This window comes from Scleropages formosus, chromosome 1 (assembly GCF_900964775.1).
Source record: "Scleropages formosus chromosome 1, fSclFor1.1, whole genome shotgun sequence".
Lineage (NCBI taxonomy): Eukaryota > Metazoa > Chordata > Actinopteri > Osteoglossiformes > Osteoglossidae > Scleropages > Scleropages formosus.
In genome coordinates, this window is record NC_041806.1 from 35,551,394 (window position 1) to 35,839,751 (window position 288,358).

The 288,358-nt window shown below is 40.1% G+C and overlaps 7 protein-coding genes across 9 annotated transcripts in view; 2 read left to right on the forward strand and 5 right to left on the reverse strand.

The window, feature by feature from the left end:
• Nucleotides 1-4,024: 4,024 nt before the first annotated feature.
• Nucleotides 4,025-153,173, reverse strand: klhl29 (kelch like family member 29). 2 transcript variants are annotated; one of them, XR_003798182.1, is made up of 15 exons: nucleotides 152,645-153,173; nucleotides 138,954-139,028; nucleotides 103,300-103,623; nucleotides 78,771-78,918; nucleotides 75,077-75,619; nucleotides 50,021-50,159; nucleotides 43,122-43,318; nucleotides 39,049-39,308; nucleotides 32,244-32,442; nucleotides 25,520-25,702; nucleotides 23,584-23,764; nucleotides 9,805-9,998; nucleotides 7,440-7,584; nucleotides 4,824-5,067; nucleotides 4,025-4,569 (listed from the first exon to the last, which is right to left on the reverse strand). XR_003798182.1 is itself a non-coding variant. In XM_029258266.1 (14 exons), exons 3-14 carry the CDS (start codon nucleotides 103,579-103,581, stop codon nucleotides 4,884-4,886), a joined length of 2,655 nt encoding a protein of 884 aa, XP_029114099.1. In that variant the 5' UTR covers nucleotides 103,582-103,623; nucleotides 138,954-139,028; nucleotides 152,645-153,173; the 3' UTR covers nucleotides 4,025-4,883. The 2 variants fall into 2 exon arrangements, 1 of the variants encoding a protein (XP_029114099.1); XM_029258266.1 differs by having other exon boundaries at nucleotides 4,025-5,067.
• A 12,432-nt stretch (nucleotides 153,174-165,605) lies between these two features.
• trib2 (tribbles pseudokinase 2) lies at nucleotides 165,606-173,056 on the reverse strand. The gene is made up of 3 exons (XM_018743450.2): nucleotides 171,429-173,056; nucleotides 168,156-168,448; nucleotides 165,606-167,226 (listed from the first exon to the last, which is right to left on the reverse strand). The coding sequence occupies exons 1-3, from the start codon at nucleotides 171,696-171,698 to the stop codon at nucleotides 166,752-166,754; spliced, it is 1,038 nt and encodes a 345-aa protein (XP_018598966.1). The 5' UTR covers nucleotides 171,699-173,056; the 3' UTR covers nucleotides 165,606-166,751.
• Nucleotides 173,057-222,318: 49,262 nt separating this feature from the next.
• gzf1 (GDNF-inducible zinc finger protein 1) lies at nucleotides 222,319-226,909 on the forward strand. The gene is made up of 6 exons (XM_018743507.2): nucleotides 222,319-222,433; nucleotides 223,271-224,653; nucleotides 224,901-224,995; nucleotides 225,175-225,342; nucleotides 225,466-225,623; nucleotides 225,986-226,909. Exons 2-6 carry the CDS (start codon nucleotides 223,278-223,280, stop codon nucleotides 226,706-226,708), a joined length of 2,520 nt encoding a protein of 839 aa, XP_018599023.2. The 5' UTR covers nucleotides 222,319-222,433; nucleotides 223,271-223,277; the 3' UTR covers nucleotides 226,709-226,909.
• A 1,009-nt stretch (nucleotides 226,910-227,918) lies between these two features.
• On the reverse strand, nucleotides 227,919-236,637 carry napbb (N-ethylmaleimide-sensitive factor attachment protein, beta b). 2 transcript variants are annotated; one of them, XM_018743945.2, is made up of 11 exons: nucleotides 236,540-236,637; nucleotides 233,290-233,369; nucleotides 233,004-233,120; nucleotides 231,486-231,532; nucleotides 231,184-231,261; nucleotides 230,917-230,972; nucleotides 230,642-230,726; nucleotides 230,447-230,551; nucleotides 229,929-229,997; nucleotides 229,400-229,450; nucleotides 227,919-229,308 (listed from the first exon to the last, which is right to left on the reverse strand). In XM_018743945.2, exons 1-11 carry the CDS (start codon nucleotides 236,635-236,637, stop codon nucleotides 229,207-229,209), a joined length of 888 nt encoding a protein of 295 aa, XP_018599461.1. In that variant the 3' UTR covers nucleotides 227,919-229,206. The 2 variants fall into 2 exon arrangements, with proteins under 2 accessions (XP_018599461.1, XP_018599462.1); XM_018743946.2 differs by lacking the exons at nucleotides 231,486-231,532; nucleotides 233,290-233,369; nucleotides 236,540-236,637 and having other exon boundaries at nucleotides 233,004-233,063.
• Nucleotides 236,638-240,773: 4,136 nt separating this feature from the next.
• On the reverse strand, nucleotides 240,774-254,165 carry gpcpd1 (glycerophosphocholine phosphodiesterase 1). The gene is made up of 20 exons (XM_018743897.2): nucleotides 253,544-254,165; nucleotides 253,163-253,217; nucleotides 252,786-252,873; nucleotides 252,591-252,675; nucleotides 251,129-251,204; nucleotides 249,648-249,689; nucleotides 249,061-249,184; nucleotides 248,720-248,954; nucleotides 248,098-248,260; nucleotides 247,440-247,569; nucleotides 247,054-247,108; nucleotides 246,253-246,345; nucleotides 246,030-246,107; nucleotides 245,884-245,923; nucleotides 245,552-245,610; nucleotides 245,361-245,426; nucleotides 245,116-245,252; nucleotides 244,591-244,726; nucleotides 244,125-244,285; nucleotides 240,774-241,435 (listed from the first exon to the last, which is right to left on the reverse strand). The coding sequence occupies exons 2-20, from the start codon at nucleotides 253,209-253,211 to the stop codon at nucleotides 241,246-241,248; spliced, it is 2,007 nt and encodes a 668-aa protein (XP_018599413.1). The 5' UTR covers nucleotides 253,212-253,217; nucleotides 253,544-254,165; the 3' UTR covers nucleotides 240,774-241,245.
• Nucleotides 254,166-273,710: 19,545 nt separating this feature from the next.
• Nucleotides 273,711-283,113, forward strand: chgb (chromogranin B). The gene is made up of 5 exons (XM_018743631.2): nucleotides 273,711-273,887; nucleotides 274,441-274,487; nucleotides 274,920-275,016; nucleotides 276,210-278,389; nucleotides 282,523-283,113. The coding sequence occupies exons 1-5, from the start codon at nucleotides 273,842-273,844 to the stop codon at nucleotides 282,604-282,606; spliced, it is 2,454 nt and encodes an 817-aa protein (XP_018599147.2). The 5' UTR covers nucleotides 273,711-273,841; the 3' UTR covers nucleotides 282,607-283,113.
• A 541-nt stretch (nucleotides 283,114-283,654) lies between these two features.
• Nucleotides 283,655-288,358, reverse strand: part of trmt6 (tRNA methyltransferase 6 non-catalytic subunit) — a 7,540-nt gene continuing 2,836 nt past the window's right edge. The window contains exons 4-11 of the mRNA XM_018743601.2: nucleotides 288,308-288,358; nucleotides 288,133-288,216; nucleotides 287,539-287,663; nucleotides 286,043-286,389; nucleotides 285,481-285,566; nucleotides 284,397-284,499; nucleotides 284,225-284,311; nucleotides 283,655-283,845 (exon numbers count right to left, since the gene is read on the reverse strand). The exon at nucleotides 288,308-288,358 is cut by the window's right edge and continues 41 nt beyond it. Of these exons, the coding sequence (XP_018599117.1) occupies nucleotides 283,687-283,845; nucleotides 284,225-284,311; nucleotides 284,397-284,499; nucleotides 285,481-285,566; nucleotides 286,043-286,389; nucleotides 287,539-287,663; nucleotides 288,133-288,216; nucleotides 288,308-288,358 (1,042 nt within the window). The 3' untranslated portion in view covers nucleotides 283,655-283,686. The remainder of the gene's footprint in view (nucleotides 283,846-284,224; nucleotides 284,312-284,396; nucleotides 284,500-285,480; nucleotides 285,567-286,042; nucleotides 286,390-287,538; nucleotides 287,664-288,132; nucleotides 288,217-288,307) is intronic.

The following is a 288,358-nucleotide window of genomic DNA, read 5'->3' on the forward strand; positions in this document are numbered from 1 at the left end:
TTTGTCATCCTGTTACTGATCACCAACACTCCCAAATGGCAAAGCTGAGCTGAAAACACTGGATGCCAGTTGAATTAATCCGGTTCCACATTCCTGCCGTTTTGGGGCTCTTCAGTGTCGACTAACATCTACATCTCTGGCAACGCAGGTGATGTCACGTCGCAAGAAACAAATTTTGAAGAGAGTTGAGAAGAAAATAAAGTCAAAATGAACTGATATACATTAGTATCTTTGGAAACGTATGACTCAAATGCTGGTAACACGTGGACCCAGCGCACGCTATATTTCCCAAGGATGGGAAACTTAGAACCTGAGGCTCCCAGCTCCAACATACAGCATCAGAGGGCACCGGACCATGGATCAGCAGCCAGTCAAGGTTTGTGTATAATAGCGCGAGTTCCTCGATACACGCAGTGTACAGACATCCAGATGAGCTCAAAAAGACCACTGCTGAATGTAGATCAAGCAGCCAGTGACAGGAACACATCTTCTCTACACATGAGGGATGTGTGTATTGGAGGAATGTGCCGCATGTGACCCACCGCATCTGAGATCACCTGCTCCTACATTTATGATGCATAATGTCTGCTTTATTCACGCCGCATGATGCGCTTCTTGACTTTGACACTCTTTTTTTAATCAGTCATTTAGGAATTCCCACACTGCAGAGTTCTACCGTAGCCCTTTATCGTGGATTATCGATCCATAAGCATGATCCTGACTCGCTGTTGCATCTGACTGTCCACTGTACTTTGCAAATCGGTCACGTTCGTAATGACCAGTCAACCCTGAGTAACCTGTGTCATTCAAATCGGAGCGCCGAGGAAGCTTTAGAGCTCACTGTTCAGCATCTCTGCACCTGCACATCACTGCTGGCATATTGAGAAGATTCTTTCACAAAGTCTGATCATTAAAAAAAAGATCATAGATTATCTTTTGGAATGAAAAGCACACGGTGCCTTCGCTAGTTTACGGTTCTGTTGCTGTCTGCTACAGACTTCCAGTATACAAGGGGGAAACATCTATCGGCCTAACGCGAAGACTAAAATCAAAATAGCATTTCTTTTTTGGCCTCGTCCATTCATGGTCTGTAAGGGACTGTCCTGAGACTGAAACATCTGATTTGTGCTGCCATATGTTATTGCATTTTTTGATTCAGTTGAACTTCTTGCAGCCAGGCATGGTTTACTGGGGGGAAAAAAAAAAATCTGACAACAAGCAGTTTTTTTTTCTCAACAGGTGGCAGCACTCTCTCGGGTTTGGAAACAAGGTCTTCGGAAACCTTTTAGAAAGCCACTTGAAAAATATATAGCACTTGTAGCAGCGAGGCGCAGTAAACACTTTTACACCAAATGCAATTCTTTACTCCCCTCCCACTGGAAATGTTAAATCAGAGAGAACCCTGGTAGTGTGAATGAGACCAATACAGCAGCTGTAATCAGTCATAAAATAACTGATATTTGCTGGTTAAATAGCTCCCCCCCCACTCCCCCACGGGGCAAAAAGACCATGGCCTAAGTGGTAAGAACTGACAGTAAAATACAGGGTAATGCAATATAGTAAAACTACTGTAGCATTACCAATAACTGCTTGTCCTGCTGCAGGGTTGCAGTGGTCTGGAGCCTATTCCAGAAACACAGAGTGCAAGGCAGGGTACACCCTGGATAGGCCCCAGTCCAATGCAGGGTGGCCACACAAAGCCATTTATGCATCACAGGCAATTTAGACTTACCACTTCACCTGAAGCACATCTTTGGACTGTAAGAGGAAACCAGAGCACCCAGAGGAAACCTGCGTGAACATGGGGAGGACATTCGGTCTCCACAGAAGCCGAACTGTATTCAACCGTACGGCTCAACACGCGGCCCGGGAGCTTCCGAGCACCGGCGCTACCCACTGCGCCACCGTGCCGCACCGCCTGCTACTGAATGCTGCTGGTTCTGCGTAATGCCGCTGCTATTAGTAATTCAGCACATATGTAATCGGTACCTGCTTTCATCTGCATACAGCCGGCAGCGACAAGGCCCAGATGTCAATGGAAAACTGATGCCAACTGTTTCTTTTACTGTACTGTGCTGCTGGGAATAGGAATGAAATGTTATTTGAACACTAAATTAACGCCGAAACCTTTTTTCTATAAGGTTAAACACTCTGACAAGTATTTACTCTGTGGACCTACAACATATAGTCAACGTAATTGCCAGAAATGCAAAATTCTGACACACGATGTGATTTATAGGCTAGTAGTGTCTATAACTCAGATACTTTGATTCAAGTCAGATAAATTGTTCTGTTTCTTTTTTTTACCCTTATTACTTTAAGGCAACTTTGAAAAGATGAATGGTTGTCTATGGTAATTGGATCTTGATTTATAAACTGAATGCTGACAGGATTTATTTTTTTTTTTTATCCCAAGTTTTGTTCTTTAAGTAGTTTTAATAGATGCAGTCTGGACTCACTTAATCCACTCTAGCAGTCCCTAATGATCAACATTACTGCAAAACTGCACATGAATACACCACAGTAGTGCCAAGAGGATAAAAGCCAAGTGGAATTCGCACACTGCCTCCTCGTGACGATTTATGACCTTTGTTCGTAACTTTAAAGTCAACTTTATTCCTCAATAACAATCAATAAAAAAATGATACAGAAGTTTCATCCCTCCTACACCAATAGTGCCTGTGCGATGCAGGGTCAAAGTGGTCTGGGCTCTATCCTGGATGCACAGAGAGGATGTCCCTCAATCTGTTCCCTTGTTACATTCCGTGAAACCCACGGCCACAGCGACAATAAATAAAAAGCACTCTGAAACGAATTTAAAAATTAGCGCAAGCAAAACTGGAGCCGCATGATGGGGCACCGCGGGCCTTCTGGATCTGACGAATACGTACGTGCGAAAAACTGACACAAGACACAACTGCTATAGATAAGAGGTTTCAGCAAAGGAAAGAATGAACTTCGTTCACTTGGATTCTTGGATTCTGTGCTTTAATGCAACGACGTCTACAAAAATATGTTTTGTTGCCGCTAATCTGACACTTTTCAGTGATAAAACGTATTGTTCTCTTCACTAAATCTTTTTGCAGCTCTCCCTCCAAGTAAAAATGAAGTTATAGATGTTTCAGATAAAATGATCGGAATATGTTGTTTTTGCATATTCTAAGACCATCGGGGACAATCTTTTTAAAGCATACTGTTCTTCTGTAACACAAAGTTTGTGTTTAATAATAATAGCTTGATGATAATAATAATAATAGTAATGATAAAGCACTGTATAGCTTTAATAAGGTATTCAGTGTCTCCAGGGGAGGTGCGGTGGTGCGGTGGGTCTGGCCAGGTCTGGGGTTCGAGTCCCGCTTGCGGTGTCTTGCGACAGACTGGCATCCTGTCCTGGGTGCGTCCTCTCCCCCTCCAGCCTTGCACCCTGGATGTCAGCGTTAGGGTCCAGTTTGCCGCGACTCCGCTCGGGACAAGCGGTTTCAGTCAATGCGTGCGCCTCCAGCATGCCTGCTTTTTACGCATCTCGTCCTCCCATAATTTTCCCGAGATGTGAATGTTGTAGGTATGTATTTGTGTCCATTTACACACATTATGATACATCGAAGTAGTTTTTCTAGCTGTAGCCCATCACCCCCGCTGTGCACACAGCGCATATGTAGCTTTTGACTCTTTCCAGCCCATAAGAGAACTGGGAAGTGATGGACATTGTAAGTACAATAACCACCTATTTATCTGTCAACCACAATGTGGCCAACCAGTGACTTGTGTATTATAGTTTATGTTTATTGTCTTTCTTCTTATTTCGTACAGATTTACAGACATTGTCCACCTATCCAATTTTCTAAAAACATTTATACATAATCACTTCTTGAGTTTTTAAAATAAACATTTTATTCTTCCCAAATTTACAGCACTGCCTGACCCCCCCCAAACACCCCCCCTCCTGTTTTTTACATTTTCCCCATCAAACCTCATGATTTCGAAGAAATGAAATTTAAAAAAAAAAAAAAAAATCAAACACCAGAAATACAATATTATTGAATGCAGTAAAACCCAGAGGCTCGAATCATTTGTGCTTTGACTGGGTGTCAGAGAAACGGCTCCATAATCATCAAATGGTCTGTTTCCAGCCCTTTAGATCCCATCTCAAAGCCAGCTGAGATGCTCCTTGTCTGATCTTGTCACACCTCAGCACCAGCCACGGGCGTTCCCCACGAGGCCACTGTCCTGCACTGCACGGTCTCTGAGCCAGAAAAGGAGCGTTCTCTCCCCGCCGTCCTCCCGACACGGGCAACGAAGTCCTTCCCAGACAGCAGTGTCTCTCCCTGCTCCACGCCACGCTTACTTTAGGTGGTAAAAGCTCGTGCGCAGCTTTGCGTACGTACTCCTGTTTACACCGGAGCACCGAGTCATCGGGACAGTGTCTGTCTGGGAAAACGGCGAACTGTTGACGAACCGGAGTGACAGCACGGATAGGGGAGCGTGCTGTTGTCACATTTAACCCTGTCTGTTAACTTCTATGTCATACACAAATAAACCGCTGGAGGTATGAGGAGAGATCAAATGTCCCTATGAGAATATGAGAGAAACAGAAAGCGACACTGGAACTTGTATTACAGAGGGAAAATAAAACGACCACGTTTGAATTAAACCAACAAGCTAGCATCGCGACTAGTGCCACTACAAACATCTAGTGACACCACCGTATGGTGGTATAAGTTACACTATGTTACATAGCTGAGGCGCTGGGCCTTTCACTTCACCGAGCAGTGAAGAAAGTGTAAAAGTCTACATTCCGCACACATCGATGGTGGGGGGTTTACCGTTGGGTTCGCTGTAGGCATCGACGTCAGCATCGTTAACCCTGAGGCGTCCCGGCCACGTCAGCCGCTCTGGATGTACTTCTTGATGACCACGCAGCCGTGTCGAAAGAGCGGACAGGGCATGTTCTGCAGCAGCGTCCACGTGTTGGTGCAGGGGTCGAAGGTCTCCATGTTCCCCAGGGCCGGCCCCTCGCTGCTCACAATGCCACCGGTGGCGTAGATTTTTCCATCCAGGATCACGGCGCTGGAGGGGGAAACGGGTTACGGCTTGTATTCTTACTCCAGCTGTTCACTTCTGCTCGGCGACCTCCAGCCTTTCTCTCCACACACATCTCTCGCTCTACACCACATCTGCTACTTTAATTACTTCTCCTTCCTCCAAGACATCGGAAGTGCTTTTTCTTCAATATGCCCTTTCACGTAGTAGTAGCGATAACCAGCCTGCTAGTAAACTCAACTTGCCTTTGTTCTTCAAGCATAAATCTCAAACAGGATGAACTGCCAATCAGAGTTAACTGCGGTGTATTTAACCACTTTGGGGCAATACACCAATTAACCTCCACCGGAAAACGTCTTTAAAACCATATTTATCTTTCTGCATTTTTCTCTGTTCTGATTACATTTAATACATTCGACCTCAGTTGTATAACTGGACTAACTGGAATAACTGTAATAACTCAGGTGATTTATAAATAACATTTGTTATTTAGTTTGTTTCCAGGAACTACTTTTCTTCGGACTGCCGGATTGTTTTGATAATTATTAAATAATCCTTGCAACTTCTTCCTATAATTTTAATCACAGCTCAATGCTGCATTTTTGTTTTGACAAGATTATGGGCATTGCAAATTGTTCTACATGAAGGCATTGGCTAATTGACTTAGGCAGAAGCTGTGGAGTATGAAAAGTTTTAAGTGTACTTTTCTCTCTCAAACGCATATTTACTTCAGCTGAGGCAGACACCAAAACTCTGAATGCATTTAACTAATCTGCAACACTGCTAGATTTTATATTAATAATGAAACGTCTTACCAAGAGATAATGCACGCTGAAGAGTTTCATTTGCACTTGTAATGAATTTTCTGGCGAGATTTACATGTGTAATTTGCTTATTGATATGAATGCCCAAATAATTATTAGTGAACGGCCACTGCTGTGCATTCGCACTTTTTATTGATAACAAAAAAATCCAGTAAAAAGAAAAAAAATAGTAGCAAATTTTATCCTTACAAATAGACTACTTCTAGACAAACAAAACAACAGTTTTACAAGGAAAGGATTAAAACTTTAGTTTTAAGAAGATTAGTGTTTCGTAACCCCTTTGGGATTTCCGTGAATTCCATTTACATAAGGTACTCTGATACCGTGGTTGCAATGAAACGTAGCAAAAATGTAGCCAACATGATTATTATGTAAAGATAAATCCGCAACACACGGAAAGATGACAGCAGATATTAACGTGTAATGCTTCCAGATAAATTCCAAATCTAGATTCAAGAAGAGCAAGAACGAGAACACGATGTTTTAGTACCATGCGCCGACCACTAAAATGGTCTTCATTTACATGCGTCTGGAAGGCTGTAGGCTGTTTTCGAAGCTAAAAAGGAGCTACATTTCAGATAGCAAAGCACAAAGTTGTTTTAATAGGTGTTGGAAATGCTGTCTGGATATAATAGGGATGTGACTAATTCCTGAGAGCTGCGCTCCAACTACTCGTTTCTCACTGGTTTCTCCATCACTTTAGTGAAGATGTCAAATCCCGCTCCGCTATCCCCTGTTCTGTGACTCTCCTTCACAAAACACGTTGCCGTCTGTCACATACCTTCCTTAGCACACCTGATCAGAACATCACAGCTGGCAGCTCGGTACAAGTTTGAGGTCCAGCACTTCCTCGAGTGCCAAAAGGCAGCTCCATGAGCACGAATCCCCAGAGTAATTTCAATTAGCAAGTCAGAAATGGACTGCAAAGGGAGTCCAGTCTGCCTGCAGGTGATCAGCAGCCTTACCTTTACCAGCAGCCTGGTTCCTAGCTGTTCCCATCTTCCCAGTGGCATCAACTGACCCACTGACTACTCGATTTCTTGTTTAAGAAATATAAATATTCGTATAACATAGTATCTTTATATTAAATCTATGGCTATATACAGTATATATATATATATATATATACACACACAGTACATATACACATTATGATGGTGCTGCTCCAGTAAAAAATACCGAGCTACTTAATGTGTAAATCACTGCAAGTAGATCAGTATGCAGTACAAACCTGACACTGTAAATCACTTTGGAAAAAAGCATCAACTACACGAATACATAATATTTGCATTATCTAAAATAATCAGTAAACATCAAATATTTCCCGATCATAGTATACTCACAGCTGCAACTGTTAAAGTCTTTCTAAAGAGGGCAGTCACCGAATGAAAGAGACCTGTTTCTGCCGCATCCATTGTGCTGGAATTGCTCTGTGTTGCAGTAGGACTAGGCCATCTGCACACTGTCCATGTGCAGAGCATGTCACACTCATTCAAATGTTCGGATGAGCATTTCTTCGAGGGTAATGGTCCGTGGTAGACCTCGGGGACTCCTGGGGGCCAACGGTTCGCTCACCTGCAAAACTGCCTGGAATGGTTCATGTTGGGTCCTGCTTTGATGTTGCCCTTGTCTGGGTCGTAGATCGTGGTGGCTCTGGCATAGGCTCCTCCCAGGATGAATATGAATCCATTGAGGCTGACAGCTGGAGCATACTTGTTATCTGTTCAAAGTAGAAAAGAGAAGAGGAAAGCAGTTTGATGCAATGTGTTCAGAAGTACAATTTAACATCACAGATACAGTTGTAAACTGTTGTTTCTTACTGGAAGGAATGATATGCCTGTTTAAGTAATGAAATCATTCATGATTATTAATTGAATCAAGCAGTATTCAACAACAGATCCTGGAAAACTACTCAGCTGAATATTAAGAATCTCAGCTCAGCAACACGATTCTCTATGCATAGCTATCACACACATGCGAATGCTTCTCGCATTTTTTGCTAACAATGTGAAACGGGTAATCAAACTTTAGAACAAGGTATAGATGACAGATAAATGTGCAAGAAAATAAGTTATTGGAGGTGTGTATTTCACATTTTTTTAACCCGATACTCTGGTATGAACTGGATCTACCAGTTAATTTTATCTTTTGTAAATTAAAGGAGCACATTCCTTCTTTATCACATACAATAATAACTGAGCCTTTCGTTTCCTTCCTGTCAGCCCCTAGTGGCTAATAAGGGTTCCCACAGAGATGAAAGTATTTCTGCTGAAGAAGAATCACACACGTTACCCCCACATCTCACCACACTATCACTACGCCTCGCTGCGCATGCAAATGATATTCTGCTTCTGTAATCCAAAAGACTCATTCAGAAGAGTCCTCATGATGTTTAAAAAAAAAACAACTCGTATCAACTCTGTTGTTTTCCCCCAAGGTCACAAGAAGATCTCCAGAGCTTGGACTGCTCATAACTCCTTATAACTACATATAAGACTTTCTACACTCAAAAAAAAATGACCATCTCTCAAGTTGAAGGTCATTTTACAGTTCTTCATGCATTTATGCACAGTACATATCCAAAGGTATAAATGACTGGACCTCAATGAGCACAGGGCACGGTGGCAGCGGATCCCTGATCTCATGACCCAAACACAGCAGCCCTACATAAACTGTACCACTAACAATCCAAGGCCTCTCAATGTGGTTTCTAGGATCAATACTCTTCCAAGTCCTCACACTGATCTGACATCTGGACCCCCATGTCTGTCAGGGGAAATATTCTGTGGACTCACTTTCCACCTGTAGTTTTGGCAACTGTACTTCGTTTTGCACTTCTGACACCAATGTAGCAACTCTGCTGGGAACAGAGCATGGTGAGAATCAAACCCTGGCTTCCAACTTACCTGTATCTCCAATATTTCCAAGTTCAGGCAGTAGCTATGATTGCGGCGATAGTACAGTCAGGCAGAGGAATCTCCAACGGCAAATGCAATGGCTGACAACATTTCTCTTTAAGGGTAGCAAGACTCACATCAGCCATTTATTTTTTAAGTCGTAAAGCTAGTGAAAATACTAAGTAAATTAACGTATAGCTCAACGACAGTACCGAGTCAGCGTTCGATGTATATGAAAGCTGTATAATTCCGTAAAGCACAGAAATTCAGTTGATGACAGTTGAAGCCTGAAAGCGGGCTGCAATATGACCTTGGACAGACAAATTGACTCTTCAAGAAGGGGCTAGCATCATTAGCAACGAGCTGAATGAGTCAATGCACAATGCACATTAAACAGATTGCTGAATGCAGGCTTCAGAGTGGCTGTCAACTACAAGACAATTTACTTGGGGTTGATGAAAGTACCATGAAATCAGTTTTATGCTTGACTCCATACACACTATCACACTACTACATAAACTGCATGTGTAATTGTTTTCAATCAATTCTCTAATGACACAATCAACCGCCAATGCTCATGTTTGTGTTCCCTGGGTGTACAAAGACAGCTTGCCTGTCAATAGGAAGTGCTGATAGGAGATTAATGTTGAGAAAACAATTCACGGCTCACGCAGGGACGTTCGATTCTGCACAGAAGAAACTCTGGCGCTGAGAGATGTCGCTCGTCAAACAAACGGATACAGAACTAAAACTGAGGCTTACCAAAAACATCCCAAATGTTAGCTTTGCTAAGTATCAACAAACATGATGCCTTGGACTGCAGTTGGTGGCATTTATATCAATTAGTTGCTAAAACAGACAAACAGAATATCACAGGGTTTTTTTCTAGCAACTGCAAAAAAATGATCAAAAGTCTGAAATGCCCTAAAAAACAAAACTATTACAATGTCCAGCATGGGTAATTTTAATGACAGTACACACAGATTTCAACAAGCGGAGCGCTGTTTAAGTGGCACTGGTTGAGCAGCACCGCAGCATCTTACCAATCATCGGGGACTCGATGAAGCTCCAGGAGTTGGTCTGGGGCACATAGGACTGCAGCACACCCGCAGAGCGGCCCGCTTCATTGACTCCGCCAAACACGTAGATCTTCCCCCCGCACACAGTCGCAGCAGCGGAATGAATCGGTTTAGGCAACGGGGACACACTCTCCCACTGGTTCGTGATGGTGTCATACCTGGAATGAAGATGACACTAACTTACCACAAGCATCCAGACGTGGAGAGATATAGTGACAAGTATGCAGACAGCTACTTGATGGGAAATAAATAATTAAGAGGCTTACTTATTTCAGTGTACGTTAATTTAATTCAAACGTTGGTTAGTGACATGAACATCTAGCACTTTAAAGTTCACTTGTGCAGAGAAGGAGAAGCAAAAACATAAAAGCTATGGAGAAGTGTTGTGGTTCAGATATGCAGATTCTCTGATGCTATCTGAACACATTCTTCATTGCCAATTAATAAAGTGAGAAGATCCTTTGTGAACTTCAGTCTTTGTGACCTGAAATAAAAAATTAGCAGCTCACAGTCATTCAAGGGATGAAAAAAGGAACCGAAATGTGTTAGGAACAAGTGATCAAATGCTGCTGCTAACCTCCAAAATCACCAGCTGCTTGTCTTTTGAAGTACTTGTTGTAAACTTTTCTATCTTCAGAGAGATAAGCAACTTATTTCATCTCTTATCACACCATTTCTCCTTACCCACATTTAAATGCCCATACGCTCACAGTGTATGTATCTAGGGCCGTACGTACGTTTATCCCGAGCTCTCTTTCATTCCCACGCTAATGACATCGTGCCGTGTGTCAGAAACTGCAGCCAAAGAGACCGTCTCTCACCAAGAGAGAGTAAAACACTCGTCCGAAAACTTTTTTCACATTCAAACAGCACAATGGTACACCAAGTAGTGCTGGTGCCTCAGAGTCACCGCAGCTGTACATTTGAACGCGGGTTTGGATCCAGCTGTTGCAGTGGAGTCTACATGTTTGCATGGGTTTCCTGCCACAGTCCAAAGAGACATGTTTTAGGTCTACTGATGACTCTAAAATGTCCATATTATGCGTATGTGTACGTTACACTGATCTGTTATATCTGCGGGTGGGTGACTGTAAGGTGCCCTTTAATACTACACAGTAACCACTGCAAGACGCTTTGGAGGAAAACCTTTGCTAAATGAATAAAGAGAAATGAATCCATCAATAAACACAAACTATACAGTATATTGCTTCTTGGCTTCATTAAGCGTATTTCAATTACTTTGTCAAAATACCTTGGCAACATATCACTGACTTTCTGCATAGCTCTAAATGAACCACATTACTGTTATTAACAAGATTTTTAAATAAGATTCCTAAATCTGTTTAATATTCCTTAAGATCCCTTGTGGTTATTTTGTTCAAAAGGGGCAAGAATATCTGATAGACTCTCAGATGTATTTAACTCTTTTCGAGTGCCTTCCAGCAAAGGTTCAGGTAATATTTTTTCTGCACGATATGCAATTTTTTTCTGCACCGCAGTCCATTCTATAAAACATTCGCAACAGGAGTTGTGAAAACTTCATTTTATAAGCACAATAGAGCAAGTACACAAGATCAGAAACAAGGGGCGCTGTGACAGGTTTTCATTACATTTGGGAATAATTTCCCATATAACAACTGTCCCGAGGATAGCCAAACATTTCATTATATTTCATAGAGGCTTTCTGTCCTTTCATATCAAAACTGAAAAACAAGTAAAAACAACCGAGTTTAAAATGATTAACATGCACTTTCAAACACTTCCCCAGATGACGGAACAGAACTAGGAAATTAGCGGATCAAATACATTTAATCTGACTGGAAATGCTCACATTCCAACTATTATAATATAAGCTATGTAAAAGGATTCAGACAACACATTAAACAAACACAGGTAAATTATATTCAATAAAAAAAGTTAGAAAAATTTAATGCAGCAAAATGCATATCACTACCTTTTGTTATAAAAACAACAGGCCAAAAAATAAAGATTGTTTACAGCAGAATACTGCATTTACCATTTATGCTGAATTTATATTTTCTGACATTTTCACCTCCTGGAACTGGAAGAATATGAAGCATTTTCTCTTTGGACACTCATCAACAAATGCATAAACAGCGCAAGAGATTTCAGAGAAACGGTAAAGTGTTTAAAAAACAAGCAGTATATTAGTACTATATGTGGGCTAAAATGGAGTCATCAAAAAGTCAAAGTAAGCACACGGTACAAAATACGTATTGTATGTATTCATGTTTTTATGATAAATTTTTTTAAATTATTTTTTAGCAGTTTTTAATGTGGAATACATGACATTAAGTTCTATTTGTACAAGCAAATGTATCCAAGGTACAAGACCAGACAATTAATATATAAAATGCTGGGATTACCACATACACAGTGCAATTTATTTTAAAACAATGCAAAAGAAGATCAATTAATGAGAAAATACTGTTGATGACTTTTAGAAACAATGACATAAGTATTTAGGGAATATCAATCTGGGCATATTTCAATTATTGTGTTAAATTTTTTTCTGAATTTACCGTTTACTTATTTGTTGGCAAAAGGCCTACAGTGACCTTGTCTATTTTTCAAATAAAGACTTTGCAGGTCTCACTGAAGCCACATGATGTGTTTGTCATGTGAAATTCCATCTTTGAATATGTGTCTGCCTGTGAGCAGGAGGCACTGAGATGTCACTGCGCCCTCGTACACCTGGTGGGAAGCGTGAACATCTGGACTGACTGGGGGTAATCACAACTGGCCCAGATGTACACACGTCTCAAGGAAGGCTTAGAAAGTGCAGAATCAAGAAAATAACTCAGAAAATGTCTGTTATTTTTTCCTTAATACATCAGTTTGGCTATAAATCCATCCGAATTTGGAAAGGATTTAGTACATTTTCGTTCAGTTGTTAACCTGACCAACCACCTGCCATCGCACAGATGCTCTGATAATCATCTACTGCCTTGAGTGTTTAGCACGCCTTAAAAGCTATTATAATATGCTATTCAAAACCAAGAGAAACAGACCACTAGTTAATAAATATCAAGTGCAAATGTGATCGAATCAGCGGAGATATTTGTTCGTTTATACGTTTTATTCAGATTTTATCATAGCGTTCAGAACATGGTATGTTTGTGCAGTGATGTGCTGTAAAAGTAAAAAGAAATATTGTCTGCTTTTGGCCACTTCAAACCATAACATTCGAGCCAAATTATGTGCAACATGAGTGAAACTGAAGCTGCAATCCCGGCTGAGCGCTAAGAAGAGCACCAAAACAATGTTTATATGATTCACACAGCGGTATCAGAGATGTCTCGTAGACTGTCTCCCTGTGTCCTACAGGAGATATTTGCAGGTCAGAGCTGCAATGATTGTATAACCCGGTGTCAGACAGGCGTGTGATTAAGGGCTGCGTGACCTAGATTCCCGATCTACGTTCGGAGAGAATTTAATCATGGTAAGGGGCCTACAGGGAGCACCAGATTGGCCAGTCCGATTACCTGTTAGTCGAGGGAAGACTGAGGTGGGGAAAGGAGAACAGAGCAAACTCTCTATACCAGGAGTACGTCTGATGATTTGCTTCAACAGCTCAACTCAGGTGCTATTTGAAAATTACTTACTTCACAATATACTGATGAGTCGCGGTCCTGTCTTCATAAATATAGACTTAAAGTCCCCACCCCGAAATACTACACCTGCACTTTCACACTGACCTTGAAAAATGCTGTTCGGTGATTAAAATTAGATGTTGCTTATTAAGAATATGCAAGAGTATTTGGTGACGTACATTCACATTCATTTAGTTTATATATTAAGAGGCTGCAGATATTTTGCATTTTCTTTTGACTTGAGTGTTTTTTATTTTCCAGTTTTTTTTTTTTTTTTTTTTTTTAACATAAGTACTTTGTCCATTTTGCACAAATTTTCGATGTAGCTGGGTAGTTTGTGCTAATGAAGGTATTTTATTTTCGTGTTGGAATGCTATAGCCGGTAATTTGGAGAAAATAATCAGTATGTGTAGCAAAGTGATGAGGTGGCTGGAGTGCCCTGCTCATTTTCTTTGTGTAATTTCATCATTAACAGAGCTTTAACAGAGAAAACAAAGAACAAGCTGGTCACATCCTCTCTCCACAGAACTTTTCTACACCACACACATACACTCTGTCCACAATGCAAAGCTGGAATAAAAGGTGTTACATTATTATTATTTCTTCTTCTTATATAATAATAATAATAATAATAACTCCATTTATTATGGACTAAAGATTGCAAAACACTAGAAGTCAGTATGCATGCACAACCCTTGCATTTAAATTTCAGTAACGTAAAACAAAGGACTTAAAAATATCTGTGGAAATCATGTACATCATGATGGGATTTTTGCTAAGAACATAACTACATACCCATGACAGTGCTCATGCAGAAAGTTTTTCTTCCTGCAAAGTGCTTCATTTGTTTTAGTCAGAGCTAGAGAAAAAAACTGCAGAAATAAATGCCCTTAAGGAATGAAACATGTCTTTAAAGTCTGACAGGGCCCAGTGGAGAGGGTCTTGTTGCTCTCACACTGCGCCGGCTGGTTTGTAGAGAGCGAAAGGGTGGAGTTGGGCTGTGTAGGTCGGAGGAGCACGCCTCCACTGCCTTCCATCCCCTGACACACAGGAGGCTGCTGCACACAAGGAACTGCAAGGAACACCAAACTGGACAAGTTAACTACTGGAAAACTGGGGCAGGAGCAAAAAAAAAAAAAAAGGTCCAACCCCTGACTATAACAGCGATACTATAAATCCTTTTCTGTTTCTGTCTAGGAGGGTTAGATGCAGTTTTACTGGTATAACTTGCAGTTGTATACCGTTCAAAAACGAGGTGCATCTCTCCTCTCTCTGTGAGCGCTCCTGTTCTGAGACGATAAAAGTATTTGCTTGTGTGGACGCCAAGCATACATCCCCGCAGAGCCCTTTTATGCAACGGATTTCTGGCACAGCTGAACCCCTTTCCCGATCAGTCCATCTGTGTCCTGAGATGCCAGTTAGCTGCAGACTTGAGTGGTAAAACAGAATGTTGGCGCTTGCGTTTCACGGCAGCTCTCACCAATGGGAATCTATTATTTCCTGCAACCAGAATCTCTGGAGACGGTCCAAAGTTATCGCAGGAGAGTGCACAGTATGTCCTAATCTGCAGCACGACAAAAATTTCAGAAGATGAGGGAAATTTTGCACTGTCGTTGCTATTAGTCTAGAAACCATTGCTGGTTACACATAATTAGTTTACATTAAAACAGCAGTAGGTTGTTTTCTAAAAAGAAAAGATGATCAACGGTAGGTATGGCCACAGACACGTAGTGCAGCTGAAAGGAGGAGAGCAAAGCTCACTTTGGATCTCTGTCCATCCTATTAACAGTGTGTTATTTTCATCCATCTGCGGGGTGGTGGGGAGGAGGTGGAGAAAACGCCCAGCACCTGGTCGCAGCACGCAGGATTAATCTGACAACGTGGCACTCATCCACACATGGCATGCTGCCGCCCCTGTAAAAACATGCTGCAGCTGGGAGCTGTGACAGACACGCAAAATTAATGCGCCAACACACAGGCCCATTTAAGGACCCACGCAGCATACAGACCTCAGCTGTGGAACTGCCCAGAAGAACTGAGCTCCAGCGGAACATTTAATGACCTGACCCCAAAAACTGTGAGGTGTTTGTCTGCCAAAGGTCGAGGCCCTTCTGGAAACGTACGCTGCCCAACATTCTCAGCAGAGCACATATCTCAGACAGCTCAAGACAACCAAGGGCTTGTTTTCAGTTCCATCTGTCATCTCACAACTCCGCAAATAAGGCCAGACAAACACAGACCTTAGCAGTACTACACACAGTATGCTATTATTGTAAACTTACTCTTATATAAAGGCTGTGTGCAATCTCAACTTTTCACTTAATGACAGAAGCCATACAGGTAAGGAAGAGACCACAACACAGTGCAATGGGGAAATACACTGATGTGCTATGGCTCTGTATCACTTAGGAGTGTGTTACATTCCAGCCATACTGTCTGGATGTTTTCTTTTTTAACCCCTTACACCGTGGCTCGTTTAACCCGTTTATACCATGCTTATAACACATTAAAAACAAAGCTACACAAAAAACAGCAAAACCACTGCTTTTTATTACTGCTGAAACAATGATTCTGTACATCAAGCTGCCCTAGGTACCAATGATTTATAGACAAAGTCAGAATAGTCAATGTAAAAAAAAAAAAAAACTTAGGAAAATCAAACTGCATTGTGTGCACTGAAAAAAAAAAACAGTGAGTTGAAAGATGGTGAGGATTATTTAAGTCATAAAATTTCTTGTGATTGGGACAGTTTTAGAAATAAGCTATATACTAGAAAGAGTATATAGCAATTATGAGTGCACAAACCAGATCAAAGATGTTTTGCCCATGATGGAAGGTAATATTTGCCAAAAACTGTAATTTTGAGAATTGCTTTTAGAAATTTTTGAGCAATGAAGTTTGCTTGATTCTCAGTTGGAGTAAAACACTGTTTGTGGATTCACTTAGCGTGCTGAAGAGACAATATTGCTTTTCTGCCATGCGGTCACAAGGAATTAATGTAAATCATTTCAGTCAAAGAGGACTGAGCATGTAGCTGAGCCCCAGTATAATGCTGCTTTGACATACCTTAATGGTACAGATTATTTCCATATGCTATTTAAATTTACTGAGTTGCACAAAAATTGTGAAAAGTTTAAATTACATCGACTCTTAGTGTATGATATATAATGCCTGGGCTAATAGCGCTATCATTCTCCACTGGGTACTAAAACTTAAATCCTCAAAGTCCTTGAACGCCCTTGGAATCCAGTGGCTTAAGAACAACACATTTTTAAGCCTGAGCCAAAATAACATGAAAAATGTTCAAAAAGAGACTTCGTAGCCACAAACACACTGTCTGAACCGCTTGTCCAATATGGGGTTGCAGGGAGCCGGAGCTGAACCCGGCAACACAGGAGGGAAAGGGGACACACCCAGGACGGGATGCCAGGCCATCACAAGGCACCCCAAGCGGGACTTGAACCCCAGACCCACCAGAGAGCAGGACCAGCACTGCGCCACTGCACCACCACACCCCCCCTTTGGCCACAAACAGACTATGGATAAGTAGTTCAGCAAAAAAGTGTATATGATTCAGTTTATCACTGAATCATATTTATTTTACCACAATGGCAAAATACATTTCTTGATACACTGCCTCCTAAAGAAGGAGGCAGTTGTTCAAGCAAAAAAACTGTTTTACAGGATGCACAAATTGAAATTCTTCCTCAGTCATATGGTAATTACGAAGATTAATACACCTCTAATGTTCAACTACATGTTCCATGCCACAGGAACAAGTAATCAAAATTTAAAGATATCAAATAAGAAAGAATTGGTATCAAATAGAAAAGTCAAACATTCACAACTGTGTCTCCACAGGGACAAAACAGAACCCTTTCTAATGATATTTTCTGCATCAGCTGCATTGATCATTAACACTTATGATATGATATGATAGCTTGAACAACATTGCTCTGTAGGGTAACATGATATGTGCTTTATTTCCAGATACATTCAAATTGTATTCCTAAAGACAAGACAACTTTTTATCTTTACATGTATCTTCTTTTTTTGAACCATTAAAGCTAGACTGAAGGTAATTTATATGCTAATCGCTAGACCGACACCTCCCAAACGGTAAAGTGATGTAGGAGACTATAGGCTTACTGCTACATTCACTCTTCATCTTTTAAAATCTGGCTTGGTCACTGTTATGAGACTTGTTGGTTAGAGTTCTCCAGAGCTTTGTTTTCATATAGTTTAGATGTAGGGGCAGCTGCCTCGCATAGTGTTGTTAGTGTTGCTAGTGTTGCTGTCCTTGGACTCGAAAGGTTGTAGGTTTGAATCCCACCTCCAGCTGTACTGCCCTTGAGCAAGGTACTTACCCTAAACTGCTCCAGTAAAGTTGTCCAGCAGTATAAATGTGTAAATAACTGTAGGTACCTAAACATTGTAAGTTGCTTTGGAGAAAATTATCAGCTAAATGAATAAATGTAAATGTCTCACAGAATCACAACAAAACAGAACTTCGACAATGTGCTTAATGCATAATATTAACCCTGTCCACAATCAGTGTCCCGAGGGTTGGGGGAATGAAGAAAAACACATTTTCAACTAGTAAAAGTTTTAGATGGTTTATCTGCCATGATAACTCTCAGAGATATCCTCGAAAACTGCCAACACAATAATAATATATAAAGTATTGACAATGAATGACGAAGAAGTAAGGTGCTTCACGAAGGAACAGGCAGTAGCAAAGTTTTAAATGATCCTAATCCCATAGTGTGCTGGATTAGCACAGTAGGGTGTGTGAGCTCAGCATGTGGCGAGGGGCTCGACACAGGCACTGCTGTAGACCTGCTCAGCCTGGGATGAAGCTGTATGATCTGTATACGCACGCTTAATTAGGAGGAAAAAATGTTGAGCGACTTTACTTTTGGGCGTTGAGCTTTTTCCCACCGTCCCCTGCAGCCATCCACAAGAGAGTCAGCGAAGTCCAAAGGTCCAGCAGAAAGGCCATTGTGGAGATGGATTTCATAGGTGTATTGAGGACCCTGACAGCTTCTTCCACAATTAGACAATGACAAAGATTACTGTCAGAAGACGCCTTTATACGGAAAGGTTGTAGAATGTCACCGCCGAGCAAAGACACGGACGACGGCCATTAGTTACAGCGCTGCTCATCTACTGAATAAGCCATAGGGGGCCTCTTATCTAGAACAATGTTGTTTTAGCACGTCAGAACAATTTTTTTCAGAGGGGATACTTAAATTAATCTGTGCACAATGCAACGGCAAGTAGTCTGTAGAATCCATGAGTACCAGTTTTATTTTATCAATTAATTAGGTATCACTGTGGCTCAGCTATCAATGGGCTCATTCAATAGTTTTTTTTTTTCTTTCAAATGTAATTGCCTAACTTATAGGCCAGTGGGTACATTTCTGAAACAAAAGACAGGAAGCATATTCCTGGAAGCTCTTTTTGAACTGGAATTCCTCCATTTTAATGAGACAATTTTACAAACTAAATGATTAATGTGAATGCTACCACCGTAAGAACACTATTCAACAAAAAAATGCAGAAAGTCCATTTTTAATACAAGACTGTTGTTTTCTGGAAGTACTAATATTCCCCTGCATGCTTCCATAAATATGATAGTGGACAACGAATTATGTCCATAAACTTTTTATACTGTAGCTTGTTTTCACTCAGTGTCAGTTTCATCATCATATTCTATCATCATTTCAAAAAAATGATAAAAAAGCATAAGGCATACACACAAATATTTTGAACTTCATCCAATACGGAGCCTGGCAGACTGTCTTGAACTCAAGCGCAGATGTGCTGTGAGCTTCGATCCCCCCACAAACAGGTCCCAAGTCTAATTTTCCGATTGCCCTACATACAGCCCTATCTAGCATCTGTATCACGCGCTGTTGACTGGAGCTTTCTGGGTATCTTCCTTGAAAATCTATGTAAATGAGCACCCGTCATGAAATGCATTTAAACTGGCTCATCATATTAGACCTCTAACAATCAGAGACAACTATGCTACTCTTCACGTTCAGATTCTCAAATTGATTTTTCCCCTCCATAATTAGCTCCCCATATCATTAATCTCTAATTATGACTACATTATTGTTACTTATGACCAGGCCTCTGTAATGAAACTTATTTTTCAGATCATGTGCTTTTTCTGTATGAAAGCCAATTTTGGGTTGTTAATAATTTCTTGATTTCCTGTAATACCAAATCTCTTCATAAAAATTAATTATATGATTGATATAACTATGCATATCCAGTGGGAAGCATTTAAGTTTATTTTTTGTGGCACCGTTATATCCCACAGTATGGTGACAAATATCAGTAATTTCCAGTCATGGTTCTTCAAACAACACCAAATATTGATCGCAGCTGTGTTCCTACATCATGTGAGTGGTTTCACGGGGGACAGACTCGCACCAAAGCTTGAATTTTCTACGTGATCTTTCATAACAAACATTAAAAAAGCTTCTATCAAAAAGGTTAGGAACATATGAAAATGGTATACAAAGTATACATATAGCCTGGGAGATTTTAATAATTTCCCGTGTGGGATCAATAAAGTATATCTATCTATCTATCTATTACACACACACGCTATCTGAAACCCCTTGTCCCAAGCGGGGTCGCGGCAAACCGAAGCCTAACTTGGCAACACAGGACGCAAGGCTGGAGGGGGAGGGGACACACCCAGGACAGGACACCAGTCCGCCACAAGGCACTCCAAGTGGGACTGAAACCCCAGACCCACCACAGAGCAGGACCCAGCCAAACCCGTGGCGCCACTACGCCCCCGACGGATAGATCATTCAGATTTTTTAAAAATGATGGACAACTTATAAGCTTACAGGTTTATAATGGCAAAATGCCAAAAATGTGCAAAACAAACATAATTAAAATAATTTAGTGATGTACTGAGTTAATAATCCAAATAAAAGCTGTAGACAGAGATGTCGGTTCTTATTTTCCAGTTCCAGTTATAGCACACCTCCCTTATACATAGATGACTATAGATGACTTTCACTCTGCAAGTCATCGATAGCTGAGTATTAACTGTTGCTGTTACAGTCTCAGATTTAAAGAATAAACATATTTTACTCGTGACCTGCTGCGTGACAATCCAGGCAACTCACCTCCATCAGCACTTCTGTTGCAGTATATTCACAGAAAATACTATTAAATGTAATTATGACATTTTCATAAATTATCACAGGAGATCAGCTGTTTATTGAACTGCAGAGACTAACTACTTGCACTGGCATCCTGTCCAGGGTGTACCCTACTTAGTCCAGCGCCCTGTGTAAAAGCCACCACGGCCTCGATATGGACGCAAGCGGCTAACGAAAGTGAGGAACTGAATAAGACTAACCACTGTTAATCTGGAAAAACTACTTCTAGCTAAAAAGGCAACTTCCTTCTGAGCCCTTTTGGCCTCTAATCAGTGACACCAACCCCAAAAAAAACAACCAGCATTCTCCCAGATCTCTGACTGTGTCTTCTCCTTTTATTATGTTCATACCATTGCAGCCATTATTATGTTTATCACTCTTTCCTTTCTGTTCCTATATTTCAGTGCTCCATGCAGGGCTATAAATACATATCCACCTTAATGAATAAATGTAAGAAATTGCAGATTACAAGTCAGACAGACTTGCAATGATGACCAGTCAAAACACATGGAAGCCAGATAAGGATAAGCAACTGGGGAGAGAAAAAATAAATTTAAAGCTTCTAACTTTCAGGTCAGATTGGTTTTTATAATACAAAAGTTTTAAATATTATTTTTTTAGCTAGATATATTAGCACAAATCTCCTTAGCTGATGGGGACAAACAGCAGATTTGAACAATGCCACCACAGTTCGTAACCATATCAAGAGAAAAGACACTCCTGCCAACCACATGCTATTGTATACTAGGACACTGCACTTTGCAACCTTCAAGACAACCTTGAGAATAAAGGCTTTTTTAAACCTTATACTAAAGAATACTTACAGAAAACTAAACACAAAAATACTTAAATTACACAGAGTGAAAAGTTGCACAGTAGTCATCTAGCTAAAAATTCCTTTTTATTAATTTAACTTGCTGAGAGCAAAAACTATAAAAGCACAGCAAATAAATTAGAAAACAAAATTGGAACACATCAAACATAACAATCTTGCCCCAGAAAAGGTCCAAAATCTCCAAAATAATGAACTAAGGATCGCATCTCGTTGACTGCGAGAAACCGTTCTTGATTTGTTGACTCAAATTACCATCAAGCCAAAATGGGCTCTATGGCGGCCTTGAGAAAGAAACTGATTGAGGACATAATTCTGAATGTAGAGGATTTCATGGTTGGGAGCATGAAACTGAGAGAAAGATGGATGGTGTGCAACAAATTAGGAGTCTGAGAGGGAGGCTTGGACTGCAGGCCCTCAGAGTAACCTTGACTGGGAGACAGACCACAGCTCTGTAAACAATGAATTTTAGTGGGCAATGTCAATCACTGTCCGGCTCGGGCAAATCAGAATGCTCAAGCTTAGAAAAAAAAATAGACAAAAACAGATCACTGGGTTATTTTAAGCATGCATTCTGGGCAACACAATGCAAACACAAGGCAAGTGTTTTATTAATTACTGCGATAAGGCACCTACAAAAAAGAGCTTTTATTCTTATATTCACTAGGACTTCTTTTAACAAAAGATACATGCAGTAAATGGATTTATGATGCTGAATGTTAAAACATCCGAGGCATGAAAAACTGCCACTTAAACCTTTCTGGAAAGCAGTGACATGCCAGCGTTCTGTTCATCTGGCTGATCCATGTGTATTAACTTTCAGTCTAGGCTTGGCAGAATGAAGTGTGATCGTATCACTAGAAAGCCTTGAAAGTGCATACAGTCGGGGATGCAAATATTGCAACATTCATCTCCTTTTCCCACCATTCACATTTGGGTCCTGCGATCGTTTCAGTGTAATGGTCCTGGGCTTTGAGGAATGGCCATAATGAGTGTAAAATGATTATAGATACCGTGTGGCACAGGCTGACTCAGTCAACCAAACAGATACCGTTTAAGCTTATTTATATAGTGCCAATGCCAAGCTGTGATTAATTTCCAAGAGCTACAATAATGAACATCACTATAAGCATAGCTAGAGCACCTGCATTCTCAAACAATGTCAGTTACACGCATATTGCACGCTGAGACGTCTTTTTGCGAAAACACATCTTCGCTTTCCAAAGCACATTTACATGAGTGATATCACACACACTCCCTGGTGGGCCATGTTTTTGCTCTACCTTACCTCAATTACTTAAGTAGCATCATCATTTTTACATTTTAGACATTTCAAGACTGCAGCTATTTCACCGTGTATTCAGAAAATTCCCGTTCCAATGCTGTATTTTGGAGGGAAGTATATAAATTAAAAAAAAATGTGCAGATAATTAACTACTAATTGGGCCAATTAAGTCAGGGGAATGGGCTGGAATGAAAACTTGCACACACAAGGCACGCCAGGGATTGAAATCTGCAGCCCTTGATTTACATAGCACATATTGCTATACACACTTCAGTGTTTTAATATCTTCAACTGTCATTAAACAGTGCTGCCTTAATAGCAAGTGAGACTTCTATTGGAAACACAACTGATTAGCATTCATAATGAATCATTCTTTAGCATGTACAATACGTGTTACGAACGGTGAAACTCCAGTAGTGTTCATCCATTTTGCTATTCCATGCTTGCTACAGAAAGTTATACCTCGGAATTCCACTGTGGCCAGAGAACATTGCCCTGTCTTAATTTTCAAATTATTCATTAGAATTTTCAACTTTTCATAATTACTTTTATGTTGTGGGAGAAATGTACTTTGAGAGAGTTCCAAGGGACATTCAGTCGCGCAATCAACTTCAGCAGTGCCCTTTAATATACCCCATAATGTCTTTTTCATTGCCCGGGCTCTTGCCTTCATCATTTACAAATGAAAGACCAGCACACTTTGCCCTGCCCACAGTGCTTTCAATATTCTTGTAGCTAGACACTAAAAAACCCATATATAAAACACGTCTTAGAAATTCTCCCATACACACTGGACCCAGGAAAGAAGCAAGGCCTTACCTTTCCACGTTGTCTAGGTTTCCTGCTACTCCAAGTCCTCCGATGGTGTACAGCTTCCCGTCGTACACAAGGCTGTTGTGGCGACATCGGGGGACCGTCATGCGTGACACCAGGTTCCAATTATCCAGCAGGGACATGTAGCACCACACATCGGAGACGGTGACTCCTGCCTCCATGCCACCTGGGAGGAGATAGCAAGCGCAAAACACAGATAATGCTGCCCAGCTCTACATTAACACCACTGTCACCAATTTACAGTGTTGTGATGACTCCTAATTACATGGCCGTGTTATGACATGAAAGGTAGTGCAACAAAGCAAATTCTTTTCATACCACAAGATCTAAAATTATGTTGTTTATACTCCTTTAGACAGGAGAAAACAGAGGCTATTACCAGCATGTGACTATTTATTGAATCTATTTGGTGAAAAATACTACCTTGAAAATAAAAAAAATCATACATTGGTGTTAAAGTACCTTGAACCCTCTACTTTCAGAAACACCCAGACCGATGTGTTAAACTGCATAAAACTTGTATATACCAAAATTTCAAGCTCAATATAAGAGAGCGACACCATGACTTTCACAAATCACACCCTCGCTGAATTTCAGAACCTAAAAACGATGCCTACAATGTCAACATAGATAATCTAATAATGAGTATCTTAACAAGCTTGAAATAAGAACTACTAATTCATTGTGATCATAAAATTATTGAAGGGCATTCACAGCAATTGAACCGTAACTGATAACATGAAGGACTGAAATTAGTTTAAAGGGCAGCTCATGATTATTGTCAGCTGAAATTTCAGCAACGGTGGAAAACCTGAATGCGTCTCGATCAGCTCTTCATAATGGTGAGTTGTGAGTATTTATGCTGTTTATTAACGATAGCGGCTTCATAGGTACAGCAGTGTCACTGAATGGAGGGGAAACTAAGTTCGAATCCCTGCCATGGCACTTCAGCCATCTGGCCCAAGTTCTTTGAGAGCAAAGTGGCTGGGAATTGTTTTCATATTGACATTGCTCATTGTGACGCCTGCGGTCAGCTGGGTGCCTACGGGGCTGCAAGTGGAACTCGGTGCATAGAGCTTGCCTCCAAATGTGTTAACATCACCAGTTAAGTGAAAAGAAGTAGGTGGCTGACAGCAAGTAGTTTGAAGGAGGTGTTTGTCTGCGTTCGCCCCTCCCTGCTCAGTGTGGGGGCAGTACCTTGAGGAACCTAATAACTGAGCAATTGGCCGTGTTAAAACTGTAGGGTTAAAACTGAGGTTATTTACAATGGAGATAAATACACGTACACTTTGACATTAAAGACAATGCAATGAAATGTAACCAACTAAACAGCCTCATTGCTCTAGTATCTATGTATAGTCATGGTTCTCCCATTGGTGGACTGTTCAATTAAGGTTTAAGAAAAGCATAATTTCAAATAATACAGAAACTCCGTGTTATTACTTACATTCATCTTTCTTTTAGTAAAACGCTATACGAGTACAGTAATTATTAGAATTTTAATTGATAAGATGCATATTCCAAATATTCAACACAGTACCTAAAATGAGCTGCAGGTAAATACCATGCAAAACAAACTGCTCGAAAAACTAAATGTTTGGTATTGATATTATTTCTGGAATTTAACATTTTAATATTAATACTGTATTATGTAACAGGTAACAAATTCAAACTTCTTAAAGCTTCATAAGAGATGTAGAAACAGAAGAGGTGCTTGTATTCAGGCATTATACTATCCGAAAAAGTGAAATAAGAAAATGGGAATTAAGCGTAAGCATGAAGCAGATGGAAATGATTATTAAAAAATGTTTACATTTATATCCTTATATTTTACACTACATGAAAGTGATGTAAAAAAAGCCACAGAGCAAGGTCGTAGGAGTTAGAGGAACTGAAAGTGACACAATGAAGGCTTGTATACCTGACAGATAGATATTATCCCCAGCTGAAATGACACTGAAGAACTCGCGGTCATAGAAAGGCAGACTGGCAAGGGGGTACCACTTGTTGTTCTGAGGATTGAAACATGTGACAGCTGTCAAGGAGCGCTGGTTCATGCCGATGGCCTGTCGACCCCCCACCAACACAATCACCTCGGCCACCCCTGGGAGAAAATGACATGGACAGCATGGCTTTAGTACAAGTTCTCAGATGCAACACAGGTAATGCAGACATTGGAGGCAAAGGGTTAAAATTAAGCCAGGAAAAATGGAGGCATGTAAGAACGCATGTAATTTGCGAATTTGCTTAAAATTTAACTGCATGGACTGAGAAAGCAGTAGCTCTGCTCATGAAAAATTATATTTAGTCTGTGAAGAGTATGCGGTTTGACTTAATCATCTGCATTTAGATAGCAATTAATTCATTACCATCTGTTCTGCCGTTGTCCCCACTCTCATGTGGTTGACATTCACTTATCAAATGTTAGATGTACGCATTCATGACCATTTATTTTGGCAGTTTCAGAATATAAATGACAGGTCAACCCGTATCAGCGTAAAGTGCCAGCATTTAAATATTTGCATTTCCAGTTAGCTTAATTGGAAAGTTGCATATCTTGGTTAAGAGAAAAATACATTGAAATCTCACTGCAAATGAAAAGCAAATACACTTACAGCTTAGCCATATACATCCATATAAGAGAGAGACAGCATATAACTGTGCATATAACTTGGAATATCTGAGACAGCAGTTTGGAGCAAGCAGACTTCAAGTGACAGTCAGAGAGCACTCTGCCAAACTCTACAGCTTCTGCTAACTGCTAGCTCATCATTCATAATCAATAGTTCTCTACTGCTCTCCTGACAGCTGCTTAGATCCTAGTCCACAGCAGACTGCCCTGAAAAACAGTGCTGTCTTTTCATTGCTACATCTGTGACTCAGGCAATAGGGGATATACTCTATAGATAGAATGAAGCAAAGGTGAAAAGCTAATTAAAACTAATTAAATAATGTAATTAAGTGATTAACTAAATAAGAGAACTGACTTCCTGTACTGCTTGCAACTTAATTCACCTTTTTAAGATAGGGGAACATAAGGACTACAGTGAAGCCATGGCAAAATTAAGCTGACCACAGCAGATGCTAATGGCAGCATACGTTGTTAACTAAATTAATTTCTTTTGATGAGCCACCTCCCGTGCACACAAAGGAACAATAATACTGGACGGTTTTACATGTACTCATTTAGCTGATGTTTTTCTCCAAAGCAACTTACAATGTTAAGCTTACGATTACTGACCCATTTATACAGCTGGGTGATTTTACTGGCCCCATTCTAGGGTAAGTACCTCACTCAGTGGTACTACAGCTGGAGATCAAACCTATAACCTTTGCATCCAAAGGCAATAACTCTAACCACTACACTACCAGCTCCTTTCAGGGAGAGCATGACACATATTTTATTAAAATCACATATATTACTAAAAGCAAGTAACAATGCTTCAAGATTTGCTTAGTGTTTGCTTTACTGCAGACTCACTTCAGACTCATGCCAATGGAGACTACTTATAGAAAAACAAGAGGCCTAATTATTGTAAGGCACACTGGTCAAGGGCATCAAAACTAGTGGCTATAACTACATCTTGTGACTCTCTTCTTCATCACACTTTCAGCCTCTGCAAACAGTGAAGATGCAGACTGAGGAAGGTTTTAACTGCGGTGGACATTTCTTAACACATTAGGGTCCTTTATGTATTTCCTTTCCAAAGGTAAATGTGCTAGTGTTGCAACTTAATGATGAGCCAGTGCTGCCCTGGTAATTTTCAGAGGAGAAGCACTCGAGGCAGTCTCCGCTCCGCCTCGCAGTCACGCGGCGGTGCATCAGAAGCCCTGGCTCCAGCCCTGAGCCCCAGCCAAGGGACCTTTGAACGAGTCTTTTCCACTGCAGGTGTAGTGAGACAGAAAAACTGGAGATGCAGTCAATGGAGACCCCTTGAGGTATCCAGCCTCTGATTGGAGAGCTCCATGCAGGGCGTGCTGTCAATCAGCAGGTCAGATGACAGTGTGGGAAAACATGTAACTGGCAGCTTGCTGTTCTCTAAGCAAATAAGGCGTTCAGGCACAGTGAGCAGCTGAAGGCTGTACCTTTGACTGCTGGCAGCATGGGCATTCTGGGGAGGTAGCAGTGGGACACGTTACTACACCTCCTATGGCATCTCTGCCCAAACAGAATTTCATGTGCTTGTCATCTGCCACTCAGACCTTCTCACTCATAATTACAGTGCCATTAATTCCCTGTGGTTACAGAAAAGCACAGAAACATACTAGACACAGACACACACAGGCACACACAGGCACACACAGGCACACACACACCTCTCTGATCGTGGTCATATAACAATCCGGGCCTGGCGGAACCCTCCCCCACCCCCTGGAGCTACTTGCGCTCAGCTGGAAACCGTGGAAATGTGACATGACGAGGATCAGGGAATGGGATCCTTGCTCCGAACAGAAGTTGTGATACCCTGCTGGGAGGGAGATGCAGCATTGGGCCGTTTCAGGATGACAAACACAATGAGACAAGGAATTATTGCACTCAGGCTGCCTGCCAGCATGCCTGGGTCACCATGCATCCCTGCAGCCTGCGGACTGTCTGCACCCAGCCGACGTGATGCCTTCCAGATACCCCACAAACCAGTGACACTGGGAGTACAAGAGCCCCATTCAGGCTCATTCAGGCATAATGGTTAACATATCCCTGTTTTGGAGCAACTACTGCCCAATCGCTGTGTACATGTATTGTGGTACAGTGCACCGTGATACTCGTACATACTTCTGTTCAAATACTGTTTTGGATTGTTTGGGTCATTCAGTTGAAGCTACAGGAACATGAAGTCGGACTGCTAAATATAACTGGGATTTTTAAGACTGTTTTAAAATAAGATATATAGCTTAATACTATTTTAGTGTTAGTTCTTTAAAATTTTTAAGATAAGATCTTTCTTCAAGTTTTTAAACTATATATTTCTTCTGTCTATATTGTCAATATTTCCTAAAGAGTTTAATCAGTATTGCTCCAGGCAGTGACAAAAATCTGTGCACATTACTTATTTAAATTACCTTTAAAATTATTTAAATGTGTCGATCCTACAGAAAAAAGCTGCTTGGCAAAGTGCCTAAACAATTTCCAGCCTTTCCCTCTGTGACCTCAATGCAGGCTATAAACAGTAAGTATTGATATTAGTTATTGATTTCTCCTCTTGTTACTGTAATGATGTACTGTGCTACTGCAGTGTTTAGAAAGGCCTGAACATGGCTTGAACTTCATTGAGTCATTACAGATAATTTGTCAGAGCAGTATTACACTTGGCTGAGCAAACCTAACAGTTTGCCCTCACTTCTGAATTGTGCAGCTACAAGCAAAATGCATGTGAAGGGCTTAAGGGCTGAAGCAGTTTATTCTGAGGATATTCCAGAGACTGAACAAGAGCTTTGGCTCAACACTCTGCTTACATATACGGAAATTTTATGTAATCTATTAATAATATAATATAATATATGTAGGATTACGATAAATTCATTAGTTTTATATTCAGTACGAACAAAAATTGGTTTCCCACATAACTCGCCTGAATGAGTGAGTGTATGCGTTTGCCCTGCGATGGACTGGTGCCCAGTCCAGAGTGTATCCTACCTTGCACCCAGTTGTGCCCTATGTTTCGAGAATGCGCTTTGGACCACCGGGACCTGATATTTCACAAGCGGTTATTGATAATGACTGGATTACTTTTATTTAAATAAAGTGAGCAGTAGCGACAAGCTTTGCAGAGCTAATGCACATAGATACCAGCACTAAGATAAAAGAGCCTGGAGAAAAAGGAGCTGGTATAAAAACGACTAGTGACACTGACCCATGCCTTTCCAGACAGCATTACTGGAATTCTCTCTGACATACAATACGTTTGACAGCGCAGGACCTGGCTGCACCTGTCTTTGAATGCCCCCATGTATCATTAAGATGGAGGTAAAGTCCTCCATGGCCACGATGCACTGTTTCATAGCACCGCCAGGGACAGGTGGCAGAGCGATACCTCAGGACCGGCGTTTTTTTCCTGGGAACCCACCATGGGTCCTTTTTCCCCCACAAAGCAAGCGCTGAACACTGAGGGCGAGAGAGACTTTAACGGCTGACGCTACTCCTCTTCTGTTTTTCCACTCCAGAGACTTATCTTCCCAGCTCAGGTGGGCTCTCTGTGTGCAGACCTCCCAGCTTCACTCATCCATCTGCCAAATCCACTTTCACTACTTGTGTGTGTGAGTGTTTTCTATGTTAGTAAAATACCAGTTTTGTTGCGAGGTGAGTACGATACTGTAGGATGGAGGACTTCATGTGCTCAAAGTTATAAATAAAAATTCAGACCATTAACGGCTGCCATTTAAATGTGTAAACAAATGACCTTTGGTTTATGAAGTAGCACAAAAACTCATAGCTGACATTTTCTGTGCAGCACACCTTCAAAATCCACCTTAAAGTAGTTCAGGACACCTTGTGCATGCAAAATGGGAACAAGGATGACAAGTCGCCAGATGGTCAAATGACTAAAGTTAGTGCATTCAAAGCAATGCTGCATCAAAGTATGGGAAGGCGATTAATGCTCAATAAATTACCATTTCTAAGAATGGGGGTTTCAATCAAGTTACAAAAAGGTGTTAGAAACCAAGGACTTTAAAGTCTTAGTTATAGAAAAAAATTTTGCTATACTGTAAAGCAAAAAGAAGAAGCTTTTGTCTTCAAAGTACATTAAACTAACAGTATGTACATAGTAATTTTATATTTGTATAATTAATTGTACATATAATTTGTGTAATTAGGCAGGTTGCATAAAAAGTTTGTCTAATTAATATTCCATAAAGAAAGAGAACAATTTTGTTAAATGGACAAAATACTCTGACAAATGATACCAAGTCGGTGTCATCATATCATAATATACTTTTCAGGCAACAATTAAACATTTTACTTGAGCGACTTTGCCAAAAAGACAAAGAGCTTATCAAAGACCTTAGTTTAAAATGTGCTTGTTTTATCAAGTAAATCTCTGAAAATACTGGGAAAATGACTGGCAACTGCAAAATGCTATGGGAAAACCACACACACACACCCACACCCACACCCACACCCACACACACACACACACACACAGAGGTTGAAATCGCTTGTCTCAAGCAGGATCGCAGCAAACCAGAACCTAACCCAGCAACGCAGGTCGCAAGGCTAGAGGGGGAGGGGACACACCCAAGACGGGACGCAAGATCGTCGCAAGGCAGCCCAAGCAGGACTGAAACCCCAGACCCACCAGAGAGCAGGACCCAGCCAAGCCCGCTGCACCACCGCGCCCCTATGGGAAAACTATTCAGTTTTACATATTTCAAGACCAATATTAATTGTTGCCTGACATACATGAAAGATTTTCTGCCAGACTGGAGAAATGTATTTAAGTATTAGGGTATTTCTTGCTGGCCTACTACAACACATGCGACTTCAGGAACACTGAAGTTATCAAAAATAATGTATTTTGAGTGGGAAAGATTCCTTCTCCTAAAACTTGAACACTGTCACACTTAAAAAATGAATCAGACAGAATTATGAATAAAAATGAGCATCGTATAGTATGTCAAAATTGAATAACATCATTAAAAGTGTGATATTAAGAGCACATACAGAATATACACCCTTCCTAAAAACAAGTCAATCAAAGGTAGGCCAGGAAATAGTCAATTGCCACATTAAATGTAAAATACACTCTATTTCATATGAAGCTGTACTGTATTTCAATAAAAAGTAAAGAGGTGACATTCCAAGATGATCTGATAAAATAAGAAGCTGTAAATAATATGTTGCTGACACTCAACCATGTCATCCCTGAGACGACAGATAATGTATTTAGTGAGATACAGGACAAATAGATTGCTGAATAAATTGTAACATCTCAGACAAAGATAACCAGTCTCTCGTATGCAGTATAGATTTGAGAGGCATAATAAATCTTTGAGTTTGCGTAAATAACACTTATCTCCATTATCAAACGTAATGATTACCGAGAAAATAAAGGAGTTCAAAAACACAACTGAAAGACAGAGGTGAAGAAACTTGCTAGGTTCCAAACAGCTTCTTGGATAAACTGGGGGCAGCACGGTGGCACAGTGAGTAGCGCTGCTTTCTTACAGCGCCTGGGTGGTGCGAGAGGACATGAGTTTGATCCCTGCTCAGTCTGTGTAGAGTTTCCATGTTCTCCGTGTGTCTGAATGGGTTTCCTCCCACAGTCCAAAGACATGCTGTTCATGTTCCCCCATAGTGTGTGACTGACACAGAGAGAGTGTGTTCCACTGATGTATGGATGAGTGACCCATTGTAAGTAGTGTATCTAGCAGTGTAAGTCACCACGGTGAATAAGGTGTGTGGGCTGATAACACTACATAGAGTACATTGGAAGCTGCTTTGTAGAAAAGCATCTGCTAAATAAATAAATGTAAACTGAGATCCAAAACCTACTTTAAGACCAAATTCTGTCAAGTTAATGTAAGTTATGCAGAATGACCATGTGTGGTCATACACTACACATATAAATGCTTTTCTGTTTACAGAAGGCCCGACTGCCATGCCTTCGATGAGCAAGCGAAAGGCTACGCGTGCGAACGAAGCATACCTGCGGACAGCCGTGGCCGAGTCCGGGGCGTCTGCATCTCCTGCCGAGCGTGGGGCAGCATGTGATAGCGCTTCGCTTCGTTGACCAAGTCCCTGCAGGCCTCTGAAGACTTTATCAGCTCCTCATTGTCAACGACATTCAGGAGGTAACTGGGGTGGATGAAGGGCAACCGAACCACAGCCAGCAGCTCAGACACATGCTGCGAACAAGCGAACAAGAGAAAGGGCAGGAGCTGGTGAGCAAGTCAGCTTAGCTAGCGCTGTGTCCAGGACATTTACTGTGGCGAGGAGAGGCACAGTTGCTGAATACATGCACTAATACACTCATAGCACCAACAGCATACAGTGTCTTGTACATGATACAAGTACATACACCCACATACAGTGAAACAAATGATATAACACACAAATTCATGAACGCCTTTATGTTTTTATTATAGACGGTCAAGCACACTAGTGACCTTCATAACTAAACCAACTAAAGGGCCAACTCCAGATTTAGCTCAACTTTAGGCTGAAAATGAGGCAGACACAACAACTGTGGCTTTAAAAACATTACAGTGGTTCTGCTTTTGCTGTGAAACTCAAAAATAAACTCCAGGATCAATTAGACAGTAATTACAACTGTCAGCAGTGACAGCCGGACTCTCATTGCTTCAGTGTAATGGCAGTAACTAGGAAACAGCTTGCTTAACAGGTAAGCAATTCCGAGTGTGTCTTCTTTGCGCTGAAGGGAAAAGGTTGCCATGGTGAGCAATTCTGTCGCTGACTCACTGCTTGTTCAACTACATCCTCCATGGGGCCTTTGCTTATGTCAGAAGGAACTTGTAAACACGAGACGACATGGCCAACAGCTGACGTGACCGTAACCTTTTTATCTTCACTTTTCTGTTAAAATCACATTTATGAGACTCTGGCTCTCGGGGGCTGCTTCCGCTACGCTATACTTGACGTGGATACCCACTCCGCCTAATTTAACATTTGGTACACAGAGACTACACTTGAATCGTGTCCACAGCTAGGCCCTACTTTGGCTCTTGTTGACGTTTCTCGAACAGTGCCCAGAGAGACATATTCAGAATCAAGCACCTAGACTTTGAGCACATTCATCATACAGAGCCCCAAGCACAAGAAGCTTATAGTGCATAAGACAATATTCCATGTTGTTGTCACTGTTTGTATGCCAATTTTCAAAATAATTTCTGAGAGGAGAATAATAAAATGCTGACATACCATTACTGTTATATCTTAATTAATGTATCATTTTGCCCCTTTGTTATATAGTAGTAATCAAAGTACTGACACCTATTCATTGCATTATCCTCTGCATGTGCAGCCTCATTCTTTAATAATATTGTACAATTATTCAACAAATGCCATATCACCTTGAATCAAGTCTAAAAACATGCAATTGGATTTAAAATTGACTTTATCTGAATAAATTTCTTTGCTAACCTCTATCAAGTGCAATAAAAATAGAGGGAACATATATAAATACATACTGCAGGAAGGCATAAGAGAACATCACCTAGAATTGGAACATGCTGTTCCAGACCTGTGCACAGAATATAATCTATCTATCTATCTATCTATCTATCTATCTATCTATCTATCTATCTATCTATCTATCTATCTATCGATCGCATTATGTGCAAAGAAAGCAGGGTGTATATATCGAAATTCATTCGCAGCTTTAATCATATCTAAATATATCTTTACTGGCTGTGATGTAGTATGTATCACAGTTAATCATAATGGAAGTTCTGGACCCTCTAAGCAGTCTTTCAACATGTGCGTGGCAATTCTTGTCACAAGACAGTTCAAATAATCAGTACTGTTAACAAAAAGCCAAACCCAAGGCTAGACCATACTGGTCTGGATTCAAAAATGGGTGAAGGATTATTCCCTTTTCCTTAAGTTTTAAGTCACAGAGGAAGGACAACACTTCACGAATGCTCTTCATCAATCACCACCCCAATGAGCACTGTTATGGTCAATATTTCATGTTGAGGAAAACCACAGGAGCAGTGGAGAAGAGCACATGCACGCAGGCACATCTCATATCCCAGATAAATCTACACACATCACAACTCATAAGGCATGAACAACCTTTCTCTCCCTCTCTCTGTGTACCTAATATTTATCTTCCTTCCTCACATATACACAGAAAAAAAAAAAAACAGCTGGGCAAGAATCAGCACAACCACACATTAAATTCAGACTATTTAAATGCATCCCCTCGACAAAACCCCACAGTGTCTTAATGTGTGCAAGTCAGATTTGACTGATTGGCCGTGTGAATGTGTTGAAAGGTCGAAGGAGATTATCTATATCCATTAAGCTGTTCCTTTTCCATAGTGTCAGTGGGGATCAGCGTCTCCCAGCACATGACATGGCCCTCCACAGCACGCGGTTCCTCTCTGTTGCACAAAGCAATACTATTTTAATAATGCTGTTGTGTCTATGTGTTGGGATTTATTTTCTTTAAATATAAACTTTGGCTTCACAATGAAAAATTGCCTGCAAGAGCATGCACACACACCACTTCAATCATTCATAAATGCTTTTTCTAAAGAAGAACCACCACTTGGAACTCAAGTGGAGATAGGTTTCAACATGGGCAAAATGAAACAGAAGGGGTATAAAAGGTGGAGGAAGAAATGTAAATCTACAGTTTTCTTCTTAATTATCGATGGTACCGTATTCATCAAGGACATAAATACTGGATCTAAAATGTTTTACTACAAAACATAAACAAGGAAACAATCATATGTACAGATCTTATGCATGTATAAAACATTAACTTACAGAAATACAAGTACATAAAATAATGCTGTTGAGCAAAATTTTTGAAAACAGGAATGTAAATAAGATTAGAAACTTGTTGTACAGTGACTGTTCATTAATTCAAAAGTTCTTGTGTTTATTTGAGTTTTCAGTTATAGACTATCAGTGACAGGATTGTACATTATGTCTGTACAAAACTGTTTACACTGAAACAGTAAGAAATTCACTGTAGAATGTATACAAGCAATTTACAAAGTGGCCGTTTATTAAAATGATACTTTGTCTTCTTTTTTTGGTTTATAGACAAATCATTCAGTCAACAGAACAAATTCAGTTATGGGGAACTTATCTAGTTAAATATGTACTATTAATTATTCACAATCACAGGGAATATAATAGCTGTTACTAAGATCATTATCCTGTAGCTCTGTAAAAGATACTTCATTTTTGGAGGGAAAAAATATGAACCTCTCAAGTGTCTGAACGCCTGTCAAACAAAGTCCAACAGAAGACAGTGATCGATTGACATTTGAGCATCTGTGTGAGTAGATTTATATACACTGCTTAAGATGTTATTAAAAAAACAAGGATAGACACATGCATAAAAGGAAGACAGAAAAATGGCTGGGCTCCGCAGTTCTGCATCAGCACCACTCCGGATTTCATTGGCTCAGACACAAGGGACACAACAAGCACGGGCGCAGAGCTCATTTCAGCCCAATTCAGATTGATTTTCTCTCAAGCTGCTTTCTCAATGAAGTCTGTACTCGACCAAATAAACATAAGGTCACTACATCAATCTCCATCGCTCCCTTTCCGGTTCGTCGGTGCTAATCTCGCGAGGTGGTTTCCCATGCCTGTAATGGAGCACTTGGTCGGCATAGACCACTTCAGAAGTGCCTTCATATGAGTTCAACGTAAGAAAAGACAGAAAATAAATATGAACCAGCACTTTAGGTTTCTTAAGGATCAAGTGACATTTTACAATAAACATCCCCTCCATCAATCCAATTTCAATAAGCGCTTGTTCTGAGCAGGGTCGCGGTGATCCAGAGACCGCACCGGAAGCACTGGGTGCAAGGCGGGCGGTGGGGGGGGTTCACCCTGGATGGTATGCCACTCCAAATAAACATTCCATCTAGTATTACCACAAAGAATGCAAAGGTTCAAGAGGGTTGAAAAACACATGTAGATTTATGTTTGTTTTTGTGTTTAAGAGGTTAAAATAAAGAGGTTAAGAGTAGTTAGCTGATTTAGATTACAGGCAGAAATGCTACATCATTGTCAGAAAACATAATATAAACTGAGACTGAATATGTATGACAGCTACTATTATGAATTTATATAATTACAAGTGATGTATCCTCTAAAGACAAATTATAATCAGTATTTAATGAAATTACAAGCATAATGATTGTCTGCAACATTTGTCTTGTCTGAATTTGATTTCTGGAGCTTTCTTTGCAGATTAAATTTCCATATACCTAATATATAAAAGAACAAATGGGTATAATAAAAACTTTTATACGTAACACGGATTATAACAAAAACGTTAAATAATAATAATAATAATAATAATATTTATTATTATTAATTTGTTTAACTGATCCTTTTCTGGCGCAGTGGGTTGGACCAGGTCCTGCTCTCCAGTGGGTCTGGGGTTCGAGTCCCGCTTGGGGTGCCTTGCGATGGACTGGCGTCCCATCCTGGGTGTATCCCCTCCCCCTCTGGCCTTACGCCCTGTGTTGCCGGGTAGGCTCCGATTCCCCGCGACCCCGTATGGGACAAGCGGTTCTGAAAATGTGTGTGTGTGTGTGTGTGTGTGTGTGATCCTTTTCTCCAATGTGCCTTAAAATGTTGAGTATACCATGCTGTTTATACAGCTATGTAACTTTTACTGAATCAATTACAGGATAAGGGCCCTGCTCAAGGATATCAAAGTAGGAGCATTTACATTTATTTATTTAGCAGACACTTTTCTCATAGAAAATAAAATGTGTGCATTGCATCAGCAGAAAGAGAGACTTAGATGCAAACGCGTGACTTTGAAGTAGTCTGTTTCTTTCCACGATATGAATCGATGGACATCACACAAGTAGTTGTATAAAACTTTATCCAAATATCAACGATTCCTTCTTAGTAATTTTTTTTTACAAATATATTCATATATATATATCTACACATACATAAAAGAGCAGTGACTTGAACAGTGGTCCTTTGGATTGTGAGGCTAAAGCTCTAATCACTATACTACCTCTTGCTCCACAGATGGATGGACGGATGGAAGAATCGAATCAAGTTTGACTCATAGGGATCACTCGCATGGTTTCCAAGGCAAAGAAGAAATGCAAGTACTTCTACTGTCCATGTCTGAGGGGTGCAAACATAGGGAAAAACATGGCAAGTCCACTCACCCTAAGCTGAATTCAGAACCCATGCCCATAGTGCAGCTCAGGAGCTGTGAGAATCTGGCTTTACCTGTTGTGCCATCATGTCCCAACATTACCCCATAAATCCCCAGGAAATGACAGTAATTTTTTACAACAGGATTAATGTTTCATTGGTGAATGCCGGACACCACCGAAAATATCTAATTACCTTTAACATATGAAATGCTAAATGAATTCTCCAGATCATACAATTTGAATATATATATATATATATATGAAATGACATTCAAAGGAGTAGCACTCCTTTATAGTAATGACCATAACTGAAAAACAAAACCTCAAGAGAGTAAAGCTGAATAATAAAACCTTCATCACACAGAAAGTGATAGACACTGGTTATAGTTTTTGTGTGTTTTCCTGGCTGTAAAGTAAATCTTCAGAGCAAACTTCTCCATCTTCATCTTCTGCAGACAGACCATCCAGTAAACACATGCCAGTAAAGCGATTCCACGTCCCTGCTCGGCTGTGCCTACGTTCACCCGTTGGTGCATTTTACAGGTCCTTCTGCTCAGACTTACAAACCCGATTGAGTGCACCTGGCCACCACCTTTGATCATCAGCCTGGGTGTGTGTGCCTCCCCACCTGGGCTCCCCTCATTGCACCTCAGGCAGGCCCGGCACGTGCTGACACACGGCTTCTACTGCCTACTGTTTAATGCTATGACTGTGATCATTCTGAAAAGACAAAAAACTTCTTTCCAAAACAAGCACCGGCATCCATGGGCTACCCATAGCAGTGTGTACTGATGTCTTGACAAAAAAAAAAAAGAAACTTGAAGTGCAACATCAACGTGTCAGAACAATATGTGCCAATTCAGCTGCCTGTCAAACTTGAGCAGCTATGGTTAAGCTGTACAGCTCAGCAAAAGTTAAGGTTAAGCATGATTTGGCATCCTACCCTACTGAAAAGCAACAAACTTGCATGCAAGGGCTGTACAGGCTGAAACGTGTCCCTTTACAGAAGAATCGCAGCCTTCAGAACAGAAGAATCAAAAATCTTCCAGAATGAGTTAATTTCAATGCCTTACAAAGTAAGGCATTATGCTTCTAATGTGTTAGTTTTGACCATAATGTCTTAAATTTCACTCCTCATTACACCGTCATTTTAAAGCATACCACACCATTTAGACTGAGGACAAACACGACACAAACAATTCCAAGTAACTAGGATACAGCTACCACATGCGACTGAAACCAAGAGGCAGAAATTCTGCTTATTTCACGGTTCTTTGGTCAATAATGCAATAACTTTTAACTAGTTCACAGCTCTCAGATATAGATAAGCTTGATAGTACTAAATAAACCACCGTACCACAAAAACAAAACAGGAAAAAAGTCAAACTACTAACTATGAAATGTGATAATTTAGCACAAAAGAACCTTCACAAAATAAATGATTAAAACATTAATAAATTAAAAATAAATGACAAACATTTTCTCTCACATACTCCTGGGATATCAAAAAGCCAATGCCAAGTCTGCATTGCAATCTTAAAATTAAAGTGACACATTATTTTATACAGTCGCTACCATAATCACCATTGTTGAGTCTTTCAAGGCTGTGCTCACCTGCACTCTAGAGGCCGGATCCTTTTTAATCCACTTGATGACAGTCTCATAAACCACCTCCTCGGCCTTGGTGTTGAGGCTGTCATTGGAAAGGTAGCTGATGAAGTCTTCCTTGGAGATGTTGAGGATCTCTTCCTGGGCTGCAACTTCGGGGAAGTTCTGCAAGGCGAAGGCCTTGGCCATGTTGTGGAGCTCCGTACACTTCATGGCTTCAGCCATGGCCAGCACACCCAAGCAGTTCCCAGCCGTCAGCTGCTTCTCTAGGGAGCGGAGAAGGAGGAAAAGCTGTTCAGGTACACTGAGACACATCATAGCAGGATCACAGGGCGGAGGGGTGGGGATAAAAACAGGCAGGATGGGCAGAACTGCTCTAGGTGTGTGTCTCTGGAGCAAAGGAGCACAATAACTCATACTCGGTCAGGGACAAACAAGGAGGAGAACAGATTAACCCAGGGGAAGAAGGCAGGGAGGCTGTGGGTGGACTAACAGCCCACTAGTGAAGACCTCTTGTGCCACTGAAAGGTAAACAAACTAAAACCTGAAACAAAGTGTTTCTCTTCAAGTTTGGAACTGAGCATTAGAGAGGAAAAGAGAAATCTTTGCATTTTGCCTGTCTCCTGTTTTTAAACAAAATAATAGCAATTCAAATTTTGCCCATAGTGCTGATTTCCAACATTACATTACATTACATTTATTTAGCAGACGCTTTTCTCCAAAGCGACTTCCAATGAACGCTATGTACTGTTATCAGCCCACACACCTTATTCGCTAAAACGTCTATACATGCTGTGACTTGAGTACCTTTCTGATACTTGATATCTGAGTTGTGATCACACACTTCTGTAATTGGACTCAGGGGTTCATGAACACCCCTAAATATTTAAGCAGGATCTTGTCAGCAGTGCATACACCAATTCTACTGTCATCTTCCACATTACTGGCCAATAAAGATACTTGTCTACTTCAAAAATGACAGTTAAGGGTACTACACTAATAAAACATATAGTAGGCTAATAAAAAAATCTAAAGAAGGCAACAACTCAAACATGCTTTTTATTATATTACAATTTTAATTTTAAATAATTTAATTTATAATATAATTTTTATTCGAATTTATACCAACTTTTTCCATTATCTTTAAAATAGTAAAGAATGATTCTTAAACTAAACCACTTAATGGGGTTTCATTTTTTTAAATAATTGACAACTGTATAATTATTATTACAGTTCATCCTTGCTGTTTTGGACCTCTATTTCAGATACTGGGCCATTCAGTCCAATCAAATGATGTTTAGATTTTTTACCACAAAACAGAAAAAGGGTCAGGAATTTAATTTTAACAACATTATAAAAATTTCGTATGTATCAGAAGTTGAGAAAAAGAAAACCTATAGTCAATAGATAAGCTATTAAAGGCACTGCAGTGGCCAAAGCGTATGCTGAAAATAATGTTAAAAAAAGTCATGCATAGCACTAGTTACCTGTACAAATTTTTCATTTTGATCATTTTTTTCCTGTAAATGTCTGAATGACTGCGATATAATTGTTTTCCCTTTATAATTTATTATGCTATTGCTGTTTAGATCTACCTAGGTGTGTGTGTGTGTTTGTGTGTGTGTTACATATACATGATGAAGAAACAATTTGTTAATTTTGATATTTGATATAACTGATTCCCTTTTCTCAACAGTCCAGAGTATTGAGAATAGACTGTGTTTAATAAAACTGCAGGTGTTATAATTTCAGTCCTTTTCAGTCATGGTAGCATAATACTTGTGACAGAATACAAAGTTTAAACCTATACATTTGTATAATTCTTCAGATCCAGCAATGAACTTACAACAAGAAATATGTTGTTGCAACGCCTCAACTTCTGTGTTGTTAGTCAGGAAATGTCCACACTGCAGTATGTCTGGGGCACATATAGAGCCAGAGCTGAATACTGCCAGGACGCTTAACGCTTAAATGCTTGAAATTGTATAATAATGTAGCCAGATGAATAAAACTTGTTTTTCCTTTCTGACTTACTGGAAGTTTCAACCATACATTATAAATCATACTCAGCCAAGAGAACACAAAATGACCACAGCTTGATGAATCGGCTTTGAAGGCTGTATCCTCTAGATATGTTGTCCAGGGGTCTCTTTGTGGTTGTTTTTTTCTCTAACTGGATTAAATACAATTTTATGTGCAGAAGCAATTTCTTGTAACCCAATTCCGTTTTAGATTTGTGCACCGCCTGCAATAATTTGGAAATTAAATCTCAGTGTATTTCCAGGGGAAAATACTTTGGATCAGAGTTACACATATGAACTGCAGGCATCAATTTCACAATGATTCATAGCTATATACTGTGGTTTGGGCAAGTACAAAATAGGCCTGGAGGTAGAGTTTTATATTAAGGGTGGTACTATGATAAATGATAATATGAAAGAGATGGGTAAAACGGGAAAACAAAAAAAAAAAATATATATATATCAGTCAGGTTTACGTTGCTTTTTATGGTCTACTGCTCAATATTATATTATTACTTTATCTCATGTTGTTTTGTTTGTTGTTAAGTTTTTTTCACCAAAGCAATTTGTTGACCGCTACTTACAATATTTTACCTATTACTACAACTACTTAAATTCTTCTGGAGCCATTCAAAGTAAGTACCTTGCCCTAGGGTAACCAAGGCAGGAGTAGGATATAAACATAGGTCCTTCAGTCCAACACCGAGCCTCTAACCACTACAGTACCTCCGGATATTTTGCAAGTGCTATTTAGCCAATCATATTGTATAAATTCAAAACAAAAGTGAGAGACTTTTTATATCATGCATCTTGCAATGCACCTAGACACATCATCACTGATTTTACCAGGGATTATGGTGTATTTCAAGTTTTTCAATGGCAGATCTTTCAACATTGAACACCCTTACACTGGAGATCTGGTCCAGGCAGATCAGGCCTCGGCCTCCATCCAGGTCCAGGTAGATCACCATGCTACCTGAAGATAATCTATATATTCTTTCATTCTTGAACTCTAGTATTACTCATATCATATGCATACATATCAAATTGTGTCATAAACAGCAACGAATATAGACATACATGAAACAAACAGCTGGACAGCAATCTATTGAAATAATACTGTATAGAAGATAGCACCAAATTTTGGTTAAAATTACTTTTACTGAGTCTGTGTTTTAACCTTGAGGTAATCCGGATGAATGACAACATAACAGAGATAATAATAGTGACTCTGACACACACCTTTGAACCCAGTGGCATTAAAAGCGACAAAATGGAATAATTCATTTATGTAAAAATGTGAGAGCTATGGCAATAATTTGTATGACGAAAACCACACATACTACATGCTTTGTAATGTTTTCTTTGTGTGAAAACTAGTCATTAGTTTTCATACAAATTTTGTACTTTTCAGCTTTTACATACAGCATACCCATTTTTACTTCTATAATTATATAGTAAAGGTTTTATTTCGCTGTAAAGCTATATAGATGTTGATGCAATGCATGCATTGTACTTTTCTATGGGATGTATTTGGCTTTGGGGAAAAGCATCTGCTAAATAAATAAATAGAAATGTAAACAAAGTATTTGAATATTCACCAAAAAAAAATGAAGGTGGGATGGTTAGCTGTACTGAAATTTAGCATCTGCTGAAATAATGTTTTGCTAAATGCCATCTCACTCTTTTATGTATAAAAAAGTGTTTGGTGTGATATGATGAGAAATTATTTTTACATTTCTTCAGGTGGGAAGAGTCAGAGAGTGATGACACACACACTGTATTGGCATTCTAATAGCCATGATGTCTGAGAATTTAGCCTTCATGTTTGCCCTTTCAAATGCATCATGGTTTCTGGTTTTCACTCTGATTTCCAAGTCCAATGTTTACAGGCTTAGTAAATGAGGAAAGAGGAAACTAATCAATAAGAAGCGGCGGTTTTGCACACTGTCTCTCTCCCTGACCTTTAGAAACACAGAAACCGAGTCTCAATATAAAAGAGACGGGTTAAAAAAAAAATAAAAAAGTTAAGGTGTCATTGTGGTGTTGAGCACCTACCTAAGAAGGATACACAAACTTTGCAGAAGGTATTGAACTGGAATTTGTTGGCTGCCTCCAGTAGCGTTTTGGCGTTGGCGGCATCGATGATGAGTGAGCCTGTGTAGACGAACTCCAGCAGCAGCTCCAAGACATCTGCTCCAATGTTGGTCATTGACACCTCCAGCTTCTCCCCGGTCCTCTTCTCCCCTGATGACCTGTTGACAGCAGAAACACATTTAAGATACCTGCATCAAATTCCTAAACTGGTTCTTTAATAACTGGTTTAACAGAAAGGCAAAGCGGGCAAATAAGTAAACCATCAAAAAAGAAAAGGAGAAGCAGACTAAATTTGTGTACCTAGACTGCATCTGTAAGAAAACATTCTCTAGAACAAAGTTTGGGAAGATCAACTTAATGACTGGCTATTACTGCAGCACAGACACAAAAAATAAGAATGTATGTATGCATGTACGTATATATGTTCCACTGTACACACATAAAAGTATACACAGGTGTGTAAATACAGAAAGATGTCGACAAACATAACGGCAGTGGAAAGAACAGTACCATGAGCACAGTTATGCTGGGCAAAGCCTGCTGAGCTATGGGAATGAGCACAGACTTTTCACATCGTCTTTCTGCCACCCCAGCATATAATTATGCTGTCGAATTATGTAGAAGTACAGAAGAGCTACTGGCATTCCAGTGCACATGCCCTCGGTAACGATTTAACCATGCTTGTCAAGAAATGTGAAATTCATACATTCTGGAAACCCTACATTTGGGGCAGCACAATGCAGCTGGGCTATGATGTCATCAAGACTAAACTGAACTGATTAGCTCAAGTCCAATAGCTTCTCCAGGCTTTCAGCCATAAACAATGTATGCCACAAGGGGTTTATTAGAATGCCAAAATAAGACAGCATGCCTCTCAGGGTTAAGTGCATGATTGAACTTATTTTGGAAGCCTGAATGATACTGTGTAAGAAGGAGATAGGACGGATGGAGAAACAGACAGACAGACAGACATATCGACGGTGTGGTTAGAGTAGAGACGGAGGGGAGAAGAGAATCAGTTCTGCCACAGGGAGCCAGCAGCCATCCTTCTCGGGGGAGGGGGTTCCATAAATGGGACCTGGGCCTGGTCTTTTAAACAGGAGATTTACTAAAGAAAGCATCTGGCCCCGCCGCCAGAACCACCATTGCCTGCGTACGAACTGAAATATTAGTCGTCATACAGGACTGGCCGGGAAAAGGCAAAGTTCAGTTCGGTATTGAGGCGGATGTCTCTGGAATTGGCTGGAAAAACCAAGAACGTTACTCCTGAAAAGCAAAGCCAGAGTATGTTATTACAGTAAACTGTATTTGCTAGCTGATAGAACTACAAGAAGAGGCAATCTGGTGTTAAGCAATGTGAGAGATGAGAAAGGGGAAATAAAATCTTTACAAAAAAGAAATGCATGCTCTAAACCCAAGTCAATTAGTGCAATTTGAATTGGCTCAAGTAGCAATTTGTCTTGTGTAATAGTTTTTGTTATGGAAATTGCTTTCTGACTTTTCAGATAGGTGCACATTTGTTTTGCATTTGAGTTCAGACTTTCTCTTGGAATGTAAACGTAAAAAGAAATAAATGTGTCTCTTTGTCCATGCAAATCAGTATTTCCAAATAAGACTGTCCAGAAGTAGAAAACAGCCGTATGGATCCTACAATACAAAGATTTCACAAAGAACCATAGAATGCCTTATTTAAAGTTTTGTTGATATATAAAACGCAGAAATCGTTGCGTCTTTACTTCCAGGGAAAGACAAAAGATTAGTCATAAATGTAAATAATAGCACTGCAAACTTCTGTCGGACTGGGTGAGCGAACAGGTGATCACCTTGGCCACACATCACAAATGACAAAGTGCAATAAAGCACACGCAAAATTGCCGCCATCTGTGGGTTCATTACAGCGAGGGCCACAGTGTGTTGGAGAAACAGAGACCACACGCAAGCACTGTGAATAACAAGCGGAAAGGGAACAGAAGTATCTGGTAGATTCTATCACCTAGCCAAAGCTACTAATGGACTTGGGCCTTAACATGCTAGTAATTCAATGGAAGTTAACACATTTTTTGGTTACTTATGCCTGACTGCCCCTCAGCAAAGCGTTGGCGATTTGCTTTTTGCACATTTTATACTGGGAAGTTGTAGCAAAACAGAGTAACACTACTGTCAAAGGCACCCACTGAACCCATAAAGTCTAACAGACCGCTTTCTTCAACTGTAACAATAGCCTCTTGTGACAGAAGGGCCAGGAGCTTACAGAGTTGTACACCACACTCTGACTGTCAGGCACAGACATGCTGCATCCATAAATTAAAGTGGTGGCAGAGCTGGGTTATTGAAAATCCGAAGGGGAAAATGAAATTACTCAGGGCAATCTGTCTTTCCAGTCTGTGCATCAAATGCTAAAAGAGAAGGTAATAGCTTTTTCAGGTGAGTGTGTACATGTTCAGTTTATGGGAATACCCTTAAAAGGCTATAATAACACCATGAAATGTGCTTCATTTTACAATTCTGAAAAACCATATTCAGGCTCTCTGTAATATTCACCATTTTCCTGGTTTGGCTGCCATTTGGTAAATGGCCTATATTGCTAGTTAACCTATACTCCAATGGCTCTGCTGGCTAACATGTATGAAAGAGTACAGTCTTCTTCACTAGAAGATACAGTACACAACTGAATTAAACATACAAATATTTTGTTTGTGTTAATGCATTTTTGGTCATTATTGTTTTCATAGTATCAGTAAAAATGTCTACATTTAATGCAGTGCAGATTGTTCAGTACTCTGTATTACCATACTTTTGTTTTCAGGTTGTCTACATGTTGATATATATATGTACACAAACACACATGCACACACTCTAGTTCTACAATACTATAATACTCTAGTAGATAGTATAATTCTAGATTTTGTAGGTTTTCAGTTTATTAAATGCTATTTATTAAGTTCAGTTATTTTATACTAGCTGATTATTTTTGTCAATTTTTTGTCTTTCCGTAACAAAAAGATTTTTGAAAAAAATCTGTTTTTGTGCACTGTCTGTAATTCAATCGAATATAACACTAAATTGATAGACAATTTAAGATAAATAATTTAAATATGTTTTGCATAAAAGGCAGACCTGACTTACAGGGCTGAAGCATTGCAGTCTCCTCACTATAAAATGTAATTATGCTGTTGGTATTTCAGCATCAGAAAAATAGAGTGAAAAAATATCATTTCATAACGCACAGAACTAAAGCATATGTACTATCATAGTACATCAATTACTGAAATTTGTGTATACTCTAGAAAGGGGATTTTGAACACATCTGTTTGCAGCATTTCAGATATTACATGCCCAATTTATTTCTTGCTAGATAGTGTATGCAAACTGAACATTCAAACAAATTACTTAAGGACAATGGACAATGACATGGACGGTTCCTTGCCAAAATGCCCTAGTAACCCTATTAACTTATTCAAACTCTATAACTGCAGTGCATGAAGCCGAACTGTGCCGTGTGTTGTTCTTGGGTGAGTGATAATTCAGCTGAGGATTGAGTGGAGGACTTGACCTGAACGTCTCTAAGTTTTATAGCTCTGCAGTGACAGATGTGCGCTTCCTGATATTGCTCCTAATCGCAGGCACTTTGAGGTGCCACTGATTAAATTACAGACAATCAGTATAGAATACATAACACAATCCTGAAAGGCAGATGTGGCTAGGCTGCAAAACTTCCTTTAGAATACATTACATATATACGGTATATGTGTATGTATATGTGTGTGTGTGTGTGTGTGTGTGTGTGTGTGTGTATATATATATATATATATATATATATATATATATATATATATATATATGTTTCAACAAGATTTTTCAGTTGCATAAAATCATTTTATATTGTACTCTATTTACAATACATTTCATGTCCAGCTTCTTTGCTTATAAATCTATATTATAAACAATGAATCTTTTAGTTTTTTAAATTTTATTACTTATTCTAATTTGTTCATTTAGACCATACCTACTTTCCCAGTTTAACTGCTCATCTTTGCAAAGCATATTACATAGCTTACACATCGGAAAGGTGCTATAGAAAGGCCCAGGTTATTCTGCATTCATATGGTAGGCCTAACACTGTTTGCAGATTCTGTCCGAATGTACTTGCTCTGCAGGAGGTTACATATGTGAATGCTTAATGAATATGTAGTTTTTATGGGAATGTTCTATCTTGACTATCTGTTCCTCAATCAGAAGTATATGCAATATAATCATATTGTAAAGAAGCCAACAGTGATTACATGTTGCAAACTAGCACATAATCACCAACAGTAATTGACAGTGTACAGAAATATACAGCTTGGCTGCAAACCAATCAAATATTATCACTGTCAGCAGTTTTTCAATAGATATGGTTACTTCTCCTCTACAAATGGAGAAAAAACAGGAAATTTTGCATGATTACACATATGATTTTCACATATGACAGAACACAAACAGTAGTAGATATAGCGTACTTGAGCCCTTCAAATATATTTCATTAAACTGCATTTTTCTCGTAACACTTGTTCTCTACAATGACAATTTACAGCTTAATGTACCCTACTGACTTGTAATAAATGAAACAAATAAATGTCATTTAAATGTCATGTTATATTTTGTACTTTTTCAGTGGTGATATAAAACTAAATTTTGCATTTAGTGATACGCATTGTCTCCATTCAGCTGTATTATCTTGGGTTCTACTACAAGAAAACAGTTAATTAGAAATTAACGGCATGGAGAAAAACGATAACTCCTGTTAAAAGCCAATTTGATTTCACAGTAAGAAGAGCAGGAAGATGCTATTTTACAGAAATTAAACATAGACTACCTGTAAGTAATATGGACTAACTATTCCTACACCTGAATACTTTACACAAGAAATATTGTGCTTAAAAAATACTATAAATAAATCTATATGCACTTGTGATTTCCCATTTCAAGAAATTAACTCAAAACGAATGCTTTTTTTTAAACAGGTAATTAAACAGTTCTTTTTGCTTAAAATTTTGTAATATGTCAACAATCTCTGTCAAATTAGTCATGATAATATCAGAACAAAAGACTTGCTGCAACAGGATAATTTTACATCAACTACAGACTGTCATTCTTCAGATGCCAAAACTGTAGGCCTATCAAAATGTTTATTAAAAATGTAAACAATAAATTATAGCATATAAAACCATGGCATTTCTATTTTCTGTAAAACAAAGGTACTATGCTACAACAAAAGTAAGCAATAAATAAACAAGATTCAGAGTCTGAGAAGTTAGCATGAATGAATTAAATGATATCTCAAAGAGTTTTGCCCAAACAAAATGCACAGGGGTGGGTTTTCTCTGTGCCATTGCTGTTGGGTATCTAATATGCAGAGAGTGGCTGAGTTATCTGAAATGTCTCTGTATGCTAATATTGTGCTAAATAAAACTAAATGTCAAGAAAACAAGCTTTGTCAGTGAAGCAAAGCTGAAACACTGGAAAGTACGCATGTGCATTTCTTTCAGGAAATCCAATGTGGCCATAACAATGCCAGACTGTTTAGAATGAGATAGTCCTAGTCAGTGAAACTATAGCAATTGTTTCTGACTAGTTTCATCATGGTTTTAAAACTATTCTTATTATGCAAGTCAACCTTTGATTAAAAAAAATTTAATGTGGAAAGTAATATTCATATATTTTATGTTAGCAACGGGGGTGCGGTGGCGCAGTGGCGCAGTGGGTTGGACCGGTCCTGCTCTCCGGTGGGTCCGGGGTTCAAGTCCCGCTTGGGGTGCCCTGCGACGGACTGGCGTCCCATCCTGGGTGTATCCCCTCCCCCTCTAGCCTTTCGCCCTGTCTTGCCAGGTTAGGCTCCAGCTCCCCGCGACCCCATATGGGACAAGCGGTTCAGACAATGTAAATTTACGTTACATTTATTTATTTAGCAAACTCTTTTCTCCAAAGTGACTTCCAATGAACTCTATGTAGTGTTTTATCAGTCAACACACTTTATTCACCAAGATGACTTACACTGCTAGCTACACTACTTACAATGGGTCACTTATCCATACATCAGTGGAACACACACTCTCTGTCACTCACAAACTAAAAGTGAATCTGCCTTTGGACTGTGGGAGGAAACCCACGCGGGCATGGGGAGAACAAGCAAACTGCACACAGACTGAGAGAGATTGAACTCAAGTCTTCTTGCACCACCCAGGTGCTTTGAGACAGCAGCGCTACTCGCCACCCAAAATAAGAGCCAAGTGTTTTCTTCTAGTGTTTTTGTAGAAAAAATATTTTCAGAAACATTGCTAATCACATACTGATGTCCAGTACAAATTCATATATATCATTTAGCAATCAATAAATTCAAAACAGAATCATGCTATTCCAACAGCAGTGGCACTGGAGTAATAATATGAAGTATTTCACAATAATAAATATATACTTAAATGTTCAAGTCCTATTCATAACAAATGTTTCAGATCATTCACACAGCAAAGCTCTTGAAATGTCCAGTATCGGGAAAAATCGAATAAGCCTAATGCATAATTTTATGGTCAAACTTTCTGTAAAGTTCTTTCATCTTGGAAAGCATCTCCAGTCATGGAACCTTTTCCCAACCCATTAAAATGTAAATTTGCTCATTTACTCTATTGGGACGAGAAGGTAAGACAAAAGGTTGACCTTTCCGCACTGAAATACATTCATTTGGAGGATATAAGGAATGGCTACTGGCCCTGTGACAGGAACTTCTGTCTTCACACACCTGCAAGAGAGGGGCAGGGAAAAAAGCAAACACAAATGCACCCTACAAAAAAACAAAGCAGATCAACAGCTGGAAGGAAGCAAACCTTTTAACCAGGTCCTTGAAATACAAGCTGCAGGAAGCTAGAACATTTTGGTGGACTTCAAACTCTTTGCCTTCAACAATAATTTTCAGGTCTGTAAACTCTTTCGCTCTGCGCTGCTGGTTCAACTCCTTCAACATCTCTGTAGAACAAAGAAACAAACACACAAACAAAAAACAGACATTGCCATGTTCTACTTTAGAATTAGCCATTTGGAAAATTCATAACAAAGATACAAAGAGAAAACAGCTGCATGACCAACTACCATTGTGTCGAGTAATGTGTACACGAGGAAAAGAAGAAGAAAATAAATGCATTTACATCAACACACATATGTAACATATATGCAGCAATGTTTATATGCAGGCTTTCAGGCATGCAACAAGGTTCAGAGAATAAAGAAGCCTCAAAGCAAATCACAAACAGCACATGATATGGATAGTATCAGCAATAATGAAGGTTAAGTATATTTTTGTTAGATACATTGATAAGTTCATTAAGGTTAATTAACTTTAAAGAGCTTATGAGTGAGAGGTTGTGTTTTATTTTTTTGGTTCTCTTCAACATAACTGAGTGATACACTGTGATAATATGAATAAAAGTGTCTTTTACTCTTAACTATGGTTAAAATTCCACAATAACAGTAAGCCAACTCAAATATGTGACATACACCATTTTTTTAAAAATTATTTACTTTTATTTAGTGGTAAATGTTAGGAGGTGACCATTTTGAATTTGGCAGTTTATATTAGATTTAAAAAATCTGTGCACAGCTCAGTAACACAATAAGGTAATAGATGACACTTCTGAAGAAGGGAAAAAGATGAAACACTAAAAAACCATCCATATACAAAATACTCATATACATAAAAATGAAAACAAATACTGACGAGCTGAGTAATATGGTACACACATGCATCAGGAATTTGTACAATGAAGTCCTTTCTGATGCTGCAGTACAGAGAAATATTGCAGCAGCACAAGCTCGCAGCGAACACACCCACTGCACAGCCAGTTTCTAAAGAGGTTGAAATAAACTTTGACCGACTAGTCGTCCAATTTGAACCACAGTCAGCTGTGTTCCTGTTAAAAAATAATAATAGAAAATGTTTTTAAAAAGTGCCATTCTTCATGGTAGGCGCTGGAAATCGAGGGGAGATTACAGAAACCTGTACGCTGTAGGCCTGTGAGCAAAAGCAAACATATGGAAAGGCCAAGGAGAGCAGATTATTTTATGGCCATTCATGTGATTTTCATTTTGTTTGTCATTTACATTTTGTCATATGTGTCGATTATTTTGGTGTCATGGACTTATGACAGAGAACTAAAAAATGACAGTCTCTATAGCTCAAAGTATATCCAAAAATCAACAGTCTTAAGGCCACAGCAAATATGAGGCTCATGCCAAATTTAACTGAACATCACCATATAAATGCTTTTCCCCAGAAGTATTGGTACTGTGCTTTAAAAAATGTGATTTTCATCTGAGATGAAACAGGGTGATGTTTGAGTAAAAAAAAGAAACGTCAACAACACAAAAGACTGTCATCTATATCTATTTGTCTGTCATTATAGGAATATGGAGAAAAGCACATTTTTCAGAGAAAGCTTCATGTGAATTGTTCCCACAAGTGAAACAACATACTTGACACTGTTAACCACAATCTGTTCCTAGACGCTGGGAAAATGAACAATCACCTAGCTTTGTTGGGACCCAGCATGCACTTTTTACACTAGGGTTATGATTGTCACAAGCCTGTTTAATTACAGACATTAAGCCCACATTTTATTGCACTATGGACTGGCTTCTAATTTGCACATTTCTTTCAAAATGATAATTCCAATAGATTTGCACTCTTATTATGTCATGATAGTGGATAGAATCTTGTTACTTTTACTGTTTTGGTGGATTACTAGCCATGCTGTATTTTTTTCACACTATTCATTGGCTTGGCAGCATATTGACTTGTAGCATGATTAAAATATGAACTAAACTCATTCTGATAAATCAATAACTTAATAATTCTACATTTATCATTGTTTTAAGGGTTATTTTTCTTTAGCTGATTCTGACATTTTTTTGGGGGGGTACCTTCTAAACCAACTAAAACTTGGCAGAAAAAACCTAAGTAAGAATGAGAGTCTAACTAGTTCAGGGCATTTAAACACTACCAAAGTGATGTTTGTTGAGCCTGAATATATAGTAATTCATAAAGGACTATTCCTCGTTTATGCATCAGTGATGGTTTTGCAATACGACTACCATAAGTAAAGTAGAATTTTGGTATAGGTTAATTTATACTATGCAAACTTATTAAAGAATGCAAGAAATATTTTGACCCCCCTCCCTAAAAAAAAAAAAAAAAAAAACAAAAACTTTAGGAATATTTCCTAAAGCTTGCATAGGTTTAACAGGGTGGCACAATTGCTTTGTTCTTTTAGTTAACTTTTAATTGCCATTTGCAGGTATATTTCAAGTTACATTTATATAAATCTATGTATTCCCCATGCTAACAGGGTTAAACTGTATTTCATAACCAATTATATTGAAAAGAAAATGGAATATGTTTACTAAAACACATTTAACATGTAGGCAGTTTCAAAAACATTTTATGGACATTATTACCCAATAATCTTCTTTAGAAAAATATCATGTTTCACCAATGACATTAGCCTGCGTGCAAAATTAAAATCTTTTTTTAACATACTTTGACATTAATATGAACTTGAATGACAAAATATCATTGATAAGCAGAATGAGTAAGCAACTCTGCAAAATATTCATGCATGGATTGGTATCTTCCTATAATTAGAGAGCAGTTTGACGATAACCGCTGTATACGAGAGCCCAGTAAAGGCGATAAACAGAAAGGGACGCAGACTTACATGCGTAACTAATTCCAGCACTACCATAAGTGGATAGTCACCCCCCCACCACACACAATCTCCACAAGGCAGATTTATTATACTGCTCTACTCCCATTTGGCAGCTGGATTTCTGATTATCTGCACAGTAGCAGCCAGTGTAATTGAATGCATTACAAAAGGGAGCGTGCATTGTATTTCTTTGGCAAACGACATGGCTTTCACCTTCAATCTAACACCACGCATGGCAACGCATGTGGGGTATTCAGGAGAGTGGCCAGAAACGCATCACCGTATGCAAACAATGGCACCCTTGCACATGTGACAGACATACCTGAATAGACTGGGAAAGATAATTATTCTGTATTAAAAGTGGGCCAGGGCTCTCCTGAGAACAACCCATCATTTGACCTGGCCGTGAAATAGCACGTGGCACCCTTTTCTCTAGGCTACATAAAGGGAAGGAATGTGTACTGGGGGGGTCTCACATGGACCCCACAACTATTTCAAAAATACACATTTTACATTTACAGGAGCCTAATGCACTCTGCCATGGCTAGCAATACACATACCTACTGTACCAACATAAGAAGCAGTACATCTCAAACACGTTTATACTCAGTGCTATGCACCTACATGTGCTTACTTCTGTATTTACTGCTGTAATAATCCTTTCACAATTTAACAATCAGAAAATGCACTGAATATTTTCAGGAATCAGGATCTGTATTTTGCACAGATAATTAAGAAGAACGGTGATGTCAAATGTTATCCTGCCATTAAGTGGAAACGAAAACCTTCATTAAGTGCAATGATGTGTTTGTTTTGAATAAAAAGATAAACATTTTTTATGCCCAGATACTTTTTCATTCATGAGCCTTCACAGGAGATAGTTCTGTGTTGAACATTTTGTGCAATACATAATTCCACAATAAAAAAATGATACATTCATGATTCAAAAGCAAGGGCTGAAAAGATGCATTTTTAAAATAGCATACCTTAAATGAAACTTTAATACAAATAATAAATAAAACCTTTTCATTGTCATCAAAATTAAAAAATATTTCTATTTATCAGAATAGAATTATACTTGAACAAAAAGATTTTATACAGGAATGGTTTCCTTTTTCCAGTTTCTCTGTAAACATGTCAAGGCCCCCATAACTCACAAAACAAAACTCTATAATAAACAAAAATCCATGTTATCCTGACAAATGGAAAAAGTCACTTTAATATTCAGATACCCAAGGCAAAATCACAAGTTTTACAACAAGCACAGTTTCTAAGGTGAACACATAAAAGTCCGACATGTACCTTCATTATTAGAAACAATGGGCCTATTAACTGAGGCAACATAACGTTGAAATCTTTTATCGCAACAAATCATCGTTACAGTAAACACTTCAGTAAACTTTTTGATCCCTGATGATGAATAAAAGCAGACATGGAACTACATGTAAAGGATTCTATAATAATATTACTATGCAGGACAGCTACAGTATGTCTAAAAAATTTGTTAAATGTCAACAGTGTTTCTGACCCACTGCATAAAGCAACGAAAGACAAGGAACACAAGAAAAAAACTGCACTAAATAACACTAACTAAAAACTGAACAATAAATACATACAAAAAATGTTTACTATGTGGAATTGGTGCACAGCATCAAACCTTGGCAAATCTTTTTCGCCTTAAGTAAACATAGTGAACGTTGTAACAGTTACCTAACCAGGCAAACAGAAGGAGAAAAGAAGATAAAGGCAGGAAACCTGAACTACAGCTTTAAAAATGATAGACATCTTGTGTATTCAACCCTAAACCACCTGACCCAATCTGCTGCACTGCTTTCCAAATTTGTTTATTTATTTCAGTTGACTCGAAAATGTCACCGTTCTGCTCGTTCCTAAATAAGCACTTTGTTTTTGGCTTGAGAAGATAGTACTACAATGTCAAGCTTAGAAGAAAAAATATGGAAAATGATTACATTAAACGTACATTTCTCTTAATTCAGATTTATTCGTGTAAAAATGATCATGCTACCTGGTCCCACAAGGTAAAATATTAATTTATGCATTGCAATTTGTGATTTGTTTAAAATTGGTTATCCATCATAATGTTATTTATATTGTAGGCTACATGCTTATAATGGTTCAAAAAAACACTGAATGTTTGCAATATATTTACGATAGTGATAGAAATAAGTGTTTCAATGTTGAACTATGAGATAATTTACATTTGTTAAAATCTGTAAATGTAAAATGAATGTAATATTTTTAAAACTATACATAAAGATGCTATTTTTAAAAAACAGGTCATAGCAGTTAACAACATTTGACACTCTCTCAAAGAGGAAAAAACTACTATGCTATAAAAATGTACTCATTTCTAATTTTATAAAGATCAGTCCAAGAATTCAATTCGGTTTTATTATTAACTGAAAATATTTGATGATGGAAATGATTTTAATACAATTTTGTACTAAATAAAGCATTTGAAAGATTAAATAGCTTGTATTTTGACATTTAAAATAGCAACATAAAGCAGTCAAAAATAATTCTTTCAGGATCAGTACATTTCATAATAGCATTTTAAAATAGCAACTATTGTATAATTATTACTATACTCATTAAAACATTTGTATTGACAACATAAACACTTTAAAAATAATAATTTTAATGTGAACTTAAAATGTAATTTCATTCCATTTATTTTAATTGCTTTTATTACGACAATGATATAGAGGTTCTGAAAAATATAAAATACAAAAATATAAAACATAAAACTTACTTCTGTTCATTTTTGGTCTGTTCTAACATGAACTGCCATAAGTTACAAGAAAGACTTGGTCCATTATTCTGTTACTAAAATATTTTACTCAAAGATAATTTAAGTTTCTTGAGAGAATGAAAACAAGCATATTCATATACTAAACTTATAAAGACCAAATCTCCTTCCATTCAAGGACACTGAATAAGGTGCAGCTGGGAGCAAAAAAACACAATAACAGAAGACTAAATTTGACATATTCTTTAAATTAGAAATAAATATTTAAAACAATAAATACTAAAAAGCCATAAACATTACCAGTACAAAAGAAGCCAAAAAAGTAGGGCAAGAAATGCTAGAAAGCCCCAAGTCTCATACTAAATGTTGCTCTGAAATTTCTCCCTCAGAAACTAGTTCTTACCTTCATGATTTCTTTTGAAACATTTCTTAAAAACAGTATGTCAATATATTCAATGGCAGACTTCCAATCACTTTCAAAGACATCTGTCACTGTTGTGAAATTAAACACACCGCTTCCAGGCAGTAAATTTGTTCAGCATGAAAAAGAAATGGAAGTAAATCAGGAAACAACCACTGAATGGATAAAACCTGCTTCTATGAAAGCCTATAAATACAATGTTAATAAATGTCGAGATGTGTTTATACATCGGAAATAAGAAAACATAAAATGAAAACAATAAGGTAAAGAAAAAGTGTGAATGATCTCATGCAAACACAATCATTATCTACTACATGATGAACAAAGCGAGATGAACCATATATTCCAATGGCCATAGTACGAAGAAGCCACAGGGACAAAAACCTATTGTGAAGCTAAAGAATGTGGCTTAATGCTAAAAAATTAATAATAAGATGAATGATGAATAAATAATTTTTACATATATACACATCCACACATACACTTTCACATCAACTTCCAAGATGTCTTAAACTAAACAAAAGGCTGTTATCTCTCAAACAAGATTTCTCTCAATGTTCTCCCAACAACCAGCCTTTACTGAAGCTCTACCTAAGTCTTCAACATCTGAAAGAAAAATCACAATGCCTCACTTAAGTAACAGCTACATTTCACCGTTTTTAATGTATATATAGCTATTACTTGTTAATGAAAACGCTGCTTGCCAATTTACTGTCTTGCATTGTCTGGAGTTGCTGTAAATGTACAAGAAGCCAACATCCTTTCGAGTCAAGAAGACTCAAGATGCAGTGTTGGATGCTCTTTTCTCAGTGTCGCGAAAAAATCCTATTAGTCTACACTCATTCATTTCCATTGTCAGTGCATCTAATAGAGGAAGGAAATGGCTCTACAGTGTTGAAGTTTTAACTGTGTCCCAAAACATAAAAAATAAGTCAGAAGGGTAGAATAAGAGTACAAAATCCAGGCACCTCGTATCAGTTCCCTTGACTCTTCTAATATTCAAAATCAGTTAAAAGATGTCCTTCACACCACTTTGTCAAATTCATTGTAATGGAGGAATTGATGCCAATATAAGCCTTGCAAATGTACATTGAAAATACCTTCATCATTATGCTCCCTACTATTTGTTTTCCACAAGATCCACTTAAAAAAAAAAAAAATTAAAATCTTTCCCTTTTTAAGACAGAACAATAATTTTTATTCTTTGTGAAAATATACTGCTTAAGGTATAATCTGGCAAACAACAAAATTATTAAAAACTTTAAAGCTTTTGTTACTTTTAGTATGTATTGAGTACAAAGTATTACAGATCTTTCTTATTAATAGTTGGATAACAGACTGAATATAGATAAATTGTTCACATTGCTGTATATGTTGCAGTTAAAGGCAACTGTTAGCCAGAATTACTATGTCAATATAAAAATGTTTTTAATAGGGTCTGCACACAAAGGTTTCCTGTGCAAGTTCCTTACTTGCTAATGCTGTTGTACCCTTGATCATGCTGTTCACATTGAAATGCTCCAATAAAAATATCCAGGTATTTACATGTAATTTACATTTGTCAACTGGTATCAGTTAGCAATAAAACAATAACATTAGTAACAATAACAATGTCTATACATTAGATTACATTTATATTACATTTACAATGAAAAGTTAAGATTCATATAAATCAAGATACACTACAGTCCATAACCATTTCCCCTTAAAAAAAGAGAAGTAATACGTTTACAATTGTTATAATTAACAATGATATGTAGATTACTGTTACGGAAAATACAGGTTTCCTACTGCAGGTGTATCAATTGTACAGATATCCAAAATAATGACCCTCAGTGCCTCCTTATCATCACTGTTAGAGCAAATAGTGTCTGTGTTTTCCACATGGTAAAATTTCAAAGGCTTTTATTCTATACATCATCTTTAAATTTCCCACAGAAAATCATGACAGATTTGTCTTTAGCAAAAGGGTCATGACTGTATGACTTTTTTTTACTTTTACAGATTCATTTAGCTTCACATTTCTGATTCTTTTTTCCAGAGGGACTTACAATATTAAGCGACCTATTTTTATTATTGCCATTATTATTATTATTACTATTATTATTATTATTACTAAGCAGATGCATTTCTCCAGGCAACTGAATACCTTGCACTATTCAGCTCCTAGGAAGGGTACCTCGCATGTTTAAGGGTTATTGGTATCAGAACACTCAATGAATCATTCTGTTAATGGCACTGAGTCAGGGTCGATCTTTCAGAATGCCTTTACTCTTCTTTAACACATGTGCCTTGGAGAAAAGGGTAAGGCACTGCATATAATGATATGCTAATGATTTCCATGGAGCATACCCTGCCAAAGCATTTTTCACCTCTGTGAATGCTGACTTACTTGGCACTGTGGGCCCAAATGGTGTGTGTTAGGTACGGTGTCAGGTGAAGTATGTGGGGTCCGGTGAAGGCTTGATTGCATGCCGTCAGCTACAGAACTGAGTTTAACACCAAGTTAAATCTAAAATTTGACCCTAAGGATGTTTCCGATAAAAATGTTTGTGAACTCTTTGTAACGGTAAAAATTAACCCTTTTTAACATGCCAGGATTATTAAGACTTTGTTGGGAAGGAAATATTTTATATTTTTACACACGATTGCACGCACACACGCACGTAAAAAAATGAATCACCTGTTCTTTATAACACTTCACATATCTCACAGACATAATTTATCATAACTACAAATCGAATTATCAATACTTAAAGATACTTCTACTGAATTTAATATGTAGGTTACATTAAAACACTACAACGTTATTGGCTCTAAGTATGAAAATATGCTACACTGCAGAAAATGAAGTAGGGAACATTTTCTTTGTCACAAAAGCACAGTGAATCAGTAACAATAGATGGGCAGATCTGAAATGAATTCTCAACAGCGCTCTCACTGGAAGGGTACACAGAGGAATAAGGTCAGAATAAATTCATACAAAGGCCATTCAGGAGCAAAAGCTCCTGTAACAGAGAATAACCTTAAAAGGATTTTTTCTGCATTAAAAATAGGGTACTCACCGTAATAAATGTAACTGAATCAAGCTGAAATTAATAAACAAAGAGTGAAATGAGCCAAATGTAGGACAGCCTGAAAACAAAGAACAGCTATCAGTCTAGTTTCTAGTATGCATTCAGCATCCATTTGCTTGTTCAGGAGGACATTGATTGGGCAAATTTTTTTTAAAAAACATTTTCTGAGATATAACAGTGAATGAATGCTTTCTATTCATTGGGCCAGCTAAAAGTACCAGATAAATGAATGAAGTGCCCCAGCTGAGAAAGGGGAGAGTATAGGGACTCCCGACCCTAAATATTGACACCATTAAAGCTCTCTCTCCATCCAGTGATGACTGGAAGGCTAGTTATTAGGCGGATTCGCAGAGTAGAGTACCAACCTAGTGAAGCTGGAAACGTTAATACAATTTCTCCATGTCACATATGAGCATGAAAGGACAGCATGGAATGGAAGAGTAGGCATTTTACAAACTACAAAAATGAAAGTTATGGATTTCGCGCACCTAATATCAGATAGATATTAAACCACATCATAAATGAAAACACAAATCTGGTAAATATACTGTACATTACCACAGTAGTATGCCCACACAAAAATATTTATTGATTCCTAACACAACTAATCTCCAACAGCCCTACAGATAACCATATCAATCAGTATTCTGCTTTGTATAAAGTCAATAATTCTTAACTGTTTGATTTCACACGTCTGACAAACTGGCAGCAATGTTTCCTTTTTGCATTGTGTTTGATGGTAATTCCCAAGAAATAACAACAATGGGAAGAGTGACAGTCCTGAACTGTCTCACTTTTCAAGCATCTGATAGGGCTCAAAATTTACCTTTGAGACCAATCCATAATTAAAAGAAACATATTTTTTCCTGCAAATCCAACCACAGAGGTTATGTACTCGTATTAGATCTAAAGCTCTGAATTTAACTAAAAAAGGGTTTCTTTGGAAAGCTCTGCCATGGTGAAAATTATTGGCCTTTGTTGTTTTGAACTGAAAGACAGGTTGGCAAGGGTTGGCTGGATGGAGCGGTGTGGAAAGGGGAGAGACGACTGAACATTCATGACGTACTTTCCCTACATCTGAGACTGCAGGTGCCTGGAAAGATGTAATGGCACCAGTGACATGTTGGTTGTCTGGGAGCCATGAAAAGGGAGCCTTTACTGCCGTGGCTGACCCGGGAACAGTAATTTGCAGTCTCTGACCACAGCCAGCGAGCCACCCTGTCATGACCCACGTACCTCATAACTCGGCTGCACTCAGGAGCAGTCCATTAGCATCAGACGGACTCCACGCTCACTTCCCAAAAACTGCCCTTTTTTGGAGTGTCGATTTTGTAGAATTAAACGGTGACAGAAACATGCAAGTTCCCTTGACTTCAATCCAAAAAAGCTACGCAAAATTTTAAAAAATAAGCATGAGTTTGTTATTGATGTTATTGATTTTATTTTTAAAATGTGGAACTACCGAAACCATAATAGATGGATATACAAAAGCTAGTAACATAGGATATGTATGGGACATATAGGATAAATAAAAACTGAGATTTGTACAGTAAATAGTTGTACAAAGGGGTGAAAAATGTGGTACTTCAGGTAAAATCGCACAGCCTAGGTGCTGTGAGGCACCAGTGCCAAGAAACAAAATACCACCAAGAAACTGCTGTAGCTAAAATATGTAAACTACAGCACATTTAAAGAAAATTATGGGAAATTTAATTAAACTCATTCGGTTTTTAAAAAACTGTACAACAAACTATACTGGGTTTTAAGTACAAGTAAATGAAATGCAAGAAATGTGAAACCCTACAGAATCGATAGCCTGCACGCTCTCTCAATATTCTTGATACACTGGTGCACTCCAAGAAGGGATGTCAATAGTTAGCCATTTACCTGCTTTACCAAGTTAGCCATTACATATAAATGAACTAACTATGCTTCATGGTTTTAAAAAATGAAATAAAGCACAAGAACACACCTCATACAGGTAAATGCATTTTACTCATATTTTCACCAGAAAAGAGGGAGTTACAGAAACCTGTCCATGAAATGGATTTGGCTACCCACCTTGCCAATAATTAAAATGATCAGTGTTTATATTATCAGTCATTTATTAGTAGCCTTTTACCCAATTATTCTGCAAAGGAAAATGGTGTTAGGGAACATAATTCAGAATCACTGCATAATATCTAAAAATTTTGCATCTGAATCTCTTTGAAGTCATTAAGACTTTAAGAAACAAAGGTTTTGGTACTCTGGAGGTATAAAAATTGAAGATAAATTCCATCATTTTGAAATTAAATTAGTAATAACTGGGGTTCGAGTCTCGCTTGGGGTGCCTTGCGACGGACTGGCGTCCCGTCCTGGGTGTGTCCCCTCCCCCTCTGGCCTTACGCCCTGTGTTGCCGGGTAGGCTCCGGTTCCCCGTGACCCCGTAAGGGACGAGCGGTTCTGAAAATGTGTGTGTGTGTGTGATGTTACAAGCAGAAGGCAAAACCAGAAAAAGAACAACTGGGACATTCTCACACACACACATTTTCAGAACCGCTTGTCCCATACGGGGTCACGGGGAACCAGAGCCAACCCGGTAACACAGAGCGTAAGGCCGGAGGGGGAGGGGACACACCCAGGACGGGACGCCAGTCCATTGCAAGGCACCCCAAGCGGGACATGAACCCCAGACCCACCGAAGAGCAGGACTGTGGGCCAACCCACTGCGCCACCGCACCCCCTGGGATAGTCATTCATTTACAATACATGATACAATACACAGGACAAGATGTTATACCCCATGCGTATTTTTCAACGGCTACACAAAGACCCAGTCCAACCAACAACATGAAGCCACAGAGACCAACATCCAGCAGCACAGCCAACATACATCTCATGACCCAAGACCAAGAAGCTTAACTACCTTCTCCAACCCACCCACCAAACCAACCAACAAACCAAACCCACCAAACCTAACCCACCACAACCAACAAACCAAACCAGCAGGGTACCAACATTCTAATAGACTGGCAAAGGATAATACTTCTACAAAAACAAGTTGCAGAATTCTGAGCAGCATTTGTTAAAATATCCAGACAGAATGACAACGCTGTAATAAAATCTATTCTGGGACCAAAATAGTGAATACACACACACATTTTCCAAACCGCTTGTCCCATACAGGGTCGCGGGGAACCGGAGCCTACCCAGCAACATAGAGTGTAAGGCCAGAGGGGGAGGGGACACACCCAGGACGGGACACCAGTCCTCCGCAAGGCACCCCAAGCGGGACTCGAACCCCAGACCCACTAGAGAGCAGGACCTGGTCCAACCCACTGTGCCACTGCACCCCCTGTCAAAATAGTGAACACACGTCCCAGACGGGGTCACGGGGAACCGGAGCCTACCCGGTAACACAGGGCGTAAGGCCGGAGGGGGAAGGGGACACACCCAGGACGGGACACCAGTCCGCCGCAAGGCACCCCAAGCGGGACTCGAACCCCAGACCCACTAGAGAGCAGGACCTGGTCCAACCCACTGCGCCACTGCGCCCCCTGTCAAAATAGTGAATAGCACCTTCAAAATCTGTATATACATACTGCAATTTTTACTGTCATTAGACTACACAACATTTGACATCCTAACTTTCAGTTTTAACCAAAAATTAAGTTTTCAAGCACTTTCAATGAGTAATAATTTGTTAGGTTTAGTTAGGCACCAAAATACAGGGACTCATCCTGTCAATGTTCTTTGGCTTTGATTTGGTGAAAGCACAAAATGACACTGTAACATCTGTGTACACTTTTCTGAACCACGTGTCCCATTTGGGGTCGTGGGGAACCAGAGCCTAACCCGGCAACTCAGGCTGTAGGGGGAGGGGACACACCCAGGACGGGACGCCAGTCCATCGCAAGGCACCTCAAGCAGGGCTCGAACCCCAGACCCACTGGAGAGCAGGACCTGGTCCGCGCCACCGCCGCGCCACCACCGCGCCACCGCCCCCCCCCACATCTGTGTAGCCAGTGTCAAATTTAAAACTGCTAGTTAAAAATGTCATTTGTGTTTCATTTTATTTGGAACTGGCAGAGAATTGTAACATGTAATGTTCTGTGAGTCAGAGATGGTTATGATGCTATATTATCAAAATGGCTCACTGATTAAACATATTAATGTAAATGGCTAACTGACTTATAAAAACAGCCACAAACCATTCAATTTTTTTCACATAGAGGAACAAAAACACCTATGGATGAACTGGCAAGAAAAGACCAGTGAAATCACAAATTATAACATTGCTGTTGTATTATAATTTAAATACCTTGCTTCAATTTGATGAAAAATTAAAAGAAGAAAAGAACTGGAAAAAGGGTAACCAGAAAAGCAAAATCATTTTTGAGATAATCACATATATTGGGCTTTTATGAAAAGGCTATCTACATTTGACTTCCTTTGAATTGTTTTTAGGGTGAAACAGCCAATTTTTGTTCCACCAGGAACAGTCTTTATACTGCTAAAGTGTAGCAACAGCAGACACAGACCTAGGAAATATATCTGTACGGGAAGTATATCTGTGGAGGCCCTGACATACACTGCTTTGAATAAAGCTTCAGTTTAAAAAAGCTTTGATGCTACACTGTGTGCAGTAAAAATTGTATTTAAACAGATGTTTACGAGATATTTAAACAAAACTACTGTTTCACCTTCTGTATGAGCAGTCCATATCTCTTGGAAGATTATGTTAAAATCAGGACCATTCCCTCAAAGTGTCGGTGGAGAGAGACAGCAGTAAAACCACCATTCAAAAGAGACCACCAGACACAAAGACCCCGGCGAACAGTCTGGGGGAGTCCTGCGCATGGAGAATAGTGTTTCGTCTGTAGTTTACACGCCATAATTCACCTGGCTTCATATTTATCAACGGGGTGCCAAGCACCTTTTCGAAATTTGAAGAACTGTTGTGCCTTATTCTATGTATATTGCGAGGTAAGGTAAATTTATTTGGAGACCAAAGCTCTTAAGAGTGTCATTTTTATGCTGTTTATTGAGAATGGGCCTAAATTAGGACCAATTACACACAAGTTAGGAAAATATACATTCCCTTGATACAACATTAAAACCACAACATTTGTTGCAGTGTGAATATTGAGTGACAGACGGTCACTCCATAATGCAGCTAATTTTACTGGATGACCTTACGAATTTCTGCATTGTATGATTTAAGATATGTACAGTATAATAGTACAGAAACTCTTAAATCATAAATTAAAGGAGTGAGTATCAGGGAGTCGGAAGAAAGAGTTATTGACAGAGAAGCTAATCTGTTATAACTGTAGAAAGCAGATGTGTAGATCATTCAACTTAAAGGCTCAAGCAGAAGTTTAATTTACAGAACTGGACAATGCTGGGACATTTTTCTTAATTTCTTAATTTTCTGAAGCACAAGTCACGTTTCAGCCATTTCAGGAAAAAGAAAAAATAATTTCAAATTTTGTCGCTTCAGTAATGTCCATAAGACCTAAATCTACAGCAGATTTAATGAAATTACAGTCACTAGGACAGGTTATATGTGACAAAAAGACAAGACAAAAATGTGGACAAAGCACTGAAGCAACTGGTAGCTTTATCCAGAGCTACAACTATAGCATGACCAGAAATGAGGGCTGAATGCAACAAAACGGCTACCATACGGATAAAGATCTGCTGATTAATTTACGGTATAGAAATATCAACCGGATGCCATTATTAAAAGGAAAAAATGTAATGCATTTTATAAATCATAAAAAGGTAATAGAAGGTAATATTATAGGTATATTAATATTATATAAAAACATCTGCAATAGAATCCATACCAAAAATATTTGGATAAGAACTATTTCATGATTTATTTACTGTTAAGATTTTAATAAATCCACCATCAACAAGCATACTTTTTCTGCACATATGTTTGACCTTATCTTTATAAAACCTCTTTGACAACTGGAATCATTACATTACGATATTTTATTTACAGTTACCACAAAAAGCAAAATGCAAAAAAATCAAGTGCAATAGTGGAGTGATGGCGGAGCTTTCACAAAAGCAGAGTGTAAACACTCCCTCTGCAGAACACCATTAGACCAGACTAGATTCACACACACACACACACATTTTCAGAACCGCTTGTCCCATACGGGGTCACGGGGAACCGGAGCCTACCCGGGAACACAGGGGCGTAAGGCCAGAGGGGGAGGGAACACACCCAGGACGGGACGCCAGTCCGTCGCAAGGCACCCCAAGCGGGACTCGAACCCCAGACCCACTGGACAGCAGGACTGTGGTCCAACCCACTGCGCCACCGCACCCCCTCAGACTAGATTCAGTTAGCTAAAATATAAATAGATAGATAGATAGATAGATAGATAGATAGATAGATAGATAGATAGATAGATAGATAGATAGATACAAATTTAGTTGTGAGATATCACGTAAAAGAAACCTTTACTTGTGAAACTGTGGGGAGTGGAGAGAAACCTTTTAAATAAGTCTCAGTGATGCCGAACAAACAGAACCCTCTCTAGTTGCAACGATGAGGATGTCTTGGCAGCAGCACTGAAGGACAGCAAAGCTGTCGGGGCCTCGCCACATGCTGCAAGATCAGTCAGCTAAATCAGAAGGATTTCACAAAGCACCTGGTATACACACTGGCAAGCCACCACTGGGGTGCACACCGTACCATAAAACTTCTTTAAAATTAGAAATGCAAAATGGCTACAAGTCTTTTAAAAATAATAATAGAAAAAAAACACAAAAAATTGTCAAAGAATAGTTTCGCCTTCTTTTTTTTTTTTACAATTTTTATGGAATATTTACAAAGTATGTCTTTGACAAAATATAACATGAATCATGTATCACTTTGTTGTGAACAAAATCTGAGGTGTCTACGTTTATATTGTTAAATAACAATGTAGAATAGCTGTGATCTAAAATCCCAAAAAAAATGGTTGGAAAAAGAAAATAAAAAAAAAAACTAAATGTAGAAAATCAACCGTGTAATTCGTGGTTAGATCAGCCTCAGCTCTCTGCTGCACTTGGCCATGATGGTTACTGGAAGGTCTTCTAAAACAAAAAAACTTGCCAAGGCAATGCTGTTTTTTCATGGTATTCCCAGAATAAATATGACTGGTATACTCATTTCAATTTGTTCCTTAAACCATGTTCCAAAGTGCTCCATGAAAAAGGGTGAATTCAATCGAGAAGAGACTGGCGAGGGTCACAATGTCTGATTTTGCTGACAAAGAAATGAAATTCAAAAGTGGTATTCTTTCTGAAAGCTCTACCAGGGCCATCTTTGAAGGTACCTCACTTTTGTTTCCTCAGCGAACTTCACTTCCACTGGTTCAATTCAATGTAGGTTTCTTAGGCGCCAAAAAGAGTTTATCTGTGTTCAGCCTGCACTCCTAATACATCTGCTGCTATTTCTGAAACAGAGTTCTTTCAGTTTTAATTACTCAGAATCTCATTAGTTGGAAAACATCAGCTATTGACATCCTGCTTGGCAGCATCTGGTATTTTTACAGTTGGCTTCATAGATTATGCATTACTGTCTATTTCATGCCCGATGAGCAATATAACACATCGACATTTGACTCCTGGCAATTAATTCCATCACATAAAAATCACCTCTGATAGAATTCTTTTGAAATTCTGACTGATTCAAGTTTAACCTGTGTCTGCTGAAATGTATAAGAATAAATTAGTCAATTAATTTATACACTTATGCACATACTGCAAATGTGGGTGTAACGGTATTTCACAACCCATACAATACCAACTTCAAGACAACTTTAGGATAAATTCCACTGAATGGTATTTTGCAAGCTAACACATACATCCATAAATTAATACTCAAATGCCCAAGTCTGGTTAATAGCGGGTAAGATACAAAGCCTTCTATGTAATAGTACCGTAAATTTTTCTTTGAAAATACTATTTATTTAAAGAACACAGCAACAAAAAAACATAAAGATATTACTGGATATCACGGAATGTAAAGCAAATTTGTTATGAGGACCATCAAAAATGTTTCCCTTAAAGGAAGGCTATCATTTAATGTCTCTTGTATTTTTTTTTTCTTTTGCATTTATCTGCCTATTAACTTTCTGCAATAGTCAATTAAGAAAATTAATTTTTTAACTGCAGCATTTCATTACATTCACCCTTGTTAAAAGTCTTGATTACAACAGCAATTAAGCTTCCGCAATTAGCCCTAAAATATCAGTCTACCACTTGAAGCTTAGCCTGGTTGACTGACTTCATTCTAAGAATGATTGTGTGCCTGTGGTACAATATACTCCGCAAGCTGTAGAACATGACAGAGTGCAGCATTTTATCACAGTATGGTGAGCCTGCAATGTGAATGATTGAATGAATGAATGAATGAATGATCAAAATTCTTTACAATAGTTCTACCATGACAAATTTAAAGAGCCAGATTATTTTTACAGCTCTGTTAACAGCTTATTGCCGTTCCTATTTTGACAACAGATTTCTGAACTCAACAGAAGACAGATGTTTTACACACAGAAGTAATAACATATACTGTTTAATTAAACCTAAATGTAGGTGAACCTAAATTTTGCTTTTATCATTTTGGCTAATTTATAAAGGAAAAGATGAGGGGGTGCGGTGGCGCAGTGGGTTGGACTGGGTCCTGCTCTCCTGTGGGTCTGGGGTTCGAGTCCCGCTTGGGGTGCCTTGCGGCGGACTGGCGTCCCGTCCTGGGTGTGTCCCCTCCCCCTCCGGCCTTACGCCCTGTGTTGCCGGGTAGGCTCCGGTTCCCTGCGACCCCGTATAGGACAAGCGGTTCTGAAAATGTGTGTGTGTGTGTGTGTATAAAGGAAAAGTATATATGAGGGAACAAGCAAGAAGTATTATTTTTTGTAATATTTTTTGCTTTAGTGAAATTCCTGTTTGAACCAAGCCCCTTCATTTTAACCAAAATATGTTACACCTTTAACATCTATAAGGGACCATGGTAAAAGCACAACATTATATTGGCCAAATGGGGGGCACGGTGGTGCAGCGGGCTTGGCCTGTGCCTGCCCTCTGGTGGGTCTGGGGTTCGAGTCCCGCTTGTGGTGCCTTGCGATGAACTGGCCTCCCATCCTGGGTGTGTCCCCTCCCCCTCCAGCCTTGCGCCCTGTGTTGCCGGGTGAGGCTACGGCTCGCTGCGACCCCGCTCGGGACAAGCAGCTTCAGCCTGTGTGTGTGTGTGTGTGTGTGTGTGTGTGTGTGTGTGTGTGTGTGTGTTGGCCAAATGATCAAAAATCGTATACTGTAAACTGGCATCATTAGTGTATAGGCAAACAGCATGGTTTCCAAACCCAATTAATTACCAAACTGCAGGCTTAGGTTGCTGCTATTTACATTACCCACCACGTTTCCATTTTATATAGCATTTAAATTGAAATCTAAGAAAACCCCAACTAAAACAGTTCTCAGACTATCTCTGCTTTTCTGTATATTTCTACAATTTATTTTTAAATGATGTATTCTTCTACAGTAAACCGCCTGCCTTACTGCCATATGTTTAAAAGCAGTAACCTACTACAGTAGAAGTTATGAAACAGACCCATTATACCAAACATATCCATCTACTCTAATATGGTCTGACGCATTCACGCTGCCCTTCTTAGAAACTGAGTGACAACTCAGTGAGCACAACTTATATATTTAATCTTTTACAAAACAATAATAGCTAAGACGTATATAGCTGAAACTAAGGTTGTCACAAAGTCAGGTATTAAAATAAGTTGGCTTTTAATGACTACTGAAAAGCTAATACTGGTCTTTCAACAGTTCTGCAAATTGTTCAATAAACAGAGCTATCAGAAGGACTAATGGCTTGAAAACAGCCATCGCAAACATGAACTGACAAACATTTACCAATAAAATGCAACGCACACCTTCCCTTAATGGAGTCGTGCTCTGTTAGGTACTAGGAATACTGAAGTATTTTATCTTTGGCAAACTGTTAAGGACACTGGCCATTTTGAACATGAGTGAAGTGTCAAAGTATGCTCCGGACATCATCGTGCCGAGGAACAGGTGGACTTGGCTTTCAAGGGAACATGGCCTTAAAGCACAGATGTATGTCTCAATTAAATATTAATAGCAGGAAGAGGAGCAGTACACTGGAAAAGCCTTTTAAGGCTGTGAACAAATCAATAAGGATATTACGCTTTTAGGGAAATACGGGAAAGAGCATCCTATTGGTATGTTTTGACAGAATAAGTGTCTTTGCATTTGCTCCAGCTGCCACGTAGAAATGAGCAATTTTGGCTTCCGTCTTTCGAGCTGCTAATCCGCTCTTCAAATTTTCCCTGTCAGGCTCCTAATCATTATGTTCCAAGTTGAAAATAGGTCATTAAAGGGCTGACTTACAACACTGCCAGCAGATGAAGAAAAAAATCAAATGGGGCTTGGCCACTCTGGTGGGCAGAGACCAATGGCGGTGAGAGCAGGTATTTTGCATGGGTTTCTTGCGATTATGTGGTTTGGAATGAGAAAGTAAGGGATGATGCTCTGCCAGAGGCAGCGCCATGTGTTATCTTGAAAGGGAGGTGATTAATGGAGGCAGGGCCATTTCTGCATGGAGAGGGTGGATCACAAATGATCAATCTTAATGAGGTGTCCAGTTTCTCCATATTAACCATGGAAAAATAACGTGGGGGATAAAAGGGATTTTTGTTTCCTTAAAATATGATGACAAGTAAAGCTGTCACCTTACAGTGAACCAGTGCTCCCTACATAATACTGCTGGGCTTCTTACTCGAGCCAAAGATAAATGCCATTGGAAAAGTGAAGGAAGTAATATTGAAGAGTTCATGTTTTTCATTTCAGTAATTCTATAAAAAAATTCTTTTTGATACATAACATCAACAGAATGTAACTGGTATGTGATGAACATAGATATCTTTACATCTTGTTCCACAATTGTTTTCTACGAAACATTTTTGCTTTGTTTTATTTAAATGTAATCTAATTGATTTTATAAAAAGGTCATGTTTTGTTATGCTGTTAAGAAATGGATAAAGAACACTGACAAATTATTTTATTTACTCTTCAGTGACCATGGTTTTAGATGCTGTGTGAACAGAGGGGTAGCATGGTGGACAACCGCAGAAGGGGGGGGTTATATTTCCCGGCTGGTTCCCACTCACCAGCAGCGAAAGCTGGTTTGGCGCTGGCTGTGCTGCACGGCACTGTGCGGCACAGCTCTCGGCTTTGAAAAGAAAGCATCCCTCTCGGCAGGGAATGCATCGTGCCCTGCTGCTGAGGGTTCCTCTGCAGGCGTGGTTGCCATTGAAGGCAGCCTAGTCTGACAAAGAACTGGAAAGGCTGATAAAATCCCCCTTAAAAATAACATTGTTTTTCCTGAACACAGAAGTGGGTGGAGTGAGGCACTACAGTCTTTTGTTAACTACATGAAATTGTTCTTTCACTCAACATCCAACTTGAGTGATTTGGTACACACAAACTGACCTTTTCCTCCTGACAGAAAAGTTGACCTTTTTCTAGTCTTGAGTAACCAAACTGTCTCTTTTGATCCCTGGTAACCAAGTAAGCACACACACACACTTTCTGAACCGCTTGTCCCATACGGGGTCGCGGGGAACCGGAGCCTATCCTGGCAACACACAGGGCGCAAGGCTGGAGGGGGGAGGGGTCACACCCAGGACAGGACACCAGTCCATCGCAAGGCACCCCAAGCAGAATTCGAACCCCAGACCCACCGGAAGGCAGGACCCGGTCCAACCCACTGCACCCCCACACCCCCACACCAAGTAAGCAATTTTTACCTAATTTCACAATTACATTTATATTTACTCATTCAGCAGACGCTTTTTTCCAAAGCGACGTACCTCTCATAGAAAATTTAATGTGTGCATTACATTAGCAGAAAGTGAGACTTACTGTAGATACAGGTGCGTGATTCTAAAGTATAGTTAGCTTTTACTTTCCACCACAGGAACCGATGTACATCAGCGAGTAGATGCATAAAACTTGATCTGAATATCGACGATTCCTAATCACCATATATATATATATGGGGATGCGATGGCACAGTGAGTTTGGCCAGGGCCTGCTCTGTGGCTGGTCTAGAGTCCTGTCCTGGGTGTGCCCCTCCCCTCCCCTCCCCTCCCAGCCTTGCGCCCTGTGCTGCCGTGTTAAGCTCCGGTTCACCGCGATGAGTGGTTTCAGACACTGTGTGTGTGTACACACACACACACACACACACACACACACACACACACACACACACACTCTGTATATATATATATGTGAACATACATTACATTACAGTGTCACGGTAAGGGATGGCAGACAGGAGGTAGGTGTTTTGGAGCCAAGTGCGGGTGTGTTTATTCTGGATGCGAAAACACAGAGGCAGACAAAATCAATAGTCAGGGACAGACGTCGGTTGTCCGGGGTGCAAACGTCGTTTCTGGGGCTAGACAATACTCAGTACACGAGAAAGCGACCGGAAGTCGAAAGCCAGGTGAACACAAGAGCTAGGAACGGGACATAAGGGACGAAGCGCTGAATCGGCAAGCCGAGGCATTGCAAGATTCCGCAACCTTGTGCCGGGACGGTGCTGCCTTTATCCCTGGCCTTGATTACTGTCAGGTGCGGCTGCTTGGCTTGTGGGCGTGCCATACAGGAGTAGCTGCGTGAAGGTTTATTAGTTTTTTTAACAGGTATGATCTTAAAGCTATAGTGCATGAACATCTATACATTACATGGACTTAAGAGATCATAGGTGAAGTGAGTCCGGAGTACAGTTTATTGTAATCTACTGTCCACATAATCACATAAATTTGCTCCATGTTTAAAAGACCCTTAATTACAGAGAAGTACTTAAAGCACTGAAAACTGCTCAAGTCTATAAAAAGATGGAGTTTATGCTGCTAGTGGGTTGATAACTTCCAACAACCGTACTAATTTCCATCCCATGATACTCTTCTATTGGTGACAATAAAGAAAAGGTACTTGGGTTTTGACAGATTACTACTGAAATGTAATAAAACACAAAAACCCAAAGGCACTGAAAAACCAGTGTGTGAGTGCTCTTAAAACTTTCAGAACATGGAATATTTTAATCGGGTACTTAACCACTAACAGTTAAATCTGGTACCCTGGCATCCACATTTACACTCTCAATTTTCCTTCACAACTACAAGCAACTTTTCATCCTTTGTTGATTAAAAAACTGACACTAACGCCACCGCTTCTCTGGAACCGTGAAATTCTGTTATTAGAAATCAGTTAAACCGTATGAACGACTATGAATTACTAACTGGTTTTAGACTATAACTGTTGTTCAAATATATCATCTCCTTAAGTAGCATAACAAGCAGTTCAACCAAATCATTTTTATTACCAAATTATCTTTTAATGATAAGCAAGTGTTTAACCCAATCACTTAATTGCCACATTACATTCTAATGACAAGTTATTTCAATGCTTAACATTATATTCATCCATCTCTATAAATGGACAGGTTATTTACACACTCAGCAAAGAAAGTATGGTATCACATGTGACAGTATTATTAGACAAACTGAAGTCTTACTAAATTGACTCACTACTAAGACTTCATTAAAGGAAATATTGCAATTTCATTGGAATGTATTGCAGTATTTCAATATTGGAATAAATGATAAATATGTCTGAACAAATTTTCCGTGACATAAAAGCATAAGGTGTATTTTAAACAGTTTTTCAAAATACTTCCATTATGCAAATAAACTCATAAGAGCTAATGCAGTGCCACAGTACCCATATTCACTGCTGGTCTAAAAGGGTTCATGATACACATTCCTCCATGTGTATTTTGGTGAACACTACTTTAACTTTTAATATCATTCCGTTCACGATAATTGAGAAATACCGTAATAGAATAATGTGAACAAAAAAACACTACAGTAAAAATATAAAAGGGAGCTGTGGTTCTCTTGGTCTGCTAATGATCATAAAGCACTAGTCCAAAAGAAAGACACAATACACAGAATTACTTGGTATGCCACACAGCATCAGTCTCATAACGGATAAACTAGCTTTATTACCCTGTGGTTCATGTCTGGCCTGGTATTTGGTATTAAAAAGCTGCTTACAGACAGGATGTAAATTTACATCTGTTCGGCCTTTTAGGATTTAAATTGACCAAATGTATTGTTGGTTTTGCTGGGAAAATGTACCAGTCCCTGACCTTCTGCAATTTGATCTTTCATCTCTGCCTTGTTTTGTTTTGATAGTGGTGTGAATCACAGGCTTCAGAAGCCTAAATTGTGTCCTTTTTATGTCAGCTCTGTGTGGGCGCTGGTTCTTTTCTCCTTTATCTGCCTGTTCACTGAAACTTGAGAAAAGGTAGCCCAGAATACGGTATGCTTGATATGAAGAGGAACAATATCCTTTAACCGAGAACATGAAAGTCATATTACTCACAAACCTGGGATGTAAAAATGACATTCAGAGGATGGAAAGGGCATACCTCAAAAGCACATGTTGTCATATTTAAATGGATAATTATGGTATGCTCAGTACATACTGCATGTTAAATACTGTATTGCTAATTGTAACTTGCCATATACAGTAAATAGACAAGAAAAGCAAATGTCTTTTGAAATTCATCGATCCATCCTACCATTTTCAGTTCTCACTTATCCAGTTTAGGATCACGGCTGTCTGGAGCCTATGCTGGACACTTGGGGTGCAAGGCAGGATGCAGAGATACCATGGATAAAGAGGATAAACCCATTGCAGAACAATTCTCTCTCTCTTGCACACAAAGACACACACGCAAAGGGCAATTTTGAGTCATTAATTCACCTGAAGTATGCCTTTTACTTGTGGGAGGTAACCAGATCACCCAGAGGAAACCTACATGAACATCAGGAGTACACTGAAACTGTGCACAGACTAAGCCTGATTCGAACCCACGTCCAAACCCACAGCCAAGAAACGGTGAGATCATAATGTTAACTGCTGCATCACTGGGCTGCCCCAAGTCAAATCCGTCTGTTCAGATTAGCAAGGTGGAATGCTGTTATGCTATGACCTCTGCAAATGGTTACAAAATAAAATTTTATAGCATCTATGGCCTTCAGTCTTTTTAGAAACACATAAAATAGCTACTTACAGATTACAGTTTGTAAAAATCAGATATTTTTCATTGAATACCACATTAAAATTCCATGTCCTCCAAGCCAAATTCTTTTAATAGGAGGTTCCTTCAATGCAACTGATTGCAAATGATTAAATAAGGCTTCAACTACCAACTAACTATGTTTAAAAATAAAGTGAAATTAAAAAGTTGAACATGTTAAAATGTATTACTCAATTAAAATACCTTATTCACTAAAGCATACAGGATAATCTTAGTCATAACAGATGAAGTCCTTATTGCGGCAGATTACATCATTTGACCGTCAACTAACTAACTTTATAGTCATGAGTATGAAAATGTGATTATGAATAAAGTAACACGAAATTCAGTTTTTTTTATTCATAATTTATAGAAACAACAAGCACACTATTTAATTTAGAATATAACTGAACAGCCCATTTTCATACTGAATCTCATGTTTGTGTGCATGGCCAATAATACAAAACAAAAGCTATATGTAGCAATATAAATATATCACAACAAAACACAAATTGTTTCTGTGTTGGACAAAGCAAACGGTAGTGTTCTATAGATCAGAGCAGATGCTGTGCTGTTTTTTTTTTTTTTTTTTTTTTAATTAATGCATTTGTTTCATTTAATTAGGAAAAAATCTAGTTTAACCTAGTGTACCATGTCAGGTTATACTTTTGAAATGTAAGAAGTGAAAATATGGTCTGATTTTAAGTTTGAAAAAGTTTCAGTAATTATCCCATATGCTTACCTTTTGGGTGCCAGGGGTCAGTGAACTCGTATTTTCCCATCCCAACGGTCCTCAGCATCTGAAGCCCATTGGGACTTTCCTGATTGGACGGAGCAAGGGCAGGAGCTTGAGAAACTGCTTGCCCATTGGCCATCGGAGGAGCGCTGACAGGTAGAGCAGCTGAAGATAGCAGGGTTGGTGGCTGCAGCAGGGGGTGGGACATGTGGCCATTGCCTACCACGCTGTGCACAGGGTGGGTCACCTGACACACTGCAGGCATGGGCGATATGGTGACGGGTGGTTGGCTTGTGGTGTACAGGGGCTGGTTCTGCATGTTGATCACTATGTTGGTGAGGGGCTGCGAGGACTGCTGTGGAAGCTGAAAGTGAGTTGGCATGTGTGGATGGTGTGGTGGTACAGGGGCTTGGATGGCAGGCGTCACTCCAATGACAGGCGATTGCACAGTCACAGCTTGGCTGTACACTGGGGCTTGGGGCATCCCGTACGTATGAGCTAGGAGGCTGGCCTGGCTCACTGTTGGCACAGGAGGGATCCACGGTGGAGCTGGAACAAGACGTGACAGAGCACATTAAAATCCTGTTTCATTTTCATTCAAGGTGTTTAAAATTCCGCAAAGCTGAAGTCTTTAAATGGACTGTGTGAGAATTTCTCAAGTCAAGGATATTTTTCAACTGTACAGCTTGGTTAACTTGACAGCATAGAAAAACTGTTGCCTCCAACCCTTTCACTGTTCCATTAAGGTTGACTTGGCTTATTTTTATGGTGCAGGTCTATGCTATATCACCAGCATTTTCTGGGCAACTAACCATACATATTAACAACCAACTTCTTCTTATAAGATCATAATGACATTATGAAACAGCACACTGATAGAAGTGATGTTTAATCACATTAATCAGCCACTCAAAGACAGACAAAAAGGGTCCCACTCAAATTAGAAAAACAAATAAAAAAGAAAACAGGTCAAGCCAATGTAGAATGAACTAGGGTAAATTCTATATGAATCTCTACTGACAACCTAATCAAAACTATATATTATATCCTCAGTCTACAAGAGAAACCTCATGAACCAATACTGAAGGCCTATGACCAGTCTCCAAGCATCCAACCTTTATTACACACTACTTGAACTCGTCTGTCCAGTACTTCTAATAATGTAATTAATCATCATAGTAAGCCAAGGTGGCAATGGAACACATGCGGTAATACTGATGCTCATATAACAGTAGGATGAAGTAGTGACATCCAGCTAGCAGTGATATGGAATAGCCATCAATTTAAACAAGTGCTTCTCATTTTAAAGACAATCTATGTTGATAAAGGAGAATGTGAACAAGGAGAGTGTGAGTCAGATTTAATTTAACTTTTAATTTGTTGGTGAAATGTAAATCTGAGGATCTATTGAAAAGCCTCTTCCAACCCACCAGAGGTCTCCTGGTGCTAGTCTGGGAATGCATGGCCGGTGGGAATTTATATCCATAACTGAGCTTAGCTGAACTGCGCTTATTAACCTCATGAATATGCAGCCATACTGGATCTTTGTCCTCCTTCTCCAGTTAAACAGAAAATGGCTTATGAGTAAGTATAGCATAATGGGTCAACTCAACCGTGTAGAGGAAAAAAATACGTCATGTTTGCTTTCAACACACCAGCTACAAAAAAAGGGGAAAAAAGACTTTTGAGAACAGTAATGAAACATCAGCATTAGCAAGTGAAGAAACCCAATATTCAGGTGCATGTTTCAAAGTACATATTTGACTATTCATCCTAACTCATTAGGCTGACTTTCCAAGCTTCCAAATAGGCTAATAGAAATAGAAATTAATTGAAAAGTGACTATGCAATAGCAGCTGGGATTGTGGTCTTTGTTCTTTGGCTCAGCTCATATTCTGCATTTCTTTTAAAACTGATGAAGATAAGCAACATTAATTTTTATGAAAATACATTTTAATTCCTTCTATCATTACATTTAACAGTTTAAGAGCAATGGTTTTAAAAAGACAAAGACACACACTCCTGTTCCTTGAAGAATTATACAAGGTTTGAAGAATAGTATTAATTCCTTTCAGAGGGATAAAAATTAAAGTATTGTAAATTACATTAATTTAAAAAATTGTTCTCAGCATTTATAATTTAAAAATTATCATTAATGCTGCTTTTAAAAGTTATGGTACCCACTCTGAATTAATTTTTTAATGATTTTAATTTAAAATTCAAACAGACTAGCTACAAGCATAAAGACAAAAATAATTTAAAAAACTGATCTTGCAGTAGTGCACTAATTATTTCATGTATTACTGTTACAAAAAATTTAACAATTCAATTCAACATTGCTGACTCTGGGGAATCAGCAATCATTTTTTTGTAAATTAATTAAGCATGTAGGTATTTCAGTATACTAAACATTCTGAAAGTCAATTTATGTGGAAAACGTCAAGGGTTTGACAGCTAGCTTGAAAGACTCCCCATGAAAGGCTGATCAATTTCATGACAGTATCCAAAAATGCTAAGTACACTGAAAAAAAAATTAAAACTATTTCTTTACAGGGGACACACCACTTGCAGAGTAAATGGCTGTTGACCGCCTCCTATAAATTGTTTAAATTTTTTGACCAAAAAATTCACTATATTAGTACATTACCTCTTATTTGAGCCACAAAATTTATTGGCAATACCTTAATTTTAGAGTAATTGGTATAATGCAGTAGCAAACCATGTTTTAAAAAGGCAGCTCACATAAAGAAAACCTGCTCCAGACTCGCAGCTGTAATGCGAAGATAATATATAGAAAGGGTAACATAATGAGCCATTGATGAGAGCCCCATTACAGTGGTCTGGGGACTGTTTTGAGGTCACTAAATACTGCTCTTCATTTCAGAGTCCTGGGATGTGACCTTGACCTCACAGACACACTCCACCAGACATTCTTCTATAAAACTATCAAACAATTATTTTAGAGGAGTAAGTCTCACTAATGTTACCCAAAGAGAATTTTATCGTTTTAAATGTTTTTTTTTTTTTTTTTTAACAGTTACCAGTAGCGCAAGATTATTTTTACTTCCAGAGAAGTACATCTATTTGCACCAGGCTGAGTGATGAAATGCAATAATGATAAGAGAAGGTAATTGCTCAAGGATACTAATTTGGAGGGTGTACGTTACCGAAAAGGGAATACTTTAGAAATTATTACAGCTCTTGACCCTTGAGTAAAAATCTGTGTCACAGTGCAGGTTTTTCTTTCATGTTGTTACAGCACAGAGCAGCTATTGCACAGACAGTATGCTAGAGCAACTCCTTTTCTGTTACTGGTGATGCTATGACAAACTGGAAGGTAAGAAATTCTACATAAGGAGCGATCTGGAATACGCTAATAAAATCTTTTCTCAAAGACAAGTGGTAAGGCTCCACCAACTTATGAAGTAAAGAGTAGATACAAAGTGGAGCAATAGCTTCTTGATCAAATGACCATGAAATAAATATTTATACTTCCACCAAATCAATCTATAATTCAATTCAGATTCATACACACAAATTAACTGCATTAATTATATGCTTATAGCCTGTAATTATCTACGATAATTACAATTTAAAAGCATTGGAATGATCTGTTAAATGGTGAAGTATATGAGGCAGTGGAATGAAGGCGCTTCATTATCATGTGTTACGGCAGCAGTCGCAAACAGGGGAGCGCTACCAGTGCTGTCGTTCTCCCGCATTTGTTTGGTCGGTGGCTCATCCGTCTCCCAAGGTGTAGCCTGATTGATGGGGGTCTGACCCCACCGGACCCCTGGTGCCAGAATCTGCCCCTGGGTGTGGTTCTCACTCGGTGAAGGTCCAGAGGCCTATACAAAAGGAAAAACACAAATGCACACACACACCCACTTTTAATTACAGCTTTCATAAATAATTGCTCTACTTGCCAGATGTCATACGTCGTTTTCTTTGTTAATATTCTGTTCTACTTTGCCTTTAATTACTTGTCTACTATAGATTAAAGTAATCAAAAGCTATGAGGAACACAAGGTCAACCAGCACAAATCTAGCTGGGAAAAAAGTGATATTAAAAAAATTATTTAACTAATTAAGCCTAATTTGCCAACAGAGTTTATAAAAAAAAAAATGCAACGGGATTCAAAAGGGGAGGCAAAGATCTGAAAAGGGAAACTGGCTCAACTACTCAAAAGACATTGTAGAAACTAGTAGAAATAGGAGATATTCCATGTTAATAAGGACTGGGTGAGATAGTCTACCTGAATAATGATAGGGAACAAGCTCATATATGAATAAGAAGCAGGCACCTGATTGCATCTCCTTATGGGAAAAAAAGAGTCAGAAAGTGAGCGGACGATGGCCAGATAACCTGAGCGCCTCATCACACCCCAGGCGTTCTTTCACAGAAACGGGGATGACCCCAATGGCCAAACGTCTGCCTTCCCGTGTTTTCCTCAGCTCTCCTGTCACACTGAACATTTTCCCTGCTCTTTTTCATAAATTTACCTCTCCTACTGCTTCAATGTTTTTCAGCCAGAATCAACATCCAAACACTTAAATGTGTAAATTATGGAAAAGCGATAGAAAAAAAACAGAGAAAGTATATTTTATAGATGGTACTACAGTACCCTGCAGAGCTGGCATCTATGCATTCGGTTGTTAAGGGTTTAAGAGGAATACTGCAAGAATAGAACAAAAGATGCTCCTGTGAGCTCATCCAAGCAGTAGGAATACAGTGGTCCCTCAGGAGGGGCTTCCCATTCACTCATGACTTAATAAACTTACTAATGAACTGCAGTTTCTCATGTTCTTTGCTTCCTAAAGACTCACAAACTGTATAAAAACCCCATTTCTACATACTGTCCTGCTCAAGATTTTTTTTCTCCGCTACATCACCTTTACATATGCTTCTGTATCACTCATTATTTTCTTCCTTTCAAGAATTACTTCTCTTTATTTTTATTATGGACTGCATTAACACACTTCAGAAACAAAATGTGAAATGGAACTAAAGTGTCCATGTCTCCACTAGCATATTAAATTCTTTTTCCTGTTGCTGGTTAAGGTAAGGCAAATCACTTGGTAAACACAATTTAACAAAATCTACAAAAATTATAAATAACAACCTTTATTCAAGATGTCACAATATGAAAGTGTTATGTGCAACAGAGCATTCTATATTTTTTCCCCACCGTTGAACATTTACCTCCAGTTTGTGAATCTACTTTTCCCAGGTGACCCATTATCATTTTGTGGCAGATGGCTTTCCTATGACTCAATAAACAGTAGGCTCGAATCAAGAGGGAGCCGGCAGTGAAAAGTAAATCTTCTTCAAGCATTTCACACAGCGGAATCTGATGTTTGGTTTAAATAATGGCTCAAAGAATTTCCATATTAACAGGGAGGGCCAGTACCTCAACTCATCTGTGCCTTTCAGTCTCCCGTGAGAGCGGTGTAAAGTTGCTGACAGCTCTCGCTGCAGGGAGACCGAGGAAAGTACCAAGCTGACCCAACTGAGAATCACTTCTGTTGGCGTGGCTCCAAGTAGGATCCGCTGTGCCAAGAAGTCATTCAGTCTTAAATCAGTCAGTCCATGAATTGCTGCAACCAGATTTTTATTTTTCCTCAAGCTTTGTGGTGAAGATGTGGTGACTGGTATTATAGGGAAATCACATTTCTCAGAAATAAAGCATAAATGCGATACGGAGATGGGATTAGCATTCTCTGCAAGAAAACAGAAATACTGCTCTTCCATTTTTAATCAGAACATGTATCTTCGCTCAGAGCTGAAAACATTGAAAAGCGTTTTCAAAACCTAGATGTTTCTGCAGTCTTTGTTTAAAGCCACTACACCTCCAGGTCATCAATAGCTTGAGCAACACAAGAAAAAAATAAAATTCACTTTTTGAGAAAAAAGAGCAACGCCTATGGTAATAACTAAAAAGTAAAAATAACCAAACAGTAAAACATGTTTAAAAGAAAAAGTTCAGCTGAATGCAATTATTATACTAAATGAATGGCAAAATGAAGAAAAATTATTTCAACAAAATCACATGTGAAATCATTTTATAGAAAGAATTCTACAGATATAAAGGAAAAGGAAGGAAAAGCTCAAACAGAGAGGCAACTTTTTCACTTGTGAAAAAGCATGATAAAACCTCAGCGTCATAGGTAAATATACTATATGCTCTTAGTCTAGACACAGTTATTATGCCCAGTCTGTGGGTGCGCTGAGCTGAAATGTCACAGTCTTCGCATTCCTCACATAGTGAATTGCTGTCGAAAAACCATCTCAGTCTAAAGTAACATACAAACAACAGACCCCGATCTACACAGCAACATAACCCCTGAGTAAGAAAACACTCGAGACCTTCTTACCACATTGAATACTGAGGTATAAGACAAAAGGTATGCTAATTATTACCAATATTTCAAAATGGGGGGTGCGGTGGCGCAGTGGGTTGGACCACAGTCCTGCTCTCCAGTGGGTCTGGGGTTCGAGTCCCGCTTGGGGTGCCTTGCGACGGACTGGCGTCCCGTCCTGGGTGTGTCCCCTCCCCCTCCGGCCTTGCGCCCTGTGTTACCGGGTAGGCTCCGGTCCCCCGTGACCCCGTATGGGACAAGCGGTTCTGAAAATGTGTGTGTGTGTGTGTATTTCAAAATGCGAATGGGTTGCTTAATGCAGTTCATGAGCTATATTACCCTACTTCTGATCATTAATACCATAGATGTTGTGCAAAGGGGCCAATCTTGCTGTTTCTAATCATCTTTTCAGATTTCTTCACACTGAAATCGTATTCAAAACATTTTAACAGTCAGTCCTCACAGGCCACCCCTGCCCGTGTTCCCTGCTCCCTACATTTGTTTCCAGTAGGGTAGTAGGTTTGTAAAAAAACAAACAAACAAAAAAAAAAAACCATATAGTGTTACCGGGGAGGTGAGTAAATCATGAATATTTTCAGAGGCTGTACCAGGATCGCATGCACTCCTCAACTTCCAAGCAAAATCAGGGGTACAAAGAAACATAACGGTCACCAGTTAAAGGTTTGACTGTACGGGGGAAAAAAACATTTGTCATGGCATACAAAGTGGTATAATGGTACTTTTTTCTCTCTTTACATTTTCATTGCTCAGGGTGTAGTTTTAAACCCTAAAAGAGGCTGTAACAGTACAACCAAGGAGAAGCTTCTCTGTCAAGAACGTCCTTTTAACTCATTTAAGCTTTGCTGTACAGGGAGGGCAGGAACAGGGCTGATGGGCAGCCGTCCAGCAATCCAGCAGTCCAGCAGGGCTCAGTCAGCCACCTACCATACTTACCACAAACATACCTGCTGCAGTAACTTAAAATGGTCACTTTGCTGAGACAGGGAAGATTTTAAATAGAGTAAAATGTTTTCCACTTACTTAATGGGTTTTAATTGCAGCTCATAAGGGTGTAAATCCTCCCTTTTTGATCACTTTGACCTTTTCCTCATTAACCAGCTTTCTACAGGTTGAACTGCATCAGCCCCCTCCTTCCAACATATTCTCAGTAACATTCCTTGTATTCATATGGAATATAGAGTTTTGATGAAAAATCCCACGATTTTAAAAGAAATTATTGCTACAGGTACTGCTACTGCCTCCACTACTACTGTACTAGGAATGGCTGGAAAAAGAAAGAAAAAATATGTCTAATCTAAACCTTGCAATGTTTTTTTTTTATATTTCACTATTAATAATCCTTTTTGGTATTATTACAGTAATATGCAATAAAACAGTTTGCAGCTCCGGAAGCCTCAACAGAGAGATTATTTTTTAAAGGTTAAGGCTGCAGCCACATTAAGGACAAATGCCCTTCTGCAACTAAATTCAGGAGATTGCCCTACATCCAAACTGCACCTGCAACTAAATATTGCTGACCGGAGACCTTTGAACTTTGTAACAATGGTACTTTTACTCATATAGTATACAGGAAATTTTGCAGAGCCGACATTATTATTACCAAGTAAAGTTGGCACATTATTTAGCGGTGCTGCCTTCCAGTTGAATGTATGAATGTTATCATAAATACTCCTGCTGTCACTTTTCAATTTGTAAATATCGTTTTAGACGTTCTAATCATGGAGCTGAAAGACCAGTCTTTTTAATGTGATGGGATCCTAAGAGTTAAGGTAAAGTTGAGAGAATTTTCCACCTCTACACATCTTTTATGTAAATAGGAATGTGCGCTGGGGGAGAGCCTTGAAAGGGTCGTTTTTTAAACGCACTGCTGGATCTCTTAATAGCTGTTCAGCGGAGGCATGTGGTGGAAGGGTGTCTTGGTGAGTGACACCAAGTGTCCACCGAGAAGGAATAAAATAGCTGGGAAGATGACAGATGCATGCAAATTGCACCGCTACCAAAAGTTGATAGTAAATTGCATTTTGTAACAGTATCATTGTTAGCCTTTACTGTCAACTAAACAAGTGCCGAAATCTATTTGCTTTCTCGCAAAATAGCTTACACAGTCAATTTATGTAATTGTTTGAAACCAACCCTGGCAAGTGTTTGGGAAGAAAATGAAAGCCACGGCGACCACGTGAAAATCCTGCTGCCGTGCAGAAGAAATGCTGAGTGAGACGTGGAGAGCTCAAACTGTCGGTTACCGGTCAAGAGAGACAAGTCATTCTGTCCTGTTTACGCTTTACATGTGAATGCAGAGGTGAAAGAGATACATTTATGAACTGTGAGCAACCCTGAAATTACGAACATCAGAAAGGACGAGCGCCCGGTAGCGCTACATGCAGCTCAGCACTTCGCAACTTCCCGGCTTATTAAACCAGTATTTTTATTACACTCCGCAGCCACATTTGCCTTCATTTTTCAAAGCCATTTCATTATTCTTGCCCTTGAACTATGCATTCTGTTGAATTCTATTTATTTATTTCGAAACACCATGCTGCCAAAAAGCAAGCACTTGAAGCTTTTCACTTCTATAAAATTGATTACAACAAAATTAAACTTGTATCCTGCCACTTAATATCTTATTATAATAAACATAAAAATATTACAAGAAAAATGATATTTTTCCTCACTTCAAACTTATCAATCTGATGAAATATGCCTGATACTATTTTCCTAAAACAGGAGACCTAAAGAAGCTTTTATTTCCTCTTTTTCATTTAGCCATCAGAGGGCATTTTACTATGATTAATATCGTTTTGATACAACTATGATGATGAACTGACCAAACAGGCCTCAAGTCTGATTTGTTACTGAGGTTTTGTGGTCATAATCCAGCACAGAATGCAAGGTGCTCGTATGCCAGCACAGGCATTGCTGTCAAAATCCTGTGTGCTAGAAAAAGTCCCAAAGACGTAAAGCCTTAATCTGAACATCACAGTGAATACGGTGCTCGTCACCCATTTTGTAACAATCGCTGATAACTCACATTCGCTCGGAGCTTAATTAACATACTCATACAGTGGATATGCTACAGTACAGTGTGGCTATAAAATGAAGTGTGGCATCTGTCTAAATACAACTGTGTGCACATTAAATAAGCCACTTTGCATTATTTACTTTTATAAGTTCAGTGGGCTTGACTATCCTGCCATAGTTTCCAAGGTAAAAATATGCTACACATGTTAACTGCAAACACTTAAAGGATAATAAAATTGCACAATTATTCCTTTTTCAAGATACCCCATAGCAATAGTTAAGTGCAAGATATTCCAGCATCCAGCTCACAAAATAGAGTCATCAAAGATTGTGGGAGGTGTCAAGGTGAAATATGCTACTTTCACTAGATGACAGGGGTGACACTTTTGGTGGTAAGTGCCAAAAAGACAGAACGATAGCAAAATAATTAGGTTTGGATGTGGTCAGTGCGCATGTTATTCCAGGACAGTATGAATGGCCTAATTTTGCCCTTAAAGTCCCAGCCGCAGTTACCATGGCAATTTGCCAAAGTGTTACGTGACAACATGAATGTATTTACATCTGTTCACCAATCCTACTTCACAAAGCAGGAATTGCACGTGTTGATACTGCAAGCCAGGTACCAAAGTATTACCTAAATACAGTAGGGCTGCCATTTAGGAGTTTCACTAGGGTAATAATTGGTTCGATACTCAAAAAGTTGAGTGTCATAAGGAGCAGAGCGGAGGATTCTCATACCTTCTATAATTCTCTTCTATTCTAATTCTATATACAGCTACTTGTGTAACGTGCGCTGGCAAAAACGTTGGTTTTGGATCAAGTGACTGACCTCTGAGAATCACGAGTCTGTATTCGCATCTCTCCGTTGGTGTAATGCACTTTTGTTTAGTCGGAGTTGTATATCACATGGTAGAATAGCATGTTAGACAAATAAATGTAAATGTAAATGTAATTCTCATCAACATGAGCTACATGTTTCATTTGGTAAAATGTATTTCTCAAAAACGTTTGTTACTCAAAAGTTCATAAATAGGGGACCTTTTCATTTTTGTTTTAAATTTAGTTCATTTAAATGTGCACCTGACCATTTCAGTTCAAGAGACTATGGTGCTACGTGATTTATAAACAATAGTTTTTACTAATTATGTTTAACATGGTGAATACACACACACACTTTCCGAACCGCTTGTCCCATACGGGGTCGCGGGGAACCGGAGCCAACCCGGCAACACAGGGCGTAAGGCCGGAGGGAGAGGGGACACACCCAGGATGGGACGCCAGTCCGTCGCAAGGCACCCCAAGCGGGACTCGAACCCCAGACCCACTGGAGAGCAGAACCCGGTCCAACCCACTGCACCACTGCACCCCACCTCATGGTGAATAAATAACTTTAAAAATTAAACAAAAAAATCTAAATGCATTCTCACTTTTCTGAAAATAAAATCTATCTAATTCATTTATTGTGCTTCATATTCTAAACATGGATGTCAGTTCTGCTCTGTGCTCTAATAGCATGGCAAATTAGATTTATAAAAAAAAAAAAAAACATTGTTTTACCTTTTGGTTAGATTGAACTTCCATTTTCAGCAATGTAAGTATAATGATTTATCATTAAACTTATCACGCCCACTTAAAGACTGTCCCCACAGCTACAAAAGCATGAAACTTGACCACCAAAGAGCTTGTGGGATGTTGCACTGGTGAGGAACAGAAATTTGAAAAATCGCACACCATCCATAATATATCCACCAACTGGACACTGGTTCACGCTGCCAAACCAGGACCAACTGTATCTTGAAATTTCACACCTATTTCATAAAATGTCTGCCCTAAGAAGACCCATCCAACAGCCCATGATCTTCTAGTGATAAAACTGAGACAAACGGCCCTTCTACCCATGCAACCGACGTAGAGCAGCCTTGAGCATCTCCTTGTTGCGACCCCTGTTGTCAGTGAGGATATCGTATCTATTTTTCACAGTGCAGAGGAGGTCTGCTATGAATCAGCACAGAGATCCTACTCTGTGACACCAGATAGCCATCTGAATGAGGAATGGGGAGGCTCTTCCCACCAAAATTGCACACTTTCTTATAAGGCTTACAGGTGGGCTGCATCACAGTGGGTGTCATTCGTTATTCACAACCAAAACTTGTGGACTAATCAAACAGACAAGCTTCCATGAACCACAACTACGGGTGGTGACCATACAGTCATGAAGTGTTAAGCACATACTTCACTGACAATTAAGGTTGTTAACAACAAGGCAACTAAAGGGCAAGTTAATAATTAGCAGCTTACATTAAATTAAACCACTCTGTTTCAGCGAAACTTCAGTTTAGTAAAAATAGTAAGAGTATGAATTTAATAAAAATCAATAAGGGACAGGCAAGCCATGCAATCCTGTAAATGGAGTTACAGCTAAATGACTATACCTAACACCTTTGTTGCTGATAGGTGCCATCGAGTCAATGTCGACTCATGACGACTCTATGGATAGTTGTGCCTTGAAAGTGGGGCATCCATGGCTGTGGTGATTATGTCCAAACACCTTTAGAGATTACAATATTCACTTTGACGCTTTAGCATGGTGCGTCATAATCTTACTGCTCTAATACATAAAAACATACATGATCAATGACAACGCACATACTTTTCTGTCACTAAGTAACTCTCTTATATTCAGACTATTTTTTCCATGATGATGTCACAAGCACTGAAATGTTTTCAGTGTTTCCAATATTTCTTCTAATTATCAGTAATACAGGTCATTCCAGCTCAAATCAAAAGCAAACAGAAAGGAACCTGCAGGAGTCCAACATACTCAATATATAACATCATATAAACGTATTGCATCCCACTTAAATGGTGATCAATCTTCTCTGGTAAATCCATGGCTATACAACAGTTTTACAAACTAGTATTGCACTTTAAAAAATACGGTAATTTGAAAAGGTCTCCATCAATCACTGCATAAAAATTAATTTATACAGGACATTCTATTAAAATGCAAAGTTAGTCTTTTTCTTTTTGTTATTTTTTCACAAGGAATGGAGAGATAGAAAAATGGTTAATTGGGGAGCTTTCTTAGCAAACTATATCTGGGAAAGTTTGAATAGGAAACATCCATCATCCAGTTATAACATTTTACCATTTACTCTGATGTGCTATTTGCAGCCTCTCAAGACAGCTTTTTCTCAGATTCTGGTTAGCAGGAAGGGCAACTATAGCTATTTAACCCAAATCACGAACCAGGACATTTCCATTTTTACATCCCTAACCTTTCAAGCTGTCTCCCAATAAAAACAGCGTGCAGCTAGAATACGGTGTGAATTTGTTTTGCATTTAGATTATTATCATGGTGAATGGTGAGACTGGAACATTATCATGCTGTATCAAATGTATTTCCTGTAGTCAGAAAAAAAATCTGAAAACACAATTTCTCAGCTATCTTTTTTAAGCCATGACCTCTGAGGAGACAGCAGAAGCAGACTGTAACACCCATGCGACTCTGCACCTATAAACATGTCTGTATAATATTAGATATTTTAATATCACTCTGTATTTTACCATGAACTGAATAAGCAGGAATTGCAGTAAAACAAGTCCAAAGAGAAAGAATACATTGCAAACTCAAAACACATGTGTTTGGTGCACTGTAAGTAATCTTAACCGTCACCTTTCAACTTATAATTATATTTGACAGAGGAGTAAAGCTTCCATCTCATCTTCGAAACAGGTGAGCAGCTGACGAATGTTTAAGCTATTGAACTGAACACATAATAAACCCTTGCAACTAGAAAATTCTGACTCAGCATTTGCCCTTTTGCACCAACATTTAGGCCTGGCGGTGAATATGCAGAACACACTGCGAACTGTGGAATATGTGGGACATGCTGGATTTGTAGCCTAAGGCAAATTACTTGAGGGCCAAAATTACACCTTATTTCAGTAAGAAAAATTAACACAGTAAAATGCTTCTAAAAGTCACCTGTTTAAAACAAGTCATAACCACATTTAATAATGATGCAATGTGCTTAAACTCCTTTATAACCAGAATAACCTTGAAACACTCTATTTATACTGTAGCGCATTAAGGACTTTTTAAAAAAAATAAGACGTAATTTTTTTCAGTTCCAGAAACTTTGGAGAACAGTTCACACACCACCATCATGCTCGTGGGAATACAGAGGCCAAACAACATCTGGTTCAAACAGGACAACACGGACAGTGCCAGCATGCTGATTATTCAACAGGGTCTTGTGTATGAATTGCAGCAGTATGCATGTGGACAGTGCAATAAAGTCTTAGAATCCCGCACATGTTGTATGTGCACCTTGGAACAAAACTCATTGGGTACAGTGAGCCAAGGGTTAGCTAGCTGTGTTTGCTCCTCAAATGGAGTTTTCACTAAAACATCAACTTTGTACCAAGTCATAGGCAGCAGTGGTTGAGTTGATGCAAAGTTCATCATTTAACTTTATTATTATACTCCTCTACATAAAAGGTCTCCAAGGAAAATAAGTTCGTTATGGCATAATTCAATTTCCAACCCCAAAGTCCAGTTTCCCACCTTTAGTGCTAAATGGCAAAATGATTTCCTGATCTAGTCTCTATTAACCTAGATTATGAGATTACATATATAATCATAATATGTTACTGAGATTATTATTACAACGTGCATGTTTTTTACAAGCAATAACAATAAAGGAAGAGCTTCCAAAATGAAAAAAGATGTGCATCTAAATAAAAGGTATTCTACAACAGTGGAAACCATTTTGAACATTTTTTCCAGCACAAAGAATCCAGTGCACATGAAACCAGACCAAAAACAGAGAAGATGCTTTTAGCTATCATCTGAAAGTAGTATAAACACCAACAGAGTAAGTTAAAATGAGGTGTGAGCAGCCTTCATATTTTTAATGAAACCTTTAATTGTTTGAAATTATCCTAAAAAGATAGGAAACAAAATCATCAAAGGTATCGGCTTGCAATTATATCAGCTGCAAAGGGCACATCTATCCATGTGCAATGCAACGGTCACTGGAGAAATTTCCCAAAGAATTCAAACCAAGTAGTGCAACTAAATTTTAAAACGTAACAAAGCACTTGTTTAATACAGAACAACAACACTAAATGTTGAGTTTTATACTGGGGCATCGAGATATTCATGTCTGGTCTTGTTTAGTCTGGTTCTAAACTGTTCTAAGACAATTGAGTATCTGCTTAGGAACACATTTTTGGAAAATCTAAGCCAGCTCCATATATCATTATACTGATGTATCGTAAGGTAAATTGTGATTAAGCATTATGTAGTGTATAAAAAGTTATCTTAATTCTAAACACAGCCCACCACTGTCTCCAATAAATTACTTAGTCATTAAACATTTAGGTTTTCCAGATATTTTAAAACAATTTGAGCATATTTCCAGTATCTTTCCAGTTATTTGACTACAAATATCTGATAACAAATGGATTTTACAATTACAAACAGACATAAAATTTCAGGGGGACATCTAAAGAAAAGCATTTTGTTCGGAGAGCACGTCAATAGTCTGATTCACCTGCAATCTGTACAGTCAATTACAGCACTAGCTCTGTACAGCTCCATAAACAATATGCAATATTATCAACTGCCAGACCTGTACCAAAAGCTTATTGAGCTGTCGGATTTGAGTCTTGAACATTGTCAATTGATTTTCTGTCACAGGAAAGAAGAAAATCACATTTAGCTGGCACCAAGCTTTGCTCCCTGTACCCTTCTTGCTTAAACAAGATAAGTAATCAATGCTAAAATTCTGTTTATGCAGCGGCAAAGGTAAAATATACCACTTGTATTAAGGAAACGTCATAAGCAATAAACATGTTTTTAAAAAGACCCGACTACAAGAGACACGTGGGTCTACCATCAAGTAAAGTTAGATTAAGTTGTGCGTCAGAGAAATAGATGAACAGGGTCACACAACACACAGAATTTCTGTGTCACTGAATGTGCCCTGTGGTGCAGCAAGTTACACTGGTGCTTCCAAGCTCCTGGGCTGTGGGTTCTAATCAACCTCTGAATAAAGTATGGATGCACTGCAAAAATCATGAAGTTACAAATGTAGTCATTTTTCTTAAGTCACTACTCCAGTTTTTGAACCATGCCTTTATAATCCTACCAAAAATGACTAAAAAGACTGAAGAATGGCATGATTTTTGAAACGTCATCATCTGATTTTATACAAAAAAATTCATCCAAAATGAAACAGTGTAACAGATTCAATGACTCTAAATCACTGAAAATATTCAGAATATTTATCAATGAAAATTATATCTTTTGGTGCAAAATACTAAATAAGGTATTAACATGAAAAAAAGAATGTAATTAGTAAGACATTAATGAGGAGGCAAAAACAACAGATTTTAAAGGGCATATCAAAAGAGATGTATTATTCCAGTTACCCATGGTCCATTGTTAAAAATGACCTGAGAAAGTGTGATTCAGCTCTTTTAACAATGGCTTACATCAACTGCGACCAAAATTCTCCCAGCAGGAAGAACCTAGAATGAAAAGTACCAGCATTCAATGCTTCATCCAATTCAACTACCTTGAAAGGCACATTTCTTTCAACTCTGAAGCATGTAACCTAATTTTGCAGAAAAAGACCAATCATATAAAACCAAAAGTAACAGATGACTAAAAATAAAACAACCTGCCTGACATTAGGATGAAACTTTAATAACTCATAAAAAAAAATGTCAAATGCAATCTGGCAAGAATTGAAAAAAATAAGTGGTGACAGTAACAGCAACAATAATGTTTGTATAAAAGTATATTTCAAAGAAGAAAGAGAGTGGGAAAAAAGGGCCACGGGCATTTTGAATTGCCAAACAACTGGAATTATCAGAAATAAGGAAAAGCAATTTTAAAAACAAATAACTGATCATTAACTTGTAAATTTATATTATGCATTTAAAGGTTTACATTGTTAAGTTTGATTTCTTCTAAAGTTCAGCACAAACGTAATTCTTGTTAAAAAAAAAAACTATTTCCCCTGCAGTGACATTTGGATATGATGTATGTCTTTCACATTCACCCTGACATTATAGTCTTGCAAAGCATCGATAAAAATATCATAAAATTTGAAGCTTCCTTGTTGTATATGTCAGCGACTAGGGTCACAGAATTTGTCGAAGTCTACTTAAAGAAACTAGCATCTTTATTTTATACAAAGCACTGCAGGACAACGGTTAAAACAAAAGCAATTATAATTCACCACTGACAAAATTGTTGTTTGCTAGAGCAGAAAACATTTAAACTTATCCATTTAGCAGATGCGCTTCTCTAAAGAGATGCAACTCCAAGTTAAAAAAAAAAAAAAAAGAGTCAATTTTAAAACAAACAAAGGGCTTTGAATACAGACGCCTGATTATAGTGAATCATACTTTGTCACCACTGCTTTTGCCAGCGAATGTTTTACCCTGAGATGGACAAAGGTTATGGCCTTACCATAAACATGACATGACAGACTGAAAACGAAATGAATGGGGATGTGCTGCTAGGCGTTCTGATGCCATGGCAAGCACTGGCTCCGTGAACACGAGCAGCCTGAGCTCAACAGCAGTCTCCAGTTAGGAGTATCCCTTTGAGACCAACCTGTCTGTAGCTCTAATGCCCTTCTTCTGATAATCACTTTTCTTGGCACGACAACTGAGAAATCCTTTTACGGTTAGTGTTGTTGTGATACAGGTGCCAGGTCCCGGCCCTCTTTCACTGTGTGATCCAATTTCCCCGCGCATGAGCGTACACTGGGAAACAGTTGGGGGAGAAAAAAAATATCACAGGTCAGGAAATACATTTTTGAAAGCTTAATCTGCCATAAAAGCCTCAATTAAAAACAAAAAAACAATCATGTTTGATTCACACCTTATACCATTATCAATGACATGCCCAAACTCAGCACACCAGCTCCATTGGGCCCCAAATAAAAACATGTTCCAATGCCACAGCGGTGAGTGAGTCTAATCTGCAGGCTGTATTCAGTAAATGCCAAGACGGAAGCAAATGGATGACAAGTGGTCCACCTCACAGCAGCAACAGCACTGGAGAGCTGGGTGCTCGTAGCACTTAGCGAGCAGCAAACCGGAGCCTACCCGGTAATCACATGGTGCAAGCCAAAGACTGCTGTCGCCAGAGACCCCTCCCCCACAAAGCTGGCCAGACACTGGGCCGTCGCGGTGAAACCTGCACATCTATGAGCACACACCCACTGGACCGGCAATTAGGACCCGCAATCAATGGAAAGAGTGTGTGTTTGGGACACGGCAGAAGGCTGGACCTCCCGATACACTCGCAGAGAAACGCAGGAAAAACCTAACAACCCAGAGACAGGGAGGGGAAGCCTTGCTATCGGCAACAGCCTTTCGATAGTTACCTTACACCACACAGATACATACGCGCCGCTGTCCATATCGCTACGTAACTTAACAAAAGACTAACCATTTTATGTCTCTTAATTGGATTTTCGGTAGGCATTTCATTTATTTTACATTCAAGCCAAAATCACACATGGAGTTGAGGTTAGGAAGGTGCGGGCGCTGAAGCTCTTGAAGCCAGGATGAACAGAAGGTTTTTCTGAAGGCAAACTGAATTGCCAAAAGTCGTAGTATAAAGATCAACACTTTTTGACGTACCAGCCTTGACGAAAGCTTTCACTGAATGACACTACACTCATGTGTGGACGTCCTGTATATGGGGCTGCAGGTGGAGTAGTGGTTTGAGCTGCCAAACTGCTGTTGTACCATCGAGAAAGGTACCTACCCTGAAGTGATTCAGTAAAAAACTGCACACCTCTATAAACAGATAAGTAACTGTAAGTAGTAACACTAAACTGTTTTAGAGCAAAGCATCAGCTGGATGATTAAACTGTGTACTTAAATTCTTTAAAAGAAAACAAACTATTATAATGGTTCAAGCTACATTTTCTGAAGAGCTGATGCACAATAACAGTAAATAAAGCAAAACAGCATAATACTTTACCAAATAATCTAAATTTTCCACCGGCTGAAGGATTCCACAAAGATAGCAACCGACCATATTGCAAAAGAAAATGTGTTTAATTTGACCAATTTGTAAAATGGAAAATCGAGGAACCCTGGGTGCCAGGAGACACAAAGAAAACCAAGGGAAGTAAAAGGAAAAAGGGAAAATCCTAGAGAAAACTTTACATGTGATGTTACAAAAGGCATTTCCCTAGATCCCTCATATCAGCTGCCCAACTAGAACCATAAGTCAAGATAATGAGAACAAATTAAACTGTATATTAGTTTTTACTGTATTGTTTTTTGTAAAGCAAACAGCAGAGTAAGATACAGTGCTAAGAATATTGTATATGCCTGCTCAAGTGTGAATAAAACATACTTCCGTGATGTTCTAATAAATAATTAATTATATAAGCCCCCCAAAAATTATGAGAAACACTTGTGAGGACACTGGGCTGTTCATTTTCCCTTGATCTCAACTGAGATATGACTCATAAACTTGGCTGATATTTATGGGTGACGGAAATACTACCAGTAATCGAATACCATGAGCAGTTGTCCTGGGGAAATCAGAAGTGCAGATCTTACACAATTAATTCTCGAGACAGATGAATCTTATCTAATCTAAGCTGCTGAAACCTGAAAATAAGTAGAACCCCTTATTTGGACTCAAATGTCTTCAAACAAACACACGATACTGCAAACCTTTCATATTTTCACAAACTCCCTCAGTTGTGTTAGGAGGTTCTTTCTGCCTAATGAGTGGGGGAAATTGCTTATAAGTCACAGTAATTTCTCTAAGTTACAACGATAAACATACAGCAAGTTTATTTTTTGTGAGACAAACAGTTCAAACTTTTAATTTTAAAAAAGCAATTACTTTCCTCATTTGGTACAGCGCTTTACAATCGGAAGGAACAACAAATGCTTCTCAGACAACCCTGGCATTGTCATTTGTTTTTGGATTTAATAGTAGATGTTCCCGTAACCTTCGGTAGCAATTATTTTGTCTAAATTCATAACATTTTTTAAAAATGATTTTTCCTGCAAAAAACATGTTTCTCAAACACACATCTACTCTAAAACGTCCATTGAAAATGTCATTTCATTATTGTATTAGCACAAAGTCACTGTCAGAAGTGATATTTATACTCCTGTGTATAGTATGAAAACGACAAGAAGGCATTATGAAGGTAACATTTGTCCAAGACACTAATAAAGAAAAAATATAGCTGGAAAAAAAAGAGCATTTATTTTCATTTATTGGAGCTACAAACAAATATATGTGCATCCATCTGAAACCTTTGACAGTGTGCTACAAATTCAGGTTTAAAAGGTCAGATTAATGGGTCAAACAAACTTGCTAATTCTTTAGGCAAATCAGTAAATGGGATATAATTTTCAGAAAGTGTAATGGTTTTTAGGTTACCATAGTGATAAAATGCAAATTGGCTTATTACTTTATTTTGTTAAAAACATGTCTTCAGAATTCAAGATTAATTAAGTTAGACTAACCCTATATGGCAATCTGTTTACCTACATTAAATTAATATATTGTGAAACACTGCACTGTAATGTAACTGTAATGTAATTGCTATTCGGTAATGCATTTATTTATACTGTTTAAACCCCCTTTTCTCCCCTAGATTTCACAAAAATCCAATACTGTATCAGACGTCTCCAGCTCTGCATTAGACTGTCCGTAACACCGCACCTTAAATTCCAGGAAGCAGAGGCCAGTTGGCATGTGCTCTTCCAATTCACACTCCTGCCAACTTGTATTTCTTTCCCGCACCGGGAGCCCGGCGCCTCTCAGTGCTGGAAACCAGCAACCCACAGGCACCTGAGGTCTGTAGGTACCACTTAAAAAGTAACCAGTCACCATGGCTGACATTAAGCTATACGTCCCATAAGAGAAGGCTGCAAATTATGTGCCAGAGCTACAAAACTCAATGGCAATCCTGATGACCAGGCTGTGTGCATTTTTTTTTTTCCGCTGATACAAAACACAACACTGGTTAAGTCATAAGTCAGCCTCAATCCACCAAAGAGGCTCTTCAGTAACTACACCGAGGAAGAGATCTGTTCTACCTTACCTAGAGTAAACACTGTAAAATAAAGTGCAAATTAAATGCTCTACAACAAACAACAACGTAGCACTTAAATGTGAAAAACACATCCAATCATGGATAATCAATAGGCAATTGTGACACGCAGGGTCTCGGTGGTCCAGAGCCTATCCAAGCAACAAACTGTGTGAGGCAGTGACTTGGACAAGATTTCAGGGCAATCACACACACTCATTCACTCAGCCACACAATAAGAATACATACATATATATATATCTCATGACCACTCAGAACCTATGTGTTAAGTGACTCCGTCTGAAATAACACCTTCTGGGATAAGGCATTCAGAACAAGTAGAAGCCTTGTTCCTCTAAGCCTGCCGCAAACAGTAAGCTCCAGGCAAGCAAGCTCAGGGGAGGTTTCTGAACCATCCTGGATCATACAAAAACCAGGCTAGGACCCCGAATCTCTTTTTTGGGCAGGTACATTGCCCTGCCAAGAGCTTTAGCTGTTGGCTAAAACATCAGTAAGTTAGGCTAGCTGAGATGGCCCAATGCTGGAGAAACCAATCTCAGGGAATGTGCCCCACAGCCAGGGCAAATGACCTGGCAATAGTTCAAGGAACACGCTTTTCCAGAGATCCAGCTGAAAGAAGCTGTAGCTCAAGACTCTCCATCCCAAACTCTTTAATGTAGAGATGGAGATCTCTTCAGGTCAGAGTGTTCTGGGCTGGGCCAGTTCCTCTGCTCAAAGAGCTTTGGCAATGGCTCGGGTGGTGGCTGCAATGCCTCTTCTGTCGAGGGAGGCAGGTGTGATGCTTCTGGAAGGAGACCTGGCAGCAGCAAACAATCTGGGTTGGGGAGGGCCAGAATTTGCAGTGCCTCTTCCAGGGATGTGTGCAATCCTTCTACTCAAAGGGTGCTGGGCACCCATGGAACTTGGTGATTTTCAGCCCCAGCCCCAGTGAAATGAGAGCAATCAGCCCACCAGCTGGTCCTTTCACTTCTACAATTCAATGTCATAGTAGCCATTTCTCCCTTACAATTTCCGTGGGTTAAAAAAAGAAGTATAAGTACTGCAAAGTCTTGACAGGATCTGAAGTTACTGCGGCTAAAATCTCTGGTAAACAGAAATATGCTTTCTGTTGTAACTGAATGTATCCCAGTCTGCATATCATTTTTGCTTTTTTTTAGTTTTACTAAAATATATTCTAAAGACATACAGTAGGTCAATCTTTTCAGTGCTATATACTGAAATGTTGACCACACAACTAAAAATAAATAAATAAAAACATTGTGGGAATTATATCACATTTTGCACTGGGGATGTGATGTATACTTATAAATTATATAAAGAAATTAAACTTCTGAAAGCGTATTTTTGTTTACCTGAGATTTGGCAAAGATAACCTATAGATAGACAATGGCCAGACTATCTATAGTCTATCTATAGGTAATATTTGGAATCATTCTTGCTTGCCATTTTTATAAGCACCAAAAAAAAAAAAGACTCCATAAAATGTTTAATATTCTTTTTTGCAATCTCAAATCTTAACAATCAACTCATAAAAATGTAACAATAGCCTGGAAAACTCTAACCTAAAATAGGAAGCAGCAAAAAATACAAAATATAATATTGCTTCAAGTACAATCCTTAGAAAGGTCTTCAGTATCAGCAGCATCATTTACAGAGAACAAATAAATTCCTTTTAGTTAATTGTACTTCCAAATCTTTGCATTTTTTTTACATTCATAAAACATTCACTATAACACTCGCAGAAACAAGACCTGCTTTAGGAAAAAATCAGAGCCTAACCCGGCAACACAGGGCGCAAGGCTGGAGGGGGAGGGGACACACCCAGGAAGGGACGCTAGTCCGTCGCAAGGCACCCCAAGCAGGACTCAAATCCCAGACCCACCACACAGCGGGACCCAGCCAAGACTGCTGTGCCACCACGCCCACTTTCCCCAAACGGCTTATATTAAAAGTAAAGAACAAAGGGGAGAACAAAATCTGACTGTTCTAGTTCTCAATAATCAACATATAAAGAGTAATTTCAGCATTAAGGACACAATGCTAGAAATAGGAACAGAATTTCACAAGGTGTTAATATTTTACTTGTGTCATAGAAGTTGTAGCATTGCACTTGAATTTATGCATTTCATTTCAAAATGCACTAAGATGTAGTATAATCCTGTCACAAGTGGGAAATCAAAACAAAATCTATATTCCTGAACTTTGGTGTAAAAGTAATGGATCTCATGCTATAACATGCATTGTTTGAAAAATATTTACCAAAAGTAGACCGTATCAACTACACTGCCAAATTTATCAGCACAGTCAGTATCGCTACGTGCATTCCCATCAAAAATATTGCACAAATCATAACATTTGTTAAAATCTAGAATTTATCTTGAGCTTTTCTTTCTTCCTGATTTTAACTTTCAATATGGTCTAAAACCATCAATTTGCATTCACGAACAAGGGTTGAAAACCAGCAACCTTCCAGCAACAGAAATAATGTTGATCTCTGACACCTCAAAATGCAAGAGGATATAAAAAGCATAATTTCACCACAGAGTACGCCACATAATAAAAAAGCACAGACAGACTTTGTATCACAATTAAGCATTATTAGCTATGAAAAAAAACCATAACACAGCAGCTGATTCATAGACAAATGTCTTCAAGAAATACTAGTACTACAAACAGAAGCTGATAAAATCTGTCTGTCTCACTGTTATGTATATGTGTGGAAAACAGATATTACAGTAATATTGCCTCTGGTACCTTCCTAACCACATGCCATTCTAGAAACACTAAAGTACTTAAAATCCCTCATTGCTTAATCATAACTGTCTACAACACACACACAGTCTACAACCGCTTGTCCCAACTTGGGTTGTGGCAAGACGGAGCCTAGCCCGGCAACACCAGACGCAAGGGGACACACCCAGGACGGGACACCAGTCCATCGTAAGGCACCCCAAGCAGGACTTGAACCCCAGACTCACCAGAGAGTAGGCACAGGCTGAGCCCGCTGTGCCACCACACCCCCCCTTAAGCATCACAAGATTTCTCAATTAAAAGTTCACAGTATGCATTATAGTGTGCTGCACTAAGCACTTTGGCGAAGTGACCAGTCCCAAAAACAATGTTTCATCATATTCAGCACAAATGGAGAATAAAAAATTAACTCCCTTTGTTTTCTAAAATTATCTGTAACTTTCAATATTGTAAAACAGATTTTGTGTGTAATTATGTTGATTGGTACATTTTGGTGCTGGGTTTTTGGTGCTCTGGTTTGAAACCCAGCATCTGCTGTAGCAACCCTGAGCAAGATATTTACTATGATGTTTCCATTATAAAAAATGACCTTGTTGTAACCTTGGTTAAACAATTTCAAATAGTTCAGCATAAAAACATAAAATTGCATAAAACATAAAATTGCAAGGCACCCTGGAGAAAAGCAAGTTAAATAAATACATACTTCACAAAGACAATAAAAAAATGTGTTATGATGTTATATTTAAGGAATTAAAAATAGATTTATCTTAACTAAACACGGTTTGGACTTAATATGTACAGCTGCATCCACTGTTGAATGGCAAATTTGTAATTTCTCAACATGATTTCTCTGTCTATATTTGTTTATTCTCTGGATGTCTATACATTTCTACTTGTTGAGAGTAAAGGTTCAACCAACGGCCCTAACCTTACAATTTACAAAAATGAATTGCCAGGAAGTACTGTGTACTTATCCCTTATTTATATCCTGAAGTGATAAGAGTGAAAACTGTTAATTCGCTTAAAATGTTGATAGAATGAAGTGCCCACCTTTTTAAAATATCATTTGTGGTCATGCACCCATAATTATTAATGTTTCAACAACCATATCAGTTTACAGAAATAGTACACAGGCTGATCATAACTAACTCTTTTGCACTGGTTTTAAAAAGAAGATCACAGTATTAGGATACTGAAAACATTTAAATAGAAATGTCAAACTATAAAATTATTTGTACCTCGCGGATAAGGAAATGACTACTAATGTAATTAGGTCCTCACAACAGTGATTTGATGGTACATATATTCTTTTCTAAAGTGTTGAGATTTTCTGAAAAAATAATTCCATAAAATAAAACATAAGAAACTTCTTCCACTATACTTTCTATTATAGCCATTACAAAATGTTTCAAGACAAAAATTGCACCCATTCCTCACATAACAGGGTTAATCCATTCAGTAAAATCACCATTTTCTGTGAATTCCCTTTGTGATGGATTGGAATAATGACTGTTTCTTATAGATGAAAAAATGAATACATTTGTTCATTTAGCAGATGCTTTTATCCAATGCAACTTCCAACGAACTCTCTGTAGTGTTATCAGCCCACACACCTTATTCACCAAGGTGACTTACACTGCTAGTTACACTACTTACAATGGGTCACTCATCCATACATCAGTGGAACACACTCTCTCTGTGTCACTCACACACTATGGGGGAACCTGAACAGCATGTCTTTGGACTGTGGGAGGAAACCCACACAGACATGGGAAGAACATGCAAACCCCACAGAGACTGAGCAGGGATTTAATGCTTGTCCTCTCACACCACACACGCACTGTGAGACAGCAGCGCTACTTGCTGTGCCACCGTGCCGCCCAAATAACTAACAGGTTCCCAGAGAAAAATGTCACCTAAAATTAGAAAAACTGTATTAATATCTAAACAAAAGTGTTTTTTTTTTGCCTTACAGTATATTCTATATTTGTAACAAAACTGATCATTCCTACTTTATACTTATTTTATATTTTCATTGATTCAATCAATCATTCATTCATGCTCAGCAACCACATGTCCAGCGTAGGACACCATGCAGCATAGAACGTGAGATGAGGTACATTCTGAATGAGAACATTTCGGCAATTTGCTTCACAATGTTTATGATATAAAGAACTAAAATGTACAGGATCACTGCCCATGTCTTTCATTCTGTAGAGCATGCGAACACTCTGCTGCGAGAGGCACTGTGTAGAGGTGGCAGGAACTCTCAGCGGATGCAGGCTCAAATCCCCATTCCTTCTGTAGCACTCTTCAGCAAGTTACTTACCACTGAGTACTTCAACAAAAATTAACCACATGTAGAAATGTGTAAAACTAAACATTTTAATGCTGCTTTGGAGAAAAGCATCATGTAAATCAGTTAAATCTGCTATTTCTGTTGTAATTTTAGACTGACATTTTTGGTGGTTGTGACTGGTTGAAATTCCCAGTGTGACAGGAGGTAGTTCTCCCATGCTATAAGTGTTTATTCCAGGTTTATTTTGTTTTTTGTATAGAATGACTGAATGACAATGACCAAGACCAGGACCAGGACCAGGACCGGGCCTGTGTTTTCGGAAATCACCCATGTGGGCTTGACTGGACGCATATGGTTGTACTATCTGTTGCATTTATGCTATGCCTGCAGAAAAAGAGTATAATGACAGACCACAATGCCATTGTACTGAATGATAAGCCCATTGGAAGACGTAAAGGTGTATATTTCTCCGAATTGCTGTGCTTCTTGTTGTACGGGAACCCACTGTCGGAGGGCTGCGCATGCAGTATATAAACAGGAATAACTGTAACTCCATATGGAAACCTTATTTATACAAATTAGCAGTTTTCTTTTAGGTTCCCTCTTGACTATTGGATTTTTATTGAATAATTTTGGTCAAAAACTAATAATCTTGTCAAAGGGATAGTTAAACCTAAGACGTGTTTTTGTATTTTAGTCCGGTAACAAAGAGTGGGTTTTAGTTAGCCGCAAACTGAAAAAGTTGTCTTTCTTATTGACATTTGTTTCATAGGACCACGCTATTCAAATGACTTTTCCCAGTCTACAGCGGGACACATTTAGAAAAAAAGGACAGTATACCTGGATTAATATATTTCGTGCATTGATGAACCCAAATTAAGAGGAAACTCATCCTGGAACTTGATGATCAGACAATGAACTGGGGTAGGTTTTACTGAAAGGCAATACATGATGCTTGCTATTACTTTGTGCCCGACTGTTATTTTGACATTCCTAAACTTGAAATTACAACATATGTGAAACAAGGTTCTGTGATAAAGAAATTCTTCAGCACTTGTTAAAAAGTGAGGCCACAATGCTCCATTAAACTGGCTAAGGCAGGGGAATTTCTCAGGAAGTAAAGATTTAATATTGCAAAATAAATACTTTGTTTCCTCTGTATGGGATATGAGAGAAATTCCGACATGATAATATTAACACTATAGATTAAGGAACACTTAATGCTTCCCCTAAAAACCTATGCACACTTTAACTACAGTAAAAATAAAGGGAAAAATGTGTGCAACCATTGCACTGTTATTACAGTGCTGTAAAAAATACAATGCCCCATTACATGAAATTACTCGATAAACATATGTAAATGAACCAGTTGGCGACACTGTGGATAACCTAAATAATTCTGATTGCTGTTCTGTCGCATGCATTTCAGTCAGAGAGAAAAAAACAAAAAAGGGGGGTTAAAAAAAAAAAATAAAATTAACACCCAAGTGCTTTTAATGCTATTAATCAGTGGACCATAAATAGCCTCTTCAAAACCAAGGGCAGAAATGTATCTTTCACAAAGCCATAAAACTAGAAAAGTGTACACAAATAGACACGAGAACATTTTTGTAACCAAGTGCAGACTAATACATAGCCCACCACCAATCCAAAATTAATGCAATTTGTCATTTTATGGTCATTTCAGGCCTTATTTTTTGGCAGATGGTATACCTAATGTTTTTACTTTGCTGTGAAATTGAGCATGCGCAAGGCTGCTCTGTGTATATTTCCATACGTAAAGCTACATGAATGCATGAAAGAATGTGTTTACTTAGTCAGGTACAAACGCACTGAGTTCAAGCAGCATCCATCTTTTCTTCTCAAATCTTGTGATATTAGCAGAGGTGGAGCGACTTCTCCACAAGCGGGATCAATAATCAGCCTGTCAGTTTTTTGCTGGAGATGGCTCGTGAAGATAGGCTGCAGAAAATAACATCCATCTACAGAGGGGACAGTGACTTGGGGGTTTTTCTTGACAGATGACAGAGGAACACAGCGCAGGATATTGAATGCTCACGATTAATGTGGATGTTTTGCTTGTAGCGGGGAAAAAGCTCAAAGCAAAATCCGTTTTTTTCTGCGCAATTATCAAATTAGAAATCAGCGTCCTCAGCAATACATACTTTATGGGCCTATTTAAAATACTGCTTTTAGGAAACTTCCATTGACTCTCAGAGCATAAAATGTGTAAAATTAATCTGGAAACAATTAAATGCATTAAAGCAGCTATGCACCCTGAAAATGTTTATGTGACACTGAACACACAGTAAGAGTGTGCATCCAACAGGGCATCAAAATGATTTAATCCATATTTCAGTCTCTTAACATCCCTTCTGGAAAAAAAAAACCAGAATCACATTGCACTCTTTGAAAATTAATTAAATATTGTAGCTGTTGTTTTCAGATATTTTCAAAGTATTACATTCAGTGGATGAGTTAGTGAGAGCAGCAGCAGATGGCAAAAAGAGTTTAGGCGACGAGAAGTGTCTGTCTCACTGACTTATGAGGTTACGTTTTAGATGGCTTTGTGCGTTTCGAGCAGCACCTCTCTGCACAGTGACAGGCGAAGGGAGGACATGAATACAGTATGAGAGCAGGGCCTCGGAGTTTACCTTGGCAGTGGGTGTGCTGGATCCAGATCCCAGGCGTTTGCAGGCCAGCTCATTGCTGGTGGTGGTCACGGCGACTGTAGCCGGGGTGGGGAGCAGCGAAGGGATGACGGGAAGAGGGAGGAGCCCGGGTCGGTTGTTACTGCTGGGAGGCCCACCAGTCCCACCGCAGCTGTTTGTTGTGTTGCAGTTGTTGCCGAGGCCGTTGTTGAGACCCACACAGCGATCCCTTCTGTCCCACGCACCTCGGTAGTCTCTCTCGAACCGGTTGTGATGTCGAGACATATCCGAAGAACTGTCTCTTTCTCAAAGCGAACTCGGGTCAGCCTGAGAAAAGGGTCGAGGAGAAAAGGTGAAAATCAGCATGCGTACACTCGTAGTACGTTAACTGGGGCTGTCAACATGCACATAATTCACAGCCATTCTGGCCAACGCAAATTAAGCGCAATAATGTTAAAAACTATAATGATTCTTACCCATTTTGTGGCATTCCCGTTTTACAGCTTCTGAATGTGATGGGCATTGAGCAAGCAACAGTGTTAAATGTGTTCCAATTTTTCTTTGGAATGTTACATAGAAATTTAATTTGTGTACTCTTTTTATTGCCTTTTTAAAACAAGGAAGACCATTAGAGACAGAGAGGACTGTACAAACGGAGGGAGAACTCTTCCTAAGTGAGAGTGCCATTTCTAATATGCATTTAATATGTTTTTCTGTGCTATGGACTATTTACAGAAGACCAGTGAGACATCCTAAATGAAAGATTGCTACATGAACACAAATGTGCATTTATTATTATAAATTAAATCTGAGTTAGGAGTCTTGATATGAACCTCTGCTGCATTTAATGATAAGTGACAGCGTTTATAAGATTCCCTTCTTCACATTCAAATGCAGTGCAGCATTCTGGACCAGCGTAACAAAGGGATGCCCTCAAAGGGGACAGCACAAAAGAGCAGTGTTGACACTGTGATCTCAAAAGCAAATGCCTTCGCAGAAGGAGAAGAACTTTGCTGTTGTCAGGGAGTTTAGGGCGCTGTGAAGTGGCCCAAATGAACGCAGCTCTCCACAGTCGATGCTTCTAAAAATATCTGTATGAAAATCTACGGCGAATGAACAAACGAACCATTTTGCAAACTCTAAGCAAGACAAGTACTTACAAATAGTATTCTTGAATAATTCATGCACCGCATTATGGGGGTAAAAAAAAAAAAAAAAACATGTACCTAAAGTTTTAAGATTCTGCAAATGGTTGTCCCCTGCACCCAACACGGAAAGTGCATTACAGGAAATTCTACAAGAAATAAACACTCCAATACTGATTATCCACAAAATGTTTTCCCCAGGGATACTACACATTTTTATTCACAGTGAAGAAGCTGAAGACGATGAATGCCACTACAACTGCAGATGCACTCCAACATCTTTAAATGTGAGGGACTGCAGGAAAAACTACAACCTGATGGTTGAAGAGGCCTCCTGACACAGACGCAAACTCATAATTGGTGCTCCCGTGTGTGTGTGTGTGCGCAATCTACATCGATTTGGAGTGGAACACTGGAGGGAACCAGTCTCCAGGTGAAGTGCCAGCAACGTGATTAAAGTAACAGAAGAAGCCCCTCTCCGACATGGCCGGGGTATCGGCCAGTCAGCGCTCACACCTCACAGCAGCAGCTGCCACCCTCGGAGGAGGCGTGTTAGCAAATACGTTGGGGGATTACACAGACAGATGCACAGAAAGACAAAGACAAACAGATGGACAAGGAGGGAGAGACCGCTTCGCACAACAAATCTATAGCTGGTGCCTTTTCTGAGGGTGAGAGACAGAGAAGGGTGGTAATATGTGTCCCTTCCCCCCCCAACTGCTGTATTTCACCAAGTTGTCACATTCAAGCTTTGTCAACACTTTCTGCCAACATGCATTGCAATATATTTTCACTGGCGGAGCTGAACAAAAAAAAAAAAAGGCACTGAAAAGAAAACTAAAAAGTCACTGCAAACGTAACAAAATCAACTGGAAGTTTCTTGAACTCGACTTCATAAGGCTACGTGTTGGAATTTCTGCAACCAAAGCTGCAAAAAGCTCAGCCAGCAGGCCTGGATCACCTGAAGACGGGTGGTGTGGCACACAGCGACATTACACTACACGGCAGCCAACGAGACTGCGGTGTGTTGAAAGATCGCCCATTATTCACATTGCTGCAGCTCATGCGCAGTACAGTAAAGGACATGCCAAATCTTCCGAATTCCTCTGAAATGCCTCTACAAAATTTGCCTCTGCTTCCTACTTGATATTGCAAAGTAAAGAGCTGCTAATCAAAGGGGCCGGGGATGTCAATATGGACATCACCATAATAGATGCCGAAGCAAAAACAACAATAAGTTTCATTACTTTAAACTCACTCATACGCTTCAGTTCAACTACAGTTACACTGCAAATTTAAAAGAACGCACCTGCTGTGGTCTTTATACAAATGGCACGGTAATATAAAGAACAAAGGACACAAAGAGGTAAAACTAGAAAGTAATATTAGCTACCTAAATATTTAAACAGTGCAATTAACTGGGCACACTAGTTTAATAATCTGAAGTTGCATTCCATGAACACAATACTGTTTTCTGCCAATTGTTTTTTTGTCTCCTGAAGAAATATGCTATATCTTTATAGTGCTTCTTATACAACAGATTCATGCTTCCACCATTAAAAAACATCTTACAAATTATGAACCACATTTACCTGCCACTTTTCTCCAAAGCAACTCATAGTTTTATGGTTACAAATGACTTACCCTTTTATACAGCTGGATAATCTTGAATGGAGCAACTTAGGGTAAGTACCTTGCTCAAGGATACTGCAGATAGAGGTTGGGCTTGAACCTACTACCTTTGGATCCAAAGGAAGCAACTCTAACCACTATGCTACCAGCTGTCTCTAAAAAACAGGTAGTCCCCGACTTATGATGGGGTTACGTTCCATGAAACCCATCTTAAGATGAAAAAATCGTAAGTCAAAAATGCATTTAATACACCTAATACACATCTCTGTGAGACAGACTGGGACGTGCAGACTGCTGCCGCTGTACAGCATCGCAAGAGAGTATCGCACCACATATCGCTTGCCCAGAAAAAGTCAACATTCAAAATTTGAAGTTCGATTTCTACTGAATATCTATTGTCAGCTCACCATTGTAAAGTTGAACCATCTTAAGTCAAGGAGCATCTGTATAACTAATATATAATGCATACTGAAATCCAACAGAAAATCTCTTAAAAATGTTGTTTCTCTATGCATGTCTGTGATTACAACTACTATTAACAGATGCCACTGATATTTCACTGGAACTCTACAGTATCAGTGTCTTCGAGGAATTACTCAAATGCCTTAATTTGGGAGATCTGGGAATTATCATCAGACAGTAACCACATGGGTACAAATATACTTGTTTGTTACTTATATATATGAAAACAAAGGAACAAATTTGTATGAAAATCTTGTAGGGCCCACAGGCATTTACACAAATTAAATAATGTAAATAAATTGTAGATAAAAAGAAATACATTAATGCACTGGGGAGGACAGCGATGTTGATCAACTCTGTAGCTCTGAAATCCTCCATCAGTCATACAGTATGTCTGAAAGTGCGAGACAGGGGGTGTGAAATTTATTTTTAAACTCCATTCTAAAGGCCAGCAAAGGAAGAAATAATTGATGCATCAAAAGGCATGTGATGCACTAGAGTTAACAAGTACATTTATTTAGGACAAAATTGGAAATGCAGGTCTCTTCTGGCTCTGAGTTATTACAGAATAGGAAGCGCATCAAAAAAGAAATGGTTAAAGCAAAAAAAAAAAAACCAAAATAAACAGAATGGCAAAGTCGGGAACTGTGTGGATGCTAAAGAAGGTGATTTTGTTTTTCTGGATTGAATTTGTGTCTCAGTCATATACACAATCTGATTTAATCTGAGCACTTTGTGGGAATTAACTTTTATTCCAGTTCAAAGTAGCTATAAAGCTTTTGTGGGTATTAATGCGACATGAAATGCTTAAAACATATCCAGAAGAGATAGTTCCTGTTCTTCCATTTGCCAAAACTCCAGTTAGCAAGAACCTGCTGTTTATTTCGCTGACACTTTTTCCCCAAAACAACTTACAATGTGAATCTCTTTACAATTATTTATCAATTTACACAGCTAGGTAATTCTACTACAGTAATTTAGGGTAAGTACCTTGCGCAAGGGTACTACAACTGGAGGTGAAAGTCAAACCTCCAACCTCTGGGTCTAAAGGTAGCCGCGCTAACCATTATGCTACCAGCTGTCCCGTTTATACATTATATTATAATATTTAATTATTTAGCCAATGCTTTCCTCTAAGTGACTTACAGCATTAAGCTACTTAAAATTATTTATCCATTTATATGGAAGGGCAATTTCAACTGTGGCAATCTGGGGTAAGTAACTTGCTCAAGGTTACTAAAGTAAGGAGAAATAATTTGTACACGAGTCTTTTGAGTGCATAATGGCAACTCTAACCACTATGCAACCACTGCCCCCCCCCCAAAAAAAATAAAGAAAAATAAATTAAACAAAATGCTGGAAGAAAATTGAAAATAATAAACCAATCTTAGATACAACCAAAATCAAACCAAAAACAAATGTGGGTTTTTTTTAATCTGAAAAGATATCAACATAGTATAGAAGACCAGAAAAATGACATTTCATCTCATTTAATTTGATTAAGCAGTAGCCAATACATGAAGGTTCAACACATGCAGAGGACCTACCAATGCAAGATATAACAGGTGTATATTGAAGGAACACTGATGAATGGTAATGTATTTAAACATTCCATCAAAATGAACATCTAAACAAAGCAAAAGTGAATGATTAAGTTTAGGTATGCAAAATTGATTCCATCAACCTAAAGCCTGATCCATCAAAACTAAATCATCAGAATGTCACTGATCACAAAAGACTTCATCACTTCAGTACAACTCACAGCTGAATGCAAGCCATTGGGGTTGGGAGTCTATTTGCAAACAGACTCATGGTTCCGTTTTAAAGATTTTCCCTCCTGTATTTTAATGGAATTTCATATTCACATTTAAATTACAGTGCACAGAACGCTTGGCTGATCGTGTTTCCGAGATATGGGTTACAGAAAAAAAACCTGGCTGGGTTGAGAGAAGCTCTGTCCCACTTGGCCCTTGTTCAACAGTCTCTTCATAAAAGCCACCCATCACATTTATATACAAAAGCAAGTTTTGAAAGCAATAAACTTCCATATACCACAGCCGTTTTCCTTTCACTAGTCTCTTCAGACAAAACAGCAGCTCTGTTCATATACTTTGCAGGTCATTTACTGTCCTGGACTGAAAGTATTCACAAAATCTTCCAGAGTAAGCTTACACTTTCCTTCGCGATCCAGGCATTGACAAAGGTAGCCAGCCATAACAATTTTATTGTTTGAAATTAATATCAAGGAAAAACATCTCTCTCCCCCTTCCTCTACTGTGAGCCAAAATGCTGAGCATTTGGTTCTACGGCCTCTGGTAAAGTCTGTCAGAATCACCTCTACCGAAGGCTATACTTTTCCAACAGTTAATATGAAAAATAAACACACAACGGTGTGTAAACCAGAACCATCTTGAAATACTCTAGCAGAACAAATCTCTTGCAGAGATATATTTCCTTAGCCACAACAAAGGCACAAGATCCTCCAGTTAAGGACACGATCAATATATTACATTAAGGCACATATTCCGGAAAAATCTCAACCAGCATTTGAGGTGGAGGTTGTGGTAGAGTTAATGCAGCCTAACACATTTCTATTTTTAAAGTGGTATAGATTGGAGCACATAATTGGATGCTGAGGTGTAAACACGGGCCTGTCACAATAAATAGTTCATCACTAGAAGTTGTTCACAGTTTAGGTTACTTCCATGTTCCATTAATCATCTTACAGTATTAGTTTGAACACTTACTTGGCAGCAATTCACAGGATAACGCTTCTCATAAAAGCCCACCTGGCATGACTGGAATCATACAAAGTCAGCAAGCCCACCATGCCATTCAACCCCCTACCACCTCCTACAAAGGAGTCAGGGCAGCGCAAAACCCCGCTGCTCATAACGGTGACACACTCACATTCATGGTTAAATATCTATCGCTATAATACGACTGCTTTCATTTAAATATAGCAGAGAATAGAAGGTGCAGCTTGCCAAAAAGATTTTGCCAAATGGGGGAGTGTAGAAAAGAATATCCATTGAAATGTAAAGAGAGGAAGAGGTGGAGGGAATGGTAGAACTGAAAGGAGGAGTCCTAGCTAGCGTCACAAAGCGAGAAAAAAGTGTGCGTGGGGAGGGGGATTGTGGGTAAAGACAGGCCCTGTCGAAACGGGGGACTCTACTTTGAATACCCTGGACAGAACACGCCGGCTCTCGCACATTACAATCAAGTGGTTCCAGGGACATTGTTGGATTTTTAGCCGGTAATGGAAATTTAACCCATTGGCCATGAAATCCATGAATGTTTCATAAAAACGAATGCAAATCGCACAGTGCAGTGGCATAAACCAGTGTGATGAAGTTCTGGGTCAACTGGTAACGCAGTCCGTTAGCTGGACAGTAGAAATAAAGAAACAGTAGTAAGCAGAATTTACTGTGAATTTTTAGAGTATGTTTATTTAACTGCGGAAAATCACATGCAAAATTATTGTCAAACAGAGTCATTTCTATTATTAATAAGGCCCTCAGCAGAGTGGAATGGGATATTGTGAGAACGTGGGAGGGAATGCAGAAAATGACTCTGATCATTTCATACAAGCTGCTGTAGTATGAATTGTGTAATAGGTCTGATGCCTTCGGTGCGGTGCATCCATCTGTGAGCGGCATGAGAGGCAGCGATGTGGCTCTTAGGCAGCACTGGCAGAGGCAGGAGGAGGACCATCCTGATGAAACTGGCAGGCGTTACAGCCCATGCCCGTCCAGAGAAGCTCAAACTGTCCGGTCTTATGTGCACCCAATGTATCAGAGTGGCAGTGACCTGTCCTTGTCAGAGAAGAACTGTATTATTAGACTGGTGAGAAAATCCCATTACTGAGGTAAAAACTGTTTTTCTGTCTTTGCCCTACATCGATTTGCTGGAGATTGAGGTGGGGGAGGGGGTTAGGGTGAGGAAGACATTTTCACACACGACACATTTTCTAAGGCATCAAAAGCCTGCATGCAGCATAAAGAACATGAGAGTGGTTCTTTTAGCTAGTTTTCGTTTATACTCCAAGAAGCGGTGATGGTGTCCTTATTGCTCCTCAGAGAACTCACGATGTCCCATGTTTTCAATTTGTTATCAGGACCATTTTCTAGGGTTCTCCTGAAACGACTCCATCTGTGCGCTTTACATTCTTCGGTGCATGTCATACATAAGGCTCCACAATAAAAAGGGTTCAGATAGACTGACAACCTTTCATTTGCTATTTACAGGTGAAATATTCCTCCCAGTGAAGGTAAAAAAGGTTAATATTTCATATAATTATATGAAACTACATATATATATATATTATATATATATAATATTGATTTTATTATTATATTAATAATATTAAAGCTATATATACACAGCAGACATGTACGAATGTGCTTCTTTCTCCACAGCAGAGTTAAAGGAAGAACTTTTGCTTTAAGTTCATTTAAAGGAAAAACTGAGATTACTTATCCCACAGAGTAACTGACTTCTGGCGTTTACAATGAAACCAAATCTTTGCATCAACATACTATGCAGTCACCAAATTATTGTGGAAAAACTAAATATGTATTACTTATTTATTATTACTCTTCATTTATAACAGTATATCGCACATGAACTACAGAAAATGGAACACAAAGGTAAAAATAATGAAAATCCTAGTTATTTCCCACTTAATTACAAAAAGTTATATTTTTATAAGCTCGTAAATTTTAGTCCATTAAAACTTCTGAGGTAGTACAGTACAGCCAATAAAAAGCAAAAGCATGAGTAGGTAAGTTCAATTCATCATAAATTGCGAAACTGTTAAAAAGCTAGCTACCTTTAGACCAAGCAGCTAGATTTACACTAAATGTCAGTACTGTTGGAGAAAAATGGATGGTCATTTCAACTGACCTGATCCACAATAGCAGCTTCTTTTGGAAAAGTAAAAATCAAGTCCAGAGATCCCAATTAAGAAGGAGGGGTTTACTTGCCAAATCAGGACAAAGATTTTATAATTAGTGTACTTATTAAATGTGAATTGGTGACTCTCACTTCCAAAAAAAAAATGTTATTTGTGTTAAAGCTGCAAAATATTTTTAAAAATCAAAAATGCTAAAAAAAAAAAAAAAAAAAAAAACAAAGGTATTATTATTGAGGCAAACAGTTGCACCTACTTCAAATATTTCTGATCTTGGTTATCTTACCAAAGCCAGCAGAGAGCATAAAGGTTCACAGTTGTCACTATGCAATCTGAAGATTGCTGGTTTAAATTCCACTCTTGGATGATCAAGGTACTCACACTATACATTATATCTTATAAACAAATTATTTTTAATTTATCCATGTATTTGGGAAGTTTTCTGCTGCTTGAATGTGGCAGACCAAAAATGGACTAGGTTCACAAAGATGAGCAATGTGTCAAAGTGCTATTTTTCCACCAGCAAAACCACCACAGAATTCTTGAGGAAGATGTTCCTACTTTTCACCAGTTCAACAGCTTCCAGTAAACATCACTGGTTATTGAAAATATATGAAAATAAGAAAATGAAAAAAGAGAATAAGCCAAGTGAGGTCGGGTTTTCAATGTGTTTTCCCTTATATCTTAAAACAATGCAATTAGCATTCCAGTACCGTACGTACCATGGTGGAGTATTGTCCTTTGCCTTCATGAAAACAGAGAGAATGTGATCAGCAGAAACAACAATGGAACGAGATTTTAACAAGTCGGCAGAGCAGAGAGAAGGATAAACTTTACTGACATGCTCAGCACAGTGCAGCAGCAATGGTAAAAACTGGGCATCTTTATGAACACTAGTGTATAAATAACGCCAACAGCTGAATTACATACAATTCAACTGATATATTCAGAAGAGTGATTTGAAGAAAAGCAGCAAGTCTGTTAAGGATTGTATCCCTATACACAGTTAACTAATGTCACACCCTCCACCTCAGCGCAATGAGGCGCACGTGCAGCACACCTGGGGACGAACATATAAAAGGAAAGGGCGGAACGCGCACGTTTGCGAAACCTTGTTCAGCCTTGCTACTCACTCGCGCTTCTTGTTATCGATCTCCTGACCTCCCTCATTCCCAGTTCCCGCTCCTCATCCTGCTCCTTGCCCCGCTCCGCGTCCACGACTTCCTGGTTTACCACGACTCCTCGCCCGTCTACTGGATTACGACTCTTGGATTCTCACGTCGGATTTCGCTCGCACCGGTGACCTTTTGCCTGTTTCACGACCATGTCTTTTGGATTGCCCCATCAGAAAGCTTCCTGTGCTCCGCACTTGGGTCCGACGCATCCGCTCCGGGGGAACACCGTGACAACTAAATACAGTGGATTTCCTTTCTGTATTTTTTCTTTGACATAAAAGATTACAGGTCCTATTACTATGAACTTTAAGCACCAGTTATGTCCCTGAAAATCCTTTGATAATATTGTAAAACAAATCAAGCAAGTTTACTGAAATTGTATAGAGACCTTTGCAATACAACAAATCATGTCAGAGTGCAAGTCACGCAATAATGTCAAAAATGATTTGCATTATTAGTTCACATGTAAGGTATTTCATTATTTTACTAATAAAGCCATCAAAATCTATATTACCATTTGACATACAATTTAAAGTTAACCATAAATTTAAGGCTTAAACAATGATAAATTCAGACAAGAAACATTTTTTTCTACAAGACATGGTACAAATAAGTAAAGTCAGAAAGAAAAAGATAAGACAGACATGGAAAGAGATCCAACAGCAAGTCTCTGAGCTAGTTTATCACGACATTTAAATCCAATTTCATTATAAAATACTGAAAAGAGCTTCTTTATGGTCCGTTTGGCTACAAACTAGATGCATCAAGTGTGAGGTAATGCTTTCTTTTCTCAACAGCAGTGTGTGAGCTTATTTCTCGTGTTGCCAGTTCGACTGAGTGCGGTTCAGAACTCTCCACTAGTGACTACTGTCAACATCCAAGCCCAGACCTCCCCAAATCCAGACCCTCCCCACACAGACTGCCATTTCAGCACTGGTCTCCTCCATCATAAACAATCTAGAACTTCATAAGTTATTGCTGTCATTATTATTATTATTATTACTACTACCAATACTACTATTTGAAGTATGTAGGGTGATATGCATAACTTGCATATAAATGAACAGACAATGTATAAACTAGGGTGGGGGTATGGTGGTGCAGTTGGTTTGGCCTGTTCCTGTTCTCTGGTGGGTCTGGGGTTCGAGTTCCGCTTGGGGTGCCTTGCAGCGGACTGGCTTTCCATCCTGGATGCGTCCCCTCCCGGCCCTGCGCTGTGTTTCCAGGTTAGGCTCCGGTTTGCAGCAGCCCCACTTGGGACAAGCGGTTTCAGTCAATGTGTGTGTGTAAACTAGAGTGCTTAAATTATAGAGTTGCTTATCAGTGTTGAAAGGCATGACCAACTTTTCATCTGGGCACAATAGAGATCAGGCTGTATTATAGCAGAATGCACTTTTTTCTTTCCCCTTTTCAGTTTCTTCCAAAGTGTACTTTATAACTATTCGTGCTGAAAAGCAGAAAAGCCTGCTCTTACATACAATTAATACTTAGTGCTTGTCTGCCAGTATAAAGGTGGTTATAAATCACAGCTGAATGTAAGGAGGAGGTAACAGTGTGCTGAGAGTTCAACGAAAGGGACAAATCCGGGCACAAAGAACATGCTCCATCAGAGCATTGTGCAGAAGGGCAGTAAATGTAGGTGTATATCAATACCAGTACTTGGCCAACTACTGCTTTTTCTGCTTGAGCACACAGCAGAAGAACATGTTTAAAGAGAGGTTTATTCAGTATGCAAAGTTCTATGGATCTAGATCTCCATAAGTTAACACAAATCCACAAAACTGAGGAGATAAACGTGCTCCAATTTGGAAAAATAAGGTGAAATATCAAGACATATGCATATTTAGCACAGCACTGCAGCTGTCAACATGAAAAAGTAGGAGACATATAACACTACATAAATGTAATATAATTACATAAAAACATGCGCACATATGCGTGCATGTTAAGCATTGATACACATACTGAATACACAGCATCCTATGTGTAATGTTTCCTTCTGTGGCCAGCATCACTGTGGACAGTTTCAAAGCACAAGCTATATTTACATCATGCAGAGCATATATGTGAGGAAAAAATTTCTGGATCTTCCGAGAACATCTGCAGATTTTTTTCTTTGATGTACAGTATGTATACGCTACATGAGTATAAACATGAAAATTTTATCTTATCTTCTTCAGGTGTTTGTGAGTGCAAAACCCATTAGCTATCCATTTCACACAAGTTTTGGGATGCTTTCTGGTCATTCTGCCTTGCAGGATGGACCACATCAATTTATAGGAGCTGAAAGTACTCCATGTAGGTTGCTGTACGGGTAACTGTGGGGGTACAGCCTGCTGTGGTCTGTGCCTCATCTTTCAAAGCAATGCTTTATTTTCAGAATTGGAAAATGGGCAATAACCTAGCAGATAAGTTCTTTTCCATTTGTACTGCCAGTGGTACACAATGAACTTTTTTTTTACATTTTTTCTATGCTGCACAGACTAACAAAGGTGAGTGCAATTTAACAGACCCCACAGTAGAAGCAGTTAAACTATATGGACATGAAGAAAAAAACAGCAAAAGATATCAAGCAACATACAGCACAATAATATAGACCTTTGACATAAAAAGCCCCACAAAGCTGGAGACTTACAAAGCCACTCCTATAATCTCCCATGCAAGAAATCTTAATAAGGAAGGCAAGAGTTATTAAAACTTACAACCCATTGCCTTAAAGAGGATTTGACAATAAGGGCTGATGTAATGCATCCCATACTCACTATTCTCAACCATATTCAAATATTTAATTATTAAGCAATAGTTTTTTCCCCCTCTTTCCCTTCAATTTTATCTTACCTTTGTAGTAAACGTTTGACGGCACCCTTCATCTCCACTGAAAACATTAGAAGACATGTGTGTGACTGTGTTTGTGAGCGTGTGTGACTGTCTTGGGGCTGGTGTGCTATCGCAACATCAAGACACTAGCCTTCATCCAACTCTACACACAAGCTCCCTTGCTTCAGCCACTGGAGACCTGGCATGAGCTGAGGACTCAAGATATGATCCCCCCCCTTCACCTACCTTCGCAGTCCTTCTCCTCTCCTCCCCTCCCCTCTCAGTCAGGGAAGAGAAATGTAAAGCTGCATCCATGGCCACTGCCTTCCAAACTGTACCCAAGCTATAGTCACCACTTAGCATACAAATACCCAACTTCTTTTATTCTTTTATTATTTTTAATATTCCTCATTTATGTGACTTACAATGGCCAGAAAGCATCACGAGAGCAAATTCGGTTGCGGGGGAACAAACAGATGGATGTGATGTTTAGGTGAACTTATACAAAGGCAAAGATTCGTAACCTCCTCTAGGTCACAGATTCCTTTAAAAATGCAGTAAAAGCTAAGGACCCCCTCACAGAAAAATGTCCACAGCTAAAAAACACAAAACGATTGCACAAAACAGCATACATTTAGAATCATGTAATGGCAATATCAATTATTTTTTAGCCTTTAATTAGACAGCGTTGTTCAAAGAACTTTACAGGTCCCTAAAACACATCCACAAAGCCCCAAGGGGTCCAAGGAGCACAGGTGAAGAACACCTGTGTTAGACCTGTACAGGTGTTTCTGTATTATTCCGGCTCCAGCACCAGGCTCTTTAAAAGCTCCTGTAACAATTGGCTTCCAACGTGCGGCGACAGAATTTAGGAGTGGCATGAACGTGGCGGAGCACTCGGAAGGCCCTGTAAGCACGTGGTCTGGCCAGAAGGGACCTGGAGCCTCCTGGGAGGCATTTCCGTTCCAGCTGCACTCTAGATGACCCCAGCTTTCACCGCCATCCCATCGCACCCGTGCACAATCTTGGTGTGTTAAAGCTATTATTTCCCCCGGTAGTTAAACATCAGAACATCCCTGCTTACTGCCACGACTCGCACTGTGGTGCCGAGAGTGCGGTGATGCTACAAATGGCCTGATTTCTGTTCAGCTTCGTGTACGATTGCTGCATTCGCTCCTTGTCGCACCAGACTTTTCTCTCTGTTTTTTTTTGGGATGTGGTCATACAGGCATATAAGTGAAGCTCACAACAAGCTTCCTATGCTGTCCATCGCAAATCCCAGCCCTTTTCCCTATACAAACCCCAGTATCTTTCACTGTATTTCAGTTGTTCTTTACAGCGTGCTGAAAAACAGATTACTGCCAGCAATTTAGCCATTCATCAGCAGAGCGGTGCAAAAATCTTCACCGTACAGAAGACTAAACTGCAAGGAACACTATGGAGAATAAAAACACCTCAGCAATTTTTTTTCTGCACGTTTTCTGGAACATTTTTAAGGAAAGAGAAATATCTGAATTTTTACCATTAAAAAAAGGACATGTGACATTAATCAGAAAATATTCCCTTTCATGTTATGCACAATTCCATGTATTACAGAAAACAAGCTCATCAGATTAATATGTGAAGAAACGGTATATCACAACAGGACTCTGCTGCCATGTGATGCATTAAGCTGTGTTGCGAAAGCTTTTTAGAAAAACCCCAACCCCCGGCCATGTAAAACAGAGTACCCAAATTGAAGTATTTATCCTTTTGAAGGTTTCAACAGAATCAGCTCAATTTGTGTAACTGGGCAAAATTTAAGTAGCAAAACTGCATTTCCATAAAACATTCATTTCCTGATTTGAAAAACTCAGCTCATTTGAAGGAGACTGCAAACTGTGTGGAAAAAAAGCTCATTAAAATGCTAAATTATATCATTGTACAACACAATGGAACATTAAAAAAAATTCTGTCCAGGTCAATCGCAATCAAACATTAGTAATTTCACAGGGGGCACTATCCATCAACATAATCTAACTACCATGTAAATGTCTACTTTCATATGTGAGGCAAATTTAATTTTTAACCTTTCACAAATCAATCTGAATTAATTACATAAAATTAAGCAGCTTTAAACAGCTTTTTGCTGAAATGCAAAAAAAGATGGATTGAGGACTAACGGTGGAAGCTGGCAATTTAATATAAGCAGTTTTCAATATATCGTACACCTTTCTGTTTTGGCTTGTCGTTCAAATCACAGATCAGGCAAAAACAAAGAAAGCAGTTGCCACTAGTTATTTGTAGTATAGCATGACTTGGAAGGACTGAAACACGCAGTACGCTCCGAAACCGTTTTGCAAGCATAGCCCGAATGTGAACGGAGATTACACAAGGAGGAAATCAAAGCAGCCAATATGACACCCCCATTTTTCAGTTCACTGAAGTGAAATTATACTGCTTAAGTTCCCCCCCCTACATTCCTTCAACAGCAGAATGCATGCATTTTAGGGTAGTAGGTTCACTCTACAGTAAGTAAAAAATAGAACTGTTTAAATGTAAAAGGGTCCCAACAGTCTGGCGTATTTCATTAAAAAATCATGTCGCAGCATGGATGGTTGCCTTTCTTAACTCGTCACAGGGGTCACACAAAGTACAGTGCATGGCTAGGTTACTAGTCCAGTTTGCTGTCAGAACGCTTCCGAGACACTGGGGTTAACCCTTTCTGCCCAGCGTCAGCACACACATTACACTGAGCGACGAGGGAACGCAAAATGGGCACGAGTGTCATGCTGGAACACCAACACGGCAATGGGAGAGAAGGAAAATTAAATTTTGAGCAATTTAATGTAAAGAGTACAGCAGTAGGGCTTTGTGGCAGCACAGTAGGCAGCTGTGGTGCCTCGAGGCGCCTGGGCTATGCTTTCGGCCTGATCTCTCTGTGCTCACGTGGGTTTCCTCGAGGTGCTTTGGTGTCTTTGCACGCTCCAAACATGTGTGGAGCGAACCGGTGAACCGGTGACTCCAAACTGGCCTTTGTGTGTAAATGTGTGAATGAGCGACTAGGTGTCTTTACCCGTGATGGACTGGAATCTCCATCCAGTGTGTCTCCTGACTCAGGCATGTTGCTTCTGGAATAGGTTCTGGACTACCATGACACTGAATATGACAAGCAGGTGAACTGGGGGAGGGGACGGTACAGCGGTGTGTACATTAACTTGGAAAACACAATTTCAATTTGATAGCTAGAACTTCTACAGAATGTACAACAGAGTTTGGAAAAACTGTACACAAGTGTGCTTCTTTTTCCCTACTTGAGAGAAAAAAGTTCAGCAACATAAAATGCCCTTCTAATTCACTGGTACTGAATTCACATAAAGCCTTTAATAACTATTTGAACTGTAACGGAGCCTCAAGTCTCTCAAGACTCGAACAGAAGAGCTGTCCTCTAGCCTGAGCAGTGAACAAACAGAACTCCTTATCAATCAGAAGGTGCAATTTAAACCCATGCCGCCATTAAATGCAGGGTCTCCCTGGCGTTCTTTTAATGACAATACAGCGGGGAAGGAGAAAGCCCAGCACACTGTGCCAGCCTTTCAAGTCTGGCTCCTCTTTGTTTGCTGAAGAGGTGCTTTGGACAGAACAGAATGTCTTTCATGTAGCCTCAGATATCCGATTCCTTACAAACACGAAGCTGGCAAGAGGTTCGTCGCTCAAGGCAAAAAATCTTATTTTTCTGCCCATGGGGTGGATCGCTGGATGTCTGTCACAGATCTATATACCATTAATTGGATCTGCCTGCTCTGGTGCTGGAAAACATTTCCGTGGTAGCACCTGTCATACTGGGAAATCTATACCTCAGTAAACCTTGGATTGTCTACGGGGAGGCTCATTAATCTAGCACAAAAAAGTAAAAGTTTTTGTCTTGTGGAATCGTAGCTTAACTCCCAAGGAAATTTAAAAAAAAAAAAAAAAAAAAAAAAGAAATGAGATTACAAAAAGTCGCTACAATGGCTGCCTCCAAACCACTAAACAGCAATGCACATACAAGTCAGTCTCTGCAGCTATTTGTTTGTTATCTGTGGGAATAATTTGTCATTTCAAGTCCATATATCATATTTTCTTATGAACTCAGAGTGATGAATTATCTTTCCAGCAGAATAATGACACGTCAAATGGATTAAGATTGGTCATCTCGAACATTACTCAGCCAATGCACACAAAAACATGTGCACATGGTAGAATTAATTATTGGCTATGCTCGCTCGCTCATTATCCATTACTACTTCTCTTAAGATAGAGCTGCGGTGATCCAGAGCCTAGCCAAGAAGCAAAGAGCACTAAGCTAGTCAAGATACACCCTGAACAGGGAACCGGTCCATTTGAGTAGCCACACATGGGCAGGCTCACTCACACATTATACACACTATAGGCATTTCCAGCTAGCACGTCATCAATACAGGCATGTCACCAATTCCCCTGAACCACGTCTTTCGACTCTGGGACTGAACCAGAGAACCTAGAGGAAGCCCATGAGAACATACAGAGAACATTCAAATTCCACTTGGACTGAGCAAGGCACAAAACCTGTGCTTAATCACAAAGTCTAGGCATGGCAAGGAAGTTACCAGGTAAAATTATGAGCAAAACTGCAAAATACATTTTAAAAAAATATTAACAAAAGTAAAAAATTAATTCATGAGCTGTTAAATCATAAAATGTATTACACACTACATGTGCTGTACATTTAATGAAAACATACTGAACATTCTCCAGGTGATGCACAATAATATGAAGCTGGGTAATTGAATTCTTAAATACATTTGAAACTCTTCTGTAATTAACTGCAAATGAACTAAAACTGGATGGGTTCAAGCAGCAACATCTGAGTACCTGGCCTCCACAAATGACATTCAGAGCATACCTCTAGAATGGAACAGAAAACATCAAGTCTGTCCCTTCTCTTCTCTGTATAACAATGGACTGCAGTTTAATACAAAAATTATGAGCTAGCAGAGTTTCAACAGAATCCCCAGTGGCACCTAAGGGGGCAGAGTCATTATCTCCAGCTTTGCGGCGATTCAGCAGCAAAGGCTGCAGAAAACGCAAAAGTGTCAGAAGGTGTCTTAAAGGTGATGTCCACCTGGGAATGAAGAAGCAAGGTATATTTTCACTGAAAGGCAACATGGGGCATAATAAGGACTTTAGCAGTGGACAAACTTTGCAGGGCTGTCAACACCCAGACGAAACATGCTCAGAAGGGAACTATTATGGGACACCACAGCTGGGTTGCTATGCAACCAATGATAAAACCCGTGCCTATTTCTGGGTCCAGTGGTGCAAAAAGCACAGGCACTGGACTGCAGAGACATGCAGGAATGCCAGATGACCCAGTGACCCGCCGTTTGACACCTACTCTTATTAATGAGCCAGAGCGCATCTGGAAGCAACAATAGGATTATTTTCAAATAGTCAAAACAGCAATAAATTCAGGCATTATGGTCCCATAAAACATTTAATTAGGGGTAGTCTCCAATTATCATAAACAAGAGCTGTAGGGAACTAGGCTCAGTTTGATGCAGACAATCTGAGAACAATTTGCTATTAGTTTAACAGAGTGCATTTTTACTACAAATTAAGTAGCAGCACTGTGAGCCGAAAAACACTATACAATTTTATAACAATGTCATAGCATGTCTTTTATACCATTTTTTTCAACTCTGCATTAAAAATTTAATTCAACTACAATTACCCAAAGGGGGTGCGGTGGTGCAGTGGGTTGGACCGCAGTCCTGCTCTCCGGTGGGTCTGGGGTTCGAGTCCCGCTTGGGGTGCCTTGCGATGGACTGGCATCCCGTCCTGGGTGTGTCCCCTCCCCCTCTGGCCTTACGCCCTGAGTTGCCGGGTAAGCTCTGGTTCCCCGCGACCCCCATATGGGACAAGCGGTTCTGGAAATGTGTGTGTGTGCAATTACCCATAGTTGTAGACCCACAAGTATGAAAAGACATTCAAAAAAAACTTTTAAATTAAAGCGTTGCTATTACTTTTCCCCCTAACAATCTATACTTCCATCATGTTCCCGACTACTGAGTGCGCTCACACCTCCCTCGTTATCAAGTGAACACATTTACATTGTAGAGAGGTGAAATACTTATTTAAAGACCAGCAAGGCACTAAGAGATAAACTGAAAGGACTACATTCATTCCCCTCCTTTGTCTGCACGTGACTCATCGAGTTTTGGGCATAGAAGTTCAATATCTACAAAAAAGACTATCTGAAACATCTTCAATTCCCATACTTGATAATAGACAACAAATGAGCAATGTGAGTACAGGCCTTTTTAGCACTGAATGCTGGAAGTGGGAAAAGGCCAGTCCTGTAGTTTTATAACTCTAAAGCATCAGGGAAGCATGAATGTGTATTTATTTTGTTAAAAAAAAAAAAAAAAATCTGTCATTTAACTATATGGAAAACATGTCGTTCGTAACCTTAAAAAATGTCCCTATTCAAAATGAACAATCTTGACGCAGAAAAACAACTATGTGCATAATAACTGGAAAAGAACAAATACTACATTGCAGAACAGACTGCCATTGGAATTTCACTCATTTGGTTGAGCAAGTTTCGTCTGAGGGTATTTGGGGGAAAAAAAATGGAGCAAACGTCATTCTAAATAGATTACCCTTACTCTTACTGTTCTGGTGTTCAGCCTCTAGGGTTAGAAATACCATATGTAGATAAATGACTTCAGTCCTTTGGAGTTTGATCCAAGTAAGGCAATGATTTAGCTCAGTGGTTTGAATTGATATGGATCAAATGTACGTTGATTGCATTTCTATCGCAACTGTATTAGCCTGTTCATGGACTTCACGGTATGGGCTATTTCAAGCAGTTTCTTTCAAGATACTTTATGTCCCAAATTTACAATTACTTAAAGCCTCGGAAAAAATGCTTTACTCATGTCACTCATGTTATATAAGTAGTAGGCTTTAAGGAAATCTTCCAAAAAATATGTCTTATTATCTCTAAGAGCTACTTGCCTCCTAGTTCTCAAATACATAGTCCTTATTAGACCTTCCTGGGAAAAGGAATAAGTCAGTCATATATATCTCTTTACTTTCAGTTGCATGAGTGAGTCCTACTGAGGTGGCAGTCCTTCACGCCAGCTATACTGCACAGTGAAGAATAAAACACAATCACAAAAAAAGAGAAAATAAAGTCTTCACACCTATCTATTCTGCCTCATCCCAGTGCTACCGATCCATGTCTCACACATGCGCCTTCACATGCACTCATTTTGCTAACAGGGCACAGAATTTGTACAAAGTGTACAATGTGTACAATATGGAAATGAAGGGCAAGAGTCAAGACTTACACATGCATGCAAACAGAATATAAATGTTACCAAGTAGAATTGCGATATAACTAAAAGTGGTTTTCTTTTCAATTCTGATCTTCTTTTGTGTTGGTTTACCAAGGTTTTTCCCTTGTTTTACATTGTCACCAAAACCACTAAAGTACACGATACATCCTTGTGCAATTCAACCATTTAACAAAATACACATATATGGTGCTAATACACACACACACACACATTTTCAGAACCGCTTGTCCCATACGGGGTCACGGGGAACCGGAGCCTACCCGGTAACACAGGGCGTAAGGCCGGAGGGGGAGGGGACACACCCAGGACGGGACGCCAGTCCGCCGCAAGGCACCCGAAGCGGGACTTGAACCGCAGACCCACCGGAGAGCAGGACTGCGGTCCAACCCACTGCGCCACCGATGGTGCTAATATTGAAGAAGTATTATGACAGTTTTTATTTGTTGCTCAATGTGGCACCAAGACAAAATCTGAAATCATTACCCACACAAACTCTTTAGAAGAAGAGGACAACAGAAAGTTGTGCATATGTAAGAGACTAGGAAGCAAGTTTATGTTTGAATTGTTCTTTTGAACAAAAAAGAAACTGAAATGTGATTCAAGACCCTCCTGGAGAACACCTCAAAATGAGTTTAGCTCAGCTATTGTAATAATGTTTTACTGCTGATTTTTCTCCTTTATTTTTCATGGCAGATACATGTTTTAGTTCATGATATCAGTAAAGAAAAGGAAATCTTACTGGCCTTTAAAGATGAAAACAAAAGTTTGCATATGGCTTTGAGATGATCTGCATGAAATATGGAAACCAGAAAGACACAGCTGGTTTTTAAGTGTTTGTTTCTCTTTAACTTTGCATAGCAAATTTACATTTCACTCCATGACACTGAGGTTCATACAGAGGTAAACTCAACAAATGCTTGGCAGCATGATCAGTCTAAAGGAAATTAATTTACAAGCAATAACCTGCATACTGAGAGTACAGGGAACCCTTTTAACACACAGTTTTGATTCATCCAATGGGCAGAAGTTAAGGCTGGCTGCCAAGCTTTAATTTACTTTCAATTCCGCGAGGGAAATCGCACACCTCGTCCAAGGCAGGTCACCGGGTGTCCCGAAACACAAACAGTACAATATTGTGTTCGTCCTGCTGTCTTATTAGTGGGGAAAATTAACAAATTACACAGAGATAAAGAGTGGATCATTGTGCGGATGAAGGGGAGGGGAATTGTACCATGAAGTGTACTTCAGTGCACTTTAATCAGAAGCACAAAAATCCATGAAAAAGCATCGTACAGGGCTACAGTGCACAGAGATGTACAATTACTGCTCCTGTGGAGTGCCCGTGAGAGCCCTCTCAATATGAAGGTGATCCGAGAAGCCCGTGCCTCACTCCTTCTCCCTGAAATTTTATAGGGTGGAAGTAACCTTCTGAGAATATAACACATTTACCTTGCGATGCAATTTTCAGTTTACCCATCAAGTTATTTTTAGGAATCCTTGAAAAGGCTGAACTATCCAGTATCAGACCCAATACTACTCCTATGGGAGATTAATAGGTTGAGCTCTGTTACTGTGATCCAGGTTAAAAACATTTCTACATTAAATGACCATGATTATGTGCCGGTCATATTTTATCAATAGTTCAGACAAGACAAAAATTATAAGTATAAGAGTATAAGAGAAGCTCTGCAGTTTTAGACATCTTACTAAAGTAATTCATTAAGGCAAGAAACCACAATCTGAAATGCACAAACATCTGTCATTATGCCCTTAGTGTAATACAAACTTCAAATACCAATTGATTCATCTGTGATACTAAACTTTATATGACATAAATCTATTCCATCTATTTTATATGACACTTCCACTGTCTTCCCTTGATAAGGTCAGATGTCTGGATACTGAACAAGGTGTAACCAATTCTGCCCATATAGGAAGCCAGCTGAGCAGCCAAAGTAGAGGAAATGGAGCCCTTGGGCAAAATTGATTAATTGACAAAACAGTAATGTGGGAAGGCACCAGCAGCTCAAAATAAATCAAATGCCATAAAATAAATATGCCATAAAATAAACATTAACAATAAAGACCTATTCAGACCACAGTGATGAATAGCTTGTGGATCTGCCTGCTTCACAATAGGACTTTTTCCACTGTATTTTATTATGTCTTTCACGGTGTGATATTTACTGTCTTTTATAACCAACAATAAAAAAATTAAACAAAGTCACTAAAACTATATTGAGTAAGGCCGTCCACAGAGCTGAGACAAGCCTTACCATGGTAATGAAGTCCACAAGTCAAAGCAAAAGCTGAAACAGCGCAGCTATAATGCAGCATGACAAAAGGCTGGTGGATACATATACAACAAGCATAGCAAATAAATCAAATCCAGTAGCTAGCTACAGTCTGTGTGGTGAAGCATAACTATACACTCCAACCAGTTACTGACAGCAGAATAATCCAGTAACAAAAAGGAGAAAATGCACAGCACTAAAGTCAATAATGTTCGTATTGCCATCTGATTTATTTGTGACCTTAAGTACTATGCCACTGAGCAAATGTTTAATAGTGGCTGAAAAAAAAAATTAAGAATACTATTCATTTGTACCCTTTCAATAAAAAGCAAAAAATAAATTATGTTCCTATAGTTGATTATGGTAAACAAACATCATTAATGTTTACGCTCAAGAAGGACATGTTATTAAATAAGCAAATGAATGTAATTTGATCTTTAAACCCTCAGACTTCATTTCCTTTGTGGTTTTGCATATTCAGTCATGTCCCTACACAGCCTATCTCCTTGGTGCAACATCCTTGATATTTCCTTCTATAATTTGTTTCAGTCAATGTGCATATTCCAAATGAGTTATTAACAGTCTGATTATTGCCAATGCTTATCAGCAAATATGGATTTTTCCTCCAAGTTCAATATTCTTGTGTATCTTTCATCAGAATGCTCTATAGTTAAGTAGCTCAGATGGCTCTCACATCACTGCTTCAGGCAAACATGAATAGCAGCTTCAATTTGAGCGTCTACTGCTACCTTTATCTGCCACAATCACACCTTGGCAGTCTGGAACCTAACTGATACAGTCGATTCCTATTAATTCCCGTCTTCTGTTTACACGGAGATGGATCACAGCCGTCTAACCAGGCTGCCTCTACCCTTTAAAATGACAATAAACGTTCAGACTAAATAGAGAGGCCAATACACCAGACGTGTGTGTTTCATGGATTATACCTTAAATTTTTTTTTTTCCCCCCTTAAAAACACCATTAGGTTATGAAGGGCAAGTTTATCTGTTGTGTTCAAGGCGGTTTAATACTCTCACAACTGTCGAAATTAAGAATGTTTACACAACAAATTAAGTCAGTAAAGCTATAGATGTTTACATTTACTCCTTTAGTTGATGCTTTTTTCCAAAGTGACTTACACTGTTAATTTACCCAAAATTATTTACACAGCAGGGGAATTTTACTGGAGCAATTCAGGGTAAGTACCTTGCTCAAGGGTACCACAAAAAGAGGTGAGATTTGAACCTGTGACCTTTAGGTCCAAAGGCAGAAGCTCTCACCACGACGCAACCAACTGCACCTCTTAATGATTGATTTTGATTTGTTTACTAAGCAGAAGTCAGGATAAGATGGGTGGTGCCATGCTGCATTGCGCTTTCACCATGATACATCTTTATTGTGGTACAATTTGAATTTGCAAAAATGTAGTAGGATTTTCCTGTGTAGGTGCTATATAATGCAAACACAAAATCATGCTAGAGAGAAAAAATTACATATCACCATCCTTCAGCTGACCACTTTCAACACCTCTAAGAAACGTACTGTCAGATTGCTTTGACATCATCCAGTTAATGTGTTATTTGCCGTGAATCTGAAATCACTTCAGATAAACATATTGCACATTTCTTGATATTTCTACATCAAATTCTTGTCTTAAAAAACCTTAACCCTTTTCTTACCTCTTCTGTTTTAAATCAACATAACATCTAAGACAGAATTACTGACTTAGCAGACGTTTTTATCTAACAAACAGTAACTTACAATGTTAAGCTATCTACAATGATATATACAGCTGAGTAATATTTACTGGAACTTTTGTTTTTTTACAGTAAGTACCTTGCTCAAGGGCACTACAGCAGCAACAGGTGGAATTCAAACCTGTGATCTTCGGACCCAAAGGCAGTAGATGTAGCCGCTATGTTACCAGCTGTCTCTACTTATCTGTACTGCTGTAGACTGGTTATTAATTTATAAAACATTTCAACAACTATATTAAATTTGTTTTGTGAGTTAAAATTTATAATAATAACTGAAACAACGATAAGGAAAAGTATGCAACATTGTTTTTGCTCACAAAAGTATGTTTTCTATTGTTATGTCGAGTTCTAACATTGCAACGGTTAGAGAATCACACATCTAATACAATTATTAATTGATGCAGTTGATTTAAATGAGCTGAAAGAATATGCAAATAAAGGCATCTTTTACTGTAAACTGACAAATTATAAATGTTTAATCACGTGAGTACCGGCGATATTTAACAGGCAGCTGCATAAATACAATTACATAAGTTTTCCTTAAACATATAAGTGAACATGGTTAACAGTGCAAAAACAAGTGTGCAGTGAAATACTTTCAGGGCACAAAAGAGGTTCTTATAAATCAGGAATTTCTCTTCTTGGCAATCCGTAAGAAAATCTGTTGACATGCTTTTGTGATCCGACTGAATGAACAGGCCAGAATGGAAAAAGGATTACAGCTAGGAGAAAATTAAAACCTTTTCAGACCACCCAATCACAAATAACAGCACCATAGTTTACAGTGTGATTTTTTTTCGGAATAACTGCACAGTGGAATTAAAAAGTACCATTAGGTTCGGTGTTGTAATTTGTGATTGTGGGTTAAGTCTTGAAACAGTCTACTTCTAAATTACATCTTTTACGGATAGAAGCAAAACTGCTGAGAGAATGAGAGAAAATACCAGTCTAAAAGAAAAAAAAATCCTTAAATGCCTGTAATGCTTTGGCTGAGAGTTTTGACCTGCTAAACAGCTTTGCCTAATAGTTTTTCCAGCCTGTTTTACAACTACACTGACGTTCCATGGGGTCCATTATTAATGAGAATGATTTTCTGTATCAGTATGCTGTACATGCAGCCCTCTTATGCACCATTATGTCTACAGGATGGAAAACCCCACACAAATACATCCACAAGCCTCCTGCCCTGCAAAACTAAAAACTGCTGTCTGCCTGCTATAACCATTCTCTTGACAGAGACATGGTAAAAGCATGGTTAGTAACCATACCAGAGGGCTCTACAAGGACACAGACATCATCTTGGAAGAAGGCCCTTAAAAACAACTGAGAGCGAGCGCGTGCGCGCGCACTCACACACATATCTTTGCCATCCAAAGTCATACAAGTTAGCAGCAGGCAACATTGAAGGGGTCTGCTCAAAAAGTGTTTGACCTACTTTTAGGAAGCGCATCACCAGCACCAACACAACCACAAGCAATTAACCCTCAGGATGGCCATGCACTTCCCCTACATCATCCCTTGTATAACGTTTCCTTTCCCTCTAAAAAACTATACGTTACGGCACAAAAATCTGAAGTACCATATATGCAACTTGAAAATTATTTAAAACATCATTTAACATATTCGGCACTTTTGAGAGAGAAGTGATGCAAAGGGCAGGTGCCTCGGAGCTTCTGGGCCGTGGGTGCGAAAGCAGCTCTGGGCTACATGTTTGTGTGGATTTCCTTATGATGCTCCAATGTCTCCTTACAGCCTAACAAATTCTGTTAGAGGTGAACTGATGGCTCTGAATTGTCCTCGGTGTGTGCATTTGTGAGCGAATGAGTGAGTGTGTGACTGCAACATGATGGACTGGTATCTCATCCAGGGTTTTTCTTGCCTCTATAGTTCTGGAATAGGCTCCAGAGCTCCGTAACCCTAAACTGGACAAGTGGTGAGTGATAACGAAATAATGAACATTGAACATTTTATTTCAGACACATGTAGAGAACATGCAAACTCCATACTGACTGAGCTGAATTCAAACCAACGCCCAAACAGCACAAGTGTTGTGAGGCAGCAGGGCTACCTGCTGTGATACCATGACAGATATTCTTATGTTTTATTTCCTAAAACTGGTATTAATCCCTTGATATAAACCTGACACAGATAAACTGACATCAGTTCCTATCTCCAAGGTAATGAAAACACCTCCATATTTTTAATTATAAGTATGGAGGAGCTATGTATTCTTCTGCGGTGCTTCCTTGTCGCTTGTTTTACCAACAGCAACATTTTGTACCTTTAAATGGTACCAGTATTATTGTTTCAAAACAACTGCATCTTAATCAGAGGAACATTGTTACCTTCCATTGTTGTAGAACACACCTGGGATGCCGCAACCAAATTATCAAGTGCTTTGCATTGTCTTGTCCCCAATAATTAATTTAATATTCAAATGAGACATCTTCAGCATCGCAGATATGAAAATAATTACTTTCTCACGGCAGATTACAGTGAAGGAAATCTCAATCTGTCATCCTATTGTTGTGCGCACAGGTATAAAACAAGTTAATACAGTAATTTAAACACAGCTATTCTGCCAAATAATTGAAGAAATGAGATAGTCAGTTATGTAAGCTTATTATTGGATGGGCTAAAATAAGTGCCTCTAATGATTTCTTTGATTAGCAGACATATACAGTGGCTCCCCAACTGACACATTTTTTGAATAATGGACTTTGGGGCATTACAAACTTTTTTCAGGAGTATTTAATATTTATTTTTATATAAGAAGAGAGCAATGTGAGTCGTATGCCAAAGCTTCACCCGAGGCAACGATCGCAAACAGTAAGCATTGGCTTGCATTCTTCCAAAGAGCAGAGGAGCAAGCAGGAGTAAATTTTTTGTAGTAATTTAATGTACATTTATCTGACACACTTCTCCAAAGCCACTTTCAATGTTAATATACCTACAGTTATTTACTCATTTATACAGCCAGGTAACTTTACTGGAGCAAGTTTTAGGGTAAGTACCTTGCTCAAGGGTCCTACAGCCTGTAGTGAGATTTGAACCTGAGACCTTTGGGGGGCCAAAGGCAACAACTCTAACCAATACATTACCAACTGTTCCTATAGGAGATGAACAAACTGCAGATTGTGCTATACCGCTACATCTACAAGTTGTGAGCTGTCAGTGAGCGTCACCTCCATCATTCTCCACCTTCATGTAGCACCTCCAGCTGAGGTGATGCGCAGTTGTCTGTATTTCAAGGTAAATAAAATACAATTTACATTGTTTTTCAATTTCTTATAATTATTTATTCCTTATTACTACACTTGTATTGAGTATTAGTGATTTTTTTATATGATCTGTAGGGTAAAGAGTAGCTAACACCCTGTTCTGACCATGATTCTTTTATTGGGCTTTCTTATTTACACCATGTCATAAATGACTCTCAGCCCACCGTGTAACAGACCCAGGCACACAGACGATATTTCATATTTTTATATACAAATACATATACACACATACAGTTATTATTAAGGCGGTAAGAAGGTGGTTGGAAGTCCCATACTGTTTAAGTAGTGTAGTGTTGTACTGTAAGTGCATGTTGGAGCTGCTGGTGACAAGTTTGGTTGAAGAATAGAAGTGTGCGAAAGTGGGCTTAGAGATGACTCTGGTAGAGTCGAAAGATGTACTGGTGAGGAAAGTGGTGCCGTTGGTAAGGACAGGTAGGAGTGGAACCCTAGAGATGCAGTCCTAATCGCAAATCGCAAAAGGGGCGCTGCAGCTGTCGGATGTGGTTGAACACCTGCAGAGGGGGAAGGCGGGGTTTGACTGGGTGCGACAGCTATGGAGTGCTGCCCCGGAAGCAGATGAACGGTGGCTGGTTGTTGCTCATGTTCAGGAGCAGGAAGAGGAGGCGAGGCGTGCAAAGGCAGCTGCACTGGTAAAGCAAGGTCAGTGGGTGAATTGGGAGGACATTGAGAAGCGGAAGCTATTGCTGGCAAGATGTGTGGGCTATGGAGGAGTGTCGCATTAAGGTCATTGTTGGACTGACTTACAACGTGCTGCCAACGCCACAGAATGTTAAGCAGTGGGCAGGTGGTCATGGTTGTTGTAAGATGAGTAATGGTGTGGTAATGCAAGGCACATTTTGTCAGGATGCAAGGTTAGCTTGGTGCAGTGGCTCTATACTTGGCACCATAATCAAGTTCTTAAATGATTAGCAGGCATTTTTGAGAGCAAGCATGTGTTGGTGAATTCTTTGCCTGTTTGCAATATAGCTATAACAATAGGATTTGTGCAGACGTGTCCTGGTAGGTAGGGTAATGCACGGGACTGGAAGCTGCTGGCTGAAGTGGGTAAACAGCTCCAGGTGCCACAGGTTATTGCGGTCACTTCATTGCATCCAGATAGGGTGTTGTATTCAGAGTGTGAGCAGATTGTGTACTTTGAAGAATTAACAGTGCCATTCAAGGATGCTACTGGAGAGGCATATGAGCGAAAACTGTTGAAGTATGCAGATCTGGTGGCGGAGCCAAGAAACCGTAGGTGGCAGGCTGATGTGAGACCAGTAGAGGTAGGTATCAGGAGGTTTATGGCTAAATCAGCTACGTCGTTGTTGGGGGAATTTTGTGTTAGAGGCCGTTTGTTAAAGGTGGTGACGAAGGACCTGTGTGAGGCTGCTGAGAAGGCGAGTCTGGTTATGGTTGAGAAGAGAGCAGGGTAGTTGGGGTTATAGGTTGGAGGGAGGTGTCTAGTGTTAAAATTAGTGGTAAGTGACTAGTAATGGGAGATAGCTGTTGGTATGTAAGAAGGCATGACCTTGTTAATTGGGTTGGTTTAAGTTTATGGAGTGGTGCTTTTGCAGCTTTTGTTAGCATGTATGGAGATGTGGTATTATCTGGGATGGTTTGAGTTTGTAAAATGTGTGTGTGTGTGTGGTTTGAGTTTGTGCATTTACAGCATTTGACACTATGTATGGTGGTGCAGTACTGTTTAATATGGCTGACTGAGTTTGTGGAGTTGCTGTATTTGTTGAGGGTGAAGGACATCTAACATGTATGGAGGGGGGGTGGTTCTGGGACACCAGACTGCACTCTTGACTCTTCCGGAGGTGTTGTGGTCCTATTTCAATGAGACATTGACGAAGGGAGGTGCCCACTTGACAGCCTCAATGAAATATGCATGTTGGCACCCTGCAGATGATGTGTTGGTTAGGGAAGGAGATTAAGCCGCTTGGTCTCAAGTCATGGAGATGTATGATGGCGATGCTGGATGTTTTCCTCTATGGCTTCACAGAGAAGTCAGTTGGACTGGGTCTTTATGTATAGCTATTGTAATATGCATATAGGGTGTAACATCTTGTCCTGCATATGTTGAGTGTTACACACACATACAGTCATCCAATTTCATAAACCACTTATCCTGAGCAGGATTCTATCTATTGCAGAAGCAGTGTGCACAAGGCTGAGGGGGTACAGCCTGAATAGGGAACACCAGTCCATCACAGTGGACATACACACTCTCACTCACCCATTAACACACAACTTTTCACCATTCCACCTGCACTGCGGGAGGAAACCTACGCAGACACAAGGAGATCATACAAACTCCACATAGACTCAAGCAGGGATTGAACCCGCATTCTCTCGGAGAAACATTTTGAGGCGGCAGCACTACTCGCTGTGCCAAGCTGTCACCCTATACAAATAAGTACAATTACAAAATAAAAACACACACATCCAAATATGCAGTCATGAATCTGATATTCAGTAATTCATGGATTAAAGAAGATTCTGTTGCCAGTTTGTTCAGACTAATAAGACTTATTGTAACATATGAACTATAGCAACCTACAGCTACAAGGTCTGTATTCTGCTTTAAGCTGAACTGTACAAGACTGCAGCTAGGTAGCTAGATCTCTATCCAGTCAAAAACTGTTAATATATAGCCAGATCTAATCAAAAGTTATAACAAGATCTGCAAAAATCATAACTAGCACCTAATCATGTATGGCTTGTGCCTCTTATTTGATAATCTCTCCATTTGGTACATGTTTTCTCTCAATGTCCATTTACATCTTCATTCTCCCCAATTCCATGGTTTTTAAAGGGTGATAAATGCTGTATTAAATTATCCATTCAATTATCTAAGCAATTCTGCTGGCAGACATGTTACAGATTATTCTCTAGTTTTTAACATCATAAAATCTAATATGCAGCAGGTCTATTACACAAAAAAAAGATTACAGAAATACAATAAATGTATGCCCCTTCTTACATGTCTTTTAGGACAACGAATGTTTTTGAACAAAAACACTTCTACATATTGGCTTGTGTGACCACCATAAAGCAACATTTACCTATCCAAAAATCTAACATGGAACTAGGAATACTGGTTTTCCTCAGCTTGCTAAAAGAAATCAACATGTCAATGGCTCAAAGTGGGCCTGGTTTAATAGCATGCAGCCATAGCTTGAAAACCATTGGAAAAACTGAATGAAATCCCATACTGCTGAAGAATGTGCCTACAGAGCACAGCAGCCAAAACAGACCTTTTGCCCCTATATAATGTGTATAACATCTGTACAGCATATGTGGTCTTTCACTTGAACTTGGTACTCTAACACATCATGAATAAACGCAGGTATGCAGCTACCAGCAGAATGTTATCCTCAGAAACATCTAAATTGCATTTCATCAAAATTGGCATTGGAATTTACATCTAAATTGCATTTCATCAGAAAAAACAGTCAATGAACAGCTACCAACAAAATGTTGTCCAAAGAAACATCATCTAAATTGCATTTCTGGTGATTTTTGGAAACAGATTCCCTTACCTAGCTATCGGGCTTCTTAGAATTATATAGTCATTTACTTGGCTATTCAGAAGGACAAAAATCAACATTTAAAACACCAAGTTAAACTATTAGTTGATTATGAAAATCACAGACATAGCCAGCAATAGCTTAAGGAAAATTTGCTTTGAGATTGCATTTTTGACATTTACGTTTATTCATTTAGCAGACACTTTTCTCCAAAGCAACGTACATCTCACAGAAAAACACAAGTGCATTACATCAACAAAAGGAGACTTAGATGTAGATGCGTGATTCAAAGCACAGTTAATTTGTTTCATTCCACCATATGAACCAATATACTTCACATGCCTAAAGGTCTATCTATTAATCGACGATTTCTAATCACAAAATTGTACCAAACATTTGCATCACGAGTAGTTGCACAAAGTGTATCTGTTATTCAACAGTTATGATCACAAAGTTATTGAGCAGAAACATTTATAAATTAACATGCACTTAAGAGATTAATGAGGTGATATTCAAGAATCTGTTAAAAACAAAAGCAACTTGACCTAATTGCTGGTTGATTTTACAACATAAGCACAATTCTTCACATAAGATAGTAGCCAAAAGTTAGAAAAGTATAATGTTTCTACAATCCAATAAAAACTGGTTGGATATCCGCTGAGCTTGTTGAAAGATAGAGACCGCTGGTGCTGCACAAATCGACTGGCAGAAAATACTGGACAGAAGAATCTGAACTAGTACATATATTCAGTGACATTATAATGTATTACACTGTATAAGACTATGTTTCTTAAATTTAAACACACAGGCAGACATCAAGCATGTGCCTTGTAAAATCTGAAAAGTAATAAATAGGATATAATATCTTGAATTGCATCACTCTTGTATGGAGAATTGGGCAGTTTTATCATCAAATATTTACCAATCTATGAGAACATATTTAATAACTGGCTCACTGTGTGAAAGTACAGTTGTGTACATTTAGAAGAAAGACCATGAAAATCAGTTCCTCTGGGTTTTCAACATTCCTTTAACTGCATTAATTGTGTGCAATGGAATGCTGGGAAACAGAAATACACGAATTTCTATTAGCAGTGAAAGCACTGAAAGTTCTCCCATTAATAATGAATAACTACATTAAAAACTGCACTTTAATAATAAGGATCAACCACATTAACAATGACAAGGTCATCTTGGTGAACCCCTATGTATTAAACCTTCTAAACAAAGCACATTCACCTCAAGTGGTATGTTCAAAATGCTTTTGAAAAATGTAAAATGTCAGGAAAACAAACCAATTATGAAATACCAATTTCATTTGTTTTTGCATTTCAAATTACTCCACACCTAACTGAACAAATGGAAATCTGCAACATTTTTGAAGGTCGTAAAGAGACAAGTGACCTCAGCAGTGTTTTGCTGAGTGTGGAGAAAGATTCCGCTTTACAACTACAGCGATGTCTAAGAAATACTGCATCTGCATTTATACCCAGGGAGACAGATGAAAAAGTGTACCACATTTTTTTTAATCTAATGTAATCAAGAGTTGAGCAGTACTACTGCGGAGGACAAAAATGGGTGAGAGACAGAACAATAATCCATTGGATAAGACGAGATTTTAAAATCAGCGGGGGACAAAAGGAGTCATAAAACATGCTCCTTTGCTTCCATGTAATTACAATTAATTTCACTGTTGCACACACACTATGGACAATTTATAGTCACCAGTTCACCTGAAACACACCTTTACACTGTGGGAGAAAAACAGAGCATGTAGAGGAAACCCACACCAACCTGGAGAGAACATATAAACTCCACACGGACCAAGCCAGATTGCAACCTACTCCCGAACAGCCCAGGCACTGCGAGGCAGCAGCACTACCTGCTGCGTCATTGTGCCACCCCAACACAAAATCGATATTCACATAAACAAAATTTACAATGTGTTCCTTAACAATTACAAGACCGTGGCTTGAATAACAACTGCATCCTGAGTTTAGAAATTCAGCTTCTAAACTCTCACTAAATTCAGCAGGTATGTACCAGCTACAGAGTGAACGCAGCAAAAACAAGTCCATTGGTCAGACCTGGGGATGTGAACGCTTCACAGTAGTCCACTCCTCTGGGTCACCAGCACGAAGGCCACTCACTCATGAGACTGTTCCTCTCCTTACTGCTGCTACATCCCAGCATGCATTCTTCTGCTAGCATTACTACTTTCCTGTTAATGCATTCATTGGCAACTCTGACTGGTTCCAGTGAAAAATCAAGGTCCATTTTCCACCATCTCAGCTAATTTAGACCGCTCTAAAAACCTAGTAATTATAACTGAATTTCAATGTCACTTAAAAAGAATAAATGTTGACTAATCCCCTCTAACAATACTCTAAGCATTCCTCAGACACTTGCGTGTTCCCTGAGCATACCATCAAAAAGAACTAAAATTCATGTCCGCCTCATTCAACTCAAAGGAAACAAATTAAAACAAATATTCATAACACAGCTCACATGTCAGTATGTGAGCTGTGGCTCATAACACAACTTAAACAGGCCCAGAGTTGATCATTGTCACAAAACGTGGCGAATGGGAAGCGGAGATGCAGTTCACAGATATTAAACTCAATAGCATGGATGAGATGTCATGGGGTGACGCCCTGCTGTGCTACAGCCCCTGGGGGGTCGCCTCTCCTCTCCATCTACACTTCAGATGTCTTAATCACAAGGCACCCAAGTTCTTTGCCCCAACTTGCAACTTGGAGAGGACGCGGTTCAGAAGCAAAGGCCTTTATTCTCCAAGGCTATCCATAGCATCACAGCCGCTCTCCTGTTCCACAACCTGAAGGGGACTATTACAAACATACGCTGTTCAATGTATTACAACAAATAAATTGACAAACATCCATTTACCAGGTCCCTTTTACACTTCCAGAAGACGTAATTTGCAGCACCTATCCAACTTCCAACTCCATTTTAAACACAGTTTACTACGACTGAGCCTGAAAAGAAATTTCTCCCCAGAAAATTTTAAATGATGCTATATAAATTTTTTTCAAAAAATCTTTTCATGACCCTGCTCCCCTCAGTGTCCATCCTTGGGTAGGGCTACAGGTCTCACTGCTGTAACACAGGCTGTCTTCACAAATCTCCATCCATTACCAAAGTCTGGAGACACGACGCAGACACGCCCACTGAGATGCCTATGACAAAACAAAGTGAGAACAACAGTTGCACAACCTCACGCTCTTCTGAGACACTACCGACAAACACACACAACCGGATGCTAATATGGGATACTAACTGATCTCTTAAGTTCATGTAAGGTATAGCCACTCCTGCAATGTAATGTAAATGTTTATATGTACACACACACACACACACACACACACACACACACACACACACACTGTCTGAAACCGTCTGTCCCGAGCGGGGTCACGGCGAGCCAAAGCCGAGCCCAGGGCGCAAGGCTGGAGGGGGAGGGGACACATCCGGGACGGGGCGCCAGCCCACCGCAAGGCACCCGAAGCAGGACTCGAACCCCAGACCCACCAGAGAGCAGGACCCAGCCAACCCTGCTGCACCCCTGCACCCCCTCGCCCATGTTTATATGTATCTCCAAAAAAAAGAAACCACTACTAGGAAGGTGATGAGAAATCGGCGATATTCTGGTAAAGTTTTATGCAGCTACTTGTGTGATGAATGTCGGTGCATATGGTGAAGGAACCAAACTAACTGTACTCAAGAATCACACATTTGCAGGTATGTCTCTTTCTCCTAAGGTAATGCACAAATTGTATTTTCTATGAGATGTATGTCACTTTGGAGAAATACGTCTGCTAAATAAATAAATGTAAATGTAAACATAATAAGAAACACACACACACACACACACACATTTTCAGAACCGCTTGTCCCAGACAGGGTCACGGGGAACCGGAGCCTACCCGGTAACACAGGGCGTAAGGCCGGAGGGGGAGGGGACACACCCAGGACAGGACGCCAGCCTGTCGCAAGGCACCCCAAGCGGGACTCGAACCCCAGACCCACCGGAGAGCAGGACTGCAGTCCAACCCACTGCGCCACCGCTAATAAGAAACACAATATATATAACTTCCACATGCACACAGAGATATTTCAATGTGGGCATTTCACATTCATTATCATTAATGTTCGTTAATGTAAAACATGATTCCACTTCACTGAAACTTAAGAAAATAGAAAGTGTGATTTGAAAAAAAGCAGATATTTTTTGCTTAAGTAATAAGGATGTCACCACATGGTCTGTCTTTTGGGTTTACCGTCTTTTGAGGCCATTTTCTTCAAAAATAACTGCTCAAGATTAGCAAAACATGGGCAGACAAACTCACACCCCCACCCACATACAAGCAAGCAAGCAATTTAAAACCAAAATCTGCAATGCCTACAATTTGCCCCAAAAAGTTGCATACGATTAACATAGTGAACAGGATGCCAATATAGTACAGAAGAAAAGCTTTGATTTGTACAAATCTCATAGACTGCAGCTCCTACATCTTCAGATAACCTTTGATTAATTCATCATCCTTTCTGAAACCCTAAAGCATTAATTGCCCTTAAGTAATCTTGTTGTCTCGTGCCATCATCAGGTTAAGCATTAGCGAGATGGGGAGAGGGAAGAAAAAGGGAGAGAGCCTTTCCAGCAGAGCCCAATAGTAATTTCAACTATTCCCCATGGTGCATCCATGCCTTATGTAATCTGCAAGTCAAATACCTTTTCTCCAACAATGTTTTTCCCCCCTAACCATGATGGAATCTCATGGACTGCTTTACATTTTAGTGCTGCAGTGTTAAAATATGGACAAAATTTAAAGTGACCAAAGTTCACAAATACAAGAACTGTAGACAAAACATCTTTTGTGTTTACATAAGTAATAGTATGGAGTCCATTTCTTTTTGTCTTACTCAAAGAACCCTTACGTCAACCTACTGTTCCACCATCCAACCATCCACCCACTTTCAAAAACTGCTTATTAACACTCTGCTGGAGTGATGGGAACTCGGAATCTCTCGCAGTCAGCACAGTTTGTTGGGAAGGGAACAACCTGGACTGGACATTGGGCCATTGAAAGCACACACACACTCAAACACAAGCCATTCAGTTACACTGTTCACCTCTGGAGTAAACCTTCTGTAAAGACAGTTCGTTACTGAACACAGAATTACACAAAAATGTTTTTCAAGGCAGTGCGATTCATTATACTGAGAGTTAAATATTTGTAAACGCAAAGAAGTTTTGTGAACTTACTGTATAAAATTCCACTTGGACAGTGATGCACATCACACAGTAGCACAGTCTCTTTTTGTGTGAATGGCTGCACCTCTGGAAACAAAAATTGTAACATTGTATCAGCACAGGAAAACAAAACAACTTCTACATTAACTTTGGAAAGAAAGATACATTTTCCTCAATTCCACTTAAAGGACTTACTTAACTATAACAAAAAGTCAGGCAACTAAGCATTTTAGAATATAGTAGTATATAAATAACTAAAAACTACATTCCAGTGTTAACTTTTCAAAATCAAGTTTTAAACTAACTTTTAAAACACTAATTAATGTGTAGCAAAACCTTAAGTAAAAATCTTAAATCATACAACAACATGTATAATTGGTAAAATATTCATAAAAAGTAAAATCCAAAATACTAATTCCATTAGATATGCTCATACTAAATGTGGGTATTTCTTAACATGCATGATCACTTTTCTGAAACTGTCCCAAAAATACCAAAACATTGTGCAGACCCAAAACAAACTGAGTCTAAAGAGTAATAGCTTGAGAAGAATATACTTGATGCAATTAAAGCTACGAATGAGTATTAACTGGTATACTATAAAACAAATGACAATGACCACATATTGAGGCTTTAAATATATTATGTCCATCACTGTCATTAATATGTGACTAGAATTCTTAAAAATATTTGACAGCAGTTTATCAAACCATGTGAAATAATTATTTATTTTCTGACAAATTCATTGCATAAACAAGCTTTCTTATACTTTGATTTTATTAAAAGGAAGCATAATTGCTTGAATACAGATGTGTAAAGCAGTAAAGGAGTCACAGCTCCATTTCAGTATTTCTTTTTAACCGAAAAACTTGTCAAAGACCAAATTAAGACAAAATTAAATGCAGGGACAAAATATTAAAAATCTGAACTGGCCAGATTCACTTTGGCTGCATTACAAGATTACAAAGGACCAGCTGCTGTAATGAATTTCTGTTTTAGATGGTTTCCTGAAATGTTTGGCAACCTCTGGAATTAAAAAGGCGGATTATGTCTGGAATGTATTCACTCTGAGTTATTAATTTTTAGCTGACATATTCTCAAGTGGAGTGGAAGAGGACAAAAAATGAAAAGTAACGAATACATCAATGAATCTCTGCCAATTTCAGTCCAGTGCCACTGCCAACTAAGCTTTCCCGTACATGTCAATTTATTTTCCTAGAGATTAAATCACTGAATGAATAACGGTAATCAGGTCCTTAGACTTCCAGAATGGCTTTGTTAGCTCAAAATGTTATTGTAAAGGAAGATTCTTAGATAAAGTGGGCAAATGGTACAAAACCATCACACAGTGTATATACTAGTATACATCAGCACATTATAGCCAAAGGAAATGAACGCTTAAATGTTTTGATATGCACAGCCTTTAAGTAACCCTTATGAGGTCAATTAAAAGTAGATTATTTTTAGATCATTTTTGTTGTCCTCTCCAGAGTGCCTGTCTGCCTTGCTTCACACCCTGTTCCTCCATGATAGGCTTCAGACCACCAAGACCGTGCATTGGGATAAGCAGCTATTGGTGGATGGATGGAATTATTTTTGTTGGGGCTTTACCCCAGATACTCTTCAGAAGAAACTGTCCAGTTTTACTGGCAGTGGGAGAATTCTGAGGAAAGAGAGCACTGTATGTCCCCGTTTGTTCCCTGACGGCCTTGTCCATGTGGCAGAGAGATGATGATGATGCATATGATGGAGGAAATCACACACAGTCTATAGGCAAAAAAGGAGCAGCAGGGAAACCCAGAAGACCCACGAGGGAGGAGAGAAGAGCCAGCACAGACTCCAAGAGCAGAAAATCAGTCATCTTAGATTCTGATGAAAGTTAAACAGGGTCATGGACAGTCAGAAAGAAATACAGAAGGAAACAGAATGATTTCAGAAACTCTCGGTTTTCACGTAAGATGCTTTAAACAGGTCTGTAAATAGTTTTCTTTTTTAATGATTTTTTTTAAACAGTACCCCAAAACAAATGTCCTTCAAACACACCTTATAAAATTAGTCTCTAAACCACGTCTCCTGTATATGAAACAAAACAGTTGAACTAGTTTATTTTTTCTAGACTAAAGTTTTCATTTCTGTGCTTCTGCAGTTTCAAATCTTCTTCTTGGCTGCGGAACGTGAGCAGTAATTACAAAGCTTTCGAGTCGACTGCCCCATGTTATGCTTTGTGATGTGAAGAGCCCACGTTTTGGTTTAAAGGAGGTTTTAGCGGAGGTGGGGTTTTAGTACTGGTGCTTTCATTCTGCTGCCAAATCTTTTCTCCTGCAACCAATTAAAAACTTTTTTTTTTTTTTCATTTTTAGTGATCTTGTTTTATTCCAGCACTATCCAACGGATGCAAATGTACAAACAATAAGAATCGGAATATATAACACAATAATAATTCAAACGTAGATGGCTCGGTGCTTTACCATTAGATCGCTTTTGTTAGAGTCTAATTTTTCTACATTTTGTAAAAACAGCTTTTCTTAGACAGACACGTTTCATTTTTCACAGAAAGTGATCTTGCTCCTGTATGTTGTGATTTGCGAAACGACAAGCAATAATCAATTTTCTATAGTATTTTTTGGAATGTTAAAAAAAAATTCAAGTACTTTTACTGAGAAAATAAAATTAAATACCACAAAGCCAAAGGTAATGTTAACATTTCTGTCAAGTCAGTAATTATTTACCCAGAGTTTATTTACTCAGATTTCCTCTGGTCATGTATTACAGTGAAAAATAAATACTGAAATAATTTTTGGGCTCAAAGCACGGCAAAATGATGCTCATGAAACGAGCATAAGGCATATCTTGAGCATAAGGTAATTTTGCGCAGCTAAAATTAAGATCCATAACCATACACTAATAGTAGCTTTCTGTGCTTAAGGTCACATTTAAATCATAACGTTGTCAGTTCAAAAGCCATTTGCCTTTTTATGCACAACAGACAACTCCATGGATGAAGCTGTAATGCTAGCACTCTCATAAAAATGCTTCATAAAAAAAAAGTTTTCCAGAATGAACCAGCGTTAGCCTGGTGTAGTTATTGTGAAGTATTGTTATAGCTGCATCTCGTGTCGCTCCTTTTGGCATTAAGTCAATACTAATACATCTGCCAAGTCAATCTGAATAGATCAGCCAAGCCAGTGAGACATTAAATATTAGGTTTGCTCAAGTACCATCAGGTGTCACACATGGCTGCATACTGTACAATGGTTTTTTGGAACCATCAGCTAATTGCATCGGCCCCATTACAAAGATAAAGGAGTCTATCGGTGCGATTCCAGAAAAGAAAAGCCACAGAGTGGTATCAGCCTCACCATCTGCCTCGAGCCCAAGCTAATTTTCATCCCATTGCCATTCCTCTGGACTGGTAATGCGAAACTATCTATCCCCAGCTTCTCGTCCATGCTCAGTGATTTCACCTTAAAGTGCTTTAAAGCAAACACATTATGCCAGCAAACTCATATTGTACATGGGCAGCATGTCGCATAATGGCTAAAAACAGGCACGTAAGCAAAAACCTGTAGGTGCAAGTCCCAAGAATGGCTTTGCTGCTTTACAATTGATCAAGGTTCCTTTTGTCACAGGAAAAATAACCACTAAGAATGGATGGAAACGTAAGTTGCACTGGAAAAAAAAGTGCAAATACTAAAATAATAACTGAATAAGTATGAATATTTTAGATCCAACACCATCAACATTTAGTAAGTTTACACATGAATGCAAAGATGCCAGTATTTAAGTACAAATGCAAGCTTACATTTATTCATTTAGCTGACACTTTTCTCCAAAGTGACTTACGGCGTTAACCTATTTATACAGCCAAGTAATTTTACGGAAGCAATTTTGAGTAAGTACCTCGTGCAAGGGTGCTACAGCTGGAGAGGAGATTTGAACCTGTGACCTTTCGGTTGAAAGGCAGCAGCTCTTAACCACTACAGCACCAGCTGCCTGTTATACCACTGTTAAGCTGTCTCTTAAGTCTGTACCACTTTCTCCAGTTAGAAACATCACAGTTTTGCAACACTGACCACAGTCTTCTCCTTTTATCCTTCCCTTAAACAACTTCCTCCAGCCCTTCTTCTGAAAGCCTGCCTGACAGTTCACCTCGGCTTATGAGAGCACAAGGGCCAGTTTTCACCCTACATTCTGATGCCCTTTTCAACCCTTCCAAACACCACTCTATCCTTCCACCCTTCCTTGTGTCCCTCCTCTGTGCTCCTTCTACCACAAGCACCACGGCCTCCACCTCTGCCATCGCTGTCTGTGCCGTCAGCCGTCCATGCAGTGAGCTCCTCCTCAGACCTCTCTGCCGTGTGCGTTGTCTGCACTTCAGTGACCACCCTCTCATTAACTCTTGACACTCTCAGTCCCGAATCCATTAAGCTTGTGCTCACACTGCACAGCCAGCCCCTTCACCACCCCTCCTTCCATGCTGACAGAATGTACTGGTCCTGATCCAAAAAGTGCAATCTTCCTTCTGATCTCCAGCCTATTTTCTCCTGTCCTTCTCATCATCTCAGCCTTTTGCGAAAGGCCCAAGACCTCCCACATACTCTGACTGACAACTTCTTTCTCCCCTGAAGATAAAAATATCGTAAAGTATCTTCTTTCTCCTTCTGCTCTTTATTCTAGGAAGGTTTCTTAGGACCAGGACCAACTGCTAACATCTTCATCTGTACCAAGGTTGATCCCAGCACCTGGATTGACCTCTGAACAGATGAAGATGTTAGATGGTAATCTGCCTTCCTTGTTCCCTGTTCTTTAGTAACCTCCGCTCACTCTTTCAATCTGGCAAACCCTCCACGTGCCAGCACAACCCTATTTTGTACAGCTGAGTCCCAGATAACCTTGACATTATTCCCTTTATCCCTGCTTTTACTCTTCTCTTCTCCCACCACAGGTAAGGACTGTTAAGCCTTCAGATGTTGCTCTAAAACCCTATTTTTTTCTGTTATTCTATCAGACATGACCCTTCTCCTCTCTCTTTTCAAAACAATTATGAGATCATCCCATGAGCAATTTCTCTCACTTTCTTTTTCCACAAAACAGCATCAGGGCTCCATTCCCCATCTTTCCAGACCAACAGTCCAAACGTTCTCTGTATTGCCTCTCCCGGGTCTCCCTGCAGCTTCCAACAGCCTTAAAGTCACGCTCCTGACATGGTCATCAAATAAAAGCACCTGTCATTGAAGGACTGTCACCCTTAAAGAGAGCTATGGCAAGAGTGATGGTGCCATAAGAAGGCCCAAAAGAAGGTAGAAGAGTGAAGTAATTCAGCTACATGAAATGCAGCCAGTTTGATTGCTTTGAACTTTCTTAGTGTCCACATTGCTACCTATTTCACATCATTCATATTCCTAGACAGACAGGGTGATATTTCCCAGACTTCTACCATTCCTGAAAAATCTACAAGATATCTAGTGTTAATAATAAACACCTTTATGGTCAAGTCATGTGCAAAATCATCAAGTTGTCTGACTCAATATTAATCAGCATTACTGGTATCAGCACATATGATCCCAGCCTTACTTTATAGACCCTGTAACATTTCTGCTGGTGAGTGTCACCTTCACATTAATACTTTCTGATCATACTTTTTACTGGTAAAAATCTCTAAGCAGACTGTCATTGTCACACCTTGGTAAACATGAATTTTATTAAGACTACTTTCATCTTCATTTTTAGTACAACTGCAGCCTTACATCAAGCTGTCACCCGACCATGAGTAACAGAGAAGGTATTTACTGCACCTGAAATTGTGTAACAAAAAAACGTTGCAATCTTACACCTGCTGCCACCTGCAGTCTTATATTCCTGATGTTCAAGGTATCACACAACAGTAACTGCACTTATACTTAAAGGTATGAAATCATCAGTAACCATCTTCCATCATGCCAGAAAAATGACTGTTGTATAATAGCTGATATATTTCATTTGGCCAGTCTAGATATCAGCACAGGGAGTTAATACTCGGTTCTATGTTATGCAAATAGTGAATGTTTAAAAAAAATGGGGGACTTTAAAAGTATACAAGAAGCTACAGTAAATTACAAAACAACAATTCATACAACAAACTCAGAATTGGTAATAAAACTTCCTGTTCAAAGAAACTTCAAAAGAACAAATAATTGCAGTTTTCATGACAAAAGTCCAATTAAAACTTAGGACCAAATCTCCCTCACTGTCAGCGACACATTCAATACACCGTTGCAGGGAAAAATCTAGTTTTTGATAAAACATACAACAAATTTCCAGCAAGGTAATATTCTGAAAGAAAGCATATTTAAAACTGGTGCTTCAACTGAAGAGGCAAGGAGAAAAAAAATTACTCTCTGAACAATAAGGAGCAAAGGTGGTCACCAATTTGGAGGAACACGTATTTGATGCCTTTGTAAACTGTGGCAAGCTATCACATTTTCTATGCACCTTTTCTGAACATATCAAATTTAATGGCGCTCCCCTTTAATGCATAATTTACGTGTCACCTTTACACTTGAATGGCTTCTACCTCAGGACTGAAGTATCCTAATGGACTAGTCTCCTATGAACACCAGAGTAGAATTTTACCACTGTGTGTTGTTCCACAAGTGACTTTACCTTTCTATCAGTGTGTCATTCTTCAGTGAAGAACACAAATATAATACCACAGAGAAGTGTGATACAACCAATGATGGCCCGGTTAACAGAACAAATCAGTTATGTCAGGTGAAAAAAATTGGCATCTGTCTTTCCCTGCACAATCATCACTTATGGAATATAAAGCTCAATTTTTATTGGGAACACTCAAATAATCAGCATGTTTATGGGGGTGGATGACTTGCTAAAACTTCTGCTGCATGTCCTTTTGTTTAACTTCAAGGGTAAAAGGTAGCGTAGCGGTTAGAGCCGCCACCTTGTAACTGAAGGACCAGGGTTTTAATCCCCACTCTCACGGAAGAACCCTTGATCCAGGTACTTACCCTGAATTGCTCCTGTAAAAAAATACGCTGTTTTATAAATGTATCAAATGTAAGTAGTTTAACAATGCAAGTCACTTCGGAGAAAGGTGTCTGCTAAATCATATAATAATAATAATAAGAATAAGAATAAGAATAACAGTAATAATAATAATAATAATGACTTTTATTATTATTATTATTATTATTATTATTATTATTATTAAAAGAACTACTATAATAATGTATTACTATTATAAACGAAGTACACAGAGCTATAAAAATCTTAGCTATATGCTTCAAATTAAATTGCAGGATGTACTTGCAACAGAATAAAAACCTACTGCCGGCAAAGAGGTGGCCCCATACCAAGGTATCCTTCAACTCTGGTAGAGTTATCTGTGCAAATAACAATTCTATGCTATGTCTTGAATGACTCACAGACTACCAAATAATAAAGGCTTCAAATGCAACAATTCCACTGACATTTACATGCCAGGATCTAAGAAAATGCAGAAAAGGGCCAGTGTAATCTCATAAACTGAAAGGTCACTGGCAAGACCTGTACGTAGAAGTGGTAACATGGTAGATCTCAGCTCATGGAACCAGGCACCTCTGGAAAGAACAGTTTATCTCCAACATAATGTAACACATTGTTCTTTCAGCTCCAGCCTTCACCACTGTACCAGCAGACTTATAGAAACGATTCTATTTCACCTAAATAATTCCACCGTGCTCCGTACCGTCCATTGACCTATATTTTAATTTCAGGCAGAGCTCTTTCAAAGGGCCGTTTCATTCCGTCAAGTAGCTCCGCGAATAAAAACGCTGCATTCGGTAAATATCGCCACTATCTGAAACGCCATAGAAACAAGACAAGGCTTTAAAAACAGCAGTTACTGGAGAAGGAGATCAAGAGATGTGTTGTGACAGAGTAAAAACAACGCCATTTCGCATTTTGGGAGAACAGCGGCACCATTCCGTGTCAGTAAACAGCCAGTCGCCCCCCCTAGTGCGCATGTAGATGATGAGGGGAGATTTTCCATTACCAAAGCCCACTCTCTGGCTCCAGGACAACATCTGCTGTGTCATCATGTGGGGATAACTAACTTAACTTGCTCTCCTCCGAGTTCTCTTCCCCTCTGCAGGCAACACGCTGACACAGCCACATTCAGGTTATCGGACCACATAAACAGCTACATTTATTACTGGAGTATAAGCAATGTGGGGCTATACGAAACACAATCACTATTCTGTTTCTGGGGCTCTGTATTAACATACTGAAATATTAATTTGTTAATTATTCATTTATCTGATGCTTCTCTTCAAGGCGACGACAGGTTTGCAACACTAAGCCATTTACAATTATTTGCTCATTTATACAATTAGGTATTTTTTACTGGAGCAACTGTGGATAGGCACCTTGATCAAGGGCACTGAAGCAGGAGCTGGGATCTGAACCTGGGTCCGTCAAATTATTGTCTGCAGTTGTTTTCTCGCAAAAGTGTATAATGGGGTATCGATTGCATTTGTTCTTTAGACTTCTAAACTATAAAATACTGTTTTTTCCCCCCCATCAAGAGCCCCTGTTTCATCAGCTAATAAAAAAGCAGAAATAGTAGCAGGGATAACAGGAAAAAAGAACAAATAAACAGATAAATAAAAAAAACGTAGTTTTATCCAAATGCCCGATAACACAAATGAGGCTGTTAAAATATGCATGTGTTGAAGCTGTTTAGTAAGATCACATTAGATAAGCAACATCGGTATCTGCGTTCACATTAAGAGTAAGACTGGCTGCTTCAAATCGATCAGGACAACAGGAGCTCGAACTTCAATCAGCTTCCAAGCTTATACACGACAAACATAGCTAGTTGCCTGAAGTGAAGGTAGGAAGATGTCATCTTCACCCTGGACTTTGACCTTCAACCAAAAACACTCATTGAAAAATGGCAGAAATACAGAGAGCTTGTGTGTTAAGACTGCAATTTAAATATGGCCAACAACAGGCTTAAAAACCGGGGCCCGGCAGAATGTTACCCCAGTCACGCTGCTCAACCCATTGCGCATTCACTAGGTTATTTACTGCACAACCATTTTACACACTACAGCCCCACCGCAGCCTATTAGTTGTTCGCTCAGGTGATATATGATCTTGCATGCGTCATGGCAGACCAAAAGCAGTGCATTTCATTGATAACTAGCCTCCCGAGAGCTTAAAACTGTGGAAAAACCCGAGTCTTTACGCGGCCTTTGCCCCCCCATCTTCGTTAGCATATTATCTCCACTTTAACTTCGCACTGTTAAATATTTACTATACTAAATTTACATTATATATGTCTTGAAACACAGTGTGGGATTGTGGGTATTGCATATTTTGTAAATGGATTCCTTCCACTGACCGAAGCATTTCTCCTCCATTGTTTTGTTAAGACTTTCAATCTTTTGCTGCTGTGTGTGTGTGTGTGTGTGTGTGTGTGTGTGTGTGTGTGTGTATTGCACCATCTTATTCATCAGTCTACTTTACAGAAATCTTCTCATAGCAGATTTTGGATGGCAATAACCCCACAAGACAACAAGAAGCACACAGGTACCCAGTGAGCATGATGGACACTTGGTGCTGATACTGTCACTGGCAGAAATACAGTGTAAAGATCTGTGCAGCACTGTTCAGTTTCAGGAATGCTTCCCTTTCGCCATGCAAACATTTGACACTCAGCTGCTGTCATTTTGTCACTTGGAAAATTAACATTTTTAATTTCACCCATTACAGCTGACTTTAACAGATCCATTTAAAATTCTCAGTTTGTGTTATGTTAATATGTGAACATTTATTTTGTGTACTGTTATTTTCAATAGTATAAAACAAAGTGAAATAATTTTAATATTTTCACATCTAATTCTCAAACTGCAATCTACGTAACCTTTATGAGAAAAACATATTCTACACAGCCTTCAATAACTACAAAAGCCTCCAATAGCTAAGCAAAAAGGACCATTTTAGTTAACACAAATGAAACATTTTGCAAAACTGTAAAAAAAAAAAAAAAAAAGCATCTTGTCTATGCAGATTATTTATGTGAAAGTACAAATAAAATTTTACAAATCTACCCATAAAGTCCAAAAACTGTATTTTTTTCCTGTATATTCCTACTAGTAAGGTTTTGTTTAGTACCTTTGTTGTTCTAAAAATAATCATTCTAAGCTATATCTTTGAAAAACATGATCACTGAAAACAATTTTGGAGTAATGGCAAAAGATGAGATAGTTCTCAGAGCACAACAGTTAACTACTTTTTATTCAGACAGAAAACAGTCACAAAATCTTGACAAACTCAATTACTAAAGTCAACAGAGAAGGTGGTTTTGGCAATATACGACAATGGAGAGGTATAATATCCCAGTCATCATGGCGAAAGTATCTTTCATTGCTTTTGTCTCATCTATCCATGTTCAGAGAACCACATTCATCTTTCTGATAATGTGTGCTGCATTCAGAAACTTTCTGTCATTCTACTATGACCATTTCTACTAGTGAGCAGATATGCAACAAGAACATGTGCATATGAATTAAGATTCAAATCAATACAAATAAATATTTCATGACTTCCATCTCAACAGTGGATGAAATTGCTATCCTAACTACTAGGGATTGAAAGGAGAGAGCTTGCAAAACAAAGAAAATGAGTCTTTGGCTGTAAAAAGTTCTCCGCATTCGAAATAGAATTTAGCTTTCACTTGATATCTACAGACTAATGAAATCTCTACAGAATATTTATACCCACAAAATGCAACTACTTATGTTTCTACATGTATTAAACACGGGGGAGGGGTTAATCATTAGCAATAAAATGTCTGGCTTGATGCATATGCAATCGTGCATTATATATATTTATATATATATACACTATGCATGCAATTCAACTCCCTTCTAATGTGCACATATGCAGAGGAGTTGATTTCAGCAGCAACTCAAATGAGGTAAAGAATTTAATATTGGGAGCTGCTAAAACTGCATTTAACTGTAAGCAGTATAGCATATAATTTCATGATTAGGAATTTTATCACTATTAAGATTACTATAGCAATAGTTTGGGATTTTTTTTTTTTTTTGCAAAACTCATTAAACTAAACTGGTAGCAAAATAATTATATATAGTAATTGTATTTATCAAAACGATAATAGCTGAGTTTCATAACATTTACTCAGAAAAACTCAAATGTGCTGAGAAATAAATATTATCCACTGTATTTTTTATTCTTCAAAATATAACATGAACTATCATTACAGATAATTTATTGAAATAAATGCCACTGCACTGAACAAAACATAAAAGGATTTTTTTTTTTTATATTTGTGATATATGTATTCGTTTAATCATTTTAGATATTAATGTAAATATTCGTAATTTTGAATAATAAATTATATATCTTTTGAAATATATGCATTGAATTATATACAGCTGACCAAACATAAAACAAATAATAGCTAATCAAAGAATGAAAACTGCTAAACCAGGCCCTTGTCTTAATATATAAAGAAGTCGACTTTAACTTGGAAGTTAACTGCAATTCACAGATCTATCATTAATTTCAATCACATACACGCGAAAAAAATTATGTCGCCTACTTATTATTACTACTTCAGTGCATATTTAGCAATTTATTTATAACCTTGGGATTTAACTGACAGTGTTAAAAAAAGCATATCACCTATACAAATGTTAATGTATATCGATTGAAGTGTGAGACCTAAACAGTGGTAGCACATATCTACTGTAACAGCTATCAACTGTTCATATCACCTCATTTTGGAAAGAAAGGGGAAAAAAGCCTACGCTCAGCATGATAATTTAAGAAATATGTCTTAATCGCATGCACATTTGCTTTTTCAGTGACTGTAACTCAAGACTGCTAGCGTTCTACACAGAAAGCACTATGTCACCGGTTTTGCTGGGTTTTGGGGCAAAAGTGAAACAAGGACATTGTCCTTTGCCAGTTATTCTTCCCTCTGGGCAGGAGACCTGTCGGCTACTCATCACCTGTCTGGCGAAACATCCTTTCGCACCAGAACATTTTCCATTTTTGGCCGCAGCTCGGCATGAATGGGCTGGCATTTTGTTTCCAGCAATTCACATCAATTTCACAGCATTCACAACTGAACTGAAGAAGAAAAAAGCTGCAATCCATGCAGTATAAGCCTAAATTAAAAAAAAAAAACTAAAGGAAAATCATACATTTCCACATTCTTGTGGAATAACAGATCACATACACTCATTCAGTTACACTAAAACGTACGTAATCTTGGTGAAATGAAGGAATGTTGAAAGAAAGAGAGCACATGATAAACCGTAAAAGTTGGGCAACAGGAGAGTATAATACTCTGTACAGCCTCTTATTAGTATACTGTACAACCTCTTTTTTCTCTACATGTATTTATTGCTGTGCACTAGGTTAAGGTTAGTCAGTCATTCTTCTTCTTCTTATTATTATTATTACTATTATTATTATTATTATTATTATTAATAATAATTATTATTATTAATAATAATAATGTAATAAATTGAAGTGTCAAGGTTAGCACTCTGTTTTTTTGTTACTGTACACTTATTTTCAGTCTTCTGCTTGCTATTTTTATTCAAATGACTGCAAGAAGCTATTTAGAAATAATACTCCTCTCGTGGCGAGTAGATAATCATTCATTCACTGCGTTTCACTTCAGCCCTGCTGTGTCTGTATCAAACATGCTGACGTGCTGCACTGACAGTGAAATATTGCTCTAGTTTTTACTTTTTTTAATTAATTGTGACAGTGAAACTCAGGCACCTTTTTTTTTCAGCACACAATGAGCCCATTAACTTATATCACAACAAAATTTCAAGAACTACATCACGGAAACGGGGAAAGTGACAGGGAAACACGGAGGATATGAGAGGCCATTAGATTAGACTAAGTCTGTCAGTGTGTAAAGCACACTGACCGGCGTCACTTTTTTAAACAAGTAGCTACAGACGAAGATGAGAAAAGTCCAAACTGCTGTGTGTGTCGTGTTTTTTCATGTTTTGTGTGTGTGTGTGTGTGTGTGTGTGTTGTGTGGGCGAACTGAGGCACAAGAGAGCGCAAAAAGCAAACTTTCCACTTACTAGACTCCGGAGCAGCCACACACACCAGCTCCTTTTCTACTTTGAAAACTGGCCGTTTCACCAAAAGTACCTGACCTGTTGTTCTAAACATATAAATTATAGTACTCCAGCTCCCTTGCGAGAAAATACATCGAACAAAAAAAAAAAATTATTTTTCTTTTAAAGAAAGAAAGAAGTGATGCTTAAGAGAAACTGAAATGCTCTACTCCGCGTCACGAGGACACCCGTTTGAAGAGCAGCAACACCACTCGACTCGGCCGGCGCGCCAACGGCGTGAACTGCGCGCTCGTGACACGCGAATGACAAGCGAATGACACGCGAATGACAAGCAGGAAGTTTTCTCCCACGTCCGAGACGGGGCGCTTGCGCACTACGAGGAGCCCACACACCCCACGGAGCAGCTTTACGACGCTCTACATGGGGGCGTAAAAACACACACCTCCCGGTGCGTTTACACACACACACACACACACGGCGCATTTGCAGCGAGAGACGCGTCTCGAGGAGGCTGCTCCGCTGCTCGTGACAACAAAGCGCGCTGTGCTGCAGGCGCGCGCCGCCCCGTGTTTCCTCGCGCCTTACCTCGGCGTGGTGGTGGTGCGGTGGTGGTGGTGGTGGTGGTGGTGGTGGCGGCGAGGCTGGAGCCCCCCCGGTGTCCGTCCTCGTTCCGACCGCCGCCGCCAAGAGCTCAGTCGCAAATACGCTCTTCAGCCCAGCAACCGCTGCCGTTTCATTCTCTCGCAGAAAAGTACGGGGATGTTCTCGTGGTGCCCCCCCGACCCCCCTCGCTCCCCCGTTATATTACATATCAGGTGCCCCCGCCCCCCCCCGGTCCGCGCGCTCTCAAGTCTTTTACTCCGAGGCGCTGTGAAGCCGTGGGCGAAGTGACGCTGAGGGCTCGGGCTGCGTCGGCGCCTCTTTATCCCTCATCTGTACGGGGTCGCTACTCGGAGCGCGGGCGACTGCTTCATCTGGCGGACCGCGCGGCTACTTCATCCTCGCGGCGCTCCTCCCCTTCAACGACGGCGCCCCGACTTTGCGCGGAGAGCCGCGGAGAGAGCCGCGGAGAGCCCCACAGCGCCCCCGATGCGCCGCAGCGCTGAACTGCACCCCTCGTCGTCAGCCGTCGGGTCGCCCAGCCTGGGAGCCTCCGGGGAAGACGCGCGGGGCGAGTGTACAGTGGAGTGGAGTACGATGGAGTGCAGTGCGGTACAGTGGAGTACAGTACGGTGGAGTTGAGCGCGGTGGAGCGGAGGGAGTCGGTGTCGCTGCTCGGGACACCACCGGCTTGTTCTTCTTGTCAGCGCGCTGTCCTGCTTCTCGAAGCCTCGACACGTTCTACGGCAATTCGCTCCACGAACCGCTGCAAATACAATGAAATCAAAATAAGAAACGTTTTCCCTCTCCTCACTCAGTCATAAAATACGATTATGTCAATAAAAATCACACGTAAAGCACGTAGTTCAGCACAGTGTTAACAGAAAAGTCTCATTTGACCCCAGTGTTTGTGTATAAACTCCGATGAGTAACTTAGTTACTATATATATTTCTAATTTTTCTTGTCTCCCTTATTATTATTATCATTGCTCTTGTTTGACGTTATATATAACCTATAGTCCGTGCTAAAATATATCTAGTTTCCACATTAAATTTGTGGTTCCCTGCTTTCCTTGTACCTCTCTGTCATCATCATCATGTGCATTCTGTACTTTTCTCTATGTGTTACTGTGTTACTATTGTGTGCATAACGGAACAGAAGGGTATTTGTCTCTATTCCAATAAATGCTGGCCTGCTTAGTAAATGCAGAATCACATAAGTATTCCCTGTCATTTGTTCTTTGTCTCCCTTTTACTTTGTTTGTAGCTCTGTTTCACGCCTAGATCTTGTGGATCTGAAGAATGAACTGAAATGGAATAAGTGCAACATCGGTGCTGTTAAACTGTCTTTATATAGATTCACACTGAATTGAATCCAAAAGCTCTGTATGTATCGCGTAATCACACCTGGAGCTCATATGTTCATACTTTAACAAAACCGGGAAAAAAAAAAAATTGTGTCCTGCAATCCAAGTTAAAAAATAATAATCCAAAGTCTGAACATCTTCAAGGTGGAGCACTTAGAACCGGAATAAATGTTGTTTGAAATGTTTATTGATTATGTTTACCATACTAAATGCAGAGTCTTACCGGGAAACAATCTCACCATGGTACAACTTAATAAAGCAGGAAATTGCTGCCTAACAGCTTTGCCCACTTTCTAATTTGACATTAAGTATGGAGAGGGAAGTCCAATCGAGATTGTGACAGCTCATTTGATAGCCTCAAGACCTTCCGCTTAACCCTGGCGCATCCTGGCAAGAAATACACGACACCAAAGGGCTGAGTAAACACGGGCGCCACGCAAACATGACATTTTGAGACCTTTCAGATTTTAAGGTCCTAGCTGACATTTTGCCAAAAACAATTATTGACTCAGAACTGCACATTCTTCTGGTTTTTGCATAGCCATTGCTCTGAACACCTTGAAGCCATAACTAAAGCAATGTACGTCGTTTAATTAAAATGACCTTCAGAGGATGCTGATTAGGTTGCGAAGCTGTCAGTATCGTTCTTGATGATTTAGCATTCGTGAGAACACATAGACACTGAAAGCTGACGGTTTTGAAACGTTTATTCCCTGCCCCATCAGACAGCCTTATCTGGCACCTTCTACCACCCCTGACTACCGTCGATTTCAGAAATGGCTAAAGAAGACTTAGCTGACACCTATTGAAAGGGATGATCCATCAATCAGATGAGTAATAGAGTTAATGGGGGGAAAGGAGTGAGTCCGTTGTCAAGAAGAGAGCCACAGGTCTCCAAACATTAAATGTGACAGAATGGAGCAGTCCTGTACCACCGACCACTTCGCGCCCATAAATGATTGTCGACAAAGAAACGTCATCTGGCCGTAGAGAAACAAGGGGCCTTGAGAGGAAGCTACAGTCAAATTCGTCATTTTCTCACATGTATGTTCGTTCCGGATTTTGCTGAACGGAACAAGAGAAGAAATTTCACTGATCGCCATAATGTGTTATGACAAAAGTGGTCGAAACAACTGCTATGGATGCTTGCATCTTAACCTTTCAGCGTTTTTGCAATGTCCGTTTGACTGCAAAACTTGCAGAAACATGCTGCATATTTATACACAGAAAATTAATACATTTACATGTATTCATTTAGCGGACGCTTTTCTCCAAAGCGATGTACATCTCATAGAAAATACAATGTTTGCATTACATCAGCAGAAAGAAACTTAGATGCAGACATGTAATTCTAATAATAATAATGATAATAATAGGCATAATAAAACACCTTATGGCATTACAGGCAAAGAACAAACATTCCTGTTCTCCATCCCAGAAAATGTATCATTACCTTGTAATTTCTAATGTTGAAAAAGAGAATATTTTGACCGTATGTGCTTCTTGATTACAACTGAAATCACAACGTTCATATTTAGTTGAGGTATTTACCGAATTCATAAATATGATAGGAGCCTTAAGACCAACACAAATTCACTGGAAAACCTCATTAATCCCAAGAGCCTACATACAACTGTGCCACGCTTGCCACCGGCACATGTTCACATCACAAACTTATTTGGACACCTTCCCAGGATCTTCTTCAGTGTGGAACACCTAGTTTACCAGCTATATTTAGGTTATGTGACCATTTGAAGTAGACTCTGGGCTAGACTCTCAAATGCTTCTTGGGAGGGTTGTTGGAAAACAGCCTTAATATTGGATGGGAAACGCAAAACTCACAATGGGTAAATTAACTGTGAATCAAAAATACCACTGCAGTTGGGTGCAAGTAGATGGAGATCAACATGAATAATGTGCTGGTTAGTCACAGCTAATCCAGAGAAGACAGATGATCCTCTGTGGATCCTTCAAAGCTGGACCATGTGGACCTCAGGCTTTTTCCAAGGCTACAAGAATATGATTATTGTTGAGCAATGGCAAAGCTGAAAACTAGAGAGAAAAATCGAGGTAGAGAAACCATTCCCCACAGAAGCCGTGGTAAAAAAAAAAAAAAATTCCACTTTTGAAATTTCCAAAGAACATCACTTCACACTCTGTGACTGTCCTGAAAAAACAAACAAAAAGACATAGTTGTTTCACAAACACATCTGGCAAGGCTAAATCTGATTTCAGAGGGCTGAGGGAATGCTGAAACAGAATAAAGGAGGACAAGGTAATTGCAAAAAAACAGCCCGATAACGGCGAGTCCCTTTGCCAGGTGTGTTTGTCTCGCCGAGGAGTGTGACAAGTGGAGTCCGCTGAGAGCACAGAGAAAAGACGCCATAGGAGGGAAGAGAAACCAACATATATCTGCTGGCTGCAGCTCAACAATACACATCATTTTATACGTGTTCCAAAACATTATTTCACTTTTTTTTCATAGAGTACTTGGATTCATCGTATCGTTAAAAAAACTGCAGGTAGCACAAATGCCTCGCTTATTTTTGTTGCGTGTTCAAAATTTACAGAACGAACCACTAGGATGTGAATAAATGACAGGAAAATAAAAAATCCAAAGAGATCGACCCATACACAATGCATATGAATGCCACGCACCCTTATTGCAATTTAATTTTTTATTTTGACAAGACAAGGTTGAAACTGAGAAAAAAAAAAAATCACATCAGATTTTTCGTTACCTTTAATAAATCTTGTAATGCCACTGAACTACACACACATTTCCAGAACCGCTTGTCCCATACGGGGTCGCGGGGAACCGGAGCCTAACCCGGCAACACAGGGCGTAAGGCCGGAGGGGGAGGGGACACACCCAGGACGGGACGCCAGTCCATCGCAAGACACCCCAAGCGGGACTTGAACCTCGGACCCACCGGAAAGCAGGACTGTGGTCCAACCCACTGCACCACCGCACCCCCTGCCACTGAACTATTAAGGTTAAAAACAAAATGATCAGTACTAGGAAAAATAATTAAAAAGACTAATTAAAAAAAAAAAACTTTCAGGGCCTCGACTGCATTGGTATGCATACATTTTGACAAATACTTTGCAGATTACAGCAGTAAGTCTGTTTGGGTGGGTCTCTGTTTGCTCTCAGAGCAGGTGCCTCATAGCTCCTGGGCTGTCAGATGTCACCTGGGATCAAATGTGGGTCTGTCTGTGCGGAGGCAGCATACACTCTGGACAGGACACCAGTCCACTGCAAGGCATTTCCCCACACATTCACACTAAGAACAATTTGGAGTCACCAGTTCACCTTGAGCAACTGTCCTGGGCCCGTGGGAGGAAACCAGAGCACCCAGATGAAGCCCCTGCGAACACGGGAAAAACGCGCAAACCCGGATTTGATCCCACGCCCCAATGCGCAGACAAGGAGCTGCGAGGCACCGGAGCCGTGCCGCCCACTTGGCATTCACATGTAGCCTTTCCCAGCGTTCCGTGCTCGGCGCGAGCGCGCGCTTACATTCAAAGCACGTTAAAATTATCGGAAATATTTTAAAAGTACATGAAAATGAAATCTTTTAAAAGCAAAGGTCAGGTTGTCTCCCGGCACCCAGTCGCAAGTGCGGCGCTCCACCCAGAGAAGCCAAATCTGTGGCGGAGCGGGAGGCTCTCCACGCTCCCTGAATGCGGATACAGGTCTTTATTTTATTGTTTCGTTTTATCTTTCAAAAGGTGTCAGCAGTGACAACTTCATTTGTCACCGGTCTCCCTGCACCACCACCCCCACCCCCACTCCCACTCCCCAAAGCCCCGGCCCCTCTAGCGGCCCACCGGGTGAAGTTTCTATCGGGGAAAAAAAAAGAGCAGCGAGGCAATTTCCCCCAGCCAGCGCCTGACAAAGAGAGAGCGCGCATACAGTGTGCACGCAGGACTAGGTGACAACGAGGAACAGATGGTGCTTGTTTTGCAGAAATAACTCAGACTAAATCTTCCTGTCTGCCCGGTTGCCTTACCACGGGCGTGCCCTGCTCATTTCTTCACTTTACGACATAAATACAAATTTAAGGAAATGCGGAGAGGACGACGAGCACGACGCTCGCAAAGTAATTACGATATGCAAAGCGGACGTCAGATTACGGACGAGCAAAGAGGGTAAAAGACGTGGTTGTGCGCTCTAATGCCGTTCGCAGCCGTAACGCATGTATGCGTCTCGCTGGACGTCCTGCATTCGCCGCAGGAGTTCGGACCGGAGCCGCGTTGCCGGTTGCTGGTGTCCGGCTGCAAATTCTCCTTTTCTCTTCTGCCTCAAAATCAGTTCACGTAAGGGTTCCGGACCCGGACCTGCCCCCAGCCGAGGGTGTATACGTGACACCACGGCCTCGGCCGCACGAGCGACATCGACGTCCCTCTGCTGCCGCCCCGGCGACGGCAGCCCGCTGCAGTGACACGGTCGCCCAACCGATCGACCGCAACTCCTCGGGCCGCGGCGAAACATATTACAAAATTCCAGGAGCTGCTGCTGTCGGCGAGCAGAGGACCACAAGGAACACGACGTACACCTGGAACACCTAGCTGCTCGAACCACTCTATTAGAGGAGGCAGGGGATTAAAGGGCTGTGCAAATTAAAGTCTGGACTGTTCTCCACAGCCAGTGGTCCCAGGTCATGTGACAGGACAGACATACAGTAAGATGAGCTCAACCGGCATGACTGATGTGTGGCCCCCTGCATCTGCACCCCCTTCCCCGGCCCGCTTTGACATTAACCACGCTATTAAGTTGTCAGCCTCCCACTGTGCCCCCTCGCGGCTGGAGGGCAATCATTGGCTTAACCTGCTGTGCCAGGCCACTGGGGTGAGTTAACTCGAACGGTGTGACGCACCGGCGCATTTTTATTAAGCGCTGACTTCTGGGGGCCGGTTCTCCCTCGGCAGATGCACTCTCACCGCGTCGTAGACATATTGGGCCGGAATGGAATGCGATGCCAGCGCGTTCTGCTCAGATTCATATTAGCGGCACAACCAGCTGGGACTGAGCTATTACTGGAAACCAAATATGCACATGGAATGCACACGGATTATTGTGCTGCAAAAGACCGTGTTTAACATCTGTTAGCTGAGAGGCTAATGGTTATGCAGGACAGATATGTGGCGGATGAACGCTTGCCAGGCTGGCAGGAGTGGGGGAGGGTAGTGCTACGCCGAATGCGGGGAATTTGCGCTGAACACAGTGAATTTTCCCCGCTTTCAGATCTGTTTGGAAGAATACCTTTTACATTTTGGCCAGTGCACGAAAACATTCGGGCATGGCGTTCTAGTTAATTGGAATGTAATGATGCTGATGAGCAATTTTTTATCAACTTTTCCTCTCCGCCGTTGCCAGCTGGCTCACTCTCTTGTTAATTATATGTGTTATATCTGTAAATCTGAATTATTTTCAGTAACCTTCTTTAACATTACAATATCTTAGAGTGCTCTGTGTCACTCTGGTGAGAAGAATGCTCTAAAATGAATTGATTTAAACTGAATAAATTTGAATTGAACTGAATTTTGAACTGAATTGAATAGAACTGAATTGAATAGAACTGAACTGAATTGAATTGAATTGTACACAGAGGCCTTAGGCAAGCTGACATATCTAACCAAATCCTCAAGCAATGGACTTGTTCCACCTCTGTGATTCGTTCTTATGCTAGAATCTCTCAGCAAAAATATTGAGCTGCACAAATGAGCAAAAGTGCAGAATTATAAACTGTCACCATTTCCTGAGTAAACATACTTATCCACTGTATAGTATAATATAATAGTACAATACAATAATTAGTGCAACCAGCAGAACTGTTGTCAGTGAGGATTGACTCTAAACAATTCTGTGTGACTAGCATTAGCTGCAATTAGAAAACATTGTAGTCTGAACTATTTTAAGGTTTGCTATCAGTGAAAGGGCAACAGAAAGGATAACTGGGTATTGACAAAAGGCTATGAAAATGAAAAGATTGTGTAAAGACTCTCTCCAATTTACTTTGTCAGCTTGAGGCACTGATTATACCACTCGCTGACCATATAATTTCTGAACCCTTAACAAAACCAGAAACATACATTGAAATATTCAACAGCAAAAACCTTAGCTATACATATTTACATGTTTTCTTTAAATTCTACACTCTCAAAAACAAGCTAAACGAGACTCTAAACCTTATCCTGAAATACATTCAATAATAGGGGGCGTGGTGGCGCGGTGGGTTGAGCTGTGTGGCAGGTCTGGGGTTCAAGACTTGCTTAGGGTGCCTGGCAATGGACTGGCGTCCCGTCCTGGGTGTGTCCCCTCCCCCTTGGGCGGCCTTGCCCCCTGTGTTGCAGGGTTAGGCTCCGGTTCGCCGTGACCCCACTTGGGACAATCACTTGTAGACATTGGATGGATGGACAAACATTCAATAACAATAAGCTAAACGTAGCAAATAATGGGGAAAAATTGCACTATCTCTCTAAAGTTTTTACCCTTGGAGGAGACAGATATCAATGAAGTGAAAGAGGAGTGTAGGAGGGCCCAATGCCCCTTTGTACTACAGTATTTACAGCTCATGTGTGATATTCCTGACTGTTGGTGATTCTAACAGCAGCAGCCAGAAGAGGTGTACCTACTGTGACTGGGGAGCTCAAACTGGAGATAAAAAAATTTCGAGAAGATGATGAAAATAACATACGGTAATAAGATTGGTCAAAGATTGACATTGAAAGTAGTTTTTGGAGGCTGTTTTTTCCATTTTAGTGTAACTCAGAGTTAAGAAAAATTTAAATAAAATAAAAAGTTTTTTTTTTTTTTTTAAACAAGGTTTTCACAGACCGTAGACCAGCAAATAAATTAAGGGATGTTCTGCATTATTGTTTTTGTCGACTGTGACTTTGCAGTAAATCATGCTACGAGTTACAAACAAATCTAGTTCTGACCAGTAGCAGTTACAAACAGACTGGCGGCGTCAGGCTGCGTTGGGATCCTATGGTGTGGAGCGGGTTTGTTCATTTCGTCTTCGCTCAGTGCCACCTGTGTCCACTAGGTGTCAGCATTGGCCCAAAAAGGCGCGTCGCGTTTCTGGCGCTTTCTCTGGGGTGTTTTTGGGTGCTCAGCATCGGCAGGGAAACGCGCATGCAGGCGTCTGTTCCAGTGTGCCCTGTATAGACCATTGCATACATACAATTAGAACAGACTTCCAGAAAAAAAAAAAAAAAAAAAAAAAAAAAACAACACAGTTTGCAGGCGAGTGAGTTACGTAACTTGGATTTAATTGGAAGGCTCGGTTAAAACTTTGCCCACAAATGAGTGAAAAAAGATATGCTCTGAGATCTCCCTGAGCCACAGGAAAGGAGCCTTTAAATTTCTCTTTCCTCTTGCTGTTCCATGGAGTAACAAGTCCGTTAACAACGTCTGGGGGGGCAGAAAAGTGCAGAAAAACATCGCTGTCTCACGATGTAGCTAAACAGGTGCAATGAATATGGCCAAGTCGTAAACACCTCGGGTCTAACTGTAAGAGCATTCCATTTTTTAAAAGTTGTTTTGACTCAGCTGAATTTATATTAATATGTTTATAACTTGTTTCTAAAATTACGCAATTATATAATCTACTTTTTCGGTTGTGGCGGAGCTTTCGCGTTTGATGTTTAAACGTGCTGTGATTGGTTAAGGGGCAGCGCGAGGCGGCAGGATGAAGAATACGGGTTCTTTTTGGAAAAGGGAGAGTGTTTTCTTCTCGGAGGTTTACGACCGTTTGTTTCCCCAATAAACTTGTTTTAAAAGATTGTCTATCTCAGTCCAGTGGCAGCATACAACAAACCCAGGTCCACCCTGTCGAACTCTGTATTTACATAATGAATAATAGGACGCAACAAACTGCAAAGCAGACGGGTTAAAGCACGAAGGCTCAAACAAAAACGCTTGACTGGGTGTTAGCTTGTCGTCCCTAAAAAGGCGTTACAGCACAAAGTTAAAATTAGCTAAGCAGTTACTAAGTGGTTTGTAAAGGAAATAACTTTGAACACAAACCGTGAACATCCTTTCTGCTTACAGCTCCACCTGTACCTGTCCGCTCGCGTCAAAAAGAAAAAAAAAAAAAAAAAAACTTGTGGGTGGCGCGTACATTCTGCAGCTGCCGCCATTAAATAACAGTAACTCACTTATTGCTCTTGGTTGTATAAACGCGCCTCTTTTCCGGCCTTTCAGTCTAGGCTTAGTAGGGGAATACGGATACTTAAAACGCGTTTAAACTTTTAATTAATTTCAGTTTACTGTCTAAAAGATCGATATGTAAAATTGAAGCACCCAACACAGGATGAAAAAAGGTGTTTTTTTTTTTGTATTTGCTGTAACTGCAACCTATTTCGGGGTTAAGGTTTGCTGTGCTCATTTTAATTAGTGGCTCTTGGCAGAAAGAGGAGAAGCATCTAGAGCAAAATGGAGGAGTCAGCAGCAGAGGCAGGGAGGGAGGGGGAGAGCGCGGCGCGTGGAGCGACCCGAGACACTGTGTCACCGACACCGTCCCTGTTGGCTTTGCGTTCCCTTCTCCACTTCCTGTTCGAAGGTGTAGGAGGCCCACCGTCTCGCTTTCTCGTAGAAAAAAAAAAAGAAGCTTTTCTAAGCCTGGAATCTGAGGGAAGAAATGACCATTTTTTAAAAAAACCCGCTAACGTGTATCCCTACCACCGCGAAGGTGCAAAAAACGAAAAAGAAATGCACGGGAATTAGAGACGTGCTGTGAAATGACACTGCCGTCAAGTGGAGCGCATTCGCCTCACGAATAAAAAGTCAAGCAAACACACGCTGTGTGTCCTGCTTTCTTAGGGTTGCATTAAGTTTTGCTCGACAGTAATTTTATGCTGAAATGTTCAGGTTTGGTACGAGGCCGCAGAGAGTAAAGAGCTGCCCTGCGGTGGGTGCCGGTGTCCCTCTTGGCATTTCCATTAGGTAGCAGCTTGGCACCTTCTCCTTCTCCTGCTCGCTGCGCTCTGCTTCTGCTTCGGCTCACAACTGCTCCGTTCCTTTGAAGCGCCGTTACCAGCGGCCGCTCGCATCCCTTTTCCTTGAAGTCAGTTTCATTTACCTCTTACATTTTGCATCTGCAATCTGGGAGCATTGCAGCCCTGGCTGCTGCGACCATGACCACTTTGTACGAACTGACGAGAACATGAAACGTGTGGGCGACACGGTGGCACCACAGGTAGCCCTGGGCTCCGGGTTCGCATCCGGCTCGGTGCGCCGAGTCTACGCGTTCTGCCCTTGTTCATGCAGGTTTCTTCCTGCGGTCCAAAGAAGTGTTTGAGGTGGAGAGAGATTGCCTGGTGGTGGACTGGTACTCCATCCAAGGTACTGTACCTTGCTTCATACCCTATGCCTCTGGGACAGGCCGCTGCCACTGGGCCAGTGCTACCCTGCATTCTACAAGTGCTTTTTGACGGTGGATGAATTGTACACGTAAGTGACGTGAACACACCTTTGAATCCCAGACCAACACTCGTGTGCTTATTTGGTACTTTGTGTAATAGACATAGAGAAATCCGGAAAAGGCCCCAAGAAGCCAGATAAGAAAGCTGGTCCAGCAAAGTCTTAGGATGGTAAAGTTTTTACAGTTCATCCAGACAGCAAAACACAACACGCTGATATTTACTCAACATTCTGAGTTTAGGAAGTGTTAGCGTAAATTAGTGAGGTGAATGAAGAGTCAGCTGATAGTATAGTGGTTAGAACCACTGTCTTTGGACTCAAAAGGCTGCTGGTTCAACTTTCACCCCTAGCTGTATTACCCTTTATCAAGGTACTTACCCTAAATTGTTCCAGTAAAATTGCCAAGCTGTATAAACAGGTAAATAACTAAGTGCCAAAACACTAAGTTTTTTTGAAGAAAAGTATCAGTTAAATGAATAAATTCATATGTAAGGTACCTATGAAATGTATTTTAATTCTTGCTGTATTAAATATAAAAAAAAATGAAAAAGAAAACAGCAGAGGTCTCCAGCATGGCAGCTGATCCCTATATCAGCACATTCCGGGTGAGGGCAGCAAGTATTTAAAGCATCTGCCACTGGCTTTGCGTTAGGGGCTTCTTTCAAAAATCTGCCTGCCAGCCATGGAGCGTTGATCATCGGGAATGCACGCTTCACTGTGTACAGCTAGGGGCACAGGATGCCGGTAAAAAAGATGAAGCAACAAAGATTATCACTGCTGGAAAAAATATGTATATGAATCTTAGCAAATACAGTAGTAGACTAATGCAACAATACATATGTTCTATATTTAAGTGACATTTTAGTTTTGTCCTTTGAAATTTTGTGGATATATCATCTTGCTTTCATTACTTTTTCTCAACTGTGATGCCAAATGATGCATAATTTATACTTTCTTATTAACATGTTATTCCATATGGGTACTATTGCAGTTTGGATGAACCACACCCTTCAGTACCTTAACGGGAAGAGGAGAGAACAGGATACGGTTCTAGTGGAGCACCTACAGTAGTTCACAAGAAGGATATAGTTTCAAAAACTAAAAGCCAGATGCCGGGGGTTTAGGACCGATACCGCTGGTGTTACTATGCCTTGAACAACCACCGAGCCGTTTAGAAAAGAGCACTTGCAAAGTTAACACACATAACAGAATCAGATGGGAAAGTCCAAGGACTGTCAAAGGGTCTGTATAGCCTTTAAGATATAATTTATTATTAATATTAAACTCATTTCACACTGTAACAGTAGTAGGCCAGTCACATCAGTACTCCATTAGATTTGAACGGAACAACCAAGGGCTGATTCTTAAAATCCCTGTGAAGCATGCACCTCAAAATCCATCGAAGATTAGTTTTGCATTATTCCTCATCAAGTAGCTGCAATGCAGGAATCAAGACAAAATCCCTCATTTGTTTTTTTGTGACAAATAAAAATAACCTCGAACATGGATTATCTCACTGTAGGCTTTGGTCAGATTCGGCGGCCTCATCTTTCATACCATGTCCCCTGACACTTTACACCACCATTTTAAAATGTCAAATTCTACAAGACAAACATTGACAGAATTTTGAGCAAAATACTACAAGCTTTAGGCCCACATATAATGTCATAAACTAAAGGCCTACAACTGGAAGGCTAATACCCATATATCTGCAAATTTAGTTCAGCTTCAAGGCTTAATGTTTAAATATGTATACAATCTACTAATGCAGCCAAACAGTGACACAATAAAAATGTTATCTGGCATAAAATCTTACATAAATTTCATAATTCATTCTAAAAGTAATGGAGACACCATAAGCAGTAGCATCCATGATTAATATTCAAACTACGAAATCCACCGGTTTCCTGAAAATGTAAAAAAATAAAGATAATCCATTATGCAGTTCACTATTTATTTACTGAATAAATTTAGACAAAACATCAAATCAGATACATTACGATCAAAACACCAGAGGCAGTGATCTCATCATGCACATAATTCTCAGCACCTCCAAGTTCTTAAAAAAAAAAAAAAATCCTTCAACATTAGCACCAAATCAGCACCAACTTAAGAGTTAAAAAAAAAAAAAAAAAAAGTTTAACAAACAAAAGCAAGAGAGTTTTTAAAGGAATTAAGTTTAAGGAAACAAAAGATTTTCCTGCCAGGCAGGTTGTATCATCCATAGGACACATGCCACAGACTAGAAAACACAAATAATTCAAGTAACATTTAAATACTACAAAATGTCCACATTTATTTCACATAACGTATACAGGCAGAAGAAAACGGGTTAGTGGAAACTGCAGTTGAAGTAGCACTGTCTCGAAGGACTGTTAATGAGGCGAAGGGCTCTGAGCGATGGGATGTACAAACACTGGCACAAGTTTAATTGGTTATTCTAGTCTTAAGACAGTCTTCACTGCTATACCTGTCCTGTGTCTGCGTTTTGCATACTATATATATATTATATAAAGAATCTCTGAAAATAAATGTTGCCATTAATTAAATATAGTGTTTATAAGATACAACTTAAATAAAATGCAAAGTTTTGGTGCCAAGAAAATGAGGAGCTTGTCGTAGCTTTAACAAGTACACAGAATGAGAAAGTTCCTCTAGCTGGGTGTATACAAGTACTGCATGGTGTCTGACCTAGTGGCTTACTTTTCAGTTTTAAGTAGGCTTAACAAGCCACCTAAGTGTAATTACTTTAATATTAGCTTACTTAAATACATGACCAAAGGGTGGGTCACCAAAAGAAACAACTCTTCTTAACTGCCACCACATTTTATACTGGTCCGAGCCAGAAAAGAAAAGGGGGAAAAAAAAAGTTGGACTGACGAGAGGAAAAGAAACGTCGTAATAACTCCTCAACAACCAAAATGCACAATGCAACAAGCAATGTGATGAGGGACAAGTTTGCCGGGGGAAAAGTGACTGTAGCTTGCCTGATATTTGTTCACTGACGTCTCCTTGTCTCTGTGAGCCGAGACACCGTGTCCCTTTATTAAGCGTGTATCGATCAAACTTAAGAGCACCACTTCAGAAGATTTGCTACATGACTTCATGTGCCCAGCACCTCCTTCAGGAGCCATAAATGAACCTCTACATCAAGTCCGCCACTAGGGTTGAGCCGATCGGCTTCCAAGAAAGGGGGGGCGGGGGTATTGAACACCTCTGTGTGGTTGGTCAATGTTGTGGTTTTGCGTTTCTGTGACGTTGCTCTCGGCAAGGTCTGCTGTCATTGTGCTGCTCAAATGAAGAACTTGTCTAACTCTTCCTCCATGATCACATCAGGTACCATCTGGTCAGTCGGCTCCTTGTCATTCCTGCCATGCCCCAGAACCGAGGCATGGGTGCTGGAGGAGAACCAAGGGTGTTCCAAGATTTCCCTGGAGGTGAGTCGCTCAGCAGGCTCCCGCCGAAGGATGCTACGGATCAGACACTTGGCCTTGGGTGTGAGGGTCTCTGGAATGCTAAACTGGCCCCGGCGAATCTTGCTGAAAAGCGAGCTGGGTTCCACGTCGTGAAACGGGTAGCGTCCCACTAGAATGGTATACAGCATGACTCCGAGGCTCCAAACGTCAGCTGCCTTGCCGGAATAGCTGCCTGTTGTGTTGAGGATCTCTGGGCTGACGTACGCAGGGCAGCCGTGTTTGTCCGACAGGGAGTCGTCCTCCCCTTCCAGTATATAAGCATCCTCCAGGCTCTCCAGCTTGATGAGGCTTCTGCGAAAGAAAAACAAATATTACACAGAAGCTTTCAAAAAGCAATCATTTTACTCGCATGGATACAAGAAGATTGCCACCACTCTAGAGAAAGCAATTATACATTAACTTGTTTTGTCTCCACCTTTGATTTGTTACTAACTGTTCTGTTACCCATGATGCTTACTGCATAGCCTACTTTGTGCACTTGATGGAAACAGTTTTAAGCAGTCTGTGGCAGTTGTACTGGGAAGAGAAAAATACAACTGAAACACCTTATGGTCTTTATTCCACACCACTTAAGAGCGGCTCTGATCTCAAACCTATGGAAATGGACCTTTTCCAAAATTTAGTGATTGGGACATAATAATGAAGCAGTTTGATCTGTACTTTTGGAATAACATCTGAACAGGCCTAAAGGGTCTTTTGAGCATTTAAAACAATTTATTTAAAAAAAAGTCATTACTTTTATCACCAAGTACAGTAAAATGTAGGTTGATCACCACAGAAAAAGTGCGTAGTGAATTAAACTGGGGAAGACAGCCATCTATTAAAAATTTTTGAACACACATTATTAAAGGCAGACCATATTAACCATAAAGATTGAAGGAAAAAATAAGATCCCCTGGGTACAGTTACATCATCCAATTCCTGCCCAACCAGTCATCTTCATGATTAGACATATCCTTCAAGCGCAGCGTGGAAAATAGGTGGAGTAACTGGCTTTATGGAAAGAAAGTACCACGTTAGAGCCCGAGGGGAAGTCCTCATTCACCAAAAAGAATCAGAAAAGTAATGCAAAAGTACAAAGATACCCAAAACAGGGAGCTATGCCAGTTCCCATGAAAAGATGACACGCTGCTAGAAAGGCACTTCGCCGTTTTGATCCGATTATACCAAGGACCACTTTTCAAAAAAGTGGACTTAGTACTGATAGGGATCAGCCTCACCTCTCCTCGTTTTGGAAGACGAACTTCCTCAGCTTGAGGTCCCTCAGCACGAGCCCGTGGTCGTGGCAGTGTGCGACAGCGGAGGCTATCTGATGGAACAGTCTCGCAGCCTCGTCCTCCTGCAGCTTCTTACAGGTCCGCACAAAGGAATGCATGTCCCCATGGCCCCTCTTGAAGAACACGTAGGCTCTCGTGTCCCCGAGGAGAATCTCCACTATTTGGTTTATGTTCTCATGTGCAGACAGGCAAAAGTAGGCTGCCAGCGACTCCTGGTAGCGAGTGATGTCAAATACCTGAGAGAGAGATGGGCGTTTACCAGTATGCAGGGAAATGTTTTTAGGACAAGCACAACAATTATATATACATATAAACAAAACATACTACTTCTTAATAATACATGTTATTCATATATGCTTTTACACTTACAGCATATGAATAATAAATTCAGTGTCAAGCTTTACATCTTATACCACCATTTGGGAATGGCAGTCCCAAATTTAAATATTTAAAAAGAAAAAAACTACAGAACAAAACTTTTTCACTCCAAAAAGGCAAGCATCTCTCCTGTGCAATGAGTTTTTAAGACTTCATTCACTGAACACTTTTTACATGATTACTGAGACAGTAACATAACTTTATGGCAAATGTATTAGGCCAGGAACAGACTGGGGTAAAACATCTCTGCTGGTGACATTTGCCGACTCAACAAGCTTTTGAAGGAAGCGGGTTCTGTCATGGTTTGACCTCAACTGAGTGGAGGCAGTGACAGAGGCCAGGATGAGGACAAAGTTAGTGTCCGTTATGGACGATAGCCCATATCCTCTCCACGAAGTGATCACTATGAGCTACTTTAGTCACCGGATTGTTCGGTTACGGTGCACAAAGAGGCACTTTTGGGCTCCTTCTTACCAACAACCACACTCCTCCATAATTATTTGTTACTCTATTTATTAATTTGTTGGTATGACTCTGCACTTAGTTATGTGTCGTTTTAGCCTATCTGTGTGTGAATATCCCTGCAGGTATTAATAAAGTATTATCCTATGCTATCCTAACAAAAGTAACAATTATAACTGTAGCTGTCCGGGGTGCTGAACATATTTACCGTTCACGTTGTAGCAGTTTAATGCTGCTATGAACCTTAACGTTGAAGCTGTTCAGCTCTTCCAGGAATGGTCAACAAGAAAATGGTCAATCAGAGCACTAAACATATTCCAATTAAATATTCACCGGAAAATGTAATTAAACAAGGTAGTTTACCCATGTCACTGCTTAGCTGAAGCTTCTACCAAAAAGCCATTTCCGCTGCATCAATTTACACGTTCCAATACCTGCACATTATGCTGGAACAACCTTGGTTCTTGCTCAAGGATATTAGAACAGGGACCTTCCTGGGAACTGAACCAACAACCTGGAGGTTGTAATTACTAGTATCTGCTGCTCCCAGTTTGTTAATGTAGGAACTTAAATGACTGAAAATAAAAACATGTCCCCACCTCTTCAATTTTAGAGCCTTGTGCCAAATACAATAAATTTATTCCCTGCAGCACTGCTTTAGATGCATTTAAACATTTTATTATCTATGGACACTTTGACATTAATTTTCAAACAATATTATTACAATTTCTATTAAAATATTACAAATTCTGGCTGTGCCAAAGTTGGTTTAACATCACCCACATTTAATATCTAATATTAACAAAAACTCAAAAAAACTGCAAAAATATTTATAACCATTTTGTAATACTGTTTACCCCTTTCAGTATTTTAACCGAAACAAACTTGGAGAACCACCAACCCAAAATACCCAATAACAATCCTAAACGACGACGGAGTAATTCACATATTTGCAGTGCAGCTTTTGTCAACTTACATAAAGGCTCTGAGACTAAGTGCAGCCTGTCTATTTTGGCCCTGGTCTATACATCGCCCACTTGGTGCATAAGGTTCTCATTTTTCCACACGAAAGTGATGCATCCCTCTGAGCAAAGCTTCGGACAATAAAGTATTAAACGCACACACACACACACACACACACACACAAAGGAACACACCAGCACATAAGTGACCAAGGACTTCCACTGATGTTTTTCTGAACCATGTAAAGTGCCAGTCGTTACCATGCATCCTTACAAGTGTTTTTGGTTCATCTGCACCATCTGCTTTGTCTTCAGCCTTCCTTTAAGGAACACGCTCTCCAGACAATACACACACACACACACACACACACACACACACATCATAACACAAATTATTCACGCCGCGAACTTGAACCAAGGGCAAGAACAATGCAGCACATGAACTTGACCAGCCCACAGTCATCTACACCATACTGATAAATATTAATAAATATTGATAAACCCATTGTCTGGAAATAAAAATAGCCCAAGTGGACAGCAGTAACGTAATGAAATATAAGTTATGAAGACGAGGCATCATGCCCTCTCCATCACAGGGGGGTGCACTGAAAAGGGGAACAAAGCACTGTTGCGCATCACACCTCTTTGTTCTTTGTTCAGTTAGGGTCCTCGCGCGCTCCACTTTCGCGCGGCACGTGGTCACCGCAACGCCGCGAGCCGCCTCATTGTTCCAGCGCGTGATCAATGAAGGCCCGCGTGGGGGGACCCCCTGCAGCAGGAGGCCGACACTACATTCATAACTTCTCCCGTTATTTCCTTTTTTAAAAACGGGGGGGTCCTTTACAACCGCTCTTTAGCAATAGGAAATGAAAGGTCGGCTAAGAGACGAGCTCCATCCGTGACGGTGCGCGACCGCCTCGAGGTCAACAATGCCATGTCCGCACTTTGCTTTCAACAAAGACAGTCTGCATTCAATTGGTGTGCTTTTTTTATTTATTAATAATAATAATAATAATAATATTTAAATCAGGAGCTACAATAACCACCGCTGGCCGGCGAAACTGGGCTCAAACGCTGCGCGCCCTTCAAGCACCGCAGAACACAACAGAGCACGTTGTCGCCAGGTGGCGTAGTGTTTAGGGCCGTCGCCTTACCCTCTCAAGGCCCTTTCGAATGGGGCCCCCCCTGCCTGCAGAAGCCTGCAGATCGGGGCACCAACCCTGAGGACTGACAGCGCACGTGCAGCAGCAGCAGCAGCACCGCGCGCGCCGTACGTGCCGCGTACAGAAGGAAGGGTGCGAGCGGCCCAGGCCGAAGGTGTCAGTTGCACGGAGGATCACAGTGACAGTAAGAGCGGCGGCGATGATGATGATGATGAAGATGACTATTATGATGACCGACTCCCGAGGCTCACCTTGCACACGAGCTCCTCTCCGCTGTGCAGGTACGCGGCCCGGAAGACGTGATCCCCCTCGATGGGCTCGAGCAGCAGGTACTTGCCGATGGAGGAGATGCAGTGCGACGGGTCCGGGCTCTCCGGGGGGCTCGGCGATCCCAAGTTGGGGCTGAAGCTCTGCGCCGATTCGGCGCTCCTCACACACGACGAGTCGTCGAAGTCGTGCGCTTTGTGCCTCGATCTCCCATAACGCGCAATGCTGATCGGATGTGACCTCTGTATGTTCATGGGTGTCTAATGCGGAGCGTTCAGTATTCACTACTCCCTGGTGGTTTAATTCCCACCACTCGGCACCGAGCGAGCAAACGAGCGAGCGTTTTATCTGGGTTATTATTATTGAGCGCCGAGCGAGCGACTGCCTGCTTCTCTCTGTGTCTGTGGCCAAGTTTAAAAAAGGTTCGCCGGCGCACCGCAAACTGCCACTTTTCACAGCGCGTAGCTCGCCGCCCTCAGTCGGAACATGAATCCTGGCTCCTGAAAACGAATTAGCGCTGCAACTTTTCCACCACCGACTGTTTCACATCTCTCACTAGTCAACACAACTAAGTTTAGTTCTTGCAAAGAACACCGAAAAATATGGGCTCATCGATGGGCACAAGAAGAAGAGCGTGGAAACGTTTCGAACCAGTAAAAACAGTCCTCTAGTCTTTCTACACTGTGCGAAACCATTCAAATATTACACAGAATTCCTAAGTCCACGCACGAACGAACGACGCAAACAATATAAGTGGCCGCAGGTCGCTCACTGAATGCATGTATTTAGTTTGTTAGCTCGGCAGCTAGCTTAGCTACTGTACTCTGCGGGATACGCAACGTCAGAGCGGCGAGCTGCGGACCTCCGCCGAAATTACCATTATGCCTTTATCTGCAAAAATAGAAATATGTTGGACACCGCCGCCGCGCGCATAACCGAGTCAGAGAGGTAGACTGCGGACTGAAACGCACCGCAATGATTTAAGCTTCATTGATGCGGATATCATCGCAGAGAATAAGAAAAAAGAAAAGGGGGGGGGAAAAAAAAAAAAAAAAAAAAAAAAAAAAAAACAGGTTATGGGCGAAATGCAGAGTAGGAGCGGACCGTGAGCGCGGAGCCGACGTGGAGAGAAGCGCAGGAGGAGAAGGAACAATGCATGCGGGATGCTGGGCTAGCTGGAGCCGTGTCCCGTACCGTGCGCCCCGGCGGCTTCCAGCGGCCTCCCGCTGATCATATCCATGTAGCTAGTACACGTAGGTAAAAATATATAATAAATATACAACATATACCGAGCTTACAACAAGTCTGCCTCTTGCTTTAAAAATGAGCTTTTCTGTGGAAAATAATATATTTATTTTAACTCCGGGTTAATCCAGCTGCAAAGGGACGGCCGCTCTTTCCCAGGCCTTATCCCTTCGATTTCAGCAAGACATGGTCCCCCCGCGGTGCCGCCGCTCTAACTTACGTGACTAGGAAACTACTCCATTCACCCGGGAGTCAGCCACACACAGACACGCACGCACACACACATCCACACACGCGCAGTCGCACGCCTGGCGCTCACTGGACCACAATGAGCTGGTTTCCACATAAACGACGGCAGGGGGAGGGCGAGAAAAGGGGAAGCACCCGCCCTCATACGTCACCATCAAGGAGCCTCTTCTGCTCTGCCACTGGTCAGTCAAGTGTGACGCAACGTGCTCTGTTCAAGTGCCATTGGGTCGACTGCCCTATGTTGTAATACCTCATGGAGGTCCCACACAGAAATATACAATAAAGCTTTACTGGCCTTCTCTGACTAGGCACAACCGGGGACGTTTAGTCTACGACAGCCGACGGAGTTTTTGCGAAAACTACATTTCGACGCCATTCCTCGGTGTATGATAAGGGAGAAATTCAAGGGAGTTGTAGTTCTGCACTCCCTACGGCTGACATCGCAGAGTGTAAAAGATAAAGAGGCATTCGTAAACCGTTCACATTATATTTACTTTAAATCTTAAAAAAAATTGAAAACTTTTTGGAACTTTTTTTTAATTTTTAAAAAGGCTAAGATGTGAATTCGCAGCTCTTAGTTTAGCGTGTTTTCAGTCGCACAAGCACAGAAAACACTACCAGTTCCAAACCAAAAATACACAGTTATTAATTCATGCTTCCCAGCAGAAAAAAAAGATTAAAAATTATTATATATGGTTGAGAGTGTATTAACTGGAAAGTAGGTTTGAAATACATTGAGCTTTTGTAATAGATATCAAAATCACGTCTGATTTAAAGAGACTGCTTTACTTTTTGGGCCATGTCTTTATTTATGCAAATTTTCATTAACTCAGGTTTTGCGATCATGTTTTCCAATAATATTGTGCAGGTGCCCTGTTCCAGTTTTTTGGTGTTAAGAATTAAGTGGAATGCATCGCATACAATAATGCATTTACAGAAATATAATTGTTAACAGATGATCATGCATACACACACATTTTCATAACCACTTGTCCCAGACGGGGTCGCGGGGAACCGGAGCCTACCCGGCAACACAGGGCGTAAGGCCGGAGGGGGAGGGGACACACCCAGGACGGGACGTCAGTCTGTCGCAAGGCACCCCCAGCAGGACTCGAACCCCAGACCCACCCAAGAGTAGGACCCGGTCCAACCCACCGCGCTACCGCGCCCCCATGATCATGAATAGCGTCACTCTAAAATGCAATTAAATTTTCACATTTCTGGATGAAATCCAGTTTTGTAAACTAGCTGTGATTTTGTACACGGACCTAAAACGACAAGCAATGGAGAACATGATCCTATCCCTTATGTAACATGGTAGTAAGCTTAAAAAACACTGTCTGTCTGAACAGCTTGTCCCATACAGGGTTGCAGGGAGCCGGAGCCTAACCCGCCAACACGGGGTGTAAGGCTTGAGGGGGGGGAGGGGCACACCCATCCGTTACAAGGCACCCCAAGTGGGACTCGAACCCCAGACCCACCAGAGAGCAGGACCCAGTCCAACCCACCACACCACTGCACCCCTGTATCACCATAAGGTTAAAATAGGTTCCCCTAAATATTTTTTACTGGAAACTCCCATCATTTTTTCTCCCCATTTGTGTAATTATGTATTCTTGAATTTCATATGAATAAGTCAGTGCATAAATGAACTGTTTACTGTATGTCTATGTATTGCGTTAATGCAGCAAGGACACTCGATGGCACTTTTTGTCAGCTCCAAGCCTGTGTCAGTCTCTGTATCGCAATCACTGATGGAAGAGTAGAGCAGTCATTGTAAACTGGCAGCTTCATTTTGAGACGGACTTTATTTCCAACAGATAGTATCGCAGCAGCAGAGAGGATACAAGGAAAGTATTGAGCAATATGTGTTGGAATGAATGCTGAAAAAGTAATTTAAGCAGCTGGGTGGGGGACACAAGCATTAGCATTCATTCCATTTAGTTTTCTTAGTACTGACAGTGCTCAGCCAGGGGGCTATTCTCAGAACTGCCACTGTGCGTTTAGAGGAACTGTGATGTTACATTTCTTTGCAACTAATTTTTCTTTCTTTCGGGCTGTTTTTCAGGTATCTTGAAGCTACAATCCAGCCCTAAACTCCGACATCCTGAACCGCCGTCTCCTCATTCAGACTTTGACAGTAAAACCATATCATCCTAGTTATTCTGGTATTCAAAAACTCGTGCGTTCAGTGCTTTATCACAATGTATCGTAAACTTTACTAATCTGAAGATGGTTTGATTTTTTTCTAAGAAAATAAATTAAAAATTACTGTAAGATATTAAAAAGAGTGTAATTCTGTGTCATCTTTCTTTCCTTCACTAAGCCATAGTGTCAGGTTCTAGTTTAATGGAAAGACTATCAGACTGAGCTAAAGCCATTGTTATGTAACAGCAGATGAAAATGCCCATCCACTGTGCTGGAGAGCCTATTTTAAGTCACATGCTGAACACATGGCCCCCTAAAATAATAAAAATAAAATATCAGGTGATTCATATTTTAAGGCAGCTTACAGTGCTAAACCGTGTTTTTGAAATGAGACCAAATGTATTTATTAGCAACTCTTGCCATGTTAAATGCTTTGCCGAATCAAAACATTTCACTTTAACACACAATATGTAGCATCCCTAAATGACTCGGGCAATTTCCAAATGTCACCTACATCAAATGTGTATTTTTAATGCATTCATAACTCTATAAAAATTGCCTCCGTTTAAATTTGCAAGTGTGATAATACAAACATGGTTAAGAAATGCCACAATCCCAGAAGTCTGTAGTGAAAGTAAATTAAATTCACAGATTTTAAAAAACACCATTTAAACTGTAAAATGGTCTGTTGAAAGAGTTTAGACATTTGATGTAAGTATGTATTTTTGATTTTGAACTGCTATTTCTAAGATATTTAATGAATCTCCTACGGTTACACTTTACTTTCCCCAAACATTAAACTGATGTTGCTCAACAGTGAGTCACGTAAGGGAAACAGCTGGAACAGTCCCTCCCTTAAAGTCAGCGGAAAAAATCTATTAAAAATGAGGAGAGTAGTTGGGTGTCAGGCATGATGGGGTGGGTGGCATAGTAAACTAGTAACTATGCTTTCCTCCCAAAACCCAAAAATGTTTACACCTACAGAGCAAATTACAATAATATTTTGTAATCTCTTCAAATCACTTTCTTGACCAATATAAATCACGCCTTAAAACTATCTTTTTTTTTTCGCTAATCAAACCGCAGCAATAGCGATTGCGACAATTTTTTGGAAACATATAAGCATAACAACAGTGTGTTCCTCATTCTTCCGTGAAACCCTCAACTGCAGCTCTGAATGGGAAGGATCCCTCTGGGGCTCTCACACTAGGCCATTCCATCAGGCACCACTCGTGACTCACTCCTGCCTGCCCACACGTCATACCTTCAATTCAAGCCCTGAAAAGGAGTATCTTCACCGTTACGGGATTCTCTTGTCACTGAACCGGCATAAATGAAAATTCTTTGTCATTTGAACATTCGCCACTTTGAACAAGATGCTTTATTTTCTATGGCACAATGCTAAAACTAAAGTGCCGTGTAGAATTCAACTCTCGTACATTGTATGATTGCAAAAACAGTCTGCAATCGGAATAAAATGCCTCGCAGCAAATGTGTGCAATAATAAAAGGCATGGAAAAACACTTTTCCTGAGTCTGGGAATTATCAGGGGAATGATATTGAATGACGATATTCGATGACAGACAGGTGAATAAAAGAAATAAGGAAGGTCACGTATTTACATATTAACAAATACCTGAAACTGTTGAAGAGCCTCTCGGAATTCCAGCAGTTTTTGAATGTGTGGTTAGCTCAGAAATACAGATCTCAAAACAATACTATCTTGTATATGTAAAATGTGAAAATTTTGAAAAAAAAAAAAAGAAATAGCTAATTAAATAAGGTGAAAAACTGCTGTGCCAACAGGTCAGCCCTTCTACCTGTCTGCTGCACTCATGTAACGCTTTGAATAAGGAAAACACCAGCCTGTTTGCTGAGGTAGTGGCTTCATATGGTGGTATAATGGGTGTCAGTTTCTTGGATTCCTCCTTCACCGCAGTAGGCAGCAATAAAAAGCCTTGTCTGGTGTGTGAGTTCAACAGTGTGACTCACACATGAGCAGCACCAGTCTGAAAAGATTAACTATAAAACAAAACCTGAAAATTTAAGCAGCATTTAAAAGTACCGTTTTAAAGCACTGGGCTTAAACGAAGGGAAAAAACAAGGAAGGCAAAAGCATCTGTTTTTATTTTCTATTTCTTTTGGATGCAATTAAAAAAACATAGAAATAGGAAAATAAATAGTAAAGTTCATATCTTTTAAAAATACTTAGAGATTCTGATTTTATTTTTCTCAGTTTGAGTTATCAGAAGTTTGCACAATAAAATGAAATAGCTCTTTATCAACAGGACAGAATTATTTTAGTGTTATATATACATAATGCACACATTTAAGCTTTGACTGATCAACTGTATCCAATATAACAAGTTTATTTATTTAATATAAAAACTAATGTATTGTCAGCATCCTGACATTATAAGTCACCTTGGACAAAAATATGAACAAAATTATTATAATTAACCTGAAACCTTTGTCCAAGACAACATTATGATTCACTTATTCATACTGTAAGGTTTTTTAATGACACAATTCAGGGTAAGTACCTTTTCCAAGGGTACTACAGCCTATGGGGGTTTGAACCAAACTGATATTTGATCTTCAGATTGCAAGACAACAACCCTAACCTTTGTCCTACCTGCTGCCTAATAACTGTGATAATAATGCCGCAATCGTCATCATCATTGTCATAATCATGGTCATAGGAATGCTTATATTTATGTAAGAAGGGGTGGCACAGTGGCACAGTGGCACAGTGAGTAGTGCTGCTGCCTGACAGCGCCTGGGTGGTGCGAGAGGACGTGAGTTTAATCCCTGCTCAGTCTGTGTGGAGTCTGCATGTTTCTCCTGCGTCTGTGTGGGTTTCCTCCAGGTGCTCTGGTTTCCTCCCACAGTCCAAAGACATGCTGTTCAGGTTTGCCCATATTGTGTGAGTGACGGAGAGAGTGTGTTCCATTGATGTACGGATGAGTGACCCATTGTAAGCAGTGTAAGTCACCTTGGTGAATAAGGTGTGTGGGCTGGTAACAGTACATAGTAACCATTGTAAGTCACTTTGGAGAAAAAAGTGTCTGCTAAGTTTATAAATGTAAAATAGATGTCCTTGCAATTGATATAATGTGTTATGGTACATCGGAAGAGAAAGAGTCCAGTATGGTATTTGAAATAAGCCTACCACAAACTGGTAAAATCTACTTGCACACTGTGGTGGACAGTATGCATGGTAAAGGACTTCACAGGCAGCAGTGGTTTTGATTTTTCTTGGAATTGATGTATAATTACAGTATAATATTCCTCTTCTTCGCATCACTCTAACTTAAAGTGTAACAGACTTTTTCTTGCATTACCATTACTTGATGTGTTTTTGAATTTTTCACTTTTAAATGATTGCATTTATTATTCAGATTCTATTCATATGAGAAGAATGCATGTAAATTTTGCACTGGTGCAAAGCCTTTATAACTGAGGCCATTGATGCTTTAATAATGTGGACCTGACAGCGTTTGGTTTACTGATGGTGGAATACCGCAGTGGTTGCGTCTTGCGTGTTCACACCTTTTACCAATGGCAACGGGGGAAATCAAACCATACGCATTGTCCTTGTGCACAGTCTCCAACACATTTAAACACACTCCAGCATGCTGCTTTGCAATATCAATACTGCTGCTATGGCAACCTGTCTCTAAATTCAGTAGAACATACTGCAAAACATCTCTTTTTTGTGAGGAAAACCAGATTTCTCCTAAGCATAAAGTGCACTAATAATATCTGATGCCTTTCTCTAAAGTGTCTCATAAATATTCTTACAGACACATAAAATTCATGTAATGCTGCAGTTCATGTAAAATACATTGAACAATGAATTAATAAAAATGTTATGGATTCTGGACATGAACATCATAACCTCTCTATAATGTAACAACGATGCTCAAAATATCGATATACTTCCATGGGAACACACATTAAGTTCTGTGTTTACTTGCTTTTTCATTTCAAGAGTGACATTAGGGCAACATGAATTGACTTTTTATTCCTGCCTTTGAAGATCCCTGCCGGTTAACATTTATTTCAACACTGCAGGTGGCAGGTGCCCTACTTCTTCTGTTGCTCTCTTGCTATTATGTGCAGAAGGAATGACCTCACTGCTGGGCTCTTGCCCAGGATTTCGAAATAAAACACTGTGACCGCTGGACTGATCAGCTGAACCACGTGTGCTCGCACAGTCACTTGGTTTGCCCTTACTGTACAGTACGTACCCAGCTAGGACACTCTGTTTCCCGAGGTCCGAAACTCTGAATTCCCTTAGGAGCTGCTATAAATCGATCCGCATATTAATCTCTGCAAAATTAGCCTTTATAAATGCTTTAATGTCAGGCAGCTGAAACGGCCACCCATTTCGTCTTGAAATGTCGATCTTGACAGAAACACAATAAATAAATAAATAACTTTTGCTTCATTAAACCATTTGAAGTGCCTGTTCTCTTGCTGTGAAATCAATCTTCGCTGCATTGATTTTAAAGCGCAAGCGCCTACTTGCAAAGTATTACACAAGCTTGCACCAGCATACCATAAAGATTTCTGTTGTTTCTGGTATCCTGGTGTCACTCACTGGATGATGACATTTCTTAAACTGTTTAAAGCAACTCAAAAAGAAGAGTTAGAGAGCGTGCAGCCATCAGACCTTGGCTGGACGTGACAGCGTTGGAAAAACTAATATGGCACTAATGGAGTTGTGTTGAAATGGGCACCAATTCTGTCTTATGTGACCATAATCGCTGTCCAGTTACTGAAATGAAGGTTAATGTGTGTTTAACTGAATGCATCGTTTCATTTTTAAAATCGCATTTCATGACCTTGCTCAACTTTTTCTTCCAGGTAAATTTTCCCCTTCTTTTGCTCTTCTTTTAAAGAAATTTTTTCGTCAAAGGAGAGAACATGGCGGAACACGGCCTCTTCTTGGGCTCTAATAACAGTCAATAGATTTGATTAATACAGAAAGCATTATCTCATCTCAGCAGCATCTCATATCTGACACATTCTATATTGTATGAATTGTACACTGTTTTTCTTTGTTGTACATATTATTTCTTTAGAAGTCCTGTTAATTGGGGCTTTTTTATATCCTTCAACATCTCAGCAGGTAAACCCCTCTTATTTTACATTTATTTATTTAGCAGATGCTTTCTATTTACCAACTTCCAATGAACTCTCTGTAGTGTTATCAGTCCACACACCTTATTCACCACGGTGACTTACACTGCTAGATACACTGCTTACAATGGGTCACTCATCCATCCATCAGTGGAACACACTCTCTCTGTCACTCACACACTATGGGGGAACCTGAACAGCAAGTCTTTGGAGTGTGGGAGGAAACCAGAGCACCCAGAGGAAACACACACAGACATGGGGAGAGCATGCAAACTCCACACAAACTGAGCAGGGATCAAACCCACGTCCTCTCACACCACCCAGGTGCTGTGAGACAGCAGCGCTACTCACTGTGCCACCAAGCCACCGGTTTTACCTGTTGACTCGATTCTGTGAAGCTATAGATGTCCTATCTGCAGCAGAGCGATGCTGAAACACAAATCATTCACCTAAGTTCCTGGAACTGATAAGGATGTTCGGTTTAAATCCCATCAATACACAAAAGAATTCCTCAACTTGAGATAAATAGTGCACTGTGAGTTTCCTCCGTGAACTCCTGAATAACTGCTGTACTTCAGGGGCCGTTGTCTTTGAGTTCCCTTCCACCAGATTGCCGCAGTATAGCCGCACTTTCACTCGTGAGAACATTCCAAGAATTTTTAAGCTGCTTACCTACCTCCATATAGGGAATTTCTCTCCAAACCAGAGATTTACAGCTTACATCCTTTAACATTTATTCAGTTTTTCCTTGCAGGATGGAAGTTTCATTAGGTTACGTACTTACACTCACAATCCAAACAGACTAATTCCCGATTAAAAACCAACATACCTCTTTCCTTGAAACAAAACAAACCAAATTTTTTGAGCTCAGAGTGGAATTGATGTCTTACATAATGCTACGACAAACATGGGCTTCTTATTTCCTCAGCCGTTATAAAACATATGTTTAAAGAGATATACAGTGATCATGAATTTTCTTTGTGTCTTTAAAAAAAATCATGTATAAATATAGGACGAGAATGTAAAATTATGGCTTAAAATATAAATATAAAACTATAAGAATGGATGATTTGTGGAAGAGTATCAAGAGTGGATGATGGACAGTGAGTCAAATAATGATTCATTCATGTACCAGACACAGTTCAGCCTGAAGGAATGGTTTTCCACTTACAGTGATAGTTCTTAATTGTTTACACTGTGGAATTATACATCTACATAGGTTATATGGGAGATTCTAATTTAATGAAGTATAATCACAATTTGCTGTCTTGAATTTAAATATTTTACTATTACAATAAATTCAGAGTCAAACAAGACCACTGAAGCAAATGTATGGATAAAATGTGAAATTATTAATAGAATAATACAAGCACACCGTATGCTATATAAAACTTCAGTGTCAAGTAAACATGAATTAGTCCTTAAAATTTAAAAATGCAGAAAAATGCACATAACATGCATCTTATAAATAATACAAGGAATTTTATTAGAATACCTTTTAAACAAATATATGTCACATAGTGCAAATATAAGGTAAGTTGACAAAAATCAGTTTATAAAGCAATGCTGTCAACCAGAATGTACATTTGAATATATAATTACAGTGTGTACCCAAGGCTTCCCAAAAGCAAAAATGTTTTTAATTTCAGATTACATGCCATGCTTTGCATTTCATGTCACTTTAGTCTTACAGTTATGAATATTTATTTTGGGGAGTTGAAGCAAGTCAGGGGGAAGACATAAAGGCACTTGGGGAAGCCTATTAAGAATGGACTGGAAAGCTCTGGAACCATCATACTTACAACTTGTGGACTTTGAGGACTCTTTGTTTTACTTTTGTATGAACATTAACAGGTCATAAAGGGGTCCCATTTTCTCACCTGCCCTGTGTATGTGAAGATTCGAATATAATTTAGCAGGAAGAATATTTTGCCTATCGTAACTCGTACACCAAAACAGCAAAACCAAGGTGCAATTCCTCACTTGCAGTCGCTCCTCATCCATGTAGAAAATGAGCACACCTGCTGAAGAATGCAGTGGTGCAGACATGACCACTGGTGCAGACATGACCACTGGTGACATTGTGCAGGGACGTCCATCAAGCCGGTTATGCAGCGGAAGGAAAGTAAGACGCTCGTTGATTTATCTGATCTTCTGTGGCCTCCGCTTTAAAACTGTCACAAATGACCCTAACCAGAGCCATCGGAAAATGTGCCCTAATACACACACGCACACGCACACATTTTCATAACCGCTTGTCCCATAAGGGGCTGCGGGGAACCAGAGCCTACCCAGCAACACAGGGCGTAAGGCCGGAGGGAGAGGGGACACACCCAGGACGGGACGCCAGTCCGTCGCAAGGCACCCCCAGCGGGACTTGAACCCCAGACCCACCGGAGAGCAGGACCCGGTCCAACCCACTGCGCCACCGCACCCCCTGTGCCCTAATACTAATGCTAAAAATGGTAAAGAAGCAATGAACTTCGGGGTTTGTGTTTTGCTTATTGGAAGGATTGTTTCAACTCATGACGCATAGGAAAGCTTGTTCCTTAGGCTACAAAGGACACATGATCTGCAGGGGGGCCTGAATTAACCATTCATTCAAACACATGGCGTCTTCACCTTGGAGAATGGGATGCGGAAAGGCCGGTAAGGCACCTACTGCAAATCCAGCAGCTCACTCATAATCTAAAATTACAGTTCTTAAATATAGTCAGAGCAGACCATACCGTTTCTCAGTATCTGAATTTAATCTTCTGTTTGAGTGTGGAGATCAGCTGTATTCAGACATCCTTCTCATTCACAATGTTCCCTCTGTCATCTGGGAAAGAATGCTCTCCTGCAGGTGTGCCAGCCATGCAGGAATGTAATTCCCGTTTAGATATTAGAGAGCCCACTGCTAGACTAAACACAGACTCCAGTGCACAGTCATGCGGCATTCCACCCACCTCCCTCTCTCCGCGCACCCAAGTCTGAGTGCATCAAGGGGAGCAGCAAGGCGTTAATCTGCCATTACTCAAATGTCATAAGAAAAGTGAGAATTTGAGGCTTCCAGGTCAGACAAATACACTGATCTCGTGGTCCAGTTTCAATGTAGCATACTGCTCTTTTCCCCAAAGGCATGCAAAACCTGTGCTGAACATTACGAAGACTGACAAGATTAACTTTTTCAAGCGGTGCCCTAAGCCCCTAGTCCTGCTGTTGGCTGTGAGTTTTTTGACACATTAATTAATTCTGAATGTTTTTGAAAGGTTCTATTTGTTATGCTGCATTACATTCACTTGTAAATATATCGCTGTCGTAACGTCGTATTTTAACACTGGATTACTCCGAGACACATACTGTGATAATCACATTTGCGGCGTGGCAGGTTATGCGTGTTTATCCTGACAGCTGTCTGTATTACCAATTTGAAAGGTACATTTTTACACTGCATTTAGACTGCATCATGTATATGTTGTGTATTGTTCGTCTTTATTTGGACTGGCACAAAATTATAACTGAAAAAAGCCTATGGAAAGCGTTATTATTTTATGTGTTTACTCAACCGTTTGCGTTGCAGAAATGCTGCGTTTAGTGAGATTACTAACATTTTCATGAACTGTTCTGCCGAAATATTATTTTTCATATGTTAAAAATTTGAATTTCCAGTGTGGAGAATGTGTGCTGATTTTAATACTGGATATAGAAGCTTGAAGGGTTAGCCTGGGGTTTCAAACCAGCCCCATTTGCCTACAAGTCATTTCCCTACGCAGAATTTGGACTCTGTTAACTGCGGCTTCTCTAATTCCACCAATAACCTTGACGCCACTTGCCTTGGAAGTGTTTTTCCACGTTTAATCAACTCCAGATGCAAACATGCATGAATGACAGAAAAATCAACAACTGCAGTCTTCACTTCCCATTGCACTGTGCTAAATACTCTCTCGGGACCAGCAGGCCCCTGCCGCTTGGACAGAGAGACTTTCGTGGCGGGAAAGGGAGAGTTTTGTGTATTTCATTTTCTATGGAAAAATATGCCATTACTGCTTGTCATTGACAAAAGCCATGCAAATAAATCAAAGCACATTCACTACTATGAGCAACTTCTATGCTTTTGTCAAAGCATTTCTTTAAGGAGGTGTGGAGATTCTATACTCATTAGAGCTTTAGACTTTCATTACACAGATTACATACACTCAGTTTTTAAATACACACACACACATTTTCAGAACCGCTTGTCCCTTACGGGGTCACGGGGAACCGGAGCCTACCCGGCAACACAGGGCGTAAGGCCAGAGGGGGAAGGGGACACACCCAGGACGGGACGCCAGTCCGCCGCAAGGCACCCCAAGCGGGACTTGAACCCCAGACCCACCGGAGAGCAGGACTGCGGTCCAACCCACTGCGCCACTGCACCCCCCCAGTTTTTAAATATTTTGTTTAAAATTATTTTAAATATAAGCAAAACTTGCATGTCACATCTTCATCATTATCGCATCCTCGGAAATGATCAACGGCTTTTCAGTTGCGAAACGACGCATTGGTTTTTGTGTAGTTTTTTGATTTATACATGATGCCAAACACGTCCGAACGGATGTGTAAAATGGCGCGAGGAAGCCGTCTGCCTCACAAACAGGGCGAGGAGCAGCCGGCCCTCCATACAGAGCAGCTTAGAGCGGTTCTTCCGTCATTTTCGTGCTCCACGAGCAATGCCGCTGGCGTGGAAGAATTAGTGTGGTCGTAATCTGCCCACGTAGTCTGGCCGCACGGATCCAGGCCTCCTCGGGGGAGATGAACGGGGCCACGATGCCACAGCAAGCCAGATGTTGGGCACTCAGCCAGCAGCACAGCAGACCGGGAGCAAACGTTTAATTCCTCGTGCGGAGCACAGGGACACTGTTAAAATAATGGGGTGCGTTCATCTCCTCCTAACGTCACCCCAGAGCGCTTCCTGCTTTCCTGTTTTCCTGCTTCCTGCAAGTAACATGACATTCGCTCCTCCTCACCGCACAAAAACACAAGCGCTGGGAGTCTGTTTTTTCCTTTTTTGAAAAAAAAAAAAGGACAAAATCATCATTTGATAGCTATAAATTATGTATACAGACTTCGAGAGTGTGTGGCCTCCAATAAAACATGCATGCGAAATATGCGGTTCTCTCTTTTTGAGGCTATAAACAAGCTACGTCTTCAGCTCCGTATCATGGACCGCGGCTACGGGAGGAAGCCTCAATTGCTCCGAGTGGCGGATAATTGCTCGTAAGTGTCTGGCATGTGTTTTAATTAAAGCTCTGGAAATTTCTGAAGTGTCCTGTCTCCAAATATTAAAGAAAGACGCTACTTTAGAGGAGCAAAACTTGGCAGAAGCACATACTGCTAAACTTCAGCTCGCTGGCATCGGTCCAGTTTGAAAGGAGATGTTCGAGAGAAAGTCCCACAATCAGTAGGTTCAGCAAAGGGTGCAAGCTTCGAAAATAATAAGGGAGGAAAAAAGGCATTGCGATGAGTGGGGTGCCAAAAGCTAGATAATTTTCATAGCAATCAGACTAGTATAATATTGCAGCGTGCTGGAAAAATGTTGAAAATGTTGTAACAGGATGCAGAAGCCGTAAGAGAAAATTGCAACGAGTTGCACTGGCAAGTATAATAATTTTAGTTTATAAGATGAAGGAAAACAAAGACTCTTCACGCAAAGCATCTGATGATGTCACGGACATGTCAAATATGTAGAAATATGCAGGCGATACGTTTGAAAGCAGGGTGATGGCTCGGCTGTTGTAAACACCTTGGAGCACTGTTCCCAGCTCCTGCTGGCTCTCTGCCAGGAGGTTTACCCATGATCCCGCGCACCAAACACAGGATGCTGAGCTCTCCCAGGACCACGCTGTGGAGGAGACTGGGAAATTACTCTCCCAATTCCCCGAAGTGGAATTGATTGCTCTGCACCACATAACATCGCTGGGATGAGTCATGGGCACTAACTTGGCTCCATCCCAGGGTCTGATACTATGAACGCCATTAAGAACTTTCTGCATTTTCTATTGTGTTCTTGTCTTTTTCTTTTTTTTTATTGTGATAAAGATGCCGTCAAAAGGCCAGGCAAGCAGTTTTGTTTTTTGATGTACTTTCAGGTGTTTATTATTTATTTGCCTCTGGGTTTTTCATTCTCACCTTCCTCGTTCAAAGTCAAAGGCTTGTTACTGATTAATGGAAATAATGGAGAATATTAACATATGTCGATCAATTCATCCATCCCTTCTTCCTTAAAACACACACACACGCACATTTTCAGAACCGCTTGTCCCATACGGGGTTGTGGAGAACCGGAGCCTACCCGGCAACACAGGGCGTAAGGCCGGAGGGGGAGGGGACACACCCAGGACGGGACGCCAGTCCATCGCAAGGTACCCCAAGCAGGACTCGAACCCCAGACCCACTGGAGAGCAGGACCTGGTCCAACCCACCACGCCACTGCACCCCCCAGCCTTCCTTAAAACATTAATACGAAACGTAACAAAGGCTGTCACTAGTGGGGTGAATGCTGCTGATGGGTCTAGGGACCTATAGTTAGAGAGGGCCCACAAAAATTCTTGTAGCAATTAATCTACTTAACAGGGGGGCAGAACAATATTCTTCCAGGGGGCCCAGAATTCCTTGTTACACCCCTGAACATAAGCATAATGTTTCTATAATAAAAGACAATTGTTTGTGATTGCATCATATATTTTATTGCTGCTGTGGATATTGTGTGTGTCATATCTTTGGGTGAAATACTTATTAATATTCCAGTGTAAGTTATTCATTTAAAATTTCATCACCTTCCTGGTATAAATCGTAATAATTAATATCCACCCAGCATTATCACAGTACTACCAAAATAGAATACATTAGTGTTGTGCTACTGTCCTTGCCACCTCTCTAAGGCATAAAAAAAGGTGATACCTCCTCCGGATCCCAGGAATCAACTACACCCACGACCCCTTCCAGCTGTGCACAGGACTCTACGGTATCTAGTTAACGTTATCATAGGGTACAAGGCAGCCCAATAAACGAAAGCTTATGTAATAAACGTTAATGCAAGCCAGGTTTCTATGGCCTAGGGCTACAGCGCTTCAATGTTCTCATTGCTACGCTGGGCTCCCGGTGGTGGGCTTCCACAGACGCATTAAGGAAGAGAGGAGGGTCTGGTTCTGTCTCGCCATTTCACCTACTTCCAGCATCTGCTCATCTGGGGTGGAAATGTCTCCCGGGCAGTTGGTCAGAATGGATTGTAACCCCACTCTTTGTTGTCATTTTCCCTGTTGTCATCCAACCGGCTCCAAACTGCATTGAAAACCTTGGCGAATTAAGCGGGTGTGTTGACTGTGGTCAGTGTGTGAAATAAGTAGGGGAATGCAGGTAGCGTTGCGGTTTGAGCTGCTACGGACCCCTAGAGTTGGGCACAGGTTCAGATCCCAAATCCTGCCGTGACACTCTTCACCAGGGTAGTTACCCTGAATTGCGCCAGTAAAAATTGAATAGGTAAATGGGTAAATTAAGTGTCACTAAGATGAATAAATGTAAACTGTCCCTTCAGTATGGGGGTGCGGTGGCGCAGTGGGTTGGACCACAGTCCTGCTCTCCGGTGGGTCTGGGGTTTGAGTCCCGCTGGGGGTGCCTTGCGATGGACTGGCGTCCCGTCCTGGGTGTGTCCCCTCCCCCTCCGGCCTTACGCCCTGTGTTACCAGGTAGGCTCCGGTTCCCCACGACCCTGTATGGGACAAGCGGTTCTGAAAATGTGTGCGTGTGTGTATCCCTTCAGTCAAAGAACAAAATATTTAAGTGCATCTCAGTCTCTTATTAAAGAGCTAACAGGTGCCAAGAAAGACAGTTGTATGTTACCATTACATGCAGCAAACCTGCTTTTTTTTTCTCTGCAGCCTTAGTGCTATAGTGCAGTTCTCTTCATGTTTGTGATTTATCTGAATTGAAGCTTCATATTAAGACATGTATCAATGACATGCAGAGTTATCTGTTGGGTTATAAACTGCATTCTGACATTTTGTTCTATTACACAGTACTACAGAAACAACAAAAAATGCAGGTTTTTTTTAAAAAAAAAAAAAAAAACTGTTTAGCTGTATTTCACTTTTATACTTAATGGTTATGTGTGATTTTCAGACCTCCTCGCACATCTATGCTTAAGTTAACTGTCATTGTGGTAGGGAACAGCTACTCTATGTTGCCTGTTATTTTCAGACTAATGCATTATACCTCTCTACGGTGTGACCTTTAAGACCTTGGTGGCCATCTGTTTTTCTGGTACAGAACATTCTCTGCTGTTGCCTGGATACAGGTTTGTCAACCTCATCCGCATGCCTTGACATTTCCTAAAACATGGCGCTTTTATCTTAGATGGGTGATATTTACTTTAGACTTTAACCTGTGCTAATTATGTTTTCCATGTATACGTTGCACGTACTGAGTTTAGGGTTCATGAAGAATCTGGGTTTATACAAACTGTTTACTGTGGCAACTGCTGCCAAGTAATGGGAGCTACTGGTTTTTATTAACTCGCTGGAATACCGGGATAGGATGCCCCAGTCTTACCGGTTCTCTCTTTATATCTTCACAGGTTTATAGCTTTCCCTCTTGATAGTTAATCGTTTTTATAGACAGTATCATCCTGGGTGGTGTTGACATCTCCATATCTTGTATTTATTATTTTCAACAGCACCTCGCTCATCATCAATACATGCAACAAACCAAGACGTTTTATGTAACCAGCATGATTATGAAGCTTTACGATTAGTAAGCACATGTAATATGCTATTACAAGTGTGAGGCTTGATGACACAAATATGGTGTTGGCCCAAAGCACCATCTTCAGAGAACCTTCCTTGGAGATGTAGATGGTCTTCAGGATGTGATGTCTCATGCTGCAGCCTGTCCGTCTACGCAAGCTTGGTAGCGGAGCACAGCCTCAAGAAACATTTACCTGCTACTGCCCATGCTTTTCTATAGACTTTCTGCTTTTTTCCACAAAAAAACTTGTTTATAGTATGGCACAGACATTAATATTCTTCCTTATGTTTTAACTTTGCATATGCAATACTGAGGAATAGGGCTCATTTTGCTATGGTGACTGGAAAATAGCTTCCTACTGAATGCTAATTTTATGCAACTTCTTTGCTGACTTGATGAATTCATTTGAGAGGTAATGAGCTCCACCTATCAAGAAAACGAATATCTTAATCAGGCGAAAGTCTTGTACTATCAGTTACTGCCAGATGATTATGTAAAAATATCTTGCGCTCATTTAAATATTATAATTAGCAAATTACTGGCTCAGCAAAATAGGAAGGTGTGGAAAGAAACAAGTTTTTTGGTCAGAAAGAAACGTTTTAAGCTTTTTTTTTTTTTTTACACTTTGGCTTTCAGTCCTTTATGGCATTCAGACCAGGCAGTGAGGGTAGACCTACAGTGTTTTATTTTATTTTTCCACAAGTTCCACCAACAGAAACAACTTAACCATACAATAAATGAAAAGATTTTGCCATTACACAAATCATATGCAATTGAACAATGACCATAGCTCCACATTGTTCCACAGTCCATTATATTCATTCTCTCACCAGACAAGCTAGATGCTCCGGGCCTGGTGCTTGCCTCATCCTCAAGCGTAGCCGAAAGTTCACGCCACAGACATTTATTACAGAACAATCAAACAAAGCTTTCTTAAAAGAGCTCATAATCGTCATTAACTGAGACGTTAATTATTAATAAGCAAAGTCAAAACTATCCAACTTTTCAGGTGTGCAAAAACACACCTCTGAGCACAGGCAGCTCTCAAACTGAGACTGACCTCCTTATATCGTTCACTTGCATGCAATGTGGATCACTCAAGTGATGAGCGGGCGATTACTAGAACATTTCCAGTAGCGTGCAGCAAACACTGCTCTCTTCAACACTGTACGCTTCTACTTTGCCCTTAAACTTTCTCATTGTCCATTGACTCTTCATGTGTACTGACACTGAGCAGTAACAGGTGGCCCTGTGGAACACCTGACAGTATTTTGCATGTAGTTTACATATATTTCAATACATTTACATTGAAAGCACAATGTGTTCCTGGAAGAGACTGGCAAGAGGCGACCTTTCGGTGTCAAGTACAGATGACTAAACAGAAAATGAATGCACTTCACAGACCTTATGAACATTATGTGAAATAATACGCTCATGCTAGACCTACCACACACAGACTGAAACTACTTGTACCAAGGAGCTGGAGCCTAACCCGGCAACACAGGGTGCAAGGCAGAAGGGGACACACCGAGGATGGGACACTAGTCAATCACAAGACCCCCCAAGGGGGACTTGAACCCCAGACCCAACACAGAGCAAACCCACTGTGCCACTACACCCTTCTAGACCTGCTCCCTCTGATTTAAACTGAAAGAATGTGCCAGGTATTTCATTCCAAATATTTTTTTTTGTTCAGAATACCTTCATGGAATATATTCTTTCTATCTGTCTATAATACATTCTTTCTATTTTTTTCTACCTTTGTGATGAATTGAGGGATCTGTGTGTATAAAAAGGCTGCTTCTAAACTTTCCAAGATGCAAATGGTTTAATTATATGCAGTGAAATAATAAATGCATATGTTGATTGCTGTGGAATTTTCAAATTCAGTTAACCATAGGTAAAAATAGAACAGCTTTACCTGCAGAACATAGCTGACAGCAATCTCAATATTCTTCTCCTTTCTTCAATACTCCTACGTGCCGTGATATTTTGTTGTATTGAGATATCTTGTCAGTAAAGGTCTTCTGGGAGATAGTTGCAAAAAAATAATAAACAGCTGCTATTTTACCAACAATAAAATAGAAACAGAGTGCTTGAAATCCCTTGTAACCAACCACATTTTTAATGTACCATAAGTTCCTTCACATCAAGATTTTTCATACCAGTAGAGGGTTGGTAAGACCTGGCTTTGTGAAATAGCTCCTAGTGCACATATTTCACTATAATAGGCTGTCTTCTATACCGTACTATGGTCCATGTATCATTGACAATAGCTTGTCAGGTATTAGCCAAAGTACTCAGAGGAGTAATACACAAACACCTGGGGGGCCAGACAGACCTGCTTGAAACCTGGATTGATATGTCCCTGCCTTCCACCGCTACATTCATGATCACTGATGTTTTATTATTGTGTGTTCCTTCCTGGGTCTCACTGCAGGCATGATGTGTTTAAAGAAAATCCCGACCTGAGTCTTACTGTTGTTTGTGTGGAAGTTAACGCTAATTGCTAAACTCACATTTATTATAAGTCACAAAGATGATGAATGCACCCAGTGGTATATCATTAAGTCAAGTGATAGTATAAAAGCATTACATTCAATTTGAAATGTAAATTTGAAAGTGAAATCACATAATGATGTCTTCCAAAGAGGTAAATCATTTATAAATTCATAATTTCAGGTATGACTCAGGCCTTGCACATCAATAAACATGAGATTCTGTTGCTATTGATATTTTATTTAGAATAATACAACCACTTCCTTTCAAACAGATGCTGACAAAATCAGTTAATAGATTAATGTTAACAAGCGTTGAATCCCCTGACCACATAATTAGATGCAGTGAGTCTGCTGAAAATCTGTCCTGAAACAGACTACACAATATGCCCTTCGCAGCTGGAGACAGACTGCAGTCAGACACAGCTGGTTTAATGTATGTTTAATTGACTCTGGAACTTCTTCAGTTCCATTTGTCTTGCTTATTTTTCATTTGCGTGGATCTGAAAACCGACATCTCTATTCCTTGAGGACTGGATGTCTGCAGATGTAATTGCATTGTGTTTCCCAGTGTTAAACGAGTAGGTCGGTGATGTATTAGTTGACTGTGCACTCAAAACATGATGAGAGATTATGAATGACAGTGTGGTAAAATCCAGACGAAAGTGGCATAGGAACTATTACTCATATGAATATGCATGAAACAGAAAGAAAACTCCATAAATGACCTTTATTCGTTGTCTAGAATCATCGTCGTCTAGAGTCACCAGCTCACCTGAAAGGCAGGTCTTGAACGCAGGTGGGAAATCACAGCACCCAGGGGAAACTCACGCAAAGAAGCAGAGAACATGCAAACTTCACGCAGTCCGAGCTGGATTCAACCCCACAGGCCAGGAGCTGTGAGGCACCCATGCTGCTTGCTATGCCATAATGCTGCCCCAACAATAAGGTGCTAAACAAAGAAAATTATAGGCGTGTGTATTTCTCTGTTCTTTCAGCAATATTTTACAGGTGAAAAATGGACATGTGAGCCAAGCTTATTTTACAGCCATATATTTACCGCAGGAATATCATGGCTTGGCTTAGCAGACAAAGATTTAGAAAGGGGGCTGCCCACATCTACTGAGAGCTCGCTGGTGGCTGACGAGGCCAATACGGGACAGGCAGGTCCGGTCGCAGCGGCCGCAAGGGAAAGTTTGTTCTGGTTTTGCTGCTGCAGCGTCACATTTCTTCCTCCATCTCCTTTTGTCCTCAAGACCCGCCCTACGACGTTCTCGAAGGAGGAGACAGCCTGGTGAATGGTGTGTCTCCAGGCCTCGTGGTCGGAGGCTAGAGCAGACCGCTGGTGGTGGTCAAAGGCCTTGATGATGATGTTGTTCGTAGACGTGGGCGTGCCCTTCGAGCCTGTGCAGTGGAGTGTTTAGGTGGAGTGCAGCGTGCGCAGTATTGGCCCCAACCTTTATACCTGGGGTTCATCTGCCATGGCCTAGCAAGCTGGAACAGTGACAGTGAGGTCCCGGGGTCATAGGTGTTATATCAGAGTGTCCTTCTCCTAGATGGATGTCTTGACAGGGCTAATGAGCTTCATCTGCACGGGTCTGGAGACAGAGTTGTCCTTCCCTTAGGCTGGCTGCCAACCAAGGCTAACGAGTCCGGCCTACCCATCCAGTTATACCGCAGGTCACTCGGTCGCGCCATGACGCAGCAAGCTCTGTGAAAACGGGGGGACCGACGAGAAGGTGTTGCTACGGACGCAGTACTGTAGGAGAGGCCTTTTGCAGCGACCTCCTGCCTGGCGAGCCAGACAGCGGCCACATGGCGATCGCTACACCGGGTGCACTTTCCCAAGGTGAGCGGGATGTCTGGCCCAGACCTCACTGCCCCCAAGGAGGAATGTAATAGGAGATTAAACATTAATAACAGCGCAAGTATTCACTGAAAAAAAAATTTGCTGAAAACTGAACCATGTGCATTATGAAAAAAAAATGGGATTATGAAAAATTCACAACAAATAAATATATACAAATTAAAGAATTACATGGTGTTGCATGAGACACAGCAGCAGCTACAGAAGGTTTCATGTCTCACAGACAGTTACATTCCAGCTTTTAGTGACACACTTTTCATGTGTCTGGGGCTAAAAGTTAGACTGGATTGAAATGAATCACGTTCACTGCATATATATTATTTTGCATGTAATTTTAAGTAATATTAAATAACAAGTAGATAATATCTATTATATGCAGTATGTTGCAACTGAGAATCTTTACTGACAAAATTTATTGTTGGAAATAAAAGGTTTCGAGTAACAAATATTTTTATAGTTCTATATAACTTAAAACTGGCAAAAAACATTTAGCGTGTAATAGCGGACACAGTAATGTGAATAATGGTATTTAAAAATATTTCTAACACACACACACACACACATTTTCAGAACCGCTTGTCCCATACGGGGTCACGGGGAACCGGAGCCTAACCCGGTAACACAGGGCGTAAGGCTGGAGGGGGAGGGGACACACCAAGGACGGGACGCCAGTCCGCCGCAAGGCACCCCAAGCGGGACTTGAACCCCAGACCCACTGGAGAGGAGAACTGTGGCCCAATATTTCTAACTATAATAGTAAATCTAAACAGTAAACATTTGGAAGATGCTTCCTGTTAACTTTTTGTCTGGAAATGTATGCATGCTGGTTCTTGAATTACTGAAAATTATTTTTACCAGAACATTCATGCAAGAAAAGGACTTCAGAGCCAGTTGGAAACTTGTGATATTTTGTTAAAACATCCTCTTGAGGTTTACATTTTGAATGGCACGTTATAAAGGCCTTTTTCGGCAGCCGTGCCAGGGCGATCGAAATCGATGTGCAAACATGAATAAGAAGCAGCTGAAAAATGTTTTCAGAACAGGCCTGTGGCTCTCAGGAAGTCACTGCTCCGTGCCAGAAGCCTCTGAAAGACCTGCGCTTGCAATAAATCACAGGAGGAAGCTCGCCGACAAAACCATCCACTGAAGTATGCAGGCAGACTTCTGGGAAGGAATCCACCGTGCGGACAGAACTCAACAATGAAGGAATGTAAAGTCATGAATGTTATTCCAGGTACGGCATTAACCGGTGCCTCGGGACCCTTCGTTGTTTCTCCACATTTTGTTTCGGCTCCTCACGTCAGTGTTTCGGAACCCCGAAAACAAAACGGTCTTTGCCGGCTGCATCTCTGCCAGATTATGGTCTTCTGCTTTCGGAGGATATTACACGAAAAAAAGCTGAATTTTCCAGACAATTGGCCTCAGTTTATCTTCCAGTTCAAAATAATGTAGAGTTGCAAGAAAAGGTTTGTGAACCTTTGGAATTACCTGCATTTCTGCATTAGTTACAACTAATAAAATGTGGTCTGTCACCTTAATTGACAAACATCAAATGTTTATGTTAATGACATACAAAAAATTGTAATTTTTCTGATCAGTAAAGTGCACCAAGCAGAAGTACAGTTTTTTACCACTGAGGATCACTGAGCTGCAGTTGAACATGGTACTCAGCCAAAGAAGCCCTGACTGGGGGCACATGCTCTGCCGTCCACTGTTCCGTCACTCAGCACCTATAGTACAGTACATTAGGATATGATATGTAATAATATAATAATATCCCCATGTTAGGACAGCAGATGCATCGTCTAATGTTCTGTCACTCAGTACCTAAAGTGCATCATTTACTATATTATTTACAGTGTAGCATATACTACTGAGGGTGCGGTGGTGCAGTGGGTTGGCCTGGGTCCTGCTCTCCAGTGGGTCTGGGGTTCAAGTCCCGCTCGGGGTGCCTTGCGCCGGACTGGCATCCTGTCCTGGGTGTGTCCCCTCCCCTTCTGGCCATACGCCCTGAGTTGCCGGGTTAGGCTCCAGTTCTCCGCGACCCTGTATGGGACAAGCGGTTCAGAAAATGTGTGTGTGTGTGTGTGTGTGTGTGTGTGTGTGTGTGTGTGTGTGTGTGTGTGTGTGTGTATACTACTGTACGATGCATCCTAATTGCCCCATCTGGGAGCAACAAGTCCATGGGTCGCTGTTCTGTCACTCCATGTTGCCAGCCACTCTATGAGTGTGGCTCACTATAACTATGTTACCATGATTCAGTACAGTGGCAGGATTTATGTCACGTATACAGTAATACACATATATTAGTGATTTACAAATGTTTTGATGGGTTGCATTACATTAGTTGGTGGGCTGCATGCAACCTGCAGGCTGTGGGTTTGACACCCCTAATGTAAATTATAGTTTACATAATAAACATGGATTCTTAGCTAAATAGTGTGGCATGGTTGAACAGTGGGTAATGCCAGCGCCTAACAGCTCCTGAGCTGTCCGTTCAGATGTAGGTCCAGTTGAAGCTCACGGTGTGAATAGTTTACATGATCTCTGTGTTGGCAAAATGCTGAAGAGGGCGACGTTAAACCACTTCCATACCCTCCCTTACCATGAAAGCCACATGAGTGGGCACAATGAATGGAATATGGCTCAACTTGGCTAATTACAATGATTTTGGAACATCTGGAGAGAGTATAATGGTTTAACGCATATAAAAAGAGATGTTTTGTTATGTGAAATAAGGAATGCTAGTCTAATATGAGCTGCGAATCGCTGGCTCAATACTTACTTCCTAAACTGATACTACATTGTATTCTACAATAAGGTACACATTTAAACTTCACTTATTTCTACTTACACTTACTATTACTTACTTTCAATAATTGCCTATCCTGGTCGAGGTGCCGGTCCGGAGCCAATGACTAGGAACGGGGGGGTATACCTCCTGACTGGACACCAGTCCATTGCTCACTCACCCATTCACACCCTACAGGCAATGCGGCGTCACCACGTCACATGAAGTGCACATCTTTGGAATGCAGGCGGAACCTTCCGAAGACATGGGGAGAATACGCAAACTCAACACAGACTGAGCCAGATTCAAACTGATGCCCAAACAGCCAAAGCGCTGTGAGTTGGCAGTGCTACCTGCTGCGCCACCATGCTATTTAAGCTGCAATCACTTGTAGCAATGCACTTCTATGCACAGAAAATGACAAAGAGCTTTTAATTTCTTTGTATTTCTTTGTCTTTCTAATATCAATATAAGTAGTCCATCTGACTAATGAAAAATACAAATCAGTTATTGTTGTTTTGTGATGAGGAATTGTAAAGGACTACATTTGTTTTTGTCATAAATCTGAAATATAGGAATACACTCCTTCATGAAATTTAAACACATACTATATGCTTCTCAACAAAATGTAACGACTACTGGTGAAAACTGCCAGTTCACTTCAAGGAGCCAATATGCGGAGGCACATGAAGTAATACAGACATTAATACATTTTCAGAGTTTCCCAGATCCTTCAGATTCCCTGCGTCAGCAAGTCAGCAAGTCAGCAAATCTCAGTCGAATACAGACAAACCAAACTTAATGGAGCGGTTATTCAACCTCAGGGGACAGTCATTCAGGTTTTATATTGACTTTTGAATAAGGTCCAAGAAATTGATCGGCATATCTTACGTATTCATATAATTTTTGAGAGCACCATTCTTTATAACAAACATTTTTTTAGGCATATTTAAATATGCTTGGATGTAACCGGATGTCTTGTGTCTCTCGTTTATATTTATGATAAATGCAAAAAAAGGAAACTAACTTCCTAACTAATAACATTTCAGCATTACAGCACACAAGCAGTAAACTATATCAGTAATCATGAGAAGAAGTTCTATGGATGTGAACCAGGTTGACCTTCAGCAAACATTGCATAACAAAGAGTGATAAATACATAAGTATACAGTGAAACTCCATCAATCTAGAATGACCTTTAATTAATAGTTAACAATAATGATTCATTCATTTTATTTTCCAATTAAACATATTTGCTAGGTGTTACTTCAAAGATTTTTTTGAAAAATACCTATACCAGAACGAATATAACATTAAGCACAACAATGCATTTTAAGTAAGATGTCCTTTGTTCCCATTGCTTGATGACAAGAATTCAGATTTGCAGCCATAGATGATACTTAAACACTGCATATTATCCTGAAACATTGACACTATAATAGAACATAAATCACAAAAATGCTGGAAATAGTATTTATAAACACAAATATGGAATAATGCTTTTAAACATATCTCGAGAGCGTTAACAATGAGGGCATTAGTAAACTACAATGGATAGAATGTCTGTGTCTATAGTCCTAGACACAAACCAGACTACCAACACCCATTATAAAAAGACGTGACTTTCCATTACTTTTTTGATGCTTTGGTCCAAAGCAACTCACAATCTTACACAACATAATTTCTCAGATGAAGAACATTGCTGAAAGGTTCTGCAATATAATATACTTCTCATTTTAACGCAACAACCTGCAGGTTATTCAGCAAGCGCTGGGTTACTCTATGTCCGTAAGTACTGCACTACCTGGTGCAAACTGAGACATCTAACATCTAACACAGAAATAATACAGTCTTTAACCATTTTTGTGCTCAGATGTTAAGGAGTTGTTTCCTTCTATCAAATATTATGATAAAATATTTGTACTGCCTGAGGATTATTTTTTTTTCATTATACATCTGGGCATTGACGGAGAATAATAAGCATTCCACTATTTGTGGAAAAAGTCAAAAAGTATCTGATTTATGACTAAATTATATCCAGAGTTATATAAATCAAATCCTCCATAGGCTCTGAGGTCAGTGCTAAGGCATTTCAGACAGATTAAAAAGGCATTATGACTTAAAGGAGCTAGTACGTTCAATTCATAACTCATTAGACTATATGCAGTATGTGCAGGTCAGCAGGAACGGCAATCCAATAAAGAGAAAACTCCAGAATGGAGTAATTAGATATTTATCAGTGTAGTCATTTATCTTTCTGAAATCTCTTTCATCAATTTTCATCACCATAAACTGGCTCTACTAGGTACTTGCTGTTTCTAAATTTTCTACCCCACAGGTACAATGAGCTGTTCTGCAGCAATAAAACCGATGTCTCACCTCTTCTTCAAATCGCTCACCTTTGAAAACAACTCTCTTTCAGTCCTTTTTGGTCGATGCTATTTCTGCTTTGCACACCTCGTTTAATCCTTTCAGTTTATTACACACCTCGTTTACTTTCTTCATTAACGTATTGTATTATTTTCCTTAGACGCACAAATGCCCTTTCCTTGGTTTTAGCCTGCATTTAATAATGAGAAAAAAGTGATGAAAATTAAAAGGCACAAAATCCGCATATCTATTTGTGCTCAGTAATTCACTTGATAATACTGGCATAAAACATAATAAATACACACACATTTTCAGAACCGCTTGTCCCATACGGGGTCACGGGGAACCGGAGCCTAACCCGGCAACACAGGGCGTAAGGCTGGAGGGGGAGGGGACACACCCAGGACGGGACGCCAGTCCGTCGCAAGGCACCCCAAGCGGGACTCGAACCCCAGACCCACCGGACAGCAGGACTGCGGTCCAACCCACTGCGCCACCGCACCCCCTACATAATAAATAATACTAATAAAATTACGAACAGTACTGCCATACATAAGATCCTGACACATGGCAGTCAGTACAAACCTGAAGATTACGGAGACACGGAGACATGTGGAACACCGCGTGAAGGTTATAGAACACGACTTACACAACAATATACTAAACAAAGCCATTTGAAAAGTTTAAGCAACGAACATAGCCGGGGTGAAATGATGACATATCTAATACAAGTGAAAACTTATGCACAGGCTCCCTTATTATATGCATGTATACAGTATGTCTTCCCCTGCCTCCAGTTGGTTCGAAAGCTTCTTTGTTGTTTACGGCTTTTAGATATGTGCCCATTCTGCCCCCCTGATTTACACAGCTGTATGTAATGCTGTATTAAAAAACACCCTGGACTTAAAGGATTGTCCTCAGCCTGCCCTGATTGCACATGGAGCTCCACAACTGTGAATCACTATTCAGTTGCGCGATCCAGAGGGTCTCATTCGGCATGAGTCATCCTCATTAAGCTCTGGCAGTCCAGGAACATCTGTGCAGCTGCAAGCTCTATTCTTACCAGTTTAAATTAGATCCTGTTTCTGTACGCCTGACAGAAATCGCTTGTGGGTGATGTAGTAACAGGCGATCTTGAAATTGTGCTCTGGGTCCAGATCACTAGATTTGAAATATAGAGTAGAAAGAGCTGCCAGCTGCGTAGCTTCTGAAGGTGGTTAAGTGTACACAGAGCTATCTGGGGCAGGCTGATTACTAATGCATCACAAGAGCAGAGGCCAACGGAAAGGTTCCGGAAGGCGTTGCCTTCGAGAAGTTCCATTTACTTCGGGGCTAATCGCACAGGACTGAAGCCGCCGGCAGATAATGTACAAAAAACGGAAACATGACATATCAAGAGGTGATAGACAGGCGCCTGAAAAAATTCTCTTAGCAGGCTGCCGGGCCGACGTCGAGGCATGGCTGAAAGGACTGTCACTGTCAGTGTACATTTGGCTGGCTCCTCGGTGACAGAGTCTGCAAAAATATGCATCCTACTGCAAGAAGCTGTTTTGATGCTAATCCCTTCCTGGGGAAAGGAGGGTTGACACTGTTACTGAACCAGTGGTGGGTAAAAAGCAAAGCCCTGACATTAAAAAAAACAGTTGTGGATAGGAGTGTGTATTCAAACACACAATGCCTGGGCATTTGTCTGGACTGAAAGGTAGAGCAGAAGGGTAACGGCTGACAAAATATGTGTTTCGAATACCATGTGAGAATAGACCATGAATAACCCTCCCACGACACAGCTTTTCCTCCCTACTGGGGATAATGTCTGCCAGGGCAAAATTTGGTGCAATATTAGTATTACTAAAGCTCAGCTAAAATTCCACTGAAACAAACTTTAGAAAATCTATCGGAACACACGACACGTCTATGACACAGCAATCCACCAACTCATTGTCAAGTCTGCCAATGCCTTCTGACAGTCAAGTGACTCAAGGAACATAGTGGAACAGCAGGTAGCACCGGTGCCTCATCGCTCCTGGGCTGTGATTTCAAGCGTGGATTAAAGTCTGTGTGGAGTTCACATGTTCTCCCCACATCTTTGTGAGTTTCCTCCAGGTGCTCCAGTTTTTGCTCCTTCAAGTGTGTTGTACGCTAGGAACTGCCTCGAGCATGTGACCTTGTCACCGAGTGACTGAACGAGTGCCTTCAGGCCAACGGAAGAGTGTAATGTGGGAGGTGTTCTCCTGGCCTGGCCTAGGAACATTCATTGTGGTGGAAGACAGATCTGCTGGCACTCCTACAATCACCAGCATCCTTCTGTGCGCTGTTTCTTGACCGATGGAACGAGATCTGCCAGGATGGAAGAGCTTCCATCGACAGCACAGGTCTGGGGGGCAGCGGGATGACACTCCCTATCTTCAATGTTCAGAACCGCTAGATCTCAATCCCACAGAGCATTTGTGTGCGTGTCTGGATTGCTGTCAGTGCTGCCGGTTGTTGGTTCCGTCCAACTGGCATGAGCTGAAGAAACTGATGGTAAAAGAAAGGTACCAGTATTCTGCAGATTACTGATACTGTGCCATGTCGTTCTGGCTGCACACAGTGTCTGAACAGCCCACTCAGTCACATTTTGTTCTTGATTACATATTTTTTGTCAAGCACCTGAATTTTAGCAAAGAAAATCTATCAAACTGGCCTTCATCACTTCTTATTGTGCCCCAGTCCTTCTCTCGCACAATGCCCATAAATCCACTTCAGCGTACCTAAGAACTGGCAAGCTGGCACCGACAGCGTGAAAAGGTTTCTTTTCATTATCAAACAGCTCTTCCGTTTTCGTATGGCTTCTGGATTATTTCTAACAGCACAACTGATGGAACTAGCACATTTCTTGGGTGCTTTATTGAAGTAGTCACTACACCAAACTTCCCTGAAAGGTACAACGCACCTTAACGTAAAAGTACAACGGTGGTTTAAAATTTAAAGACCCTTCCGCACCTCCCTAGTCTCAGTAAAACATATGCAAAACCATATACAGGCCACAGTGATCATTTAAAGCTGGCTCTCGAGGCTTTCAGAATGGAGCGTGTGCAGCAAATATTTTAATTGCATATATTATATTTGGGAGACGGTATTGTAGGCATCATGAAAATGCAACAACCAACAGCAAGATACATAAACCCCTAAAGCAGAATCGGAGTCATATTTTCCGAATGCACTGCTGCCCCGAGGTAGCTCAATATGTTCAGGCTATGTACGGACAATTGCTCTTTTTCTCTGTGTTTTAGCTCCATTATTCAGCAGCAAATGAGCAGAACATGCGTTTCCTGAGTTTATAGTCCTTGAACATTCTTCTTCTGAAATGGAAGAGGGAGAAGGGTGACAAAGACCCTTATTCTTGAGAGTTTCTTGATGGCCACCAGATGAGAGCAATCATCTTAGCTCTATGCTGACTGAAAGCTGAAAACTAGTCCTATAAGATGCCAATCGAGTCGTAAAAATATACAAAGAAGATGCAACAAAGGAAGGCAGAAGAAGTGCTCTTATGTGTAAGTATTTGAAGGAGTGGCTCACAATTTTGATTGTGCAGAAAGAAAAAATGAGCAGAACTATGTAGTTGACACCTGAAATTCAAAAAGAGGAGGACAGTTTTGATTTTAATCGTAGTTTTATCTTTCATTTCAACGTAATATTTAAGTATTTCCTAACTGGGCATTTATAATTTACGCTGAGGTACTAAACAGACAGTAACGTATTTGAAAAATCATCAGTGTAACTAAATTACAAAACCATGTGAAATTATTTTCAAAGACATTTTAAAACCTGGTTTGCCAATTAGACGTATCTCTGAATATTCTTTTATGCGCTGTGAGAGGACAGATGGAAAATTAAAGAAACTCAACAGAAGTGTTTTTATTGCTTTTTCTCTTCAATCCATGCATTTGAAAAGTTGTTTTTTTATTTCAGACAGTTATTCTGCTTCTATACAATGTCAAATCAATATTTTGATGTTTATTTTGGATTTTTCTTGCTTCACATGTCATTGTAAAGGGTATAAGTGGTCCTGGGGCTCTGTTCATACACTACGAATGTTTAAAGCATCAAACTGACTTCCAAGGGAATTTTGCCACCTACACAGCTGTCTAATTTTGTGTAATGTACTGGTCAACCTGCCTACACAGTATTTATTACAGTATTTTGTAGAATAATGAATTTTAAATGTCTATGATTAATGATATTCGGTGATCTGTGATCCTGAACTGATGGAGAGCTCCAGTGAGAGCAAAATGGAAAGAAATTTCAATTAATTTTGCTTTTTGAAAGAATAACAGCGACTGGTGAATTCTCATATAACGGTCACGTTTTTCAGACTCCGTGAATCGCTCCTCTAAATTACTATCCACACAAACTGAAACTGGGCAGATACTCAACATTTTTAAAAGTGAAAAGCTTCCTAATATATCCAGCACTATTAATGAGCTTGACGGTGCATTTTTGATCTGCAGCTTAAACTGAACGACATCGTTGTAGTACGGTGTTCTGTTTATTTTGCTCTAATCTTTTGAGAATTGTATGACAGCTGTTAGTGTTGTTAATTTCCAGTCTGTGTACTGTAGAGTTTCTACTTTGATTGAGATGGATTGCGGGACCAGTGGCTTTATTGTAATCCATGGAACACAGCAAGATGAATTATAGTTACTGTAATAATTATTCAGCAGTTTTCAGTACAAGGAAGAAAAACTGTAATGCTTTTTTTCTCCACAGGGCAAAAAAGATGTGGTTTGTTAACCACTTCTGGAAAAAAACTATTCAATGTAGAGGTAGCAGATGGCATAAAACAGCACGCATAAGAAGCTCTAATGGACATACGCAAAACATAGAGCTTCCAAACTCCAGTACATGATGAAACGTGCAGATTTTTTGTATAATGAATGGAAAGACTATGCCTTCTTTCAAATAGTATTGCCAAGAAGAAAACACAGCACTCTTCTAACAGGGTTTAACTATTGGTGTTCCTTATGTAAGAACACCTCAGCCTGCAAAACAATTTTTAAAGTATCATGAAAAATATGCATCAAAATACCCAGGATGCCAAGGACACATTTAAATTTATTCTTTTAGACAATTATCTCCAAAGCAATTATGTAGCATTATCAGCCCAAACTTTACAAGGTGACTTACACTGCTAGATACTCTACTTTCAATGAGTCACTCATCCATACAGCAGTGGAACACATTCTCTCTCCATCACTCACAATGGGTGGTTTTAGAGTCACGAGTTCATCTCAGCTGCATTTCTTTAGATTGTGTGAGAAAACATGGAGACACAGGGCAAACACGCAAACCCAACACAGACTGAGTGAGGATCGAACTCACACTCTCTCACACCACCCACGCCTTGTAAGGCAACTGTGCTACTTGCTTTACCACCCAGGTACCTGAAGAGGTGACAGATTTTGTTGGGAGAATAGGAATAGACTACTAGTACCAACAGGAATGACCCAATGAGTCATCTTTTCAGTTGTTGCAAACCTTTTGTTGGGAACAAGTGAAACGATGAATCATCCTGGAAGAGACTGAGAATTGGTAAAAGTGTATGGAGTATATGCTGATGCAGGTTTAATCCAGCAGCAAATCTGCATCAATGATACTCAGTGATACGACTATCTTACACTTATTACATGTTTTTTTAAATGTCACATAGTATACTTATACGATTTGCAGCCATTTGAATCTCTGTGAGCACGTTTAAAGTTTTTTGTCTGTGTTGTACGACGTGATATTATGCAGTTCATGGGTGGCAGTGGTGGTATAAAGGGTAGCCCTGGTGCCTCATAGTGCCTGGGTTGTGCTTTTCAACATATTCAGGTTTAAAATCAGCTCAGTCTGTGTCGAGTTTGCATGTTCTTTTTGATTTCATCTAAGATTCCTCCAAAAGATATGCATGGAAGAAGGGGGGAGTTAGGCAATGGTAAATCATTTCTATACCCTCCCTTACCATGAATGCCATAGGAGTGGTTGCCATGAATGAACTTTGATTTGATGGCACTTACCGTACCGTAAATATGCACAGGGTGCGAATTCCTGTGATGAGCTAGTGTCCAGTCCAGAGTGACTGTGGTTTGCCCTCTTTGCTTCCAGGATAGGACAGCTGTGACTCAGCATTTGACAAGCAGTTGCAGAAAATTTTAATTTTTCCATTTTATCCTTAGAATTATTAAATATATAGTTATATGACTTGTGTGCTGTGGAGCATGAGTCATTCCTCACAATAGCTTTTGAATCAATGTTTTCAAATCAAGGCAAAAATTACCATTAATTTAAACAGGAAAAAATAACACAGTCCAGATAGAAAAAAAATCACCTTCTTTACCCAAATTATCACCTGATCATACACAAACAGGGACAAACATACTTCAACACATATTGCTGGTTATGATAACATAACCTAATAAGAAAGTTTTCTACAGAGTTCAATACCTGCTGCTGGTGAGCTGTTTCCTAAAGTATGATGTACCAGACTGGATACAGGTTTGGTGGTAAAACGGAAAAATGGTTTTTATTGTCTCACTGACTGGAATAGGTGATGCGCAAAATAGTAGCACTGCAAAATAATAGAGAAAACAAAAACTTGCATAATTAATGAAACCGAACACAGGATGATGTTGTGACTATGACGCTCAAATAAAGCCCAGCTGTCCTCATTTCTTCTGGAATTTGTCCAGCGTGAACAATCAAGTCATATGGCTGATTTCTGCCCACAGGCTTCAAGGGCATGAGCTCAACCCCAGTACTGCCTCAGACAGCATGTGTTTTGCAGGAAATCACTGATAAGTACTCGGAACGTTAGTAAAATCCACTGGTAAGATATGTTACTGACTGAAAGAAAATTTCTTTCACTTTGTAGAGGTTTACTATGGTAACATGGAGTACTGAAGAACTGAAGAAGAGATGCCTGCAGTGACTCTGATTTGGCCTGTAATCCTTGTCCATCTGCATCAGAAAAAAATGCAGTATGGCAGCTATAATGCTTCTCCACTGCTGTTTCTGTACTTCTCCAGCATCATAAAGGAGTACAGTTTTTTTAAAGGTACCGTTTCTTGCGCGCACGGGTAACAACCGGGGTCACGTAAACCAAGATATGGGTGTATATAGTTTATTAAATATGTATAATAACAAAATCTACAGCTTTAAATTCTACAACCCAGAGACTTTAATTTCCGTTCACCTGTACCCTCTCTTCAGTGAACTGTAACATAGAGTGATTTGAGAAAGTGAGTCAAGGACATGTGAAAACATTCTTATACCTTAGAAGAGGCTCATTGCCAACTGAAATGCAGCATACAGTGTAGTATACCGTATACACCACAACACAGCAAAGTGTTGGAAAAATCTGACCGGTTTAGATTCGTGAAGTTACGTTGGAATTTACCCTGGGACAAGGTATTTAAATATACAGAAGCAAACTTGCTGAAAGCCAAGGATATCAACTAAGCCTCCACAGCAGTGTAATCGCACTTTGCGACATGATCAACATACCGATTCCCTTAAAACATAATGAGCTGGCAGATTAGCTTTGAAAGGAGATGAAGGATTGCTGTTTTCAGCTCTGCTTTTAATGTAAGCAATGACTTTGATAGGAAAAAACTGCATCACAAAAGGCCTTTTTTTAGTTCCCTCCGTTTACATCTCCTTGTTTGAAATGTCATTTAGCAATCTGAATGAGATAACAGAGCCTTAAAAATGACACATATTCCTCAATGCAAGGTGCAGGTACAGTTTCAAGGAAGAATCCAAAGCAACCTAATGGGAAAAAAACATATTGTCACCAAAATCAGTTCAAAGAATAATTATTCAGGCTCTGCTCATTTGCAAAGGGTTCCGTTTCCTGACGTATCATTACAAGCAGGTTTTTTTCTGGTTAGAATTGTACTGTTTGTGCAAAGCTTGATCAGTTTTCTGTAGAAACCTGTTACATTTTGCTGTATCATATGAAATACAGCATCCTACTTCATTCCCTCACTCCCCTCCAGTCACTTTCTTAGCGACCATTAATGGGAAATATAAAAAAAACACAAATTTCTGTGAAATATTAATTCAAACATAAAGTGTTTAAGGAAGGGACAGGTGTGGTGGTGCAGTGGTGCCCTGGGTTTGACCAGGTCCTGCTCTCCGGTGGGTCTGGGGTTTGAGTCCCACCTGGGGTGCCTTGTGATGGACTGGTGTCCCGTCCTGGGTGTGTCCCCTCCCCCTCCGGCCTTACGCCCTGTGTTGCTGGGTTAGGCTCCAGCTTGCTGTTACCCTGCCTGGGACAAGCGGTTCCAGACAATATGTGTCTATTTAAGCAAGTTAATTCCATATGGAATGTTATACTTAACAAAATGTTAGTTGCCTAGTCTGCAAGGTACCAAAATCGATTAAAAAATTGTTCCGCTTCAGTCAATAACAACGGTACTGACATCGGGAATAACGGTTACAGCGTTCACTGGCAAACACCTATGGTACCATATAACCCCCAGTTTTACTGTTATGAGCCACATTCAGAAGCAAATTATAGTAGAGTTATGACTTCTAGAAAGACATGATTGCAGATGTCTAATAATAAATATTGTACTGCTGAAGAGACCTGAAAGAACATGTAACTGTGAAGCCACAAGCTCATTTAAGAGATAGTATATATACTGCACCTTCCACCAGACCATATTCCAAGACTCATTTTAGCTCGAATGAGCATAAAGTCAGAGGGCATTATAGATTTTGCAGGGACACACTGAAATTGGTGCAAATACAAGGTGTTTTTATTTTAATTAAACCTGGGCAATCCATCTAGGAGAGTGCACAGCTTCAGTTTTTTTACCAGTGACACAAATGAAAAAATAATTTAAAGTAAGGCCTTGGTCAACACCTCTGCTGTGTGTGTGTGGGAGAGAACATGTGGGAGATAAAATGCAAAAAGTTTCTTTTTTGATGGGGCACCAAGACTGATGAAGAAGGAAATAAGAAAAAATATGCTTCCCGTTCACTCCGATACATCAGGTTTAATTTTGTTCCATTCATTCCAAAACCAGACACTGTAAACGTCAAAAAAAAATGTATGAAATATACCATTTCACTGTATTCTGCTGATTAATGTCACAAAATCATCCAAAGAATGTTTTTTCACATCTTCCTTTATCGTTATGTGCTATTCCTGCGCAAATGCTTTCCAGAAATATTCTGTTTATAAGTCCTCGCATAGTTTCCATGGCTCTTTACGTGAGAGGTAACCATTTATTCAGATGATCAAAGCGATGGAGACGCTGGTTGAGTCTGGAGGTGGAGTTGCAGTCCATTTGCTGCCAATTGGGCACGGGCTATGGCATCTGGTTCCCCCGATAAGTAGGCAGCACTGCTTATAATTGCAGACAGGGAAAGTGCTGAATTGATCAGGCACCCATTCCCTGGAACAAAATTGTTCATGACTGCTGCAAGCATGACATATTATCCACAGTACTGGCGTACTTCTCACTTACGTTAAGATATTAGAAAAAACGCAAACCTGCGTTTTATCATTTCACTCAACCAGTGCTTTCATGTCTTTGGTGTGCCAGCCGACTGCTGCCCCCTCATATCCGTGTAAAGATTAGAAGTTGGAGGTACATCTTGAATTAGATTCAAAAACCTCTTTTCCTTATACTGTTTTTCTTTGGAGAGGTGTGGTGGAGCAGCGGGCTCGGCTGGGTCCTGCTCTCCGGCAGGTGTGGGGTTTGAGTCCTGCTTGGGGTGCCTTGTGATGGACTGGCGTCCCGTCCTGGGTGTGTCCCCTCTCCCTCCAGCCTTGCACCCTGTGCTTCCGGGTTAAGCTCTGGTTTGCTGTGACCCCGCTCGGGACAAGCAGCTGTAGACATTGTGCGTGTGTCCATATTTACACAGTTATTCAGCATAATGCCCCAGTTAGCATAGAAACCATGGCTTTTTCTTTCAGTTTGAAGATTTACAAGCATAACAGTATAAACAAGTGATTCAGAGTTTTACTGGTTAAATGGTGCTGCCCAATTAAAAGATTTTGGATTTTAATGAAATCCCTGAATATGCAGACCTACAGCTAAGTCTATGAATTAATGTAAATTCAAGATATCAACATATTGCCAATATCACCATAGGGATGATAGTGCAGATATTCCTCTGGAAGAGGACAAATACGAGGCAGAAGAAATGAAAAAGAACTCAGGGAGCCCACGACCATTGTGGAAAGTTACAGTATTCAAATGGATCATCTAAAGCAGTTATTTTAAACAAAGCTCTGAATATTTTCACTCCACATTTAGTCTTTGTTTCTACAGCCATGCATTTCATATTAAAGGCTGTTGTAACTATTTATTGACCTCTTGCACTACTTTGCAATTCAGAACAGACACAAAGTAATATACCAGCATGTTTCCGTACTTTTAAATACCAGTATGGTAAAAAGCACAATCGCAAGTTGAGATGCGTATTTGTACCACAAAACAAAAAATGCTTCTGTGCTTCAACCCAGTGTCAAAATTAGAATGGCTTTTTGCTCTTACTGTAATTGTGCTAATTTTACTAGGCAGGAGGGGTGATATGGTGGGGCAGTGGGCTTGGCCTGTGTCTGCTCTCTGGTGGGTCTGGGGTTCAAGTCCTGCTTGTGATGGACTGGTGTCCTGTCCTGGGTGTGTCCCCTCGAGCCTTATGCCCCGGGATGCCAGGTTAGGCTCTGGCTTGCTGTGATCCTGTTTGAGACAAGTGGTTTCAGTCAATGTGTGTGTTACTATCCTGTTATTCCCAAATGTGTTGCAATGTAAGCAACTTGAAAGTAACTGAACATTTTAAATATAACCAACAGGGTAATACTAATGCCTTTATGGAGAGAACAGATGATTGAGAGTTTTACATAATTTTTTTGGGCAGCAAGAGGATGAAAAACACACCTCAGAAATCGATGAGCTTGTTTGACTATTTGCCAGGGTGTTCCTTTAGACCCTGCCATATTCATAATCACGTTCACTCTTTTTTACTCACCCCTCAGTACATGTAACAAGGTGGTTCATTTGTTGCAGGGGAAAAACTGCACACTGCGTGGCTCCCCGCTCTCTAGAAAATGAACTGCTTCTATTATCAACCCGTAATGTGGTTGCAAACACAGTCAAGGTTCTAGGATTTTCCCTTGATATATATGATTTTTAGCACAGCAGTGATATTGATTGTGTTTATGCTCCACTGCTGAATGCATTCTTCGTAAAGTTTTCTCATTAAAATTTTATCATGATGAATCTATAACCCAAGATGAAATTCCATTTTAGTCAAAACAACCAGAAAAATGCAGCACGGCCGAGTTTAAAAAATGACAAACACTTTTTATTTGCTTATTTTCAGTCCAGTGTCAGCAGTATTAAATATTTCTGATCTGAGGGTGTGGGATGTTTCCAGCCACTGTAATCATGCTCTGACTTCCAAATCAGCTTACTGTACAGACATGAGCAGTAATGCATCTAAAAAACGGCATCAGTGCCATCAATGGGAACAATGAAATGTGAATTTCCATCATTCAACCAAGATCTCAGACACTGTAACAATCCCTTTATTTCTTCATTTAATTCCTGTAGCATAGACAATAGAAGAAAAAGAAGAAACACCAAAGCTTCATTATAATGACGTACCATTAAAGGAATGAGAACCGTGCTGTACATTTGTCATTTCACCTATTCATGCCTCAACAAAATAGTTTTTTGTGATCATACTGCAGAAGGTCCTTAACAATAGAGACCCTTTGTTGTGATTGAGAAAGATTGTCAATAACCGTTTATCCAAAGTGGGGTCACAGTAGTTCCGAACCCCTGAAAGCAAGTTCATTGCAAAATATTATTCGCAAAACAATATTTCCTCGAAATCACTCTGCTCAGGATGAAATAGAATTGGCAAGCCAGAGCATCTGGTCCCCCCTGGCAGGCTGATGTGTTGCCAGGAGAAGTGTGAGGAGAGGCCCATAGGGCTCCTAGTCCTGAGGACAACCAGCCATCATGGGACTCGTGACCAGCAGGGAACCAGTGGAGCAGCCCTGCCGTGGGTGTCTGCCCAGCCTGCTGACTGCTGACTGCCACGTTGCAGCTCAAGGCGTACGCCATCCCTCTGGGTAGTTCACACGTTGAGGGAAGGAAACTGTGCACTTACCCAACAGCAGCAAAAATAATAAGAACGGCAGCTAATCTCCTGCCTAACAATGATGTTCTACCGTGACTCTTTTTAAAATCTTTTCCATTGCCCTAACCGATGAGTAGAGAGAGCAGAGGGACAGCAGATTATAAATTGATTTCATGTTTAATTAACAGTAGACGGGGTGTCTCTTTACCTGCCGTTCATGCCTCCGCTCTCCAGATGCCAGTCAAGATACCATTATGTGCCACTGGGTGATCATTGACAATTACCTCATTGTTTTCTCTTTCATTACTTCGATTGCGATTCATTATCCACTGTAATGGTAACTGTCAGGACATGGTGAAATACAATGACACTGCCTTTACATTTTAAGCAAAGGTTATGGTAATGTATTGTCATTCTTTGTTTTCAGAAATTCCCTTCTACCAAACTTAATATGTCAATATTTATAAGCACTTCAGCTAGAGGGAACTGTTGCAAAAAGCTTAAAAGACGTTTGGTAGAAGGTAATTGGTGTAAACACTGCACACAGTGTGCCTCACATAGTGCACAAAGGTCAAAATATGCATGTAAGGAAATGTGGAAAAGCTACAGAGTGAAGGGAAGGTTGAGCCCAAAGTTTCACCGCGACCTTAGTTTGGATCCCGTGTTCTCTTGGCAACGTGTTACCGGGGACAGTTTCCAGCAAAGGGCCCTTGTCATATTTCAGTGCACTGAGAACGATTCTGTGTATCAAAAGCTGAAATATCAGACAAGGGAAATTAAAGTAGTTTAATTATCCCCTCCTGCATCACCTGCGATCTCATGAATGAATGAATCCCTTTGTCTTGATCAGTAAACCGACCTGGGCTGCCGAATCGCGATGCCCCGTGTACATTCTGTGTGAAAGCCTATCAGCAGGGATCAAACCCAAACCACAGGATATTTTTGCCCTTGGGGGGAGTGGGTCGGCAAAGGCCGGAGCGCCACTGTGGAAACCAGCTGGATCGTTTCCAGAATCCCAAGGCTAACCAGGCATAAAATTCCTGCTGCGGTCACAGAAGGGCCTGCAGAGGAAGCATTATGCAGAGCACGGGGGAGAGAGCGTGTGACCATGGGATCGGAGCAAATTAAGCCAGAGGCCACCAAGTGATGCAATCAAGAGGGTGGGGGTTGGAGGGCATCACTAGGATCTGGGGTAGGGAGTGTGCATCCCTGGCTTTGACCTTACAGGAATGTGCTGACAGACCTGCCTGGGCTGGAAAGCTCACTGTTAACGGAAAGCGAGCCCCTCCCACACGCGCAGCCCCAGGAAGGACGGGACACCATGCCGTGATGTCCTTTACGAGGGGCCCCACCTACTGCTGGACACGTTGAAGTCCGCAGGAGACATGGAAGAGGACGCTCCATGAGAAAGAGGCTTTTCGGAGCTCTTCTCTGGAAATGGCATCAGTGAACTTCAAACAATGAACCATAAACACACACACACATAAAAATCAATAGAAAACCATACAGTCTAATTTCTGAACATGAGGTGTTTACTACTTCAGCTGTGTATAGAGGATCACATTCTTCTGAAGAGACACACTGACACAAATGGCGAGAGGAGTATCCAAATGTTAGGAAAACACATTATCCTGGGCTCTGCTCTCACCGAGGTCAAAGGCCTCTGGCTATTTCTGCGAAAATGTGTAAATGAAGCTGAAATAATTATAGCCACAGAATGTCATATTATGACAGATATGTTTTCCAACAGCAAAACAATAAGATATTTTTTCAAAAACTGTACAGAAAAAAGTACTACACATTAACACACTCATTGTTGCTGCCCAAGCTATACATCTTTGCCAGTGTTTGTTAATGTTAACTTTGACAACAGGGTAACCACAGACTTTTTTTTTTTTCACAAAATAAACATGACGTATTCTGAAATACATACATCTCAATAGTTATTAACACCTTGAGAAAAAAAAAAACTGTTACTGTTTTATTGGGACGCATTTTAATAATGAATATAATTATTTCTCTTTATAAACATACTGGAAAGGCAACAGTGGTATTTACACATTTAAAATTCTTAATTATGATTCTGAAAATGCTCATATGGTAACGATGTCTTATTGTCTGGCATCTAAGTTTTCAGTGGTTATGGTCTGCGGGGAGCACACTCTTGGAATAGCACAAAAGATGAGTCAAAGGAAAACAAAGTCTGTACTGTCCTGAAAATAGCCCATGATCAATACATTTATCTCTGGTTATACATTTATCATTGATTAGAGAAGCTAAGCCATGGGCTTCCTCTCTGGAACAAAGTATGACACTCAAACATTTTGGGATGGAGTTGCAGTGTCCAGCACACATTTCCCTTACTATAGTATTTAGTTTTTTATTGAAGTTGTCACACTACTTTATCATTATATCCCAAAACGAAAAAAAAACCTTGGTAGGTTTTCTTGTCCTAATTAAAAACTTGCATTAGTTCAGCTGTTAGGCAATACATTGCCGGGTCTGTTTTCCATTAATGTGACAAACAGCAAAGGAAACTCAAACTGTGCCCTTCAGATTTTCTTTGTTAAAGTGAAGTGTCTGCTTTTCTCCACTTGTAACTTTTATCTTTTGCTTCATACACTGGATTGTTGTGTTGCGGTCTAGAGGTCCATACACTTGGGGATACTGGTGATACGAATGCAACAGAATCAAGCTGACAGGAGGATAGGAGCTTTAAACATTTTACTAAGACTGAGTATATACTTACCTTAAACAGAATTGTTAGATATTATGAGTTTTGCAGCATTATTGTGTCCATAAGCCTGCATATTTGAAATAAGAGTAGATTGAAGCATAGAGATGTGTATACCCTCACCAACTTTCAAAGTTGTCCAGGGCAACCAGAATGTAATTTGCAAAATTACAGAGGCATCAAACCTCCATATTATGGTCAACATTCAGTTTGTAAAACCACAGGCCATGATCTCGTTTTCACCATGCATTTTCTAAGATGGAATAATGAATGTTCTGTAATTTTTTTCATTTGATTTCCTCTAGTTTATCCTATTTTCGTTTATAATAAGTCTGCGCCAGCGAAGCAGCGTGCTACTTTCTGGAAGCTGCATTTTATTTGAGTAAAAGCTGATTTTAAGCATGGCACCCATTCCCATTTGTTAAATAGCAAGCACATAAGTGAGCTTGTTAACATAGTTCCCTTTGCTTACTTATTAAATGTTTTCCAGAAGCAGTCAGTGTCTCATGCTCACTGGGATTCTGGCAGGGCCCGGAGGGGGAGCACGAGATGAATAGGTGCAGTTTTCAGCTGCAAAACTCTGTTTATGTTACCCAGCAGATTACCACAGACCAATCCGTCTGCTGTTTACTCTCACTCATTTAGCAGCTCGGGGAAACGAACAAATGATCCCAAAACCATGGAAAGGTTGTCTAAGGATAAAGTTCTGCCACATTAATATGCGATGAGTCAGCCTAACTTACACACACATGCCAGAACTTGTATTTTTCATTCACTTACACACAGTGAGAGGTTTGCTTGTCTTAATAAAGGCTATATTTTCCTAGTAAAAGAATAAACTGCCCACATAAGAACTATGGAATGCATAAAACAACCTATTAAAACTTAGCAACTTAACGAAACTTCTTTTTCTTCTGGTTTAATAAAAATCTCATTGCATTTGTATCTTCGCACTGAGCAGCTTTTTTTCCTCTTTTTTTGTGATTGTTCCCTGTGAACTGCACATAAAAAAGTCACAAAGAGGCTCAGTTTTGCTGCAGCGCAGTTTCTCGTCAGACATTAATGCGCGTTAAATAAGGGCTCCGCTCTACATGTGCGCTACAACAAACGCAGCTTTAAATTCCGTCAAGAGAACAGGAACGGTATATCTCGCTTACTTACACCACAGCTGCGCTTAGGAATTCACTTATTAATAATTTAATAAGTCAAACTTTGTGTTACTGCTTCAACAAACCTGCTGTTTCTTTCTCGGTCCGATTATCAACAAGCTATTAATTGTAAACCTGCCGTGTTCCTCTAGACGCGCGCGTGCTGGGAGCTGCCGCGTGAAATGAACACACGCCTGTGGCCTATGGACGCCGCAGTAGTGGAGGGCGCGCGCAGGGCGCCCAGTGACCCGCGTGAAGGCGCCGCGTGCGAGCGCGCGTGTGCGTTTTAGCTGCCGTCGCCGGCGCTCGCGAACCCTTCAAAACAAATATTAAAAGCGTCACGAAGAGAAAAGTGTGTGGGGGGGAAAGGGGAATCGTAAAAAATAGCGTAACGCCGGTTCTGTAAACTCAGTCAAAAAAGGTTAAGGAACTTTCCTTTGAACTTATAGTTTAACATAATCCATCGCACTTTTACCCATGTTACCAGGCTAAAGTTATTTTTTTTTTAAGTTTTCTAATTGGGTTTGTAAACAGCACAGATTAAGACAGCACAGCGAGAAAATACAACTAAGTCCACGTAAAGTTATTTAAGAAAACAAGCGGCTGTTAATGTGTGTCCCTGTACATTTTATACAGCACTGCTCTCTAGTGGCTCTATAAAGGCAGTAGGTTAAATTCCCCCAGAAATATGATGTAAAAAGAAGGTGGCATTTTTATACAGTAATAAAGTTTTTTAACACTCATAAAACATTGCCAAAGATTCGTGCCTGATCGTGTACCCTTACATTTACATACATATTAGTGTGATTTTACATAAACACTGCACGTGTTTGGCTTGTGCAAGTACATTTATAGGGGTATATTATATTTCAGGATAGGGCTATATTTCAGTATATATAGAGTATATTATATTGGGGTATATTTCAGGATTGGGGCTATATTTATTTATATATAGGGGTATTTTTATAGGGGTATATTTCTGTATATGTAGGGGAATATTTTATAGGGGTATATTTCAGAATAGAGTTATTTTTATAAATATACAGGAGTATATTTTATAGGGCTAGACAGTGTGTGTGTGTGTGTGTGTGTGTGTTTCAGGAATATCTTTTCGTAAACCGGAGGCTATGCATCTTAACTGGAATTTTGTCCAACTTTTTTCCTCTCAAAACTGATTTCAATGTGATAACATCATTGCATTTAAATAACTAAAACCTACAGTATAACACATCTCTTTCAGTGAAGATTATCAGTTTTTTTTCTATATTTCCTTATTTCTCGTAAAAGAGCAGAAAAACATGTATGCAGTATGCTCCACAAGTGACAAGGGTGTGTGGGGACATATTCTGAGTAACTACACACACACACACTTTCTGAACTGCTTGTCCCATACGGGGTCACGGGGAACTGGAGCCTACTCGGCAACACAGGGCATAAGGCCGGAGGGGGAGGGGACACACCCAGGACGGGATGCCAGTCCATCACAAGGCACCCCAAGCGGGACTTGAACCCCAGACCCACTGGAGAGCAGGACCCAGTCCAACCCACTGCGCCACCATGCCCCCCACCTGAGTAACTAGGCCAACGGAAAACAATAATTAAAATGTGTTTAACACTCTTTTTTCAATGTTGCACCAAAAATGTGTAAGATAGTGTATGAGGCATTATCTATGCATATAATGTAAATGCAACATTCACTGGGAAAAACAAACTATGCAAACAGGATTGCTTGTTAGGCCTGTGCCACAGTGCATATATACTTTCTTGCTTTATTTCAGTTTGAATCAAGCATTGGAGCCTATTTGTGCGACACTGCCATATCGATACAGAACAAACTTGATCCAATGACATTAATTGTACAGTGTTGCTTATATAAAAATCTAAAAGCATAAGAAAAATGTATGTTTTTCCTTATCAATTCAAAACTGGAAATGACCATGAAATGATGAATTGGACCTGAGATTAAGTCAAACTGCGACTTTCAAATCCCAAGTATGGGCTGCGTAAAACCGCATCCACATTAACGGTTACGAATTTTTCAAAACAGGACATTTTTCAGTTTGTTTATTTTTCTTTTTCTACAATCTACGCTGTGTGGGAAACACTTTTACAGCTGCTCTACCTTTTCGGTCACAACTGCTTACTATAGTATATAAAAACGAGGGAAATGAATGCCGATAGAATCGGTCAGCAATCAGGTTTGAACAGCCGTTTAAAGAAGCAAAGTATTTTTCAGCAGTGTAAAAGTTAGTTTTATTTATTTTAGTTATAGTTTTATTATTTTATTTTTTGTTCACAACTAACAACATTTTTTTCTGACTTTTTATTACATCTACATCTGTTTTTTTAAAAACATGTAGCAACTACCACATAAATGGACGGAGGACTCTTTAATTGCTAATGAATAAAAGTGATGTCGCGATATTTTACTAGCATGTCTCCTGCCCCTGCTGTGTTTGTTGCAATGAGTAGTCAGTGTATTGTTTCTTTTTGAAAGCGCAAAAACGACACATCACTATTGACCCTTGGAGCCACCGTACTTTGTCTTCTGGAGGATCCGCCCACTCTGCTTCATCCATGAGAACTACCAATCCCACAGAGAGGCAATGCTTCTAACAGCCGATCCTGGATCGGTATCATTATTTACCACAATGTTTCATATTTATTTGCTTTGGCCATGAGTAAAGGTTCCCTAAATCGGTTGTTAAAGGTGTACAGTCTCCGAAAGCATAATAAATAACATCAAAACTACCCCATCTAACGCCAACTGACAAACTCGTGCAGGAAATTTTGTAACTTTTCCTACCTAAGTTCATCTACAGGAGGTCACACTGGATCAGCTGTGAAGGTTGCTAGATGTGGCCAAGGCAAGAATGTAAAGAGCTCTTGGAAGTTTGCAAAGATTCTGTAGTGTTGCTATCATTTTCCAAAGCCTAGGACTTTGAAATACAGCAGGCTACGGTACATCGAGTTTCAGCCCCACTATTGTTTTGGAAAACACTTTACCCAGAGAACTTAAAATGCTGAGTTAAAAAAATGTCAAACTCAAGAAAATGAGACCAACAGTAACAAAGAATTACAGAGACTAAATGTAATGAAACATGTCCCCAGAAACCTTAAGGAAAGTAGTGACATAAACAGGTGTGAAAGTTAATCTTTTTCAGGCACCGATGGCTGCAATAGAAACAAAAATCACTGTCAGGAAGCTCTGCTGTGACAGTAAGGATGGCAGTCCTGGAATGAGCCGAGATCAGTGACATCCTCCAGTGGAGCAAGGAGACCTTCACGTGTGACCAGTGCATGGCTGCAGCCATTTGATTCAGTGAAGTCCTTCATAATCCACACGGAATAGACGCATGACATGAAGGTGATACTAAAGTACAGCTGCCTCTTGTGCCCCCAGCTGCTCTCCAGCAACCACAGTGTATGTATGTACTGGATGACAAATAGCATCAACGAGAGGCATGTAGCCTACAAGGTCTGTGACAAATTGCTCGAGCTTCCCAAAGACATTAAAGGCCGCACAAGGAAGATCTGTGTGGTTGAAAGCCCCCAAGAGTGTGCTCACTTAGTGACAAGTTAATTGGGACAGAATGCAGACTCTTCACACACATCTTGAAACACACTGGAGAACTGTGAAAAGACTTATAAGTGTAAAAACAGTGGGGCTTGCCTTGCACAGAAATCATACTTTATCACCCACATTAGGTGAGAAATTTGGAACACATTTTTTTACAACATAAATAACAGCAATATTAATAATATTGGAGTACATCCAGCTTAAGTGTGGGAGACCGAGGGAAAGGTTTTATTATCCATATTTAAATAACAAAGACGAAACGACCGCAAATAATTAAAAATCATCCTCAGTGAGGAGCCACCTGCAACTCCTCTCACTGGAGCTTCATTAGAAAGTATAATTGGCCAGAACTGAGCATGACTAGGCTGAAGGTCCCATGCTAGAGGGCCCTGGTCATGCTGGCTACCTGCCACATAATTTCAATACATTTATGCAATGTACATGTTGGGTTCTGGAAACAAAATCTGTAACGTTTAGTTTCACTCTCAATATCTGTAATAGCTTTTGTCAGTATATGTCAAATAAATAATGTTGCACAAATCTTATGCAGACTTTATGTTAGTACTCAAAGCCAAGTATTGTTTCTAAATCAATTTGAATTTTTTTTTCAGGTCAAAGGTGAATCTGGTCATGTCTTCGTATTTTTCAGCATTTGTTGTTTATTGACAGAATTTGGGGGGTGCGGTGGCGGAGTGGGTTGGCCTGGGTCCTGCTCTCTGGTGGGTCTGGGGTTTGAGTCCCGCTTGGGGTGCCTTGTAACAGATGGGTGTCCTGTCCTGGGTGTGTCCCCTCCCCCTCCAGCCCTACACCCCATGTTGCCAGGCTAGGCTCTGGCTCCCTGCGACCCCGAATGGGACAAGCGGTTCAGAAAATGTGTGTGTGTGTGTGTGACAGAATTTGACTTTATTCTTCTTCAGTTTCTTCCCCTTGTTTGTCTTATGGGTAGAAGTCACATGGCAGTGGAAGTGAGCCCTATCTTGTGGGAGAACAGTATTCCCACTTGCAAAGACTACAGTGATTTTTCAGCCTCTGTGGCAATTTTGACTGAATACAAAGAAAAAAGTGAAACTGATGAGAAGACACTATTGCTTAATATAAACAAAGCAAAAAATATCAAGAAGCAAGATGTGCTACCTAGAGAAGACAACAGTGCTGGTCAAGGAAGAGAGACTGCTGATGCAGAAGATCAGAGAAAACATCAACAAACAGTAGACAACTGTGCTGGAAAAAACTGAGATTGAGTCTGCAGAGAATGCTAGGAATAATATCAAAGAGGGGCCAGAGGACAAGGGGGAGCAGTTCACACTGGAGGAGATGGACTTAGGAGAACATCAAACAATATCTGAATGTTTCAGAAAGGATGCCAGCTGTAACGATCAGGGTGAGAGCAGTGTTGGCACAGCAGAAGGCCTGGCTCCAAACTCCCTGGACTAGCTTACCAGAGGAACTGGGGCAGGAAGAGGTTGGTGGGAAAATGGCACATGAAGATACAGGTCAGAAAATTGAAAAAGGACGCTACCTTATTAGATGTGACTGTTACAGTGAGCAGTTCCACACACACAGAACTTTGTCTCCATTATTATCAGGGGCCACTCCATGCCATGCTGGAGAACTTCTACAAGTGTGAGCTGTGCAGGAAGGCCTTTGGCAACGTGAACACAATGTGCAACCATCAGGGCTCCGTTCACACAGATGACTCCAGGTTCTCCATTAGCATCTGCACGGGCACGTTTAAGAGGCAGAAAGACGTCTGCACCCACCACACCTGCATGCATGAGGGGAGGGTGAAGAGGCCATTCTGCTTGGTCTATAGGAAGATCCTTAACTCTCCAACAGCCCTGGTGTTCCACATGAGCACCCACACCAGGGAGAAGCTGTATCAGTGCACCGTGTGCAACAACCACTTCGTGAAGTCATCACAGCTGAAAGTCACCATCAGGCAAGTGTTCCACTATATAGGTCTGAAAATAATTAAGGCTTTACTGTCCTTGGCAGAGGACAAAGACACCTGTTTTATTATAGCAGCTAAACTAATGGATGTGCTTCTGCACTCATTTCAGTGGCCAAACAGGGGAGAAACCATTTATTTGTGAAGCTGGCTTTGCTGACTCAGGAAAAATATCTCATTGCAAGACAGGTCAGCGTAATGGACAAGTCCATACATCTATGTTCATAATGTACTCTGATACTCATCGTACTGAAAAAAATGCTCCAAATAGAGTCTTGTTAGATAAGCCCTTTTATATACTAGCATGTCCCTGTAGGAGTTACTTTCAATATAACAGAAATAAAAGTTAAATAGTAGTTCAATATAAAGGGTACAGTGTTGCAGTGGGGGAGAGGGTGCGGTGGCGCAGTGGGTTGGACCGCAGTCCTGCTCTCCGGTGGGTCTGGGGTTCACGTCCCGCTTGGGGTGCCTTGCGGCGGACTGGCGTCCCGTCCTGGGTGTGTCCCCTTCCCCCTCTGGCCTTACGCCCTGTGTTGCCGGGTAGGCTCCGGTTCCCCGTGACCCCGTAAAGGACGAGCGGTTCTGAAAATGTGTGTGTGTGTGTGTTGCAGTGGGTTTGACTGGGTCCTGCTCTCTGGCAGGTCTGGGGTTCAAGTCCCACTTGGGGTGCTTTGTGATGGACTGGTGTCCTGTCCTGGGTGAGTTCCCTGCTCCTCTGGCCTTACACCCTGCGCTGCCGAGTTAGGCTCTGGTTTGCCGCGACCCAGCTTGGGACAAGCGGTTTCAGTCAATGTGTGAGTTTAATATAAAATCTTGTTTCTTACCATTTCTAATTGTTTTCAATTTTTATTTTTTTCTTACTTTCATCAAGGTCAATGGCTTTTCAAAGGTGATATGTGTGAGAAGAACTTTGCTTCCAAGGAGTATCTAAAGCAGCACAAGATATGTGACTTGAGAGGAAAACCTTTCAAGTCATAAATTTGTGGAAAAGCTTTCGGACATCGGACATCTTATTTTCAACACTACAGAGTACACTCAGGTCAGCTGCCAATAGCTTCCAGCATTGGAAAAAAGGTTCAGATTGTCTCGCCTGTTCTTTCTGTTTCCATAAACCTCAGTTCAGGAGTCTAGGAGAGAACAGAATAAATTAAACTGATTGCTTTTCTTCAGACACTCTCTCCTCTTTCTGTGAGCAATGTGGGAAGTAACTCACAGAACATGGTGCACTATGGATACACCAAAGAACACACACAGGGGAAAAACCCTTCAAGGGCAAAGGTTGTGATAAAACCCTCACAGACATGTCCACTCTAAGAATACATGTCATGTGGCAGTAAGGAAAGCCATTACTGACAGGATGGACAATTAGCCAGAAAGCTGGCTTTATTAAATACCTTCTGTTTTTGTCAGTTAAAACGTTTCTAAGTTCATGACAAAGAAGTTCAGTGGAGGACCTCTGTGACTGACCTCGTGAAGAAGAAAGGAGCACAACTGGTCTAAGATGGAGACTTTTTGACCTGAGAGTATGGCTGACGGCCGCTGGAGGACATCCTGCAGGTCACGAGAGAGACCAAGGAACACAAATGCAGACATTTTTTTACATTCATGTCCAGTATTTGTGGCAAAATAAAACTATTGTGTGGGAACCGCTTTCAGGAATGAACACAACACTTCACCCATTAGAGCCTTATTTTATTTCGACATGTTCTCTTTTAAAACATTTTTATTGTCTTCAGCCAAATGTGTCTCTAAATACTGTACATCACTACTGTATCTCCTCTTAAACTGAAATGAAAATTGGCCAAACATTGTGGAAGACATTGAAAAAATGAAAAGACTGAAAGTAAGTGGTGTAGGAATTTTATTTACTTGCTATCTTGTGTGCTGGTTTATAAGATCTGTGTACTGTGTATGTAGCTATACTAGTTCATACCCCAAAATGCGGTTTTCACCTTTTTGTTAATTTCAGACAAAACTACTATTATATTAAGACAGAGATGGGAATATTAAGTTTTAACATTTAAATATTAAATTTCTGGTAAAATAATAGCCTGGCTTCTCAAAACTATGATGTTGCAGCAAATGTCATACAGCTACCAGTAAAAACGTACTGAAAACATATAAGAAAGTCGTTTCAAGTCATTTAGGCACATTCGAGGAAGAATTTCTTACTAAACACATAATTATAAAAGTGTGTTCGCACTGCGTTCGGCGCCGCAGTTTGAAATGGCGCCGGAACTCGGCTTTCCTGCACCCCCACTCAACATGGCGGCAGGCCACGCGCCGAGGAGTTCTGGGTGCGAGTTTTACAGGAAATACTTTGTGCGCCTGGGAAGCCTGTATTTGTGAAGGCTGCCATTTTACCGATCTTACGGTAAGGAACCGAAGCGGCCACTCCGCGTAGCGCTCGTGCATCGTTTCCTACTCGGTCTCCCGTGGCGTAAAGACGACGTGCTTTCGTGGTTCAGAACCTGTGCGAACCGGTCCCTACATGTGTTGGCCGTTTCTGTTTGGCTGCTACGACTAGTCTCTGTTTTTTATTAAAACAAAAACATTGCGACATTGGGTTGCTAACTGATAAGCTTTTTAAACAAAAGTTTCCTAAGCCAGTCTTTTTAGTGCGCTAGTAGCGGGGAAGTATGTTCAGGCAAAGCCGTTTTTTTAGCGTCGTCCATTATTCTATAATTTATGTATAATTTAGCATACAGCAGATAAGATGCCATGCCATGGCATGGCCAACTTGACTGTATTCGGCTAGGTTGTGTTACAGTTTAATATACTAGTAGCGAAAGTAACCTCGCTGTAATCATGTTCAGGTAAAGGCGCAGGTTTGTAGCTGCGCTAAACATCCCAACCAACATGCAGTGTTTTTTCTCCGTCAATCATATATAGAAAAATGTGGTGTTTCTGCTGTGTCTTACTACATTATTATTGGTTCATGGGGTATCCTGCAGTAGCTAACGTACTTAGTTAACAGTAACTGCTTAGCTGAATTGATATGAGTTGAGTAGAGACAGACTGACTGCACTGTCACATTATGCTGCAGTGACACTGGGGGGGATCACTTCCCTTCAGTTTTTCCCATCCTAGGTTAAGGTAAATACTGACTGTAGTAGCATATTAAGAATTAAGCAACTGCGCATGTGAGAGGTGCAAAAATGTACATGTCCGTAAACATTTGATGCTACATGGGTTTCCTGTTCCCCAACAGCCCAGCCATGAGTGACTCTGCAGTGGAGCTCTCCTCGGAGCTCTACCATGGCCATTTGCTGCGGCAGATGCATCACTTTAGGGAGATGGGCAGCCTCTGTGATATCACCATCCAGGTTCATTTCCAAGGGGAACTGAAGGAATTTAAAGCTCACCAAGTGGTGCTTGCTGCCTCCAGTGGTTACTTTAGGAAGCTTTTACTAGAAAAAGACCAACCTGTCAAATTATTCTTGGACACTGTTCCATCTACTGACTTTGCTAGTTTTTTGGAGTTTGTCTATACTGCAAGGTTAAAATTTGAGAAAGTCAGGACTTGGAATATACTGGAAGTAGCCAAGATGCTTGAATGCCAGGACCTCATTGAGGCTTGTGTCAAGCTGACTGAGTCTGAGGTCCCTGAAGGAGACAACGGCGGTGTAACAAAGACTGATATCTTATCACAGGATATGGAGTCCAATCAAAACTCTCAGACTAATAAACCTGAAGACATTCAGTTAGAAGGAGATGGTTCACAAAACATGCCCATCAAGTCACCAAATGTGATCGAGAAGTCACTTTCTCCAGATAGGGCAGGGAAGAAAAAAGAAATTAACAGTGAAGTGCAAACCAGGAGACTGAGCAACAGACTGGCAGGTCGTAAAGTATTTGTGGACATTCCTAAAAGAAAGCGAATCACGAAGGTGAAAGACATACAAAAAACATGTCAAACTTCGCCGACCACGGATGCTTTGGGACAAATGCAGAATGAAGAACTGCACCAGTCTGAGGTTGGGTCAAAATGGGATCCAGAGAGGGGAGATGTGTCAGAAAAAAAGACAACGGAGGATTCGGTAGACACAACAGACACGGATGACCAAGAGGCATCGGAAGAAGACCCTAATGACCTGGATTTCCAGAACAATGAAGAGGAGGAGGAGGACAGCACACGATCCCCTTCTAAGGGAAGGAAAAAGAAGAGAATTGGACAGTTCAAGTGTGATGAATGCCTTCGTTCATTCCATTATGAGAAGAGCTACCTAAAGCACATCAAGGTGAGTCATGGAGTCCTGTCTGAGGTGGTCTACCGCTGCAACGTTTGCCAGCATACCTTCGCCAACCGCTGCAACCTGAAGATTCATGAGCGCCATGTCCACAGTGAAGAGCGGCAGTTCTCCTGTGAGGTTTGTAGCAAGGCTTTCAAGCGCAAGAAGGATGTGAAAAGGCACACTCTACAGGTGCATGAAGGGGGTTCCGATCGGCACTTTTGCCAGGTCTGTGGGAAGGCTCTCAGCTCCAAGACAGCCCTCATTCTGCATGAAAGGACACACACAGGCGACCGGCCATATGAGTGCACTGATTGTGGAGCCAAGTTCTCTCAAAGCTCTGCGCTCAAGACACACCGCAGGTACGGCACAGTAACACTGTTCTGGGTGGTCATAGCACTGTTCCCCCTTTGCTGATTCCTGGTGTTAGGATAGAGTAGGTATAAATTTGTATGATGTAAGATGTTGTTTCTGTACCTAGAAGTGGATACAAACATGGAGGATGAGTCTGTCCAAGTACTTTGTCCTAAACAAAAGAAGTAGAGTGAAACATCACGTCTGCAAATAATGAGATACTGAATTTGTCACATGAAATTTCATGTTTGATAGGACTCACACGGGTGAGAAGCCTTTCTCTTGTGATCAGTGTGATGCTCGATTCACACAGAACCACATGTTGGCGTACCACAAGCGATGTCATACGGGTAAGTAGTCTGTGGAATTGTAAGAAATCGATGGGTTGATGTATCTTCAGCATTATTACCATAACTAGGTTGGAAACTTTGATATGATTCATTATTTGCAAAATAATGTTTTTTTGAAGTTCAGCTCTTTTTGTTGATGTACTGTAGCCATTTGACTCTTTTTTACTAAATCTAACTAGGAGAGAAACCATACATGTGTGAGAGCTGCGGGAAAAGTTTTGCATCAAAGGAATACTTAAAGCATCATGCAAGAACCCACTCCGGATTCAAGCCATACAAATGTCAGATCTGTGATAGGGCGTTTGCGCAAAGGAACTCGCTCCATCAACACATGAAAACACATACAGGTAAACAACTGAACACACGTTCTCTCTCTACCGAAGGCAGGCCTTTAATTGTAGTAAACCTTTGTAATTATTCAAAGGCGTTGTGAGAATCCCAGACACTTAAATTGTGCTGTGTTTCTCCAGGTGAGCGACCATATAACTGCAATGAATGTGGGAAGCAGTTCACACAGCTGAACGCCTTGCAACGTCACCACCGCATCCACACGGGAGAGAAGCCCTACATGTGTGTGCTGTGCAACCGCACCTTCACAGACAAGTCCACAATCCGGAGGCACACCATGGTGGGAATCCCACTCTTGTAGCACTGGAACATAAGGTGTACGCAATTTCCAGTAGCAGCCGTAGGACTGTAATAGGGCCATTTTTTTTTTATCTGATCACTTGCAGTCCCTTGAAAACAAACTTGCTCTGTTCACATATTTCTAAGTGCAAGGCAAGATGTTATGTACAAGACATATTTTATGCATTTTTATACATTTTTTAATGATGTTTCTGTAAGAATTTCCTACAATGTTTTTACTTCCGTTAGACATTTTGAACTGATTTCATTGTATTTCTTAGATGAATCTTAATACTTTGAAACTGTGAATGAACAATGATAGCAATGCCTTTTCAGTAATAGAAGGTTTGGTTTAACCCACAGACACATGACAAGGACACTCCGTGGAGGAACTACATCGTGGTTCTTAAAGGGAATATGGAAAGTGGCAGTAAGAGAATGAAACAAGGCCATGCAGCTGAGAAGAATGAGAAGAGTGTGGCTCAGGGTTCTGCTAACACTGAGGAACGGAGTCCCGAGAAGGGCCCGGTCGAGGAGACCGCGACTGTGAAGGCTGAGCCCATAAACGTTTCGGGGGATTGGAGCACTACAGGTCACAGTGCCATTGCCCTTGTCAGCCACGCTGCGCTGGGCAGCTTCACCGTCATTCAGACGGAGGTTCATGGGCCTCAGCTTGAACCAGTGGTGAATGCCGACCCCATGTCGCACCCTGTTACTGTTTCCATTCCCCTTCCTGTGTCCCTTTCTGTGCCTGTGTCTGCCCCGCCCCTCAGCGTCCCCGTTTCGGTACCCCTGTCCGTGTGCACGCCTGTCCCTACTGAAATGTGTGTCACAGTGCAGTCATCAGAGCTGGAGTTGGAACCGGAGGCGGAGTTGGAGTTGGAGCAGGTGCCTGAGCCGGTGGCAGAGCCACAGTCCGAATCGGGGCCAGAGCCTGTGCTGGAGCCATACCAGACCTCAAGCATGGATACTGTGAGCATTCCGGCTGTGGACAGCCATCTTGGGGCAACTGAGGACATTTCCGTTGAGAACATGAGTGTGGAAATGGAAGTTTCTTCTGAAAATGTGACTGATGCTACAGTGTAGGATAAGAAACCTGCATAGTTCTGTAGACATTCCATTTATTGTACAAAAATTACACTTGTCAAGTTCACCTTGAGAATATTGTATGAAATGAGGGAAAACACTTGTCTGAAATGTTGTGCCTACTGAATTTTGTGTGTTCACTATCTATACAGAATTTAGCTGTGACAACAAACAAATTTACATCCTCCATAAAACATTAATGACAAGAACTTGGTGATGATACAGCTTTGTTTTCTGTCTCATTGTCTCTATTTTGGTTTTTTTGGTTGTTTAATTTGTTCCAATTTTTATTAATTTTGTCCTTGGCAGTCACTTGTCAAAATGCAGCATTTTATAGATGGTGTAAAAGCATTTTTTTGTGATGAATCTTTAGAATTTAACCATTAACCTGTCCTAAAATATTTTCTTCCATTAGTATTTTCCCTAGTGTAATATAGTTCTGTTTACTCTGTTCCAGTGACACATGAATTAGATGAGCTTCATACATCATACATACACGTACTACTCTGTATATCCATGGACAGGAGATGCAGGGGCATTTTTATTAGTGTCATCTCTTTACATATAGCTGTATCAATATATTTACTTTTCATTGAAATTTGGTAGTTACATGAAGTACTGATGACTTGATGGTAGGTTTACTTGGAATTTTACAGTACACTGACACTTGTAAATAGGCTGCCATAAGCATTATTGTTTTCAGTCAAGGTAAAGAATGTGTCAGTCCCAGGTATTTTTAAGGAGCCTATTTAATTAGTGTGTTTAACTGAAGGGAGAGGAATGGAGGAAAGACCTAAAGTGTTGAGTGTATGTTTTCTAACCAACCACTTCAGTATTGTCTAAGAATTCACTTCTCCTTCAATGAGGAACATTGTGTTCTTATCAAAACATTTAACTGCCATATAATTACAAAGCAGGGTATGTGTTTGGATTAGAAATATAATTGAGTACAGCTGAAAATTCTGTTAAAGCTCCATGCTGAGCAAAGGTAGACAGCTGTGTATTGTTTGGGTTTTCATTGCTGAGCAGTGTTGTATGAATATGTGCCTTTCAATATTGATGTTTGTGTAGGATTACTAAGATTATACCTAATCTCTTTATGCCTTGATGACGACTGATAACTGGATGAAAAAATTACAGTAGTAACAGGTGAGCAAACACAGTATTGATGACAGTTTCTATGTTCACAAAATAGAACCAAAACAAACTGAGAGACCTATTTTTATTACTGTACATTAGCACAAACTGACATACAATAATACATGAAGAGACAGTTCCTCAAGCGGAAAGAATCTTGATATACCGGTCGATTTGTCTCTTGTTGGTTTCTCAAAACCTTGTTACATGTCACAATACTAAACACGCAAACTTACATTACACATTATGACATGCTGTATGCTTGAGCCTGGGACGGGGCACCAGGGAAAACTCTAGAACAAGTATATATTCACGACACAGACATTGCACATTAAGACATAATACACACAGCTTGATGATAAGTGTCAACAACGTATGCAATTGGACGCACTCTATCAACCGTGCAAAAATTAACATTTAAAATAGTCCAACAAGTTAGCATAAGCATTATGTTAATATAAAATAAATTAGATCAACATATATTTTGACAACAGTCAAGGTGAAGAACTAAGAGCCCAGCTATAACCTCTTCAAGTTAGTTCAAGAAACTGAATGTAAACCATAACTTCTTTGCTACTGGGCAACATGAATCTGACATAGTGGGGATGTCACTGTTATTTAGTCTCAACATACCTATGCACATTTCGGTGGTACTCAGTATTGTGCTTTAAAAATGTATTTCTTTGACGATTTGCCCAAATTATGCATTTCTCTTTAATGAAAAATGCCATCCGCTCCACTTTCTGCTTTTATTGTTTATCCCTTTGGTTATACATTTGTCTAAAAGACAAATATGGAATTCAGTTTAGGTGAAAAGGAGAATGAGAACTTACTTTGTTGCTCTCACGACCTTCAACGTGCAGACAGGACATTCTACATTCAGGTGTTTCTGTACTGTATTTTACAACCAGGTAGGAAATAAGTTACCCAAGGGAGAAGACTGAAAGACATCAGGTAAAATGATGTCAGTTAAATTATTTAAAATATACTATTTTCCACTCCATCTATTAAGTAATTACAAATATACACTAAGACTTTCACTGGTAATATATAAGTGATTAACATTTGAAAACAAAATCCATCACCTATTTAACTGTGCAGAATGCCCTTGGATCCTTAATACAATATAAACAAGACACCGTGCTTAAAATTCCTCCAAAAAGGTCATACACTGCAGCTGCATCCTCAGGGTAGAAGTGACAGTATGAGAAATATGACCTTGACTTGATTTGACAGAGTTATGGCTGTAACAGTAAGGAAAGACAAATTAAAACTGCAATCTGTGCTGAGAACCTGAACAAGCACATTTGGACACAAACGATATAGAATGGTGTGAGTGGCAGGCCATAGCGTCCCTCTTTTCATTTAAGATCCCCAGCATCACCCTGGATAGTTTTCTTGATGCGCAAAAGCATGGTGGTCAGCCACTGGTCCAGGCGAGAGATGGAGTCAAACTCTTTGACCTAATGAGCAAATGAGAAACCCACTGCATGACCACAGTGCACATTAGCGCAAGAATTTACTTCAGAAGGCTATAAACAGGGTGATTCTTACTGCTTCAGTGAAAGCTTCACTGTTTTGCTCTTCATGGGCTTCCAGGAGTTTCTGTAAAAACAATGTCTGGGTTCAGCGTGTGTGACTCGGACAGCTTGGACAATGACACAAAATCCTGTCTAGCTTAATGGAAAATAAAATGTTCAGAACAAAAAAAAACATTGAAGTAATGATCTGGAAAAAAAAAGAAATTAATCAATAGGGCCTAGTTATTAATGCAGTCCATTATCTGAACTTTGTCTGAAATAAGTTATTGGAAAAAACAGTTGTTTCACACCAACCTATAAGATGAGCTACTCTCTCATTTAGCAATGTTGTAAGTTTTTTTTTTTTTTTTTTTTATTTGAAATAACCACTCAGTTATTATGCAAAATGTTAGTGCTTGGTCATTCACATATCAGAAGTTACAGATTACAGATTTGTAAGCTTGGACAATAGGTGAAGGGGACCAAGTGGAAAAAAAAAGCACCAAGGAATTCACAACTGGGTGCAACTGTCAGCCTTCAAATCATTCTTGTGACTTACATACCTTCAACAACTTGCATTCTCTTGAGTCTGAAAATGCTGGAAACATTTCTTCATACTTTTCTACAGCAAGCTAAAAACAAGTGAGAATTCTCAATTATGTGTATTGAAATGTTCTACACTCTGATCTGTGTGTATGGAAAATACCCCAATTTACAGAAGCACATCAAAATAAATTTAGAAACAATAAATTATGATCCATCATATATAACAGATTTTGCAGAATGTTCTTTTCATAAACAACACAAATGACAAATACAACAGAGTTGTATTATAAAAGACAAACCAGAGAAAACAGAAATACAGGTCTTTCTAAATCAAAACCTGACTCTTTAGACATTTACATTTACTCATTTAGCACACTTTTCTCCAAAGTGACGTAGATCTCAGACAAAAAAATACAGAGAGGGCATTACATCAACAGAGGGAGACATTTGGATGCAGACATACTGTAGAGTACAGTCAATTTGCCACATTCCACCGTATGAACCAGGGCAAATTAGACAAAACACATGTACCAACCTTTGCATTTAATTCATCAACAATAAAGTGGCATAGTGCAGCCTTGAAGAAGTATTCCTTTGCACTGTATTTCAGTAAAGGGTTATCCATAGTGTTGGTTCCAACCTAGAGAAAAACAGGCCTATTAAGTCAGTGTAAAAATTTTCAGCTTTTCCATAATCATGGTTTCCTAGAAACTTGTTAGAATGAACCAACCTGCTCATAGATCTCTATGGCCTTCTGGTACTGCTCCAGCTGGGCGCTATATGAAGCAACCTTCAGCAGACACTTGTTTGCAGAGCTTTCGCAGTTAAAGGAATATGTACCTCAGTCCAGCCAATACAACCCATCTTTGTTTCCACCACAACTTTAGTTCCACTCACAATATTTACACTTATAATCTATCAAGTTTGTACTGTTTCATTGTCTGAAACGTATGGAAAAAGACATTAAGGGCATTACACAGATTTACTGAAAAAAATATGTCTTACCTGTTTGATTCCTCTCCCTTGTAGTAGTCAGCTGCCTGCTCATAGTGTGCAATTGCCTGAAAACACATATCCAGAAACCTTTTTGCTTATACAATTTACAGAGTATGAAAACATAAATAATGACTGGATGCACCATCTACTGAAGACCACTGCTTGATGTACAAAATCAGTGCACACTATAGTAATTTGACAGGTAGAAGTACCTTAAAAATGAAGGAAAACTGAAAAGACACACATAAAAATCTCATGTATTTGTGCCCAACATACCTTTTCAATATCCACCAGCTCAGACTCATATACCTCAGCAATTGTGATATGGTGCTTGGCAGCAATAGTAAACCTTCCCTATGGAGAGAAAGCAGTATTACAAAGACGAAACTTAATATCTTCCACCTCAGCATAAAGAATCATCTTAAAGTGTAGAAACATGTTTTCAGCCACACTCACGTATTGTATATTTACTGTCGAGTAGAATGACTATGGATAAACGACAAACACTGATCCGAAGAGGGAAATTACGACTGTTGATTGGAAATTGCCCAAAATGGTTCAGCTTCTAAAGATCTTACCATATCTGTGTATATATCGATGGCTGCATTTAAGCAGTTGATAGCCTCTATTGAGTGCGTGAAGGAAAAGGAAGAGAAGTTAAATACTGAAAAGGATTTTGGACAGAATATACAGAAAGGAGTCGTGTCAGTAGTTTTAAGCAACACAGAAATATGAAGTATGACAAATATACTGGCTCCTTCAGTTACAAATTTTCAAAGAGAGACTCTTTTTTTTTCCAGACTTCACTAGCATTTCTTTCACTTATCCATTTTCTAAATTTTTGTTTTGTAGGTGAGTGAATGTAACATGTGGTCATCTGCCAAGCCAAGAGATGGAAGTAGAGAGGATCCAAGCAGAAAAGGAGCTTGGACTTCCTAACTCAACTCTAGTGTGACATACTGCACTCAACACTGTTGTACCAAACACACCTTTGAGAGCTTCCAGTACTCTAATGACAAATTGTTTTATATTGAGAGCACAAAACACCTCAATGTGTTTTCAACAGACCATTATATAAGGTCTGTATCAGATCAGACAATATCCGATCGGATCATCAAGCTCCAGTAAATAAGAGCCCCATTTCCTTACAACTGACACTACTGTTCTTCTGGCTTTCAAATCCTGCAATTAAACATTTTATCATCCCAATTTTTTTTTTAGGAAAGCAGACAGTGACTGTGTTTTATTTTTCACACATAGCTATAACAAAGACCTTAATTTCCCAGATATGTGTTAATGGAAATACACATTAATAAAAACAAAGCAAACAAACACAACAAATAGCTCTTATTATTGCTGCTGACTTAACAGCCGACTTTGAAACACAGAAAGCCACGACTATTACACATTGCCCCAATTCACTGACTAACAGCTCTGGTATTTTTAAACCCTCCACAGAATACACACCTAGTAAGAGTAAAAATTTGGCTGCTGAAATTCAAGTCTGTGATAAGTTAACCGTGTATGTGAGATTCACCAAACAATACAGAGCAGCAAATTAAATTTTTGATCATTTTAAAATGTAACAAAAATTAGCAATAGGTCTTGCAGAATTTCCTAAATAAGTAAACATCTGGAAATTCTGAGATTAAAAAGTCAATTAGGCCCAAATCACACTGAAATACTCTACCACACATGAAACATGATACACTGAAACTGAATGACTCACGAAAGTGCAGCAATAGATCTATACTAATTCTTCATATTTTGCTCGTTTTAGGATTTGTTCTCTCAAAATACTCTTTTATTCCTCCACCCTTTCCACACACACATCCAAATCAGGGACAGCTAGTAGCATAGTGGTTAAAGCTGCTGCCTTTGAACCCAAAGGTCACAGATTTCAGTCTCAGTTAACCACTTACAAATGGGTAAATAGTTGTAGGTAGATTAACACTGTAAGTCACTTTGGAGAAAGTGTCAGCTAAATAAATAAATGGAAATCGACCACATGATAGACAATATTGAGCCGTACCTTTGCAGGGTAGAAACTCAAACCACCCCAAACCCAGAAGTTACCATATCTCTCCAAACCTCACCTTGGGGATCAGCCTTCTTATAGGCATTACCAGCGTCAACAAAGCTGGTGGCAGAGTCATGCTTGTTCTGCAGCTGCATGTGGAGTTTAGCTGCTTGACAGAAAGCATTCCCTGCAGCTGAAGCAAAACACACACCATACATGCATACTTAAAACTTTTAAAACTTTTTTAACTTGCACATTTCCAGAAAGGGTTTTTCACCAAAGCTATTTTTATATACATGGCTACAAAAGTGCAGCAGCAAGAGATCCTAAACAATGTGTGAAAACAACAAGCTATGACATACCACTCCAGTTCTTGGCCATCTTAAACATGTTGGCTGCCCTGGCATACATCTCACATGCTTCTTCTACTTTATGGTTTCCACTGGGGGGGGAAGGGGGAACAAAACAAAAAAAAAAGAGGATGATTTCAGACTCAGTTGACTAAAAACCCCATAAAAATGAATAGTATTTTCTTGACAGAGGAAATTCCACCTTCCCAATAAAGGTGGAAGTAATTAGAGTCTTCAAGAAGTGGTCCGAGGGAAGTTTTCAGGCAACATATTTTTATTTGAAATAAATTACATTTAACAAGGTCTGAAGTTGGTAACAGATTAATAAAACAGAATCCAATTTCTATAATGACTGAATGAGCAGAATAGCTGATAAATGATGCTCAATCTGACTGCAGCTGCTAACAGATCTAAGCTGTTCCTATCAAGTGAAAATCTTACACAATACCATTTCTAAAGCAGTTATGAATAGCATTCGTGGCTCGGGATGTGTCACTCCCACAATGTCTTTTGCAAGGGCCCCTGCCCACAGTTATTTGCACATGTTACTTAATGCAGCAACAAGGGCATAACCAACACCCAGATATTTTGTTAACCCTCTGAAGCGCAGTCCTGTAAGGTTAGGTGCCTGGGCCCACAGAAATGAGGTGTAATACCTGAGCGCTGCCAAACCCAGAAGTGATTCAGAATGGACCAACTCTTCTGCACTGCAGTCCCTAACAACATTTGCTGACTAACAATTTGCAGTGACCTTGGATGGGGAACAGAAAGCATGCAGAATAATTAAGGGTACATATACCATTAACCAAAATCCACAGACAGGTGAAAAATATGCAGAAACCAGACCAAAGCTAGTCTTAATTTCTGCTTCAATTTCCGCTGTTGCTTGTCTTGACAGATTTAACAATACTAATGTAAGAAATATCTTAATATGAAAAAGTAATGTTAATTTCAAAATAAATAATGCACTAATGGGGATGCGGTGGTGGAGTGGGTTTGGCCAGGTCCCGCTTTCTGGCGGGTCTGGGGTTCGAGTCCCGCTTGGTGTGCCTTGTGATGGAGTGGCATCCCATCCTAGGTGTGTCCCCATCCAGCCTTGCACCCTGTGTTGCCAGGTTAAGCTCCGGTTCACCGCGACCCTAGTTGGGACAATCGGTTTCAGACTCTCTCTGTGTGTGTGTGTGTGTGTGTGTGTGTGTGTGTGTGTGTAAAATGCACTAATATCCTATTTGGATGATTCCCAAGCTGCTGCAGTTGGACTGCTGTACTTTATTTTCAGTGTCACACCTCAAGCAGAAAACTAAGACCTTTTCCTTGTTTTGCATTATATGGATTGAAAAACGACAATGTTATAAATAAAAAAAATGCAACCAATTTTACCAACCAGTCACCTGTTACAAGGAAGCATTCAACGTCACTTATAATTCTATTTTCAAGATTTTTGTGTATATTGCCAGTCATTAACTTTCTTACATATTGCATAATCTACATAAATGATGCATTTTCTACACTTTTAATGCTGTGGTCTTGCTCACCTGAAATGAAGAAAAGTTAACGTTAAAAGGAATCAAAATAAAGTAAAGGTTGTAAAAACAAAATATAGTAAGGGGTACATCGCACAGTTTTTACCTGCTCTTAGAATGCTGCACTGAATAATGCTTTGACTCTTTTTCAACCTAACTGGTCACATTAAAGAATTTTTGAGCATCTGAAACTGGACAGAAAGGCCGTAATATCGAACAGCGGACACACGGGCCTGTCGCCATTTGGAGCAAACCCTGAGCATTCTACATGGGTTTCGAATTCAGCACTCTCTTCTCAAGGGGGTGTGGTGGTGCAGTGGGTTGGTCCTGGTCCTGCTCTTCAGTGGGTTTGGGGTTTGAGTCCTGCTTGGGGTGCCTTGTGATGGACTGGCGTCCCGTCCTGGGTGCATCCCCTCCCCCTCCGGCCTTACGCCCTGTGTTGCCCGGTTAGGCTCTGGCTCCCCGCGACCCCGTGTGGGACAAGCGGTTCGGACAACGACGTGACATGACACTCTCTTCTCAGTCAGTGGATTAAGGACGCACTTCATTTGCAGCGTGCTTCATAACCTTGCTATGTGCTCCAACACCACCGTGACCAACTGCCGGGTGAAAAGCTCCTCCTCTGGCTACTGTTTACATCACAAAACCACTTGTCATCCTGCAGACAGAAATCCACTAGGCAGTTTTGAACAGCTGATTTTGACCAGCCTGCTGACAAACTCAAATGAAGGAAGGAGTTAACTGCCCCTTGCTCCCCTCCCCCACCCATTTGGTGCTGGGAAAAGAAAAAAAAAAAAAAAAAAAAAAAACAGGAGGCACCACAGAAAAGGGAAAAAGGAGAGAGCGAAGTGCTATGGTGTTCCTGAGCCACACCAGCACCCCAGGAGGAGAGCATCACACAGGCATGATCTCATACAGTGGATGGAAACAAGGAATCCCCTGCATTAAACGACCCCCATCACCCCCCACCCCCCCATTGGCAGCAGGTTCAAATCATCTTGGACAAAGCAGGCTAGTTAATGTTAGCCGCCGGTTAAGGCTGCACAGACAACTCGTTTCCTCAGCAGGCAGAATTACACACACGCAGCCAGCAGCACTGTCTGTCCAACCACAATGTTATCGCGCGCTTGCGCTGTAGGCTCCACAGGAGGACGACACCACCGCATTGAAGGACTCTTGTGTGTCACCGCAGCAAATGGTGACCAGCAGCTAACTAGCGCCTCAAGTAATGGTTAATACAAGCCACACACCGCCGACGTGGAAAATGACACTTTCCAACAAGCTGTCACTCCTTCTTTGCGAGTTCGATAAAATAATGGTGACAAGTGAGTGTTAGCGAGCATAATGCTGGGGGAGATGTCAGCTGCGGTTAACACAGACGCCTCTGTTTAGTCGTGACCTCGGTAAACCAGATAGCTAATCCGGTGACGTCCGCGCGCAGAGCCTCGCGGATCGCGCCCCGCACTCGCACGCGCTAGCCCTGCAGCCCCCCTCCCCTCCGTCATGATGCCGGCGGTGCTTCTTCTCGTTCTCCACCACGTCGCGGTCGCCTCACTTCGTCCGCAAAATATGCATCCTTCAAACACATTCAAGCTTTGACTGCACAGACAAATAATGATATATCTGACACTGGCAAAAAAAAAAAAAAAAAAAAAAAAAAAAAAAAAAATCAAGCTCGTGGTATCAGTCTAGGGAAAAAGCTCATCGTTCCCTCAGCCCGCACTAGCTAATCATCTTACCCAAACATTCCTCCCAGGAATGAACCGGACGACTTCACTTTCTTATCTGCTTCAGCCATGAGCTGAATTGCTTCCTTTTCTTTACCGGAATTGTCCATTGTCTATCTTTTTTACCAGCCGTCTTACACTGTAAATACAACTGTGTATTTCTAGCTACAGTATATCTGCATCGGCTTATGGTGATGGAGGATTACAGTCGGTGGTTTTATGTAGCGTAGGTGTACAGCAGTCCGCGAAAGTGCTCATGGGATATGTAGTCTCTCGTTATTTAAAGGGATACTTTAAAACCATGAAACTGCAGCTCTCAAGAATCCAGTAGTTGCTGCTAGAAAATCCCAGGTGATGACTGCTGAATAAGCAAGTGGTCTTTCTGATCTGACACAAGTGCTTAACTCTGTCTACTTAAGGGGCATGCTTGTACTTCAATTTATGAACCCAACTGGGACCAGAAGTCAGCTCGTAACTCAGTATTGCTTGTAAGTCCACCCTTTTAGGCACAGTCACAGAAATTTTAGTAATTCATCTTAATTCTTTAATTTATTCATGGATTAGGTACTGTTAAAAACATCAGATTAAGCTAAAATGAATTGTAAATTTACGATGAAAGGATTTATTTTATTATACTGTGCAGGATCTCAGTGTTCTACTGGAATCACTGCATGTGAAGCAACAGTAGGTTGTCTATTTTAATTTGACTGAAAATACAAATGTGCACAACCTCCTAGTCAAAGTGCTGTGCAGTCTTTCTCCATTAGGTGCAATTGGACAATCAGTCAACAGTAAATTTCACAAAACTGGCCATTAAAAAGCAACCAGTGCATTACATAAACTTGTTTGTCAACATCTGCTTACTTTGCAGTCCAAACAGCATAATAATGACAACATACCTCTACTTATATTTGCGCGGCAGTTCCTGTAAAACTCGTTATACTCATCAAGAACACATTACACTTGTCATCTTCCTCTTGTTACTTTTGACATTTTCTATCCAAAAAACCAATAGTCACTTTTGCTATGAACCATGAGCAGCACACCCCTAACTGTCAGTTTTTATTATCAATTTATTTGATGATTGATGATGATTTAACTGTTCAGTCAAGGCCGACTTTCGGTCACTTTATGGATCATCATTTTCTATGCTCTGCGATCTTTGACCGCTTCTTTCAATTCTTTCATGGGCATGTTCATGTCGGTCTTAATTATGCCCAGCCAGCGTGTTCTTTGACGTCCTCTTCTTCTCATCCCACTGACTATGCCAAGCATTAATGTTGTAATCAATTTATTTAGCTGACACTTATTTTACCATTTATACATCTGGGCAATTGTGAGTACTTCGGTCAAAGGTTTTACAGAAGGACTTGAATGAGGGTAGTTTCAATGAGACAGCAGCACCGACCAGTAGGATACCTGTTGTCCAGCAGACTTGCGCTCTGGATTTCAATGGCCCGTAGTGAAATCTGGAATCAACATGATGAGCAGTACCTTCTTACTGTCATCTGTCATATTTTGTTGATTTGGGTGTTGTTGACTATCAGTCACGGTTTGCCTAGGATAGCGAACATATGAGAGAGAAATTGCCACACAGGTCAGTTTAGTGTGAAAATCAGTACTCAGATTCAGTCTATACCTATGAAACAATGAACAGCTATATTAACTTCTAATTTAGCCCATGTTTTTATCCTAAGGGAATTCCAACTGTTTATCCATTTGTAAAGCAAGTTATTTATACTGGAGCCATTAAGAGTAAGTGGTTGAAGGTAATACTGAAGTACTGCAGCAGGAGGGTTTGAGCCAACAACCTTCAGGGCATAAACCCTCATACATAACCACTATGTTATGGACAATGGAATATAAAATAGATGGACTATCGCATATCATGTATAAACCCCCCTAATTTGAGCAGTGTGTTAATACCAGACTCTTCAGTCCACCAAAGTACACTAATTAGTGTTATGTTAATTGCATGTGCCTTGCAAACTAGAGTGTGATGATCAGTAAAAGTATACAGATACTTTATTTTTTGGTTAATGTAGTTACAAGGGGGCGCAGTGGGTTGGACCGGGTCCTGCTCTCCCGTGGGTCTGGGGTTCAAGTCCCGCTGAGTGTGTCCCCTCCACCTCTGGCCTTACGCCCTATGTTGCCGGGTAGTGTCTGGTTCCCCGCGACCCCGTATGGGACAAGCGGTTTGGAAAATGTGTGTGTAGTTACATTGTGGCAAGTAATTGATTTGGAACTGCAGCATCACAGGGAAATATTATGAAAAATGGTCACTTGTGATAAATATGTGAGTACTAGTTCTGTGAACATATTTGCCCTTTAGTGCAATTTAATGTGGCACAGCAGCAAAACAACTAAGTCAAGGGATGTCTATGTTATTATACTTTTATTGATTGGCACCAAGGGCTAAAATTGATTTTAAAGTTCCAAACAAAATGAGTTATGAACAGCTGTCAAGTCCCAATTATGTTTAAAAACCATTGTAGTTTATAGCAGCGAACCAAAAGCATTCCATTATGAATTCATTAACATGCTCATATTTCAAAGTCTTTGAAGAAAGGTCTTTGTCCTCTACAGATCTACACAGAAGAATTTTTGTATAATATCCATATTGGGTTGGTGACAATAAAGGTAAGTTATTGTACATTGCTTTGGAAAAAAAAGCATCTGCCAAATCATTAAATGTAAAATAATCTATGTACACATACTTTAATGACTGCATAATCACTAGCCATAAGGTGAGAAGTCACTGGCTAAAAGTATATTTTATTCTTAAATTGTACTGCAGCCATAAAAAGATTAGTCACAATACAGCTCACTGAAGGTGCACATTTCAAGACACCTGAAATAAATTCAAAATGTTATTTACATTTCAGTACACTGAAGCACATAGGCCAGCAGAATGGAACGCATAGCTCATCCTATAGCTCACATTTTACTTTTGCGTCTTGAAGATCTGTGGCGGAAAATGGCACGTCTCCAGTTTGTATGAATTCACCTTCTCACAGGCATATAACTTGCAGTGTCTTGGAATGGCACTGGCATTCCAGAACGATTCTCAGATGTACAGTATGCACACATAAGGCATTATGAATTATAGAAGCTTGGGAACAACCACAGTGAATGTTTGCTGGCATACAAAATTGATTCCTGTTTTGAGAGTTAAACATCTGGAGTTGAGGCCAGACTATGCCATTCTGCAAAATGCATTAAAATTTAATCTGTCCCTGACAGTGGTAGTTTTTTTTTTTTTTTTAAAGATTTCAGGAGGCGAGAAGTCAGTTGTATGGCCCAGGGTTTTTTCTCCCTTAAAGTTCTTTCTTTCTCCTGCTTTGCTTTATAACTCTTTTGCTACCATTTTTGAAAATGCATCGTTGTTAATCACTCTGTTAGAAAGGACACTACACAAATGGGGTGAACTGAAATTAAGTTTGTATTTCTTTAGTTTATGCATTTTTACAGGAAAAATTCTGTGAATGGCACCCAGTTCAGCAATAAACCTGAAATATTATAAACAGTGAATACCTCATGACATGCATTGTTGGTCTGTGTACTCTACAGATCATAAAAGTGCAAATGTACATTAAAAGCAAAATTACAATATACAATACATAATTTAATGTCTATCAAATTATGTTTCACCAACACAGCTATGATAGTTTTCTGAATTACTGTATTCAAGCAGAATGCCTAAGTAAAATTAGAGTATTATCCTGATAAATGCTGCACAATATTACCAAAGGTACTACTCTTCAGTCAGTGTTTTTTCTAAAATAAAAAATAAAAAGTCTCCAGTGATACTATTATGATATAGCTACATAATATATTTACAAAAAATGGATTAGACTAATGGCATCTTGTTGCTGAGTAATTTTCATGGCCATTTTCCCCACAAGTGTAACTGCATTTCCATGTTTTGTCAACATCTGCTCTGTGCCAAGGTAAAAATGCTCCAAAGTCAAAACCAGCATGTATGCCAAGTTAAAACATTTTAAAGCAGCATGGCTAATTTTCTTAGAAAGACATCACTTAAGAGGAGATTAACTTTTACACTCAAGACTGTGTCAGTCATTTATAATAATGTCATCAGTTCTTTTTACCTTCTCTAAGTAAGGAATATACCTGTGAAGCATTTCCTAAAACCTAAACACTGGCCAGAGAAAAGTATGTATTTAAGTGTGATAACTGGAATTGTATGTTAATGGAGCTTCTTTCGTGAAATGGAAAAGCAGAAAACTGGGGAGAAAAATAATCATTTTTTACTGCTATTGTCTAAAGTTAAGTACATTTCATTGTTTACAGCTTTACAAGTACAATGTATATGGAAAGAAATAAATAGAATACCTGAGAGAAAAACATTCACAAAAGACTTATGTTCAGCATATTAAGTGCAGTGATACATTTTGGATTAATAAAACAGCTGGTAATTAAAAAAATAAATAAAAAAAACAAGCAGAATGTGAAGCTGATGCAGGTGGCCTTCAGAGAGACACCCAGTGGGCAACGCATCTGGATGTAGAACATACATTTCCTTGTTAACCTAATTGCACATCTGCTTGGGGTTAGATTGTCGTGTCCTCATTGCCTACCTGCAAAAATACCCCAACTCCGCAAACTGCAACTGTAATGACATGAGCTCCCCTATAGATCTATTGCATTGGTACTTGCTTGATTGCTGAGGAAGGTAGAGTTTGGACTGTTGTGAAAATTTAAGAACAACTTAGGCTGGAGTCTGGCCCGCAGTTCCCTGCCTCTGCTTGACTAGGACAGGGAAAAGAGGAGCACGGGATACTGTAGCTGGAACAGGCACAGCTCTTCAGTGTCTCCACTGGTATTGCTTCCTTCAGAGACTCTTCTACTTTGAAGATGTTTGGCTGCTCGGTTTTTTCATCACAGATTCTACAAAAAAGGGGACAAATTCAACACGCAAAGTAAGCACAATGAAATAGCATAAAATGTGGAACTTCAGTCCAATCCTATCACGGTGTATCTCCTTGACCTCGTTCCTTCAGTTTCATCAACTATCAACAATGGTGTCACATTCCTCTAACATATAAATATGCTTCTGTTTACACAATGATAGATGACCTTTAATCCTATATTCTCCACCCAACATAAAGTTGGAAATTATTACCTTAATGACATGCTTATTGACTAAGCCAAGAATAACCATGCAGTGATAAAATGACGCTTAAATGTAACATCCAGAGGTCAGAAAGTACAAACTGTATTGCATGCTGCAAGAGAAGGCTTGTATTTAGACTGGACATATTAAATGTGTCAAAAATAGTCAAAACTGCAATAAACTAGTTATTGCACAATACTGCATCGCATGTTTAGCTAGCCAACAGAATGCAAACAAAGAAACATGCTTGTTGGGAAAAAAAAATGCAGTTTAATTTACGACTGGGTTGTTCCGATTATATATATATATATTTTTTTTTTTTTTTAAAAAAGTGCACTCTAACTAGGTGAAGGACTATTATCAATTTTTCTACACCAAAACTTTAAACACATTTATGAATCTGAATTTTTATATGCATGCAAATCATTCTTTGATCAGCATAGTGATTGTGTGCCTACAAAAAGACGGAAAATAAAACGCTTCTTTACTCAAAGGAATGACATGGAGACCTTCTCAGTGAAAAGAGAAAATAAATAGTATACCAGCACAAAAACACATTAAGCATGGTGTTAATATGGTGAATAGACCAATTGTTCAAATCACCATCGGATTAACTGTTTACCACTGCCACATTGCTGGGATTAAAATAATTGTGTTTCTACACTGTGTAACACCAGCTCACAGTGAAATGCTCTGACCGGTCATTGTCCTCTGAACACGTAAATTCTTCAGAAAATTCAAAACAGCGAAGGAACAGTACACGCCCATGTTATAGACACATTATAAATACTAGAAGTTTTTCCTCTAATATTTAAATTAATCTATAATGCATGCATACTAATGCTAGGAATGCAGAAGAAAGATTATGTGGCAAGTAATTGTTATTCATTATCAGAGCACTTGATGGATATAAAAGAACATACAGCTCCTGTTTAATCATTACAGAACTTTACACAATCCAGGAATGGAAACTTAGATTAACAGGTAATTCTCCAAAGATGGGAAATCAATAAAAACATACATTGAACATTACACAATGCAAGAAACAAAAGGCACCGTTATGTCAGAACCGACTGTAAATCTCATAATTACCTACATTCAAACAGCAAGTTTGAAAATTAGAACTTAAGAAAAAAAAATACATAGCGGCAAAAAACTGAAAAGGTTGCACAATGTGGACTTTAACCATGCCTTACTGTATAACTAATTAAGTGCAAGTAGTTTTCACTGAATCTGAAAAGTGAGCATGCTATCTTTCCAAAAAGGAAGACATCCAGTAACAGCATTCCAGCAGATGTCTGCACATTCTCTATGTTTTATTATGTCTATTTGCTGTCATGGAGGGGGGAGCAGGACAGTACAAGCAAGGTTAGCTACCTTAGACCATGTAGAAGCAGATAAGTCAGACAGGGCAAAACAAAAAGCTAAAAAGCTTCAAAAGGTTACAAGGTATGAAGTAAGGAGCTTAGCTGACAAAAAAAAAAAAAAAAAAAAAAAAATTCTCAGAATGATGATCAGGGCAGTTGACTAGTCAACACTTTCTCTCATGATTGATCACTTTTAGCAGTATATATTGCTACAAACGTAGCCATCTTATTTGATATCCATCTTGTGATTAGTCAAGCACCATACATCATTGTCGAGGAACACAATAAAATGTCTGTGCAGTAAGTGGAGTCATTCACGCAATCTGGGACAAACAAACAGGTGGGGAAGGGGGACAGGAATCAGAGACACATTACTGGCATCTGCAGAAGTTGAATCAATGAAATTTGTCAGCAAGCGCTCACAAATTCTGGAAGAAAGAGGCAGAGTTGTAATAAAAGCCTTTTAGACACATGAACTGCAGTCGGCGTATTGCAGATGAACAGCAGCAGGAGAAAGGAGGTCACAGACTGCAGTCACAGTAATGAAGGTCAGACTGCTGTTACAGCCCACAACCTACGGAAGCTAAGTGTGTTATTCGACATGGATCTAATATTAAGCTGGTTTAGGCGATTGCAACACTCCTTTAGTAAATCTTCACTTTTTGCACCTTACTTCACTATTTCATAATAAACTTCAATTGTGACAGAAACAAAAATGTCCAGGGTTTAAAAAAAGAGTACTAAAGCACATTTTGTATAAAATACAATTACAAATAAAACACTGCACAAATATTGTTATATTGTTTTGTAAGATGCAATTATAAATCTCTACTATAATTAATAAAATTCAAACTGGACACTATCCCAGGTTTCACACTGACTTATGTAACTTCTAAATGCTAAAAAACCTTCAGAAACTAAATATTAAAATGAGAGGACACCTCAAGTGAGTCAAATTTAGACAAACAATAAACACATGCATAAATTACTGCTACGCTCACACGCTCATCAACAAAGAATAATGACATACATTTAACCTCTTGCCGTTACTCAGCAGACATATCACATTATTCGGGTCACATACAATGTTACATACCTGTCAAAAATGAGTCCATCAATCCCTTGCTCTCTCAGCTTCCTTCTGTTTTCATGGTCATTGTTGTCATCCCCCCAGCAGAAGACTACCAAGCCCTTTGACTGGGCCACTCTAATGGAGTCCATGTTCTTCAGCAAGTCCTCTGTGTGTGCACTTATTCCCTTTTGGGGGGGATTCACACCATTAGAGTCCAGATGTGAAATAGGAACATGAATTTTTATTTAAAAACTACATCTAACTCTACCCGCTTTTTTTTTTTTTTTTTTTTTTTTGCTGTGCAAGTAGAGAATTAAGACCATTAAAAATGCAAAAGTGCAATCCAATATTGTGATTTTATTAATGCAATCACAAGTTTATACCTGTTCAACTACAGTCCCAACAGGGACTTATGACTAGAGTTAATTGGTAGCAAATAAGCAAAATAACTTTACTTCTCAGTATATTTGGCAATACAAGGACGACTCACCAGTATATCTTCACTCTGTGCAAAACTTATTGCAATTTCAGTTGTTCGGCATCGTATGTCCATTAATTCTGGATAGGTACTGGAGACGCCTTGTGTCAAAAACAGAATGGGATATTTGTTCTGCTTCCGGCGTACCCTAAGAATGAAACATTTCACCATGTTATTCACTCAGTTGACACAATGAACCAACAAACATACCATTTATACACACATGGTCCTACATGTACCTGGACAAATATAGATCTGCATCTTTATGAACAGACCTCAAACATAACGAAGCTGAATAATGTGCTATAAAAGAGGATTTTTAAAAATATTACATTTCTGAAAATACAGTTGACTTTATGCATTTCAGCAGCAGCAAAAGAGATTCGGTTCCTTGAACTCATGTATAAATTAGGAATAAAAACGGGTGTGCTGCAAATTTTACATTAGTTCCTGTTCTGATTTAATTTAGGTGAACAGTAAATAACATGAAAGTTAGCTAATTCAGCAACAAAACAGCTTTTTTGCCAATATACATACATTGTGCATATATCGGGATCAAAACAAGAAAAGACTATTCTTCGGTTCCCAGCGTTCTGGTGCACACATGTGAATATGATGTCAACAAACAGATTCATGTCAAAGTATGATGACAGGTTTCCTTCCCAGGAACCATCCTTTGGAAATAAATTGAAAAGGGTTAACTACCAGGTGATATTACGCATTACATATGTTAAGTATAAACATTCCTGATGAAATAAAAGGTGAAACGGTATTTGACGTACCCTAAGCTGACAAATCCATTTCAGTTCTATGTTGAACCCCACATGTTCAGGAACTGCTTGAAAAATCTTCAAAAGAGAATGAGAGGGTAAAAATAAAACAAATACTAAATAAACTTATAGAATGACAAACTATTAAACTAAATCTAAGCTACTTTCGAAGTGCTTGAATGTGACACACAAGCTCTAACTACCTGAGAAAGTGAGGGGAAAGGCTGGTGTTCAGCAATGTACTCCTCCTCATCAAGGAAATCTGGGGGTTTAATTAGAATTCAGCTTTACAGAAAACCGATACGTTAACACTACACAAATTACTGACAATGTTATAACCAGGGGAGCTGAAATTGTAATACCCAAAATAAAGAAGCATTTTTAATTAATATCCCAATACTGAAAGTAAAACTGCTATTTTGCAAACTGCATTAAATATTTTTTGTCTACATTCATCATATTAAGGAAAATTTTAAAGAGCCAGCTCCGGATTAAACACTGGTGACGAAAGGTCTGGAGTCATGCAAGAACATACCTTTGTGGTCATCAGCTTTCATGGCATTTACATGAACTAACTGCAGAACACACAAACAGAGACAGTGATGAGTATTCTCATTTTTCACACAGTACTCTCTTGAATGGCAGATGTCACTGCATAAAATATTACTTATGGAGCATCACCTTTAAAAGTTGAAGCTGATCAAATGTAAGATCCTTAACAGGAACTTCAAACAATTCCACCGAAAGTTCCTTATTTTTCTGCAAAGAAATGTGTACACACCATAGTCTTGAAAATAGAAGGAAATTTAACTGAATAAACATTTTCATTAAAATAAAATTACTTTTCAGAAATAACCCTTCAAAAGGTTATGTAAACTTAGAGGTCTCCCTTTTTATACAATACCTTTTTCATGGAGATACAGCAAGTGAGATCATGGTACACAACTGGAATATGATCTTTTGAGAGATGGACATCAAATTCAACATATGCAGCACCCTGAAAGAAGAAATGTACACCTTACAAGGTGGTTTACCTTTTTCTAAAAGACATTCAAGCTTATATTTATAACCAGTTCCCTTGCAGAAATTCTTAATTTTGTTGTACAACTGGAGGCAAATTCTGAGCCCCATAAAAGTAGTCTGTCCTTGTGGAAGCAAAGCTTGAAAAACAAGGATTAACATAAAACAAGAAGTCTAATTTGTAATTAATACAGTTTTAAACCATCCATTTTTACTTTAAATTTTAACTAAGTGGCTGCCGAGTTATCATTTTTTGCAGAGATTCTGTAACCGCTTTTTATACAGACATGCTATTTCTGACAGATTAAAATTTATACGGCACAGCACAAACAAAATATGCTTAGGCCACCTATCTGTGGATCTAATAACCACATGAAATGAAGGAGGTGACAGTGTGGGAATATTACTGTTGATCATGTACACTTAATCAGAACATTACATTACTTTTAACATTGTATATTATATCCCAGCAATAATATATATCTCCAACACATATCAAGACTTGCTTTATCAACCTCTTTCTGACAGAAAACTGCCCTGGTAAAAATGGTGAACTTATTTGTTAACACTGTCTAGCAAAGTATATTTAATTAGCAGTCTACACCTCAGCTGAAGCTAAAGCAAAAATACCAAATTTAGAGCAAGCGAAACAAAACATTTAAATGAGGATTCTGAAAGCACTTACATGGTTTGCAGCACTTTTAAAAGATGCAATGGTATTCTCCCTGATTTTGGTATGCCTGGAAAACATTTAAACAAAGACGCAACCTTTCAACCACTATCAATATGACCACACTGAAGCAAAACAGCATTACTTTTATATATGGACTGACAATATCAGTTACACTTCCAACAAATTTAACATACAGACTTTGTGATATGTCTGGTCACCAAACCAGATATGAATAAGGAATTGCATAAAATGTAATTCCACGCGCTTTTACACATTGTTTGCTGGCTATTACCTGCTGCTGGTTATTGAGAACTAACCCACCAGCTGAATTTGATCTAAATCTAAAGTCTTCGACATCAAATCAAATGTTGAATTATACAGATGCTGGGCAAGCTCACTTTGCCGTATGCGAGCTGCCGGCCCCTCTGTGGCCGACATCCAAGGGGCTTCTTTTCCTCCAGTATTTTGTAAAGGAAGAGCGCATGTCGCACATGAAACCTTTGACTGGCCTTATTACAAGGTAGTCCACTGAAACACAGAAACAAAGGAATTACTGTCCCCCCCCACCACAAACTCTGTGAAACTCTATAACAAAAACCGCTCTCTTTTCTGAGTCGTAAACAATATCAATGTGAGCAGTACGTACATACGAAAAGCATCGGCATTGTCTGCTGCATTGCTGTTCTGCTTATTAACACCCAATTTTACAAAAGTTTGTTTTTGAATGTCTACTCTGAATCAGAGAGGGGCACGGTGGTGCAGTGAGTTTGGACAAGTCCCACTCTCTGGCGGGTCTGAGGTTAGAGTCCTGCTTGGGGTGGACGGACTGGTGTCCCGTCCTGGGTGTCCCCCCCTCCCCCTCCAGCCTTGTGCCGTATGTTTCCAGGTTAGGCTCCGATTCGCTGCAAACCCGCTTGGAACAAGCGGTTTCAGCCAGTGTGTGTGCGCGTGTGTGTGTGTGTATATACTCTGAATCAGACCCATTTCTCTTCTGGCTGCTGTGACATTTACATTGGCTCTAAATGTAAAGAGAGCACCTAGGCAAACTGTATTTACCTCTCACTTTTCCAATGGCTTGTCTTGCATTTCTGCTCATTATGGGAAGAGTTACAACCCCAGTGTTTTTTCCACTTTCCACAAAGGAAGAGGACAGAAGGCAGGCAGTTCCCACATGGCCTGGGTGAATATCTCCTTGCACAACAGCCTCACTTAGATCTTCCTGCATAGGAACATTCAGTTTGCCTTTTACACATTACCGAATTTCTACATACAGTTAAACTAAAAATTTCTTTTCCTTCCCTTGTGAAGAAATATCCATTCTGTCCTCATCTGCCCTTCACTGCTAAATGCAGCCAAACATGCAGGACCATCATTAAATTGCTCGCATTCATGGTGTGACTTCACCTGACAGCCAGTTACATTTGTCAACAAAAGTGGTTCTACTGGCAACTTGAACATGTATTTCTCAACTTGCAACTTGTATTGAACAACTACGACATTAATGCATTTATAAGTAAGGGAAGGTTCAACAGGTTGACCAACATTCCAACTAAAGAAATCTGTTAATGACACAATTATTTACATTTTTTTTTTAAGGATACTGGTCATGCATTATGTTAGATAAAACCTAAATAGAGATGTACAGCTCTGCTTCTCAGAAGAACAAGGAGAGACCAACCTCAAAGAACTCGAAGGTGAGCTCTAGATTGTCTGGGTCCATGGTGTGGATACTGTATTCCGTCCACTGACTTGGTTCAAGAGCATAACCACACTCGGGTTGGGAATGGCGAGATGTGTACCCATTGGCACTGATCATACTGATCTCTAGAGTTGTCGTCATTTTATTCCATGAGGTTGGGCTTTGTTCGTCTTCCTCTTCCTCTTCCTCAAAGCCTTCCAGATTGAGCTTGAGTCTAAACAGAAGCCAGAGATATTCAACTGGTTAAATGAAAAATATTATAATATTGCTGAGAAGCAAACCAACCAAAAGCACTTTGTTATGTAACAAATTTCCCATACCTGAACCTTGATTTCTTGAATTTTTTTTTGGTGATTGACACAGGTGACTTTTGGGAATAATGAAGTCGAAGCCGAATTTCCGTCTGACAGGTCAGCCACCCGGAATCCACACATTCTGTGCCATCTGCAAAAAATGCATTTGGATTTTAAGCATAACACAATCTTACGCACACCTTTCTGCATCAACTTAAAGTAACTCAGATTGCTACTCTAATATATACCATTTTTCTTTCTTTTCTTTTTCGTTCTACCATTCAAGTTTTTATTCCTTCATTTTGCTCCAGACACAGATACGCACAGGAGCTGAAATGTTTGCAGACAAGTCTTTTCTGTGGCAATCCAGTCTTCCTTCCAAGCCCTGTGACCCAATTCTTCCTTTCTTGGTCAAAGTAACACCAGTCTCAAAAAAACTAAAAGAATGTCACCAACAGCCCATCACCATCACTTCTTGGCTCCCAGCAAAAATTCTTCTATTATACACTCTAATTGCAAACTGTTTGGACAGATCATTCTATCAAAAGTAACACATACTAACCGAATATCTTTTGTCACAGTTACAGCTGAGAATTAAAATTAAGACCACTTACTAAGAATGCCAAAGTTCCCATCATCAACAATGAGGTTTGACTCTGTAACACAAGACCAGCATTATGACAATGCAAACACACATATTAGAAGTGTAAATGTACAGACGCTTTATAAAAAGTACAGAGCACTTAAGTTTCTTTTTCAGTTTGTTTTTAAATATTTCCATAAAAAGGTTCTACATGATTGCAGCAGGACATCACAAGAGATGCTGATGGATATTTTGGGTCTCAATCAACTGTAACAGGCTGCCACAGTGCAGACGAGTTTTATTTGCAAGTTGTGCACCACAAACTTAAGAGAACTGTAAATGCTCTGTATTTGGGTATCTGTTAATAAGTTACTGTGATTTAGTTAAATATTGTTATATTTAGTAAAAGCATTAAGCATGTGTCCAATTCATTCATCTGTTATAGTCTATAGTCCTTGTTAGATATACAGTACTATGTAAGTATTTCAGTACTATTTAAACACTGAATAGTACACAATGTTACCATATTATAACAAAACAAACAGGGTTTCCCCATTTTACCTAGGAAACCTATTCTTTGCCTATTTCTGCATAAATCTTTAAGATGACCAAAAGGTTTGATTTAAAATAAGTGAAGCCCTTATGCACTATCAGTAAATGTAATATAGTGTAAAACAGAATATACCCTTAGTAAAGTGTTTTAAGGAATGCAAAAGAAACTCACTATGCAAAAATAAATAAAACAACCACAAGTTAAAAATTGTAAAAAGACACACATACTTGAGTTGACTGACTGTGAAACCTGATCACTTATTTCCCCAACAGCTACACCTTCAGGGATTCATTAAGCCAACACTGAAGTCAAAGCAAACTAAGGCGTGCATCTTAAAAACTTCTAGGCAATTAAACAATTAAATTTACATCACATTTTTCCCCAGACTACCTCAACAGCACTGCATAACTGAAATGAGTGTCTTCATTAAACATTTTCTGAAATTACACCTCAAATCAATTTTGCAAGTATATAAATTCTAAGTCTTAATTCACATGTGCTTCACTTAAGTCTTCTTGCACATATGGACAAAGAAAATTGCCTATGAAGGCAAATTCACTGGGTGAATTTTAATAAACCAAAGTTGTAAACTCTTTTTTCTCTTCTTCCTCTTACATGAGGCCAATTGCACAGTTGTGTTCCCCCGCAAAGCACAACGTCCACACTAACTCCAGAGGCACGAACACAAACGTACACCTCTCTTTCATGCTACGAGCCACTTGCTTAAGTATTTTATATATTTGATTAAAAACACAGCAATAAAAGTATTTACCTAGGATAAGTTAAGACACTATTCACCCAGAGTTGCCATACTTATCTATTACAAAGATATTATAACACCCCATATTGCTCCACTGGGGCTTTTTTTTTTTAAGGAAGCACAAATCATTCCTATCAAAGAAAGCATCATCTGAAGTGCATGACACTTTATCAAACTGTGTAATTTTTGGGGTGTATACCTGAGGAGCTCAATGCTCGTGGATGTAGATGGGTCTCCCACTTATTGACTATGACTTGACTTGGATCACCTGCATTCTGCAATTCCAATGTTTAATATATTGTTAAGATTAACATAAAAAGTAAAAAGGATATGTTGGTGCACTAGTTGTTGTTTTAAAGCCAAACGTTTAGGCTTGAACAATTTCAGCTCTAATATTCACCAATCTCCCAGCCAGTCTGACACAATTTGCTGAAATCTGCAAAGTGCATTCGTTAGTCAAGGAAATCAATTTCTCCATTTTTACTTTTCAATAGCATTGACAAAACTGAGGAAAAATATTTTAGTGGACCTGCAAACCACTAAATTTTTGAGGCATGCTTCAGCTAACTTTCAGAAAGTTACTCAAGGTTATGATCTTTGACAAATTGCAAATAATTGTTTCCACAAAAAAGGATAAACTGATCTGTCAATAAACACTACTTTATTCCTTTCATTCTTCACCATAAATAGGAAATACATATTTCTAGTAAAGCACTTTACTATATACCAGTTTTTTTTTTGTAATAAACATATTAGTACTGTTACAAAGTGTACAAAAATGACACTGTGAAGCTACAGGTATAATGCATAGGGCACTTTCTACAATAAAGCCACCATGCCCAGGCATTAAGAACCTTTTCATTACACTGCTAGTAGCCTATTATCTTTTTGTAAGGTAAAAATGGAGTGTGTTCTTTCAACGTTCAACAGTTATTTTAGTGAGAGGTAACGTGGTATGATTTCAGCCTTTGCCCATAATATTACCACAAAATCCACCGAGCACCTCAGAGTTCAACTCAGGAACACTGTGAAACCAACACCCAAGAAATTATCTTAAAACTGATAAAAGTAGGGAGTGTTCAGACAAATGTTCCCTGTTCAGACAATACCAAGATAAAATGAAAAATAAATGAATAAAAACCTGGTTACATATACACCTCCAATAAGATAGGCAACTGTGGTCAAGGACTAGTGTCAGTGCTGCAATGATAGAAAACATCTGGAGCTTACGTGTCAGAAGTACTGCATTGAAGCCGACTAACACAGAAAGAATACATGTTGTTTTGTAACTTTTTTCTACAACTGAACTTGTGAAAGAAAGGAGAAAAGGGCAAACAGAAGAAACTTCAAGAACAACAGACAATGGATTGGAATTACCTGCAAATTACTTGAAATCGTCTTGTGAATCAATCAAGGCATTTCTTAATTTTTCTGCATAATTATACTTTCATACCCATTTATGATTCTTTAGTGGAATATTAAAACTGAGGACAGATAGTCTTTGTATCTGTTGAGTTAAAGACTATCTCCTTCCACTCCCATCAAGATCAGAATGTGTACCGCTACAAGAAACTTGACAAGAACATACTAATGTCAAATGGCTGGACTCCAAGTGTTTTTGCGATGTCAATGTGAGCCAGAAAAGAAACGACTCTTCTCACCTTTGGTTCGAGAAAGAAGCCTTTGAAATAGCGGTAGGTTGATTCAACCCCTCTGGGAACGCTGACAGTTCGCTTCCACAATGTGCTTTTAACGTGGGGAGACAGCAACGACTCATTACAATATTTAGCAGTCGGAAAGAAGAAAAGACGGACTATTCCACGCGAATTAAAACGTGGCACGCTGACTGAATTTACCCATCGCCCTCGGGATGAAGAGTCAGGGCTCTCTGAGAACACCAGTTGCCAAGAGCGTCGCAGCTACCGACGACGGCGATGGATTCACCTGCCGACACAAGGCGTTTTATTCAGCGACTCTTGACCGTTGATTCCAATCTTAAGCCCATTACTTATTACCTTCCAGAATAAGTCTCCAAAAACCTATGACAAGAGTTCAGTGGCTCTTCTATGGAAATGCACTGCATAGAAATGGACCTGGACAGCCGTATAAATGGGTAAAAACTCAAGTCGCTCTGGAGAAAAGTATCAGCTAAATGAATAAATGTAAGTGTTTAGGAAGTTCTCCAGCCTTTTTTCCTTCTCCCTATCTGCATTAGACTTTTGCCAGGTCTTACCTGGGGCTGTTAATCCTCTTATAGTTAATGTCACTTGAATGGAGTCCATGGTTACCTGCAGAAAGTAACCGAAACAACGGGTCAAGATGTGGGGAATCTGGAGGAAATGTTCTGGAGAAGAAGAAGAGCAGCAGAAGAAATGAGCCCGGATAAGGACACATGATGATGAACAGGAGCCAGGAGTGTCTCAATGAATAAATCCACTCAACTACACCAGAATTTACTATTGAATTCATGCACACTTTTGTTTTCGAACCTCAGTCACACACTCCTCACAATCCCCTTATGCACCTGCTGAGGGCTGAAATTTTATTTTAATCGACATGATGATGATTTATTTAAAAGAGCTCAGCGAAGCTCTCCTACGGGTCCGATCCGTACCAGGAGTTCAGCTCTTCCGTCGTCTCTCAATGATCATCACGTGGAGCTGAACTCCGCTTCTAACCCGACCTCCTTCCAGCTTCCTCCTTTTCGAACGCGCTCCTCTCGTTTCGATCCCGGCGAGAAACGCCTCTATTCGGCAGCGCGCTAAAGGTGCCGCGCAGTAAATTCCCCGGCGGCAGCTCGCCCGCTGTCCCGTAAGGCGGTGTCGTTCCGTTGTGCAAAACAAGTGCAGCCAAGCAAGCGGACACGACACGAGGAGGACACGAGCTGCGCCGACGTTCGCCTCTCCGCCTCGAGCGCTTGTGAAGGCGCAACACGGAGACCCGAGTTCGCGCAGAACAAACCAACGACGCTAAGCTATCCCGGCCCCGGACTCTTATTTCCCCTAATAAATCAATTCTCTCACACAGTAACTAGTCAGCTTACTCGACACGCGTCCATTCGGTCCAGCCGGCTTTCAAACTTCCATTTACGTTTCAACCACGCGGCGGCAATATTGCCGGTTACTGCGCTCTCCCGGAGGACGACAACGATAACAACAACCACGATGTCACTGTGTGACTGTCAGTGTGTGTACACGTTCACAAGCCCGCCGCCGCCTCAGGGCCAAAAAAAACACTCTGCGGTCTCATGATTACGAATCTCGTCGGGTTAATTGGACTCGCGCTACGCGCTACTTTTGTCCGCAGTCAGGCAGTTCAAACCGCCCCGAGCCGGATCATCCCGGCTACTTGAGACAGCTACCGGCCGACCGTACTGCGCCCAGTGCGACACTCTTCGCGACGACTAAGCCCACGACGCATTTGATACAGCAGCGCGTCTCATTCGGTCTCTTACCTTGAGTCAAACTATGATGTGAATTTGTCGGCCAGCTGCATGGCAAAAAAACTGACTCTACAGCGCTGTCATGCCTTGCCCTAACAGCGGCCTTTCCTTAATCAAAGATGTTCCATAGCGTGGCAGATGAACTACTGCGTCCGTGGTTCCGCCATGTGTTGAAAGCGTCGTGCAGCCCGAGTACAGACTGAATGTGACGTCTTTTAAGCAGCGTTTGTTCACTGGCCATACTGGCTGCGGGAATTTTTCTTACCATCCGATGCGTGATTGATTAATACAGTAACTAATATTGATCGTTACTACATAACCAGTGAGATAATGTGAACGTCGTTAAATTTCTAAATCAATAAAGAATGTGTGTATCCACGAAGATGAGAGAAAACTCATTGGATTTATTCTTCAGTTATTTTAGCTGATCATGGGATTTATTCCATTTGTATTCTACCCCAAGCTATTTTAGTGTTTAAGAAAACCTGTGGAAGCCCCCCCCCCCTCCCCGTAGTGAACACGGAAGTTAAGGGTGCAGTCATATATCCTGAAGTATTTCGTGCATCTTGACGCACTCTTTGCCCCCGAACCACAAAGCCCATCGATGATAGAAAAGATGATAATAATGATAATAATAATAATACATACATACATACACGCACTGCCTGAAAGCGCTTGTCCCATGCGGGGTCACGACGAACCGGAGCCTAACCCGGCAACACAGGACGCAAGGCTGGAGGGGGAGGGGACACACCCAGGAGGGGACGCCAGTCCGTCGCAAGGCACCCCAAGCGGGTATCGAACCCCCTATAATACTAATAATACTTACCAAAATATCTCATTGCAGGGCCATAACCGTTCAATAAGAGCAGTGTGGCAACATACGAATTGAACAAAGACCCTGGTATTCTCTTCAACAGGAGACTGATTTTTATTTACTTTTGATATTTTATAGATTTTTTTAAAACAAATTAAAATGTTACATTTTGGATCAATTGTAGTTATGTGTGAAAGCTACCACAGCCACATTAAAACTCTACCACTGTATGCATAAATCATCTCTATGAGTAGTTGGCTTATTTGTCTCTTACATTTATTTAGCAGACACTTGTCTCCAAAGTGACTTCCGATGAACTCTATGTAGCATCATCAAACCACACACCTTATTCACCACAGTGACTTACACTACTTACAATGGGTCACTCATCCATACATCAGTGGAACACACTCTCTCTGTGTCACTCACACACTATGGGGGAACCTAAACAGCATGTCTTTGCACTGTGGGAGGAAACCAGAGCACTCAGAGGAAACCCACACAGAGAATATTCAAACTCTGCACAGACTGAGCGGGGATCAAACCCACATCCTCTCACATCACCCCAGTGCTATGAGACAGCAGCACTACTCACTGTGCCACTCTGCCACTGTGCTGTCTGTCTTTTCAGGTGAAATAGATTTTAAGAAACCGAATAGCTTTTATTCTTTTCAGTAACTTCAAACTCTTGAACTATCTGTGAAGGCTCACTGCAACACCTACAGTTTGTTGTAATCCTAATATATGACATTTACAGGGGTGTTTAGAAGCGTGGATATATGTACATTTCTTATCTAACTGTGTTTGTGTTCTGGGCTAATGCAAAAGGAAATGAAAAACTTTTATTTAGGTTATGTCTTTGTTCAAGGCAACGAAGAGTGCTAGAAAGGCAACTTTGCAGTGATTTAATTAAGCACAATTTTCTTACCACATCAGTTCAGAACAGGCACCTTGCTCAAGGGTACAACAGCATGGGTAAGATTTGAGCTGTGGACCTTGTGACGGCAAGGTGACAACCCTCTGCACTATGTCACAACCAGAGACGGCAGCTCATCTTGGATATGCTTTGCATAAAAAGCTTTACAAAACATATGTTGCTCAAGACAAGCTCAAAACAGCTCCATTGCCTACAAGCCATAAAAAATTTTTAAAAATAGCTGGAGACATTAATACTCTCTGCAGTCCTATGTGCCAGTGGACCTCAGGAGTAATTGAGAAATAGTGGTATTGGAAATAGTAACTATGTGCACATTAATTATTCACACAACTAGTTCAATGTTTTTTACAGCGCTTTCGAAACTGCACACAATGCAATCTTTTTCAGAAGAAATAATTTTAGGGGAAGTGATAACTTTTAGAAGTTCTGCTCAGCAGGGTTTCCGATATATTATTGAAACTGTTTCTGAATCGAGAGAATTGTGGTGCTCATATTTTTAATTAGATTTCCCTTTTTTAAAGATCTTGAACTGTAGTAATTGTGGAAAAATAAATTTTTAGATAATTTTAAATATGGTACGTTGATGTACTGCATATTAAACATTGTACAGAGCCCAGAAAAAGTAAATTCTTTTAGGATATCTCATCCCAGGGGATCCTTTTTGAAAGATCTTCAAATTTAACATTCATTTACCCTGGTAGACCTTTTTTCTCACTCTGCAAATGAGGCCAACTGGGACATTAATAAGCACAGTTTCTTAACAAAAAAAATGTAAATTACAATGTCCATAAATATACATGTGTAATCAGTACCTTTAAAGCAATATTTTATGGGCATCTTTGCTCTGCAGAGCTGGTGAATGTTGTTCATCAGTTTAGATTTTATTAATACTACGAGCGCTGGATATGTTGTGCTTAATTTAGAAATTTACAGTTAACGCCTATTTGATTTCGGGCCATGCTAGCTGCTGCAGAGGAGCACGCTATAACGGTGATGTAAGAGACTGCAGTGTTATAAATATTTAACAAGGCCCGATCACAACTGAATTCCCTTCAGCATTTCGCCATGCTTTCTTTCTCTGGCACTTTATAACACCAGAACAAAAAAGTGCAGATCAGCCACACAGATAAATGAACTGATGTGGAGCGATGGCACATTCACTCGTTAATAACTGTACGTCTTCCCCTTAAAGGCATCAGTCTGCTTACATGATGTCTCGCACGTGTGATGTGTTTTTAACGTTTATGTGCTGAAAGAAACCTAACCGCGTCATGGTTTGAATTACAGTGAGTCGAGCTGCTGTGCCGCTGTTCCTCTTCTTGCTTTCCTCCTTTTGCCCACATCATGTCTCCACAGGGAAGCTCTCTTCTCTGCAGCGCTGGCACAAGGCCCAGCGCTTCTCTTTTTTTTCCGTACACCACCATTTCGGCACGGCAATCGCGCCGATAATCAAAATGGAAACGCTCTAAACCAGACTAAACACGATATTCTAAAATGTTAATTGTCTCTTTGAGATGAACTTTTCCTCCACCGCTCGTTGATTATGAGCTAGTCTATCTTGTGTTGACCGAATGGCCCTGTTTAATTACTATGGTTTGTCACCGTTCGGAGCGCGGTAACAGTTCACAGCACGAGTCCGAGTGGAATTTTACTCCTTGAGCACTGTGGGAATTGGTGTAACTATTTCATAAATGCTCACCCATGTGTCAGCAGTGTAAGTCACCTTGGTGAATAAGGTGTGTGGGCTGATAACACTACATAGAGTTCATTGGAAGTCACTTTGGAGAAAAGCATCTGCTAAAAATGGAAATGGAAATGTAAATGTGTCCTTTTGTTCCCATGTCAGCTGAGCCTGTTGTACAGGTCCGTGTCAGTACTGGTATGTGTAACAAGTCTCTGTATGCATGATACACAAGTTGGCTTTTGCATCTTGTATTTGAATCTGCTGGATGCGTCTTTTGAAGTGATGCCGCTCTAGTGCCTTTTCGTTCTTCATATAATTATGTTCATAACACATCACTTTTGTGGCAGCGGGAAGCTGCAATACGAATGTTTCCGGTTCAAATCCCTCTGAGACTGTAGCAGCCTTGATGAAGGTACTTACTCTTAAATGATATTATAACGACCCGCGTTACAGTTTTGAGCGGGAAATGCGTTTATTGTAATTGGTTGGTGTTTGGTGACGTACAGGGAATATAAGGGGGTGATTGCGTCTGCGGGGGGAGAAAGAGGAGAAAACCTGGGGGCGCTAAGCAGGCTGGGAAGGCTGGCTAGACACGCAGGTCTTGGAGGAAACCGGGTCCTTGGACCGAGAGCGTTATTTCCCTGTGCGCTGGTGTTCAATAAATGAAATGAATGCTGCCTTCTTCGCCCCATTCAAACCCACGGCGCCGTGCGCCACAATATAGTAAAAGTACTCTTGTGTAAATGGATATAAAATGTTAGTTATTACATAGTGTCGGGGTGCAGTTGGACTGGGTCTTGCTTTCCAGTGGGTCTGGGGTTCAAGTCCTGCGTGGGGTGCCTTGCAACAGACTGGCGTCCCGTCCTGGGTGTGTCCCTTTCGCCCTGTGTTGCCGGGTTAGTCTCTGGCTCCCTATGACCCTGTATGGGACAAGTGGTTTCAGATGGTGTGTGTGTGTGTGTGTGTGTGTTACAGAGTGTTTGTCAGTAGCTTGTTGCTGTGTAAGTCATCTTAGACAAGGGCATCAGCTAACTAAAGGTTAATAGCACAATCACACAGGTTTACATTAACAGTTATACAGTATTCATCATGTTAGAAACTGCTTTTTGTTCTTAGTACCTGCATTATGCTTAAATTACATCAAGTTTTAATGAAACATTAAATGTGTATGTCATGGATATATAGATTTTTCTTATAAGTTACCCCAAACACTACATTTAAACGTAACGTTTACATGAATCAATGATATTTTGAAACATTTGCACATAAATCAGAGGGTTGTAACCGCTGTAACTGCACCGATTTGAGTATGAGAGGTAGAAGAACTACCGAACCTCAGACGTTCCCAAGACCGCTATTGTTGCTCGGTGTGTATGTTCCTCACTGTTATTATTCCTGTCTCCACCCTATGTAGACTGGCCACAAAAGCACTTCAAAGTCTGGACATTGTTTGTATTAAATGGCAAAAAAACAATATGACAGAAAGGAATTTAGGCTCTTTGATCAAACTGTGATATTTCTATTGATTTCCAGAAGTAGGCCTACATGTGAAAGGAAACTGTTCCAGGCTGATAATACGCAGTCACGGGTCCGAAGAGTTCAAGAGTCTATAAATGACCTTTTATAATCGAGCTCGTCATGAGAGATCACCTACACCAGTTTCGGAGATTATTTTCTGTAACTAGTTCTGTGCAACAATAATAATAATAATACATGGAGTCTACAACCTAGTAGAGCTCCCCTGTGGCGATGGCTCTGCTGTGATGCCGCCATCTAGTGGCTGGGAGCAGTAGGACAGCATTTCCCACACTGCCTTCTGTAGAAGAGATGGCCACGTGACTGCTGTATGACACACTGTAATTATGGACCGAAAAGGTAGCGTTTAAAGGGTAGCTGCGACACCCCCCCCCCAAAATAATGGAGAACGTCGTTAATATTGATCAATGTGATGTAACTGAACGAAGGAAAAGCATGGAGACCTATTCAGCTTTTCATTTTTTTGTTGTCGGGAGGAGGTGGGGGGACACTTTATTATACTTACTATTATACTTACTATTACTTTATTTATAGAGTATGGCCACGCTCATCTCTTTTCATACGTTCCTCGAAGCCACGTGCCTTCTTGCGCAAAAAACACACATGGAGCGAGACGCTCGTAAGAGGCCCTGCTGGACTCGCGCCGTTAGACAAAGAGCGAACTGATGCTCTGCGGAGGCGGACAACGTGGGATGTGCGCAGCATCACAATCGCTTCATCGGCTGCATTTCAGGATTTTTCAAACCTTTATACTCATTCCTTTATTTCATAACTTCCATCGTTGTTCTTAATTAGTTCACCAGTTTTGTAGTAAATGACATTTATTGTTTTTGGGTGCTTGTTTTGGGATGCTGTATGTATATTAGGGGGTGTGGTGGCACAGTCAATTGAACATAGCAATAGCAGTATTGTACTGTAAAAGATATGGACCAGAGTTCCATATTTTTTGAGAGTTTTCTTCTCCGTTTATTATATTTGATTTAAGGGTTTACCGTGACTTTAAGACAGTCTCTCTCTCCCACTTAGTGGGTGGGAATCATGACTGCTACTTCCTGTAAACAAATGGAGAGGTGTGTGCGAAACAGTGTACGGCAGGGTGCGATGTAGCCGCATCATCTGCATGTACCTTCGCAAATATTTGCTGATGTATCGTTGAACTATATTCTTCAGCTTGTATCAATATTAAGGAAAATCTAGTGAGTTTTTATCAAAAGGTTTTCGCCACTTTCAAACCTTAAGGCATTTCCATTGCTCAATGTGCTGAGGGTACATGTCCGACAATAAAAATAATAAAAGGACAAAGTCAGCATCATGAATGCGAGTAGGCCTGATGTCAGTGATGGACAGGTCCTTGACAGTCAGCACAATAGTTTCTGTCTGGGCACATTTTGTCTGAGCTCATGTGGTGAAGCACGGTCAGTGAGATGTCAGGGATCATTTTCAAGGTAAGAGATGTCTTGCCGTTCTGCCATAGGCAGTCCGGTTCTGGGAAGAGGAGCGGAGAGGAGAGCGAGGCCTCGCGAAATGTCAATAACACTCTGCCGTGCTTACAAACACTATAGATTGCATGTCGTGCCGTACTTGACCCCCGGGCTTTTCAGCTTCCCAGCCATCCTTTCGCAGAATGGCGTTTTCACTAAAAATGTTCCCTGAAAAACTTGGTTTGTTGAGAACTAAGAGAAAGTGAACAAAGTTGCCCATGAAACAGCCTCCTTCTCGTGCACGTCAGCTTCGCTAATGTATGTAAATATGCTTATATGTGCAGCCACGGAATGTAGTGTTTAATAAATGCAAGGAAAGTAGGCTTCATCCTGACACTAGTTGGCAGGATATGTGTGACACAGGACCAGACAGTGCCGTTTTGATTGTTACCACTGCCGTAGTCCAACTTGTGATGTTTAATTCAACGATGTGCCCATGATTTCCCTTTGAAGCCAGTCGCTGAGCTCCCAAAAATGCTGGTTCTTATTCCAGCCCGGTGATTCATTCCACATCTTTTTTGTAACCATAATGCTGTGATTTTAAACTTTTTAAATGCAAAACTACATTAACAGAATATTAAATATAATTATTTTATAATAGTATAATATAGTGGGGGTGCGGTGGCGCAGTGGGTTGGACCACAGTCCTGCTGTCCTGTGGGTCTGGGGTTCGAGTCCCGCTTGGGGTGCCTTGCTACGGACTGGCGTCCCGTCCTGGGTGTGTCCCCTCCCCCTCCGGCCTTACGCCCTGTGTTGCCGGGTAGGCTCCGGTTCCCCCGTGACCCCGTATGGGACAAGCGGCTCTGAAAATGTGTGTGTGTGTGTGTAGTATAATATATATAATAATAATAATAATAATAATTAATATAATATTAAAGAAAATGTGTACATACCTCATATTCAACTCAGCACTGAAGAAAGGGATAAGACAAATAATCATATATATATGTTTGTATGTGTGTGTGTGTATGTATGTATTTTTAAAAAGGCTTAGATTTAAATATTGATTTCAACTTGTGAGTGAGAGCTGTGATTTGCTCCTATGTTATTGTTGACATGCGTGAGGTTTAACGTTACATCCCAATGTATAAAACCCCAAAAATGCGCAAGAATAAGTTTTAAATATGATTTTAGCAACATCTTCAAGATATAAAGGTCTGTAACATGATGGCTCATATGTGATCGCGTTGTCCTGTTCTAAAAAAGCATTTCCAGAGCACACATAATTCAGAGGAGTTCTTATCTGACCTGTCTGTGTATAAAGAAATAAAACAAGCACAACAGGCACAATCCATTTTCATTAATCTCCAGACCCAAGGCCTCGGATCCAGCACTTAACAGAGAAATCTAATTTCTGCAATGGTTTTGTCTGAGCTCAGGCTTCATTGCAAGCTCAAGGCTACACAGATTGCTCGGCTACCGTTAATTACGCCTGTTCTGCCGCAAGCAAAAATTAATGCAAGCGTTCCAGTCGCATTCAAACTATGGGATGTTCTGTGTGGCAAAAGACCTTCTTGCTTAAGAGTTGCTCTTGATTCTTTGTGAACGCTACATTAAAAATAAAAACGAAAGATACAAAAACAAAATTTTGGCCATGTGAAATATTCACAGCAACACAGATACATCATGTCTCTTGTTATTCAGTCATATTTGTATCTAAAGCATTTTAAATTCAAGCACATTTTCCCCTTTGATAAATACAGAATGTAATAATACTAATATTACTGTTAGAGTGTATTAATATCAGTAGGGTGCAGTGGCGCAGTGGGTTGGACCAGGTCGTGCTCTCCGGTGGGTCTGGGGTTCGCGTCCTGCTTGGGGTGCCTTGTGACAGGCTGGTGTCCCCTCCCCCTTTGCCCTGTGTTGCCGGGTTAGGCTCTGGCTCCCTGCGACCCTGTATAGGGCAAGTGTTTCAGGCTGTGTGTGTGAATTGATATTTAAGGACTGAAAGTGCAACTTAGGTAATTTGAAGTCTTAAGCATACATATAGTTTGGCATTTTGGGGTATTTACAATTACCGTTAGCACAGCTTTTCAAAGGGAAGCTAAAGAAATTTTGAATGCATTCAACATGTTTGTAGCTGTTCTTTCTATAGTGGGGAGCCAGATTTGGATCAAGCCCATGACATGCTAGGAACATACAAACATACATAGAAATAATGTTACAATTCTGAAAATATAATCACATGATTTTTTTTTTCTGATGCATTTCCTCTTTTTTCGGCAGGAAAAACCAGAAGATTTGGAACATCTAATGGATGCTGGCTCTCTGTTAGAACAGTGTGACCTTTTTCTCTAGTTCAAACTTATGTTAATGAGGATTTATCAAGAGATAGAGTCTGGTTTAGACAGCACTGGTGCTTGAGGCAATGATTCAAATCTGGATGGTTCCATATAATTGGAAGGTCCAAAAATACATTCTTAAGCTTAATATTCCACTTATGTACTTTATTTACATTCTGCTGAAACCTGAATACCAACATGTCATTATAAATCGAATATATGAAAAATGCAGGGGGAATTTGGTTTTATCTATTTTTCTATCCATTATGAAAGGCTTCTTGTCCAGTGTAGGGTTGTGGTGGGTTTCGTGTTTTTTTTCTTAAATTGCAAGGACACAGTCAATATGCTTTTCAAATGTAATCTAAAAATTAATTAAGAGAGAAATAATACTGTTATTAAGAAAAGATAGCAACGGTAAATAACAAATTATTAATATTTGCCATTATTAGTATTACACACACAGTGGCTGAAGCCACTTGTCCCAAGCGGGGTCCTGGCAGACCAGAGCCTAACCTGGCAACACAGGGCGTAAGGCTGGAGGGGGAGGGGACACACCCAGGACGGGATGCCAGCCCATCACAAGGCACCCCAAGTGGGACTCAAACCCCAGACCCACCAGAGAGCATGACTTTGCTGCGCCACTGCGCCCCGTTGTTATTAGTATTATTAATAGCAAAATGACTGTTATACAGCCTCTTCAACTTAGACACATGGATTTTTTTCTAACTTGTTTTTCATGAATCCAAAAGTTGCTCTTACCACCAAGTCAAAATCAATCAGAGATTAATAACACAAATATTCCTCACTTTATTTCTGGGTTAGGATAAGTAAAAATCTCACTCACTCACTCACTCACTCACTCACTCACTCACTCACTTCTGTTAACCATTTGTCCTTATCAGGATTGCGACAGTCTGGGACACCAGTCCATCTTAGGGTAAACTTCAGATATAGCCACAATAAATTAAAAATTACTCTGTACAACTGTTGATTAACTTCAAGCTGTGGTACAATTAAAACAAGTTTAACATTACTGAAAATAAAATATGTGTGATCTCTACAAACTCCTGTTCAATCTCTACACACGCACGATGTCCACAACTGCTTGTCCCAAGCGGGGTCACGGTGAACTGGAGCCTAACCCGGCAACACAGGGCGCAGGGCTGGAGGGGGAGGAGACACACCCAGGACAGCACGCCAGTCCATAGCAAGGCACCCCAAGCAGAACTCGACCCCCAGACCCACCAGAGAGCGGGACCCGGCCAAACCAGCTGTGCCACCGCGTCCCCCTTATTCAATCTCTAGTGTTGACTAATTCATGCACAATGTGAAATGTTCCTCGTCTTCCCTTTTTAGCTTTGTTTTATTATCTTCACGTGCCTCTGTGTGTGTGGTCTCCCTGGTAACAGTATGCCTTTTTTATTGGCACAGTGAAAATCATCAGCACCCAGGAACGCCAAACATGACTTGTAGACAGCGTGGAAGTAAGTCGAATTAAGGTGATTCCACACTTTTCTGTTTGAGTGTATTTTACTACCATCAGTCAACTAGGCTGGTAAACAAAGATCATGTTGCCTCTGCTACAAACCGGAAAACCAGAAGAAAATTATTTTTTTTTAAATAAATATTTGTATCTTTAAAAATTTGTTCGTAACCTGCAACGTCTATGTGCAAATAGCGTCGGTAGAAAGAGAAGAAAGCCATAGAAATTGTTGTATTCATTATAAATGTATTCAGACAAATACTGTACATGGGCAAAAACACAAGTCAGGCAAACAAGTAGGTAATGTAACATAATAAGATTGTAAGGAGTTAGTATCTCAGATGTGATGAAGACCGAGGTAGCTTTTACCTCATCTTCATCATTTAAATAATGAAGTTATTTTAATCCTCAGTTCTAAAGATGCCGGGTGTTATGATGTGTGTGTCAGGTTTGAAAAGAGTGTTTGTATTAGTATTGCAAACAGACTGTTCTGAAATGTTTTTAAAATGTTCACGGATAAATGGGAATAAATTCTCAGAAAGTTCAGTCGTCGTAGTCCAAAGAGCATCTGAAAATGAAGTAATATCTAATGTGGGGATTTTTTCTCGGCCTTTTTCTTTCTGCATTGCTCGCCAGACTAAAATTAAGCACCGAAAACTGGGAATCGCGCCTTCTAGCGCAGTGTAACAGAGGTGTGCGGTGGAACTGTGTGAATGATCGTTTTCATCTTAGTTCATTTACCTGAAAGCTTCTGTTAAATACACATACGCATCATCTGAAACCGCTTGTCCCATACGGGGTTCCAGAGCCTAACTAGGCGACACAGGGCAAGAGGCTGGAGGGGGAGGGGACACAAGTCCGTCACAGGGCACCCCAAGCAAGGCTTGAACCCGAGACCCACCAGAGAGCAGGACCTGGTCCAACCCACTGCACCAAGTCAATGAAATCACAGCTGGAAGTTTTTCTGAAATAACAATATAAGCGAAGGGAAAGGGGCTATTACAAAGTAATGTGTGGGAAAGAATATAAGAAATTCCTTTTTACATTAACTTATGAACCTTATATTGCAGTAGGTTCAAATAAAATGAGAATTAGATCAATGCTAACAACAAAAGGTGAAAAAACTACTTATGAACAATCCCTTCAAAATGGCATCGTTCCGCTTTAGATCTGTTCAGGTTCTCCCTACTTAAAATCAGGCCCCACTATTGAGCTTCCAGCTACGTATTCAAGCGACAAGTCATTGTATGTTTTAAGAGCAATCCACGAGATTCGTGATGGCAATCAGAAATGTCTTGTGTGGGAGAGCAGAGACACAATATTGGTGTGTACTACAAAGAGGTAAACACAATGCGTCTCAGCGGCTCTCTGCGTCCTGAATGTATAAATAAGCAGATATTTTTCAAAGAGGAGCTTTGAAATCACACCTGCACTTCTCCGTTCCCCAGCCCACAGACCCTGCGCATCAATTCTGATTTTTTTGTGCCTGCACACCCCCCTTACTTGTATTGTGCGTTGCCCTCACACATGGATACCAAAGTCTGATGTGCTGATGCATTGTAATTATGTAATTCCACATGTTATGAATAGGTTTATTTTCCCTTGCAAATCAATTTACTAAAATTAGCTTTTTGTGCAAATATATCATGTTTCATTTTGGAATGAAGGCTGGAAGCCCATAATGACAGCACATCATTATCCAGATTTCGCAACAAGGTCACTCAAAGAGTTCAGGTAGGTTGTTTATAGGCAAATATTATTTTGTGATTCTTCCTGGAATAACTTTATTAAAGTTCCCTTTCGAGTTTTTTGTGCTAAAAATGTATCTGTTTAAGTACTGAGAGTAATTTACAAGCCAATACACATTGTTCTAAATTCAGTTTATAAATCATGTCATATCCAAGGAGTACTCTGTTGATTCTCTTTTTCATCTGTCAAGCTTTATCTTGCATTCTTAGCCAAGTATTGCTGTAAAACACTGCTGACACTGTGGGCCAGTATATGACTTGTGGGCGGACTATGTCACCTTCACCGGTCTTCTAAGAATGGAACCTCATTACAGGCAGTGTCCTTATGAAATGTCTTATATGTGCCATCATACATTTTTGCTAAGTAAATTGAATTCCTTGCATGAAATGAAACTTGTACTGCGCAAATGTAATCTGTTACTATCTTTCTTCTTGAGATTTTCTCTTTTTTCATATGAGATGGGAGTCTAGATAAGGCACAGATGTTATGATTTATTAGCTCCTAGACAATTATTGTCACAGTCATTGCTAACGTAGAAATTGCGGTTGCTCTATTGTCACGCCCATTGCCACACCCCAGACGCCTGATCCCAGTCGGGAAGACCAGGGATAAAAAGTGCCTTCCAGTTGCGGAATCTCGCTTGAGACAACTGTCCTCTCTGTGCTCTCAACCCTACTTTGCTCTGCTTGTCCCATGTCCTGTTCCTCATCGTCTCCTAGCCGTGCTCTACGTCTCCTTGGTTACGACCGCTTGCTTCGTCCCTCGACCACAACATCAGATCCTCTCCTCTGCCCAGTTTACCAATCGACCGACCATTTGCCCATCCCTGACTAGGAGAACCAGCCTAGTCCTTCTGTACTGAATTAACACTTGGGTCCACCCTCCTCCGTATGCTCTGTTCAGCCTGACAGCTATACTGAATTTTTTTTTTTAACGACCACAAGGATTCATGGTAAAAGCGACACATTTACAGATCTATAGGTTTAAAATACATGTGTGTTTTTAATGGCATTTGAATGAGTAGAAACTGATAAATCTATTTGACTTTTAGGGATTAATAAAGTATTATCCTATCCAATCCCATCCTACCCTAAATTATTCAAGTACGGTATTAAATTACTCTAAGATTCTCATGACACACAAATACAAATCCCTCACTGGAATCACAGATTGACAGTTGCTGTCAAAAGTACTGCACGTCTTCTTTCGCTTCAATAAATCAGGAAATTATTTTCCTATTGGGCCCTGAAGTGTTGTCAGTTGTTTCCCTGCTTCTCCTTCTGTGGCTTGCCATTAGTATTGTGAGATACTGAGTCAGTGGAAGCAAGAATATGCTTTAGACATCATGGATAATGAAATTCTATTCTGTTTGCTAAATCTAAAATTAGCTGATGGTACATTGAGGTAAATGGATTATGTATATTGCATAGGTTATAATGAAATACACTTATATTTAAATGTATATCTTAAAAAATACATCTCTACGCTCTTCATCTTTTGAATGCCTACATGCATATTTAAATGAATCTCTTTTTTATTACAATAAGAATTTTAAACAGCTTTTTAAATAACTAAGGGTGAACTTTGTAAAAGAAAATCGCTGTCGAGCCCTAAACGTGCCGCTGCCATGGTTACCAAAATGCACATAGATACATATTGCTTTTTCGCTGCATCTGTTTAAGAGGATATTTTAGTTGTTCAAGTTAGTTATTTTTAGATTACTCATTTAGTTTTTACATCAGTTGTTTCAGGCCAAAGAATTAGGAAAGATTATTATTATCTGTTAAATTGAAAGTACGATAGTCATGCTGGTACCTCACATCTCCTGGGTATGTGGGATCAGCTGTGGATTCAAATTCCACCTGTGCAAAGTTTGCATGTTCTCCCCATGTTTGTGTGGGTTTTCTCTAGGTGTTCTGGTCTCCACCCAGATGTGGGTTTCAGCTGAACCAGTAACTCTAAACTGCCCTCAGTATGCGAGTGTATGAGTGTGTGATTGCCTTGTGAATGACTGGCTTCCTGTCCATGGTGTACCCTATCTCATCTACAGCGCTCTCAGAATAGATTTCAGACCACTTTGACCTTTCAGTGCACAAGTACGTTTTCGTAGTGGAAAGACATGCAAAAGAGCGATATGTGGAAACACCTAGATGTACAAAGATCACTTTTCCTTAGACAACACTCTTGTTATACAGTGATGGATTAAAATATGCAAACCCTAAATGGATGGTCATTATTTTTGTATAAATTCTTAAACATAAAATGAATAAATGATTATGAGTCACACACTTGATTCTACTTCCCTGTTTGGTTTAACCAATGCAACTTGGGGGTCACTTATTTTTGCACCTGCAATACTTCCTTTTTTTCTACTACACACATGATTTCCTCTAAAGCAACATATGGAATTAATCACTGCACACCTATTATGTGAGATGCAATGGACTGGTTCTGATTAAATAGCCATTTCATGGTAAAACAAAGAGACACAAGGGCCTCACATACCTTCAAGCAGCACTGTGTATGCTTAGCTATGGATATATGAATTTAAATCAGCTGTACCACACTAACCAATACCATAAACTTTTGCTTGGCCAACCAACACAACTAATGACCTAGATGTAGAATTCTGGTGTTGTTCATGATAGGAACCTCGGATTTGGGTTCTTATTGTCTCTTCTACAGTCGCAAATGCAGCTGCTGCTAAGGAAACGGACAGAGGAAGCCAGAGAAGCACTGACATTTCAGAACCCAACCAGAGGAGCTGCTGCTAGCAAGAGTGGCGAACATGAGAGGAAAATTTAATGAAATTATTTCCATTATCTTTGACAGACAAACCTTTGATTTCAGAAGTATCCGCAGACTCTGCAGTTGTGGTTCAACTTTTTTTCATGCTTACCCGAAATCAAAGGCCAATATGAATTCTCGCTGTAAAGATTAAAGTTTGAAACTCCTCTACCACATTAATTAATATATTTGTATGCATCAATCACAGTTCTTGCATTCAAATTATTTTGATTAAAGGACAAATAAAATGTACACCGGCCTGATGGACACTTGTTCTATGCAGTTGTTTTGGGCCAATTGAAAAATATTCTGCTCTTTTTTTTTATTCCATTTCTCTTTCTGCACTGCTCTTTACAGTATGAATCAATAAAATATTAATGGAGCCCTGAACATTCAAAGCATGATGCTTGTATAATTCATTGCTTTGAGCCTTAAAGATTCTGAGTTTTGAAAAAAAAAAAAGCTACATGCTAAGTTTCATTTAAGTTTTTCAAATGTTCAGTGGTAAACTCCCAAAACTCCCAAGAGCCAAGCTTTGAAATGAATGAAAGTGAAACTTCAGTCAGAATCAGTCTGAAGGTTTATTGCCAGCTTATTAAGTAGGTTTGTAAGGTTATGTTTTTACCATCTTTTTGAAAACAAAAACTCATTTTCATTACATGCATTACAAAGTGAAAAACTGGATACATGTTCTATTGTTTGGACAAGTGAAGCCAAGTTCTTACATTTTTTAAAATACTGCACGTCAGTGTATTCTGTATTGTATGGTGTGTCTGGGTCAGTGCGGAAGGATGAAAAATATTTTTTTTCTGTAGTAGCTGAGTGGGTGAAAAGAACCAGAGGTTGTCATCTTTTTTAGGGGCTCAGCGTGAGAGCTTCGTCAGCACACTTGTACTGTCTTGGAGACATCAGAGAAACATTCTCGCACCACGAAAGTGTACAGTGATGGTGTCTCACAGGTCTGTGAATCTGGAATCACAGCTCGTTGCTTCATGATACATGTAATTATGTCTTTTCTATTACATGCACATTATTGGCTGATGCGTGCACGCTGAAGGTGTCAATCATTGAAATTTTAGTATGGTGCATTTTTACATAGAAATTGTTACAAAGATCTGGATAGTTGACTTCCTGGAGAAACTCAAAAAGTAATTAACCTTGCCAGTATGTGAATATCTGACAACCATTCCCTGACAAAGTGTACAGACACGAATATAGGAGAATATTATGGGAACAGTTGGTATATAAGAATGCGTTTGCGTAAAAAGGGAAATGTCAAATGTGGGACAGAGGATGCCAGATGTTGACAAGGAAGATGGTCTGAGTGTGACAAGGTGTGGTCGATGACAACAGAGAGGGCTAAGATGGCCTTGGTCCAACGCCAAAGTCTTGGAAGTTGGTATACCACATTTAGGAGAAACATACTAGACATTTGTGATTAAACACTGCAGGTTTTGTAATTTTTTTTTGTAATTTTGTATGATACTGAAGATATAAAATAATTGAACATCTTTTACCATTCAGATTATTATTACCATCGAAAGAGACAAAGAGAAAACTTTCTTTGTGTCATGATCACCACACGGCAGAGAGGCAACGGACCCAATTACAGGTGCACAGCCTTTATTCAAGGGATCGGCGAAATCTCGTGAAAAACAGGCAAAAAGTCGATGAGGACCAAACGTCGTTTCAGGGAGAATCCAATAGTCGAAGTCAGAAAAGAAGCCATGGGTCAGGGAAACCGGGGAAACGAAGGCAAAAGGCAGACAGGCACGGGAACAGGGAACACAGAGGAACTCGGGAACAAAAGGCTGTGGCACAGCAGTCGAGGTAGGCTGAGCTGAGGTTCCGCAAGCCGCTGTGTTCGGTGCAGCCCTTTACACTCCCGTTCGTTGATCAGCCGCAGGTGTCTCTGAGTTGCGTGGGAGTGGGGGCGTGACACTTTTGGTCATTAACAGAGGAGTACAGTGTCTCAGCTCCTGTACCTGCTGGATGCCCTGGTTTTTACTTGACTCTATATTCTGCAGAGTTGCCGAGCGGGACTTTATGTATTATTAGGCCTTTGTCAACCTCTGTTTCAGTCTTGTATGGAAACAAGCAAGTGCTTGGCTTATGAAACTGTGGTGTCGTTTGCAGGTGGGTGGAACCACAATGAAGTCAAGGAATGACTGCAGCAGCCTTGTAAGGGGACAATCATGGATTCGGTGGCACAATGGCTTTTGATATGTTTTTGCAGTCTAAATAAGCCACCTTTTATTTGATTGTCAGGACATTACTATAGCATTTAAATTATGCGCCAAGTAATTCAAATGTCTCTTACAACTGACGCTTATTTTTTGCTTAATAAAATTGCAACTCAGAAGAACACAGTTTTACCTTAGGAAGTACAATATTCATGACATCTATTCCCAGAGACTGGTATAAATAATTAATATAAACTCAGCTTCAAAGTATTACACCTAACAGAAAACAATCCAGGGTACTTGACTTCTCACAGGTGTTAAGCTGCAGGCAAGGTGCAGGTATTGTGCTTCCCCAGAGGTCAAGGCAATCTCACACCGTTGAGTAGAAGTGATAGATCAAAATCAGTAAATAGATGTACTGCTGCAAAAGTTTCTCTCTTGCAAATGACTTCGCTACATTGAAAAGCTGAAAAAAATGACACCCACAATCTGCCCCGAGTGACTCCACCGAACGGGTGAGAGGAGGAGGCTGAGCTGAAAGGCTTGGCAAACGCAATACAGGATTTTTTTTAAAGCTCCCATAATTTTGACTAGGTGTTTTTATCTTAATTATCTCAAAAACATATTTAGTCTGGGTTAACCTTGAACACGGTTAAAATGGCAAAAATCTAATTCACTCCAGTTAGACTCTTTCTCATAAGTGTACTGTACTTTGTCAATCTGTGGATCCAGAACAGCATTCGTTCCGCAGCAAATTGTGTCCCACTGTAGCTTATTTTCAAGTCTTGACATATTAATGAGCCAGAAAAAAAAATTTGATTCTGATAAACACAGATTACAAATAAACACAGATTACAGCTAACGGGATTATGAAATGTCCCGTTTTTATCATAGGCAACATCAGATATGAACAACTCAGAACCTGAACCAGCGTGAAGGCTCCTCAGCACAGCCCACTCATAAAGAAGAAGCTCCGAGCTTGAGAAATTGCAGCTCTTCAGTTGTTATGGAGATTTAACAGTGGAGAAAAGCTGATTCCCCCCCTCTCAAAGGTAGCTGTCCCTATCGGATATGTGATGTGCATGTACTGATGACTCCATGGAGTTTTCACACCACTAAATGGGTCTGTGTGCACTGCTAAATGTTTTATTTGTACTTGTACCTTCAGCTGAAAACATCTGTTGAGGAGAAAACGATCTTGGGAGTTTTTCATTATTCTGTCACAGTATTGGCCTCTGAGTTACAGCGTCTTGGCACATTCCTCCATAAAATTACATTTTTCATGTGGAATTTTCCAATTCTATTTCTCCAGTAGCCTCTGCTCTGTTTCGTAATGTCCACAAATTGTTTTTATATTTCATTCATTTTAATGACACATATTTAAACAGGTTGACAGCTAAAACCTCTGATGAAAAAAATCACTTTAAAAAGTTCTGTTTAATATTTCAGTCAAACGTTTTCATGAATTCTTTTCAGTATTGTACAGATGTGATCTATAAATAAATAAACACAATTTTAGTTGGACTGCTGTATATTTTGTCCATTTTTGACATTTCTCATGATTTCTACATCTATAGCAACACCCCGGGTCTCAAGAGTACAATATCAATACAGTGCTGCTGGTCATAATACATTGTCCCGGCGGTTACTCGACAGCTCTGCTACATGGCAGTCGAAGCAATAATCTGTTATTATATGACTTTCATTCAACCAGTTTATTAAACAAGTACAGCCATGTGAATCATAAAAGGAGTTCTGAAATATTTACAGATATCCCAGGCAAAATGGTAATTCAAGCGGGAAACGCTGTGCAACAGAAGCCTTACAGCAGCTGATGAAAATGTATGTAACCACTGGTGTGGAGCTGCACAGGTCTTGCTATCAGACCCATCTTTTTCAGGATATTTTGCTCCTTATACATATTATGATGACTCTGCATGTTGTTATTTGCTGAGCAAACAAAACTGATCCAAATAAAATTATAATACCAATCACCTCCCTTTGCCTTTCTTTCGCCTCCTGCTTTATACTGCACAGTCTGGAGGTTTAGTACTTGGAGATTTTTCTGAGAAAAAAGGGCCAAGCTAAAACGATGGTATCACTGTAAGAGTTGAAGATGTTGACACACAATGCAATGGCAGAAGCATCATAATCACATCATGGACAATGATACATGTCTAGTCTCTCTTAATGAAGACTTGGTGACGCAGATCTTAGATAAAAAGATGCCGCCCACACCATCGCAGCACTGAGCCCCTTTTCGTGTGTGTGTGTGTGTGTGTTTGTGTGTCCACACACACACACACACACACACACACACACACACACACGCATAAACACACACACCCCCCGCTATATGAGGACGGCGCGATGTGGTCCGCAGCAGTGAGCCGATCCGAGCGGAGCCGAGGCGTCGTTGGGATCTTTGCCGCTGCCTGCTTTCTTTGCACCTTTACCTTTTCTCTTTCAATCTTTGCTTTTTACTCTGCTCATCGTTCCGGCAAGCGGGACCTGGTGCTCTCATATTCAGCATGAAACTTGTGTTCTTCATAGCCTTGGTGGGCACCTTGGCGCGAGGTAAGTAAAAAGGTGGTCCGACAGTGCTCTGTGCGACCAGGTGATTCTGAGAGCGGTACAGTAGTAGTACTGCACGGTACGGTATTGCACGGTACCGCACGGTACGATACTGCACAACAACAAGGCAGCGCGGGAAGCAGCGCTCTGGGAAATGATAGGTCTGTCATAGGGGACAGTGACAGCCTGAGTGACAGCCTGAGTGACAGCGGCTGATGTGATAAGTTCTGCTCCGCGCCGATACATAGAGATGGAAGCCGCGCTACGGCTCCATAACGGAGCGGAAAAGCGTGTGTCGGAGGGAGGCGCAGATTGTCCTCACTCACTGCCGCTGAGTGTCATCTTGTTCGTTTTCTCTTTTAACTTTTGCTTTTCAGAGCAGGAAACGCACCGGATAATACACCAGTACAAAGATCGACTACGTTATTTTGTACGAATGCTCTTTGTTATTACTTGTCAAGTCATAACTCGACTACTTTTACTGTGCGAAGAAGGTGTGATGATGCCTTTTTGCCGCTGCGCTCACCGAAATCCTTCCTTTGGCTGCGTTCTCTAGGTAACCTGTCGCTACCTGTTGGACAAGAACAATCGAGAGGCGACTTGGTACGTATTTGTGATCCTGCAGCTCCGACACTGGCACCTTATAATATACACAGAATCCTGCCTGCGGTCGCACAGGCAAGAAGAAGTTCGATGGAGGTCTAATCATAAGCATGAATTACAAGAGAAACAAATTAGATTTTTGAGTCATGCTAATGTTCAGAGAATTACGTTACGGCAAACCTCTAGGAATGGGTGCCACACACAGTTATGAAGTCACTCTTACAACAATCAATCCTCTCCATCCGTGGTACTGATCACTTCGTTCTTACCCTACTCTGATGGCTCCTTCATCTCCGCCTTCGAAACGCACGGCCGTTGATCGGTTTTTCCACGTCACTCTGCGGCTCAGTGCTCTTAACGAGGCGGCGCCGATTTCAGATGTTTCTCCTTAAAAGTGGACATTGATCGTTCTTCCCCACACCGTGATTTCAGGCGGCGCGCTGCGTGGTTCAAGTGCTGTCGAAAGCGCTCTCCCAGCCTGCCAGCGCTGCTCCTGTGGACCCACAGTGCAGAGACTTCCTGAGGGCAGGTAACATCTGGTAACATCTGTCTACGCCTCTCTGTTGCTCTGTGCTGCTGTCGCTTAAACACGTAGTATTTTGCGTTCATGAGAAATGCAGAAAAAGGCGTTAGTGCCTATTTTACATATGCTCCTCTTTATAATATTTTAAATACATTAAAATATTACTTACACACACACATTTTCTGAACCGCTTGTCCCATACGGGGTCACGGAGAACCGGAGCCTACCCGGCAACACAGGGCGTAAGGCCGGAGGGGGAGGGGACACACCCAGGACGGGACGCCAGTCTGTCACAAGGCACGCCAAGCGGGACTCGAACCCCAGACCCACCGGAGAGCAGGACCCGGTCCAACCCACTGTCCAACCCACTGCACCACCGCGCCTCCATCATTAAAATATTATTATATTAATATTTACAATACAACATTACTAATATAACATTATAATATTAATGACACACATATATATTTGAAGATATATGTTATTTTTGTATATATCTATATATGTATATATATTCAAAGCCATTCACATGAAGGGATGTAGCGCCAGAATGACCCGAGAAAACTGTACATTTGAGCTGGTAAGATTTGCTGATATTGTTTTGTCATGTGTGTGCATCAGAAACGCTGTGATTTTGCTGCTTTGCATGGGAAGATTTGAAATTCACACATACACACACAAACACACACACACACACACACACACACACACACACACACACACACACACACACACACACACATTGGCTGAGCCTAACCAGGCAGCACGGGGCGTGGGGCTGGAGGGGGAGGGGACACACCCAGGACGGGACACCAGTCCCGTCAGGGCACCCCAAGCAGGATTCGAACCCCAGACCCACCAGAGAACAGGACCCAGCCAAGGCCACTGCATCACCATGCCCCCCAATTTGAAATTCAAATCTATTAAATAGTCTGTGAAAATTCCAAAGCCATGAATATACTGTGAACCCATATTACCAATAATACGATGGATGGATGGATGGATGGATGGATGGATGGATGGATAGATGGATGGATGGATGGAATTCTTTAGTTTCAGTGATGTGTTATGCAACTGTTGTTAATAAGGTTCACAATGAATGTCATTGCTAATCCTTATAGAACTAATTAAATTAAAAGTAGTCCTGAATATATACTGAAACATGTTAAAGCCTTTTTGCTTTCATTATTTCACTGCAGGGATGAAACATGACGCAGCTGAGAAAAAAGGTGAAGAAGAGGTTGTTCATTTAACAGGAACTGAAAGTCAGGAACAGAATGAGTTTGAAAGGCAAGCTGAAGGAACAGCTGTAACAGAGAAGGATGCACATGAGCCCAGGAGCACTGAGAACATGTTAAAGGCAGAGGATAAGCGGCAGAGCCTTCAAAACACAGGGAGTCAAGAGAGTATCACAAGCGTGGAAGAGAAAAAGAGTACAGATGCTCTAACAACGGGTGAAAAAGATGATGAAGAAGAGAGAGTATCTGGGCGCAGTCACCACAGCAGTTCAGAGCACAGACTAAGAGATGAAGAGGTCAGTGAGGGATCTAAACACCATTATCTGAAGAACACAGAGGATTCTGAAAAGGAATGGAGTCATATAGATAGGAGGTCTGAGGAGTTAGAGGATAGCAGTGAAAAAGAGACACGTATTTGGAAGCCCAACCATAAGTACCATCACAAGAAGCACAAGCGAAGTGAAGAGCCCCTGGGGGATGAGGAGTCAGAGGAATCAGAAGAAGATGAACACGAAGACAGAGAGAAGCGTATTTGGAAGCCCACTCATCGATATCATCACAAGAAGAACAGGCGAAATGAAGAGCCCTTGGAGTCTGAGGAATCAGATGAATCTGAGGAAGGTGAAGATGAAGACAGAGAAAAACGTGTTTGGAAACCTACTCATAGATATCATCACAAGAAGCACAAAAGAAATGAAGTGCCCTTGGAGGAGGAGGAATCAGAAGAATCAGAAGAAGATGAACATGAAGACAGAGAGAAGCGTATTTGGAAGCCCACTCATCGATATCATCACAAGAAGCATAGGCGAAATGAAGACCCCTTGGATGATGAAGGGTCAGATGATCTGGAGGAAGATGAAAATGAAGACCAAGAGAAACGTATTTGGAAGCCCACTCATAGATATCACCACAACAAGCACAGAAGAAATGAAGACTCTTTAGACGATAAAGGATTGGAAGAATCAGAAGAAAGTGAAATTGAAGATAGAGAAAAGCGTATTTGGAAACCTACTCACAGGCACTTTGACAAAAAACACAAGCGAGATGAAGAGCCCTTTGATGAGGTACTTAGTGAAGAGTCAGAGGAATCTGAGGAAGATGAACACAGAGAAAAGCGAATTTGGAAACCTAGCCATAGATACCATCACAAGAAAGGTAAGAAAAACAAGAGGAATGAAGATTCTTCTACTGAGGAATCAGAAGAGCAGAGCTCTCAAGAGAAAAGATCAGAGGAGTTAGACAACAATGAAGAAAAGGAGAAACAAATTTGGAAGCCAACCCATAGGTACCATCACAAAAAGCACAAGTGGTCTGAAGACGCTTTTGAAGGACAGAATGAAGAGCCAGAGGAAGATGAAGATGGGGTTGAGCATCTTTGGAACCCTGCATTTAAAACTCAGCATCTAAAGCACAAACGGAACAGAGATTCTTTTGAAGATGAAGATGTGGAAGACATGGAAAGGAGTTCAGAATTTGCAGAAGACAGACATGACAAGGAGAAGAGAATTTGGAAACCTACTCATCGATATCACCATAAGAAGAACAGGAGGAGTGAAGACGCATCAGAGGAAGAGGAGAAAAAGAATTATGAAAGTGATGAGGATGACACTGATGAATCACAGTCCGGCAGGGAAAAGAAAAATCAGTCAAGTGACCTACCTGAGGAAGTCTACAAGCGACATGACCTGGAGGATAATGAAGAGCTCAACAAAAGGCATCACCTGTCAGATAGCAGCCATTATTATAAAAGGTACCACAATGAAGATGAAAAACAAAGTGAAGAAGATGACAACTTGAAGGCTCTTGAATATTTGGCAAAGAAGAGGAATGAGGCTGATTTGCTGAGCGAGGAGGAGATGCAAGTGAAGAGATCCCCCTGGGAGTACAAGGGCTACTACCACCCTGCGTGGTGGAAGCGAAGCCCTCTGAGAAGCGGAAACCAGCTAGAGCAGGACATGTGGGACAGTAGACAGGCTGCCCTGGAGGTTTTCCCTAACCACATTCAGGAGAAGAGACAATACCCAGGCAACAAAATTGATGAACTTGCTAAATTCCTGAACTACAAGAAAGCAGAGTTTTCTGGTCTGCTGGAGCCTGAAGAAAAAAGAAGTCTTCATCAGAGACCTCTTACCCCAGAGGAGGTAAAGTAGCAAATACTAAATCAGAGAGATAAAGAAATAACACTTGTTCATCAGTAAAGGTATGACTGTGTTGGGATCAACATAACATTTCACTACTCAATGCAGTACAATGTTGAATGTACAAAGTCCTTTTTATTGCCGTATTTCTGTGTGCTGCTGATTATACGTGAAACTTACATAAATGAAACATTTTTATTATTTTAAACTTGTTTAAAATTTTTTCTCTAAAACAATATTTTCTTACTAGCTTATCATATAACAAAATATTAAGTACCTTTAGCATAAATTTGACTGCCAAGTGCAAGTTTTGTTGCTTAAATTGCTATATTTACATTTATTCATTTAGCAAATACTTTTCTCTAAAGTGACATACACCTCAGAGTAAACAAAAGTGCATTTCACAACAGAGTTATACATGCAGACATGAGATTCTCGAAGCGCAATGTCCAATACCACTGTTTCTGTGGTGCATGTTACACAAGTTGTTTCTAGAAAGAACAGGAAATGCAAAAGTGATCGGCACAGGTGATATAATGCAAGTTTATTGAGCAATGAAGAGATCTAGAGAAGTGGATAGGGGTTTTTCAGATCGTGTTAGTCTGGATCTTCACTCCAGACCTGGTCGCCATGGGAGACCCTACCAGGAGCATACTGCTTCTGACGATATAGCTCTGGAGATGCCTAGATCACGCAAGCCCTTCCGCCACGACGAGGCCCTGATCCAGAAAGGGTCATAGGGGTTTACCGAAAAACCCATATGGCATACGTGAACAAGTCCACGTTTATCCTGCCCGGAATAGGGTCACCGGGACCTACCCCTGGAGCCAGGCCTGGGGAGAGTTTTCCTAGGCGAACGCCTGGTGGCCGGGCAGCCACGTCTCCTGGCTGGGCTTAGCCCGAAAAGGCAACGTGGGGGGCTATGAGGTCCAACACTGAGGTCAGGTGCAATGCCTTCCAGGCAGCGGGGGGGCAGGGTGGTGGAATTCACTCTCTGTGACAGGGTCAGAAGTTTGGTCATCTGGGAGGAACTCAGAGTGGAGCTGCTACTCTTCCGTATTGAGAGGAGCCAGTTGAGGTGGTTCGGGCATCTGGTAAGGACCCCCTGGGCACCTCCCTTTGGAGGTATACCAGGCACAGCCAACTGCGACGAGACCCCGAGGTCGGACCAGGACCTGCTGGAGAGATTATGTCTTCCAGTTGGCCTAGGAAAGGCTGGGGATCCCCCGGGTTGAGCTGGAGGAAGTTGCGAGGGACAGGGATGTCTGGGCTTCTCTGCTCTCCCTATTGCCACTGTGATCCTAGAAGGACTAAGTGGCCAAGAAAATGGACGGACGGATGGAGAGAAGCGGAGGGAAAAAGATGTGTTCCGAGAGCCTTAAATGTTAAAAGGGATTCAGCAGTTTTGCGGGAGAGTGGGATCTTACTCCGCTACATCATTATCAAACCCAGGGGTGGCATGGTGGCACAGCGAGTAGCACTGCTATCTCACAGTGTCTGGATGGTGCGAGATGACATGGGCTCGATCCCCGCTCAGTCGGTGTGGAGTTTGCATGTTTTCTGCGTAGGTTTCCTCCGGGTGCTCCAGTTTCCTCCCACAGCCCTAAGAGATGCTGTTCAGCTTCACCTGTAGTGTGTGTGGGCTGATAACACTACATTGAGTTTGTTGGAAGTTGCATTGGAGAAAAGTGTCTACTAAACAAATAAATGTAAAACTGTGAACCTGCAGACTTCTTGAACTTGGACCTCTCATGTGTGGAACCGCCAAGTGCTCATAGGTGGAGAAGCATAGTGATCTTGCTGGGGTGTAGGAAGTGATCAGGCAGCAATAAACTGAGTCTAGAATTTGACACGGACAGCTACATGGAGCAAATGGAGGTATATAAAGAAGGGTGACGAAGGGGAATACTTTGGTAGGTCAAATATAACTCATGCTGGATCAGCTGGAAAGGGAAGATGGCAGAGGCTGGAACTCCATACAGGATCTCAGGTCTTGGAGAGATTGAGTTGCAGATGGTGATCAGTGATCCATGTCTAGATGTCCATTAGGGAAGCTGCAAAACAGGAGGATTTATCTGTTGCTACTTGGGGAAGGGGTGTAGCTAGGAATTCTGGGCTCCCTAGAAGAACATTTTCTGAGGAAAGGAAGGCAGCTTAAAACAACTGAAGAGTTTCAGACACTGCAAGGAGGAGAGTCTTGGTGGAATGACCAATATCGAGTCCAGACTGGTATCTGTCAAGGAGATCATTCTGTGAAAAGAATACAAATATCTGGTTGACTGCTGCATATTAAGAATTTTTGAGAGGAAAGGGAGATGAGAGGCTGACCTGTAATTTTGAACGGAGTTTGGCTTCAGAGAGGATTTTTTTTAAGCTGTGGGGAAAAGTGGACTGTTTCGAAGGCTGATGGGAAGCAACCAGAGCAGAGTGGGAAATTAATGATAGGAGAGATAAAAGAAATAAGTTGTGTGAAAATGGCCAGTAAGAGGGAATGGATGGAATCAATGTAAAAAGGTGGTGAGAACACTCTCACTCTGGAGAACAAAATGTGGTGACGAGATGATGGGGGATTGTTGGCTAATGAGCTTCTACAAAGACATGCCATATGTAGCTTCGCTTCTAAAATCTAATTCAACTAAGTCTTTAATTTAAAACCTTGAAAAGTGACTAATGAAGACAAATACAGGATTGACAATGCCTAGGTTTCTTTTATCTGTCGCACTGGGACAGACTGGTAGTGTAGTGGGTAGAGCTGCTGCTTTTGGACCCAAAGGTCACAGATTTGATTCCCACCTTCAGCTGTACCACTGAGCAAGGTACCTACAATAAAATTGCTCCAGTAAAATTACACAGCTGTATAAATGGGTGAATAATTGTAAGAAGCTTAACATTGTAAGTTGCTTTGGAAAAAAGCATCGGCTAAATGAATAAAAGCAAATGCATTCGTCTGCAGGCTGCGTCTGTCAAAGATCTGAGGGATTGAGAACTCATTTCAGTGTTATCACGACGGTTGCCCCACAACACACCTATTATACTGCTTCTTCAGCTTCCCTGGGTCCAGGAGTATAAAACTTTCATTTTTTGAGACAGCATAATTTTGTTTTACTGCAACAATGCAGTTATGTAAATGTGTGAAAATACATTTTAAATGATTAGGTTTGGGAGCACTGCCTGTTTTTCAATCCGAGTTAATTTTAATCAATACACTCTTCCCATGATTTTCAGTCTACTGAAATTTGGTTTTCTACATAAGAGGTCCAGGATTACTTCTAAAATTTACCATTAAGCGGCCCAGATTTCTGTGCATCTGCTCTGCCACATCCAATACGGGCCCACGACATTCAATCCGGTGCGGTAAACTGAGACTGCAATTGAAAACTTCCCCAAGCAGCTGTGTAAGACTCTGAGATGCCTTGCATTGTGGGAACCATGTACCCACTCTCTCGGTTGCGTTACGCCGCTGCGTAGCCTCACTTGTGCACTTGAATTTCTGTTTTCATCCTGTTTTGCACCACTGTGCTTTAATTTTCTAATTCCTCATTTATTTAAATATGATATATAGCCTTAATGTTCCTCAGGCTAGTCCATGCACACTCTCATGGTGTTAATTTTGTAAACCCTGTAAACCTTAAAAAGTAGTAAATATAAAACAATCTTTAGTTTCTGCATTTAATTATATTTTACAATGGAAGATCAAAGTAAAATATTAAATGCAAAGAAACAATAGGAAAATTGATTCTTCTTTTTTCTATTCCAAATGTAGGCTTTAAACTGTAAGAATGGTGCATGGTGATGCAGATTCTTATAGAGGGCTATGTTTGCTAGAATAGAGTTTAAGATTCAAAAGAGCTTTGCTGGCATCATCAGACGAAAAAGAATTTAAAAATAATTTCTGGGAACAAATTGAAGATGACATAAAATTGTGTTGTACTACTTTTTCCTTACATTACATATCATTTACAACGATTTTGAGTTAAACTTGGGATGGGATTGTAAGGAATTTGAAAAAATAGTGAAATAAGTAATTTGGTCTTTTGACATTCCATCAGTTTTCAGGAACAAAATAGGACCAGATAATGGGTGATAAATGTACTGCAAATATTCCTGAATTAAAAGTGTTTTCATTTTCTTTCTAGGAGAAGGAACTTGAGAACTTGGCAGCAATGGACATGGAGCTACAAAAAATTGCAGAGAAGATTCATGAGAATCAGCAAGAGTAACATAAATGTTATTAAATAATGCCTGAGCCAATACAGACTTACATAAACACAGCGAGCTGTTCGTTTACACTAGTTTTTAAACTTTCCAGTTTAAAGCGGTGGTCTGACACTAATAGAAAACAGTTTTCTTGTGCAATTTTAATGTTAAAAAATATCTGGCATGAGAATTGTTTAGTACTAGAGACATATATATCATGTATGGCTAATTTGTATATGTTTTTGAATAATGTGTTCTTGACATGCCTGTTTTTCTGCATTAAATAAATCATCCTGGGACCAAAATCAACTACATAAATTTTTCTTCAAACACTTTTTATGGTGGTTTTTCATTATACAGTACCAGAAAAAAGTTTGTGTACACTTGCTCTTTTTGTTCCTAATTTACATCATATTTGTGTGAACACCTGAAATAAAAAAAAGCCTCTAAAACCTGTATTCCTCAAAATAGCCAACCTATGACTTAACAGCTTCACTGTAAGTTGTTTGTAGAAAAAGTGTAATCTAAATAAATGTATGAAGACATACATTTAAGTTACAGAAGGTATACCTAAACTTTTGACTGGTACTGTACATTACTGCTCCAAGTTATGCAAATACAGTGAATCTAAGGTTCTATGTTTTTTAAACGAGAGCTCAGTGTACCTTAACCGCCTTTTTGGGGAAAAAGAAACTTGAAATGATTTTCTAAACATCCAAGGATGTGACTTTGGGATTCTGGATCAAGTACCAGTGAGAAGATGGTGTTTATTCTTTTTTAAATTAATGTAAATTAAAAAAAAGTGTAAAATGAAATTATTTAATAAAACATCACTATACAGAGGGATTCAATTTACCGAACAAACCAGCTGCAGTAGTGACTCACTTGACTGTTTGACTCTTGCCACTGAATTAAGAAGAAAATTACCAATTCAGTAAATTATGGAATGATATTATGACATTACAATATCACTTCAAACAGAGTTCTGGGTGGACAAATGCTATCAAACTGTATGTCCACATTAAATAGCAAAAAAAGATTGGTTCGTCCTCCAAAAAAAAAAAAAAAAAAAAAAAAAAAAAAAACTACCCCAAATTAGAACATCAGGCAACAGTCTCTTGCAATTTTATCCTCTTTGGAGCTGGCTCTTCAGCTTTCTGAGGTCCTGAAGCCGAGGCACTGTCGTCAATGGTGGTCCCTGACAAGATGTACCCACCTCCGCCGCTCATCAAAAGGACTGGATGGGTTCTGTTGGGTAAAACCTTCAAGACAATGAAACAGCTGTGTTATCATTGGTATAAAAGGTACAATGCTACTCAGTTTACCTTCGAGGCAATTAAGGTATTTGGTTTGTGACATCTATACCATCTATAAGCATTACTGAATAAGTAATTTCATTCATTTGAGAAAGTAAACAGAGCATTAGAGACACTTCCCCTTTCTAGCAGTTTCTTCAAGTGCAATGCATCTATAATTAGCAAAATCAACTGTCTGGGCCCTGCGCTTTAACTGTTTAAATTACCCATCATGTCAGCATATAAACAAGCAAATGCACATAACCAGCAGGAAGATTAAATTAAATATTGACAAAGAGGTAAAAATGGTATTGGGTAATGGGTAGGGTGAATGAGTTTCAATCACCTGGTAATGCCTAAGCCAGGTCTCTGACAGTCTGAGATTGATTACGCCGCCTTGTTCCCTGAGCTTGCTGTAGCACTCAATCAATGGCTGGAGAGAGAGGGGAATGAATTTAAGGCCGGTCTTGAAAGGCAAGTAAAGGCAGATAAAATATAGTCACATGTAAATGAATTACCTCTCTGTACTGGCAGTAGACAACAAAAGGTCTTGAGGGGGCCACAAATCTCAACAAGGTCAGCAGGACAGGGCAGGGATGGAATCGGGATGCAACCACCAACCTGGAAGAACAAGGAACAGAAGCACATGTAGACACTAAACACCTTATATACTGTTTGGTGAGGCTATGCATTAAAATCAGGACTATGTGAAAATAATCAGCCAATATCTGATAGCCTTTTCCCCTTCATTCATCCTCTGCACCCAATTAATTATGGGTTCCTTAACCAGAGGTAATAACATCATGAAAAATGAAACATTATACAAATAAATCTTTTATTTGTTATATACTTTTATGCATAGCACTGAAGAGATGTCTTAAATTACCAAACTGAAAACATTTGTTGCCTGAACAAAAAATATCTGGTAATATAATCATGCAAACATTTTAACGAAAAAAATTAGTTAAAAGCTGTCAACCACGTTCAACCCGTCCCGAGCAGTTGTTTTACCTCAATCCAGCACTACTAGCACCTTTCATTAATATTTTTAGATATTAACGCATATTATAGTATATGCATTTCTGATCATACATTTTATGTAACTGTTACAGTGCCTGTTTGTTAACAAGAATCATATTTATGAAAAATGCAAGTGAAACAAACAATCATTTTCAGCAGGAACACCAGCGCTCAACCTCACTTGTCTTTTCTCCATGCCATTTCTCTGCCTTCCTCTTTTCATAATGTATAAAACTGCTTACCACCTTAATCACGTGGTAATTTATGGCACTTCCCCCCCCCCCACTGTTGAAGACAAGAACCTCAGTTCAGAACAAACGGTGCTCTTGCTAGCTTTCATCACACCTCTACCCAGGATTCTCACTGCTAGCTTGTTAATGCCCATCATCCACACCTCCTTGATGCTATCCATGTTCTATCTAGGAAAAACACTTATAGCGAAGAAAAAAAAAAAGAAAAAAAAAACATTATTTAAGACACAGTAACATTGTTAAAAACCTCCCTGACCACTCACTAATGTGTGCGCAACTGAAATTGTGGCTGGATCACATTGTGAACGTCAAAAACTGAATTAATACTGACCCATCTGCATTTCTCCCTTGCAGGAGTGCAGCAGCAGCAGACAGTTTCTTTCTTTTCTCCTCCATTTTGACCTTCTTCTCCTGTGCCTGTAACAAATGAAGAATAAAGTGGAAAATGCCATCTATCTTTAGGTATAATAATACCTCGTCCTTCTTGACTACATAAATCTCAAGATAGCCAATAAAAAGCAGAATAAGCAGCAGTTTAACAGATCCCTGTGCGAGACGTTTGTTTCCACCAGCAAAGACAAACCTTTGCAGGGAAACAAACTTTTCTGCAAATCCGATTCGTATGACTTGAAAATACTTAAACTCTAAAGATACATTTTCACTTAAAGAAATAACACCTCTAGCCAAGAAAAATATGCAAAAATCACTAGTGTTCCAGACACAAACAAATCTGCACCAGGTTGCCTTTAGTCAAGAGCTGTAGGTAAATTATTACATGTTATCGCTATTGTGAACAGCAATGCAACTTCCCACGTTCTTCCACTACGCTTTAAAAAAGGTATCATAAAAGCAGCTGTTAAAAAAAAAAAAAAAAAAGAAAAAGAAAAGCTTACTTTATTCTCCTTGCGTCTCTCTCTCTCCTCCTTGTCCCTATCTTCTGGCTCCACGCTGCTGGACTCCATGCCCTCCGGGCTGCTGTCTTCTGCGTCCCTCTCTTTCCGCTGTTCGTTCGCCGAGCTGGCCAGCTGCCCCGCGGTTGTATCGAGGTGCTCCGCGGCAGGCCCGTCCACACTGTCCTTTCCCTCCTCATCTGGTGACAGCGTTCCTGCCAGCAAGGCCTTCACTTTGCACAGGGGAAACTCGTGCAGGGTCCGATGGAAATGCTCGGGGAATCCAAAGCTGTCGGTGGCGGCTCGGGTAGGACCACCTCCCGGGTACATCTGAATCACAGAGCCGTAGCCTGATGTGCACACAGCAGAAATTATACACCCAGCAGAAAAAAATGGCATGTTCAGTACTACATGGACAGAAATATATGTAGGTAGTACAAAAAGGTTTCTCAAAAAACAGTATTCAAGCACTGCTAATGCATTCTAACACTCTAGCACACACACACACACACAGAGCCTGAAACCGCTTGTTCCGAGCAGGGTCGCGGCGAACCGGAGCCAAACCTGGCAGCACAAGGGGACGCACCCAGGACGGGACGCCAGTCCATAGCAAGGCACCCCAAGCGAGACTCGAATCCTAGACCCACCGGAGAGCAGGACCCGGCCAAGCCCGATGCACAAGCCCGCACCCCCCTCAGTAGTCTAGTAATGATATACAAATTCATTTACAGAGACATCCAACTTATCTTGAGCTACCAAAAAGGTTGGTTGAAGGGAAACAATTCATTGCTAGCATTTAAAGGAAAGATAAAGTATAACCTCATATATCCTTTAAGCTGTAACAAATGTCACACACCAAGTCATGAACCATGTCTCTGGATCAATAAGCAAAAGGCCTTTCCCTTTATTCAGGTAATATTGCCCTTTGATAGCACATATCATCTCAAGTGCTTTAGGGCTGAGCTTTGTCGTCTTCTTTTGGTGATGCAAAAGTTGAGAAACTTCAGACAGTAAAATTGAAAAAAAAAAAAAAAAACGACACCATCAGGACCAGGGTAAAAAAAAAAAAAAGAAAAAAAAAACACAATCCCTTATGCAAAATTTAAAAATCCTTTCAGACTTTGAATGTACCTTTGTTCCCCCCACAATAAAAATCTATATCAGCTGGCTGCATACAAAAGAGTGTTTCAATAACTTGCAATGGGGTAATGTTACATCAGCACTGTTTTGTTCCTCTATCTGCTTTCTAGACAGACAATTTCCATGCTCCCCACTAGCAAGAAGAAAGGTTCATTAGGTACTCTGGGTATCCACTGCTTGCCAGCCACAGGTAAAAACACCCACTTTCATAGAGAAAGTTAATCTTGGTCACCTAGCAACTGCAGCATACAGCTTCACTCTTACATGGATTCCCCGGTCCTAGTCGCGAGCCTAGTGCTGCATGTCAGCGCGGTGACCCCGCTAGGGGTTTTCAGCTACATAAAGGAATTCTACTGCACCTCCCATCCGCTCCATGACGGCCCCCAGCACTAGGCCAGCGCAGGTCTCAAACACTATGACCTTGCTGCCCGCGTGGATGTTTCCCAAGGTCAGCATCTGGGCCAGAGTGTCATAGCGCAGGTGACTACAAGAGGAGAGAAAGACGGGTCAGGTTCTGTATTCCACCTCCTGATACACATCTTCAATAGTGTTACAAGTATTAATCAAACACTAGATACAATATAATGCTTAGTGCAACATAAGCAGGTGAGATTAATACATTTCTTTCTATTCAAGCTCATAAATAACAGAATAATGTGCATTATATGAAATCCTGGGGATTTTTAAGTGACAATCATTTTAAGGCAGAACAAAGTAAATTAATGGCTACTTTATATCCATTTATGGAATGTTACTCTACAAGATGTACAATTTAATAATGAAACCATACCTCCAAAAAACTTTTCAAACATCTAAGGGGTTAGTGGTGTTGCATCAATATTATGTTTATTTTTCGAAATGCAGTAAACTAGGTATTATTCAATACTTTGTACTATTCAGTTACATATAACCGCACTTGAAATTTCTACATTTTCCCATTTCATTATACATACCATATCTTTCCTGGTTCTCTACCATGGTACATTAATGCTAAAATGCGAGTTGATGGCTTGAGTATTGTTATAATATTCTCATACCTGCAAGGACAGAAGAAATTCAACGTAAGACAACTGATGTGCCTCAGATGCCCAAATTAAACAATTGCCTTCTGCATACATACAAACTCACTTTTTCTTTTTCTTCTTGATGTATTTCTCTTGAGCAAATTCAGTCTTATCT

What these genes read in the sequence shown, in the direction of transcription:
- gpcpd1 (XM_018743897.2), bottom strand. Translation starts at nt 253,211, where the DNA reads ATGGACTCCATTCAAGTGACATTAACTATAAGAGGATTAACAGCCCCA. An exon ending in ACGAGCATTGAGCTCCTCAG is followed by an intron (nt 249,690 to 251,128) that starts GTATACACCCCA and finishes CTTGTGTTACAG; the next exon opens with AGTCAAACCTCATTGTTGAT. An exon ending in ATCAGCTTCAACTTTTAAAG is followed by an intron (nt 245,924 to 246,029) that starts GTGATGCTCCAT and finishes TGTGTTCTGCAG; the next exon opens with TTAGTTCATGTAAATGCCAT.
- klhl29 (XM_029258266.1), bottom strand. Translation starts at nt 103,581, where the DNA reads ATGTCTCGACATCACAACCGGTTCGAGAGAGACTACCGAGGTGCGTGG. An exon ending in TGACCCCTGGCACCCAAAAG is followed by an intron (nt 50,160 to 75,076) that starts GTAAGCATATGG and finishes TTTGTTCTACAG; the next exon opens with AGATGTTGAAGGAGTTGAAC. An exon ending in CATTCCAGGCAGTTTTGCAG is followed by an intron (nt 5,068 to 7,439) that starts GTGAGCGAACCG and finishes TTCCCCCTCCAG; the next exon opens with CGCCGTGATCCTGGATGGAA.
- trib2 (XM_018743450.2), bottom strand. Translation starts at nt 171,698, where the DNA reads ATGAACATACAGAGGTCACATCCGATCAGCATTGCGCGTTATGGGAGA. An exon ending in GAGAGGAGCTCGTGTGCAAG is followed by an intron (nt 168,449 to 171,428) that starts GTGAGCCTCGGG and finishes TCTCTCTCTCAG; the next exon opens with GTATTTGACATCACTCGCTA. An exon ending in GTCTTCCAAAACGAGGAGAG is followed by an intron (nt 167,227 to 168,155) that starts GTGAGGCTGATC and finishes TTTCTTTCGCAG; the next exon opens with AAGCCTCATCAAGCTGGAGA.
- napbb (XM_018743945.2), bottom strand. Translation starts at nt 236,637, where the DNA reads ATGGACAATTCCGGTAAAGAAAAGGAAGCAATTCAGCTCATGGCTGAA. An exon ending in AGCTGGTGGATATTGAAAAG is followed by an intron (nt 230,973 to 231,183) that starts GTATGTTGGGCA and finishes ATGTGTTTTCAG; the next exon opens with GCAATTGCACACTATGAGCA. An exon ending in GTGAAGCTTTCACTGAAGCA is followed by an intron (nt 229,309 to 229,399) that starts GTAAGAATCACC and finishes TTTGCTCATTAG; the next exon opens with GTCAAAGAGTTTGACTCCAT.
- chgb (XM_018743631.2), top strand. Translation starts at nt 273,842, where the DNA reads ATGAAACTTGTGTTCTTCATAGCCTTGGTGGGCACCTTGGCGCGAG. An exon ending in GGTGGGCACCTTGGCGCGAG is followed by an intron (nt 273,888 to 274,440) that starts GTAAGTAAAAAG and finishes TGCGTTCTCTAG; the next exon opens with GTAACCTGTCGCTACCTGTT. An exon ending in CAGAGACTTCCTGAGGGCAG is followed by an intron (nt 275,017 to 276,209) that starts GTAACATCTGGT and finishes ATTTCACTGCAG; the next exon opens with GGATGAAACATGACGCAGCT.
- gzf1 (XM_018743507.2), top strand. Translation starts at nt 223,278, where the DNA reads ATGAGTGACTCTGCAGTGGAGCTCTCCTCGGAGCTCTACCATGGCCAT. An exon ending in GCGCTCAAGACACACCGCAG is followed by an intron (nt 224,654 to 224,900) that starts GTACGGCACAGT and finishes CATGTTTGATAG; the next exon opens with GACTCACACGGGTGAGAAGC. An exon ending in CAATCCGGAGGCACACCATG is followed by an intron (nt 225,624 to 225,985) that starts GTGGGAATCCCA and finishes TTTAACCCACAG; the next exon opens with ACACATGACAAGGACACTCC.